This window comes from Rhinolophus sinicus, chromosome 3 (assembly GCF_057876585.1).
Source record: "Rhinolophus sinicus isolate RSI-liver-muscle chromosome 3, RSI-T2T, whole genome shotgun sequence".
In the NCBI taxonomy this organism is placed as follows: domain Eukaryota; kingdom Metazoa; phylum Chordata; class Mammalia; order Chiroptera; family Rhinolophidae; genus Rhinolophus; species Rhinolophus sinicus.
Genome location: NC_142503.1, coordinates 145,434,615 through 145,722,972, shown reverse-complemented (window position 1 = coordinate 145,722,972; position 288,358 = coordinate 145,434,615). Strand labels below are relative to the sequence as shown.

Below are 288,358 nucleotides of genomic sequence, written 5' to 3'. Positions count from 1 at the left end.
GATTCTTCAACTTAAGCTGTATATGCACAAGGGCTTAGATCCTGAAACAGGCCAAACTCCTCCCCCTCCTACCCCACCCCAAATACAAAACAAAACAAGACAAAAAACAAAAACAAAAACAAAAAAAAACAACCAAAAACCCTTTTTGACCTAATTCCTGCCCAAAACTCAAATTTGAGTCTTGGCTCTAATGTTGCTCCAGAGTAAGGGAGGAAAAAGTATGCACACTGGAGTGGATGGGTGGTTCAGTTGTTTAGAATGTGAGCTCTGGGCAACAGCGTTGCCGGTTTGATTCCCACATGGGCCAGCAAGCTGCGCCCTCTGCAACTAGAATGAAGACAACGAGCTGCCACTGAGCTCCCGGGTGGCCAGATGGCTCAGTTGGATGGAGCGCATGTTGTCAACCACAAGGTTGCCGGTTTGACTCCCACAAGTGATGGTGGGCTGCACCCCCTGCAACTAAGATTGAACAACGGCAACTGGACTTGGATCTGAGCTGCACCCTCCATAACTAAGATCGAAATGACAACAACTTGACTTGAGCTTATGGGTCCTGGGGGAAACACACTGTTCCCCCATAAAGTCCTGGAAAATATACACTGTTCCTCAATAAAGTGCTGTTCCCCTTCCCCAATAAAATCTTTTAAAAAAATGCACACTGACAAGACCTAGATGAAAAAATCTTGTGAGAAACTATTATCCCAATTCCTACAAGCTGGAGAAGAGATTCAACATGTTAACTAGAGATATGGAAGACATTAAATAAAAACATCAAACTTCTAGAAATAAAAACAATGTCTGAAATGAAAAATATAGTAGCTGAGATTCACAGCAGATTAGAGATTGCAGAAGAAAAGATCAGTGAATGCGAACACATAGCAATAGAAACTATCTAAAATGAAACAATTAAACAGTGGAACAAAATGAGCAGAGCATCAGCCTGTCGGACAACTTTAATTGGGGTCTCTGGAGGAGAAAAGAGATAAAAAATAAAATTGAAGAAGTAATGACCAGATATTTTCCAATTTTGATAAAAACTATAAACGATAGATCCAAGAGGTTCAATGAAACTTAAGCATAGGAAACGGAAGAAAGTATATCAAAGTCACATCATGATGAAAGTGATAGAGAAAAATATCTTAAGCGTAGTAAGAGAAAATAGACACATTATAATACTGATGAATAAAGATAAGAACCAGAGCAGATTTCTTCCCAGAAACAAAGCAAATCAAAGGACAGGGGAACAGCATTTTTAAACTGAAAAAAAAATTGTCAACCTAAAATTCTTAACCAGTGAAAATAGCTTTTAAAAATATCCTTCTCAAACTCTTCCAAAAAAATAAGAGTAAGAACACTTCCAAACTCATTTTATGAGGCCAACATTACCCTGATACCAAAATCAGAAAAGGAAACCACAGAAGATTACAGGCCAATATCTCTGATAAACACAGATGAAATAATCCTTCTCCTCCAGTCCCCCAATATTAGCAAGCCACATTCAACAATTAAAGGATTATATGCCATGATCAAGCAGGATTTATTCCAGGGATGTAAGGACAGTGTTCTACATTTGCAATTCAATCAATGTGATATACCACATTAACAAAATGTAGGATAAAAATCATATGATCATCTCAACAAATGCAAAAAGAACATTTGACAAAATTCATCAATTTATGATAAAAACTCTCAGTCAACTGGGTACAGAGGGAATGTACTTTAACATAATAAAGGCCACTTGTGGCCAGGCCACAGCTAACATATTCAGTGGTGAAGAGCTGAAAATATTTCCTTTAAGATAAGGAACAAGACAAGGATGCCCACTCTCACCACTTTTATTCAATATAACAGTACTGGAAGTCATAGCCAGAGCAATTAGAAAAAAAGAAAAGTCTTCCAAATGAGAAAGGAAAAAGTAAAACTCTCTATTTGCAGATGATATGATATTATATGTAGAAAGCGCTAATGATTGCATTATTTAAAAAAAACAAAAAAACAAACCTGTCAGAATAAATGAATTCAGTAGAGTTGCAGAATACAAAATCTGTACAAAAATCAGTTTTTCTATACACTAGCATCAGACTATCAGAAAGAAATTAAGAAAACAATCCCATTTTATAGTTATATCAAAAAGAATAAAATACCTAGTATAAATTTAAACAAGGAGATGACAGACCTGTAAACTGAAAAGTATAAGACATTGATGAAAGAAATTGATGACACAAATGAAAAGATATTCTAGGTTTATGGTTTGAAATAACATTGTTAAGAGGTCCATACTACCCAAAACAATCCAGAAATTCAATGCAATCCCTGCCAAAATTCCAATGGCAAGTTCTGGTTCAAGATGGCAGCGTGAGAAGATCCTGAACTCACCTTCTCTCACAGAGACACCAAATTTGTTGCTACATGAAAAACATTTTCCTCTGAAAATGAACTCCTATACATTGGGCAAACGAGAAAAACTCCTTTCAAAGTGAGTAGGATCGGCTAAGACACAATCTTGCCATAAACCCATAGTGTAGCAACCCACAATTGGGAGAACCTCAAAACCAAGAGTTTCTCCCTGAGGCATAATAGGTTTCAACCACATATCAGGCACCTCAACTTTTAATACCTGCATATGAGAGACAAGCCCCCAAAACATCTACCTTTGAAAACCAATTGGGCTCACATCCATGAGACCCACAAGGTTATAGCAAACTGACTAATGACTCTTAAAGGGCTCCCACACTCAGACCCACCTACCCTAGGGTCCAATGCAGAGACAGCTGATTGAGTGGCACCAGACAGTAAGTAAAAAGCTTATTTGCTTAAAACATCTGCCTGGGGGTAGGCATTTAATTTAACACATCTAAGGTCCTGAAGGGGTACTCTCCAGGGACAGAGGCTGGTTTGTGCCATCTTTGCACTCTCCTCTCCCTCACTCCAGCTCACTGGTATCCCCCCAAAAGGAGCCTGTGCCCTCATATGGGACCCCAATTTTTACAGCTGTGCCCAGGGGATATCCTTTGATTGCCTTGTTCTGGTGGTCAGCAGCGCTTGCATTCCTCGGTTGTACGGGACTCATAACAAACAGACAGTTCTTAGCTGGCTACTACCCTCGAGGCACTGCATAGACAACAGATTGAAGCATATTCCCAGTCTTTCTGTGAAAGGCCTATTGCATATCATGGAGCTTTGGCTGAGGAACACATCTAGTTGCCTACTTAGGTACACTCCAGTGATGGCGGCGAGTGGATGCCATCTTAGTGATCTCCCTCTGCCTCACTCCTGGTCTCTGGTATCTCTTGTAAAGGAACTTATATACTTGTCTGGTACCCCACTTTTGCAAATGCCACCCAGATTACCTGGTTCTGATGGCCTATGGGACATACACTTAGGGTCCCACAGGACTGTATATACTTACATGCTTTAAAAGATGCTGCCTAAGGGGCAGCTTTCCAATCAGCCTGAATCTAGGTTCTGACTGAGATCCTCTCCTTCGAGACACTGACAGGTCTTGGCACAGCCTCAACTACTGGGAATGACTAAAAATACAATAGGCTGCTTGGACAATCACAAAGTTTTGAAAGACAACCAAGAGCTAGGGCAGGGTTGAAGGATACATTTCATCTCCCACATGAGGCCACTCCTTCCAGACTAGGAAACATGGCTTTTTAAATCTAATGAATATAAAGCAACAGAAAAATACCTTAATGAAACAGAGACAAGTGGTTAACCTGATAAAGACTTCAAAATGACAGTCATAAACATGCTCACTGAACTGGATAGAAGAATGGATGAACACTGAGAACTTCAACAAAGAGATGGAAAATATGAGAAAGTATGAAATAGAAATGAAAGAGCTGAAAAATACAATAACTGCACTGAAAAATACACTAGAGTGGTTCAGCTTTAGACTAGATAAAACAGAAGAAAGGATCAATGAACTCATGGACAGGACAGTGGAACTCACCCAATCAGAGCAACAAAAAGAATAATTAATGGGACAACATCAAGCAGATCAACATTCACATTAGAGACCCAGAAAACGAGAGAGAAAGGGGCAGAAAAGTTATTTGATGAAATCATGGCTGAAAAATTCCCTAACCTGGGGAAGGAACCAGATATCCAGATCCAAGAAACCCACATAGTTCCAAATTAGATGAACCAAAGAGATCCACAACAAGACACATTATAATTAACATGTCAAAAGTTAAAGACGAGAGGATCTTAAAAGCACCAAAAGGAAATAGCTTCTTATGTACAAGGGGACTCCTATAAGTCAAGACTATCAATAGATTTTTCAGCAGAAACTCTGCAGGCCAAAAGGGAATGGCAAGATATATTCAAAGTTCTGAAGGAAATAACTTCAAACCTAGTATACTCTTGGCAATTATGTATCAGAATCTAATATTGTAAAAGTGGTGGATTAGTAACTCGTAAAACTTGAATAAAAGTTAAAAGACTAAAGCAGTTAAAATACAACTACAATAATTAGTTAAGGGCCACAAGATAAAGTGTAAAATGTGAGTATCAAAAACAAAACATGGGGGGTGGAAGAGTAAAAATGTAGAGCTTTATAATTCATTTAAAGTTAAGTTGTTATCAATGTAAAATAGACTATTACTGTGTTTCCCCGAAAATAAGACTAGGTCTTATATTAAGTTTTGCTTATTAAGATGCATTAGGGCTTATGTTCAGGGGATGTCCTCCTGAAAAATCATCCTAGGGCTTATTTTCTGGTTAGGTCTTATTTTCAGGGAAACACAGTATATAGGTTGCATGTAAGCCTTGTGGTAACAAAGCAAAAACCTATAGTAAATACACAAAAGGAGAAAGAAATCTAAGCATACCACTACAAAAATCATTAAATCACAAAGGAAGAGAGCAACAGAAGAACAACAAAACGTCCAGAAAACAATGAACGAAATGACAATAAGTATATACCTGTCAATATTTTAAATGTAAATGGACTAAATTCTCCAATCAGAAGACAATGTAAATGGACTAAATTCTCCAATCAGAAGACACAGAGTGGCTGAATGGATAAAAAAGCAAGACCCATCTATATGCTGCCTAAAAGAGACTTACTTCAGATGTAAGGACACACAGAGTCGGAGAATGAAAAGATGGAAAAAGATATTCTGTGCAAATTAAAACCAAAAGAAAGCAGGGGTAGCTATACTTATGTCAGACAAAATAGACTTTAAAACAAAACCTTTAATAAGAAACAAAGAAAGGCATTACATAATGAGAAAGGTCAATTAACATGAGGGTATAACAGTTGTAAGTATTTATGCACCGAACATAAGAGTACCTAAGTATATAAAGCAAATAGTAACATACCTAAAGGGAGAACTAAACCAATACAATAAGTGTATGACCTTAAATACACATTTACATCAATGGATAGATGATCCAGATATTCAATAAGGAAAAATAGACCTTAAATGACATGTTACATTTGATGTATTTAACAGAACATTCCATCTAAAACAACAAAACACATTCTTCTCAAGTACCCAAGGAACATTCTCCAGGATAGATCATTATATTAGGCTGAAAACAAGTCTTAATAAACTTAAGAAGACTGAAGTTATATCAAGCATTTTTTTTTTCAGACCACAATGGTATGAAACTAAAAAAAAATTACAAGAAGAAAGCTGGAAAATTTATAAATGTGTGGAAATTAAACAACATGATACTGAATAACCAATGGGTCAACAAATCAAAACTACCTTGAGGTAAATGAAAATGAAAATGCAACATTCCAAAGGCCATGGGATGAAGCAGAAGCAATTCTAACAGGAAGGTTTGTAGTCATAAATGCATAAGTCAAGAAACAAGAACGATTTCAAATTTCATCTAACTTTACATGTTAAGGAACTAGGAAAAAAACAACAACAAATGAAGGCAAAGTTAGTAAAAGGAAGGAAATAAAGATTAGAGCAGAAGTAAATTAAATGGAGACTAAAAAGCCAATAAAACTAAGAGCTAGTTCTTTGAAAAGATAAAATTGACAAGCTTTCAACTAGACTCACCAAGAAAACACGAGAGTGGACTCAAATAAATAAAATCAGAAATGGAAGATCTTAAAACTGATATCACAGAAATACAAAGGATCATAAACTACTATGAACAATTGTACACCAAAAAATTGCACTATTTGGAATAAATGGGAAAATCTCTAGAAACATACAACCTACCAAGACTGAATCATGATGAAATAGAAAATCTGAACAGATCGATTGCTGTAAGGGCATTGAGTCAGTAATGAAAAATATCTCAGAAACAAAAGTCTTGGACCAGGTGGGTTCACGAGTGGATTCAACCACCCATTCAAATAATTGATACCAATCCTCAAACTCTTCCAAAGAACTGAAGGGGAGGGAACTCTTCCAAGCTCAGTTTATGAGGCCAGCATTACCCTGATACCAAAACCAGACAAGGACACCACAAGAAAATTACAGGCCAGTATCTCTGATGAACGCAGATGTAAAACTCCCCCCCCCCCCCAATATTAGCAAACCACAATCAACAATACAATGAAAGGATTATATACCATGATCAAGTGGGATTTATTCCAGGGGTGCAAGGATAGTTCAACATCTGCAAATCAATCAATGTGATATATCACATTAACAAAATGTAGGATAAAAATCATGATCCTCTCAATAAATGCAGAAAGAGCATTTGATAAAATGCAAAATCCATTCATGATAAAAACCTCAACAAATTCACATATAAAGGAAATGTACCTCAACACAAAGGCCATGTTTGACAGCCCACAGGTAACATTATACTCAATGGTGAAAAACCAAACGAATTTCTTCTAAGATCAGGAATGAGACAAGTACCCACTAACACCACTTTTTTCAACATAGTACCCAGAAGTGCTAGCCAGAACAATTAAACATCAAAAAGAAATAAAAGGCATCCAAATTGGAAAGGAAAAAGTAAAACTGTCTGTATTTGTGGGTGATATGTTACTATATATAGAAAACTCTAAAGACTCCATTAAAAAAAAAGAAAACTATCAGAACTAATAAATGAATTCAGTAGAATTAAGTTACAAAATCAATGTATAAAAATCTGTTGCATTTCTATACACTAATTACAAACTAGCAGAAAGAAATTAAGAAAACAATCTCATTTACAATTTCATCAAAAGGAATGAAATACCTTGTAATGAATTTAACCAAGTAGATTAAAGATTTGTACACTGAAAACTGTAAGGAATTTATGAAAAAAATTGAAGAAGCCACAAATAAATGGAAAGATATCCCATGCTCATGGAGTGGAAGAAGCAGTATTCTTAAAATGTGCATACTACCCAAAGCAATCTACAGATTTAGTGCAATCCCTATCAAAATTCCAATTGTATTTTTCACAGGAATAGAACAAATAATCCTGAAATTTGTATGGAATCATAAAAGACCTTGAATAGCCAAAGCAATCTTGAGAAGAACAAAGAATCACACTCCCTGATTTCAAACTTACAAAGCTATAATAATTAAAACAGTATGGTATTTGCCTAAAAACAGACACATAGATCAGTGGAAGAGAATAAAGAGCCCAAAAATAAACACACACACACACATGGTCAATTAATTTATGACAAAGGATCCAAGAATATACAATGGGGCAAAAATAGTCTCTTCAGTAAATGGTGTTGGGAATACTGTACAGTCACATGGGAAAGAATGAAACTTGGCTATTATCTTACACCATACACTAAAGTTAACTTAAAACAGATTGAAGACTTGAATGTAAGACCTGACACCATAAAACTCCCAGAAGAAAGCATAGGGGATAATCTTCTTGAGATAGGTTTTGGCCATGATTTTTTGAATTTGACACCAAAAGCAAAAACAAACAAGTGGGACTGCATCAAACTTAAAAGCTTCTCCATAGCAAAGGAAACCGTCAATGAAATGAAAAAGTAGCTTATTAAATGAGAGAAAAGATTTCCAAATCATATATCTGACAAGAGGCCAATATCCAAGATACATAAAGAATTCACTAGTAAAAAAAAAAAAAATCTGCAAATTGAGGTGACGTCATAAAAATGGCAGCGTGAGGTGAGCCTCTGGAAATCTCCCCTGGAATTTACAACAAATTGAACAACTATAACTCCTCAAAGGACATCCTGCACAGGCAATACGAAGAGGCTCACTACTGAATTCACCTAAAGGTGGGCAAATTGCGTGAGCAGGGGCGGAGAGAAGGGAGAAGTGTGGAGCTGGGGCCACGCGAGGGCAGGACGCAGACCTAGCTCGGTGCTCCGAGCTCGCTGCATCCCGGAACTACCGCAGCTGTGGGACAGGGAAGAACTTGGACTGCTAGGGACCTGCTTATGGCCCACAGGGCTAAGGAGACAGCATATAACATGGCTGAACCCGACACTCACGGCAGACATCTTGGAGCAAAACTGAGGGAAGAAGTCTGAAAACGGTGGTTTAAGCCCTCACTGCTGAGCAGAGAATGGAAGCCTTAGGCACTGAGACTAGCCACCCTCTCCCTACCTTCCCAGAGCTCACCCTGCCCCCACCAGCCCAGTGCTAGAAGCAGAACAGTAGCAGGGTCAGATCAAAGAACAGGATATTTGCAGTTCTGAGAACTGTGATCCACAGACATGGACTCGCAGCCCAAGTAGTTCTGGCAAAGGAGACGGAACTGTGGAAGCAGCACTCGCTGTGGTGGTGGTCGCTGCCGTTGCTTTGGCCATCTCTCACAACCCACCCCATCTCTGTCCCCACCTATCTGGGCAAATCCCTGCAGGAGTAAGCAGAGCTGCTGAAACACACGGGATTTGAATTTGGGACAGGAAGAGCTTTGGAACCTCAGAAGCTCTCCAAATGCCCCCATGGAGGTGGTGCCGTATGACCAAGGCCAACTGTTCTCAGAGAAGGAGCCTGCCTTCCAAGGAATCCCCCATTGTGAGAATCTGGAGTAGTGCAGAGAAAACATAACATTACAGTGTGAGAGAGAATAAAAGGCTGCAGTTGAAGAGAAAATAAAACATTCTACCAACACCTACTTGTAAACAAAAGAAAGAACTCTTTCTATCAGCCTGTTGCAGAACCCACTCCTGTAGATGTCCAGGAAGAGAAATAATAAATCATTAATGGCCATGAATAACCAAGGCAACAAGATAGCTCAGAAAGAAAATGAAAAGTCTCCAGAAAATGAACTTAAAGATATGGAAATATGTGACTTAAATAACAGAGAATTCGAGATTGCAGTTCTGAAAAAACTCAATGAGATGCAAGAAACACAGACAGGCAATTTAATGAGCTCAGAAACACAAAGAACAAAATGAACATTTCACCTAAGAGATTGAAAATTTTTTTTTTTAATAAGCCATTACATTTATTGTTATTGAATTTCAATAAGGTTGGCAAGACAAATCAATGAAGCAGGAATAGTCATTTTAATAAATGATGCTGTGACAACTGGATAGCCACATGCAAAACATGTGACTAGAAAATGAAATAAAAGGTATCCTACCTTACAACATACAAAATTGTGTATATATGTATATATATATATATATATATATGCCACATACAAAAAGTTAATTCTTCCACCTAAGTGTAAAAGCTAAAACAGTAAAACTCTTAGAAGGAAATATAGAAATAAATCAGATTTGGCAATGATTTCTTAGATATGACACCAAAAAAACAAGAAATTAAAAAAAATAGATAAATTGAACTTCATCTAAATTATAAGCTTTTTTTTTTTTTTTTGCTTCAAAGGACACTGTCAAGAAGGTGAAAAGACGACACATAAAATAGGGGAAAATATTTATAAATCACAACCAGATAGGGGACTTGTATCCAGAATACACATAAAGAACTCTTGGAACTCAACAAAATAAAACTTAGTCAAATAATTTAAAAATGGGCAAAAGATGTGAATAGACATTTCTTCAAAGAAGATATACAAATGGCCAATAATCGCATGAAAAGATGTTCAATATCATTAGTCATTAGGGAAATGCAAATTGAAACACAAGATACCTTTTCACACCCTCTAGGATGGTTATAATCGAAAACAGAGTCAATAATAAGTGTTTGTGAGGATGTGGAGAAATCGGAATCTCCTACACCGCTGGTGGGAATGTAAAATGATGCAGCTACTTTGAAATCAATTTGGTAGTTCCTAAAAGCCAGGTGGAACCAAAGTGTAGCTCTATCTGAATTCAAAGCATCAGTTGTTTAATCACTAAATTCCCTTGCTAGAAAGCCCCTACTGGGTACATTAGTCAGGATTAGGTTGCATTACGTGTTTAATCTTAAAGGCTTCCCTTATTACACAAAGCTTGGAACTTTAAGAGGGTTTAATTAAAAGTAGATAGAAGCCCAAGAAATCCAGTAGTAGTGAGCTCAGGTCGGTGAGGACACGGAGTCCTTGGCACCCAAGCTTCTTTGTGATTGCTACCTGTGCACAGCTGCCCATCCCGAAGTTACCTCGTGGAGATCCAGCCATCACAATTGTATCCTGCCAGCAAGAAGGAGAAAGGAAGAACAGTGCCTGAAAGTTGCGCAGACTGCGTCCTCTTTCATCCCATTGGCCAGAATGTAATAACATGGCAACATCTACGTGGTTGTGAGGGCTGCCATGTTTGAAATCTGCAGGGCAGGCTAGAAATTCCAACAGGAGTTGATGTTGCAGTCTTGAGTCCAAATGCAGTCTGGAGGCCAAGAGATTGAAATTTTAAAGAGAACCAAATAGAATTTCTGGAGATTAAGAACTCAATAAAAGAAATGAAGAATGAAATAACCAGCTTAGGTAGTAGAGTTGACCAGATAGAGGAAAGAATCAGTGATATCGAAGACAGAAATCTGGAAATGACACGGATGGAAGAAGAAAGAGACTTGAGACTTAAAAGAAATAAAAGAACGCTACAAGAACTTTCTGACTACATCAGAAAGAGCAATATAAGAATAATGGGCATACCAGAAGGAGAAGAAAGAGAGAAGGAAACAGAGTATATTCAAACAAATAGTCGATGAGACTTCCCAAACTTGTGGAAATAATGGGATCCTCGAATCCAAGAAGCAAATAGAACACCTAATTACCTCAACCCCAACAGGCCTTCTCCAAGGCACATTGTATTGAAACTGTCAAAAATCAATGACAAAGCATCCTTAAGGAAGCCAGGGAAAAGAAGACAGTAACCTACAAAGGAAAGCCCAATAGAATATCATCAGATTTTTCAGCAGAAACTCTACAAGCCAGGAGGGGGTGGAACCAAATATTCAAACTGCTGAAAGAGAGAAATTATGAGCCAAGAATAATATATCCAGCAAAGATATCCTTTAGATATGAAGGAGGAATAAAGACCTTTCCAGACATACAGCAGCTGAGGGAATTTTCTAACACAGGATCTGCACTACAAGAAATACTAAAGGAGTCTATTTGACCACCATCACAGGGACAATTTGTGGCAACCAAAACATAAAAGGGGGGAGAGTAAAGGCCTGAACTGGAATATGGGAATGGAGAAAATAAGCATGCTGAAGAAAATGGAATACTCTAAACATCAAACTTTCTTTTACATAAACTTAATGGTAACCACTCAAAAAAAATCCACATCTGAAATATATACTGTAATAAAGAAGAAACTCATAGAATACCACCACACAGAAATAATACACAACAACCAAAAGGCAAAGAAACAATGGAGATACAGTCTTACCAGAAAACTAAAGATAGAATGATAGGAAATCCTCACATATCAATAATAACCCTAAATGTAAATGGACTGAACTCACCTTTAATAAAAAGGCACAGAGTAACAGATTGGATCAAAAAACTAAACCCAACCATATGCTGTCTCCAATAGACACATCTTAGCTACAAGAACAAACATAGACTCAAAATGAAAGGGTGAAAATTGACACTCCAAGCAAATGGTACCCAGAGAAAATCAGATGTACCATACTGATATCAGATGAAACAGACTTCAGGGTAAAAATGGTAACAAGAGACAAAGGTGGACATTTCATAATGGTAAAGGGGACTATATAACAAGAAGACATAACAATCATCAATATTTATGCCCCCAATCAGGGAGCACCGAAATATACCAAGCAACTACTCACAGAACTAAAGGGAGAAATTGACCAAAACACAATTATACTAGGGGACCTAAATACATCATTGACAGCTGTGAATAGATCATCCAAACAGAAAATAAAGAAATAGCAGCCCTAATGACACATTAGGTGAAATGGACATAATTGATATTTATAGAGCACTTAATCCTAAAACATCAGACTCTACATGTATTTTTTTTTTGGTGTACATGGAACATTCTCAACGATAGACCACATGTTGAAATACAAAACTAGCCTCAGCAAATTTAAGAAGATTGAAATCATACCAAGCATATTCTCAGATCACAAGGCTTTGAAACTGGATGTCAATTGCAAAAGGAAAGCAGGAAAAACCCCAAATACGTGGAGATTAAACAAAACACTTTTAAAGAACGACCAGGTCAAAGAAGAAATAAGAGGAGAGATCAGAAGATACATAGAAACAAATGAGAATGAAAATACATCCTACCAAAATTTTTGGGATGCAGCGAAAGCAGTTTTAAGAGAGAAATTTATATCATTACAGGGCTATCTCAAGAAACAAGAAAAATCCCAAATAAAGAATCTTAAAGAACTAGAAAAAGAAGAACAAATGAAACCAAAGGTCAGCAGAAGAAAGGAAATAATAAAAATCAGGGGAGAACTAAATGAAATAGAGAACAAAAAGACAATAGAAAAAAAATAATGTGACAGAGCTGGTTCTTTGAAAAGATTCACAAAATTGACAAACCTTGGCTAGACTCACTAAGATTAAAAAAAGACAATAATAAGAAAATCAGAAATGAAAAAGGGCAAGTTATCACGGATGCCACAGAAATACAAAGGATCATCCAAGAATACTACGAAGGACTATATGCCACCAAATTCAATAACCTAGAAGAAATGGACAAGTTCTTAGAAACACATAGGCTTCCTAGGCTGAACCATGAAGAACTGGAAAATCTAAACAGACTGATCACCAGTAATGAAATTGAATCAGTCATCCAAAAACTTTCCAAAAGCAAAAGTCCGGGACCAGATGGCTTCACTAGTGAATTCTACCAAACCTTCTAAGAGGATCTAATACCAATCCTGCTCAAACTCTTCCAAAAAATTGAAGAAGAGACAGTACTCCCTAACTCATTTTAGGAGGCCAACATTACCCTGATACCAAAACCTGGTAAGGACAGCACAAATAAAGAAAACTACAGACCAATATCTCTGATGAATACAGATGCAAAAATCCTAAATAAAATTCTAGCAAATTGAATACCACAATGCATTAAAAAGGTTATTCATCACGACCAAATGGGGTTTATCCCAGGGGCACAAGGATGGTTCAACATCCGCAAATCCATCAATGTGCTACATCACATAAACAAAATAAAGGACAAAAATCATGATGATATCAATTGATGCAGAAAAAGCATTTGACAAGATACAACATCCATTTATGATTAAAACACTTAATAAAATAGGTATAGAAGGAAAATGCCTTAACGTAATAAAGGCCATATATGACAAGCCCTCTGCTAATCTCGTAATTAATGGTGAAAAACTGAAGCCCTTTGCTCTACGTTCAGGCACATGACAGGGCTGTCCCCTATCACCTCTGCTTTTCAACATAGTGTTGGAAGTCCTTGCCAGAGCAATCAGGCAAGAGAAAAAAATAAAAGGCATCCAAATTGGGAATGAAGAAGTTAAATTATCACTGTTTGCAGATGACATGATGCTGTATATAGAAAACCCTAAAGACTCCACAAAAAGCTATTAGAAACAATCAATGAATACAGTAAAGTTGCTGGCTACAAAATCAACGTACAAAAGTCCATTGCTTTCCTATATACTAACAATGAAATCTCAGAAAAAGAAATACAAAAAACAATTCCTTTTGCAATTGCAGCAAAAAGAATAAAATACCTAGGAATAAACTTAACCAAGGATGTGAAAGACCGATATGCTGAAAACTATAAGACATTTTTGAAAGAAATTGAAGAAGACACAAAGAAATGGAATGACATTCTGTGCTCATGGATTGGAAGAATCAACATAGTTAAAATGGCCATACTACCCAAAGCAATATACAGATTTAATGCAATCCCCATCAAAATCCCAATGGCATTTTTTAAAGAAATAGAACGAAAAATCATCAGATTTGTTTGGAACCACAAAAGACCCCGAATAGCCAAAGCAATCTTAAGAATAAAGAACAATAATGGAGGTATCACACTTCCTGACTTTGGCTTGTACTACAGGGCTACAATAATCAAAACAGCATGGTATTGGTAGAAAAAAAGACGCATAGACCAATGGAATAGAATTGAGAACCCAGAAATAAAACCACATAAATATGGACAGACAATTTTTGACAAAGAAGCTAAAAACATACAATGGAGAAAAGACAGCCTCTTCAATAAATGGTGCTGGCAGAATTGGATAACCACGTGCAAAAGAATGAAACTGGACTGCTATTTGTCACCATGTACCAAAATTAATTCAAAATGGATCAAAGACTTAAGTATAAGACCTGACACAATAAACTGCATAGAAGAAAACATAGGTACTAAACTTATGGACCTTGGGTTCAAAGAGCATTTTATGAATTTGACTCAAAAGGCAATGTAAGTAAAAGCTAAAATAAATGAATGGGACTATATGAAACTTGAAAGCTTCTGCACAGCAAAATAAACCATCGACAAAATAAAGAGGCAACCAACTGAATGGGAAAAGATTTTTGCAAACAGTGCCGCCGATAAGGGGCTAATATCCAGAATATACAAGGAACTCACACAACTCAACAACAAAAAAACAACCCAATTGAAAAATGGGCACAGGGCTTGGAGAGACATTTCTCCAAAGAGGACATACAAATGGCAAATAGACATGAAAAAATGCTCAACATCACTAATCATCACAGAAATGCAAATAAAAACCACAATGAGATATCACCTCACCCCAGTCAGAATGGCTATCATCAACAAGACAAATAGTAACAAGTGTTGGGAGAGGCTGTGAAGAAAAAGGAACCCTCCTACACTGTTGGTGGGAATGTAGACTGGTGCAGACGTTATGGAAGGCAGTGTGGAGGTTCCTCAAAGAATTATGAATAGAATTACCATATGACCCAGCAATCCCTCTGCTGGGTATCTACCAAAAAAATCTGAAAACATTTATACATAAAGACGTGTACTCCAATGTTCATTGCAGCTTTGTTTACGGTGGCCAAGACATGGCAACAACCAAAATGTCCTTTGACAGATGAATGGATAAAGAAGTTGTGGTATATATACACAATGGAATACTATTCGGCGGTAAGAAAAGATGATATAGGAACATTTGTGACAACATGGATGGATCTTGAGAGTGTAATGCTGAGCGAAATAAGTCAGACAGAAAAAAGCAGAGAACCATGTGATTTCACTGATATGTGGTATATAAACCTAAAACAACAAAAGAACAAGACAAACAAATGAGAAACAAAAACTCATAGACACAGACAATAGTTTAGTGGTTACCAGAGGATAAGGGGGGTGGGGGGTGGGAGATGAGGGTAAGGGGTATCAAATATATGGTGATGGAAGGAGAACTGACTCTGGGTGGTGAACACACAATGAGATTTATAGATGATGTAATACAGAATTGTACACCTGAAATCTATGTAATTTTACTAACAATTGTCACCCCAATAAATTTAAAAAAAAAATCAGAAATGGAGAAGGGCAAGTTATCACGGATGCCACAGAAATACAAAGGATCATCTAAGAATAGTATGAAGGACTATATGCCACCAAATTCAATAACCTAGAAGAAATGGACAAGTTCTTAGAAACATATAGCCTTCCTAGGCTGAATTATGAAGAATTGGAAAATCTAAATAGACCGATCACTAGTAAGGATACTGAATCAGTCATCCAAAATCGTCCCAAAAGCAAAAGTCTGGGACCAGATGGCTTCACTAGTGAATTCTACCAAACCTTCAAAGAGGATCTAATACCTGTCCTGCTCAAACTCTTCCAAAAATTGAAGAGACAGTACTCCCTGATTCATTTTATGAGGTCAACATTACCCTGATACCAAAACCTGGTAAGGATAATAAAAAGAAAACTACAAACCAATATCTCTGATGAATACAGATGCAAAAATCCTAAACAAAATTCTAGCAAGTCAAATGCAACAATACAGTAAAAAGATTATTCATCATGACCAAGTTGGGTTTATCCCAGGGGCACAAGGATGGTTTCAACATCCGCAAATCCATCAATGTGATACATCACAAACAAAATAAAGGACAAAAATCATGATATCAATTGATGCAGAAAAAACATTTGACAAGATACAACATCCATTTATGATTAAAACACTTAATAAAATAGGTATAGAAGGATAACTTAACATAATAAAGGTCATATATGACAAACCCTCAACTAATCTCATAATTAACAGTGAAAAACTGAAGCCCTTTGCTCTACGTTCAGGCACATGACAGGGCTGTCCCCCGTCACCTCTGCTTTTCAAACAGTGTTGGATGTCCTCGCCAGAGCAATCAGGCAGGAGAAAGAAATAAAAGGCATCCAAATTGGGAATGAAGAAGTTAAATTGTTACTCTGCAGATGACACGATGCTATATATAGAAAACCCTAATGACTCCACCAAAGCTATTGGAAACAATCCACAAATACAGTAAAGTTGCCGGCTACAGAATCAATGTACAGAAGTCCATTGCATTCCTATATACAAACAATGAAAGCTCAGAAAAAGAAATTAAAAAAAAATTTCTTTTGCAATTGCAACAAAAAGAATAAAATACCTAGGAATAAACTTAACTAAGGATGTGAAAGACCTATATGCTGAAAACTACAAGACATTTTTAAAAGAAATTGAAGAAGACACAAAGAAATGGAAAGACATTCCATGCTCATGGATTGGAAGAATCAACATAGTCAAAATGGCCATATTACCCAAAGCAATATATAGATGTAATGCGATCCCCATCAAAATCCCAATGGCATTTTTTAAAGAAATAGAACGAAAAATCATCAGATTTGTTTGGAACCACAAAAGACCCCAAATAGCCAAAGCAATCCTAAGAAAAAAAGAACAATGCTGGAGGTATCACACTCCCTGACTTTAGCTGTATTACGGGGCAACAATAATCAAAACAGCATGGTATTGGCAGAAAAGCAGACACTTTGGCCAATGAAATAGATTTGAGAACCCAGAAATAAAACCACATAAATATGGATAGACAATTTTTGACAAAGAAGCAAAAAACATACAATGGAGAAAAGACAGCCTCTTCAATAAATGGTGCTGGCAGAATTGGAAAGCCACATGCAAAACAATGAAACTGGACTTCTATCTGTCACCGTGTACCAAAGTTAATTCAAAATGGATCAAAGACTTAAGCATAAGACCTGAAACAATAAACTGCATAGAAGAAAACGTAGGTACTAAAGTTATGGACCTTGGGTTCAAAGAGCATTTTATGAATTTGACTTCAAAGGCAAGGGAAGTAAAAGCTAAAATAAATGAATGGGACTATATGAAACTTGAAAGCTTCTGCACAGCAAAATAAACCATCGACAAAATAAAGAGGCAACCAACTGAATGGGAAAAGATTTTTGCAAACAGTGCCTCTGATAAGGGGCTAATATCCAAAATATACAAGGAACTCATACAATTCAACAACACAAAAACAAAAAACCCAATTGAAAAATGGGCAGAGGACCTGAAGAGACATTTCTCCAAAGAGGACATACAAATGGCAAATAGACATATGAAAAAATGTTCAACATCACTAATCATCACAGAAATGCAAATAAAAACCACAATGAGATATCACCTCACCCCAGTCAGAATGGCTATCATCAACAAGACAAATAGTATCAAGTGTTGGAGAGGCTGTGGAGAAAAAGGAACCCTCATACACTGTTGGTGGGAATGCAGATTGGTGCAGCCGCTATGGAAGACAGTATGGAGGTTCCTCAAAAAATTATGAATAGAATTACCATATGACCCAGCAGTCCCTCTTCTGGGTATCTACCCAAAATATCTGAAAACATTTATCCATAAAGACAAGTGTGCTGCAATGTTCATTGCAGTTTTATTTACGGTGGCCAATAAATGGAAACAACCAAAATGTCCTTCGATTGATGAATGGATAAAGAAGTTGTGGTATATATACACAATGGAATATTATTCGGCATTAAGAAAAGATGATATAGGAACATTTGTGACAACATGGATGGATCTTGAGATGATAATGCTAAGCGAAATAAGTCAGAAAAAGTAGAGAACCACATGGCTTCACTGATATGTGGTATATGAACCAAAAACAACAAAAGAACAGGACAAGCAAATGAGAAACAAAAACTTATAGAGACAGACAATAGTTTAGTGGTTACCAGAGGGTAAGGAGGTACAGGGTGGTAGATGAGGGTAAAGGGGTTCAAATATATGGTGATGGAAGAATAACTGACTCTGGGTGGTGAACATATAATGTGATTTATAGATGATGTAATACAGAATTGTATACCTGAAATTTATGTAACTTTACTAATAATTGTCACCACAATAAACTTAAAAAAAAATAAGCCATTTAAAAATGAGCAGAAAATCTGAACCTTCTTTTCCAAAGAAGACATACATATAGCCTGCAGGTACACAAAAGGATGCTCTACATCATTAATGTAGAGAAATGCCAATCAAAACCACAATGAGATATCACCTCTTATCTGTTAGAATGGCTATTATCAAAAAGACAGAAATAGGGCTGGCCCGTTGGCTCAAGTGGTTAGAGCTCCATGCTCCTAACTCTGAAGGCTGCTGGTTTGATTCCCACATGGGCCATTGGGCTCTCAACCACAAGGTTGCCAGTTCAATTCCTCGAGTCCCGCAAGGAATGGTCGGCAGCGCCCCTTGCAACTAAAGGTTGAACATGGCACCTTGAGCTGAGCTGCCACTGAGCCCCGAGATGACTCTGTTGGTTGGAGCATGTCCTCTCAACCACAAGGTTGCCGGTTCTACTCCCGCAAGGTATGGTGGACTTCACCCCCTTCAACTAGCAACGGCAACTGGACCTGGATCTGAGCTGCGCCCTCCACAACTAAGACTGAAAGGACAACAACTTGAAGATGAACTAAGATTGAAAGGACAACAACTTGACTTGGAAAAAAAAAAGTCCTGGAAGTACACACTGTTCCCCAATAAAGTCCTGCTCTCCTTCCCCAATAAAATCTTTAAAAAAAAAAAGTCAGAAATAAGTGTTGGTGAAGATATGGAGAAAAGGGAACGTCTGTGCACTGTTGGTGTGAATATAAATTGATGTAGCTGCTATGGAAAACAGTATGGAGGTTTCTCAAACAATTAAGAATAGAACTACCACATGATACAGCAATTCTATTTCTGGGTATTTGAAGAAAACAAGAACACTAACTAAAAAAGATACATGCACCCCTATGTTCATTGCATCATTATTTACAATAGCCAAGATATGGAAACCACCTAAGCATTCATTGATTGATGAATGAATAATGAAATGGTGGTATAGATATACAATGGAATGGAATTTCTACTCAGCCATAGAAAAGAATGAAACCCTGCCATTTGCAACAACATGGATGGACCTTGAGGGCATTATGCCAACTGAGATAAGTCAGACATAAGACAAATATTGGATGATCTTATATTAGGAATTGAAAAAAACAAAAACCAAGCTTAAGTATACAGAGCACAGATTTGTGGTTACCAGAGGTGGGCTTGGGGTGTGGGGGTGGGAATGGGTGAATGGAGTCAAATGTAAAAACTTCCAATTATATAAATAAGTTTTGGCGACATAATGTATAGCACGAGGAGTATAGTTAACCATAGTGTACTGCATATTTGAAAGTTTCTAAGAGACTAGATTTTAAAAGTTCTCATCACAAGAAAACTATTATGAGGTGAGGGACGTTAACTAAACTTACTGTGAGAATCACTTCACAATGTATACATATAGCATATCATTATTTTGTACACGTAAAGCTAATTCAATGTTATGTCAAACAACTGATTGCCTTGCCAAAAAAAAGTGAAATAAAAACTTAAACATGCAAAAGGTGAAAACTCATCACCAACCTATCTGCACTATAAGAAATGTGAAAGGAATATAAAAGAAGCCAGTCCTTCAAGCCAAAGGAAAATGATACCAGGTGGAAGTCTGGATCTACATAAAGGAATAAAGAGCACCAGTAGGGGTAACTACATAGGTAAATTTATAATAAAGACTTTTCCCTCGTTATTGAAACTTCTTTAAAGGACAGTTGACTTCCTGAATCAAAAATAATAAAAATGTATTGCTGGGTATATAACACATGTACAGGTAAATGTATTACAACAGTAGCACAAAGGCCAGGAGAGGAGAATGAAGTGTATTATTGTAAGGTTTTTATATGAGTGAAGTGGTGTATCCCTTGAAGGTAGACTATGGTAAAGATATATACCTTAAACTTTAAAGTAAAACAATACAATAAGTTACAACTAATAAGACAAGAAAGGAAATAAGGTGAAATTATAAAAAATATTCAGTCCAAAAGACAGAGAAAGAGATAAAAGGGAACAAAAAATAAATGAGAATAGCAAGATTGCAGATTTAAACCAACCATGTCAATAATTAGATTCAATGTAAACGGTCTAAACCAAGGTCAACAAACGTTATTATTAAAGGGCTAGTAGTAAATATTTTCATTTTGCAGGCTATAAAGTCTCTCTGGCAGCTATATAACTCTGCTGTTGTGTAGCACAAAAGCATCCACAGACAATATATAAATGAATGGATGCGGCTGCATTCCAATAAAACACTATCTAAAAAACCCAGCAGCCCACTAGGCCATAGTTTACTAGTCCCTTGTTTAAGTACCTCAAAAGGCAGAAAGAATTGGACTGGGGAAAAAAGCAAGACCCAAATATATGCTGCGTACAAAAACACTTAAATATGACACCGATAGATTCAAAGTAAAAGAATGAAAAAAGAAGTTTCACACTTGAGTTAAAACTTGCTCAATGTTACTAAATAAAATCAAGATATGGTGGGGGGAAAAGAGAATGAAAAAAGATACACCATGCTCATATGAACCAAAAGAAAGCTGGAGTACTTATGTTAATATTAGCCAAAATGTATTCTACAGCAGAGGGAGAGGTGGGTTGGTGAGAGGGGAGGGAAGAAGGAAGGGAGAGAGGGAGAGGGAAGGAGGCAGAGAGAGACCCCCATCCTCTAAGAGTGCTTCTTACCAACCTACTATAGATCAGAGGATCCCACAACCTCCTCCTCAGATTCAATTAATTTGCTAGAGTGGCTCCCAGCACTTAGAGAAACAGGTTACTTACTAGATCATTGGCTAATTATAAAAGGATATAACTCAGGAACAGCCAGATGGAAGAGATGCATAGGGCAGGGTATAGGGGAACGGAACCAAGCTCGCCCCTCTCCTTGCCCCCCCATGCCATCACCAACCCGGAAGCTCTCCGAACGCTGTCCTTTTAGATTATTATGGAGGCTTCATTACATAGGCATGATTGTTTAAATCGTTGGCCATTAGCAATCAAGTCAACCTTCAGCCCCCTTTCCTTCCTGGAGGTCAAGGGATGGGACTGAAAGTTTCAGCCCTCCACTCACTCACTCGGTTCCCCTGGCAACATCCCCTCATTAGGTTACCCACCTCATTAACATAAGAAAAGACTCCTTTATGGCTCTCATCACAGGAACTTCTAAGGGTTTTAGGAGTTCTGTACCAGAAATGGACAAGACCAACCATACTTATAAATCACAGTATCATACCAGGGCTTGGCAAACTGGCCTGTAAGTCAAACTGGGCCTACCATCTGTTTTTCTACAGTCTGCTAAAAAAGTAGTCCGCAAGCTAAAAATGGTTTTACATTTTTGGATAGTTTGAAAAATCAGAAAAACATTTTGCGACTCATGGAAATTATAAAATTTAAATCTCAATGTCTATAAATAAAGTTTTATTGGAATGCAGCTATGCTCACTCATTTAAGTGTTGCCTGTGATTATTTTCAGTTACAAGAGCAGAGTTAAGTAGTAGAAACAGTGGCCCACAAAGCCTAAAATATTTATTATCAGGCCTTTTAGAGAAAAACATTTGCCAACAAGCTTGATTTAACGCATCCTTAAATTTCCCCTTTATTTCCGAATGACCACAAACACTACATAAACTGTATCTTAGGAGCGGACCACCCAGATAGCCCTACCCCACATGGCTGCGTCCCAATCTCCTTGGCCAGGTCCTTACCTTGGTAGAGTGACTTTCCTTTACTGGGAGCTCGTCCACTTTCATCTTCAAGTCCTGCGTCTGGTCCTCAGCTTTCTCTGGCCTTCTACTACGGGAGATGAGAGCCTCTTATATGCTATTAAGGAGGCCCTGGGCTTTGCCACGTAGTTTTCAGTTAACAACTCATTGCTCTCAGGTTTTTCCTATCTTTTTCCAGATGGTCAATCAAGTTTAGCAATGACCATCTGATTTCATTATGCTTTTAGTCCCTCTTCCTCCGTAGTTCTCAAACATCTCCGTAATTCACAAACACAACATTCAGCTGTTTGTGGTCAATGTGGTACCAGCGATGGGATCCTTGTTACAAACAGGGTGGTAAATGATCCAGCTCCCAAACTCATTCTCAGTGGCTTCTTTCTGGGATTACATCTGGTTAGGGTTGCCAAATTTAACAAATATAAATACGGTACTCGCAGTTAAAACTGAATTTCAAATAAATAATTTTTAGTATAAATATATGCCATAGATGGGATGTAGTTCTATTTTAAAACAATTTTGTTCTTTATCTGACATTAAAATTTAGCTGGGCATCCTGTGTTTTATCTGGCAATCCTACACCAGGGTGGGTTCCCCAGGAAGCAAACTCTGAGATAGAGTTTAGCCAGAAAGATGTCAATAAAGAGTGCTCTTAGTTCAATGCCTGTGGAAGGGAGGAGAAAGGAGCAGGAAAGGCAGAGGGAAAAATCAGCTGCAGTGTAGGCCCAGTGACACACTTGGCTGAACCATGGGGAGTGCTGACACTAGAATGGCCCTTTAGAGTAGTTACAAGTTGGGCTAAGCTGTCCAAGCCCTTATACTCAGGCATAGAGCAGTCATTGGATGAGGGGGCATGTCCTGGGTGTAGTGGGTCTCTGCAGCCAAGGCAGTTCCTGGAGGGCAGACAGCTGAAGGCTGTGTGCTGACAGCACTCCCAGCACCAGGGGCAAAATGTCTTTCCTGATGTGGAATCCAAATAGTAGTGAGTGTCCCCTACATTTGTAGAGAGCATTAAAACATTGAGGGGAGAGAACAGGTGATATTTGAGGACATTTCCATTTGAACTTCTAGGATTAAGTGAAATCGTGTACAAATTGAAATTGCCTAGAAGAGACATGGCATATAGATGGTAAGCACCGAGCACTAGCTGCTTTGATGCCTCTAGAACTTTGAGCCTGGAAGGGTCGTCCACTGGCAGTGGTAGTTTTCAGAATAACAACTGGTACTGGACTTCCGCACGTGTGTCTACTTCCCAGCACATAATCATTGGTATGCCTGTGTTGACAACTTCTTTGCTGGGGCGTGTTCTCTGCCTGACTAGGCTGGGTTTATTCCTCTAGATTCAGCTTTTAAAAAAGGAATGCCTTTAAAAATATGTATGCAAAGTTAATTATTATCATTTTCCAACTACAAGTACTAGCTCCTTCCTTTGGAAATGGCAGAGGGAGGCGGAAAACATGATCATAAAGTCAGGAAACAGTGTCTCCTCTTGATGCTCGTTCTTAAGTTGTGATGTTGGGTGAATTACTCATCTTCTCTGACCTCTTTCCTAGACTTTAAAATGAGAGGATTGGATTGGGTGGTCTATAAAGGTCCCATCTTGTGTTGATCTTTTGTAATCCTGTGGTGATGAATGTGGCCTCTTGGCAAATGAATTTGGGACACTGACAATGCCAGATTACTAGACACAAGAACTTAGCAATTTTATAATTAGTTTTTTTTGTTGTTTTTTTGTTTTGTTTTAGATTTTAGAAGTAGTTTAACCACCACTTCTTAAGGTTTTGAGGCTGATCATAGCACATTGCTTGGAGGGAAAAGCAGTGTGACAGATTCATCTCATTCTTATTTTAAATCTTACAGTGAATGGCTATAAGATTGGATATCTTAGCATCACATGCACAGTCTGGTACAAGTAAAGGGGCAAGACTACTATTTTATCTGTGGACTTTTCTTTTTGTTTTGTATTTTAATGACAAACATCATCAGCAGTGCATGCCTGGACCACCCACTAGACACTTTTAGTTAAGGTTATAAAGAAGCGCTATAGGTTAAGGCAGCAGGTTCTTGAACTGTTTTTTATTATTTATTTTTTCCTTCATTATTTGGGGACAATTTTATTGTAAATTTGTTGTATAACTAAGGGACCATCTTTTTTTGTGGTGTCAAGTGTTACTAGCTAATCAGAGCAGCAGCTAGAAATGATGCTGGATCCAGAAGAACAAGAGGGTCAGTCTGGTTCCCTGTAGGGATGAACTAAAAAGTAACAACTGTAATTTATTCAGGATCACGTATTTTTCAGAGCATTTCTCCCTTCACATAGAAACACCGAAGGAGGTTAAGTAATCCTATTACCCACATTTTACAAAAGAAACAGATTCTGAGGCATTAAGAGACTTGCCCAAATTCACACAAATCCAGTTTTTTAAATTTGTACTTTTTCATTTTTAGCCCCAAATGTTCTTTCCAGTTGCCTTGCCTATGCCAATAAATTAGCGAATCTTCATTGCATTTATGTCTATGTATATCTAGTTCTAGTTATTAGTTTTACATTTTTCATGATCTTCTATAGAGAAAACATAGTCCATGTCATGATTTCTCAGTATTCAGAAGGAGATAGCAAATTGCAAGAGTTTCAACAGGAGCAACCAATATAATTCTACCACAATATTGTTTGTGGTGGTTGTTTTTTTCTTTTAAATGTTACATGTAAATTAACAAGAGGTAAAAATATAACAATACACTTGTTTCAATATGTGATTGTATTCAGTGATGATTATTTTATTGACTAAAGTTAAATAAATTACAACCAAAAAAGAAACATTCATCATTATTTGTTGTTCAGAATTGTTCAGAATCTGTGGTTACAGACTAGAAATTGTGGCCTTTAACAACGTGACACACAAGGTCAGCAGCTGGATGAAAATGAAAAAGCCCTATCACAAACTTACTCTTTAGATGGTTTAACATCAAATAGTCATTTTAGCCAAAACCTGCTCTCTGCAGCTGGAAAATGACACGTGGCTTTTCAAAAATTGTAGTCTCACGACTTTTCACCTTGCAGCCTTGAAGGTAATAAAACTGCGATGGTGCCTGAGATCAGAACTCCTCATTTTAAAACTTTCGCCCCAGAACTCTTTCTCTGTCATAACACCTGTGTTTGGTGATACGCTGAGACCATGACCACCTGCAGTTTCAATAGGACATGTTATCAGTCGAAAGAAAATGCTTTGAAATAGGGTCCAACCTGCCCTTGAGGATGGGAGGTGTGGTTTTATTTACTTTCTAGTGGGAAGCTCTCTAAAAGAATTAGAGACTTATCTGGTTTGATTCTGACATCAGAAGTGCAGATATTTGGAAAAGTGCTTTAAAGCAACTTTGGTATAAGTGATAGTGGAAACTGATAAAATGATATCTTGACTCTGAAACACAATGAGCCCAAACCTTTTCTATTTTTTTCTTTAATCAACTACTGCTTGCAGGAAAGAATGAGTAAAATCTTAATTCTTTTCACTCTGTAAAGACAAACTTTCAACCATATTATGAAGTGACCCACTAAACCTTGATAAAACTCAGTTGTCCTTATATATTACACTGCCATAGGAAAAAAAAAAAAATCCCAGTATAAGCTCCTCCAGTAGAGAGCATATGATTCCTTACCCACAATTAAGGAATCAAGATAATTCAGATATCAAGCAAGATGGGTTTCTAAAACTTTTTTCCTAAAAGGAATATGTGTTAATGTGCTGATTTAATAACTAACCTCTTTTGGTCGCTACCATACATACAATTAGTATTGTCTATATTACTATTGCTCATATGGTTATTACTATGAAATTATATTCATATCCAGGTCCCCGGTATCCAGCAACAGCAACACATTTATTTCAATACTTTAAAAGGAGACTAGCATTCATTAGATACATTGATCTTGAACATGAAACTCTACTTTTTTACAAAACATGAATTTGAAAAGAGTATTTTTAAAAAGCTGTGATGACATGAAACAACCAGTCTAATTAAAAACTTGGGGATGGGGAGGTAAAGTTTCAAATACCCTTATTCTGAGAACACAACAAAAGATTCCCTAATAGCTGCCTAGGTATTTTTCAGGGGTGGGGAGATTTAAATATTTGAATCTGTACATTCCCCTAAGTTTTAAAATAATTGTCTATTAATAAAGTATAAAACCAGGACTCAGGTTCAGTGAGAATGGATTTGGCGCCAGTCAGAAAGTTTCAGAAGCTCTCCCCAGCATACACATGTATCCAGTGAAGGCAAATTGCTGAAAAGTCATTGCATAAGACTTCCCTTAGGTCTCCTTCCTGGCTGCAGGGCCCTAGTAACTTTCTAGATTCCTCTCTACTGTCAGTGGCCCTGCCTGGACTTCAGTGCCAAGTGAAGGATGTTTGAAGTACTGAGTTGGCAGAAAAATACACATAACAAAGACATTTCAGAGCAAGTTAAACTGGATTTTCTCCTGGCATTCAAGGGGACCAGATCACATCCTTTGAAACTATACTAGGGAAAGGACAGTTCACTAACTGCTTTTAGGAAGGTCCCTTAATTTTATGCTGTTCTCACCCTTCCCCTTTACCAAAAATTAAATGACCACTTCTTGATCTGGAACAAAACAAAACATAACAAATAGGTTCTGGTGAGTAAGCCCTTCCAAGAGTCAGGCTCCCTTTATATGCTAGATCGGGGGTCATCAAACTTCTGCTGTAAAGGGCCAGAGGGTAAATGTTTCAGCCTTTACGGGCCACTACTCAGCTTTCTTGCAATGATTCAACTCTGCCATGATAGCGCAAAAGTAGTCACAGACTATATAACACACACCCAAATGCGTGTAACTGTGTTACAATAAAACTTTATTTACAAAAAACAGTTGATGGGCTGGCTGTGGCCCTCGGGCCAGCGTTTGCCCATCCCTGGTCTAGATAATAACCACATGGTGCCTCTCTTCTGAAAACTGCACAGTACTTCCCGCGGTTCTAGCTAGATTAAGGCCCACGCACACAGTATTTACTATGGAGAGTGGATCCATAGCTGTGGTAGAAAAAGCCAGTGAGACCGGAAGCCAGTTTATGACCCACAGCTGCAAATCAGCATTGTCAGAAATTGATAGGAACCCGGAAGGGCCTGTTTGTGTTTCATTAGGACACCTGGGTGTGTAGCTGTTCCTGGCTTCTGCTAATCTTGGAGCGGCAATCAGAAGCTGAGGGTGATAGTCATTCCGGTGCTGTGGTTGCAGGTGCAGAGGCCGAGAAGGGTAATAAATTATAGGTAACATGGTACCTCAGCAGCCTTACAGGGTCAGTGCAGCTTCCCAAGGCACCAAATATAAGTCAGCATTTAGGAGTTCATTGCTCAAGCAATCCGGCTGATCAGCTCAGAGGTCAATTTGCTCCTCACATGGCTAAACACCAAAACCCAAGACCAAATATAGAAAAGTGGTGAGAGCAGCAATAGCCAAGAGTCACAGAATTCCCTACAGGTAGAGAAAATCTCACCCATCAGCTTAGCCAGCCCTTTCATGTTACCAGTGGGGAAAACAAGGCCTGAAGAGGGAGAGGTAACTTGCCCAGCTAATTTTTGGAGGAATCAGCAAATCTCAGCCATTTTGACTTCCAGTCTGTTATTTTCCTTTAAAGAATCTGAATTTAAAGAGCATCACACTCATGTCATGAGAGTATGATAGCCAAGTACCTGGCTACCCTTAAAGATAGTTTTCTGTTGGGATAGAAATGGTGCCAGAGAACTGAAATTTCCTGAGGGGAACAGAATGCATCCCGTCACTGGTTGAATGTAGCTGAAAAAAACCGCATAGGATAAAGCATTAAATGGCCATCTTCCCACGAATATAAATGCTGGTCTCTCATATTGTATGATAACATGGCAAGAACAGACGGGGAAGTTCTTAAATCAAAGTTTGCATTGATCTGTTTCCTTCCTAACAAATCAAAGGCAAATGTTACCCTCATGTCTTTGGTGTCCGTGACATAGAGGATTCCTCGGGCAATGAAGGCGTTGCCGGCCTTGGATTTGGGGTACGTGGTATTGATGTGTTGCACCACAGAGAATGTCCTCTCATCCAACTGGGCGACAAGAATGCTCGCGCCATCCACACTGGAAGCATAGATAATCCAAAGGCCCTTTTCATCTACAGCTAAATTGAAGTAAGTCTTGGAATTGGCAAAGAGGTATTTTCGATCAAAATACAAGGCATTTTCAAGCTTCAGAGTTTGGGACGTTTCTTTGCCAAATTCAAATCTGAAATGTGTAAAAAAAAAAAAAAGTAGATTTGAGTCACGACTTTTGTGGACAAGGGTGGTTTTTTAAGTGTCCTTTATTAAACTGGGGTGGGGCCTGTGATTCTGCATTTCTAGTAAGTTCCCAGGTCACAGCCGTACTACTGGTCCATCCCAGTGCTATGAGCAGCAGGAGTGTAAAGGACCTTGCCGTGTCCACCTATTAGCCATGTGACCCCAGGGAAATTCCTTAACCTCAAGAATCCTCAGGTGTTTGCTGACCTCCTGAAATGCCCTCTCAAAGATTCCCAGAGTTGCAGAGGCTGCAAAAGATGATCTAGTCCAGTCCTTTCATTTTGCACACGAAAAAGAAGTGACTGGCTTAGGAAGACTCAATTAAGTAGCAGAGCCAGAGTTTGAACTTAGGTTTTCTAACTCCGAGCTTGGGGGTTCTTCCTCCACTCCATGCTGGAATTTTAAGTCAAAAATTTTACAGCAATCTAAATGAAGAAGAAAGTCACCAGCTGGAAGAGATGTAGCAAAGTCATGGCTGTGAAGTCAGCTTATTTGTCTGGTAAGTGACCAGATCAATGAGGCCACGGCATGGAGTCCCACACCCTCAGCTCCTGGAGGCTGCCTTATTTGACCAACTCCAAATTTAGACCATATCAAAAAGTGAATTATGATTCAAAAGGTACCCGATTCCAGGAATGAAAATTCAGGGACATGGGCTAAAAGAAAAGGAAAACACTAGAGGGTGCCATTGAGCAGCAGAAGAAACGTGAAGCGTGTGGATCTGGGGATATGCCTTGAAGCATAACAAACTTGAAGCCAACTGAGAAGCCCTGACGTAAGTTTGAAGAGAAAGTAGAGAAGAGGGAGGGCTTGAGAAGGCCCTCCTGCCCAGGCCAGTTCATGGGGCTCGCCTTCCCCTGAACGCGTGGAATGCAGGACTGCCGTTTGCTCCCTGCCTGGTACTGGCACCCAGCAGCGCAGCGGCAGTCCCTGATGAGGCTCGTCTCCCCACACACAAAGGATCTGATTCGATGTGTCTCTCCCTCTGCTCCCAGCTTGTGGCCTGGCACAGAGAGGGCCTCAGTACAAGTCTCTGAACCAGTGCATCACGCAAGGTTAGCTTCACTAGAAGACTCATTCTTAAAGGGGCTAATCCTCTTTCCGGGGCTCATTCACCCCAGAACTCCCCAACCACCTCACCCCCATGTAAAAGCCCTATATAAATGGCAACAGGGAGCCACAGGGTTAAATGAGGAGAAATGGAGAGGAAGGAGTATGTCTGGGAAATGATGACTTTGGAACAGGAGGTGGGTCCGCTGTCCTTTTCTGTTAGCACAAGACTCTTGCCCAAATGAGGTTGCTGGGGACGTGTTGGGATGCTGGGGCAGGCTGGTAGATGATGCGCTGAGAGGCAAAGCAGAGGGCATTTCCAGCCACAGCTGACACATGTCTCATGTGGCTGGTTTAACTGCACGTTATACCAGAAAGCCCGTCCCCACCCTAACCGGAGCGCTCCAGTGCCAACGAGGGTGTTGAGGCTGAAGAAGGCAGGAGGGAGAAGGATCCTAGGCCTCCTTCAAGGAGCTTGTCTCTTGTCTTGAATGCCTAGGACCATGGCTTTCGTCATACTGGGACTGTTGTTTCAAACAGGGCTACAGCTAGAAGGCTGCAGAGGCTCTGGCCCACCTCTTTATTGCTACTGAGGCTGTGGAGACCACGGGAGGTGGTGTCTCTCGTCCAAGCCCATGGAGGGAGTAGGCGGAAGAGTCGAAACTGAGTTCACTGCTTTGATTTGCCCAAGATGACCTGCTTCTGCCTCTAAAGCCCAGAACTTGATTTCTTCTTGAGCCATAATGACAAAACTTCAGCAATTCATGTGGGGAGCCAGGAAGACTCGGCTACTGCCCTGGGCACAGGCTACCCAGGTGACCAGCTCAGCTCCCTTCCCCTTGGGAAAGCAGAGGTGGCCTGGCGAGGGAGCCCTCAGGATGGCAGATCAATCTGAAGGCAGAGGCCTCTGACAATGATCTCAGTTGTGATGTGAAATTCTTCACACTCAAAGATTTTCAGAACAAAACTGATTTCGGGATCTCACACCTTCCTGCCAGAGGTAGCTCTGGTTCTTTTCTCAAAGGATGAGAAAGCTGCACTCTTTCCCACTCTGGTCTACTTCTGTCTGGCTCTGACCTGACTCCAGACCAGCAATAAATGCAGACCCCAGGCAGGGGCTGGGACACAGGACTCACTTCTCATGTCCTGTGGTTCATTCGGTCAGCAAACCCTGATTGACCTCTGACTGTGTGCTAGGCTAGAAACACACGTAGCTGATGGGTAACCACAGCGCCACACTGCAGGTGATGTCTGGGACACATGAGAAGGTGCTGCGGGGCCCCAAGGGACTCACCTCACTATGGTGTTGGAGCCTCCTTTGTGGTAGTAGAGAGAGCTGTTGTAAACGGCATGCCCACAGCCGTGGAAATAATACGGGAGGTGGATGAGCGAGTAACTGCCATTCAGCAGGGAGGGCTGGTCCTTGAATTCCTTCACCCTGATGCCTGCAGGAGGGAAGCCAGGGAAAGGCTGTTACCATCGCTCTGGTCTGGCAGTCACAGCTTGGGAGTGAGTGGAGAAAGGTGAAAAGGGGGGAAGTTGGAGTGAGATGTCCTGCAAGCGACCTTGTCCAATTTGAAGAGTCTCAGATTTCCAAACTCAAAAGTCCACTTCTCTCCTATGAATTCTGAAGGGCCTTTCAAATGCAGTAGGCACAGAGTCAGCTTTGCCCCTCCCAGGAAAACCGTGACACCCCCTCCCAACCCCACTCCAGATTGTTTATAAAATGTTGTGTCAGACTGACATAGGCCTATACTACGAATAGCAAATACCTGGCAGTTGTTCAGTCCCTCCTGCCTTCCACAGCAGCCACTGCTAATTCACATTACTATTTCTCTTTCCTGTTGAGCCCCAGAATGCTGCTCAGCTGGTAATCTGGGCGGTCACTACCAGCGGATGAGTTAGCCTTAAAGAAATGAAGCCGCATATCTCAGTATTGCTCTGACCAGTGAGTGTGGCCAGACCCTTTCTGGAATGAGATCACTGCTACCACGACCAGCAATTCCTGACCACATGCCTTTGGGGCAGTATGACCAGAATCATGCTCCGATGCAATGTCTCTGCAAGATGGCCCTTCACCTTTTCCCCTGGGCTTTCTGTCCACCAAATACCTGAGAAGATGGCCAAAAGTACTCTCCTGGGGGTGCCAACCTCAGAGATAGATGAACAGTGCAAGAGATTTTGTCTCTGACATTTTTTCCCCATTATGGTTTTGGGGTTTATGAGACCATCAGTCATAATGCTATGTTGTTGCCTTCTGGATACTTTGCCTAAAACTGGATAAGCTACATTAGGGGTGCCCAGTCATGAGCCATCAGTGTGCGCAAAGGAGAAAAGTATTCTGCCCACTCATTTGTGCTTTCTAAAATAGAGAGCAGTTGTTACACCAATGAGCAGGGATTTCAGCCACACAGGAAGAGAATCAGCCTGAAGGTAGGCAACAGATGAAAGACACCATGACAACAGATACAGACCACCTGCCAAGTGAAAGTACCTGAGAAATGTTCAGTCACCCAGATCCGTTCATCGCTCTTGTTAGCAGACTCTCTTATCCAAGTCCCAAATGTCTCCGTAACCTTTAATACTTGCGTTGGATTTCCAATGGAAGTGATCGTGGATTCTACCAAAAGAGGAGAAAGTTACTCGCCCGCCAATTATGATTTTAAGGTATTTAATTTCTGATTTTCAAAATAGGGTGCTTTGTTTCTGTACCTGCTCGTGGGGAATGGTGTTCACTGACTTTCTCATCAGCTTTTCCAACCAAGGTGTCGTCATTGGGGATAGCACATGTCTCACCTGAAACAATAATCAGAGCGCATGCAGTTGGCACAGTGAGATTTGTGTAACTCTATCATTGGCGCTTTCCCCACCTCAATACACACTCTAGGCCCAAGCGTCCCTTACAGTAGGCCCACCAAGTTTTCTGGTTGCTTGCTTTTAAACAAGTCACACACTAACAAATTTTCCCCCTGCTTGGTGACTACAGTTGCTAAGATGGTACGATGCCAAGAGGATTTCAGTAAAAGGGGGAAAAGTGGCCTGAGCCAGCCCATTCAAGCCCTCAGCCATCAGAGGGAAAGAGGTTTCCTGACACTTTCCTGGTCTCTCTCTGGGCAGGTGGTATTATTATTACTATCATGACTGCATTGTTCTGGAAGGATTTTCACTTTCAGGGAAGCCGACGTAGAGGTGTGAGGAGCAGCCTTATGAGTGGGGGCCCACTTTACCCCTCCTTCCAGGACTGCTGGGGGAGGAATCACAGAGGAAGAGACTTGAGGCAGCCCGGCCCAGAAACATCTGAGCCCTTCACCACCATTTCCCCTGAGTTTCATCTGGAGTTTCTACTTAGGAACTTGGGCTTTGCACAAGAAAGGGACAGGGAGACCCTCCTGTTCTTAGTCTGAAGAAAAGGCTCTCCTTAATTCCTGTTGTGCCAACCTGCTTCTAAAGCTGTGGGGGCAGGAAAGGGGTTAAAGAAATGGAATTTGGCTAGAGAGAGGGTCAAGGTCAGATGCAGGAAGCTTGGCCGCCAGGGTCTCATTTTTAGGGGGCAGAGTGGAAGATAATGGCCTGTCATTTAAAGCAGTCTTCACAACTCTGGAGCCCAACTCCTGCCCACCAGCCTCTCAGTCCACAGGCAGGCAGAGGAGAGCGCTTCTGCAGGCATCCACTGTCACTGGCTGACAGAGCCCTGCAAAGTCGAATTCCACAAAGCTCAGTCAGATCTGCCCTCTTCTCGGGCTAAGGTTGCCCCTCAGTTCATTCTCCGAGGGAAGCTGAACAAAGGGCTGACGCTAATGGAGGGGGTGGTGCTGAACACCAGCATATGAGCAGCTAACTGCTGAGCAGAATTGTAATCAGGCCCCATTTAGTGTGTGTGTGTGTGTGTGTGTGTGTGCGCTTTGAAAGCACATACTCGCCCACTCTGACAGCTGAGTGCATGCCCCCTAAATGCCTTCCAGAAAGAATAGAGCACCGAACAGAACTAAAGACGGTTTAGGAAAGTGGCTGTGAAATCCACAGCAAGTGTGAGGGACACTCGATCAGGGCCCTCTCTGCCACAGAAGCGACAGCATCAAGTTGGGCATCCTCATGGCCCAAGTAGGTGAGTAGGTCCCAGGTCACCGCTTTTGAGGAGAAGCTTTAGCATCCCATTAATATGGCTCTTGATTTCTAATCCTGTGGCCACCTCTGTTACAAACTGGCCAAAGAACAAGTCCTCTTGGTCTACCAGAGATCAGGTGTTCCTTACCTTTGATTGGCTTAGTCTCAAAGTGTGAACTCCCATCTCCGAAAGGAAAACGCTCTAAGAGCAGAGGCTTCACAGACACACCTGGGTTTAAATCCTGGCTCTGTCACTTCCTAATTGAGTGTCCTTCGGCAAGCTATTTAGCAACTGGAGGTTTCAATTTTGTTCTATAAATTGGTGACAATAACAATGCATATATCCTAGGATCACTGTGAGAATTAAATGAACTAAGCCCTTAGCACCAGGCCTGGCACGTTGTTAGCACTCAAAGTGGCAGTGGCAGTGCTGTGGGCATTTACCCAAACTGAACTTGCCCATCTCCTCAAGCATCAGTCGAGCCCTTCACGCTCCAAAGTGCACAGCGTAGCCTTCGAGATGATTTCAGGGGAGAAGGACGGTGGGTCTGGCAGGGAAGAGGAATAGCCTGGTGATAAGCGAAGGGAGAGGGATGAGGGAACAGGGTGGGAGGCCGAATTCTAAACTTGCCACCGGTCCTCATTCCCAGGACAGACTGCTTAGGCTTTCCATAAACATGTCGCGAGAGAGAACTCTCACTTTGGACAACATCTCCTCCCGCTGTTTAAAAAATCTGGTCACAAAACCTGGGAGAAGCCCAAGAGTTGGGACATAAGCAGAAAAGACAGTTGCCCTGGGGCACGTTTGGTGACCTGAGCACTGGCCGTTGAACACGTTTGGCTGCCGAGAGCCTTTAGATCTTCTGCTTCCAGGGGGCCCTGGGGGACCTGGAGGGCCGGGGGGCCCAGGTAGGCCAGGCGGGCCTGATGGGCCTGGGTCACCTTTGGCACCTGGAGAGAGAGAAAGGGGGTAGGGGAGAGAGGTTGATTAAAGAGTCATAATCAGAGATGGGTTTCACACCAGGGAACAGGAGAATGAGCAATTGCAGGGAGGCTCGCTAGAGCCTCCCAGGAGTCACTGCTCTAGCCTTGTCCGCGCAGAGCTGAGGAAGCACCCATAGCAAGTGCTGAGTTCCAACTACATGACAGGAACTGTGTGCCACGAATTTTACAAATCTCCTCCCTGTCGTTCTTCCCAGCAACTCTGTGAAGTAGTAGTAGTAACCCCTCAGTGACTTGAGTCTGAGGGAAATTCAGTGCGTTGCCCAAGGCCACAAACTGAATAGGACTGGAACCCAACCTCACGTGGGGCTCACTCCAAAGCGCATCCTCATTTCACTGGCTGACATCCGTGGATCTCAACCCTGGCTGCTCATTAGAATTGCCCAAGGAGCTTTAATACAATTCTAATGCCTGGACCCCATCCCAGACCAATTAGATCAGAATTGTGGGGATGTTGCTCATCTGTATTTTTTATTTTATTTAATTTTGCAAGCACAGCTGACGTACAATATTATATTAGTTTCAGGTGTACAGCATAGCAGTTAAACATTTATACAACTTACAAAGTGATCCCCCCAATAAGGTTAGTACCCATCACACACCATACGTCATTATTAAAATATTGTTGATTATATTCCCTATGCTGCACTTTATATCCCTGTGATTGTTTTTATTCCTCTGTATTTTTTAAAGTCTCCAGCTGTGCAGCCAGGTATCAGGAGCTCCTGCCCAGCTCTGTGACCTTGAGCAGGCAGCTTAATCCTGCTGAGCCTGCTTCTTCCTATCCAAATTGAGTCTCATACTCCCTGCTCTCCCCTTTGAGAATGACTGAGGTCACTGGGTGAATGCTCTGACAGCCGGCACCCCTACACATCTGCAGGCAGCCATTCCTCTAACTTCAGGAAGCTAATGTGCAGGCACCCTCTGCAGGGGCCATTCATTCTGGAGTTTTAATAAGGACTCCACTGGGCTGGGTTGTTCGGCCTTTTGGTTCTACCCTCCTGTTTGGGGCTGACACTGGTGATCTAAGGTCTCTTTCGCTGCCTCTTCCCAGTCAGACCAAATAAGGCTTTTCAGTCTCTTTAGAGGGGGCAAGCAGGGATCACAGAGGCTGGAGGTGGGTCTGTGCCCACTCTTGAAGGGGCAGAGATCTGTAGGCAGGGCAGAAATGATCCAACCCTCCTACGCCTTATCTGCTCTCTGACCTCTCAGCTCTGGCCTGGTCTCCTGAATTGGGGTACACTCAGGGAGGTTGTTTTTCTCAAAGGTTTGTCATTACCCCTCACTTGTTCAGTATCGGAGAATGCAGTATTCTGGATGTAGAGACTTCCCATATAACTGAAGTGTAACACAATATTATATTTTCAAAGTATATTCACATACATTACCCTGTAAAAACACTTCTTAAATTTTATGTATTTTGCATAGCAACCTCCGCTGTTTATGAAACAAATCATGCGAGACACAATTTGATCTTCCCTCGATGCTTTGGTCTTAGCACAGTGTCTGGCAAACAGCAGGTGATCAGTATATTTTCAATGGATGGATGGGCAAGTGATTCAGGGTCATCATTCTGAATATCTATGATCTTAGCTTCTTAAGGACAGATGGCATGCCTGTCATTTTCATATTCCTAGTCTCGGCTCTTAGCAAAGCCCATAATTCATTCTCTGAAACTCAATCAACATTTATTGAATACATTAATAGGATAGTGATGTTTTTATGATATAAATGGTCTCCAAAGCACTGTGCTTTTAAAATTCTCCTGCCTCATCCTCCTCCATGACCATCAGCTATCACCTATTCTTCCCACCATGTGATTGTCTTTCTGTGGCTCACTGCACCTCCGCCTTCACCCCCACAGACACCAACTGTCTGCTTTTAACCAGGGCTGGAAACCAGAAAAAGACTGGCAGTGCTGTCTGCCCGGTATTCTATGCCAAAGGCTGAGCCTAAGGGCCTGGGGATGGTCCGGCTTTGATGTGAAGACAATGCCTGGGTTTCCTATCAGTTGTTTTCCGAGTATTTTAATGGCTTGCTTACTTGTATTGTTCTGGATTGTGCTGGATTGAACAGATAGTAATATTTGGAAAAATGAAGCTTCCTTTATCCTAATTCAATCCAACCAAAATGTTTAGCTCTGAATTACTTAACCTACTTTTGCGTAGAGCCCACATCTGGTCTTGCCAACGTTGGGTAACATGCACAGTTTCCTTCTTTTCTGAAAACGCAGAACTCTGAAACATGCTACGAAATGGGTGGCCACGTACTCGTAAGGCAAAAGAAGAGAGAAAACCCAGCGCAGCCCTTGCATTAAAGCCCAGGGAGGGCTCGGGGCCCGTCCCCCAGGAGGACGGCCCTCGCGCCGCCTCTTACCGGTGGGCAGTACATCGTTGGACACGTCCCCTTTGTCTCCCTTGTCACCCTTCTGCCCTGCCGGCCCCTCGCTTCCGGTCACGCCCAGGTCACCAGTGTCTCCCTTTTCCCCGGGAATTCCTGTAGCTCCAGGTAGCCCTGGGAAAAACAATGGTTTATTAGTTGTTGTGCAAGAAATGCCGGCACACTTCTTTGTGATATCGTACCGTGTACGTTCAAGGTGAAGCAGTTTCAGAAACAAAATACTTGACCCAGACAACCATTTTAGGACAGCAGTGCAACCATGGTTAAGGAATAGGATTTCCAAGTGGCTCTAATGGAACATTTTTAGACATTTGATTGGGACAACGGGATGAAGAGAGGACTGAACCACAAGAGGGGACAGACACAGAAAGAGAAGAAGGTAAGTCCTGGTCAGAAGTCTGATCTATCCACACAGGTTGGATGGAGCACTCAGAGGGGTTGGCTTGATACTAAACGGTGGGTGCTGTGATGTGCGTTCTTTGGTTTATTCCTCACAACATATTGGAGTGGAGTCTGGAGCTGGAGTGGAGTCTGGAGTGGAGTGAGCAGCAAAGATCTTCTGATTCCATCACCAATGCCCTTTTCTGTGACATTCCAATGCAAAATGCTTTTAATCAAAATAGCAAAGCATGTTGCTTTAGGGCAGGCATTAAAAGGGATGGTTATAGTGTGAACAAATTGCAGTGGGTGAAATTTGTGCCTCTGCTCCTGGGGAGCCATTACTACAGGAATTGCAGTCCTGCCGTACACGGCTAGCAATTGCCAAGATCTACGCCATGACCTGTCTCAGCATCGCACTCTGGGCAGCACAGGGTCCCAGTCCCTGGGAGGAGGGGCACGAGCTAGGTTCACAGGGTTGTCACAGATTACTGTTGGTGGGCAGTTTCCAGCCAGAAGCACAGGGAGGGGGGCCCAAACACAGCCTGGCAATTTCACGGTTCTGAAGAAACAAAAACCAGAATTTAGGGACATAGAGGTGGCTGGAATTTGTGAGACAGAATATGAGAGAGGAGATGGTTGTGTAGAAACTGCTAGAGAACTTCAGAACTTGAGTTCCTGGCTGAGTAATGATCTGTACAGGGTATAAGACAGGGAAAGGAATGAACAGAAAGCACTTTACTGCACAATTCTCAGAGCCAGCACAAGGAAAGTTCTCATTCCCATCACTCAAGGCCGAGAGATCTCAAAAAATGGTGGGATATTGGGTAGAGTCCTTGGAAAAGTCTTGCTTTAGTAGTGGCGCTAAATTAGCCCGAGAGTCACGGCTGCTGTGGATCCATCATAGCAATGCTTACAAACGATCTTTGAAAGGATTAAACTGATCTGCAAGTAATTTAACCGCATGCCAGAATAAAGTCCAAAATTTGAATCACTCAATGTGATGCTGCAAATTAACAATTTAAGAGGAAATCATATGGTCATCTCAATGGATACAGAAAAAGCATTTCATAAAATTCAACACCCATTCTTAATAAAAATTCTCATCAAACTAGGAACAGAGGAAACAGCCTCAATCTGAAAAAGGGCATCTCTGACAAGGGCATAGTCTACAGCTAACATCATCCTTAATAACGAAAGACTGAATACTTTCTAAGATCAGGAACAAGGCAAGTTATCTACTCTCATCACTTTTATTTCGCACTACTGGGGATCCTAGCCAGTGCTAAAAAGCAAGGAAAAAGAAATAAAAGACACGTTGGAAATGATGAATTAAAATTGTCTTTATTTGTAGGTGATGTGATTATTTATGTAGAAAATTTCAAGACATCTGTTTAAAAGCTACTAGAACTCATGAGGACCCAGGGGCGCTGGAGCCCTGAGACAGAAAGAGATTGCCTAACATTGTGCAAAGGTACTGCCACATATGGTCAACTAACATGATCTCCTATTGCAGGGAGACATCTGTTCCTTCTGATGACAGCCTCCTGGAGATACTGCTCAATGGAGATATGGCTCAAAGTGGCAGAGATTTCAGGCAACAGGAAAGAGCCAGAGGCATGTTTTAGTGCAGGCAAAACTTTAATTCCTCTCAAAGTCTATAACCCAGAGGGTCTAGGATCCACTGCCTTTTCTAATTACCCTTCCAGTCCCCATGTCCCTTCTTATAGGCTGTGGCTAAGTAAGTGCCCATTCACCCCTCTCCTATTACCCATCAACTTGGACAATCCCCACCCTTTGTCATCCTTCTGGCATTGCAGTTGTCCTCCCTCCAGATTTAAAATCAAATCTGGACTGCCCCGACCCTCACTGCCTGCTAGCACCGTAGGATTCAATATAACTTCCCAAGGGACTCATAGAATTCTGGATTGGAAGGCACCTAGAGGTCAGTTATATCAACCTCCCATCCAACCCTCAAAGCCTCTCCATCCTCCAACTGGTTCTTCTCACACCCTTTCAGCAATGGGGAGGTTACGGCATCACATCATATCATAGCACATCACAGATCGTACTCAAATATTCTGCATTGCCATTGAAGGTAATTATTCCCCAAAACACAAATCTGGAGCTCTTAGCACCTTTTCCTTTATGCCAAAGGAGAGGTAAATATTCAAAATGGTTTCTGTTTTTCCATGTTCAAGGGACCCTGTAGAGACCACCCCAAGGAAAACAGCAGTGTACAAAAGAATCTTTAAATGTTGATCACTATTAGAAAATGTAGTGAACAAAGAAACATTTGCTAGATTTCAGCCAACCTGAAAACACATCTCAGTAAAAACCATAAAATTCAGTGGCAGCTGGGAGTCTTGGGTGCCCTGCCCCTGCCGGTGGAGGTCTCGGGCAGGTGTCACACACTGAGAGGAGCTAGGGACAAAACAGAAGAGGATGCGAGGAAGAGCGGAAGCCCCTCCATTTTCAGCATTTGCTCTGCCACGGATTCAGTAACACGGGGGCGAATCGTGCCTCTTGGGTGGGTAATGGCTTGTGATACACGTCTCACAACCGCACTGGCAACGCATGGGTCTGGGTCATCCCTGCCCAGGGTCATCAGGACATCTTGCAGGGAAAGTGGTTTGTTCACTTAAGAGGGTGGTTTGCTCACTGAAGAGGAACCTTTAATCAGGGATCTCTGCATGAGAAGGCGTTCTTTTGTCAGTATTTTAAATAGGCAATTTGGCACATTATCTGCAGGACAGAAAAGACGAGACCGTTGCCATAGAGTCCAGTCAGCACAATGCATCAAGTCTAACTGACACCGTCTAAAGGTTTCACATGCCCAGATTTAGCAAAGCTCAGGGAAATGGTATCTTCTAGTTACTTCAGGGTTTTCTTTTTCAGGCATTTATTCTAGTCACAAAAAGCCTTTCTGCATCAGCATCCTATTTCCCCTTCTTTTATTCTTTCCTCTTATCCCTTTGATTTTCTTTCTCAAAAAGACCATGTGTGAAACAGGAAAATGTTCCTACTGTAATGCAGCTATTGTAAGGCAGTGCCCACAGGGGTGGGTGTTTACAGCTACGATATTAAAGAACTTTCCTTAAAGGTGTATTTTGAAGCTTATCTGGGTGTGTGTCATCGTTTTTAAGGTTTAAGAAAGGGTGGGGGATGTTTTGTCTACATATAATCTGTTAACCTCTTGTGACCATCGCCTCTGACAAAGTTTCCCCTTGTCTTTGTTGATGAAACTTCCTCGGCCATGCGCTGGAGATGCACTGGTCTCAGATGACACCACTACCTAATCACATTCCCCATCAGAAGACCCGTGTGTGGCACTTCCCACCCTGCCCTGACTCAGCTGTACACAGTCACACTATCACTCTGTGTGGTCTGGATGCGGGTATTGTTTGTCCCATGACGCCTGTCAGCACATTCTGCCGGAGAAGAAGGGCCAGATTCTGCTTGCCTAACTCGTGTGCGAGAAGTGGCTCTCTGCTCTTTTTCTTCCCCGATGGCACCCACTCAAAACAAACCATTTTACCATCTTCAAAGTTGGGGGTTATATGATGTTGTGGGGGTCAATTCCAGCCTCCTCCCTGCAGGGGGTGAGGGAGGACAGCTTATTTTTGGCAGGACCATCTATCACAGACTGAGGCAGGGGACAAGGGGACTAGAGAGGGTGTAGCATAAAACCCAGCCCCAAGACTGGGATGAATAAGGAGGAGGGTGTTTATTTTTGATTTTATGGGGCTTTCGTTTTTAGAGAAGACACTGTAGCATTAACTCTTAAGTGAGAAAGTGAGACAGATGGAGAGAAAGAAAATGTTTGGTTTTGAGGCAACAGAATGCCAAACTTCACTGAAGATGCTAGTTGCAAAATGACAACTTAACTCTCTTTTAGGTTCAATTATTCTCCTCAAATCTAAGTCAGAATATTCAAATGAATACAGGTATTTCTACTTAGTTTTACTTTTGGTCTAAAACCAAGTTTCTCCTTCCCCGTTTTTGGAAACAACAACAATAAATAACATTAATATAGCACTTACTATTTGTGAGGCTTTACCCTAAATGCTTTACGAGGTGTGATCAAACAATATGGTGAACGTTTAAATAAAAAAATATATATATATTGCAGTAAAAGACACAGTGCATTAATCCCCCTCAAAATACTCGCCCTTACTTCAAACACAAGGTCACGCTGCCAGGGCCTTGGCAGGTGTCCTGCGCTCTACCTGGGCCAGTCCCTCCCTCACTTTCATCCTTCAGGACGGACCTCAGACATGTCCTCCTGATCCTCTCTCTCTCTGTCCTGTAGCTCATAACACCCTGTTCTTTCCTTCAAACATGTATCTCACGTCATGATTACAGACGTATTAAATTGTTGACTGTTAATATCTGCCTTCCTACCAAGGATGGAAAGTTACAGAATAGGGGTTGCATCTGTTTTGTTTCCCCACTAGTGCTTTGAACCTTCACAATAAATATTTGCTGATGAACATTCCCACCCTCTTCTGCTCAGTCTCATCTTCAGCCTCCTTTGCCGGTTCACCTGCTTCTACTCGGTCACTAGATGCTGTTGCTTCTCAGGGCTGGACCCAGGCTCTCTTCTCCTCTCCTCTCCTGTTAGTTCCCTCTCTAAGTGCACACACCCATGCCCACATGCCCATGGCCTCTGATACTCCCTGATACTCCCTCCTCTAGCCCCAGGGTCTCCTCTGACTTCAGACCTGCACCCCCAAGTCCCCCTGATTCCCTCTCCCTGGATATCTCAATCTCAGCACATCCCATGCTGAGCTCCTTGCCCCAGGGATGACCAATGCTTTCAACAACCTCCTTCCATACAGCCGGGCTCTTCAAATAGCCTTTGTCCTTATATGTCTACAAGGGTAGTTAGTCTCCCCTTCCTGTGGCCTGGGGCAAGGACGCCCTCCCGGGCCCTTGGTGACTTAAGTTCTAACTTCCACCTTAGTGGAAGCTTCTTGTTCTACGTTGCTGACTCCAGGAGGCCTATCCCTGGGCAACTGCTGCAGGGGAGTGTGTCTTTGCTGCAGTTCCTATGGGATCTCCAGGAAAACAAGGACATGGTCAACGTCCATGGATAAGCAAAACTGGAGATAAGACTTCTCCCTCATCTGCTGCTGTCTCCTGCTCCAAGCCTTCTCCCTTCCCTCCTGCAGCCGCCCTCAGCACAGCTGCCAGGGCAATCCCTGTGACACAGCAAGTCTCTGCTGTGCTGCCAACCTTCCCCATCTCGCTCTGAGTACAAACCACAGTTCTTCAAATGCCTGGGCTCAACCTGATTTGTTCTTCTTACCTCTCTGGTCTTAACTCGACCACATTCACCTCTCATCCTCTCTGTCCAGCCACCGTGGCCTCCTCCCACGCTCTGCTGGAACCTCGCATCCAGAACCCCCAGAACTCCCTCTCTCACCTCTTCCAGGTCCCTTCTCAGGGGGACTTTCCTGGCTTCCAACTCTACAGTCACCCTCCCCCACCCCACCCACACTTCCCACCCCCTCTTCTTGCTCTAGCTTTTCTCTTTGGCACTTAGCACCATGTAACAGATGATATATTCTACTTATTTATCTTGTTTATTGTCCATCTGCCCAGACTAGAATGTAAGCTTCACGAAGGCAGAGATTTTTGTCAGCTTTCTCATTTCTGGATCTCCAGCATCTAGGAGAGTACCTGCCACGTAAACACATGTTACCTAAGTGAATGAGCTTTTCCTTGTCTCCTCTCACCGGGCTATGGGCTGCATGCTAAGCACATCTCTGCAAGGCCAGGGGTCGGTTTCAACCCCTTGTGAAAACCACCCCTTTCCCATCTGCCCCACCCCCAGTGCTAGCATGGTGGGTCCCTCCCCCTCATAGCTGTCCCTCATAATATTCATAATACCCATAGCTGAATTCTCAGGACTGGATCACATTTCTGGGGGCTTCCCAGAATAAACCAAATGTCGGCACACTGATGGTCATCATTATTCGACGCTGATATCCATTCATAATTATAATTATTATGGGACGTGGAACAATCCATTACTTCTCTGTAATTCTGGCTATAATTGCCGGTCTTCTGAGGACAGAGCTGACGTGGACCGTGCTGCCCATTTTCACAGAGACTGCCCCCTGGGAACATGAGTATGTAGATTTTGCCAAGTGGCAGAGCCCCTGAACAATTCTCTCCTTCTTCACTGGCTCTCAGTTCAATTGCTTATGGGAATAGGAGCAGAGATGCTGGAAGGAGTTACTGTGCCTCCTAGACGAGGGCCTGTTCAAGTGAGTTGGGGTAGCAGAGCCAAGCGGTTGAAAATAAACAAGAGGGTGTGATGGAGCCTCCATCCTCCACAGTGGCCGAGAGCCAGGCCTTCCTAGAAACGTCCTAAGTAGACTTTACCCCCTGCACTTGAGCTTCCACCGTGCCACGTGCCAGCTTTTTTCAGTGAATCTGCTCAGGCCTTCTCCACAACTCCCCAGGATTGGTGCTCAGAGCCCTTCAGAACTCGCCCCTGCCTGTCCCTCAGCCTCCTGCCAGGCCCTGCTTGAGCCCCTGCTTCTTACTACCCTCTGGGCACACCTGACACCTTGGTGCTTCTGGGCCCTTTGCCAGGGTGAGGGCAGTGCTACTACTCACAGCAGGGCAGAGGAAGTCCCTTGGAGATGCCAGCTACATCTTTGTAATCGTTCTGTGAACCCTGGACAGGAGTCTACACCTGGGACCCTACAACCTGAGTGCTATTCTTCTCGAATCATTTCAACTATTCCTCTAGCAAGGAAAACCCAGGAGCTGACAAAGTCAACTGATTTTTAATCAAACACAAAGATTTTCTGGGCAGGAGGAGGCAGTGAAAAGGCAAGGCAGGAACTGACCCTCCAAAGAACGAGGGGCATTGCACACACAGCCATCACACAACCCATGGAGTACCCCTCCCCATGGCCACTGCTCCCGCTCCTTCCATCTGTCAGCTTGCATCAGAGCAAGCAGAAGAGTGGACGTCAGTTCCCAGGGACAATACTTCTTCTGTTGGAGATAAACTGTCATGAGAGTTGGACCAAAAAGTATGTCTTTGGCCCTACAGAACACAGCAGCTTCCAGGCAAGAGTTAAACCAGTCTTGCATGCAGAGATGCAACCCCTTATCCCCACTGCACACACTTTGGCCCCTTCCAAATGCGGTAACAGAGACAAGCAACAAGAAAGTAATTAAAGAGTTGACAAAATACCCATTTTTCCTCTTTTCCCATTTGCTCCTTTTTCGCCTTTTGGGCCCTGGGGACCAGGCGGTCCATCTGATCCATTGTGTCCTGGTAACCCATCAATTCCTGGGGGTCCTGCATCAAAACATGGGGAACAGGAACATTAAGAAACGAAAGTCTCTTCATTGAAGTTAAGGTCATTTCCTTTAGCCAGTGAAACTGGGCAGATCCTTTTCCAGATCCTGTCCTGCTTCTTCCCTTCCTTCTCTACCTTCATTGCCCCTGCCTGGAGCGGAAGGGGGGGGGTGTGAGGCGGGGGTGAGGCGGGGGGAATGGTGATGGCAGATTCTCAAGTGAGAGGGGACAGGAGAGCTCGTGACTGGGGTAGAGAGAGGAGGGGAAACAGTCATAGTCAGGTTATCTCTAGATTCTCCCCACTTCCCCACCTGGTCCTTCCTGAGTGATCCTGGGGAGCCAGACACCCAGATAATCCCTCCCACCCCACGAAGTAGAAAAATCCATGGGCTCTTACCTGGTGGGCCAGGTGGTCCTACAATAGAAAAATAAATTTAGGTGATAAACCGTGGGTGAAAGAAACCAAAGCCAGCTCCATACCCAAAAAACAAAGAGCACCTTCCCCTCTTAAAAAGTACTAATCACCTACTGGCACCAAGGAACCACCCCATGCACTTTACTTAGAACTCAATATATTTGCCCAAAAAATTCTTAAAAGAAACTCAACACAGACCAACTTGCCAGTCAAAACCACTTCTGTTTAAGTTTCAACAGATCAAAAATAATTTCTGAGCTGGCTTCATTGTAAATTCAGAAATCAGTCATCTTTCAAGCAATCAACCTAATTAAATGAGGTTGGGTGACAATGCAGGTGAGCTAGTGCAGCCGTGGCACAGGTAAATGTCAGCAAATGGTAGTGCTGCCATTACAGGGCTGAGGTCTGGCTGTCATGAGAGGAGTCCCAAGTGTTTTTATCCAGCCAGCGTGTCTCCTCTAGGATGCCAAGAGCAGAAGCTGGCTCTCTGGGTCTCTATTTTGTTGCATGAAATAGCCTAAGAAAAACTGAGGACCCAGATCAGGTAACAAATACCTTCCTTAGTGTGTAATTACCCAGAAAATCTAAGAGGTTCAGATGAATCATTTACACAGAATCTAACAAAAAGATTTTGCTTCCACAAATAGGAATCTTGTGATCATTTATTCTATCCAAGAACACAAACTAATGAGGTTGTAACATGAGCAGATGAGGTCCTTGTGTTTCTCCAGACCACATATAATCATGACCAATATTGCAATGGAAAGGTCTTGCCCTAAGTCCAAGCTTATGACCTTTCAAAAAAACCATCATTTACTAAGCACTTACTATGTGCACCAAAATATGCCAAGAAGCAGAACTCTTGGTCACTGTGTCTGTTGTGTTTACTATATACATAGGGAAGATAGACACTTTGAAATCACAATGAAATGTGAGAGAGCTACAGAGAAGCACCCCCCCAAAGGGGTAGTGAGGCAGTCGGTGAGGGCTTCCAGAAGGAGGACTTGAGCTGGGGCACTAAAGAAACAATGGGCCTGAGATGGCTGCAGGGGTGAGGGCTGGACATCCCACCCAGGGGACCAGCAGGAGTAAAGGTACAGAGGTGGGAACTTGCGTGACTCAGGGCAAGAAAGGACGAAGACTGACCAAGCTGGCACGTAGAGATGAGGCTGAGTAAGTACTTGGTGGGGCGGCAGCGCCTGAAGACCAAGCAGAGAGGTATTTGTGAGGCAATAGGTTTTTAAGCGAGGGGCTGACTGTGAAATTAGTGTGCATTCGAGACCCTCTCTGTAGGTAGATGTTGAAGAGAACTAGGGAATTAGGTGAGAGAAAGAGAGAGACGGAAATGAGGGGGTGGGGAGAAAATACCCAGAGGGTCTTTGTAGTTAAAATTAGGGACAAGATTATGGATAAAGGTGGTTGGTTGGTGACTGTAGAGTTATAGAGAAAGCTAGAAATTCAAGAGGCATTTCAGCAGAAGAATGAGCAGGGCAATACGTCTGATTGGATAAGAGACAAAGAAGGCCTCTCAGACGGCTGGAAACCTAGGATATTGATGGAGAGAGGCTATTTTACAGTCACGAGGACTCTTGGAAGAATACGTGTTTGAAGGTATGCTTTCCATACATACAGCCCTACTTAGGGCAAACGTGATTTGCTGAAAATGGCATGCTCACTAGGGTCCGGGTAGCCTGTGGCCACATGACTTTACCACCAGATGGCGCACACGTCCACACTGGTAAAGGATGTGGATAGTTGACAGACATCCAAAGAAATCAATCATCATTCCTGATGACAGATGGAGCCAAATTCAGAAGTGCAGGTTGGTAGGAAAAAAGGTGAACCAGCAAGAATCAACTGTATACAATAGGTTTCAAAAGTTCCCAGGACAGTCCAATAACCATTTCTATGTGGTAGGACTATTAGAGAAAAGTCTTGGATGGAGCTATATATTTAGGACACATTAGCCATGGCCAAGGGTGTCACTATGGTGAAGTACTTAGATTAGGGTCCCCTGACAAAGATCCACTGACACCCTATGGCTACAGCTGTTAGTCATTTGAGTCTATAGAATCACCTGGAATGCTCGTTCAAATGCAGCTACCTGGGCCCCTTTTGGAGATTCTAGTTCAGTTTGGATTTAGAGGCCCAGGAACCTGTATTTTCACCGAGCACAACAGGTGATTGGGATGCAGATGGTCCTGGGACCCCTCCCCACTCACATCTGATGTGAACATTTTCTGAGAAAAGAATCAATCACCATCAGCAAATCCTTAAAGGGGTCTCTGATCCAAGAAAGGTTGAGAGCTATTAGTTTTGAAGCAAAATTAAAATGTTTGGACCAACCAAATTTTGGGATGGAGAGAGAAGGGGACACACCCCATCTGGGGGCAGGCAGGGGATGGAAGAGGCACCAGGAAAGAGAGAGAGCGGTCCAAAGTCGTACGAGGGAATCAATCAGGTCCCAGGCCCTGAAGCTAATGGAGAAGTTCAGAAGAGAAAGACAGTTCCGAAGAGTTCAGAAACAGAGTGCTATAGCCATGACCAGCCTCTGTCCCACTGTCCTCTCAGGAGGCCACCTGAGCTGCCTAAAGGCTCCTTATACCTGGAAGAAGCCCCAGACATATGACATTATAATAATGTTAAATGTCACATTATTTATATGGGCCAGCTGGGCATTTAGAAAACTCCTGACCCTTCTCCCCTTCTGAATGACAGACCCTCTGGGAATACCTATAGACGGAGACATTCTGTTAATACTGGATGAAGGGCTGGTTTCCTGGAGCCACCAGTGTGCTTGACAGGGCCCCACACTCAGAAGTGGGCCCTGTGCTTGGGTTTAACGCTCTGTGGTTGCCGGCTAGAAATTTTCAATAATTTTATCTTTGAATGTGTTTTGTAAATGAAGTCCCATGTGATGATGACACATGTTTCAGGGACTTGGAGCCTTGGTTCATATGTGCTCCTGCTTCCGCCTGCCTCCCTGCCTCCCCTGGACAGGTGTTCTGGCTGCTCCCCTGCCCCGTGATGTGGAGCGTTTCCTGACTCCCCACCCCATCAGTGACTGCTGCCAGCTTCCACTCTGCTGGGGGCCTGGGTATGAGTGCAGGGAAGGCTAGGGTTGGGTGTGTGACCAGCAAGCCTGAGTCACAGAGTGGGGCCCCCTGTGCCTGTGAGGGTCTGTACTCACTAGGTGAGTATCCCATGCCTCAGGGAGTCTGGCATTAAATAGCAAATAAAAAGCCCATCATAGCAGGTTGAGAGTGAGACCATGAAAGAAAGGAGGAAAGGAGAAAACCCTTTTTCCTGCTTTTTAAGGGCCCCTCTCTTTTCGTTTTGCACTGGGCCCTGAAAATGATGTCGCTGGCTCTGACTATCCCCACCCCACACTCCTAGCCAGCGTCGGTCAGAATTGGCTAGATGCTTGATAATCGTTGAGCCATTTAGATTCTTCTCCTTGAGATCTAAAATTGACCCACAATGCTCCTAGTTATGTAAATTAGAGATCTTTGGATGGCCATGCACAGTAAAAAAAAAGAAAAAAGAAAAATGTCAGTCTGCCTGAGAGAAGAGAATGAAGTAGAGAGAAGCAGACATGAGTCTGGGTATCACAAGAAAGTCAGATAGACTGTGAGAGGAGCTGTGTGGATTCTCGGTGGCTTTCCCGTTCCTGATTCCACCCCACTGGTGCCCAAGTGCTTTCCTGCTGTCCTCTGGAATGGTGTCAGAACAAGTGTTGCATGACCCAAGGCACCTGCTTAACATAGCAATGACCACAGAGGAAGTAGCTACACATTTACCAAAGCCTTGCTGATAGGAAAAAAAGGCAAAAAACCTCAAATAGAAACATTTCAGAAAGTGAAGTCTGGTTCTATTTGCTTTAGAAAGAGCTAGTGAAAGACCCAACTTCATAAACCTGATACAGTCAGGCCTGAAGCACATCTGAGGTCTGAGGTCTGGAGTCCTCAGTCTCTCCCACTCTTACCCCAGCAAAGACTGCCTGGGGCTCAGGGTCGTACTGGCCATAGTTTCAGGGCCAGACAGGAGCCCTGGCCAGAGGAGGTGTGGTCTCCCCATCACCCTGGGAGTCAGGCATGTGTGGCGCTCCTGGAGGGATGGCCTGAGAGGGCCCAAGCTCTCACACTTGGTTGGAATCTGCCAACACCAAGACCACCAGCTAGTTTGCTTGGGGAGGCCAGTTGAGTGAACACCGTCACATGCACTGCTGAGGAGGACCTGTCCACTTGCTTACCAAAGGTTGCACTGGCTACAGCTTGGACGCCTCCATTCCCATCCTATGAATGCTGATACACCTGACTTGAAAAGGTATCTTCCCTCACATGCCCCCATTAAACTGCAGCTCTGGTCCAATTCCATTTATTTGGTGCATTTCAACTTTGAACTATGGCTATGGTAACCTTAAAAAATTAGAGTAGGGATGGCAAACAGGTTTCATTTCAAGTGCCAATTCTAATCAATTAGTACCGCTTTTTGGAGCACCAGAAAAGAATGACATAAGGCCATAGTCAGCAGCAACTGTGATGCATTATTGATGTCTGCCTGGTTAAATGATAAGGAGTGGTGATGTGTGCCATCACTGGATTGGAGTCACTTGGCTGCGAGGAGAATGGGCACTATAGACTTAAAGCACGTCAGTCCCGACAATCAGTTCAGCAATGTTATGGTTTAGAGATTTTCCAACAAGTCCATATGTGGAAACCACTAGAAGTGAAGAATAATTCAAGAACCTGCCTTCGTCAAGATACCTGCTCTTCCAGAAGGTATTCTGGGGTTCTAAGAAAATATGGGCTCAGGGTAAGATACCTCCAGAAAAGCATATGTTATTTGATAAACTCTGCACCAGTAAAAGCCCCTAACTACTCTAGCTAGTGAGTTACCCTCATCTTCACCTGAGATGTCACGTGCTACACAAAACTACACAGCATCTATCCTTGTCTCCATAGCAACCACAGCTAAGTCCCAGAAAAGGAACAAGAATGGGGTCTCATGGTCACAGCTGGACGAGTCAGAAGCACCCACTTTTTCAAAGACGAATCTCATGTAAAAAGCTAGACCTTGTTCTCAGACCCCAAGCCCAGGGTCTGCCCTGGCAACCCTTCCTGTGGGCGTCTTCTTGGGCCTCTGGACCAAGGAAGGCTCTCTCCCCTCCCCCAACAGTTGCTGATTCAGTCCTGGGTCCTGTCATTTCCTCACCCCCAATCCAGACAGCTTGGCCTAAACCAAGCCACCACCTCACTTTGTAATTTGTGCTTTTCACCCCGAAGTTTTAATAGAAGAGCTTTCTGTGTAAAAGGAGGCCCAATTTCAAGCCGGCATGAAAGGAGAAGGCAGGAGCTAGCTTTTGAAAAGCATTTTGAGGTGCCAAAGAATAACCTCCTCAACCCATTTCCAGTGCAGATTGGATCCCCTACCCCCTGTCAATCACCCCTAAGTGGTCTCCATAGCTCCATCCTCCATCCACTGAACAGGCTCTCCTTCTTCACTAGATACATAGAAGGCTCTCCTTCTATCACTATAAACATCAAAAAGGAAGAGGCTTTTCCTGTGCTTCTCAACAGGGCTTTTGTGCCTGTAATTCTATCCACCTGAGCGTTTCTCTAGCATTTATTACTGTCACACGCAAGAACTCTGAAAAGGGACTTAAGAAAGGTGCTTAAGCTAGAAGAGTTTCAGAATAAAGAACCAAGTTGTTCTCAAGATATTTAATTTTCTGTAAGGGCTGAAATGTGACTCAAGTAATTCAATTAGCATTTCCCCAGAAGCCACAGGATTACAGCTTTTCTCTCTGAGGCCAAACTAAGTGAAGGAGAATCAGCCTCGAACTCGGGGTTCCTCAGGGAAGTGTTTCTTACCAGCCCACCACCCCCATTCAATCACTTATATAACCCCCAGATTTAGTCACTTGACACACTCCCATTGAGCACCGGTAACCTGAGGCACTGGGGAGAGTACCGCAGAAAAGGGTAAGGTTTCTTATACTTGATACACACCATGCAGGGTTTTTCAGCCTCCACCTGTAGCCCTGGGTGCAAGTGGAATGTGAATGGGACCTCCCCAGAGCCTGGAGCCACAGACTAAGGTGGCCCAACAATGCTGCAGATGGCTACAAAGTCTTTGGTTGCCCTTTAAAGTCAACGAGAGCTGTGCATTTACTCCATAATAGACTTTTAAAGCAAAAAAAAATTTCTCCCTGTTTCCTCAGAATGCTATACCCCCTTTGGAGAGGCAGGAAATGCAGTGTCTGAAATCAGACTGTATCAGCCCATCCTGGGATAGAAGGGCACACACACGAATTGGGTGATTGCTCCAAGGTCTATGGTTTACCTTGTCCCCAGGTTCTGGAGGCAGGAGGCAGGCACCCTTCCCCTCAGGCAGGATGCAGGACGCGGACTCGGTGAGACTCAGGTGCAGACAATTGCATTGAAACCGCTCCCCTCCTCTCCTGCCCCGTATACCAGGCATTCCTTGTTCCAAGGCTGATGTGTCTTGAGCTTGATTCCCTCCCTCCTGGCTATTTGTTCTTGATTCATTGACTAGAAGGGGGTAGGATGGGACCAACCATCCGTCCCACCTAGCACATAGCAGGCACCCAGCGCAGTCCTAATGAAACAGTGTCTTCTTGACTACTTAGCGGTTTGTTTCTAGAGCTTTCCATCCATGCTATATGTATCCTATATATATGATGGAAGCAAATACGTACTTCTGGTAAAAGAACACTATTCTCTGGTAAAAAGAACTCTATTTTCCCTTTTAAAAACGAATGGGAATAGGGAAAACATCTGTGGCGTCAGTTCAAGGTACTACATGTTTCCCATTACCCAACACCTATTTATTTTCCATGCTGTATTTCTATGGCAATACCAAAAATATTATTATTATCAGCATTTTTATATTTATATTACAATGGATTTTCAGCCCATTAAAAACATCTGGTAAAAGTAAAGCAACATGTATTTTTATAACCTAAAGTGTTGGGAGGTGCTCGTTCTGCCCCGGCATTGGGGCTGGCACACATGTTCTCCCGTGAGCGGCCCGGCCAGCCTACCTGTCAGGCAGATCCCCTTGCTGCTATTGCACAGGTCCAGCATCACTCTGACCTGCAGGGAGAGAAGGTGGTTAATAGCAGCACAGCAGGCAGTGGGCCCCGAACTTGCCCTTTATTCAGACAAGAAGAAAGCAATTCTAAAAATTCATGAAGTAACTTTGGGAGAACATGCAGAAGTCTGAGGAAAAGTTCACCTAAAACAGAAGAGAAACCCTTAAGAGATCCAAAGATATTTGATATCAGAAGTTCATCTGTCAACAACGTCAATGGAATGTCCTTGATTTCTACCCAATTGGGAAAAGACAGAGGATGGCGAAGGAATTGCCAAATTTGACTTTCAAGGCTGTAATGAGCTGGCCCCCTAGCATCTGACAAGGTCAATTTGTGAGCCTGAGTAAAGAGGGTGGTAGGCTTACTGGCGAGGAGCAAGCATTCCATTCACCAGCTGGGTGAGCAGGGATGAGGTAACCTTTTGACACTTTGGTTTTCTCTGAAAATGTAAATAACATAAACACCTGTCTTGGGCTCTGTCCCTGGCCGCCAAGGGTAGTAATCCTCATGCCATGTGGACACTGCCTAGTCACCGCTGGAAGGCCGTGTGCGGTGGGGGCCACTGCAGCCTGGTCTTCGTCTGATATCTGGTTCTCCCACACCCACTATGCAGCCCCTTCCCACTTCCATTCTCCATGCTGCTCCTAACGAGCTTCACAAAAACCAAATCTGATCGGGTCAGCCCTGATTCAAACACTTTCGTGATTCCTTGCTGCTCCAAAGATAGAGCAAAAGTGCTCCCTCTCTGGACTCATCTCACACCACTCCTCCTTCCCTTTCTATCCTCCATTATACTCTGCTTCAGTTTGCTCGTCGTAAAATGGAGAGAGTAGTAGTGCCTACTTCTTAGGATTGTTGCAAAGACTAAGTGGAATTACTCTATGGGAAGTCCTTAGAACAGTGCCTAGCATGTAGGAAGCACACACAAAAGTGCTCTCCATTTTGTGGAGGCAGCAGAGTGTTGGGTAGAAGCATGGATTCTAAAATCAAACTGTCTGTGTTCAAATCATGACTTTGACTCTCACAAGAAGCATGACCTTGAGCAAGTTACTTAACCTCTCTGTGCTTTAGTGTCCCTGTCTGTAAATAAAGCGTAAGCACCTACCTTATAGCATGGTCATGCGGATTAAATGAGCAAACACATGCAACACACTCAGAACAGGGCCCAGCACATGATACGCGCACTCTATTGATGCTATTGTTTTGATGGTTCCTTGAATTTGCCTGGAAGGACTTGGTTAATTTATCAATTTACCATCCAAGAATTTTAAATTTCTAGATACAGCAATTTTTAGACCCAAATAATGTGGCATTTCAGAACTATGGGAAGAAAATGCATTAGTTAAAAAATAGAGTTGACACAATAGGATAGACATCTGGGGAGAAAAGAAAAAGCTGAATCTTGATTTCATTCCTTATTCTAAATAAGTTAATTAAATGATAGTCTTCAAAATTGAAAAGTGAAAAAAAAAAACTAGTGAAAGTACTAGAGGAAAATATTTATAATGGAATTAGAGTAAGAAAGACTTTCTAAGAAGGAAACAACCCTCATACCATATATATGTAGGTGGAATGCAATGCATTTGACTATCTAGTAATTAAAGATTTCTGCAAGAGGTAACACTCAAGCAATAACAAAGAAGAAACACAAACCTGGAGGCTAATTGCAAAGGGCTCATGTATAAAGAGCTGTTCCAAAGCAATAAGTAAAGGAACCAAAAGAAAACTGGGCAATGGACCCAAACAGGAAATACAGAGAAAAAAAAAGAGTGCCTTATCTTCACTTTGAGTTAAAGAAATAAATCCAAATGATAAAATGCTATTTTTACCTCTTAGGTTTGATAAATAAGTAAATAAAAAAGACTAGCAGAGCACATACCACAGGGGTGATAGGCAGCGCTCTGACATCCTGTTGACAGAAGTACACTGTCTCCTTGGAGGGCATTTTGGCAATCTCTCCTGAAATTTAAATGGATCTACCTTTTGATTCATCAATGACGCTTTGGGATTTATTCTACAGATGCACTCATATATGTGTGAGAATATCTGAGCATAAAGATGGGTGCAGCAGAAGTGTGGGCAAGAGCAGAAACTGGAAACAACCTAAATATTTATCCACGAGGTCTGCTTAAATAAAGTGTAGCATAGTCATATAAGGAAATACTGTGAAAAAAAAATTTTTTTTAAACCATACTGTGAAAAAAAATTGTTTTAAACCATAAGGCTGATATTTTAAACCATATGGTTTAAAAAATTTTTTTAAGCCATAAGGCTCCAAGATAAATGAAAAAAACAAAACAAAACAGCAAAGTGCAGAGTAGCATGTATAACATACTTCCATTTATGTAAAAAAGTGGTGCACACACAAATGCGTCTATATGCTTCTTTCTTGCCACTATCAAGATTCTTTGTCTTTGGCTTCCTAGACTATTTCTGGAGAGAAATCTAAGAAAACCTCAAGTGAGGAGGGGTGGAAGGCCAGGTGGGATGGATCAGTACTGAGCATGATATGCCCTTTTGTTTTATTCGTTTCACTGATTACTCTTTCAATTAAACTCTTTTTTAAAAGAACATGTTTTGATTTGAGGGGAATAATTGTTTTGTCTTCTACTTAGGTTTATTCTCTTTGCCAGGAGGTCCAGAGGAAATCTCGTACTATATTTACTTTTTGTTAAGTCTGTCAACAAGTATTGACTGACTGCTTCAGCAATTTATTGTGAACTGTATCGTATTATATCACAAATATATGAAATGTACATGAACAATTTAAAGATGAATATTAAAACAAACATGTATATACCACCCCCGCCTTAAGAGCTGGAAACTTCCCAATGCCTGGGAACATTGCAGGTGTCCCTTCCCTCCCTGCTCCAACAACTCTCTGGGTTGAAGCATATTGGGACATATTATCCTCCCTTTTATACAGATAAAAACAGGGGCTTAGAGAGGTGGCATCATTTACTCAAGGTCATACTGCTGGCTCATAGACGAGCTGGGCTCAACTCCAGGTTTTCTGATTCCAGGTCTACTACACTTTTTATTATGGCTCTGATGATTATCTGAACAGAACCAGACAGAAAAAAATGTTCTATTCACTGTTTTTAGTCATTTTCATAAATGAATGTAATCAGCTGCACTACTGACAAAATTTATTGTGTAAAAAATGTGTAATTGCCCATTGAGAGAACCATTAAAGACTTTACAATGCTTCATTTGTTGCCTGGGGGATCACAGAAAGACGACTTTGAAACAACAGAAGCATCAATAGGGAAAATTAGCATTTCTCTTTTATACTCATCACTGGTCTGGGGTAGGCCCAGATTCTGTAAAGAAAAAAAAAAGGACAAGCTTTCGTTTCCTCATCTTTTGGCTTCATTTATATCCCAAATGTGAACTTAGATATTTACCAGTAAATTGTGTTACTCTTCACTCAGGAATATTCTTTTAACAAACTTGGGATGTATAAGATTGCATCAAGGTGAAACACAGGATATGAAGAGGTATGGCCACAAGAAAATCAGAAACATTTTTTTTTCTGATAATAATGATTAAGAATTTGGATGAAAATAAGAAAACCCCAAACTGAAAGTCACAAAATCTAGACTGTCAAATTAAGGAGTCCCCTCTGGTATAGAGGGCTTCCTAAATCTTGATTTCGGATTTGAGAATGGTAACGCCGGAAGAGGCCTTAGAGCTCATCGTCCTGGGAGTATCTGGCAAGTCCATTCAGGAGGTGGCCTTGACTGGAGGCCACCTCCCCCCACTCTACTCCGTTGCTCTGCTCCAGTCACATTGGCCATTATCATACAACGGTCTTTACCATGTCTAGTGCGCATGTATGGTGCCCTCATCTTCACTGAGGCTGTCACCTTGTGAGGAGGTCTTTCTCTGACTTCTCAACTGAAAGTCGTCCCAGAAGCTACTCCTGATCACCTCATCTGGCTTTTTGTCTCTGTGACACTTATCGTTATCCAATATTGTCATGCCTATGTATACATTTATTTATTACCTGTCCCTGCTCCCCAAAGAATGAAGCATTTTGTTGAGCAGGAAAACTTGCTCTCTCTTTTGTCTGTATCACTGCAGAGAAATGCGCCTTGTTTTGTTGCAGGAGGAACTGGGAATTCTTGGTAAACACGGGAAGGAATTCCAGGACATACCGAAATATTAATTCATGTCAACAAAGCCAAGTAAGCCAAGCAAGCAGAGGGTTTATTTAAAAAAAGAAAGAGAATAAACTCCCAAAATGCAGCAGTGGGCAGGCCCAGGAAAAAGGGCAAATGCTCCAAAGAACAAAGAAATTTAGGATTACATTTCAATGAGGGCGTGAAATATTCAGGGCATTCCCAGGGTGGGACTCTGCTGACCACTCATTCCCGTGGGGAGGTAAGATTCCCTTGTAGGAACTGTCATGGTAACACAGAGGATAGAGATTTTTCCCTGCCCGCAATGCTAATAATGTTATAATCCATTAAAATTAGCTGCACCTTTTTCTTAACAATGATCTCATCTCCTCTTTTCTTTATTTCCCTCACTTCCTCCCCCCGCCCCATCCCTCTTGTTTCTGCCTACAGTGACAGTTTCAGGTCTAGAACTTTTCCACTGGGGAGATAGGGTTCAAGTCAGAAAGCACATCAATGGGTTCCCAGGGAGCTCTTCTTTTGAGAGAAGATGACAATGAATTGCTAACCTGGATTTATGATGTGAAAATGTGATAGTGTCGGGAAGAGGGTGGGTGAGGCACAGAGAGCCCTGGTGGGAAATCTCCCAACCCAGCCACACTAGCTTGGAGGACACATTTTATGGGACCAACAGCTGTCACCCTGAGTGGCCTTAGTTACTTATTTGTAAAATGTAGACAGATGATTTCAAACTCTGCTCCCACCAAGGGGGTGGTGGGGAGGGAGTGGGGAGGAATACCTAGAAACCTAGAGTCAGGGATGAGAAAGCTGAGGTCCAGAGAAAGCAAGTGGAGTAGCTGGCCCTGGCTCACCCACAGCTCCCGGAGCTGAGTACTACTTTCTCCCACATACACTTTTCCATACTGCCTAGACTTTGCAAAAGGAATCGTCTGAATTCAACTTGAAATGCAAATTTTTGCTTTGAATACGAACAGAATATTAGATTTTTACTAGTTGAAAATGCATCCGTTTCAAGAAATCTTTTCTGTGCAGAAGTGAAAGGTTTTCTTTGCAGAAGTGTTTCTTCCTCATCAGAATGAATAGCGCTGAATGTGGTGAGCTGCCACTGCTCTTCTGAACACAAAACCTTGCGGTGGTGGTTGGCTGGCTGCCTTCTTGAACTCCCTTCCTTTCACCTTTTACTCTCAGGACTGATTCACGAAAAAGAAAGGGAGAAAACTTGCCTGATGTCACCAGCTGCTCTGGTTTGCACGTTGCTAAAACAATGTGTCCTGCCATGATTTCTCTGAAGTCCCTAAGTGCAGGTTCCCGTCTGCTAGCTGGAACACTTTACATTCTGAGTCACCTTTCAGATCTGACCTATTTTGTAACTTAAAGTCCTTTTTTTTTTTAGACAATTGAATACTCTTTATGAATCTCCTTAATTATGAAAATTGCTGTTATTATGTGCATGCAAATGATCCTTTAGAAACAGCTCCAGCGAGCCTGCCATTGACTGAGGTTCCCTGGCCTGCAGAGATGGGGCTATCAATGTGGTGGCCCGGCTGTTTGTACTTGAGGGTTAGACTGCAGGTGTTACAGGAGTCCCTCATGAAGGTCTGAAGCTGAGGTCAGCTCATCTCTGGGAAAGGCAGGCATTCGCACTGAAGCCAAGACATGGTGACAACAATCTGCAAACCTCAACAGGAGAATGGGGTTTGCCTTGTATGGGGGTGAAATTCTGGGGCTTGACCTCCTTCTTGCAGCCCCACAGGGGTCAGCCAAAGGTCAAGGCATTTGTGAGCTCAAGGGAGCAAGCCCTGGTCATCCCACATCGGCGGCCTGGGGGCCCTATGCTAGTGTTGGTTCATCCTGCTTGGGATCCTGAGAACCCAGCTGAATCCTGCCCGGCCTTCCCCAAAGACCCTGAATCCCACAGATTGCCCCTTCCTGAGCCCACCAGTATCACTGTGTGGCTGATGGTTGGCACGCTTTTTTGTGCGTTATTCTGGCTTCTAACCAGACAGGCTCTTATTGCTAGGGACAGTTTCATCTTTTTTTCTGTGTGTCCCATTCACTCATCCATCCCCTTTCCTACCACTGGGATGAGTACCACCACTGGTACTCAATAAATACTTCATTATCGATTACTAGTTCAACTGGGCGGGAAATGTGCTCCTTAATCAGTGATATTCCTTTCTGACTGGCAGTAACATTGTTTATGGGAACTGAATATCTAGCATGTTTACCTGTTTCTCTTTGTGCCTGTTTGCTTAGGATAACTTCACTTTAGCAAACATTCCACTAATCCCTAGAAAACAGGCGCTTGCAGAGGCTAGTGTTCTCCAATTAGGGCCCCCGAGACATGGCTGTCCTTCTCCTGCCCCATATCAACATCACTACTGTTGGGGAAACTGACCTTAAAATGGTTCCCTCCCACGTGGAACTGAGCAAAAATGGTGGCCCCAGCGGAGAGAAAAGTCCCCAGGCTAAGCCCCAGCCCACTTCCGCATAAACCCCCTCCAAGCCACACATGAGCCAATCACTCACCAGACGACACCTACCCCTTCCCCGACTCAAGGAAGTCCCCAACCCATAGAAACCTGCTCAAAACCTTGGTAGGGGCTCAGTCTTTTGGGAAGGATCCCACTGAGCCTGCCGGCGTAATAAAGCTGTGTTCTCCCTGATCTCTGCGTGCCGCTTGAGTTTCTTGGTCCTTGCCGTTTTTCTGCAACACTACAAAACCAGAAACCATGCATGTGCCCCTGGCCTGTCGGGTAATAACACAAACCTTTCGTGCCTGCATGGGCTGTGCACCCACGGCCGGTTAGGGCTGGGTCAGCCGGGCAGAGACTGGAGTGCTGACATGTAAAGGAGGCTCAAACATCACTGAAAATGCAATGCCATGGGGAAAACATGGTATTCACCAATTCCTCCTTTGCTCAGTGCATTAGGATGGGAGTGGAGGCCAGCCTACTCTCCAAAGAGTGGGGGAGGGGACTGGGAGGGATTCAATTTATCCCTATGGTGTTTACTTTGCTGAATTGTTGCTGAGAAGCTGAACAGTGTTGTCAGAGCTGAAGCCTGAGTGCAGCTTCCCATGGCTGTCCTTCTCAGCCTGCCTCAGTCATTGCCTGGATGGATTCTCTAATAAAATGCTGAACAAATAACTAATGAGTGTTGGTTTGGAGTCCACCCACAAGCCTCGGTCAGCCCACTTGCACACAAAGGCTGGGAAGTCACAGAAGCTGAGGCAGGTCGTCTGGGCTCAAGACTCCTCAACAATCCCAGTTGCAAGGGGTTGTTCCAGCAAACGTTCTCACCCAATGTCTCCAGGAAAATTACTTGCAGCTAGGCCTTGGGGAATAGCCCAGTATGACATTTATTAACACTGGGCATGTCCGAAAATGCGCGACCAAAGTCCCTGAAGGAATAGGTCCTTCCCCAGGTGTGTCTCAGGCTTTCTTCAGGCTCTGACCCTGGGTCAAACAGCGGGTGGCAGATGACTGCTGTTTCTAGTTGACTGCACAGGGCCCTGAACAAGCTCCCCAGCCCCTTGACAGAGTAGGACCCATGGCAACACTTGCCCCAGGGAGCAACTGTGAGGAGTAAATGAAGTTCTTATAAAAACAACTCTGGTGTTATAAACACATATTGTTTTATGATTTGAATGTAAATCAGCTGACTCTGCTTTTTGAAAAATCAACGCATACTATTTTAATAAAAGTATTTAACTAAAGTCTACTTACTGTCTCAGTTTAGCAACTAAATTCAAATGTAATATAGAGGATTTATAGAAATAACCGATACAAATTGATAAGCACCATAACCCACTAAATATAAGCCACCATTGGTCATTACAACCCCCTTCCTAAACCTTTCTCTTCTTCCACTGGGAGTCCCTTATGTGCCAAGAAGCCCTAGGTTCTCAGCCTTGTCCTGCCTGCAGTTCAAGTGGCTGCCTCTCTGGAATGGCCAGTCCTTTTGCATTTCCTCCTCTGGCCTGCGACTCACTGGCAGCAAGAATTCCTACTGGCACCAACTGGCTAACCCAGCTCAGGAACCAAAAACACTGGGCTACCTCAGAAAAGGCTCAGGACGCGGTCTCCCACCATCTCCTGTGCTGGGTCTTCCTTCCTCCAGGTTGGAAATAGACACAAATATGGAAACAACATGGTGTTGTATCTACATATACTGTGTCTCATCTTGAGATAGTTCTCCTCCAGTCATCAAAAAGAAAAAATTGCCACTAAATATCAAGTTACTGATTTCAAATTCCTGTCTGTATTTTTAAGTTGTTTTGTTGTGAATTGCCTATTTGCGAGTCTAGCAATTTTACAACTTATTCTTGCCATTTTTTTCATAAAGGGGAAAGGCTCTTTTTCTCCATATATTGTAAACACATACAAATGTAATGGAATAGCTTTTAAACGAAATTATGTGTAACTATGAGAAAATAGAAGTGACTATTGGGATCTTGAGATTCTTGAGGTAGGGAAGAACATTCTAAGCATGGAAGCAAGAGAAGAGCCCATAGAAGAAAACCTTTATAGATCTGATGACATGAAAATAAAAATTTTCATGTATAAACATGAAACGACCTATAAACAAAATTAAAACGCAGTAAGGACGAAAGGGGTGGCGTAAAGAACATGGGCTTTGGAGTCAGACATGCTCCGTCTGATCTGAGTTCCAATTCCTTCACTCACTGGCTTTGTGATCTTGAACAGGATGATTTACCTCTTTAAGGCTTGGTGACCTGTCTGTAAAATGGGAATGATAATAATGGTGATCACTTACTTCATGGGGTTGTTATCAATATAAGGACATTTTTGACATACTTAAAGCTCTTAACATAGCGTTCGGCAAGTTGTAAGTTCTCAATAAATGTTATAATCTTTGTTGAGGGGAAAATATGTGTGTAATACACAAAAAACTAATAACTTTCCTATAAAAGGGTCACTATAAATTAGTAAGAAAAATATTTTTAAAAATAAGCTAAAACATGAATGAGCAAATCTCACACAATGAAAACAATTTCAAATTACCAATAAACATGAAAAAATACCTTCACCATAATCAAATGCCTGCAGCCCCCTCCCTGGTGTTAGAGATCCAGCCTGTCCCAGAGTCAGTTGGGCCTTGCTCTTTTAAACGTCAAACTACCAAGCCTCTAGTCCCTTCTCCCACCCAGTCTGGTTTAATTCCATTCCTGTGATTCTCCAATTTAGGGTGTATTAGAATCACCTAGGGAGCAATTTACATGCAGACTCCCAGGCTCGACCTCCATCAATTCTCACTCAGGAGATCCAATGTGGAGTCCAGACATCAGCATTTTAAACAGATGCTCCTAGGTCTTTTTGATGCAGATGGCCCCCACCCAAACATTGAGAAGTTCTATTTGTACCCATCAAAACAAAGGCCTGTTCCAGCATCTTCCAGGTCTCTCTCTCTCTCTCTCTCTCTCTCTCTCTCTCTCTCTCTCTCTCTCTCTCTCGCCCCCACCCCCCAGAAAACTTCCTGCAAGCTCAGATCTCGAGAACAGAACCCTGCCTAAAGAGGTGGGGATCTTTTTCTTTCCCTGATGATTCTTTACAAGTTTTAAAAAACAAAGCAAAGCAAAAGGATCACAGGGTAACTTCTCCATAAGTTACATGCTACATTAACTTATTAATTTGCAAAATAAAGTAATTTAAAAATTACAGTTTTTATACCTTTCTGTATTTTCCAATTTACTATAATGGGCACACTCACAATCAGAAAAAGGTTACAAGACTCTAGTCACTCTCTCACATCATGTATCATTCTAGTTGTAGCTTAGGTGTCGCTTTCCTGGAAACTCTTTCCTCCTGTCCCAGGTTGGAGATGTTCCTATATGGTCCCACAGCATCCTGCTCTATTCCCATCAGGGCACTTATGTCATTGCCTGATTACTGGTTTGTTCCCTACTAACTGTAAGCATTTGAGGGCAAGGGAAGTACATATCTTGTTTATTTTTGTAATACCAACATATAGTCTACACCTTCTACATAGTAAGCTGTCAATGAGTAGATTCTTTGTCCCTCCTTAGGAAAGAGAAATGACCACTTTCCCTTCCTGAGCATCCTGGAATCAAACTGGATTTATCTTCTGTTCTTTTTGTGCTTCCTTTGATTTCTTACATAAGTGCTAATGAAACAGTAGGACTTTCTTGGTATGAAGTTGGAATATATCATTTCTAGGATGGTCAGCCATGTGGAACTTACCCAAGGCAGTGTGTTTCCTTCCTTTGGTAATTAAAGGGTACCTGATTACGCAGTAGAACATAAAAGGTAAAATTCACAATGTCTAGCATCCAACAGAAAATTACCAGGCCTGCAAAGAAGCAGGAAAACACGACACATAATGAAGGGGGGGGGGGAAATCAATCAATTGAAACGCATCCAGAAATGACCCAAATGAAGGAATTAGTAGACAAAGACAATGAAACAGTTATTTTAACTGTGTTCCTAATGTTCAAGAAGCTAGAATCAAGATTGAATATGTTAAACAGAAACATTAAAAATATAAAAAACACAATTTAAATTTCTAGATATGAAAATTACAATGAGATGAAAAGTACACTGAATTGGACGAAGAACAGATTAGACATTGCAGAAGAAAGATTAGTGCACTTTAAGGCATAGCAATAGAAACTAGCCAAAATGAATCACATGGAGAAAAAAAGACGAAAAAAACCCCAGATTATTAGTGAGCTGATACATGTGTAATTGAAGTCTCTGGCTGACAGGGAGGGCAGAACAATATTTGAAAACATAATGGCAGAAAACGTTAAAACATTCAAAAATTTAATGAAAACCATAAACCTGTATCTCCTATAAGCTCAACAAAACCCAAGCACAAGAAGCATGAAGAAAATGACACTAAGGCATATCATAATAAAACTGCTTAAAACATGCCAATAAAGGGAACGTCTCACTCACATTTCTGAAAAGAAAATATTTTCATTTCTATACTCAAAATAATTTTCAAGAACAAAAGCAATGACTTGTCAGACATTTTTACGTCTACGATGCTCTAGCTAAAATGGACCACCTGCTGTTCAAGTGCCTTCTTCCTCCTCCTGAAGTTCTGCACAATCCTTCCAGGCTTGGCTTAGACGCCGCCTCCTTCTTGAAAGCTTTCCTGATCGCCCACTGGATTTTAGTCCTACTTCTCTTAGGGTCCTATTATTCGTAAGTGTTTGAGGATTTGTCTTTTCCCTCCCACTAGCCAATACATTCCTTGGGGGCTCCTTTGTTGTTGTTCCTCACCACCCACAGAGTGTACCCATGCTGCCCAGAACAGGCGCTCAATCGTTTGTTATACTGACTTACATAGTGCTCCGTTGGTAAAAGCTTTCTTTTAAACTCCTTTCCAAGATATTTCTGACTGATTTAGAAGTACCTATTTATTCATCGGCAAACACCTGATAAGCTGGGCCCTGTGCTTAGAAAGGTAAGATAAAAATCTCTGGCACAAAAGGCTCACAATACAGTTAATTGATTTCATTTGGTTGTTTAGAAAAGAGCTTCCTTTTTAAAAAAAATTCCTTATTGGGTTCAATAAGGAATAGAGAAACTTTTGGTTAGAGCCTCCCTGTGTCCAGGTAATGACTATTCTCTCGCTCAGCATCTCCACTTCTTCCTGGTACATGTCGAGCCGGGTTCCCCTCCCAGACGCTGCTAGGCAGCTGCCTCTTCCACATCTTCACTGGGACATCTGGTAGAAATCTCAATGCTAACATGTGCCAAATGGAACTCCTGATATTCCCCTCAGACCCGTTCCAGCTGCAGTTCTACCATCTCAGTTAATGGCAATTCTATCTTTGCATTGCTTGGGTACTAATCTTGAAGTCATTTAACTCCTTCCCCTACCACACTTCACATTAAAGCTAGGAGCAAATTCCATCAGCTTGACCATCAGGCATATCTAGACACTGTCTACTGCTTATCATGTCTACTGCTGCACCCCTGGTCTAAGCTACGCTCTTTCACCTGGATTATTGCAAGAGTTATATTAATGGCCTCTCTGCTTCCACTGCTCACCCTGCCCATACACAGAGTCAAGTCTCATCGTAGTGACTCTTGGAAAAGGTACTTCAGATCATGCTACTCCTCCGCCTAAAATCCTGTAAAGACTCCCCATAAAGACCAACATCCTCACAATAGCTTGCAAAGTCCTACATGAACTGGCTCCCTTATTCCTCCTCCCCCAGTTATCTTTCTGACTTCCTTTCCTTCTACTCCCTTCCACTCTGCCCTAGTCCCCATCCTGCTCCTTGAGCTCTCCAGACACTGTCCCACCTCTGGGCCTTTGCACCTGCTGTTCCTAATGCCTGAACGGCCCTTCCCCAGATAGGCACATGGCTCACTTTTTCTTACTTCAAGTTTTTTCTCAAACCTCACCTTTTCAGTGAGGCCTTTCCCACCCACATGACATAATTGCATCTTCCCCTTCGCCATCCCTAAACCTCACCCCTTTATTGTTCTCCATAACATTTATCACCTTCTAATATTGTAAATAATTTACTTTGGTTTTTTTCTGTCCCTCCCCATCAGAAGATAAAGTCCAAGAGGATGGAGAGTGAGTGTTTTGTTCATACTGTTTCTCGTGTACCCACAATAGTGCCTGGGATAGGGTAGGTGTTCAGTGACTACGTGTTGAATGGATAAATGAATCTCTGACAGGTGGAGCAAGCCTCTACGTCAGTTTTACCAATACCTGACACCATCTCCTATTTGGAGGGTAGCATGAATTTTGAGGAAGGAATTTAAAATGTGTTCTAGGACCCACCTTCAAAATTCTTAGCATGGCAAGAAACTAGATTCAAAACTGGGCTTAGTTTGTATTTACACTTGTTGAGTTGTGGATGAATTCATCTGTGAAGATGTATTCATCAAATCCCTCATGAGAGGCCCAGGGAGCTATATTTAAAGGGCCACGGTGACTAAAGGTGAGAGATTAGAGACCAAAACTGTATAGAAACAAGGTTTTAGTTGTGCTACGCAGACAAATAAGTGCAGAGGGAGTTAGCAGAAAAGAGATGAGTGTTTTGAAGTGAGATGAGAATCACTTATCTCCCCCAGGCCTCTAATGGAGTTTTCTGAAGCAGGAGTGCTGCTGAAATAATCTTTCACTAACTGTTAATAACAATATTTTGTGCTCACATTGTTACTTTCAACAAACATCTTCAGATAATTTCTGATTTTTATCTAAGCATTCTTATCCTCACCTTATAGTCAGAAAAGTGTACATAACGATAGTTAAGTAACTTGTTTGATGTTGAGGGAATGGACAAAGAAATAAACCATTATCCCCAAACTTTGCCCTGTGGCATTCTTTGTATTTAGCAAAAACATTTGTGAAGATGTTTTGTCAACCTACTTCCTGCTCAGCCCCCTCTTCCCTCAGCACAGGGAATGTCTACAAGCAGTTGCTCCAAAAAATATTTGGAGGCGGTCCTTAGGGTGACATGCTCACTCACAAAATAGTCGTTGATGCTGTTAGCACGAGAACACTGGTTGAATGTGACCATTGGTCTGACAAACTTGCTGTTCCTGTGGGATTCAAAATTATTTGGTCAATGAAAGAATGAATGCATGAGTTCACATTGGACATAAATAAAAATGTTTGCAAATTATGCTTAGTATAATTAACTTCCCTAAAGCCGATATCTGAATTTTTTTCTTTTTTCTTTTTGGACCCATCAACCAGAAAAAAAGGACTATCTGGGAAGCAACATTCTTTCTAGAAGTCTATCTGTTCCCCCAGTAACCCAAGGCCTATGTGTTTCCCCAGTAACCCAAGATTCCAAACTTTAATGTCATCCTCGTCTCTGACAAGTTCTGTTGATTCCATCTATATTGTTTTTATCACAAGCCTTCAAAATTTCCTGAAGCACAGAAAGGAAACATTTGAGAAATACTAAAGTATCAGTAACAACAAGCTAATACATACTGAGTTCTAGGAACCATGGTAAGGACTTTTCATGGATTATTGAATTGAATCCTTATGATAACGCCTAAGGTAGACACTGCTATCATTGCCTTCTTAAAAACGAGGGACCCAAGACACAGAGAGTTTGAGTAATTTGTCAAAGGTCACACAGCTAATATGGGAGCCAAGAGTGAGCACATAGTATGATTCCAGCACTCATTATAAAGGCCTTGGGGTCTGCCCTTTTAGAATTGTGAAGACCTCTCTCAGGAAAACGACAGTTCTTAGAAGCAGGATGTTTTCCTCTCCCTGAATACTCTTTCATCCCTCTGTTTTATTCCCCCTTTTTTTCTGTCTTTCCATCTCATATACAGTCTTAAAACAAACACAGCATCCTCACTTCTAAACTAACCCCCTTGTGTGTGTTTCCTCAATTCTGTCCACGATGCCACTATCCTCTCAGTGTTAGATGGGTCCAGACCAGATGGACCATTTCTCTTTCTTATATCCAGTTACTAGTTACCCAGTTCAATTCATCCTTCTCTCTTGATATTTCAAAGATATATACCTTCCTCTCCATTTCTGATGCCACCACTTTAGGCAGACATGAATCATTTTTTGTCTGGACTAACACAACAGCTTCCTAATTTTCTTCTTGCCTCTGGTCTCTCCCCTTCCAGTCTTGCCTGCATCACACCACCAGATCAGTCCTATAAAACCACTGTCCTCATGACTCCCCCTGGTAAAGGGTCTACAGTACCCTCAATTGCCCATCAGATTCATTTCTCAAAAGTGGAAATTCAAGGTCATTCTCACCTAGTCACCTTTAGTTCCACCAGCACCCCCCACCCAAACTCTCCAGGGCAGGAAGGTCTGTTTGGTTTCTTGCTCTTCCAGCCCTGTACAATTTTTATTCCAGTCCCTAGATCTTGGCTCAAGTTATCACCTGTGCTTGGAATGATTCACCCTGCCCAAATCTCACCAACCACACTGCCCATTTCAAGCTCTGTCTCCTCCATGAAACCTTCCTTCATCATTTTAGTGAGGATTGATTTTCTCTCTTCTTGACTACCCTGATGCTCATCACACAACACACTATAGTGGGTTTTCCTCTAAAGGTCTTCCTGTTCAGAGGGATTGAGTCCAAGTTTCTCAAGTGTTGCCTACAGGGAAAGGACATTTTTCACCTCTGAGTGAAAAGGATTCCAGACTCCAACACTCACCCACTAAGTTACTGAAACATGGGAATGATTTTGCAGTTGCCAGCTCATCATTTTAGGTTGGGCACAGTTATCCACAGCACATTCCCGGGTACTTTACAGTTTTTACATACATCCCAGGCTGAGTATCCAAAGTTCCCAGCACTTGGGTGAGCACAAGAAGCTTTTCCTTAGTGGTGGACGAAAGGGTTACTCTAGTTATGGCATTCAGAACAAACCAAAATTGCACTTTAAATGATCATTAGTTGCCCTTGTTGTTTTAACTCTACCTTTCAGTAAAGACAATTGTGTTGAACTTTAGTTAAACTAGAAGTCAATTATACCTGCTTAAAATATAGAGCTGTTAAAACCCAAAGAGCTACATAAAAGCAACTGATGGGCTGAAAAATGCTTCCTTTGTAAGTAGAATTACAACCTAAAAGCTTCAGCTTGTTTCACACAGTGACCTTTAGTCTGTAGATAAAGTACATGTAAATTAAGCTTGAATGTCAACTAGATTTAGCTGAGGATTTATTTTTTGAGGGGAGAAGAGAAAGGGAGTTTGAGGAATGTAAGAAAAAATATGTGTGTGTGTGTGTGTGTGTGTGTGTGTGTGTATTTTTTTCTTCAGATAAGTGTGTTTTATCAGATCTAAAGACTGTTCTGATAGTTCATACATAGGTAACCATATCCTGGAGAATACGAGACCCCAACAAATAAGTTGTTCTTCTTTCTTAGAAGTTATTTTGCTCTATCTTCCACTTACATTTTATCAAATTTCCAAATAAAAGCATCCAAAACTTTTTTCAGGACTGCCACCAAACAAGAATCAACAGAATTGAATGACAGCTGAGCCGGTCAGAAAGGGGGTGAAGATGACTCCCTGTTAGTGGGCGTCAACCCTTGTCCTCAGTGGCCATGCAGACAGGGTGGGGGCCCAGGAAATCCTGAACCTCTGAAGAAGCTCTGTTACCATATCAAGACTAACTCTCTTTTTGTTTTCAATGACAAGATAATTTAAGTTGGTGTGATGCCAATCTAGGCTTTAAGATGCCAAATATTATCCCGAAGCAGCAGCCAAAGCACATATGAACAGACAGCTTGGCGTTCTGAAAAAAACTGGAGATAAAGAGTAAACCCAGAAACAAAATGCTGAGAGCATGGGGCACACAGGGCTAACGATAAAGTAATAGTGATTAATCTTAGTAACAGCAACAGTGAGCGCTTATTGGGAACCTGACTATACCTGGCACTGTGTTTCAGCAACAGCGTTTCCCTTAAATCTCCTACCCTATGAAGTGTATACTACTATCTTAATCTTACAGATGAGGAAATGGAGGCTTGGAGAAGTTAAAAGAGGCCCACCAGCTACTGAGCTGTGAGCCCAGGATGTGAATCTGTCTGACTCCCAGGCCCACAAAGCTCACCACCACACACCTCAGGGAAGCACCAGGGAGAGAATTTGGCTGGGAACCTAACAGTGAAGAAGGAATCACCGGTTCCTCAAGTAAAGGGCTGGCACACAAAGGCGAAAGGCGGCGGAAGCACCATGTGGCGATAACCCTGGGCCAGTTGCAGAGAGATGCTGGGATAAGGGCATTCAGGAGATGAACTACCTCTTGGCCCTGCAAGACCCGGAAGTCGCTGAGACAGGGTGGTCTGCTCCTGGATCTCTCAGGCAGTCGTCTAGTGGGAAGTACCACTAAGTAATGGGCTGGTCTGGGGGTTTCTGCTGCCTCCCCAGAGTCGAGTAGCACTTTTCGAGAGCGGGAATGTGGCTTTGAGTTTCAAGGGGAAAATCCATTTTACCGCTGGCATAGTGGCAGTGGATATTGAAGGTGAGGCAGGGATATAGCAGATAAAGAGTGAATAATTCACCAGGCCCCAGGAGATCCGTCCTGCACAGGCTGTCAAAGCTCAGTAGGCTTGTTCCTGCTGCCCTCACCTCTGCTGCTTTGGCTAGAAAGAGACTAGGGGCTTGTTAATAGCTCCAGGATCTGGGAGCAGCTCCAAATGGTTTAATGCCATTGCTGTGGTCAGTACAACTACCCTATTCTCAGGGGTCCAGATGCTCAGTCTTGACCCACTTATTTCTTGCATATGGCCTTGGAGAATTATGACAACTATATATCTACACTGAATGTTCTATTTGCATGTGTGCAAAATATGTGTTGATGAAACAAGTGTCTGAAGCATGTAGCCAAGGGGCCATCTCTCTCCTGTCTTCCTCAACATCCCATCGTGACCTGAGGCACGAGTTAGGATTGTGGGTATGTTCACAGCACCAACACAGACACAGTCTTCGCAGAGGAGTGGCTTCAAGTTCTCTCCCACCCTTCACTCACATGGAAATAGCTTCTGACATGGAAACCAAGCACAGTGTCAGGCGTGACCTCCCAAGTGCCCAAGTGCACTTGCTGCTATGAGGAAGGCCAGGGAAACACACCTCCCAGGCTCTGCGTGTAGGTTTATGACTTTGGCTGCCCCTTTTGTTTTTTTTGGTCTTGCTGTATCAGGCCACTGATCTCTTCATGAGGGCCCACTCCATACAGGACCTACGGGGTATAAGTATCTCCCCTTCAACTGAAGAGAACAGATGGGGTTTGAAACAAGGCCTAGATGTGGGGTTAATGGATGGTTAAAAGCTGACTTAACATTGACTGCTCTTGACTTGGGAAGCTGGCCTGGAAGGAGCAAGGCTTGAGGGCAGGCTCACCACATGGCCTCCCTGTACAGTGCAATCACACTCTCAGGATGGCTCTGTCCTGGATTGTTTCCTTCTGGGAGGTCTTAAAACCCAAGGTTCACCAATGGTAGAACAATCCTAATTTAGTAGATTGGGCTCTCCAAAGGGATGACCCCTAATGCCCCTCCACTCTAATGGGCTGCAGTCTAGATGAGGGGTTGGAAAACTTCTATAAAGGACCAGACAGAAAATAGTTTAGGCTTTGTGGGCCATGTGGTCTCTATTGCAATTACTCAGTTCTGCAGTTGTTGTGTGAAAGTAGCCACAGGCAATGTGTAACACATGGGCATGACTTATGCCAATAAAACTCTATTTATGGTTACTGAAATTTGAATTTCATATAATGTTGATGTGTTATGAAATATTATTCTCCTTTTGATTTTTTTTTTCCTAACCATTTTTAAATGTAAAAATCATTCTGACTTTGAGGGCTGTACAAAAACAAGCAGCAAGCTGGATTTGGCCTGTAGGCCATAGTACGTTGGCCCTTGGTCTTAATCCTCAGCTATTACACCATCTGGAAGTGACCCAGTCCAAGGGGTAGGAAAGGGAGGTAAAACCTGGCACAGCCAATTTAAGGCCTTCAAGGACACATGGCATCCATGCAAACTGGAGCTGTGACTATAGATAATTTGATTTTTTCCCCTTTAAACAAAATAATGTTAGATCCATGTAAGTGTACTTCACAGCAGTCATGAAAAGCTGTTTGTGACAACAATGTCTTCCTGCTTAACACAGCTGGAATCTCCTCCTTGGGAGCTACCCTCAGAATTACAGCACATGTTTTCGAAAAACCACAGTGACGGGAAATCTCCATCCACTGAAGGTGGAGTTGATTTTTAGAAACAGCCAAAAAACAAAACAAAACCCAAACCAAACCAAATGCCAAAACGCCATCTCCAATCAACCAACAACAAGAACGATGGTAGCATTTCTACTATCCTTTCAGCATCAGGCTGGGAAATCTGGGCGGGGTTGGTGGGGGGTAGTGCATGGAGTTGTGGTTGAACAAAATAAAGCCATTTTTGTTCAAAACCACTCATGATCATAAGATGAGACCGCTGCAAACTAAGCTTGGAAGTCCTAACATGGCCCCTAACAATGTGACTGTTGTTTGAAAAACTTTTCTGTAGAATTCTTGTCAATATTTAAAAGCCATGGGATTTCACATAAAAAAAAGTCAAATTTTTAAATTCTCTTGAAAAAAATCAAAAGATCAGGTACAATCGCTCTTACACAGCAACAATCAGTGAAAGCCTCCCTTTTAGACAGAGCTCACGAACCTCAGGCTGGCAGTCCCTTCCATGCCTTACCATCTCCAGCCCAATGGCAGCTGCCATGTAATCTTGTTCTTACGGCCTTTTCACTCACAATAGAGTAACACAATCACATGGTTCAAAAGTCAAAATAATACACAAAGCTATATAGTGAGAGGCTCAATCCTACCTTGTCCCCAACCTCCCTAAACACTTTGGTTAATTTCTTTTATTTTTCCTCTTCTTCCTTACGCAGGTAATGCAATATATATTTTTTCTCTGCCTTGTTGTCTTCACTTAAAACACATATATCCTGGGGATTGTTCCAATAGTAGTACATAGAGAATTTCCTCATTCTTGTTTTACAGCTACCTAGTATCCCAGTGGGTGTATAGGTCAGTTTGTTTAATGGACATGGGCTGTTAAAATCAACCAACAAATACTGTCCAATGAATATGTGCATAAGTCATTTCATAGGTGATAAAGTCTGTTGTGTGGGATAAATTCCCACAAGTGAGATTGCTGGGTCAGAGGAAAATATATTTGTAATCTTTTTAACTATTGACAAATTGCCTTGCACATGGGTTGTATCATTTTGCACTCCTCACAGCAATGCAAGAAACAGCATGTCTGTTTCCCTTCAGCTTCCTCAATGGAATGTGTTGTCAAACTTTTGTAGATCTGTCATTCTACAAAAGGTAAAAATTATTCAGGGCAGTTGTAATTTGCGTTTTTAAATCAAGAAATCTTTTCTCACATATTTAAGAGGCATTTGCATTTCTTTTCCTGAGAACCATCTGTTCCATTTTCCTACTGGATTCCTATTTCTGTTGCTGATTTTCCTATTATTCTTGTATTTTTTCTTGTCAACTTTTAGGAGTGCTATGTACGTATATTCAGAAGATTAGCCCATTTCTATGATGAGTTAGAAATCTTTTTTTTCTAGTTTGTCATTTATCTTTTGGCTTTGTTTATGGTGTGTGTTTGTTTCTTTTTTGTTGCTGTTTGCCATACAGAAATATTCTTGTTGTTTATGCTTTTTAATTGTAGTTAAGCTTATTTATTTATTGCCTGCTTCTAGCTTTTGAGTTACAGTTTGAAAGACAGGCCTCCATTCCAAGATTAAAAATTAAGTTACTCATATTTTCTTCTACTGTGTTTCCCCAAAAATAAGACCTAGCCGGACCATCAGCTCTAATGCATCTTTTGGAGCAAAAATTAATATAACACCAGTCTCATATTACATTATATTATATAAGACACAGTCTTACATTATAGTAAAATCGGACTGGATTTTATATTAATTTTTGCTCCAAAAGCGCATCAGAGCTGATGGTCCGGCTAGGTCTTATTTTCAGGGAAACACGGTAGTAATTTTAGAGTTTCCTTTTTTAAACATGTGAATCTTTGATCCATTCAGAGCTTGTTAAGGACTCACACTGTGAGAAGTAAAATGTTTTTTCTACTGGGAGCTCAATCCTAGATTTGGGGCAGGATGATAAAGCTCCCAGAACATCAGTAAGGCTATACCTGGAAAATGGGATGAGAGAGAGTAGCTGATGGGAGACGTGAGAGAGGGCAGGGGTGGGGGTGGAGACTAAACAGAAGCACATCTCCTGCAGGAAGGAGTTCCTGGCTGGGTTCCCATTACTGGTCTAGCTCGGTGGTTCCCAGGCCTCTTTTATTGCTTCTCTCCAAAGTACCTACTTACTTTTAAAAATTTAATATGTTTGGCTGTACCAAACTAACTGTATTTGAGTAATAATTAGTTATGTTGCCCTTTTTTGTTGTTGTTTTTGTTTGTTTATATTTTTATTTATTTTTATTAGTTTCAGGTACACAAGACAAAGTAATCCTTAGACGTTTATCATTTATATCCCTCACACTGTGAACCCCCCTCCCCCCAATATGTTGCCCTTTTAAAAGGCGAAAGATTTGTACCATCTGAAGAGAAACCAGAGTATGTTGCCCTTTTAACAAAGTCACTTATAGCTGCCAACCAGTCTGTAGTCAGAATGTGCTAGCCAGAATTATCATGCTGAGCTGATGTACTTTCAGCCAAAAGCACAGAACTTTGAAGTATCTGTCAGCTTGAGGAGGCTTATCACGGATAAATGAGCCATTTTAGAAGACTTTTTGAAATGCTGACATTAGTCTGCATACAGCTTATTTCTTTGTTCCTGAGTCTCTAAGGACATGGGATTTCAGTGAGGGGCCCTCTGAGCTTACTCTCATTCGAGACCTACTGGTGCTGTATAAAAGAGCAAGGGAAGGTGGAAACTTCAACCATAAGAAACGTGCACACCGATCGCATGCTGTATACTAAATAGTTCTCTGAGCAACTTTTCTACTAGAGTTGCCCTGGGAAAGCTCTTTTTCAAAAAATTGTTTCCTCATGTAAATAATTCTCTGTTCTGAGAAAAAACAGAGTAAAGATGAGAAAAATTTAAAAAGGTGAATGGCGAGAATGTTGCTGAAAAAAAAAAAGTATTTTTTGGTAATCAAATTGGTTTCTCTGCCTGAAGCAGAAACCTCAAGTGGGACCCAGTGATGGTGAGGGTCAGATGCTTATGGCAACTCACTCTCATCAGAAAGGAATGCCAATACCCTTCCTGCTGGTGAGTGGGCACCCACCCTCAGGCTGCACCCCTAACAATTAATTCAGACTCTCTGGGAGTGGGATCTATGCATCAGCCATGTTTAAAGCTCCCCATTAATTTCAGTGTGCAACCACTGCTCTAGAACCACGCTACTCAAAGTGTGGTCTCCAGTACTTCACTTCGGTAGCCTTGGTATCCATTGGAACTTATTAGACATGCAGAATCTCAGGTCCCAGCTTAGACCTTCTGAATCAGAATCAGCATTTTAACAAGACACCTAAGATATATGTGTGCACATTAAAGTCAGAGAAGCAGAATAACGTGTCTCAAAGTGCAGCATCTGGACCACCTGCATCAAACTCACCAAGGGGATGGGAGGGTGGGGAAATGGGGGTTAGGGGACTTTTGAAGAAAGCCAGATCGAGAGATTACAATTTTATAAGTCTGAGGGTGGGACCCTGGAATCTTCATTTTTAATGTGCTTCTAGGTAATCCCTAAGCCTACAGTTAGAGACATACTCCCAAAAGGAAAGCCAGCAATATTATGCTTGCTTTCTCTGGCCTGCATGGAAATTCTGTCAGTGACTCTAAAAGGTCAAAGCACACCTAATGCAAAGGGGGGATGAGTTGGTGATAATCTACAAATGCTTCTCAACCTGACAAACGTGATATTTCTGCTCTCTGACCTGGAATAGAGCAGGTAATGGTAGTTAAATCGAGCTTTCAGATGACATAGAAATGAGTTTCTTTGTTCTCTTGGGTTAGTGACTGAACAGGCTGCAATTTGGATACATAAGCCTGTACCTTAAAAGCAGGATTAAACATATAAAATGTTGATGCCCAAATGTATCCTTCTTGGAGGGTTTCACACCCCCCCTCAAAATGCATAGCAGAGAGACAAGAGAAAGAGCAAATTCCCCTAATGATATGTCTTCATTTTACAGAGGTCTTTTTGAAATTTTTGCTTGTACCAGGTTTTTAAATGTTTAAGAGTGAAAAAATGAAGCGAGGAGTGGAAAACTTGATCTCTCTCAAAAGATGTGTTTGCAGTGTGTAGTACTTCTATGTAGTTTTAAAAGTATTTCAGCTCATATAAGATATTTAAAAGCTTCTATGATAACAGAAGCTTTAAGTGGATTTATCTTTAAATACGTGGGATTCCGAAGTATTCTTCACACTTGATTTGGGGTGATAGAACTGAAATCTTTGTAATTATAAAGTGAAATAAGACCATTGTGGTTGTAATGGATAATAAAATGGAATGGGGAACTGCAATGTGATCTAAATGTAATTGTTAGATGATTATTGAGTTAAAATCAGGAAAAGCAAAGAAACTTAAAACTGGGGGGAAAAAGATTTTTGAGATTTTGCTTTAAAGACTTTCTTTAGAGCAGTGTTTCTTAAACCTTTTTGGGAGAGTGCAATGGAGTCCCATTGAAAACCTAATGAAAAGCTACTCACTCTCTCGGGGAACCACACACACTGGCATTTTCTGGAGTTCCACAGACTCCCTTGAGCCCACGTTAGAACCTCAGCGTTGACGTTGAATTTTAAGAAAATTGCCCTATAACCATCTCTCCCATTTGGAACTACTTTAGGCCCAGGAGCAACTTTCTCAGCATCAAGGTCCCAGGTGGTTGGTAAAATTAGAGCTGATTGTTTTCACTTAAACCGAGACAATTAGGTCAGCAATCTCCTGGGGATGGGCTGAGGCCGGGTGAAAAGCCAGACCATTAGATTATGCCGGGGAAGAATCCCTTTACTGAACAAGCCTGAACTCTTTCAGAAATGCTGCCTTCGTGCTCTCAGGAGACCCAGAGAGTTGCACTGGGGCTGCTGTGGCTCCCGGCCTTCACACCAGAATGTGAAATTTTGTCCAAAATTAGGAAGGAAAGTAGGCTCTTTAAAACACTGCCCACACCCCTCATTTTCCTACAGACTCAACGACGTCAGAAGTGAAAGACTTACCCCTTTACCCCTCCCTCATTTAACTGATGAGAACACTGATCCCAGAGGCTAAGGTGCTTGCCAAGGACACATCCCCAGGGTCTTCTCTCCGCAGCACCTTGCCATCTGGCCGGGGGAGGAGAGGGCGTCGGGGCTCTTTCCCCACACTGCCCGCCGCCCACCCTGGCAGAGGCGCCACGGGGAGTGGAGCCCCGCCTACCGGCACCATGGAGTAGGTCATCATCATCAGCATGTCGTGGCTCTCAGCGCGGATGTGCGGCGCGGTGTCCCCGCTGTGGCTGCGCTTGTTGCGCGCGGCGCTCGCGGGGTCCAGGGGTGGCGCGGGCGCCTGTTGCGGCGCGCGACTCAGCTCCGCCAAGAAGGCACGCAGAGCGCTGTCCTCGCGCTGCTCCCTGCCCCGCTGCGCCTCCAGCGCCTGCAGCGCCGCGCTCAGCCCGCGCCACTGGCACAGAGCAAACACTGTGCCCGCGGCATTGAGCGCCGAGAGCAGCGCCACCGCGGCCAGAGCGCTGCGCAGCCCCCAGCTGGCGCCGCCGCAGCCCCTCTCCGCGCTGCGGGCCATCCTCTGCGCGCCTTGGGCCGGCGGGCTGTGCTGGGCCGCCTCCCGCCGGGCCAGCCTTTATACACTGCTGGCAAGCCGTGGGCTGGTGGCAGTGCTATGAGTCACGCCGCCCTTTGGCCCGGCTGGCGGGAAGAATTGGGGACAGTAGCAGTGGCGCCCAAGCCGCCCGGCGGGACAGGTGGGCGGAGAGGGGGAGAGGAGCGAGTGGAGACAGACCTCGGAGGAGGGGCGGGCAGGGCTCATGCTCCCGGTGCCCGGACAAACCAGCAAACCTGGCTCTCCCTCCTTTTCCTGTGGCCCTGCCAGTGGGCATTGCGGTGGCCCAGACGCGCGGATGAGGGTCAGACTGAGGGGAACAGCAGGAATTCTTATGGCGGGAGAAGTCCCTGGATTCCTCCCCGTTTCCCCCACACTCCCCTCTCTGGAGAAAAGTATCAGCATGCCCAGATGCCAAGGCAGGTGCAGACTATCCATGGAAGATCTGCTGCGCCGGCTCCCAGGCTGCCCATCCCTCTTCCCCAGGTCACAGGACCCCACTCGCCACTGAAGAGCCTACTCGATCTTTCCCAGGAGGATGGATAGAGACAGCAAGACAGTTGGCATTGGAGGGTTAAGAAGGCCACTGGTCAAAACTAGGAAAGCCCAACCATGTCTGGCAAGCACGAGTCATCTGTGAAGGGAGATTTCCAGGATTTGACAGGCCAAGAACTCTTCCATGAGACCCATATCTGGGAGGAGGGAGGGTGATAAGAAAAAAAAAATTGAGAGTGGGAATCAGGAGACCCGGTTCTAGCCCCATTCTGCCACTACCCAGCTGGGAGTCTTTGAACATGTTCCAAGACAACTCTGGGCTGATTCTGGGTGAAGGGTTGGGACCGTAGCCAGGCACCTTCTGGCCCTTACTTAGCCTGCCTTGCTTGAGGGAACAGATGCCTCATGCCACCGAGTTATCCCTTCACAACACCCTCCCTTTCCTGTAAGCTCAGATGCCTGCTGTGCTTCAAGGGCCACTGTCCCCCAAATGCAGAGTTACTTCTCAGCCTCTTTACTCCCTGTCTTTCTCAGCTTTCCCCTGGGAATGGCTCTTGCCTCCCTAAGGCCCCAATTATGGGGACATGATAGCTAGGAGGGGAGGAAGCTGATACAGACAACTTTGTCCAGTCCTCCCAACTCTAACATACTGTGACTTATTTGAAAAATTGCCATGTACCCTTATCCTTTTTCCATCCAGGCATATAATGACAATTGTCAGGACCAATGGGGAAAAGACACAGAGAAACCGAGTTGGGGTTCAGCCCCAGTAAGATCTTCATTTCATTCGCAAAAACTTGCTGAGCAGCTAGTGTGTGTTGAGCACAATTATGGGCGTTGGAGGTACAGAAATGAACAAGACAAGCTGCTTGCAGCATAAGCAGTTGCAATACCATGGAGCCTCCTGAGCGTCTCTTTATTATAACACACATGACAGTTACTGTTGCTTGACCATCTGTCACCAATGCCCACCATCAACAACGGAGTATACAGCTCCTGAGGTTAGGGGATCACATTTTGTTTGACCTTGTCTCCCCAAACGCCTGGCACAGTTCCTGGCTTGAAATGACCATTTAATAATTACCTGTTGAATGAACAAATGAATGAATGAAAGGCTGTTAGGCTGACGGTTTTTCTATGTGAAACGGTGTGTGTAGTGGTAGTAGGGCTTAAGTAGGAAACTCTGCTAATGCCTCAGACCTGGCACCACCTTCCTTGGAAGGCTGTCTCTCTAATAGTTGGGAGAGTGAGTGTAGCCGGACACACATAGCCCCAGCCCTCTCCGGTTCAGAGCCGATAGAAGGAATTGAGTTCCAGTTCCCCTTGGAACCAGGCAGGCTCTATCTGACAACCTCAGGCCAAGATGCTACCCCTTTTTGGATGTAGGACTCCAAAGGCTTGTCATGGATAATAATGCTGGGTGGGTGGAGTGCCTGGGATATTGCACTGGGACCAAGAGAGGGACAGAAAGAAAGAAAACCACCCAACCCTTATCTACCCAACCCTTCTCCTACTTCCTTCTCCAAGTATTTGTATGTAGGAATATGCTATTTTGCAAGGAAGGAAACGGTGGGGTATGTTGCTGTGACTACAACACAGATTATCTTCACTCATCCTTCACTCCAAAATATCTGTATCCTTTCCAGCTGGCTTTTCTCTGTTCTCCTTCCGCTTTTTCCTCTGTCCTCTCTCTACATCCTCTCTCCACCACACATCGATTTTTCTCCTTCTTTGGCCCATCTCAGAGTTGCCCTTGTTTAAGGTGTAGCTCAGAGCCTTCTTCCTCATCAAGACTTGGCTTCATGCCAGCCTCAATCTCTCTCTCTCTCTCCATGAACTGTGCAAGCCCCAGGGACTCAGAGGTTATGAGCATAGGCTTTAGAATCAGAAAGAACTTAGCTTGAAACCACTTTTTACCTTTGTGACTTTGGGCATGTTACTCAACTTCTCTAATTTTATCTATCTCATAGGGTTGTGAAGATTTAATGAGAAAATACATGTAAAGCACTTGGCATACAGTAAATGCTCAATGAACCTTAATGCTGTTGGCTATGAGCTGTCTGAACTTGCTGACACCCATACGGTGACTTGTACTGTTCACCAACATTTTAGTTCTTCCAAATCTTAGTGTGTGGTGTTTTTTTTTTGTTTGTTTGTTTTGTTTTGTTTTTGTTTTGTTTTTAAGATTTTATTGGGGAAGGGGAACAGGACTTTACTGGGAAGTGTGTACTTCCAGGACTTTTTCCAAGTCAAGTTGTCCTTTCAGTCTTAGTTGTGGAGGGAGCCTTTCAGCTCCAGGTCCAGTTGGCGTTGTTAGTTGGCGTTGTTAGTTGCAGGGGGCGGAGCCCACCATCACTTGCGGGAGTTGAACTGGCAACCTTGCGGTTGAGAGCCCACTGGGCCATGTGGGAATAGAACCAGCCGCCTTCTGCATTAGGAGCTTGGAGCTCCAACCGCTTGAGCCACCGGGCTGGCCCCAGATCTTAGTTCTTTAGTTGGGTTATGGTATGCGACCTCTCTTCACTGTGTCTCTCACAGCAGGGGCTTGTGCCAAGTGGGAACATTTGATTAATAGATTGATTAACTAATCATACTTTGTTGATGTTTTTTAAGGAAAAAAACTTTTGAATGAGTGGTAAACTTGGCCTGTTGTCTGAATACAGAATCAATCTTTCTTTCTTTCTTTCTTTCTTTCTTTCTTTCTTTCTTTCTTTCTTTCTTTCTTTCTTTCTTTCTTTCTTTCTTTCCTCTCTCTCTCTCTCTCTCTCTCTCTCTCTCTCTCTCTCTCTCTTTCTCTCTCTCTCTCTCTCTCTGAAGATTTTTATTAAAAAGTATAGGTAACATGCAACATTATATTAGTTTCAGGTGTACACCATAGTTGTTCAACATTTATATATACCTAAAGAAGTGATCACCGTAATTCCAGCAACCATCTGACATCATACTATGCTACCACAATATTATTGACTATATTCCTCTTGCTCATGCTGTACATTACATCCCCATGACTTACTTGTTTTATACCTGGAAATTTGAACCTCTTATTCCCCTTCACCTCCCCCCCCCCCTTTAAATGTTTCAATTATAGTTAACATTCAATATTATTTTGTTTTAATTTCAGGTGTATTTTGTTCTTTAGATTCCACATATAAGCAAAATCACATTGCATCTGTCTTTCTCAGTCTGACATACTCTATTCAGCACAATACCCTCCAGGTCCATCTATGTCGCCATAGATGGTGAGAACCCATTCCCTTCCATAGCCAAGCAATAGTCCATTGTATATATGTACCACTTCCTCTTTATCCATTCATCCATCCATAGACACACAGGATGCCTCCACATCTTGGCTATTGTAAACAATGCTGCAATGAACATAGGGAGGCACATGTCCCCTTGAAGTGGTGTTTTGGGTTTCTTTGGATAAATACCCTGAAGTGGGATTACTGGGTCCTTCTTTGTCTCTTCTTATAACCTTTGTTTTAAAGTCTGTTTTGTCTGGTATAAGTATTGCTACTCCAGATTTTTCTTTTTCTTTTCTTTTTTTTCCCATTTCCATTTTCATGAAATAACTTTTTCCATCCCTTTACTTTCAGTCTGTGTGCATCTTTCAATTTGAAGTGAGTCTCTTGTAGGCAGTATATGTAAGGGTCTTGTTTTCTTATCCATGCACCCACCCTATATTTTTGATCAGATCATGTAATCCATTTACATTGAAAGTAATTGTTGATAGATATGTGTGTAGTTATTGCCATTTTATTATTCATATATTTGATATATATGTTTGTCTTAAAGAAGTTCCTCTAAAATTCCTTGTAATACTGGTTTGGTGGTGATGAACTCCTTTAGCTTTTTCTTGTCTGGTAATCTCTTTATCTCTCCTTTGATTATAAATGATAACCTTGCTGGGTAGAGTTATTTTGTTTGTAGGTACTTACTTTTCATCGTTTTGAATATTTTGTGCCAATCCCTTCTGTCCTGCAAAGTTTCTGTTGAAAAATCAGCTGACAATATTATGGTAGCTCCCTTATAAGTTACTAGTTGCCTTTCTCTTGCTGCTTTTAGGATTCTGTCTTTATCTTTAATCTTTGTCATTTTAATTATAATGTGTCTTGGTGTGGACCTGTTTGGGTTCATCTTGTTTGAGACTGTCTGCACTTCCTAGAATTGTATGTCTATTTTCTTTGCCAGCTTAGAAAAGTTTTCAGTCATTATTCCTTCAAATAGGTTCTCAATCCCTTGCTTTCTCTCTTCTCCTTCTGGTACCTTTGTGATGCAAATGTTGTTATGCTTGATGTTGTCACAGAGGTCTCTTACACTGTCCTCATTTTATAAAATTCCTTTTTCCTTTTGCTGTTCTGATTGGGTGTTTTATGCTACCTTGTCTTTCAAATCGCTGATTCATCCTCTGCTTCATCTAGTCTGCTGGTGATTCCTTCTAGTGTATTCTTTATTTCAGTTATTGTGTTCTTCATTTCTGACTGGTTGCTTCTTATGGTTTCTATGTCTTTTTTTTTTTTCAGATTTGGCTGTTAAGTGTAGGGGGAGGGCTCAATGCAGGAAAGATGGAGCCCACCTGCTGGATGTTCTGGCAGAAGACCCCACACAGGGAAAATGGCAACTATCTTCCAGCTCTCACCTGAAGCGACACATCTCAGTGTGCTCCCTACCCCCATGCCTCTGATGCCCCCTGAGTCACTGTCCCTCTGCTGGAGTCCAAGGTGAGTGCGGGCCCTTTAAGAGGACCGCTGGGTTTTCGGCAGCCTTCCATCCCATTGAGATGGGCAGAATCCCCACTGTTAGTCACAGCCTGATGTTGTGGTGGCTCCTCTTCCTGGTCCCAGTATTCTGGGCTGGGGAGGCTGGTGTGGAGCTGGGATCCCTTGCTCCTCTGTGGGGAACCTCTGTGGTGAAGATATCCCTCCCAATTTTCACCTGCCACATGGAGGTTTGGGGCCAGCCCATTTCGTATCTCCTTTCCTCCTACCAGTCTCAGCATGGCTTCTTCTTTATAGCCTTAGTTATAAAACTCTTTAGCTAGACTTCACATGGTTCTCCAGGTTGATTATTCTATAATTTAGTTGTATAATAATTTTGATGTGTTCATGGGATGAGGCAAGCATTTATCTACTCTACCATCTTGGATCATTACATAACATTTACTTTTATTTCATTGAAATGAATACAGAGGCTTTGAAGTTGGTTAGTGGGGCCCTTCAATCTCTTGCTTCCTAAGCCTCCTGCTACTTCTTGAGAGTCATATATGTCTATGTAGGCTGCCCTAACTAGTATTTCTTAGGACGGGCTGATACTTTCTACTTATTAGTAAAAAAAAAAAAAAAAAAAGAAAAGTTAGCTATTAATCTGGTCTGTTTTGTTGACATAAGCGGTTCAAGATATACTGAGGACATGGGGAGGTATCTGAATTTCCTTCCTGGAGACCAAAGAAACCAAGAACATTGTATGCTATCTTTACAATGAGAAATCGTTTTTCCATTAAAAGGCAGATGCTCCATTTCCAAAGGTTAAATAGAATGGTCCTTAAAAAATGATTTCAGCTGGTTAACTTTAGGGCCCTGGAGAATGAAATCCAATTCAAGAATATACTCCAACTTTAATTCCACAGCATTTCCTCCTGATTGTGAAGTGAATACTTTTCATTTACTTTGAGACCTGGCACTTGGATATTTTGGTCCTCTGTGATGAGGTTGGCAGCTATGCTGTGACTTCTGATGGAGGTTTGCTGCCTACCCACCCCCACCCTTTCTCCTTGCCAGTGGTGAGGGAGAAAGTCTAATAGTTGCCACCATGTACTTCTCCCACCCAACCACTTCTTGTTATAACTCCCCATTTCTACATTTTAACCCCACAAAACTTCAAGCCACCCAACCAAGTCAGCAATTCTCTTTTTTCTTTGTTCACTCATTCATTCATTCATCTATCCATTACAGTTGTCGTTAAATATTATTTTACATTCGTTTCAAATGTATAGCACCATGGTTCTAGACATTTATATAATTTATAAAGTTATCCCCCCATAAATCTAGTACCCACTTGGCACCATACATAATTATTACAATATTATTGACTATGTTCCCTATGCTGTAATTTACATCCCCATGACTATTTTGTAACTGTGTACTCCCTTCACTTTTTCTCCCAGCCCCCCAACCCTTCTCCCATTTGGCAAACCATCAATTGTTCTCTGTATCTATGAGTCTATTTTCATTTTGTTTGTTCATTTATTTTGTTCTTTAGATTCCACATATAAGTGAAATTATATGGAATTTGTCTTCACTGTCTGACTTATTTCACTTAGCATAATACCCTCTAGCTCCATACATGTTGTCACAAATGGTAAGCTTTCATTCTTTTTTGTGGCCGAGCAAAATGCAATTGTATATATGTACCACTTCTTCTTTATCCAGTTGTCTATTGATGGGCAGTTAAGTTGCTTCCATATGTTGGCTATCATAAATAACACTGCAATTAACATAGGGGAGACCTCTGCAGCTGAGATATCCACTCCCAATTCTCAACTGCCATACGTGGATGTGGGGCTAGCCCGTTTCACGTCTTTGCCCCATCCTACCAGTCTTGACATGGCTTCTTTTTTATATCCTTAATTATAGAACTTCTGTTCAGCTAGTCTTCAGATAGTTCTCAACCTTAATTGTTCTATAATTTAGTTGTAATTTTGACATGGTCACGGGAGGAGGTGAGCACAGCATTTACCTACTCTGTCATCTTGACTGGAACCCCTGGAGTATTTGTTCTTTGCTGGTTCTTTCTGGGATTAACAGCTCTTCTGGAACCTGATCAGGTGTCTTTCAGGGCACTGTTCACACCCCTGAGTGCACTGCTTCCTCACTGCCTCGGGAAGCTATGGATAAGTTCCTCTCAGACCCCAGCACTGCTGCTTTTCAGTCATGAGCTTTTAGAGTTCATTGGAGCATTTCTTTTTCTAGACTGGACCCAGAAACCTGCCAGTCAAACTGGGTCTTAGAAACCTGATCGGGTATAAGTCAAACTGGGTCCTGACTCAAAAATCGAACTGGACCTGGGCTCAGACTGGGTCCAACTCAGAAACCTAAATTTCAGCCTTTAAACCCACCTTTCCAAATGAAATAAAAAAGCATTGAGTTTTAGAAAAATGCCACTTTGTCTTTCACTGTACATTAAAAGGTAGTTGAAAAACAGAACTATGACTAACATTTAGATGATTTGACAAATCTTAATACGAGCTGGGTTTTTTGTGTAATATCCACCAGGTATTTGCATTTTCTGAGAAGTCAGCTTTTGGTGCTTCAAGGTGAGAGTGCCAAGTGGTTATCTCTAGGGCTGAGAATAAAAGTAGATGATATTGCTTTCCTTATACGATTTTGGTCCAAGTTGGGTAGGTTGACAACAGATTTATACCTATTGTAGTTCATAGAACTTAAAGTCTTTGTTAGACGTGGAGCTGTCCAAGGTTGTACACAGTACTATTTCAATTTCCCCTATTTCTTCTGTGTATTCTTTGTTTTCTTTGTTCACAACAAACATACCCCCCCCCCCCACCTCACCTCATCCTGCCCTTCTAGTGCATTGTAGCCAATTGTCACAGGTTGGGTTCTCTGGAACAGATGCTGAGAAGGAATTTTGGGTGCGAGATATTTATTAGAGATCAGTACCTGTAAAGAAAAGGGAGGAAGTAGGATTAGGCAGAGGCAGAAGTCCAACTCAGTACTATCCTGCAAGCCTCGGTCCAAGCACTGGGGAGTTCTGGATTGAGTACTGCCCATCAGAGTGTCCTGTGTCAGCTGGAATGGCTGAGCCTTCATCCTAGTCTCACTCAATCACAGGGCAGATGTGGGCTGCCTCTGTAAAGGTGTGTTCTAGGGCCAGGTGGCTCTTGAAACTGAGGTACATCTCGCCCTTACTCCCTGCAGCAAGGCAGCAAGTCCTTCCTTACCAATTGTGTATGAGAAATGTCTGGCAATTAAGTCTGTGAACTTTTGCACAATGCACAGGGGGCATGGGGTCTATCTCCATGTCTGCAACACCAAACACCTGGTTAATGTCAGAGACAGGTCTGCAATGACAACATTAGGAGACTTTAAATCGTAACTGTGTCAGACTGTGATGCGAAGCCTTCTTTTTCACCTGGGTTATGTAGCCTTTCAGTAAATAAAAAAGTGATTTTTAGAAACTGAATGAAAATATGAAGAAAAGTTCTATGAGTGTCTTTAAAATGGCTAAATTCCTGAAAATTAATACTGCAAAGCCCCACTTAAGAAGCTTGAACCACTGTTTTCAAAAGGACAAAACAAAGCCTAACATGTATAGAGCACTTCAGTTTTCAAGGTACTTTCTCATGTCATTTGAGCTCCATAATAAGCCTGTGAGGTGAGCAGGGCAAGTCTTACAATCATTTCACAGATGAGAAAGCAAGGCTCAAGAAGGTTAAGTGACTTGCCCAAGGTCATACTGTTGAAACCTCCCAGCATTCATCCATGCCCTCTTCATCAAAATTTTTGGACCAGTTAGGAATGCTCAAAATGATGCATAGGAAGTGGAAAAATAGGGCCAGGAAAGGATTCAAACTGACGAAGTGGAAAATGGCTTAGAAAGGCACTTGGCTCCAAGGCTTAAAAGCAAAGGTGGGGCAAGCACTGAGTGCTAGAATGTGTAAGCTTCACAAGAGAGAGGAATCCAGTCCACACTCTAGCATTTTATGGAGGATCCAGAGAATGCAATGATATCAGAACATGATTTCCTGGAGTCCAGGTAGGGGAACTGTCTTTTCTGCATCTCAGAGATGAATGGGGAACCGGAAAGAAAGGTGAACTACAGGACTGAGAGCCCAAGACCTTTCCTCCTGGGGTCAGAAGCCAGAGTGACAAGCAAGATAAGATATGCCTCACTTCTCCAGAGGCTAAGTGGGAGGGACCAAAAGGGTTTTCTGTCAATATCAAGCCTGGAAAGGATGAAACTCCATCTGCAGAACCAGTGGACTGAAGCCAGGCACTGGAAGACTGCCCCCAGCCAGGGGGAGTGCAGGGCAGACTACAGACCTTGAACTGAGAAGACTTCCTTTTTTAAAGAGATGCACACAGCTGTGATATTGGGCTTCCTTCCTTCCTTCCTTCCTTCCTTCCTTCCTTCCTTCCTTCCTTCCTTCCTTCCTTCCTTCCTTCCATCCCATCTCAAAAATCAATTAGAAATAAATTATTCTTATGTGTCATTTTACTTTATTTCTTTTTTAAAAATTTATTGTATTGTGGTAAGAACACAATGTGAAATCTACCTTCTTTACAAATTTTTAAGTATATGATACAACATTGTTGACTATAGAGACAATGTCATAAAGCAGATCTCTAGAACATATTCATCTTGCTTAACTAAAACGTTATGTCCTTTGATTAATATTGTAACTCCCCATTTCCCCCTTCCCCCAGTCACTGGAAACCACCATTCCATTCTTCGATTCTATGAATTTGACTATTTTAGATACCTCATATAAGTGAAATCATGCACTATTTATCTTTTATGACTTTACCCACATTGTCTCATATTGCAGAATTTCTTTTTTAAGACTGAATAATATTTCACTGGATGTATACCACATCGTCTTTATCCAATCATCTGTCAATGAACATTTAGGTTGTTCCCACATCTTGGCTATTGTGAATAGTGCTGCAATAAACATGGGTGTGCAAGACTTCTCTTTGAGATCCTGATTTCAATGTTTTTGCATAAATACCCAAAAGTGGGATTGCTGGATTATGTGATAGCTCTCTTCTCAATTTTTTGAGGAACTTTTGTACTGTTTTCCCTAGAAGCTGCACCATCTTACAGTCTTACCAACAGTGTACAAAAAATGTCTGGCAGTTAAGTTTGAGAACTTTCCACCATGCACTTACATGGTGGAAAGTTCACAAACCTGTACACAGGTTCGAAGTTCCCAATTTCTCCACATCCTCACCGACACTTGTTGAATTTGTGGGGTCTTTTTTGTTTTTTGATTTTTGATAATAGCCATCCTGACAAGTGTGAGGTAGTATCTCATTGTGGTTTACATTTGCATTTCCCTGATAATTACTGATATTGAACATTTTGTCAGATACTTGTTGGCCATTTGTCTATCTTCTTTGGAGAAATGTCTATTCAAGTCCTTAGATCATTTTTAAATTGTTATTAGTTTTTTTGTTAGTGAGTTGTAAGAGTTCCTTATTTATTTTGGAGATTAACCCCTTATCATATATATGACTTGCAAATATTTTCTCCCAATCCATCTGTTGCCTTTTCACTCTGTGGATTGTTTCTTTTACTGTGCAAAAGCATTCTAATTAATGTTGTCCCACTTGTCTGTTTTTGCTTCTCTTGCCTATGCTTTTGGTGTCAGATCCATGAAATCATTACCAAAATCAATGTGATGAAGATTTTCCACTATGTTTTCTTCTAGATGTTTTGCAGTTTCATATTTTATGTTTAAGTCTTTAATCCATTTTGAGTTGATTTTTGTGTATGGTGAAAGACAAGGGTCCAATTTCTTTTGCATATTTAAATCCAGTTTTCTCAACACTGTTGAAGAGACTATCTATTCCCCATTGTGTATTATCTACACCGTTGTCAAAGATCAGTTGATTGTACATACATAGATTTATTTCTGGATTCTTTATTCTGTTCTATTGGTCTATATGTTTGTCTTTATGCCAGCATTACACTGTTTTGATTACTGTAGCTTTACAATATATGTTGAAATCAGGAAGTGTAATGCCTCCATCTTCATTCTTTTCAAGATTGATTTGACTATTCATTGATTTGGTCTTTTATTAGTCCATATGAATTTTAGAACTGCTTTTTCTATTTCTGTAAAAAACTGCTTTTGGGATTGTTATTAGGGATTGAATTAGTAAAATGGATATTTTAACAATAATAAATCTTCCAACCCATGACCACAAATTGTCTTTCTATTGGTTTGTGTTTTCTTTGATTTCTTTAATCAATATTTTGCATATAATTCTTTCACTTCCTTAGTTAAATTTATTCCTAAGTATTTTATTTTTTTGGTGCTATTGTAAATGAGTTTATTTTCCTAATTTCCTTTTCATTTAGTTTGTTTTTACTGTATAGAAACATAACTGATTTTTGTATGTTGAATTTGTATCTTACAATTTTACTTAATTCATTTATTAGTTCTAACAGTTTTTATGGAGTCTTACTTCTTTCTTTCCAATTTGGATGACTTGTATTTATTTTTCTTACCTATTTGCTCTAGCTAGGACTTCTAGTATTATGTTGAATAGAAATGGCAAAAGTAGGCATCCTTACCTTGTTCCTCATCTTAAAGGAAAAGCTTCCAGTTCTTCACTACTGAGTATGATGCTAGCTATGGGCTTCTCATATATGGTTTTTATTATATTGAGGTACTTTTCTTCTATTCTTAGTTTGTTGAGAGTTGTTTTTGTTTTTGTTTTATTGTTTTTTTCTTTTTTATCATGAATGGGTGTTGAATTTGTTAACCTTTTTTACATTTATTGAGATGATCATGGGATTATTATCCTTTATTCTGCTAATGTGATATATCACATTTATTGATTTGCATATGTTGACTCTTTCTTGCATCCCAGGGGTAAATATCGCTTGGTGATATTGTATGATCCTTTTAATGTGCTGTTAGATTCAATTTGCTAGTATTTTGTTGAGGATTTTTGTATGTATATTTAGCAGGGATATTGGCTGGCAGTGTTCTTTTTGTGTGGTGTTGTTGTCTACATTTGGCATCAGGGTAATACTGGCCTCAAAAAAATGAGTATGGAAGTGTTTCCTCCTTTTCAATCTTTTGGAAGACTTTGAAGGGGATTGGCATTAATTCTACTTTAAATGTTTTATAGAATTCACCAGTGAAGCCATCCTGTCCTGGGCTTTTCTTTGTTGGGAGGTTTTTGATTACTGGGGGTAGGAATGCTGGCCAACGGGTGTCCTGAATTTTCCTGCTAGCTTCAGTGAGTCTGGCTTCATTTTTGCCTGAGGTGCATGAGCCTTTTGATTAGTGTCTGGATTTCTCATAGAGGGAATTTGTCCATGAATTTTTGCTGAATCACTGTATTTGTTGGGGGAAGGAGGGTTCAGGTCTTCCTACTCGGCCATCTTGCTGATGTCACTCTGAGATGACTTCTTGAATGGGACTCATGCTGCTTTTTTAAAGCTGTACATGTAAGCACCTGATCTCTAAAACTGCCTTTTCTTCTGTGATCATAAGAAAGCACCAGTATCTGGGCACCAGCATGTATCCTGGCAAAGGGACCTGGCTGGATGAGAGGGAAGTTGAATGGTACAGATGCACTGAGTTCTTTCTCTACTCCTGAAACTGGAAGATATGAGAACACTGGAGAATGAGAGTCTTCCTCCTAGGACCTTGATAGGGGGATGAACACCCATCACTTATGGGTCTGTTTCCTCTTAAGTCACCCCAGTAGCTGGCACTGAGCAGAGAGAGCAGACAAAAGAAATACTACCATAATACCTAAGGAGCTCAGCAATACCCCTAGAAGGGGCTCACAACAAACCAAACCACTAGAGAACAATGATCACTTTAAAAATAATTAGAACATTGGGATATAATGTTTCCAGCAGAGCATAGAAAGACTGTCTGGAACCGAAGGACAAGATCTGAAGACAAATTAAGTAGATGGAAAAGGGAGAGGTAATACTTAAGTAATAGGAAGTAAATTTCCCAAGCTAAATAAAAGGCTTGAGACTGCTAATTGAAAGGTTTCAGCAAGTTCTGGGCAGGACAAATGAGTCATAGCTTGATAAATCCCTGACGTCTAAGGATAAAAAGAAAATCTTATAATCTTTCAGAAAGAAAGTACAGGTTATTCACAGAGAATGAAGGAGCACAGGGCATCAACTTTCTCTTTGACAACGCTTGAAGCAGATATGATTGAAGTGAATCATGTGAATATTACTGAGAAAAAAATACTGTGTACCAAGAATCCTGTGGTAGGAACTCACTCCCCTATCAGAGTGAAAGAAATCTATTTGAGGATATGCAAGCATTCAAAGAATATGTCACTCACATTTTCCAATAGAGAAAAAGATATTTAAAAGATCTAGCCAAACAATAAATGAATCAGCTTAAAAGCTTCAGGATGAGGGGGGATGAAAAGGAAAAAAAAATAATGATGAGCAAGCGTCTGTACAATATGTAGTTACATTTGGATGAACAATATTAGACCATTTAGGGATGTGTTGTAACAAAGTGCTCAAAATAGAAGAGACATATTTCAAGAAAAATGTTAATAATAGCCCGGAACCAAAAGCACTAAGGGAAAAAGAGGAATTACAAGTTTTCCATATGTCTCATGTTGATTTAAGAAAATGGGAAGCGAAAACATTCTAAAGGTTTCACCCTGCAGAGTAGGAAGAAAGTTAATAGAGAATTTGGGGTGGTGGGGGAACTATTTAGACTCTCATCTTTATATGATGGAACAAAAGTATGGATCTGACTATGAGTGACAAAAAGGAGGAGGCAGCTGGTAGAATGGAAGAGTCGAGCTCTCAAATTAATGAGGAAAATAAAATAACTGAATAGCAACTTGAGCTAACTAATTAATACAAAGGAAATGGGTGGGGGAGGGATGAAATAAGTAATAAACATTAAATAAAATAGAAGAAACAGGAGTGGCCGGTTAGCTCAGTTGGTTAGAGCCTGGTGCTGGTAGTACCAAGGTTTCCAGTTCAATCCCCGCATGGGCCACTGTGAGCTGTGCCCTCCTTAAAAAAAAAAAAAAGAAAAAGAAAAAGAAACAAGTCACTGATGACTTGTTTGCTAAATACAATGCATACATTTCAGTCTAAAGGTCAATCTTATTTGACCTCTTTACAACCTTTGGCTTTCTTCATCACTTCTTCCTTCTTAACACTCCTTCCTCTCTTGGCCTCCATGACATTACTTTCTTCTAGTTTTCCTGCTGTTTCTATAAGCATTCCTTCTCAGCTTCCTGAAACTGCTCTTCAACCTCTATTCACCTTGATTGCCAGCGTTCCCCTGGATTTTACCCTACATCCTCTTTCTATAGACTCTCCCTTCGTGATTTCACCCACTTCCACAGCTTTTGACCACCACTTACCATGGATGACTCCCAAACTCTTGTCTGCAGCCTGCACCTCTCTTCTGAGCTCTAGGCTCAGAGGGCCAACTACTAATGGTGTAGCTCCACTTGGAGGCCCAGAGGGACCTCAAACTCAATGTCCAAACTAGCCCCAAATCTGCTCCTGTATTCCTGAAAAGCAAAAGAAAACAAAGACCCTTATTAAATTGATGGAAGAAAATATCATATCATTTTATTTTCATTGCTTTTGTAGTGATATCAAAATCTTTTCATATTTTACTGATCAATTTTGTGTGTGTGTGTGTGTGTGTGTGTGTGTGTGCACGTGCAAGTCCTTTCCCTATCACAATAAGGGATGTTCCTTGTACCCCTTCCTTCCTCCCTGCCCTGTGACTTGATTTGGGTTTCCATCATGCCTCAAGCAGATTATTGCAACACTTCCCCGAGCCCTCCTCTTGCTCCCAGTCTGCTAGTTTATGCACCTAAATTAGATTCTTCAGTCTGAGTGATATGTTTATTACACAAATCTGATCATGTCACTCCCTTGCTTAAAATATTTCAATGGCTACATATTGCCGTCAGAGTGAAAACTGAGCTTGCTGGCATGGCCCACACAGTGCCCTCCACGGTTTGACCCTTGACTACTCTCTCTAGCCTGTTTCTCACCATTCCACACTTGTATCTTATATTCCTTATTCCAGCTTTGGGAAGGTGTCTGCTCCTTCCTTACTCCATGCCATTGGTGTTCATGCCTCTGCTTCCTCCCCCACTTTTCCCTTCTCTGTCTGGCTAACTTCAATTCATTCTTCAAAATCTACCTCTGGTGCTCCCTCTGGGGAGCTTTCCTGACCCCTGACCCCACTTCCTTGGGAGGGTTAGCTGCCCCAACTATGTGCTTTCACTGCAATTGTTTACCCACCCTGATGGACATCCCATCATTTTCTAATTGCCTTTTTAACCTGACTGTCTCCCTGCCAGGCTGTGAGCCCCTTAAGGACAGGCCTACATCTTGTTCATCATTGTATTCCCAGAACTTAATGCCTGCCTGGCATATAGTAGACATTCAACACATTTTTGAATGACCGAATATGTGATAAAATGAAATAACATTGCCATACTTCCTTTCTGAGACCTGCTTTCCTGAACACAGGATTCACTCACTCCTGTGTGTTGAAGCTGGAGCCTCCTGATACAGTGCTTCAGGTGTCATAGGGGAGACTAAGGGCTGTGATGGACAGCGCCTGGCACCCTGGAGAGGGGCACTGGGATGCAAAGGAAAACTGTATTAAAATTGTAATATTCAATATATACTGATAACAAAAGATGAATACAAGTCACGTTTCACTTCTGCAATTACAAGAGGTGTTCAAAGTGGTTACCATCGGCATCCAGACACTTCTGATTACGGCGAACTACTGCTTGAACAATATTGACCAAAGTGTCCCCTTGTATACATTTCTGGGCACCCCCGATGTATACACACACACACACAGAGATTTATTATAAGAAATTGGCTCACAAGATTATGGAGGCTGACCAGATGTGCAGAGTGAGTTGGTAAACTGGAGACCCAGGAGATCTAATAGATCTGATTTAGACTGGATCTACATGCAGACGCAGAAGAACCTGGATCTGATTTAGATCCAGTCTACATGCAGGCAGACTGGAGATCCAGGCAAAGTCAATGTTTTAGTGTAAGTCTTAAAGCAGGAAAAAGCAAATGTCCTAGTTTGAAGGCTGTCAGGCAGGAGGAATTCTCTCTGACTTGAGAGTCAGCCTTTTTGTTTTATTTAGGCCTTAAATTGATTGGATGAGGCCTGCCCACCTGAGGGAGGACAAACTGCTTTCTCAGCCTACTGATTAAATCTCAATTTATCAAAAAACAGAAACACCTAGAATAATGTTTGACCAAATATCTTGGCACCTCATGTCCCAGTCAAGTTGAAACATAAAATTCCATCACAGAGGGCAATAGGATGACAATAGATGACCCCTAAATCCAGATGTTAGAAGACACATATAACACACACACACACACACACACACACACACCCTGCCCTCTAATTTAGGCTTCCCAGAGAGGATGGTTACACCCCTTAAGGCATTTTTGGGAATTTATGGAGATATTTGTCACAATGATGGGAGAGGAGGGTACCACTGGCATTTTGTGGATGGGGGCAGAGATGTCGGATATTCCACAGTGGTCAGGACAGTCCACACCACAAGGGACTGTCCTGCATGACTTTCAAATGTCTCACTAAATGTTGATGCCTGTGAAAATCCTGTTCATAATTATCAGGGTTTAGCATCCAACATTATTTTACATATAAACACAGAGGAATTTTTGCAGTTTTAACATGCATTGAATTTTTTAGGAATGCACAATTGAATAAAGGAGGTACACAGTGAGTGAAGGAGGAACTTTACTGAGGGTTGTTCACTATTCTGGAAAATCACACTGTGAATGGCAATGCCGATTCCAGTATTTGAGCAGGCCTTCAAACACACGTGAATCTGTGCAATTCTACCTATTGCGTTCAGGGTAATTCTGCACGTAGGCACAGACATCTAAGTACTCATTAGGGCTTCCAGTGCACTTGTGCACACATTTTCTCCAGGTACTGAAATACTGATTTTACTATAAAATAGCTTTATTTTGTCCCTTGATTATAACACAGTGAGTGCATTATTCTCATTTTTTTGAAATGATGGATTTTGGAGGGGAAATTTTGTGCGTAGGCAGCTTATATTATCTACGGTTTTTTATTTGAGTGTAATGAAGGGAGAGTTACAAATTATCTGTTATAAAAATGGGTGTTGAGTCTAATGTGGCTGAGAGCCACTATTCTAAGTGAGCCAGTGCCTATGCAGAAAAGCTCATCTGTCTGTCTGTCCCAAGCCTGGCCCCAAGGGCCCATGTACAGTAAGGCAACTGGTTCCCTAATAACCTTATCTTCCACTTTGGGGAAACATCGGAAATTAGCAAGTCTCTAGGCAACTAGCTCATGTGTCTTACTTGTTAGAGTCACTGACCTATTTCTTTGTGCAAAAGAGGAACAGAAGGATCAAGATGTTTCATACCTAGTTCCTCCTAAGAGCTTATAGGCTCTGCCTCCTCCGTGAAGTACACCTGACCAGCTTCAGCTCGAGGAAACTCTCTGCTCCTCTGATCTGCCTACACTAACTCTACCTTAACTTCTTTTCATGAGTTCATTTCTTATCTCCTCAAATGGACTGTAAATTCCTTGAGGGGAGAGGTTGATATGTCCTGTGTCCTACGGTGCTCATTAAGAATCTGAACAAATGGGGGCCGGCCCGGTGGCTCAAGCGGTTAGAACTCCGTGCTCCTAACTCCGAAGGCTGCCGGTTCGATTCCCACATGGGCCAGTGGGCTCTCAACCACAAGGTTGCCAGTTCAATTCCTCGAATCCCGCAAGGGATGGTGGGCTCTGCCCCCTGCAACTAAGATTGAACACGGCACCTTGAGCTGAGCTGCCGCTGAACTCCCGGATGGCTCAGTTGGTTGGAGTGCGTCCTCTCAACCACAAGGTTGCCGGTTTGACTCCCACAAGGGATGGTGGGCTGTGCCCCCTGCAACTAGCAACGGCAACTGGACCTGGAGCTGAGCTGCGCCCCACAACTAAGACTGAAAGGACAACAACTTGAAGCTGAACAGCACCCTCCACAACTAAGATTGAAGGGACAACAACTTGACTTGGAAAAAAGTCCTGGAAGTACACACTGTTCCCCAATAAAGTCCTGTTCCCCTTCCCCAATAAAATCTTTAAAATAAAAAATAAAAATGTGAACAAGTGAATGAATGCTGTGGGGGGAATATTGGATAGCTCTACTGATTTAATCTCAATATCTGTGGCAGTCAAATGGAGGCAACTGTTTTGTGCTTTCTACCCAGCCAGCTCGCCAGCTGAACCCCTAGTGCTACCTTGAGCTTTAATCAGGAATTTAATTAGCCTGGCACTTGATTTTGGAGGAAATGGAGTACAGTGATGAGCACACGCTGTAGAGATCTGGGCTGTCACCAGCCTGACATATGGCATCATGTATCATCCACCATCTTCCTTCTAGGGCTGGACTAAGTCCTAGGTTACTTTATTTCTAAATGTTAGGAGTGTTTATTCTTTCAAGATGCTAGATGATTAAAGACCATTCATTGACTGCCTAAAATCAATAACTGTATGGCAATGGACAAGCCAGTTCATATTTCTAGCTTTAAAAGTCTATGAGTCAATGACATGCAATAAATGATTTAAAGGAATTACACAGTGATGTATTGGCAGAGGTAGACACACCATGAAGCTAAAGATGCTTAAGCTTTAGAGGCCCTCATTGCACTGGTCCTTCCCAAGGCCCGTGCCTCATTTTGTCAGATGGTTTTTATTACCCTAAACCCAGCTCTCCTATTAAGGTTTCTTCAAGGTTAAAATTCTATATTTCTGGGCAATGAACTCTAGGGAGGGCATTTTCTGTTGTACAACTCTATTGTTTTACAGCTTGCTATTTTTGAATTTCAAGGACAATACTGTGTTGTTTATATGCATATTGTTTCTTTCGTTAGGTACTTAGCATTATTTTGGACAATTCTGAAAAGACTGAGTAAATATCTAGGTCCCTGGAAATTACTAGAGTAATATTTAAACTTGAGTTTCATTGTATATTTCATCGTAGTTGAGAATTCTACCAGTACGAATTCTTTCACTGTTAGGTCCATGTCATGTTCCCCTTAGTTTTACTCTAGTTTCATTTCTCATTGTACAAGAGTTCTGGACATTGACTTAAATATTGCATATGCACTTTTCCTCCTTTCTTTTTCTAGAAGAGTTTTGCCTCTGGTCTCTTGGAAACAATGGCTGGGAGGTGCTAGATAAACTATGCATTGAGCTGACAGTGTTCAGGGAAACAGGTCTTTAACCTGTTTTGGACGCCTACCCTAATCAAACTGGGGAAATATGGGGCAGGGGTAGGACTCGGGAATTCTCTTAATCACTGTTGGATAAGTATGAGGCCTAGGGCCATGGTTTAGCATCACACTGCTAGTCCAAGAGCACAGAGCAGAGAAAGCAGATGGTGGAGGAGGTGAATATCTTTAGGCTGAAAGTCCTTACAATGGAACCTTTCTTCCCCGCCTTCTCAGTCCTCACAACCTCTTCACCCCACCAGCAACAAGCACCCACAGAGCATCTGTCCTCAGCTTGCTTTTCAAAACCACTATATATGGGCCTTGTCCTGGAGCAACCTAGTTTGGGCACCCACCCCAATCAAACTCACAAAGTTTATCTGGGCTCAGAAATTCTCTTAATTACTTTGTTTTTCTTGTTACTGGCATTTAGCTCCCTTTTCTGGGGAGGGGAGGAAAAACTGTTTTCTTTCTGTTCAGTCTTCCTCATCATTTTCACCAAAAATGAGGTGACAGATCATTCTGACTTCAACTTGTATCAAACGCAAGCCCCAGCATTTTATTATTGTTTTGCCTCTGATCTGTGTTTTCCCAGTATATGATCACTTCTTCCTCAGAATTATGACCTACTAGGATCCCTATGGCTGAGTAAACACTCCAGGTCAGTGGACAGCTTACGAGGTCTGCCAATTAAGTTCGCGAACTTATCCTAGAAAAACTGCTACATACCTCATTACTGAATATCACTACGGTTACCTTTGAAATACTCCCCTTGGGAAGCTATGCACCAATGCCAGCGCCTAGTCCACCCTTCAAAGCAATTTTGGAACTTTTTTTCTGGAATGGCCATCAGGGCTGTCGTCGTATTACCCTTGATGTCCTGAATATCATCAAAATGTCTTCCTTTCAATATTTCCTTTATATTCGGGTAAAGAAAGAAGTCATTGGGGGCCAGATCAGGTGAATAGGGAGGGTGTTCCAATACAGTTATTTGTTTACTGGCTAAAAACTCCCTCACAGACAGTGCTGTGTGAGCTGGTGCATTGTCATGATGCAAGAGCCATGAATTGTTGGTGAAAAGTTCAGGTCGTCTAACTTTTTCACGCAGCCTTTTCAGCACTTCCAAATAGTAAACTCGGTTAACTGTTTGTCCAGTTGGTACAAATTCATAATGAATAATCCCTCTGATATCAAAAAAAGTTTAGCAACATCATTGCAACAAGTTCTCGAACTTAATTATCACACCTCATACATGGGTTTCCAGCTAACATTTACTCTGCCTGTCTGAAATTTGCATTTTCCGTTTGTGCTTTTTTGAATTTAAAATTAATTTCCATATGTTTGTTAGTTAGATTTAAATTGGTGTTCAGTTTTCAAACCAGCTTTAAATTTGCCAATATTTTTGGCTAATAATTATCTTTTAATTTATATTATTTTATTGCTGTTCTGTTCTCAACCATACATGAGCTGGATTAGAAGAACTGGGTTCTAACCCAGCTCTGCTCATTGTGTGACTTTGTTACCCAGCATGCATCACTTAATTTCTTCAGACGGGAATTAATAAACAAAATAATCCCTCACTTTATGTTCTAGTGTCCTATGAATTGGCTTTGTTTTATTTGCTCTTATTTCTTCGTTAACATTTTTAAAACAATTCCCAAACTTATTTGGGAACACATTGTTATCATTTGAGCTTAATAGTAATTAGGAATAGCTAGAATAATTCCCAAGAAGTTATGACCTTATGAATAATGTATTAATCTTTGGAAATGACGAAAGATGTCTACATTTAAATAAGGAGAGTGCCCACTCTGTTGTGGGCTGCAGGGCGGCCCTCTGACTGAGAGCAACATGTGGGAATAGCCCCGTTCCATAGGCTGCCTGATTCTGAAACGGCACTAAGCCTGTCATCATACTGCCGAGTCTTCCAGGGGGCTGAGAGATCCTGTGAAGAGTGTCACAAGGGACACTTTTATGTAGGTTAAAAAGAGAAAGGAAGGAAGGAAGGAAGGAAGGAAGGAAGGAAGGAAGGAAGGAAGGAAGGAAGGAAGGACAGAAGCCCCCACCCCATGTCTCCTAGTTTTATCCTTGAAGCAGAAATAACTCCACACAGACCCTCCTCCCTTCCACCCTGGCCACCAGTCTCCTGCTGTCTGGTTACAGACGGTGTCAGAAACCCTGCAGGGAAATTTCGCCTGTGGGTTTCAGAGATTTGGAGTGTTTTCTTGAGGAGGGGGAGATTCACACACAAAATAACACCTGGTATCCCTATGGTTATTGGGAGGTAGGGAGGAGACGAAGCGTGGGACATGTTGGAAGGGAAAACTCCATCTTTCTCTCCCTTCCTCTTCTCAGCAGGGCTTCTGAGTGGTGGAGCTAAGACAGAGATAACTTAGGGAGCAGAGGAGGTTGGGGCAGGGAACATGGACATGGAGATCGGTGCTGAGCTTTACAGTTTGCAAGCATTTTCATGTTATCACATGGGTGTAGGTCAGAGGCTCCAGAGCCATTTTATAATCATAGAGATAGGATTTCAGAGTGGTTAAACACATTTCCTAAGAGCATACCGTTTTTATAGAAAGGGTAGAACCACACTCACACCCAAACATTTGTCATTGAAAGGTCTCCATGCCACAAAACATCTCCCTCTCTTGGTTCATCTTTGATGCCTCAAGCTCTACTTCCTAAAATTAATTTCTTTGGGAACTTAACAGGTATTTCTTCTATAGGACATTTGCATTTTAATTATTTAGGAAACGTATCATGCGGGAGAGTGAGTTAGTCAGCTGGCTCTTTTCCTCCTGAGAGCAGCTTCCTACAGAAGGAGCTCCTTAGCAGGCAGGAAAGGAGAGGGCTGGAGAAGGCCAGGCATGGTAGGCAATTGTAGGCCACCCAAGGGCCTGGACTCTTGGGGTGGTGATGGCACAGTGCTAGGGGTGTAGGGAAGGGTCCAAAAAAAGCAGCCCGCCAGGCCACTGGAGGAGAAAACAGGAGGAGGGCAGAAGGTCAATTTCCTCCTTTTTTACGGGGCCAGCTAAGGCCTATTCAGGGCCCTTGTGGTTCCAACAGTCATTTGGTATAGAAGAAAACACTGAATTCCTTGGAGTCATTTTTGAGGCTTGAAAGTTTGGAACATCTGTGTTAGTAGCAGTTTAGGAACAGTTCAGCCAGAAGAGGGATGTATGTGCTCCCTGCACACCTCTAGTTTTAGGAACTACGTTGTTTCCTAATGGGTTCACTGGAACTGAAAGGGGCTTCATAACAGGAGAGAAACTCAGAGGTCCTGATGTCAGTGACTAAGGCCCAAAGGGAGAGGGACTTGCCCAAGGCGACCAGTGTTATCTTCCCCCAGAGTTACTGCAATCAAATGCACCTTGTGAAGCCTTAATGCGGGAACTTGGGGAGAGCAAGGTGGAAAACGTTTTGTCAAGCATTAGATTATGACAAGTTCTCCTCAGGAAGTTCTCTATTCTTCCAGAAGTTTAAAAATGTGATGACTAAAGGAGGCCTGGGATATATTTTTAAGCAATTTGGTGCTATTACTGACATTTGATTATTTCCAGTTTGCTTTTACTGTTTGGGTGGGTAACAGCAGCAACAGCAACAAACTCTTACATAAGGCTTATCTCTAAGTGCCAAAGCAGTTCCTTTCTCTAAATAGGATATACAAAAGCAGAGAAGCATTTGCATAAAGTAGCTCTCTAATGATTTTTCCTTTGTGCTTCCAAATTATGTAAAGGCTGCACAGTTGAGAGAAAGCCTCTGCTTCTTGTCCGCTCCTTTGGTGGGAGATAGGGAAAGAACACTGTTGCTGGCGATTAGAACACCTTCCTCTGAAGAGATCAGGACCCTCAAACCTCCATGACGAGTTCCCCCACCCAGTGAGGTGCGAAGGCTCTCCCCTCAGTCTAGTTCAAGTCCAGGAAGCAGCCCTTTTGCCTGCGCAACCCAGATGCAGCCCGTGGCAGGAAGGCCACTCCAGACAAGGAGGTGTGCTCTCTCTCATACAAGGGATGAGCATTCTCCGACTGAGCTCCTGCTCTCAGGAATTTCATTTATTAGGTTTCCTTCCTAAACAACACTTCTCTCAATTTAGTTCACAGGATGTTGATGGGTTTTTCTTCCTTTGCTCCCAGGGATCTCTTCTGGGCTACTTCCCTCTCCATGAGGGCCTTGGCCTCCCCTTTCCCAGGGCAGGGTCCAGCCTGCCTGCACCCTCTTTCATGGGTCGCTGGGGCCAGAGGACGGGCCCCTAGTGTGGTCCATCTGCTCTGTTTACATCTGCTCAATTCAGTAGATGTTCACTGGGGATTGACTCTGAACTAGGCGTGGAGCACATGGCAATGGAAATATCTGCTATCTGACCTTGTGGAGCTTGTAGACAAGTGAGACAGCTTTGGGGGTGGGAAGGGACAGAGCTGAGAGGAAACTCAGGAATAAGGTTGAAGAAAAAGGGGAGATGATTCAGATATTGTGTCTCCCCAAACTGAGGTAATTCTCAGCCTTGGTGGTGCCATATAGAGAGCTTCAGGAATTATTACCAGTGTCGCCAAATGAAGCATCTGGGAAGGTTCCTCTGTCCTTCCCACTCACCTGGCACCTGACCATGTGTTGATTTGTGCTTGACTGTTGCTTACCTGTGTCTCTGAGTTCTTGCCTCAGCCAGATGTCAATCGCCTCTTCAGGCTGGTGCCATTGAATCCCATATGCTTTCCCCAGCACTTACTCAGCCCAGGGCAGGGATGGAAGCAGGTGAGCTCCAGGTGCTTGGCAAATACACTCATGTTGGAGGTAGTCAGGCAGCTGCGGGTGGGGGTAGGGCTCACGGTCAGTGGAGGCCTCAAGGGCTTGACTGGCTTCTATAAACCCAAATGAAGTTTAGACTGTAATAAAGAACAAAAAGTATTTATCAGAGCAAACAGAATTGCAACCCAGTAAGTGCAGATTTAGGTGGCACCCAAATTGCACTCCACTCTGGAGAGAGCAAAGAAAGCTGGAGTTTATAAAGGCAAGAGCCACAAGCTAGAAATAAGATGGGGGTGGGGTGGGGGTGGTTTGGGGTGGGGGAGCACGTTTCCGGATGTACTTCTATGGCAAGCTGGAAGTTCAAATGTCCAACCTCATCTGGGTACAAAGGTGCAAAAATGACTTCCCTAATGATCTCCTGACTCCATTTAGGGCCCCATGATATTAGTGGCTCCATTTTAGTTCACACTTCCCTTGGTCTCTCTCTCCCTAGGGTGTCACTCTTGACAATTGGTTTGCTCCATGTACAGTGTTATACAGAATTTCAAAGTTATTTGTGTCCACCAACTGCTTATTCTTCCTAGGGGGATATATAGATGCAAAGTGGTGTAAATCTGAAACATGTAAGGCATGATTTTCATGAGACTGCTGCAGCCAACGACGCAGCGAGTCTTCGGTAATCATGTGGATCCAATTGCGTAAATGGCCATCACTTATGGGTGACAATCACAGGTTAGGAGGATTGTATGAGAACTGTCTATACGAATGTCTCCCAGGTGTAGTGACATGCTACAATGCATGGAAGTGTTTGTAAGAATTGACAGAATCTGCATATGTCTTCAGAAAACTTTGTTATGAAGAAATTTAAATTACTCTTTCATGTCTGCTTTCAGATGCTTTTAGTGGTACACCTAAGAATAGGAATGTTGATTACAGTGTTTACAAGGAAATGGATGACTATTCTATTAACAACTATTAAAATCTGCTAGACTGAGGCTAAGCCTAATATATCTAGTTATAATAAAATAAGAGGAACACATTCCGTCTTCAGCCTGATTCGGGGAGTGGGTGTAGGGGTGAGTCTTAGGCTGAGCTTGGAAAGGAACAGTGACAGTTTTGCCAATGAGAAGGGAGGGTCACAAGACAAGAAGGGGTGGACTGGTGATGACCCAGGGAAAAGCCCAGCAAAGTGCTTGATCCCTCACAGTTGGGCAGTGAATGCAGAGGGACCAGGGTTCATCCATCGCCTTCAGTGCTGCAGGCTACACCTCAGGGTGTTTCCTGTGGAAATTCCAGCAGAAAACCAGTGTGGTCAGCTTAGGGGAATATGTGGTTTGTGTTGGAACACGGGACATACCACATTACTGGGGAGATGCATATTGGATGACCAGCAAAATGAAACTCTACTTTCCAAATGTTGGCAATGACAGGAGATTCAGTTCCGATGACTAGTTGCTTATTGAATGAATGTCCGTGCAAATAATAACGAACGCATGCTAACTATGACAGCCACAGAAAGGACACAAGGAGCAGAGTAGCCTTGATTCCATGAAACAGCTCACTGGAATCTGTGAGCTCCAGAACCTAGAATGGGAGGACGCTGATATTCCTGCCTGGTGACCAGCTAAGACTGAGAACTCTGGGAGGCACAAGGCGAAGAGGTCTGGGCATCAGTGGGCGTCCCCGGCCCCGCACCCCCACGCTCCCCAGGAGATCCTTACTCACCTGGGGTCACGTGCAGGGCATGGGTGATGTGATTCCTGGATGGGACACCGGTCCTTGACTGCAGGTGGGATGCACACAGCTGGAATGTGGCTGAGATCCTTGGCACTGGTCAACCCATCAAACTAGGTAAGTCTTTGGAGTCGAGCAAGAACCAGAAACTTCCATGCTTTGGCAGGGGCTGGGAAGACAGAATAGGTCTTTGGAGTTGAACACATGTGGCTTTGTACCTCAACTTTGCCATTAACTGAATGACTTTGGGTAGGTGGTTTCATTTCTTAGAGCCTCAGTTTCTTTATTATCATTGTAAAGTAGAGGTGGTATGATAACTTTCCTGTTAGGCTGTCGAGGGCAGTAAATTATATAATGTATGTAGTGTGCTTAGCGCTGTGCCGGACATGTGGCACTTAGTATTGTGCAGAGCAAAGCAGAACTTTGGCTACTACAGCCTCGTGGAGGTGGCTAAGAAGGGGACCCAGGAAGGGTCCTTTGTCTTAAAGGTAGGTCTGGATCCTAGACTTCTGGAAACCCCTGAAACTTCCTCTTAGAGGTATGGGGGGGTGTTGGGAGGGAGGTATGGGACACAGTCTAGTTCCCTGGTTGTGTCAAAGTGCAAAACCTCCATCCCCACGTTTTCTGCCCAGATTCTCTCAAAGGCAGCACCAAACTGTGGGATGGCACTGGGCCAAGTGTCAGGAGAATTGAGATTGGCTCTGCCACTCCCTGGCTGGGTGACCTTGGACAAGTCCTGTAACATGCAGATGCCAGAGTTTCTTCATTTGCAAAATTGACACAAGGTTATTTGCTCTGTTTACTTGTCACAGGGTCAAGTCCACCCTCATTAGCTTGGCATTCAAGCTCTTTCCATCATATTCCCTGGCCTCATCTCCCATAACTCCTCTTCAAGTCCACACAGCCTTGCCAAGCCAAACCTTCCTTAGGGTTTCCTTCACACCCAGGCAGAACCTTCTTGCCAAGTCTTAGTGTGTTGAAATCCTATATATCTTTGCATCCCCTGCAGCATCTAGAACAGGGTCTTGCGTAAAACAGGTGATTATTTCATCAGTTAGGTTTAGGTTTGGTTACATAGGATACAAAAACTAAAATAGAAAGATAGCCCAAGGCTGATATGCTATTCCAGGCACCAGAGGCCCATGCTCCTTTCGTCTTGTTGCTCCATCATTCTTAACACATCACCTCATGGTCCGCGATGGCTGCCAAGTTTCTGACATCTTGCATCATCCAGCCAGCAGAAAATGAAAGAGAAAGGGGCAAAAGGTGTATCCTTTTCCTTCAGGAAGTCTCCCTGCATGCTACATATGACACTTCTGCTCATTATCTTATTGGCTAGAACTTGACTATGGTCATTTTGGCTGCAAGGGAGGCTAAAGATTATAGTTTTGAACTGTGCATATTGCCATTTCTAATATAGTTGATAAGGAAGGGGGGAGAATGGATATTGACATACTTATAGAGTTGCCTCTGCCACAGTTATTAAAAGAATAAAAATTATGGAAGCTTACTACCAAGTTGAAAGCCCCATACAATGTGTGAGATTATTATTACAAAGCACTTACCTATTTTGAAATGATATGGGTGTCCTGATCTTTAGGATGTAAACAACCTGATAATTTTTCACCTCTGGTGAGGATGTGGTGTGACGTTTTTCATAGACTAATAACTGAGAGCTGTAAGTGAAGATAAATTATTGGTCCTTCCCCCACGTTTTACCAATGAGGAAACCAAACTCCAGATTTGCTAAGTGATTTGCCCGTGGTCAGGTAGCTGATTGATGAAGGAGCCAGGACTAGAACTTGCCTTTCTGGATTCCATCAAGGATTTTCCCTGCTCCTTGTTGATGAGTGGCCCATTCATGTTCTGGAGGCCTTGAATTCTGTGGGTCTCCCAATCCTGACTAGGACTCTGCTGGCCCAGCACCTACAAAGGCAGATGCTTTCTGGCTAGCACTCAGTTCAGAAAGCCTTCAGTCTGGAGAGAGGGAAACTCCAAGAACAGAAGAGCATACTATTTAAATAATAAGGCTTTTTTTTGCTAAAAGCAAATAATCACCTCTTTTCCTTTATACCTAGAATGCAGAGGACCCTAAATTAGGCACCAAAGGGAGATACAGAGAAGCATAAGAAATGGTTGTTGCCCTTAAGGATTTGGATGTACAGATTTATTCTCCTTTTCATTCATTCATTCAAAAATTATTCCTTAAAAAAAAAAAAAATTATTCCTTAAGCATCTACTACAGGCAGATACTGGGCTCAGTATTGGGGATCAGTATTGGGGATAAAAAGTGTGCAAATGTGGTTCCTGCTCTGAAATTGCTTATAGTCTAATGGGGGCCAGAGACCAGTAAACCAGCAACTGAAAGATGGAATTAAAAGTGCAGTGACGGGGAGGGAACAAGGTCCTTTGTGTATGTCTCTTAGACTGGGGTGTGGGGCAGGGTTCAATGCTTAGTGAGTGAGCTAATTTATCGCTTCTCGGCCTTTTGGCTAAGATCAAGTGAGTGAGCTAATTGGAGACCTGAAGACTGAGTATGTGTAGGCCAAGTGAGTGCTGTGTGAGGGGTATGGTGGGTGGGAAAGAAGAATGTTCCAGATAGAATGTCCAAGACAGTGTGTGTTTGTGAGGAGTTGAGAGGGCTTTTTCATGACCAGAGTGAGGCAGGCCTTGGCAATGGTGGTGAAAGAGGGGGGGGGGTCAGAGGATGTTGAGAAACATGACTGGAAAGGTAGGCAGGGACCCGTAAATGAAGGACTTCAAAGAGCCTGTAGGAGAATTCATATTTTATCTTGGAGCTAGTGGGATAAAGGACTTGTGGCAGATTTATATTTTAGAAAGAGTCCTCTGGACTCAGGGTGGAGAATAGAGTGGAAGGGCAGGTCTAAATGTGGAGAGACGACTTCAGAGACTGTTGCCGTGATGGTGGCCTGAACCTGAAAATGGCCTTAAAAGGTGGAGAGAAGTTGATGGATTTGAGATCTTTGAGAGGTACAACAAGTAGGCTTTGGTGACTAATTGGAAGTCAGAAATGAGAAAGATGGAGGAAACACACACTCATGAAGAAAAAAAAAAAAATAACAAAGACAAGTGCTAAGAAACAAAGCCATAAGAATAAGAGCTATCCAGAAAGAAAATGGCAGACGACCTTGTATTTTGATGAAGGGATAATTGCTGTGGGATAGAAAGATTTTGGAGGGCTTCCTGGAAGAGTTGGGATTGGAGCTGGGCCTTGGATAGGATTTTGGTGAGTAGAGAGGACATTCCAGGCTGAACAATGAAACCAGTGAGAGTACTGAGGCAAAACAGTGTGTGACTTGTTTAGCAGATGGTTTGGCCATGGTTTTCTTGGGAGAGCCACAAAGCGCTGGTTCTCTAGTGGGTGCAACTAAAACTCCTGCTGAAGGGAGGGACTGGGGAGATCAACCTCATCGCTCTCCTAAAGTGGTACAGAGTTCTTTGTGTATCCCAAGGCCACTCGTGTTGGAAACTCAAGGGGTCTGTGGACCACTAGACAGCCCAGCATGACCAAAACTCCATAGATCCCAGCTTCCACTAAAGGAAAGACAAAAAGTTCTTCTTCCCTAAAAGGAATACTTTTATGCTTGTGGGTCTTCTGCAGGGACAGGGTCCCCCTGTTGAAACCTGTTGTCCCAGGTTGTTGCTTCACTATTTCTAGGCCCTTGCAGTGCCCTGCCTGGCAGCCTGCATTGCGAGGGAGAGCTGTGAACCCATCAGGAAGACTGCTTGAACCCAAGGCTGTGGAAGACACAGCAGCATAAGTGGGTGTGTGGAGCAGCCCCTTTGGCCCTGGGGGATGAGGCTCTTGCCAGGTACCAGGACTGCCTGAGCACCCTGTCCCATCCCTCTGGGTACTGGCCTTCTCTGGCTCAAAACTCATTAGTGTCTCCTGCGTTGGCCCAGCTTCCAGACTCTGAGATTGGCTCTGATCTAAGGACTACTGCAATCTTCCCAGAGACCCCTTTTTAGGGACACTGGCCCTGACAGTGACCTGTAAGGAAAGTAATTAAAACCTCAAATTGACCAGCAGCACCACCTGAAGACCCACAGTGCGCCGGTGCTGTGCTGGGCTCTTCACTACCTCATCTAGCTCTCACAACCATTTTGCAAAGCACAGGTTATTATTTCTAATTTGTGGAAGAAGGAACTGAGGGAGACAAAATAACTCTCCAAGGCCACCCAGCCTACCTGTCCACCGTCCTACACATTCTGTACGTGAGCCAAGGCAATCCAGGAGTTGGTGATTGGGGCAGGCATTGTGCTATGCACTTCACAGATGTTCCATTTTATCCTCACAATGGTCTTATCAGGACAAGTCCTACTATAGCCTTTTTATAAATGAGAAAACTGAGACTCAGTGAGGTTAAGCACTTATACCAAGGTCGCATAGCCAGGAAGTGATAGAGGCAGGATCCAAACCTAAGTGTGTCTGAAACCAAAGCCTCCTCTCTCCACTTCTCCAGGCATCTAAGCCAGATAAAGACTGAGCTGCCTTTCCTGAATCAAGGTTCCAGTGCCCAAGTAGGAAAGCACAATAATTCAGGAAAATAGTTACTGTGAGGTTATGTCCTCCAGTCCCAACCCACTCTTGTGTGATCTTTTTGAGGTTTTCACAGAGGGGAAAACAGGTCCAGAGATGAGCAAGGGCTTCCCATTGCGCCATGTTACCACTCTATTTTCTGTCTCTTCTGCCCACTCCATGCCACATGGACATGGCTCCTGGGGTTCAGGTGGGGCCTACATCCTGCTCCCACCACCCCCAGCCTCTTGTTCCAAGGCCAAGACTACTGAGCTTTGATTCAGATTTAGTGAGTCATTAAGGGAAAAACAGAGAAGGCCTATTCCCTTACTCAATAAAAGGAACCCACTTATCTTTGACTTCTTTTTGTTCCGGAATGACAAAGGTATGCAATGTCTCAGAATTATCACACTCAAAGAGACTACTTTGTATTTTTCTTGAAAATGAAAAGACAATGTGTGAATAAATGAGCTGAAAATGTCTCCTATAGGGAGGGAAGGATGACCTCAGGGCACATCAATGCAGAGTGGAGGCTGAATGAATGTGCAAGAATGGGTGGGAACAGTAGTAATTCCATGGCGAAAGGAGAGCCAAGTGGAAGCAGATGTGGGGCCAAGCAACAAAGCCCTGTGAGGCCTGTCAATGGCAAAACCTGAAGCGAGCAACAGTTTCCAAACCTACCTGACTTAAAGCCAAGCACATTCACAGGCAGCAGCTGGAAGCAGAGAGGAAAGACATTTTCAAAAGAGCCATTGCATGCAGAGTGTGGGGCTAGAGAACTTTCTGTATCTAATACCAGACAGCCTCTCCATGGCTAGGGGCAAATGAGGGAATGCAAGACGGACAGAGTGTCTTGTAGCCACCTCTCAACTCTGTGTTTCCCTCAGGAGGAATGAGCCAAGAGGATCTAATCTACCATAGCCTGACTTTCAAACATGGGGAAACAGGCTGCCTGCCCAGGAGCTGCAGCTCACAGTTTGGCTCTGGCACTGCCCAGGGCCTCTGGTTCCTGGTGGTAGGAAAAGAGGACAAAAATGGAGGACAGTAGAGTTGGTGCTTTCTGCAGCTTAGTGCTGGATGGTCTGGGTTCAAACTCTCCACCTCTCTCAGACTGTTTCCACTGAGGAAACAGAAGCTACCACTACCTCAGAGGATGGTGGTTGGGAGGATGAAATGATACATGAAATGAGAACTGCTCTGTTCACTGTCAGATGCTATACAAGTGGCAGGTACTGTGTTACAGACAGGAAAAGTAAAGTATTGACAGACTTGATGTCCAACTAGGAATATGAGGCAATGGGGGCATTCCCTTGCATTCCTTAGCCTCTGAAAAACATGATGAAATTGGAAATGCATTTATTGGGAGTGAAAAGTTTTCTGCAGTGCTTCCTTTCCTTTGCAATGAACTCCAGGCTTCCCGTGGTGCCTGCATTGCTCTGTAGGGAGCTACTGGGGAAAGCTGACCTCCATTCTGGTTGCTATGAAACTCCATTTGTGGTTCTGGTCTGTGAGCATCTCCGTTTCAGTCACTTGCACCGTCACAACGGGTGCAAAGACTCTTGGCAGGAAAGTGGTTTCTTGTTTCATAGCATTAGGTTTTGATAATGTTTATTATTTTTGAACAGAAAAAAATCCACACAGGAGCTAATAATGGGTGATATTTTAGAGCTAGAAGGGAATTAGAAGACCATCTAGCTCAACCCTGAGATTTTCTAGACGAAGAACCGAGGCCCAGGCAGCAGCACTGTTTTTGCCTGGCTCTCACGCTACAGCCAGTGAGTTAGGCTTAATCCCCAGGTATCTGACCCCTAGTCACGTGCACCTTCCCTTACCCCAGGGTCAAAAACGTGCATGTCTGCAGGGTCCAACCAAGAGGTGAAGAGGAAGGAGGGCATTGGTGAGTAAGATGGTAGGAAGTAGTAGCACGTTCAGCTCAGTTTTCTTTAAGTTTGTCTTGTTTGAAGTTTGCAGAGCTACTTGAATCTGTAAATTTATGTCTTTTACCAAATTTGGGGGAACATTCAGCCATTGTTTTTTCAAATATTTTTTTTCTATACCAATCTTTCTCCTTTCCCTTAAGAACTATAACGATATCAATGTTAGACCATTTGATATTGTTTCACAGATTCCTGAGGCTCTAGTCTTTACTTTTCAAATATTTTTCTCGTATTCTTCAGATTGGATAAATTCATTGATCTGTCACCCAGTCTATTAACTCTTCCCTCTGTCATTTGCATTCTGCTAGTGAGCCCATCCAGTGATTTTGAAATTTCAGTATTTTTCAGTTCTAATTTCCATTTGGCATTTAAAAATAATTTCTATTATTTCTCTACTGGGAACTTCTACCTTTCCATTCGAGTGTTTACCTGTACCTCATGAAGGATGGTTATAATAGCTGCTTTAAAATCTTTTTTTCTAGTAATTCCAACATTGTCTTGTCTTTTCCCCTTGAAATTGGTCAGATCTTCTTGATTCTTATCATTTGGATAATTTTACGGGATCTTAAGAGACTTTTTAAATTTTTTTTTATTAGGAGACTCTGGGTCCCGTGAAAATCAGAGCATGTTGATTTTTTGTTTTGTTTTGTTTTGGCACACAAGCAAACAACTTAAGTTCAGACTGCAAGATCTGCCCCACTTTCTGTAGACAGTGGTTTCACTGTCAGGTCAGGTTTCAAAAGCTTCCGTGTGCTGTTTGGGTGTGTTCTGCACATGCGTAGCTTGGAGGTAAGCTCAGGATTTATGTTGGTTCATACGTGGACTCCCTTTTGCCCACTCTTTCTTCTGCAAGATTAAGCTTCCAGGATTCCATTTTCCTGGTCTCCTGGCTAGAAAAATGGGGGTCTCTCTCAGAATTATAGCCAATGCTGATGTCGCAAAGTTTCATGCCACTGGGCTGGACCTCAGGGCAAAGTGACAAGAGAAAAGAGGGGAAAAAAAGAGGATTCCCTTCACATACTCTTCACTTAGCAGGGGCCCTTTTCTAGGTTTTTCCTCTATTGAAACAGGTCTCTTTCAGGGATTTTAGGTGCCTGAGGTGCTGCCATGGTGGTGACAGTGCAATCTTAGGGCTGCATCTGGCCTTGAGGCTGAGAGAGAAAAAAAATGAGAAAACCAAGGATTCCCCCACCCTGCTCTTTGCAGGGGCCCCCTTTCCAATCATCTGGCCAGAAAGAGAGGCTGTTTCTTGTAGTTGTTGTGTCCATGACTGCTGGGCAGTTTCATGATTCAGCTCACACTCAGGTTAAAACCAGGAGAAAATTCCTAGGAAATTCGTTGCCACCAAATAGGTCATTCACCAAGTTTTGATATCTTTTTCTGACCCACCTGCTTTTATTTAGTTTTCAGAGACCTTAATCAGGTGCATTTTTTTTTTTTTTTTTGCATTTTGTTCAGAATATATAGCTGTATTCAGTGGGAAAGAGGTGCAGTGTGCCTCCTCCATTTGGTTGGAGCTGGAAGTCTGGAAACAGACTTGGAATCCATATCTTTTGGTTAGTGCTGCCCTAGGTCTTACTGGCAGAGGCCCACTGATAGAACCTCTATTTGGGAATCCTACTTCCCCTGGTCAGATGGTGCCAGGTCCCATGAGTCTATGGATTCAAGTTTTCTGCCTTATTTGGGTAAATACCTGATATAGATGTTCACTCAACAAAGCTGTAGTGGATGCCCCTATGTGCTATACCCTGGCGTACAAACATGGCTACAACATGGTCCCTGCCCTAAAGGAGCTCATAGTCCGGTGAAATAACAGGAATTTTGACTAGAAATTTAGGATCTAAGCTTGAAATCTTTCTCAAGGCCTCTCGTGTACCCCAGAACCATAACACATTGTTAGAGAGAATTTCCCACCTGATTCTTGGGCTTTGCCTTTCTAGAAAACATCTCTCCAGTGAGGGGAACCAATGGCAAAGCACTTCTACAAAACAGTATATAAAGTGCTACTTTTTGTTTTGCGCACACTACAAAATGCCAAGATTTCTCCGTATAACAATCTTCGCACCTACTAAACAGTTTTAGAGAACACAGTCTGGTTTGGGGCTCTAGAATTCAAAAGGGAAATGAAGTCATTGGAGAGTGTCCAGAGTAGCACTTAACAGTGGGAAAAGAATGGCAGTTATATTTTTAAAAAATAAGAGGGGGAGAAGCTGAGTCCATCTGCCAAGGAGATAATCTTTTCTAAGGAAGATCAGTGATCTCCCCCAAGCCCACCTCTGCAGCCTTTTCTCTTTGAAAGCACTTACCTTCTCTTTCTACGTTGAAGTAATGCTGGAGTGTTGAATCTGGGAAAGGAGATAAAAAGTGGGAGGAAGAATTGGGGTCAGCCATTTGGCTAGCACAGTGGATGTCGTGTCAGCAAGGGTGCCCTGTGGGTCTTACCATCCTCATGCCAATCCAGCGAGTGTTTGTGATAAGCTTCAGGATTTCCAGATGGTAGACAAGGAGACTGAAACTCAAGGGTGCTGTGGTTTTTTCAAAGGTGTAACAAGCACAACATAGATGAGAACCCAGGTCTCCTGAGTATGGGTTCTGTTTTCTCCACTCACTGCACCATCCTGTCAGACTTTGAGGCCCAACTATGTCCCCTTCTCACACTACTAGAGCCACAGCTGTCTTCTCTGTGACAAGTGGGTCATTTTGAGGAAGGGTTTGGGAAAAAGAGACCCTACCACCGACAGTAGGGCATGAGGACTCACGCTAGAGGAAGAAGTCCACTGGGAAGCCAGAACCCGGGTTCTCCAGACCTGTGTCTCCTGGGAGAACAAGTCAAGCAAGTGCTTAACTGCACCGCCCTTAATAAAATAAAATAGAATAAAACAAAACAAAATAAAATAAAATAAAATAAAATAAAATAAAATAAAATAAATAAAATAAAATAAATTTCCTTTATTTCACGGGTCTCCATGTACCAGACAGGAGGCGACTGCTCAGTTTCACAACTGCTGAAGAGTGGAGGCAAGAGCAATGTCAAAAGAGTGGGAATGAGAAGGAGATGAGCATTAGGGCTAATCACAGACATTTCTTAGGGTGCCCGTTGGTTCCAGATGTGACTAATATTTAATCTCACGTGCTCAAGTAGTTATGGGCTTCTTCTGTAAAAGTGTCAGAGTAAGCCCACACACAATTTTATTTCTCTGCAAAGAGAAAGGAAGGTTGCCTGAGACCACTTGTCCCCACCAAACAAGCAAGGTCCTAACCAAAACCTTTGAAGGCTTGTGGCATCAATAGATTCCCTAGAGAAGCACCCCATCCTTTTGTTTATTCTGTATATTATATTTTGAATGCCATCTTCTTCTCTTCTTTCCCCCTGCCACTGCCCTGACTGGATTTAGGGCCCTGGAGAATGTAGAAGAAAAAGAGATGGAAGGTTTTCTTTTTAAAGTGATGTGTCCTTCCTGTGCATATTATATAACTTCTAATTATGTCCATTTTCAAAGTTATAGTCCCTCTGAACCCTTTAAAATGATTCAAACGTTGAAATGATTCACCAGTTCAAATGAAACTGGTGTGACCTTCCAAAAATATTTTTTAAAAGAGGGGGAAAAAAGAAAAAAACAAATATTGGCTTTTTTGAGGGAAAAATAAACTGGCGGCTCTTATTTTTTTCAGTCTGAAAAAAATACTTATTTCATTCTGAAAGAACTGAGAATGCACCACATAATGGGAGAATTTGTTTTTGAGTCCTTGGTAGCAAGAAACAACATGAAAGAAAGTTCTAGAAAACAGCTAAATTTCAGGGAAGAAACTTGCTAAGTTTCATTGGGCAAAAGTGAAGTCTTTGCCTATGACTGAAACACATTGCTGATGCCTCCCCAAGGTGTAAATTTCATCTCTGTCTGAATTCTGTTCTCTCCATCCATCTTTTATTGGGCAGGAGACGTCACAGAGCTGTAGCCAGAGCCCCTCACCTGAGCATTCTGCCTGAGGAGGAAAGAGTTAGGGGTTTAATCTCTACCACAGGAATCTTTAGGAGGAGGGCAGCACTTTTTTGCTTGACTTTATATTTTAGCACCTCTCACTGATGACTTTAGCTGACCAGAATGCTCCTTGCTTCCCAGCTTGTCCTGGGGCTCCACATCTCACCTCCGCCTCTGTCTTCCACATTTACTCCCTCCTTTACCCACTGTAGTAGTTTTCTTTTGCTGTGTAACAAAGTACCACACAAATTTAATGGCTTCAACCAACATAAATGTATTATCTCACGTGGATCTGGACTCCAGGTATGGGTAAGCAGGGTCCTCTGCTCAGGGTCTCACCAGACTGAAATTAATATGTTGACTAGGGCTGTGTCGTGCAGGACGGCCTGCGGGGTCTCTGGTCCCGCTCCCCTCATAACACAGGATATGGTGAGGCCAAAAAGGAACACCCACGGAGCCATAGGTAGGGGAGTCATACCACTATATTCTCTCTGGCGGCACTATACTCTCACTGGAGGCTGGATCCACACAGTCCGCAAACCGCCATCCATGTTTGCCAGCCCAGCGCCATCTTCTTGCTAGCCCCCATTCTTTCTCCTTCTCCTTCTGCTAGCATACCCACAGCAGTTATATTAGTGGCCAATAGCTCACTGGTTACAGCTGACGGCCAACTAGCCACAGCTGTGGCCATGCAATCACAGTTGGCCATTTACTACCTGAGCCAACACCTTTCTATGTGAGGCCGAGAGCCTGGAAACTACTTTCTGGGGCTCTGCCCCCACAGGCTGCAATCTCACCTGAAGCTTGCGGTCTTTCCGAGCTCACTGCCTGTTGACAGAATTCAGTTCCAGCGCCTAAGAGCTCCCTGCCATTCCCTGTCATGTGGCTGGTTCTCTCCACTACACGGCAGATTGTTTCTTCAAGGCGAAGAAGAGCATCTCTGCTGCTTAGAATCACTCTGACCTCTGGGAAGGCCTGGAACCCTTTAAAGGGCTCATCTGATTAATTCAGGCCTTCCCAGAATCATCTCCCCCCCTTTCTAATTAACTCAAAGTCAACAGATTAGCGACCTTGATCACATCTAAAAAATCCTTTGCCTTATACGGTAACAAGCATGGGAGTGAAATTATATTCACAAGTCCTGCTCACTTTCAAGGGGAGGGTAATGTACAAGTGTGAGCACCAGGGGCTTGGCATGTTGGAGGCCATCTTTGAATTCTGCCTACCACATTTACCCCATCATCTCCTAGGTCAATGAGGCTCAGTCTTCCATTTAACATTTTGGCAAAATAGGTCCCTGATAACTCGGTCATTCCTAAGCCCATCTCTCAATGTGGCCTTCTGGCTTTCCTCTCTGGTTCCCCACCCCAGCTCCTCCTTCATCACCTCCTCACTAGTGTACCTGGTGAACTAATGCAAGTGTCCTCTCCTTTGTAACACTCTTCCCTTATTTCTTCCTCACCCCCTTTTCCCCCCACAGAATTAGGAGCTCTCTATGCTCCCTAACACCCCGCACAAGCCTCTGTGCCAGCAATCATGATATACTGTGACCTTGGCACAGCTGTCTCTCCTCTCGGCTCATACGCCTCTTCAGTGCAAGTATCTGTCATGTCCATTTCTGTAGTCTCAGAGCCAAGGCACTGTGAAGGGCACATACTCGGTGCTCAGTAAAGGTTGGCTCAATGAATGGAAGAGCCAGCATCAGGCCAGCAGAGAATATCTGGGGGCACAGAGGAACTTGTCAGAGCATGGGAGTGTGATGATGGCAGTGGAGAGCAGTGAGCTGCATCTTGTGCTTCTGTGTCAGGTTCATATTGTCTGAAGGTGGTTTTGAGACAATCCTAACCGCATGACTATTTTCTCCTGCTAGCTGAGTTTCTTAGTCATGTGACATAGACCATCCCCTTACAATTCTATTCTCAGCAATCTTCCAAAATCACATTTTTCTGTAATGCTTAAAGAGTTGATACACATGGGTAGTGTCCTACACTAATAGGAAGCAGAGCAGCCACTTGGCAGGTATTAAACTATCCATTTCGAAATGTAATCCTAAAGCTCAACTTGTAGAGTTTCTACTCATGCATCTTTTAAAAACTAAATTTGCAAACTTGAAAGTTATGTTACGAATTCTCTCTTGAAAGACACAGAAGCATTGCCACATCACTGGGAATTACAGAGCTTATGGGGATTCCCTTTGAAGACTTCTAAGAGAGATAACTTCAACCATCTCCAATCTACTTTTTTTTCTTGATAACAAAAAAGTTTAACTGTGGGAGTATTATTTGGAAAATGTAATGAAAATAAGCATTTCTGATCATCTCACCACCCATTGAAAACTACTGTTAATGTGACTTGGGTTGGAGAAAAATCGGAACAGTTTTATTCCTGGAAAGGACTGCTGTCTCCTTTCAATACTTTGCAGCAAACATTAGCTTAGTGACACCAGGTGAAGGAGAAGAACAAGTCACGTAAAAGTGATTTTTTGGCCAGATTTACTTCCTGGCTGGCAAACCTAACGGGAGACAAACAGGGAGAAAGCGATGGTTTTCGCAACACCCCCAGGACAACAGACGCACTGTGCAAATCCAGCACCAGGGAGACAGCCAAGGGGGAACTTCAACTCAACATTTATTGGGCCCTTAATATGTCTCCCAACCCAGAAAAATAATAAAAATGTTAATTTTTGTAATTGCTAAGTAAATACAAGGTCACTATTTATTTTAAACTAAGTTGCTCTTTCAGCACACTTAAGGTTTCTAATGACCTCTTCTTCCCCCATCTTATATTCTTCTCCCTGGCCTTATATTTCTGAACTTTTCTGCTGTAATTGGTGATCTCAGAAGGTCTGAAAGCACAACTGTCATTACCGCCATCACTCCCCCAGCCAACCTTTTTCATTTGAACACACCCTACATCCTGCACCCTGCCCTTTCCTTCACACTTGCTGCTTTGCACAATCCATTCACTCCCTGAAACCCTAGACCCTAGCTTCCACTCTCAGCCTGGGATCTTCTGGCTCCCAGAGGACATTTCCTCTAACTGACCTACCAGCACATGCAATTGCAACTCAAAGTTGAATTCATCATCCTGTCTCCCTCGCACTGCCTCCTGCCATCTAACCACTTGTGGTCTCTTAGAAGGGCCCTTCAGTCATTGGTCATTATTTGTATACACACAACCTGCTGATTTTCACCTTCTTGTCTTTGCTCAGACTCTTTCCACTACCAGGGAGGGAGAGGCCTCAAAACCCACCCTGACTCTTCCTTTCATCTACATCTCCTACTTGACACCGCCAAGCACTCATGTGTTCAGGGTGGGCTATGTGTGTTTTCACATGTCTATGTTGTTTATGTACTTACAGTAGTAATGACAATAAGAAAAATGATTACCACTTTCTTAAGGGCTACTATGTGCTGGGACATATATATTTTCAAAAAGGGCATTAGCAGAAAGAGAAGGAAAGTAGCTCAGAATACTAAGAGGCTATAATTGAAAGGATATCAAGAAACAGCCCTCCCAACCCCTCAAATTCCTCCCTTGCCCAGCCTGTCTTGCTTAAGTTATGCTAATAGGAGTACATGTCACTGGGGAGGGGAAGTTCTCACCCTTACTTACTTCAACCCTCCCCCCTCAACCCGCCCCCACTGTTCAGTGCAAAGATATCTGGGAGCAGCAACATTCTAAGCTGTTAACAGTAAAAACCTTCCAGAGGATTCTGTCCCACAGTGACAGTTGGCTGAAGACAGTGAAAGAGAGAAGTGCTTCATGAATGGGTTGAGAGTGAGAAGGGGGGAAAAGGGAATGACCAGCCTTAGGAGGGGGCAGTCTCTCCCAGCCCAAGCTCCATCCAGCCTACTGGCAGAACGTGCTATGCAATGGTCAGAGCCTCGCTCCTTCCTCAGCCATCCCTGCCTGCTTTTGAGAAGGTTTACTGGCCTCAGCCCTGCAGGGGACCCAGAGATGAATCAGACATGGATCCTGCCCTCGAGGAGCTTACTATCTAGTGGTGGAAAGTGCCAAGTAGCATAGCAAAGACAACTCCAAGGGCTGTGGGGCTTCAGAAGAGAAAAAGATCAAGGAAGGCCTGCTAGAGGAGGTCGCATTTGAGCTGGACTTAAGAGGATGACAGGGAACTTTCCACAGGCAGGTTGGAAGTGGTGCTTGTTATGGTTATGGACACCATTGGAACAAGACTATTGATCAGCTGAGGAGGGGGGTGGGGGGTGGGTAGCTGGAGAAAGGTGAGAAAGAGGCCAAGGAGACTGTGGGCATGTAGTAAGAGGGCACTAGGATGGTACTTTGCCTGCTGTGACATTTTCCCAATGTTGCTCAGATGAAAATAGACCATTATTTATAGGGAGTAATGGCTAAAAGTTGCGAATTCAGGGTTGGAATGACAAGTGCTCTCTGAGGGAGGTTAGACGGACTCTCAGCCCTATTATAAGTCTGTGATTTGGAGGGGGAGCCAGTGACACATCTTTGGGCCTAGGCAAGGTCTCTCAGTCAGTGAATGCCCTCAGCTGAGCAATGATGCTTCACAGTGGAATGGGAGATGGGACCCCAGAGTGAATAAGCTCAGGACTGCCCATTTGAATCTGCAAGTGTGTCAGGTTGATGTCTGCTAGTGGAAACAGTATGGGCACATGTTTTGAATAGTCTGTAGGCAGATAGAAGTAAGAAGAAGACTGCAGCTGACATTGTCTAGGCAGGAGATGGTAATAAGTTGCTTGATGAGAACAACAAAAAAAAAGTCAAGAAGCAGGGGCGGGGTGGCAACTGGATGATAATATAAAGACAAAAGGGGGAAACTTAATTGAGTCCAGTTCTTTCCCCCTTTGTTGATGTTTTAGAATCGTAGCTCTACCATCTTGTGGAGATTACAGAAGGGATCTTGTGGAAATTTTTCTTTGGCAGAGAAATCATTACCCAAATCTTACTCTTTTTAAAATGTTTGTACAACTTTCAAGAACAATTTTTGTTTACCCTTTGGTGTCATTGCACCCTTTGGATTTTTGTTTTTAAGCCCAAACATAACTAGTATTTCCCTAGGATTCTAGTCATTCTTGATGGGCTGAATATAGTCAGCCAGTAGCCTTAATGTGGGAAAGATAAGGAATGCAATGATACTTAAGGGAAAAGAAGCTGGTAGATAAATCAGAGCCAGTCAAGCAAAGGATGAAGAGCAGAAGACTCAGGCCTGAGATGGCCAGATAAGAAAAGGAAGGAAGGCATGGTGGGTCACCCAGAGTGGGGTCAGCATGTAGGCCTATGGCCCATGAGCCTCAGAACCCTCAGGAGCAGGGACGGGGCATTCCTTCTCTTTTATACACCTAGCTGGTGGGAAAAGCCTTGGACTTGGGGGTGTAGCCCCTGCATCCAGAATGAGGTGAAATCTGCGTCTGGTCAGCTTGGGACCAGATAGGCTAAATCAACCTAATTTGGAAAGGAAGCTTTTGTGCCCTCTCAGTGTCTGCCCTTGTGGGGTAAGAACTACCACAGAATAGTGCAAATGACCTTAGGGTCTCAGAGAGGGAGAGGCACATGACAAGGGGCACCATGGCCAAGTCCAGTATGAGAAATTGCCTTTGGAGATTTTCCCACATTGGTCTTCTTTCAGCCCCCAAACTCAGCCTGTCCAGGCTCAGCCTCCTATAGTTTGCCTCAAAAGTCCAGTTTCCTATGCCAGTTTCCAAGTCCAAGAAAAAAATGCCCCTTTAACCCCTAGTGTGGCAGGCACTTCCCTTTGGGTCCGATTTCTCTTCTGACAGTTTCCCCACATCCTGGTCTGATTGCATTATGTTCCCTGGGGCCATAGTTTCCTTTCTTAGCTTTCTGTTCACCTCTCTTCACCTCTTTCTCCTTCCTGCTGCTTCTCCGATCACAATTTGCTGGGCTTCAATCATACTGGCGTCCAATTCAGTTTTTCCCTTACTGTTGTTTTGATTTCTGGGGGTGGTGATTTTCTTAAGGGGAATGTTCTTGTTATTTTCCTAAAGAAACTATAGTTGCACTCACAGGGATCCCCAATCATTTGGTAGTGAAAAAGGCACAGAAAGGTGGATATAGTTTGGGAGAAAAGCAGCAGGAGTTGGTTGTCAGTGTGGAGCCAGTGGAGGAGCTGGTGGTCGTACTGCTCAGACTCCGTAAGACTTCGGCACAGGAGGTCCTGAGCTCCAGGCTTGACAGGGACGGTGGGAGCAGACCCTTTAGGATCTTATTCCTGAAACACTCTCCCCGGACTGTTGGCCGAGGAGCAAGAGGTCAGTGTCACCCAACTGTTACAGGGGCTCAAACCCCTTTCTATTGCACCCGACTGTCTGCCCTGTAGGTGATTTCCTATGAAAACAGTCGAAAAGCATCAAAGTAATTTCTAGAGAGTCTTAGCTCTCAATGACAAGCCAACAGGCTGTGTGTGTACGTTCTTCTTGTTTGTGGTTTGGGGTACAAGCGTAGAGCACTCACTCACTTATGGAGGAAAATGTTGGAAGACTCTAAAGAAGCCCAGACAAGGCAGAGGGCAGCTGAGATCCTGGAGTTGCCCTTTAAGGACTCCTTTGGGGTCTCTAACCCCTCAAAACCCTCTTTATGAATTTCTGTGAAGAAAAAAGGGTCTAAAGAATTTTACTCAAACTGGGCTCAGGACTCGTGATGGCTCAGGACTCCCAGACAGCCTGATTGCCAAACTTGGGGGAGCATATTTATAGTGGCGTGGTCCGTCCTGCCTCATCAGCTGCTGCTTCACCCTCCCTGCTGCTCAGGTTGGCGCTGCATTCTCCCTCCTTCACACACAGGCAGCGGCATAGATGAAAGCCCTCCACTCTCCTCTGGCCGAGCTCAAATGTCACCACCTCTGTAGAACGTTCCATGAGTGTCCTGTTGGAAGTCAACGTTACCTCCTCTAGGTACAGTGGCCATTTGGTTGGATGCTTCTCTAAAGAGCTGGGGAGCATGTTAATGAAAATCTTGTCTCTCTCAGCTGAGCCATAAACTACTAGTGAAAGGAAGATCGCTGAGCCCAAGATCATAAAAAGCCCAGAAGTTGGCACTTGTTTTTTCAGCCATTAAATTCCTATAAAGGGGCTAAGCATTGCACTCCCTTTGTGTGGGGAAATGCCTGAAACGGCTCCTCATGGCCTTGCAAAGGCACGGTCAGGTCTGCAGATGTAAGATTGGAGCAACAGTGGCCAGACAATCCTGACCACGTGGCCTGTCTTTCTCCAGCTGACCTGATCAAAAGGCCATTTGGGAACAGCTCTGCCCTAACAGCGCTAAGAGCTATGGAGGCAGAAGTAGGGGAGGAAAGACAAATATCAAAATTCTTGGATGATCCTGGGTAGTAACTGGCCAAACGGGGGATGAGAATGGGTGACAGAGCCTTTCGCCTTTGGGGTCAGCATCCTGCCCGGCTGCATGGCACGAAGGCCAGAACATCTGTCAGCTGGGCAGCAGCTCCTCTGAATGAATCGCCTTTGTCTCATTGGGGGCAGAGACGACTATGTGTTTATTTGTTCAACAGAAATCCATGTAAACCAAGAATCCCAGGTGATGGCAAGAAGCCCAATCACCAATAAACTTTAGAAGATACCTTCCACAATGGGAAGGAGTAGGAGGTTGGGAAGGGGGGTCAGGAGGAAGGGTCCTTGACTCTGTGGGGCCTTCTGAGGCAGAGGATTGAGGAAGCCAGAAAATTCCCCTTCCTGGCCTTAAGAAAGCTAGACAGAGCTGGCAGATGGGGGGTCTGGCCCCAGCCACCTCCCTTCCCATCTTCCCTTTAGCCATATGACAGCTCACATTTGCAGTCAGCTCAAGCCTTATCTTCTAATTTGAAGGAAAACAGTGATCTGCTATCCCAGGGGTGATTCTTTGCCCCAGACCCAGTTTCTTTTCTCTCACTTCCCCCAGCCCTTCTGGCTCTTTCTCAGCTATAGTGAAAGTAGGACAGTGGTTATTAGCAGCTGACTAATTTTTGAGTCAACAAATGCTAAGAGTGCCTGAGAAAGCAAGGATTCAGGGTTTCAGAAGCAAATAACACACAAGATTGATAGACATCAAGGGGAATGTTCTGGACCACTATTCCATAAAGGAATCCCTTGAATTTTGGCAGAGAAATGGCAGAGCTGGAAGAGTCCTTAGAAACCATCTATTCCATTTCCCCCCTCCCTAGGCAACTGCATCCTTTCTGCAGATGAGAAAGTAAAGTGGGTGGCAGTTAGGGATGAGACACTTAGTGCCAGGAGCTGAGCTAGGCCCAGAAGCCAAGTCTTCTGGATTCCCACATGAATGCTCTTTTCTACAAAGATAGAATGTGTTTCTGGATTTCTTTGTGTTAATTTCAATGATACACATGAACTTTTAAAACACGGGCACATGCCATATCTGCAGCTAAGTACCTTATAACATACATTGTGAAATTGTTACATCATTACTTGTAATCACCCAAGGGCATAAATGGCGGTGAGATGTCAATATAACTTGTCAAACTTGTCACTACAACAGATAAAATTTTAGTTTCTTACCTTTTGTTTTTCAAAGCATGGGCTCCATAAAACTTTAAATTATTCCACAGACCCTAAAAAAGATAAAAATACGGAGCCATTTAAATAGCACTTGGGCATTGAGTCTCGGTTTATAGTCAGTGGACAGATAACCTTATACTACGAGCTAGGGCATAACCCCAACCAGTCAGGAAGGACCGCCGGCCTCTACACTGCCCTAAACGGTAGCTGCATGCCGGCTGGTGGGTCCTCGCTGGCTCCTAGTCTGATTCTCCTCTCTGGCTCTTGTTTTGTACTCCAGGGTTGGTTTTGTGACTGGGGACAAGGAGCTGTTTGGAAGTTCCTTTTGCTGCCTCTAACTCATTCTTCAAGGCCCAGCTCAAATGTCTTCTCTGTGAAGCTTTCTGGGTCCTCCATTTCATTCCTCACAGAGGCACAAACCCTTACCATTAGAATACGAATGCTTCCATGGGGCCCTGCCCAGAATGTCCCTCATGGCCACAGTATTAAGATAACTGCTAGGTCTTGCCAGTCCTCAAGGTGTTTTTGTCTGTAATTCCTGATCTTTCAGCCTCAAAGGCAACTACTGTGAGAATGTTTGTGCCAGTTGGTAGAATTGGGACTACCGTGAGATCTGGTTCCCTAGACACAAGATGCCATTCCCGGGGGTGGGGGGTGGACATTCAACAAGGAAGTGACAGAGGGAGCAGGCAGTTGGAAGTAAGTGTTCACAGGAAAGCCTTGTTGAAATAGTGGAGGCTGAGGTAGATTATGAAAACCTGGGCCCTGGAACTGACCTGGGTTGTTTCCAGAGAAGCCCCTCTAGGAGGGGACTAAGAGGCTGCAGCAGCAGCAGCAGCTCCGAGTCATATAATCAGGAAGACATGAAACATTTAAGGCCACAGCTGTTGTTCCAAAGGAGAAACTGGCAGTCTCCTCCACATACCGCCTGTAGGCCTCGCACGCGGGGCTGACGCTGCAGCTGCTTGGCTTGAGCCTTCCCTGCTGGGAAAGAGGCGGTTGCTGTAATCCTGGGCGAGGGGCAAGTTGAGATGGGAGAGGGCTGGCTGGGGGTTTAGAGACTTGGGCCTCTCTCTTTTCCTGGCTCTGCTGGTAGTTGGTTGTGTGGCTTTGAGACAAGCTGCTCCTTTTGAAAGGACCTCACATAGAATACTCCAGATTAGATGACAAGACAAATTCTAAAGTTCCTTTGAGACTTAAAGGTCTGGGATCTTTGGGCTGCATGAGCTCGTTCCCCACCACAGACCCATTCACTGGTGTCTCTGGAGGGAGGTGAACAGAGGAGTCATCACTTGGTCATTTTGGAAATAGATGAGTCAAAAAGACTTGGCTTCCCTCTCATCTGTAAGATAGGCTTCACAGGGAACAATCCATAATTTGGTGATACATGGGCGTGAGGCTGTAAGTCCTAAGCAGGGAGCCCAAACCAAAAATGTCTTTTTTTGGGTGCTCAACAACACTTTATTTAAAATAGTTTTCAAAACCTGCGTTTTGGAGGTATATAAACCTTAGTTTCAGGACAATGGTTCCCAACAATTTACTTTACAAACAGGAATATGAAAAACAAATGGTGGTGAGAGCGGAGGGGGACATGGAACAGCATTTTTGTGTTTTTCTTTTGCTGAGTAAAGACATGGAGGCAAAAGCCCAAACTTTGATTTACTATCATTGTTTCATATTCAGCAAAGAACATTTTAATACCAAAAATGTAAAGAGGATATAATCTCAGCCTAAAGGACAGACAATCCTTTACATTGAATCTAACTCTATGAAAAATGTGGCTTGTCCAAATTTAAGTGAGGAATGTGCCGAGAAAGGACACTGGTCCGTGGATTGGCCCTGGGGATCACTAGCTTAGAGATGAGAGTGCCATTTGATGAAGTTCAATGGATCCACACTACCGTCCGTTTGTTCTTTTTAGTGAGTAGCCCACACTGCAAAGAATTGACTGTGAAGGTCTCCATCCCTGCCACGCACACCCTGTGCACCATCTTAACTTGGGACAGGGATATTCACAGAAGTAGATCACACTTCCATCCATCCTTTTCCATTGCCCTCCAATCTCAGATGAAGAATGTACTTGTCCTCTGCTCTTCAGATTCTTTCTCTGAAGGTTTCTTCTGCCATACCCATGCCCAGAGGGTTGCTGCTAAAACTCCAGAATCTGCCCCCTCCCTCAGTCCCAGACTGACATAGCCCTCCCCACCCCTGTAACTTTTATCCCCTGCTGCTCTGGAAATGTGTGGTTTTCATCCCCACGCCTCTCTTACCCCCCTGCCATCTGGCTTCTAGCTTCACTTCTCTGGAAATAACTGAAAAACCAAGAAGCAACTTCCTGAAATCTAGAGGGCATTTCCTCGGTTGTCCCCAAACTCAACCTGTCTGTAATTTTTAAAATGCTCCCGCGCTCCTTGAAACTTCCTTCCACCTGCCTTTGTGGGTCTGGCTACGTTTTACTGTGTCCCTTCTCTCTTTTCTAACTCTTCCCTCTACTCCCCAGACTCCTCTGGGGCCAGAGCTTTGTAACTGACTGCTACAGCCGGCTTTCCCAAGGCCAGCCAAAACCACACAAGACAGCCCTGATTGGGCTGACACTTCATTTCATCTTCCCAGGAAATGCGAAAAGGTTGTGAGACTGCTTCAGTCATTCCAGTGGGCTGGAGGAAGCATTAGTCTTTCTGAGTTGGGCTTGGTCTTTCCATTTTTATTCCATGGTCTTTCACCTAACTCTAGCTTTCTATATCCAACATTTCAGGAAGGCCTTCCTGAGAGCCTTCTAGGAGTGAAGTACTCTGCTGTGTGCTTTTGAGGACTGGGAGGTTAATACAACGTGGTCTCTGCCTTCACAGGGCTCCCCAGCTCATGGAGGGACATTGGTGTTCCAGTTACCTGGAGGAGAGGCAATATGGCAGGAGCTCCCTGAGAGAGGGGCAGTAGGTTAGAGGAAGTGTAAAGGAAGACCCCTGGTGGGAACAGAGGGAAAAGTGACCAGAGTAAAGCTGGTCTGGACTCCTGTGTAACGCTTTGGCTAATGTTTCACTCATCCTTCTGAGTCACCCTGGCATTATCAACAAAGAATAATGCATGATCCTTCTTGGAGTAAAAAGCATTTAGCAGTGCTTCACAAAAAATTCTATTGTAAATATTGTGTCCTGCCTCAAAATTATTTTTTTTAAAAGAATGTTGTTAATTCACTCCAAGCCCACTCAGCCGCTGAAGAATTTAGAGTATTCAGCTAGAGAGCTTTGTAATGAACAAGTAGCTCAATTATTCTAGTTTCATTATACAACGTAGCAGACATTCTTTGGCATGAAGGAATTAAAGCACATTTTCTCTGGCAAAAGGCAACAATATTTGATTTGAAGACATATCGTACATAAGTGGTTCTTGACTAAATGTAGTTCCATTTAAAAATAAGGGCTTTTCACATGATTTAACCTCTTGTAGTCTGGTCTCAGCTGGCTCATTCAATGGGTGGGGGTGGAAGAAGAGGGAAGAGGTTAGCTCAGATTTGCTAATTTCATGTTTTAAATAATTTGTGCAAATTCCAAAGTTGACACTGTTTTGCGCCAGGCATTGAACCCCCTAAGGCTTGTTCCCACAACCCAGCAGATCATCTGGGCCTCTTCCCCTATTTTATCCAGTGCTCTCCCCCAAGACGGACGTTTCTATCCAAGACCATCATGGCCTGTGGAGCACTCAGTCCCAGCTCTCCCAGCATGCCCCTCAACCCTGTGCAGAGAGCCAGAGCCCCTGGTCTTTGGGGACTAAGCCTATGACCACAAAAGGGCCCCATCAGAGAAAATGGCTGCTCTTGAGAAGAGAGCTGCTCTCCACCTATGCAGCAGGACCCCAACCCCTCTCCCACTGTAAATGTACAGGCAGGCCCTCACTAGCCCATGATCCTTTGTGCAATTTAGAAAAAGGTGTCTCATCTGGACGGACACAAAGCTTGGCCAGGAAGCAGGGGTTTGATTCCTGCACATGTGGCCCCAAGCAAAGGGGGCTTTCCCCTCAACTTTTAAGATCATTCTTCCTGAACAGTTCCCTTCCCAACTCAAAGGCTGAAGAATGGGCCAATGCCAAGGAAGAGGCTACATCTGTAAAAGATACGATTTGCCAGTTTATAAAAATGCTCAAAGCTTTCTATCCATGTTTGGGTCTACAAGGACCATTGCCAGTCTGAGCCACTCCCACTGCTGCATGGAGTGGACAGTTGAGGGAAAGAATCTCCAAGATTCTAGCATCGTGTCACAGATTCATTACTTCATAGGCCAGTGATGATGGCAAAATTGCTACCAGTAGGGAGTTAGGGTTGAGAGGGAGGTGTTATAAACTATCGCTACTAAAATATGGTCTTTCCAGACCCAATAATCTGGTCGGGGATGCTTTTCTCCTGAGTATCGCAGAGATTACGAGTTGAGTGACTAAATCTGTAATTTGGCTGTTAGACTGGTCCAAAGAAGAGGTTCCCCGCGCCCCCCCCCCCCCACACACACACACGTTTTCCAGTTTCTTTTACTACCACATTTCTTTGGGGTTTTTTTTTACCGTGCAGTTTTTTTTATTTATAGCCTGTCGGAGAGCTATTTGTCCACATATGAGAAGTAAACAAAATGAACAAAGAATAATAAGCACAATAGCAATAGCCACAGGAAACCCTCCACCCAGAATCTTTATCCACTTTAATAGGGTTTAAATTGGAAAGTCCTTCTGAAGCCACAGAAAGTGTCTCCTCTCCAGGGACGAGCCAAAGCTTGGCACTGGACATCTGATCAACTTCTTGTTGTAATTGTATAATGTCCACAATGAGATTAGGCATATGTCCCAGGAGAAGGGCTCGCACCTTAGACCAAGGGGTATGAGTTTGATTATAAGAAAGTGGGGTTACACAGTAAGTGGATACATTCCTATCACATTTTAAGGTAATCATAGTGTGAAGATTTTTTACTTGATCACCAAGAAATACAACAGTGGTTTCTAAATCTGTTCATCTAACATTAATTTCTTGATCTATTTTGATTTGTTGATTCCAAGGTTTACTAGCAGTTTCATGCCATTTTTGTACAAATTCTGTAGTTTGAACAGTTTGATGTAGAGCAACACCAGAAACAGCAGCGACAGTGGTTATAACAATTATACCCATAATAGCAGTAATCAGCAATCCTACAAATCTTTCAGTTCTATGTAAAATCTTATGAAGCAATTGAAGAACATAGTGAACAGTGGGAGAGCCCTCCCACACTCGAGGGGCTTGGGCAGGAATCCATAGACCCTGTCTTTTCCTCAAGATCATTATCTGATCTTGGGAGGAATTATAAATTGAAGAATCTATGCAAGTGAACAAGTGACACTGATGGCAATCAACTATTTTTAAGGTTGAATCAATTGTGAACTTTCCCATCAGAAAAACAAAAGGAGTTTTAAGACATACTTGTAAGTTAAACATCTGTGTTTTTTCAAACTTAAAGGTATATTGACTACCCATATCTTTAGTATAATTTCCATTCCAAATCTGATTTTGACCTAAACCTAAAGCTACTTTCAATCGCACCCACTGATGTACTAATAGCAATCAAGTCTCAACTGTAACAGGACACACACAAACCATGTAAGGGACACTCCTGGAGTACCTGGTGCAGGTGACCGTGGAGACTATGCCAGGACCCCATAGGTCACCTGGCAAGACTGAGAGACATAGCAAATCTACCTCTTACACACAAGCAAACACAGGGAAGCAGCCAAAATGAGGAAACAAAGAAATATGTCCCAAATAAAAGAACAGGAGAAAGCTCTAGAAAAAGAATTAAACAAAATGGAGGCAAGCAAACTACCAGAGACAGAATTCAAAACAACGTTTATAAGGGTGCTCAAGGAACTCAGAACTTTAACAGAGAAATTGCAAGCATAAAAAAAGGACATGGAAACTATAAAATGGAACCAATCAGAAGTAAAGAATACAGATTATTGTTCAACTCTGCGTGGCCGGGCGCTGTCTTACTCGGCTCTGGCAGTGTCCGTTTGTCTGGCTTCCTCTCAGCCCCTCACTCCCGGAGGCTGAAGGCAGTGGCTGCGGCGGGCGGGGCCTGGCGTTTTGAGGCCGAGCGGTGCCAGGGTGAGGGGCACAGAGGAGGAGGAGCAGTAGCCAGAGGAGGAGCCGTGTGCCCTGGCACCAAGCAGCCATGGCGATGGTGTACGCCGATCTCTTCAAGTACATCACCATTGGCGACCCAGGTGTTGGTAAAGCCTGCTTACTGCTACAGTTTACAGACAAGAGGTTCCAGCCAGTGCATGACCTTACTATTGGTGTCGAGTTTGGTGCTCGAATGATAACTATTGATGGAAAACAAGTAAAACTTCAGATATGGGATACGGCAGGGCAAGAATCCTTTCGTTCCATCACAAGGTCATATTACAGAGGTGCAGCAGGAGCTTTACTTGTGTATGATATTACAAGGAGAGATACACTCAACCACTTGACAACCTGGTTAGAAGATGTCTGCCAGCATTCCAATTCCAACATGGTCATTATGCTTCTTGGAAATAAGAGTGATTTAGAATCTTTATTCGAGGATAACACATTGCTGAACCTCTTATATCCCCTCGTGGCGCTGTAGACCCGCCTGCGAGAATCAGGGCTCTGCCATCCTGCCATGCAAAGATGGCCGGAGCACAGGGAACCTCCACTATCCCTTCTTTTAAGCATAGACTGCGTTGCTCCCGACAGACACAGTACACTCATGTCTACTTCCAACAGTTCCTCGCCCAAAGAGCACCACCACATTTCTTGAAAGAAGAGTCTACACTTACTGTCTCCACAGCTTCTCTGCCCACCATCTGACTGAATCTGACTGATGGGAGAGCACAGTGTGTTCCTAACTGCTGAAGCTGCTGGACTTCTTTTTCTTTTTCCAATCTAGTCAGTATGAAGTGTTCTAAGCTGATGCCTTTTTTCCCTCTGTTTTTACACTTGTCCTCTTTGGACTCCTGTTAAGTGATCTTCACCTGGTTTTCCTTCTACTCTCATGGCTTCTTTTCTGCTTCTTCATTAGTTCCTAAGCTGCAGATGCCTCTCAGGGTTTTGTTCAGAGCTTACTTCCCTGATTTTCTCTCTCCTGTGTATGATGTATTCCCAGAGTTTCCAGTGTAACAGTGATTCAGCTGACTTCCAGATTTGTATCTTCTGATCCAGATCTATTTCCAGATCTCCATGTCCACATTTCCAACTGCTGGCCAGAATGTTGCCTGTCCTGCCAGCCCCTCAACATGTTCAAAGCCATCATCTTTCCCCCTCTATTTTCTTCCCCTTCTGGCTTCTCTAGAGAAACACTCTGTAGTGCAAAAGGCAAAGACTTTGGACACACCACCTAGGTTAGAATCTTGGTTCTATACTTTTTGTGTAGGCTTTGAAGCAAGGTCCTTTTTGTCTCATGTTTCATGAAGGCTACCAGTGCTCGTTCTGCAATAAGCATTTGTTAATTGTTGGTCCTCTTGCCCATTTCTTATTAGCACGAAAATTTTCTCTCTAAAGTGGGACTGCCTCTTTTCCAGGTGGCTCATGGGAAATTGTGCAGAAAGCTCAATTAAATAGGAACTCTAAGGAGTCAGGGAATTGTGGGCTCAATACCGGCTGGGACTGGCCAGGGAAGACATTCAAAAGATAGTTTTGTCTAGTTGTTTAATGTACTTTCCCTTCCCTGTACCTTCCCAAATCCATGTCAGTTCTACTGAAGCATCTCTCACATTGGTCCCCTCTTTCCCGCCTTGAGGGGCAGTAATATGGCTCCATGAAAACAGTCTCTCTGCCTCCAGGCTCTGCCCACCCAATCCACCCTGCCCACCACCACTGCCAGAAGCAGTGTTATGATCATAAGAAGGCCTTGCTTAAAAACTTTCAGTGCTCCCATACCTGGTTCCATACCCTTGCTTTCAAGATTTTTTATAATCTGCCTCAAACCTAGTTTTCTGCCAAACTTAGGTTGACTCAATCACAAGACATGCTGGGACCAAAGTGACACAAACTCTGAGGGTGAGGTGCAGGGAAGGAGCCAGTGTTTACCCAAGAGCATCTAACCTAGAACATGGGGGCAATGCTTTTGGGCCCTGGTGCTGCTCAGAGTGAAGTGGGGGCTTTGCCAGCCCCTGGATGCTGGGCCCTAGCCCTCAGGGCAAAGAGCACAGCAAGTCCTAGACAGAGAATCAAAGTCTGTGTCCCAGCTATGTATTAGGTTGGTGCACAAGTAATTGCAGTTTGGGACCGTGAATTTTAAATCATTATAACTAGGCTCAAATTAGGCTCAAATTGATTTATTAATCAAAATAGGAACTATTACAATCAGCACATTTTTGCCAACGCGAAATAAGTTTGTCTATTCCTGTATAGTAAAAATCCGTGCTTCGGGATTCGACAAACTCTTGCAAAGCATTTTCTGCATCCTGCTGGTTATGGAAGTGTTTTCTCTGCAAAAAGTTGTTGAGATGCTTGAAGAAGTGGTAGTCAGTTGGCGAGAGGTCAGGTGAATATGGCAGATGAGGCAAAATTTCGTAGCCCAATTCGTTCAAATTTTGAAGCGTTTGTTGTGCAATGTGCAGTTGGGCAGGTGTTGTCGTGGAGAAGAATTGGGCCCTTTCTACTGACCAATGCCGGCTGCAGGCGTTGCAGTTTTTGGTGCATCTCATCGATTGCTGAGCATACTTCTCAGATGTAATGGTGTCACCAGGATTCAGAAAGCTATAGTGGATCAGACTGGCAGCACACCACCAAACAGCGACCATAACCATTTTTTTTTGGTGCAAGTTTGGATCTGGGAAGTGCTTTGGAGCTTCTTCTCGGTCCAATCGCTGAGCTGGTCATTGACGGTTGTCATATAAAATCTACTTTTCGTTGCATGTCACAATCTGATTGAGAAATGGTTCATTGTTTTTGTGTAAAATAAGAGAAGATGACACTTCAAAATGACGAAATTTTTTTATTTTTGGTCAGCTCATGAGGCACCCACTTATTGAGCTTTTTCACCTTTCCAATTTGCTTCAAATACCAAATGACCACAGAAAGGTCAACATTGAGTTATTCGGCAACTTCTCGTGTAGTTGTAAGAGGATCAGCTTCGATGATTGCTGTCAGTTGGTCATTGTCAACTTCCGATGCTTGGCCACTAGGCTTCTCATCTTCAAGGCTCTCGTCTCCTTTGCAGAACTTCTTGAACCACCACTAACTGCACTGTACGTTCCTTAGCAGTTCCTGGGCCAAATACGTTGGTGATGCTGCAAGTTGTCTCCACTGCTTTACGACACATTTTGAACTCAAATAAAATCTGCTTGAATTTGCTTTTTGTCTAACATTTCCATAGTCTAAAATAAATATGAAATAAACAGCAAGTAATAAGTCATTAGCAAAAAAAAATATAAAGCGAGACATATGTATTAACATGATGTATAACATAACCACATTTATTTAAGAATCAAACGACAAATTTCAACAAATGCAAAAACTGCAATTATATTTGCACCAACCTAATAGTTTTAGAAGTCCAGGCAGCACTAGAGGACCAGTTGGAAATCCAGAGATTCTCAGGAAATGGAGACAAACTTCCACTCCCAGTGTGCAGAGCCATGTGACAGGGGAGAGGGAAGGGGAAGAAGCAATGTAGTGCTCCTGGGCTTGAGGTAGCAAGTTAATTCTGGACTCTGAAGGTGGAACCTCATTGATCTTTCTATTTCCTGGCTTTAGGTGAGAACCTTGCAAATAGATCTTGCTTAATTAGTTTAACTCACCTCATTAGCCTTATCTCCTTCCATAGAAAGTGCTGGCTGGGTCCTATGAAAGTTCTCTACATCAATTGGCCCATTGGAATTCTCACAGCCAAGACAGAAGACAGATGGGGATGAGTGGGTGGGTTGTGTTTGGTCATAAATCTCCATCTTAGGTATTGAGCAGAATGTTTAGCCAATGCATAGAAAGCCTTTTTCTTTTTTCAACTCTCCTGGAGATTTAGGAAATAAGGGACCCATATTATTTTCATTTGGACAAAAGCCTTTCTTTTTCCACTTTAAAGAGCTGAAACTCCCTCTAGTTCAGAAACGTTAAATGAACAATCCACCATGTGCTGAGAGTTTAGATGCTCACCACTGTCTGGGGCTCCTGACTACTCCTAGCAGCTTCTATCCATCCCATGGATACATTCTGGATTTATTCTTTTTATTATTAATAGCTAACATTAACTGAGTGCTTACTATGTGCCAGGCATTGTGCAAAGGGAAACACATTGCCTCTTTCCCAGGTGATTCCTGGAAACTGAGTAGGAATGTGAAATAGAAACTCTGAGGAATTAGGGGGGTATGAGCTCATGCAGGCTGGGACCAGACAGGGAAAACGGCCTTTAAAACATGGTTTTGCAACTCAACCTCAGTTACACACCTGCTGTCTGTCACCCACTCACTCAGTAGTGGGCCTGAAGTTCAGTGGAGGAGGAGTGGGGTGCTGTTCATGCTTGAGCCTCATCAGCCTCTACTGGGTCTGGTAGCATAAGTGTTGCATAGGATATTGGGGTACCAAAAAGAGCCTCTGCCCTAGCTCCTCTAGCTCCCTGAGGGTTAACACTAAAATTCAGAGGCAAGATTACATTCCTTGATTTGATGCAAAAAGGCTTAAAATGCAAATAGCTCTAGAGAAATAACAGAAGGGGTTGGATACCATTTCCTAGAAGAGAGGAATGACTCAGGAAAGTGTTCTGGCAAGGGCTATGGAGAGGACATCCAGGGATCCTGGCTTGTCTGAAGGAGAGTGGGGAGGAAAGGGGGCAGGCACAGTGGGCAGCTGAGAGCGCTGCAGGTGAGCCTGTGATCAAAGCATTCCAGAAGATCCCAAAGCACCCACTCAGCTAGAGATAGGAAGGTGGTTTGCAGCCTCCTATGGCAAGGAGCCAAGAATAATTACAAGCAGAGACAAATTCAGACTGTTGATGAGAGTACTTGGAATGTGAAGCCTGGGGCAGAAGTCAGGCACAAGTGCACCCTAGAAGAGCTGCTCTATTCCCGGAACTGTCTCAGGAATTGCATAAGCAGTGGCCAGGTCACCTACTCATCCAGGGACCTTGTTTTCCAAAACTCATGATTTGAGAAAGAATTTGTTTAAAATGGTTTTAGAAATGTGTATAAAGTCTAACAAAGCCTTTGAAATGTAAAGATTTGTGTGTTTAGTAAAGCACAAAGTTAACTACCTTCGGGAGGGGTAGAGACACAGAATGAGCTGGTCCCCATACTCATGTGTGGAGATTAAAAATAGGAAGGGATATCTTGGCTGCAGAGGTCCCCCTTGAGGCGTGAGGAGTCCCAGCCACACATAAGGCTCCCCAACCCAGGGTTCTAGTGCCCGGGAGAGAAGTCCACACAAGGTTTGGCTGTGAAAACCACTGCAGACTGTGGTTGAGTGAGAGATGGAGGGCTTCTGGAGTCCCAGGCGTTCCTGTTAAAGGGCCCACACATGGACTGACTTGCTGACAGACTCACTCACTCTGAACGGCAGTGCTGGGGCAGCAGCTCAAAAGGCACCCGGGACATACAGGGAGGAAATGAATTGTCTGGTTTCAGGGTGAGGGCTGGAGGGGTCAGCTTTCTTTCAGACAGAAGTGCTTTCTTTTCAGACAGAAGTAACAGTGGCAGCCGGCCACTGTTACTTTGTTGAGCCCTCCCCACCACCCAGCATGCACATATCTGCATTTCCATCAACCTCACTAATAACTTTCGTTCTGCCACCCTGGTGATTCTCTGAGATCCCATCCAAGCTGCTTTCAGTGGCTTTTCCATAAAAATGTCCTGTCTTGGCTCATGCTGCAAATTTTCCTAAAATCTCTCAAAGATTCACCAACCCCAAACCAGCAGCATTTGGCCTTAGTGTGTCCTGTACCACTTGCTAAGCAGACCCAAGCCTGGCACTAGTGGCAGATGGCCTGAGTTCATGACTTAGCCTTTCCCAGGCACCTCCAAGCCTAATGGAGGTGGAAGAAATCTGAGGATCACCTTGTGGCTCATGCCAGGTGGCCCCAAACAGGGCACAAGCAGAGGCTAAACTTGGCCTTTGGCAGGGCCCTTCCCAGGTAGCCCTGGTGCTGGTACACCTGGTGGCTGACTTCAGATGATGCCAGAGCACCACCAGGCCAACTCCACAGATGACACACCCAAAGGGCTGACTGGGCAGGCACCGGAACCCTGCTAAAGCAAATCCTGATGTGTAGGGTAAGGCTCTGCACCACAACTCCTCCACTGTAGTCACAGCCAATTCCTCACAACCAATCAGCCTGAGGGTCAATTCCTCCTACTGACAGGCAAACAGCAATCAAGGCTCATCTAAAAAAGGAGGGCACAAACAACCCACACAAGGGACACACCCGGCTCAGGTGACCAGGGCGATTGTGCTACTGGGCCCCACAGGACACCTACTACATAAGGCCACTCTACTAAGACCAGGAGACATAACAGCTCTACATAATACATAGAAAAAACAAAACAAAACACAGGAAGGCAGCCAAAATGGGGAGACAAAGAAACATGTCCTAAATGAAAGTACAGAACAAATCTCCAGGTGTAAAGAACTAAAAAAAATGGAGATAAACAATCTACTAGATGCAGAGTTCAAAACACTGGTTATAAGGATGCTCAGTGATGTCAGGGAGAACTTTAGAAAAGATATAGGAAACATAAGGATGAGATAGAAAACATAAATCAGAAATGAAGAAAACAATAACTGAAATGAAGAATATATTAGAAGAAATCAACAGCAGATTAGATGAAGCAGAAGATTGAATCAGCAATTTGGAAGATAAGGTAGCAGAAAACACCCAATCAGAACAGCAAAAAGAAAAAAGAATCCAAAAAAATGAGGATAATTTAAGGGGCCTCTGAGCATCAAGCCTACCAACATTCTCATCATAGGGGTAACTCTTAAAGTAGAAGAGAGAGAGAGAGAGAGAGAGAGCAAGATATTGAAAACCTATTTGAAGAAATGACGATGGAAAACTTTCCTAACCTGGTGAAGGAAATAGACATACAAGCCCAGGAAGTGCAGAGAGTCCCAAACAAGATGAACCCAAGAAGCCCCACACCAAGACATGTTATAATTAATATCACAAAGATTAAAAACAAAGAACCTTGAAAGCAGCAAGAGAAAGGCAGTTGGTTACCTACAAGGGAGCTCCCATAAGTCTGTCAGCTGATTCCTCAACAGCAACTTTTCAGGCCAAAAGGCATTGATGTGAAATATTCAAAGTGATGAAAAGCAAAGGCCTACAACAATTTACTCTACCCAGCAAAGCTATCATTTAAAATTGAAGGACAGATAAAGAACTTTCCAGACAAGAAAAAACTAAAGGAGTTCATCAACACCAAACCAGAATTACAAGAAATGTTGAAGGGACTTCTTTAAGAAGAAGAGAAGATAAAAAATATGAATAATAAAGTGATAAACTACATATTTGCCAACAACTACTTTCAATGCAAATGGATTAAATTAAATGTTCCAATCAAAAGACATAGGGTGGCTGAATGGGTAAGAAAACAAGTCCCTTACATATGCTGCCTATGGGAGACTCACTTCAGACCGAGACACAGACTGAAAGTAAAGTGATGGAAAAAAAGATATTTCATGAAAATGGAAATGAAAAAAACAAGCTGGGGTAGCAATAGTTATACCAGATGAAAATGCCTTTTAAAAAAAGCCTTTAAAACAAAGGCTATAACAAGAGACAAAGAAGAACCCAGCAATCTCAATTTTGGGTATTTATCTGAAGAAATACAAAACACTAGTTCAAGGGGACATGTGCATCCATATATTCATCGCAGTATTATTTCCAGTAGCCAAGACATGGAGGCAACCTGGGTGTCCACCAATGGATGAATAGATAAAGAAGTGGTGGTACATACATACAATGTAATATTACTCAGCCATAAAAAAGAATGAAATCTTGCTATCTGCAACAACATGGATGGACCTAGAGGGTATTATGCTAAGTGAAATAAGACAGTGAAAGACAAATACCATATGATTTCACTTATATGTGGAATCTAAACAACAAAATAAATGAACAAACAAAACAGAAACAGACTCATAGATACGAGAACAAACTGATGGCTTGCCAAATGGGAGAGGGGTTAGGAGGTTGGGAAAAAAAAGGTGAAGGGATTAAGAAGTACAAATCAGCAGTTACAAAATTGCCATAGTGGGTTGGGGGAAGGGGGTCGGCCAGATGGCTCAGTTGGTTAGAACACGAGCTCTGAACAACAGGGTTGCTGGTTCGATTCCCACATGGGCCAGTGAGCTGCACCCTCCACAACTAGATTGAAGACAGCGAGCTGCGGCTGAGCTTCCAGAGGGACGGCTGGATGGCTCAGTTGTTTAGATCGCAAACTCTTAACAAGTTTGCTGGTTCAATTCCCGCATGGGATGGTGGGCTGCATCCCCTGCAACTAAAGATTGAAAATGGCAACTGGACTTGGAACTAAGCTGTGCCCTCCACAACTAGATTGAGGAACAACGACTTGGAGCTGATGGGCCCTGGAGAAACAGTGTTCCCCAATATTCCCCAATTAAAAAAAAAAGTCACGGGGATGTAAAGTGTACAGCATAAGGAACATAGTTAATAATAATGTAATAACTATGAATGGTGTTAGATGGGTGCTAGATTTATCAGGGTGATCACTTTGTAAGGTATATAGATGTCTAATTTCTATGTTGTACACCTGAAACTAATATATCAACAGGATTTGAAAAATTAACAAAAATAACAATTAAAAAAGTTAAATATTAAAAAAAGTTAACTACCTTTAGTGACAAGAATAAAACACTATGGAAAGTGGGACTGTTACAAGATAATTCAGCATATCTGATTGTCAGAGACTTGTACCCCCAACCTCCACTTTCATGAAGAATGTAACTAGCCAAAAACCCTAGTTGTACAGTAATAAACCTCTCCCTGTTTAATTCACTTTCCATGTCTCTTGACAGTACAAAGTCTGTTTTGAAGTGACCAGGAAACTGAGCCAGCTTAAAGTAGGGGTTACTTCCTGTGCCGCTTTCTTGAGGCCATTGTGAGCCTTCTCAGGTTCTCAGGCGGCTGCAGCACAGACATTGGTTCTGCAGCTCTGCAGAAGGTGCCTGTTCCCACACAGGTTCCCCAGGCGCCCCCCTCCTCACCTAGGCCAAAACACCTTTGTCCCAAATCCACTCTGGCCAGGTCCACACCCTACTTTCAAATGGCCTCCCTCCGCCAGTACTTTCGCAAAGAATGTACTTTTCATTATTTTGATTGGGGTTGGCCTAGAGGACTGGAAAGGACAGATAGGCCAAGAAGGAAAGACTGATAAGGTTTCTAGTTCATTCCCAAAGTTCTGGTTTTTGTTGGGAGTGGGTGTTATTTGGATGAAGTGTGTGGGGGAGGAACATGGGGTGACAAGCCCTCTTGTCAATGCTGCCCTCTGTTGATGCCGCCCTACGGATGTCAGTGTCGGGTAGGATGAATCGAAGAGCTTTTTCTGCTGCATTCATCCTCAATGAGACTGGAGCAGCACCTCCTCTCCCCTCTCGAGGCCTCTTAGAGGTGCATTCTGAGGCCACAGCTTACCTCTCTCCAGATGTCACAGGTGTGAGGTGTCAACTTCTTGCTTGTATACATAAGTCAGTGTACCTCCAGGGCACAGATCCTGTCTTTTATTTCCTTTTGGGGGATTTTCATCAAATGTCTACTAGTTGCCTGCTCCATGCTTACAAATCAACAAATGCCCTGCAGAACGAAAACAGTTGGGAAACCATGAATGGGGAGGAGGTAACAGTGTCTGGATCATATACAGCAGGAGAACCTTTGCACTTCTTAAAGAAGATTCCCTTTAAGCTATCGAAGGCCTGGTGCCCTTACACAGTGGGCTTTGGATGTGCCTGGAGGTCAGGGCACACTTGGCTTCGAAATGCGATGTGCTGAGTGAAATAAGAAGGACTTGGTACCCTGATGGTTGGAGATTGTGGTTCAGACAGGATTAAACCATCGAGAGGGGAAAGAAATCCCAACAAAACAAGTGCATGAAGACAGAGCACTTTAGTTTAGTGCTTCTTGGCCTTTATCTTAGCCAACCTTATTTAAAGATGTGTGTCTGAGCGGCGGTGTATGGAGCACGGGGGAAACAGGGCTTACCTGCAGATGAGAGGTGGCTGGGTGGGGACGTACAGGTAAAGAGCGGAGGGAGATAGGGAGAGATGGATTCAGAGATGACTCAGAAAAGAGAGAAAAATGGAGAGTAGTTTGATTTATGAGAATTTTGCTCAGTTTAATTGTACTTGGCTAAAATAACATTGTTGGTTTATAATTATGTTGCAGTTAATTACCCTCAATCTGTTTTCTTGAGGAATTGAAGATTCCGGAGTTAGTAGGTTCCTGTGTGGGTATTAATGTATGCACCTTTGTGGGACCACATCACTTTGTTAGTTCAAGAGGATGCTTGGTTTCTGTTTGCTTTCATCTTTCCCCCACCACCTCATATTCTTGTTGCCTATCCCTCTCCCCAGTCTTTTCTCACTCAGTAAACTACTTAACAGATGGGTATAACTAATACCTGAAAGTTGTCAAAGGCAGTGACTAGAGGTAAATTACCAGCTGTGAAGAGGGTCAACAAGGGCCAGACAATTTGAGAAGAACAGCACTGTTCTTTGCCCAAGAAAAGCAGGGAAATTGGACTATGTGGTGGTACTCATTAGGCCGTGTTCTTTTGTTATGTTATCACGCAAATTGCAGTCTGAGAGCTCCCTGCCTTGCATGTCTGGTAACTAACAAGATGAGTTGGACACATGTGCTTGCTCTGGAGCCCCGTGGTGGTCAGTGGATTCTTTGTTGTGGTCTTCAACATGTCAGAACAAGGCTCTGAGGCCTTCCTGGAAGGCCCTAGCTCCCCCCAACGACAAGCTGGCTGCTAGAGTGTTGGTATGACCAGAGCACTGGGAAATGAGGTGTGGGTGGAAGCCATATTTTCTGTGGCAGGGGTGGATAGGGAGAGGGTAGGGAGGGAAGGGGTGTTTTAACAAGAGAGAAGGGGCAGAGAGTGGTTACAGGTGAATTTCCCTATGTAGCTGGATCAGGCCCAGTGTTGGTGACAAGTGCAAGGGCAAGCCTTTCCTGAGCACCCAAGTGATACATGGTGGGTGGCCTTGCTCTTTAGGTAATTATTGGACAACTGGTAGCTGTACATGTGGACAGATGGATCCCCCACAAAGCTGGGGTACAATCTGAATGGGGAGCAAGGTGTTTAGAGGAATTTTTGCTGAGAAGGGCTATGATGAGGTAGCAAAAGGGGAGGATGAAATGTAGTGTCTTAAGGCCTCTGTCACTGCAAGGAGGGGGTGAGACCAGGAGGAGGGTGCACGATCGGGGAAGCCAACTATACCCATGTATCTTGAGGTCTGTTCACCATTGAGCCAGGTCTCCTTGTCTCAGGTCTGAGCATGCCAGAAATCTCTGTGGACTTTGACAAACATTTTTTGAGTCCAGAGAGGCAATCAGCGCAAAGGACAAGCTTGGCTGCAGCACCTCTGGCCAGATGGGCAGCTGCTCCCTAGGAGAGCAGACCCTCTGCCCTTTGACCTCAGGCCTCCCTAAGTAGCCTTGGCTGTCACCTTGAGGCAGTTGTACTTTGCTGCCCTCTGCTGCTCAAACCCTACTCTTAATAGTAGCCTCTCAGGGCTGGAAGGCAGGAGGCAACTTTTCCAGGGCAGGCCCTCCTCTGCTGCCCCCTGGTGCTCTGGCTTCTAAGAGTAAGTTTCTGCCCAGCACATGGGTGGCATCAGGCAAGGGTAGATTTCTGGGAAAAAGCAACTTTGTTCAGGGCTGGTCAAACTTGTACTAGCTCCTCCACGCTGCATGCAGAGGTCCTTCTGGAAAGGACCCCAAACTCCTGAAGTGGAAACGGTTCTTACCTAGCAGGTCATGCTTTTCTATGGACTATTTGACCTCTTCCAGGAGCAGTTTCCTGGAGAAATAGAAACAGAGTTTCGGGCTACTACAACTCACAAGAGAGAAGTGGATGCTTTCTACCTCCTAGTTAAAGAATGGGTGATGTGAGCCTTTCTAGAAATGGTGCCTAGATGTCTGTATTTTAACCAGGAGAGGCAAGTCCTGGGGGAATTACTGGCAGTTGGGCAATAGAATAGATGGCATCAGGATCTTTGGGTGCTCAGCTGGGAGTGGCATCAGGGGACACTGGTTTCCCCAACTAAAAAAGGCACCTGCAGGGGCAGCCACTTCTGCAGAGGATGTTTTGGGGCTTGATGTTTCTCAGTACACCATCTCGGTACACCATCTCCTGACCTCGGTACACCATCTCCAGGAGCCCGCCGTTCTAGGATCCCAGCTCTGTCCTCATTGCTGAAGTTGGGAGATGGAGCCTGCATGGGCTGGCAGCTTTCCAGCAGTTGGTTGCGGTCAGGGTGGCTCTGTGGTTCAAGCACCAGTAGACCAGTGCTCTGCTACACTGCAGGACCCCAAATGAACTAGACTGCATTTCTTGGGGCGAACAGTTACATCCATGCAAAAAATTTCCTTTCAAAGCTTCAAGTTGATAGAGCCCTCATGGATCCAAACCTATTTCTTTCTGTGATACGGCACTGACCACTGAGTGGGCCGCTTGCATTTCCCCACCTCTACCCAGGCAGGTGAAAGCCGGAGCCTGCCAAGGAATGGGATCCAGAATGGTGCCTGAGTCACCTCCTGATAGGCAACAGGTAGCCAAAAGGCAGGGGTGGGGCCTCATGTCCCAGAGGTAGAAGCTAAGAATCCAAAGCAAATGGCCACAAGGCCGGGAGAGGAGAGCCAAAGAAGTAGAGAAATCAAGATGGAGGAAAAAGAAGTAGTGCAGGTTTTTATTTTTAGATTGAGGTTCAAAATACAGATATCTGCAGAGCACGCTCTTTGGAGGGAACCAGGGCCAAGTAATAGTTCAACCTCCTCAGGCCCATCCTTACTGCTCTTTTTCTCCTTTGACTTATAATTTAACAGAAGCATTTGTTCTAAGTGCAAAAGTCCTGTACACAAAGTACTTGGAATTGGGGAAGGAAAAGTATAGGTGTTTTCTGCCTCAAAGAACATACACTCAAGGTCATGGCCTCTCTCCCCCGCAGCCTCCTCTCCCTCTCCCTCATTCCTGCAACAAGCATTTCTTCCTAGGTACTGACTACGCACTTGGAATTTATTTTTTCCTCTTACCTTTTTCTACCCCTAATTCCTTTATCTCAGATCCCTTCCATTTCTCTCCCAAAAAACTAAGCAACAGAGAAATTTAGGGGGATAGAAGGAAGAAAAAGACTTTAAGGGAAAAGGGATGCTTAGTTGGCACACCTGAGTTCATTCTGTAAAACTCAAATGCTATGCATCCATTTCACTCGTAGCTTGGGTTGGGGAAAGTTGTTTCATTTCCTCTTGGAATAAATTTTTGCTGAGCATTAGACCCATCCCATTTGCCCAGGCCATATATATATGCTATATATATCTAAATAAATTCAAACTGGTTGCAGGTCTTTCATCATCTACTTTGTAAATGAGTGGTGGAATGCTGCTAATCTGACAGTGACCAGAGCTAAACAGTGAATGAATACCTGACTCTTAATCCTCCCACCTGACACTTCCACCCTGGCTTTCAGCCCTCACTCCACCTTCTCCATCACGTACAGGGTGTTCATCATAAAGACCACCAATCAAGGCAAAGGCATGACGTGTTCTACAATGGCCAGCACTTTGGAGAAAGAACTCTGAGATCCTAGGTCTCTTATCTTGATTTTTAACTCCAAGAGTTTGATCTCTTATTTGCTTGTTTCTCACCTAAAATGGGACCAAGGATAGATGCAGGAGGGAGTTGTGTTATCCAGTTACATAATGAAGTGTTGTGTCTCAATTTATTTGGCTCCCAAACATCGCCCATCCTACTTGTTAAGAAAGCCACCATTTCTTTGAATCCTAAAGAAATTGAAGAGTCTTTCATTTGAAAATAGATTCCTAAATGCAAATGTCCCTGCAAGGGCTAATCCTAAAGTGACAGGTAATTTGAGGAGAGAAAGTCTCAGTGTGGACAGTGGGGAGAGAAAGAATCCCAAAGCCAAATCGCACCTACTTAACCAATTATATTTACTCCTCTCTCCAGGTCAGTACTGTACCTGAGTACAGGGAGAAGATGAAAGGCAGACTTGTATGCAAACCTCCTCCCTCTAGCACATACGTACACACCTGGACCTGAAGCAGTGATAATTGTTCTCACCTGAAAACATCTGCCTGAAGGCTAAGGTCACTTCAGATTTCCAACTTACATTTTCCTAAGTGTAGCACTTTTCTCCTAATTTTCTTTTAGAAAAGACTGAAGTAGCTCCACATGTCTTCATTCTCCAAACTGGACTCAGTTTGCCTGGGACAGGTGTATGTCTGTACGTAAATCTATATTCCCAATATATGTCTAGGACCCCCACGAGGAGACAAAGTTTCAGAGACCAAGTTTCAGAGACCCTTGCATCGGTGTAACTCCCTCACAGGGAGTCCGAGGCATTACTCTCTGTCCATGGGAACGGATGCACAGATCTTTTCTCTTCCTCATGGTCAGTTTTCTATTTGTGATTAGTAATTGGCTTCCCTCGGTACGTTGCGATCTATTACAAAAGCCAAACATTCAGAGGGCGAGCTGAAATGACAAAATTGGGTTATAATTTATGTTGGCCCCTGACATATATATTTTTTTTAAAATGATTTGGTCTCTAAGCAACTGATCTCTTAGCAACAAGAAGCACCTTTATAAAAGATGGCACACAAAGAGTGATTGCCAGAAAAGCCACCCGGTTCTTAAACAGCCGCGCATCATTAGCAAAACTCACCATCTTCAAGAGTCCAAAAACTAGAAGTGACCAGCAGACCCAGGTAACCTTGATATTTGCACATTTTCCTGAAAAAAGAAAGAAAGAAAAAAAAACAACTCATGCAACTATTGAAGAGAACAAAATTCTTTGAAATGTGTTCATTTTTGAGGTCTTATTAGTTGGTCTTGGCTAACTTTTAACAGAATGTATTCTATTAAATAACTGCTTCTTGATTTTTTAAAAAACAACTTGGACATGAATTTTGTGATCAGAAAACAATTCACTGAAAAGATTTCATTGACATGAGAGGATGGAAGGGGGGAAACAGTCTATCCTTTTCAGAGTTTCTTTCTGCGGGTTTTCATTGAAAAGGAGAAATTCCACACTGTGGCAAAATAGGAGTGTGCTGAATGTCATACGAGTGGTATGCGCTACTAGGGGAGTAGCGTATTTTTTTTCAATGTATTTTTAAATGGTTAAAATATTTAAAGAGCAGCAAAATTATTTTACTTCCAAACTTCAGCTTTTTAATCCAGTGTCAGTTCTAGTGGCAAATGATGGTCTTTTCTTGCAAATATGCAAAGACTGGTTTTTCTTTTCTCTCTTTCATAGCACAAAACCAAGCATTTTTCTATTTGTTTTCATTGCCGTAAGAAAAGATTCATTCTAAAACTGAAAATAGGAGAAATTCCAGCCATCTGTACTTTGTTTGCTTTTTTCAGGTAGCTGGGAGTTGAAGACTTAGTGTCTTTCTAGAAAATTGGAGTTAGAGGTGAGGAACAATTATTTTTCCTCTGTATCCCTTTATTTAGGACTGTGTAATTATAAACCCACTTGGGGTACTGAAAGTGCATAAAAAGGAGATATTTTGTGAGAGAGAAATAAAAATCTCTCTAACAACGCTTGGGAACATTACATAGAGATAGCACAGATCTAAGCAAACAGACTTTCAGAGAATTGCAGTTTCAATAAAGACAAGTTGGGATGGTGAATATATATATAAATACATATATATATATATACATATATGTATATATATGAATTGCATGTGCCACTTACCTTTAAATTGAGCTGTATGTTGACATCTTCTCGGAACCAGAAGATGGAGTATTTTATCTAAATACTGAAATTGGCGGTGTTTCAGAGTGTTCAAAATCAGGAAAATCCCAGAAAATTTGGGACTTAACAGTTATTTTGCTAAGAAAAGACTCCTTATCAATGCAATATGATTACAACTTGATTTAAAAACAAAAAGCTGCTTATGATTTGTATTTCTGTTACTGCTACCACTTGAGGCAGAAAGAATTCCTTCTTGTGATTGCTTTGCTCAGAAGTTAGCAACTTGGGTATTTTAAGTTGAACGGCAGAAACTGTTTTTTAAAGAAATGTACCATGAAAGCACAGAGACACACACATATACAGCTTTGTCGTTGAGAACTAAAGATTTTATGTACTTGTATTGCAGTATGGTCATTATTTTAGAAGCATGTTTGTGACTTTAAGTTAAGGAACTTGGATGAATAATTATAAGATATAACTTGTGTTGGCTGTGTTTGAATGTTTCCAGTTTTAAGTGTACCATAATCTACCAAACATGAAGGAGAATAAAAATAAGCAAAGATATGGTAATATTTGTATCATAAGTGGCAGCTAAGTTTTTGCAGTGGTTCTTTAAGATTTTTCAAATGCAGTCATTATGTCCTTTGAGGCTCATGTCTTGTAAGTTTTATCTATGCATAAAGAAATAAAGGGAACCAATGGCACTGTAGAGCTTGTCATTTTGGCTGTCTTAATAAACCATCTGACCAAGATGCAAAACAATTGCAATCTTTGAGATATACAATGAAGTACTCTAAATAGACTGGCCACTAGAGACTAAGCTGACTCATTCTGCTGTGTTAGGATTAGTTACTTCTGAGACACACACACACTTACACAAATAGTCTCAATATAAATCATAAACCAGGAAGTCAAAATGAGCCTCTTCATTAGTGAGGGTCTCTTAAGAAAAAAGATAGCTTTAATTTCATAAAAGTTTCCAACCATAATCGTTATTTGGTGTCTAAAAATCCTAGATGAGACTTGATGGCTTTTTTCCTTCAAACCTTAGGCTGGGGTGGGGTTGGTGGGGGCGAGAGTGCATGGGGTGGGGTGGGAGGATAACAGCTGGCAGACCTACGTCCAAACAGTTCTGCTGTGTGGGAGATGCATGCTGCAAATGGGTCTGTTTACTTTGGACAGTTGAATAACTGAATTGAAATGATCAGGCAGGAACTTGATCGATTACTACTTTTAACAGAAAAATGTTAACGCTCATCCTTTGGATAATTTGGTCTTTCTCTGGTGAGAGGGAAGCAAGAACAAAGGGGAGTGCCACTAAGGGCTAGGGACTTTACAATGTGCAGTGTGTTTAATCCTCACAACCGCTGTGCAGGGGCATCAGCATCTCCATTTTGCACTTGTGTAAACCAGGCTCAGCAGTCTGCCAAGATGTTATCTAAACAGTGAATGGCAAAGGGGGGTTTAAACCCAGGGCCAATCTGACTCCCCAGTCTATGTGCTTTCCTTGGGCCACAATGGCACAAGCAACTATTTTAAACTGACATTCAAATAGTCCCTCTGGTCTTAGTAAAGCAAAAGCTCTGATTCAGGCATCTGCCCACAGAAGAATCTCCTTAACCCCTGTCTCTGTTGGCTGGGGTGACTCAGATGCCTCATTCAATGGCTACCACAGGCTGTGAACTGGAGGCAGGCACTTGGTGGGGCTGTGGCAGCAGTGGCCACAGGGCATGTCACCATTCCTTGCCATGATGCTCATCCCAAATGAAGTTGGGTAGGACTCTTTGAGGTACTCTTTGTATGAGACTAGAACCTGAGACAGGGCTCCCAGGGAGCATCCTTGGACCACAAGAGTTAGGGACTGCATGGGTAGAGAGGAAGCCAAACCAAGAAGCAGAGTGGGTCCAGTGGTATGCCACCAAGTTAAGGTGGCAAGAAAAGAACCTAGGTGGCTGAAGCAGGGTGGGGGTGAAATGATGCTACAAAAAGTGGAGCTTTCTCCCAAGGAAGTCCTTACAGAGTTGCAAGACTGCAATGCGCAGTCCCCTCTGGTTCTGATGCCTCTGCCTTGTGTTTTGCCCCCTCTTTAAATAGCGCTGACAAAGGGATCAATCTTAGAGGGCTCATTTAGAAAAAATCCCTGAAATATAGTATCTGGGTAGAACATTTGTAGAGGAGTGAGGGCCAGGGCAGCCACAACTAGTCCTGGAACAAAGCGTTCTACACATCTCCATTTCTTTTGATCTGTCTGTCAATCAGCTCAGAGACTTGCAGTGTCTCGCCCAAAGCCAGATAATTCATGGAGGTGAGATTTGAACTCAGATTTTTTGGCTGAGAACCCTGTGGCTCTTTCTTGGAACTGGAAAATATGATGATATACATATAGGCACATACCAATTCTAAGGTGTGATATGGATCCAAAAAAGTTGGGGGCTGGAGGTGACCTGCCTTGAACTTGGCATGGCCATCAAATGAACATCAGGGGCAGTTCTTTGCCTGCTACACTTTGGTCCATCCTTGGTCCACACTCCAACAAATGTAAGAGGCAACCTCCCATTTCTTTTTTCAATTCCTCTTTGCTGGGGTATATTATGGGTAATCTCTCCTACACTAAGTCAGAGGGCTGGCGGGCAGCTTAGAAAGCTTGAAAATAATGTATAGTAATAGGTTCTATTTTTGTACAAAAAATAATTATCTTTGTACAAAAGTATCCAAGTAATCCATATGACTCTACTTCCCTAGTGTTCTTGTCTCCAATCGGACATGCCCACCCTCTCTGATTTCCTGGCTGGTGTGTGGTGCTATGACGTATATGGTTGGCACATGACGCCACATAATTACCAAGGGCAGCACAGGCCAAATACCCCTCTGTATAGTGCATAGAAAGTCTCCTCTCATCTGGCATCCCGAGTAGAAGAAGAGAGCCACTCAAGTCATTTCATTTCTTTCAAAGCATATCATTCTTCATCTGGGAGCTGGCTTAATTTAGACTTCTCATTTTGGAGGTGAGGGAAGTGAGCTGAAATGACTGCCCAAGGTCTATGCAACTAGTCATAGCGAGGGATAGCACTCAGTTCTCTTGACTCCCAGTCCAGTGCTCTTTCCTCTGTATCAGAAAAATTGTTAATCCTAAGAAGAGGGTGAGAGTACAAACTATTACCCCCATTTTACAGATAGAAAAATTGAGGGCTTAGTTCACTTTAGGGACAACTGCCACTCCAAAAGTACGAAAATTATTAAATCTATGAAAGTGATTTAACGGTTCCTCAGTATTAACGATTTACATGATCCCTGCTGGATACAAATATGCAGAGTTCCGTGTGATAGTGAACACACTGGGGTGTCCAAAGGCTATGCAGCTCGCTGATCATATGATTTCTCCCTTGCATGGAATTAAGGAAGAGAGGGAAGTGTTCCCTACCGTTATGAAGCCTAGTGTCCAAACAGATTATACATTTATGGAATCTCTTAAAAAGATAAACCATGTACATCTCCATGGTAGAACTGTCACAGATAAGCCCCAAAAAATGGATAACAAAGGGCACTGTAAGCAGTAATCCTTGTGGGTTTTCCTCCTGTTGGACCAATATTATTTTTTCCTACATGATTACAACTCCCACATTTGAATTTGGTACTTCCCCAGAAGTGGCTCTAGCAAAAATACTCTGATATGCAGTAACAATTATGGGAACTGTACAATTCTGATGACAATTCTCAAAAGTTAATGTGAAACTGTTCAGTTGGATTGAGTTCTCTGTGCCAAGTTCTGTGCTAGGACCTTTACATAGGTTTTCTTATTTAATGTCCATAACCTATGGTGTCAATATTCTGAGCACTGTTTTCCTGATGAGGAAGCTGAAACTCTTCTGCGTTTAAGGAACTTACCGGAAGGCGCAAGACCATAGCGTGGCGTCTATTTGACTTACCTTTACTGTACTTAATTAATGTGCCTGGCCCTGGGCCAGATGCTGGTGATATAAATTTAAATAAGACATGGTCCTTGTCTTGAAGAAGCTCACAGCTTAATGATGTTCTTTCCCAGTTAATGTGGGAACTTTTGCTCCTCAGAGCTAGTTTAATAGCAAATAAGATATTTACTAAGTAAATTCTAAAAGGTTTGCTCTAGAGCACACGTCTTGAAGGTAGGCTAAGGATTAGAGGAAAAATATCCTAGGATAGGAAAATATAGGATTAAAGTTTACAATAAGGGGGAAAATTGAAGATTGACAGAAAGTTGGCATTCATGGCATATAGAATAAATGGTCAAAAAGCATGGAGGAGACCGTGCTTAGGACACATAAAACGGCCAGCAAACCTTGTTTTTTCTGTTGGCTGTAGGGATAATATGAACAGTGAACTTGATGATATAGGACACTGGTAGAAAACCTTAAAGATCAGACAAAAGAGTATGGATTTAGTAAATAGAAAATGGGGAGCAATACGAGATCTGCTGATGCAGTATCCTGGTTTTCGAATATTGTGAATACCTGTGACAAAAAGTGACAGAGGAACAGATTTTTGTCTGTGTGTCATTGTCTCTGACAGAGAAGGATACTACAGACCAGAAGATCAGTCTTCTGAAATCCCGAACTAATCAAGAGTGAACTGGTGTGACCCTGGCCTGGACAATAGCTGCAGAAGACAGAGCCTAACCCAAGACAAATGCAGAACAATGGACTAGGCTTGGTGATTAGATGGCAGAAGGGAAGGGAGAAAGAAAACAAAAAGGATGGTGGTATCTTTAGAAGCAAGGGAATTTAGGAATTAGTTATCTCTTTAAGTAGAACTATGGTGAGCTTGTTTTTCAACAAGGTTTAGATATAATAAATGTGCTCATCCGTGGAAATGTTAACTATGTCCCTCAAAATACAAATCAAGACATATTGGGTCTAAGAAGGGATCTGTGCTCTTCTGAGAGTAGAGGAAATTTGGGGGGGAGGGTGAGGGATGTCTGGAAAACATCATTTAGTTGCTAAACTATTAGAATTTCCAAGCCATTTTCATGGTTTTAGGACTATCCTGGAAACCCCAGGAAGCAGGCACACTTCTGGATCTTTCTCCTATAAAATGCCTACAAAATATGGGGGAGGTGCTCAGTAAATACCAACTCCTCTGGAACAGTGGATTTTTCAGCTGTGTTACTTGGAGTCTTGGAGTTTTTGAAAAATTTCCAGAAGCTATTGTTGAAGGTGTTGGGGGTGTGGAAGACGATAGGAGGAGACAGAAGATGGTAGGAGGGGCTCCAGCTACCGCACTCTCACCAGAACACTGGGCTCCCATGGAAATTTTTGTTTAAAAAGGTGGGGGGAGCAGAGATAAAACTACTGGGACTAGTAATGAATTTAGCAAGGTTTCAGGATAGAAGGTTAATTCAGGATACAAAAATTCACTTGTATTCTTATACACTAGTAGCAGTCAATTGGAAAATAAAATTTTAAAAACAATTCCAATAGTGTAGAACAAAAAATACATAAAATACTTAGGAATAAATCCAACAAAAGATGTCTAAGACCTGTACACTAAAAGGTACAAAACATGGCTGAAAGAAATTAAAGACAATCTAATAAATGGCAAGATATATTTGTGATATAAAACCCAGTATTTTTAAGGTAGCAATTCTGCCGAAATTGTCCTTTAGAGTCAATGAACTTCCAAATAAAATTCCGGTGGGCATTTTTTGTGTGTGTGTGTGTGTGTAGAATTTAACAGGCTGATTTCGGAAATTTATATTGAAATGCAAAAGACCTAGAATAACCAAAATATGTCAGTTAGGGACCTTTGAGAAGCAGGCAGCACAACTAGATGTACAAGAGATTTATTGGAGGGGAAGAGTGGGGAGCATAAAAGGGAATGAGCAGGAGTAGGTAAGGAAGCTGTCAGACCCTAGTGTAGTTCTGACACCAGTGAAAGGAGAGAGGGAAGAATTGTGTGGAAAGAGCTTCGGACCCTAGTGTAGTTATGAGAGGTTTTTTCTGGCCAGGAAAGGAGAGTTCCCAAGGAAAGGCTACCTGTTGGAAGAGTACTGCATTAGATAGAATGGACTACCACTAGTATCCCTACCATGCTTACTCATTGGTTAGGAGCTACCTAGAGAAGTATGGCCTTTCAGTGAACTTGGTGGTGAATCCATAAAGGGGCTCTCAATTAGGCTCCCAACAGCAGGTTCTTTTGAAGGTGATCTCAGCAGCACACCTCCATGGCCACCATACAAAGTAATTTTTAAAAAGAACAAAGTTGAAGAACTTATCTTCCAACTTACCAACTTTACCTTTATATTTCAAGACTTACTATAAAGCTACAGTAATCAAAACAGTTGGGTATTGGCAAGAAATAAACATATAGATCAATGGAAAAGAATAGAGTCCAGAAAGAGTTCCACACACATATTGCCAATTTTTAACAAAGGCAATTCAATGAGGAAAGGAAAGTCTTTTCAACAAATGGTGCTGGATCAACTGGATATCTATAAGGGATGTCAGGGGAGGGAGGCTGGACTCCATCAACCCTTACCTCACACCACACACAAAAATTAACTCAAAATGGATCAGAGACCTAAATGTAAAATTTAAAGCTGTTAAACTTCTAGAAGAAAAAAGAAAAATCTTTGTGATTTGGACTGGCAAAATTTCCCTTGAATACAAACCATGGACTATAAAAGAAAAACTTGGTAACTGGACTCTATCAAAACTAAAAACTTTGATCTTCAATAGACACTAAGAAAATAAAGCAGACCACAAACTAGGAGAAAATATTTGAAATACATATAGCAGACAAAGAACTTGAATCCAGAATACAAACGCAAAACAAAACAAAACAAAGAAAACCCTCTTAAAATACAATAAGACAAACCAATTTTTTGAAACGAAAAGACTTGACCAGACACTTCACAAAAGAAGATATACGAATAGCCATTGAGCTCACTAAAAAATTTAGTAATTAGGAAATTGCAAATTAAAGACCATAATCAGATACCTCCAGAATAGCTAAAATTGAAAGCCTGACACATACCAAGTATTGGTGAGGATGTGGAGCAACTGAAACTCTCATATACAATGGGTGGGAATGCCGTGGTACTTTGGAAGATAATTTGGCAGTTTCTTAAAAAGTCAAAAACTAATGTGAATGTTTAAATTTTTAAAAATGTATTACCGTAAAAGACACATTGCCATTAATCCCCCTCAAAATACTCCCCTTGCTTCGAACACACTTATCCTATCATTCTTGCCACTTTCTGAAGCAGTTCTGGAAGTCCTCTTTCGTGAGTGTCTTTAGTTGTACTGTTGTGGCTGCCTTGGTGTCCTGAATCAATTCAAAATGTTTACCTTTCATGGTCATTTTGACTTTGGGGAAGAGCCAGAAGTCGCACGGTGCCAGATCCGGTGGATAAGGTGGATGAGGATACACCGTAATGTTTTTATTGGACAGAAATTGCCGTACCTACCATATGACACAGCCATTCTGCTCTTGTATGCTAGTGTTCATATTAGCCTTATTTGAAATAACCAACAAACTGGGAACAACCTAAATGTCCAGTAACAAGTGAATGGATAAACAATGGTTTATCTATACAATAGAATACTACTCAGAAATATTAATGAACAAACTATTAATATGAACAACAACATAAATGTATCTCAGAATCAATATGCTGAGTGAAAGAAGCCAGACAAAAGTGTACAGGCCATATGATTACACTGACTAAAATTCTAGAAAATGCAAACTAATCAATAGTGACAGGAAGCACATCAGTAGTTGTGACTGGGGATGGGGTAGAGGAAGGGATGGATTACAAAAGGGTGATGGAAATGTCATCTTGATTTTGGTGATGCTTTCACAAGTGTATATATACAGTGTATATATATATATATATGTTTATATATGTTGACATATATATAGATATATGTTAAAACTCAAAATTGTACACCTTAAATATTTGAGGTTTATTGTATGTCAATTATGCCTCAATAAAGTGGTTTTAAAGGGATGGGGGAGATGGGGTCTGAAAGCAATGCAACCTGGCCTATACAATAAAAAGATTGGAATAGTGTTCTAGAAGAAACTTAGGGAGAAGTGAGTCTGGTACTTTGCATTCCTTTCTGTCTGTTTAGTGTCTGCATTTCCCCTAGGCTGGGGAAGAGAGTGGAAGAAGGAGCAATGCCTAGTGCCAACCAGCTGTCCCGTTGAAACTCTCTTGAGCACTCCTGCCTGCTGGGCTGGGGTCTACATAAGGAAGGCCCTTTTCTGTGATGTGAGCAGGCAGGCCAGCTGCATGGGTGATTGGCCAATGCATCACACAGGGCTGAGCAGTCAGAGGCAAGGCCTACTTGGTGTTTAATGCTCTGCAGTCACCATATTGAAGTTCTTAATAATTGTACCTTTGAATTTGTGTTTTGTAAGCAAAGTCTGATGGGACATTATATGTGCCCCTTGGCTCATATAATGTCCCTTGGACCCTTGGCTCCCGAACTTGGACCCTTGGCTCCCGAAGTGTCAGGGTCGCCTCTCCTGTGCTTCCCGGATACGTTCTGGACTGTGAGCACCTCCTCTGTCCTTGCCCAGCAAGCACTGTAGCCCTCCCCCAGGCAGTGACCTGGGCAAGGACGTGGGGAGTGGGAGGGCTGGGCACACAGCCAGGGGACTGAGTCACAGGGTGCTCCCCACCTGCGGGGGCACCCTGTGATGGTCTGCATTTGCTGTGTGAGAATCCTTGTACCTTAAGGAGTGCAATATTAAGTGCCAAACAAAACACACCATGACAAGGGGAGAGGAAAAGGCCTTTTCCCCGCTTTTTGAACACGGGACTCCCCATTTTTATTTTGCCCTGGGCTGAGCAAATGTCTGTTGCCGGTGCCGCCGCAGGGCAGCCTGCTTGAGATGCTCACACTCATTCCCCAGCCGCTTGCCTGGGGCGGATCAGCTGTGGATTGCCACAGATAGGGGAGCTGGGTTGATTTTGCTCCCGAAAGCTTCCAACTACCCTAGGGGAAAGATAAGGCTCTATCCACCCTGCCCAGCATTGCCAGACCCTAAAGCATTTGTAAGAAACGTCTGGAATGCAGAGCTGATGTGCTCTCCAGAGCAGTAAGTATATCAGGATAGAAGCAAGGAAAGTCCTGCACTCATAAGATGCTTCTGGATGCAGTCCTCCTCCTCCTTTGATTTCCTCTCCAGTGTGGAATAGGGGTGAAAGTCCCAATTTGGTGTTTTGAAAAAAATCACCATGACAACAGCCAAGTCTGTACAGAGAGTTGTAAAGCACATCAAGCTCACTTTCAATACCTTGCCTTTCCTTCCAGAATGAATGCTTCTAGTCAGACAATGATCCAGGTGCAACAAAAGAGCAAAAGGGAAGAGTGGACCATGGTTTGCCCAGGCCCATCAGAAACTAGTGGTACCTCTTTGATTTGTCAGTTCTTCGCCTCCAGCTTTCTCCACACCGTCCGAGTCAGCTTTAAAAGCTTATGCTAAAAGGGCAAGAGCAGATATGAGCTCTTTTCAGGAAATGTGCTCTATAAATCTGTTAAACTCGTGGATTTAGAAGTAAAAATAAACTTGGAAACTTCCATTAAATATGTCAGGGTGTGATAGAAATTTGGGACTAATCCTTGACTCCATGGGTTGGAGAATGAACTAGCAAAAGCTTGTCCAACTCTATCATCGTGAGGAAGAAAGTGTTTTTCCTTCTGCCTAACAAGTGGGCCTCCCACCCTGGCCTTTTCCAAGGCAGGAAGAATCAGTATAATCTTCAAGGGCACTGGCTGGGAAATGAGGAGGCCTGGGTTCCAAACTCTTGTCACTAATTAGTATGAGACCTTGGGTACGTAGTTATCCTCTTCGGCTATGCCAGTGTTTTCCCTGCCCTATAGGCATATATGCAAGTGCCTTTCAATGAGAGGAAAGTGTTATGCACATAATGTAATGTGTGAGTGAGAGCATTATCACATGTTTTCTCTTTGCTCTTCTCCCGATATGGCAGAGATGGGTTGGATCTTGCAGTCATTTTGTGAAGTGAAATCTAAGTCTTTCCTGAGCTGGGTCTGGGCTGTGCCTCTGTGCAGACTTAGGGAGATAACAGAGGCTTATTACACCTTTGCACAAAGTAAACCAGCTATTTTCCTCAGTGTTGGGGGCAACTAGATTTATCAAGACCGGTCATATTTGTTAGCCTGCAGCCGGACGCTTGGGTTATCAGGCACCAGGGTTCTGAAGCTCAAAGAGCTACAAAGGTCAGGCCGATAGTGGTCAAGGAGAATGGAGAGTGTTTGCCCCATCAAAAGGGACAACAAATTGTTGCCACAAGGGGATGTGAGTCCAGCCTGGCCAGATCTTCCGAGTTTTTCTCAAGACCTGAAATCTGGACTTTTAAAAAGTTAAGATATCCAAAAGTTTAAATAACGGCAACAAAAGCAAATTTAAAGCACAGTGTAATCCAGAATGAGACGGGTTAGCAGGTTGGGTGGGTTAATGACAGAAACTCCAGTTAGGACAGGGGAAATGGAGCAGTGACACAGTCCTGTGCCCTGCAGTTCCTTCAGAGAGCTCTTTATTTAGGCAACTTGTGTCCTGCCTCAGGGTCTCCTCTTCTGTCTCTCCTCTTCCCTCAGGCCTGAGAAGTTTCATCTCTTTGTGGGAGAAGGAGGTAAGAAGCCTTGCCCCTGTAGCCCATTCTGTTTCCCAAAGCCATCATTGTGACCAGTCCTTGCCTACCCCTGTAAGGCCTGGATTTTGAAACTTAAAACCCAGGAAAATAATTCCCCCCCCCCCCCCACTCCCTGCTTTCTGCTTCCCTGAGGCAATGAAAAATGCTCAGGAGACTTAATGAGGAGAGGGGAGAAGGGGTAAACAGGTAACACTAGCTAACTGGCCCCCAGCCCAGGGGTTATACTGGAGGAAGGCACATCACACGCTCAGTCTCAGAGACCCAAATGGGGACGGTGTACTTGTAAAGGAAGAGGAATTAGCTATAGCTGGTGGAGTCTGGGCACATGGCAGGAGAGGAGACTGGAAAGGCAAGTGAAACAGGACTTACTATGGAAAAAAATTTTGATTGACTCAGATGTCTGATTACTTGTGTGTTATTTTTGTAAAGTTGGTGACCCAATTCTACATCTGTCTGTGTAATTTATCATCTATGCACTTTAAAGTGACCTAAAGGGCCTCAGAAACCACGATCTGGAAACCATGCCCATCCTAATTTGAGTTGTCTTAACCTCTAAAAAGCATCCAAAGCTGATACTGGTTGAACTCATTTGAGGGTATTAAGTAAAGCCAGACTTTACTGAGAGTTGTGTCACAGTTGTCACCAAGCCTTCTTGCAATCTGAGGACTACTACTGCTTCCTATCTGCCCTCTCTCTACTCCAGTCCCCTTCATTTCTCCAGGCTCCCCGAAACTCTTCTTGTTCCCCAGCAATCCTCCCAACTCCATCTCTTCACTGAACTTGGGCTGACCCCTGAAGACCCTGTTCTCCTGTCTGCCCTCTCAAGTAGAGGATGTGTTTTCAATCATAAATCCCCCAATTTCAGTGTTGGTATCTCCTGGGGTACTGCCCTTGGACCATTACTCCCTTTTTCTTTCTAAAATATGAAATCTCCTTAAGGATCTCACCATCCACCCACTCACTCTGTCTCCCATAGTCACTGAAGGCTGTTGCCTCTTTGTCTGTGCCTTCCTCTCCACTCCCTCATCCTGAGCAGCTAAAGGTCCATGTGGCTGATCTAAGCGACTCCTTGGCTGCAGAGTTCCACAGTGATCGCACCTTAGGTGACGTTCTCCCTCCACCTCAGCACACTCCCATGGGCACAGCTTGGACCTGGTCATCATCAGGAATACACCTTCTCTGAAATCTTGCGCTCTCACCACCACCTTCCAGCTCATTTGCTCAAGTCCCCTCACTGCAATAGTTCTCCAGGCTCAATGAGATCTCCAAGCCAGTAGTCTCCACTTTATGTCCCTGGACCTCTCCTGGCTTTACGTCCTTCTGTATCTAGCTTAGAGGCCATTGTTGTTCCCACAGTGTCCTAATAATACTAAATCCAGTGTGCCCCTCTTGATTGTCCATGCCTGGCAAAGGCCCTCAGACTTATTCATGTCTGTGCCTGAGTAGATCATTATTATGGGAGAAGATGACATGACAGGACATTTTGATGTGGCTCTAACTTCATGTGCTCCAACCCTTGATTGGGCTCAACACTTCCCAGCAATTTTACCATGCTTTCCTAGAAGCTCTCTCCACTTTCACAATCATAATTTCAGTTCTGCTCAGAGCTTTGTGCTGCCAACCACTTTCTCCCCAGAGAAGAAGCTGGGCAGAAAAAACTGATCGATTGCATTTGTACCTGCCCACTCCTCCCATGTATATTCCAGCGGTGCACATGTCCCTCCTCCAACCACAGCCAGTCCCTCTACATGTGCCCTGGATCTCATCCCCACCTATCTAAGCCGGGGGTCCTTCCGTGAAGACCTTCTCCTTCCCAAATTTTCAACCTCTTCCTCACAGCTGGATTCTTCCCTTCAGCACTCAAATATATGTTAGAATCTTCCATTACAAAGTCAAGGAAACAAAATTTCCCTTAACTCTACACATCCCTCAAGTTCTCACCTATTATATCTACTCTCCATTCACAGAGTTATGAATAGGCAGTGCCTCCACTCTGTCATCTTGTCTCCTTTTCATTCTGGCTTCCTACTTCACTGTACAGAAACTGCTCTTATTTTATCCAATATAAGTTATTTGCCTTCCTCTGACTTTACCTCTCAGCAGCATTTGATATAGTTAACCACATCTTCCTTCTTAAAACACTCTCCTCTTGACTGTGGTGATAAAGGTACTGTTTTGGTCTTCTTTATCCCTTCTGAATCTTCTTTCTTGGGATCTCCTCCTCCTGAATTCTAAATTCATGAGTTCTTTGGGAGCTCCTCTCACTCTGCACTCTTTCTTGGCAATTTCAGCTTCTTCCAAAGTCTAAATACCATCTCTAGTTTGGTTTAATCTTTCCTGAATTCTTGCCTTTTCTATCACAGAACTGGAATTAAGTACTTATTTGGGTGATTATCTGTGTATTGTTTCCCTATTGGAACTGTGAGCTCCATGAGGGTGGGCAATGTCATCTTTATTCACCACTCCCATAATCCATTGGGTTAGTCTCCAAAAAAAGTGACCAAGCTTCAATATCAGCTCTTAGTCGATGGGCCCACCTTCTGCCACCAGAGAATGAAAACATCTGCCTTCATGGGATCGGCTAGTAGTTTGAACTTATCACTGCAGTCTTTTTTCCAGCTCTAAGCTACAACTATTTTTTCTTTATTGCAGAACAGGAAGTCCAGATATTTTCTTTTGCCAAAAATGGGGGAATCCAGTATTAATAAAAATCAGCATTGAGGGGGTAAGGGAGCCTTCAAGTTTTTAAGCAGAAGAGTGAAAGGTGAGGTCTGTATCTTGGGAAGCTGTCTGTCAGCAGTAAGGAGGGGGAATTGGTGGAAGATGAGAATTAGAGGCGGGGGCATTTGGGTGATTCTGTTCCAGGAGAAAGATGAGGAAAGCCTTAGCTCACAGGTGGCGTTGAGAATAGAGAAGGAAGCGGGAGAGGTGAGACTTCCAGAGATAAATAATCATTGGCTATGAGGGTGCCATGTGGGCAGTGAGAGATTGCCCAGAATCAGAGGACGCTAGTATTTGACTCATCATCCTCTTCACATACATGCTGCTGGTCTCTCTCCCTGGAAGGACCTGCCCCCACCCTTATCTCCTTGGAATCCTATTCCTTCATTATTATGATCTCTACGATGCTCTCCTTGACCACCTCAAGGAGAATGTCTCTTTTTCCTCCTCTTTCCCCCCATAGCACTTTGTTCAAATGATCATTATTATGGCCAATCATGTATAACACAGGTGTTCATATAGCTGACTATGTCAAGGTATTATGCCATCTGCGATGAAATAGCTACTTCAAACTAGAACAGCTGAAAAAAACAACCATAAATTAAAAGAAGCACATTTACTGCATTTCCTTGACTTTAATTAACCAAAAACATATTCTCATCTTTTTTAAAAAAAAACCACGAAGTTCTGGTGGGGCATGTTAATAATGTTTATTACTCATTTCTCTGATAAGATTTATATAAAAGTCTTGGGTGATCCTGGCCTGCTTCTTTCTTTGGCCTCGGAGTAAATCTCTTAACTCCAGAGTAGCCTGCGACACGACCTCTGAGCTTCTAAATGACTCTTAAATCCTGAAAACCAGTGGTAATCTCACTCTAGGTCAGCAGGCTGTAGTTAACCCTTTTGCAAGCTATCTGCGTGTGCATGCTTTAGTAATGTAGTTTTTTAAAAGGGGCCAGGCATTTACTGGACACATAACACGGTCTAACTCATATATGTCCTGGGTCGACTTACACAGACTTCTTCATATTTAAGGCTTTTCCTAAAAAAATTCCAACATTCACTAGGGCTTCAGCAGCACCCTTTAGACAAATGCCTTCTGTGAAAACATTCAAAAATACATCTGAATTCACGTCCTATGCCATCACCAAGAGCACTCTGCCATCTAGTTCCTGCAGAACCCTAATAATTCCATAAGGCCAGAAAGAGTGCCTCATTGGGGGACAGTTCCTGATTCCCATCACCCTCTTCTGATCAGACACAGTCCCTTTGCTGTTCCACCTTCATTATTTGCATATCCCTTTCCTGTGGAGTTTATCACTTAAAGCCTTGCTATTTTTACTTGTATTTATGTCTTTCTTTCTAGTTATATCATAAGCTCCTTAAAGGCAGAGACAATATTCTCTTCGTGTCCTTTTTACCTGCCCCCCCATCCCCACCCCATTCATCCTGGAATCCTAAACCCATGCCTTGCACTTAGTTGGAGTTTAGGGTTCTAGAAAAGTTAATGAATGAAACATAAATATAATTTGGGTCACTTTTCCCACGAAATGCATCATCTGTCTTTACCCACATTGAAAGCCCTCAGCCTCTTCTCTGCCCACTCCCACTGGCTCCCTATAGTTTCTCCACATCTGCCTCTAAAATGCTTTCCAATCTGCTGCAAGCCTAGCACCTGCACCATCATTCTCTCTTTTGACTCATTCTTAAAGTTGGTTAATCAGGCTAGTGCCATGGTTTAGCACTCTGCCATTAGGAGAACTGTCCTACCACTGCTGGTTTCTCCAGTCCTGTTAACACTGCCCCCACTGCCCAAACCATGGCAACTCTATAAGAAAGAAAGCCTTATGATGTCTCCGTCAGCAAAGGAGCTTGTTGTCTTGTAATTTCCAAAACTCTGTGCAGTATCCAGTTTACCCCTAAAATCTCCCTTGACACTGAGGAACACAATGTGGTCTCTCTGAGTTTTTTCCTTATGTCATCTTTTTTTTTTTTTTTTTTTTTTTCACATAGTCGAAATGTTGCAGCTATCTCCAATTATTCCTAAACTTGTGTTTTCCAGAAACTGATGTTTGTGTAAATATTTTTTCAAGCAATTTTTCTTTTTTTTTGCTTTGGTGATTACTTGACAGATGTTTTTGGTGATAGTAATCCTAAGTCCTAAACGTACCTCGCATGATTCTGTGGGTGTTTTACTACCCACTATCTCCTCTACTGATCACATCATCCTCTGAATGGGGAGTGGGCAGGGATCATTAGCCCCATTTTACAGATGCATAATCTGTGGCTGGGATTTTGTGATTTTCCTGAACTGCCATGGCCTGTAAATGGTGATGGTGGATGAAGGTGAAAGTACTTAACCCACAGCTTTCTAAGATTTTCCCATTTTCTCGTGCTTTTTGACTATTTCTGTGAGCAGCTTTCAGTGCAGCCATCTTTGGTTGCCTGGACTTTTACTCATCCGCGTAAGCTTCCTCCCCTAGTTTTTTTGGATTTAAACTCTTTGCATTGAATAAATCAGATTTACAATTTAAAGAGAAAACCACTCTTACAGTCCTGTTATTTTTTGTAAATCTTTGTAACAATTTTAGCAGGCCTTACCTTCCATTGGCAGGCAGACAACAGATAGATATGTACTGAGCACTGACTTGTTAGCCTTTCTGCTAGATACAGGGAGACTGACCAGGCTGGGAGATGATGGGGATGGGGTGGAGTGGGGGGAAGGAGGGTGTGTCAGGGGAGAAAGGGTGCCTGGAATCCAGTCCAAGATCCACTGTAGGTGTGCCTTTTTCAAAGCACCTCTCAGAGGTGCAGGCTTTTTCAAATCACACGATTGACCTGCAGAAGCTAAAGGGGTCTGGCCAGGAGGGGGTTGGGGGAGAGAAGCAGGATAGTTTACAATCTAACCCAAGAGTCAAGCTAGATGCTTAAAAGCAGCTGGGTTACACTGGGATAAAGACATGCTAGAAATGCTACCCAGGATGTACACCAAGAGCTCACTGTGTTCAGGAGCAATAAAGGAAAACAAAGGCAGGAGAGGCAGCTGTGTGCTGCGGGGATCTGGAAAGCTTTGTGGAGATGAGACAGTGGTTTGGAAAGCATGAGATCCCAGCTGCAAGCAGGGAAACAGTCCCATCCCCAGGCAGGGCCTGAGAGTCCTATCTAGTGCCTGCTCAAGGAGCATCCAGTCCTTTGGAAGTAGGTAGACTATAAAATGTTATAAAATGTAGCCAGCACAAAGGCGAGGAGAGAGAAGAAAGCAAGGAGCAGTAGAGAGGATAGGCGTGTCCTTCTGAGCCACAGTAACTGAGTGACATGGGTAAACTGCTGCTAGTTTCTGGTCTTTGACACTAGCAGTGCCTACTTCCTAGACTGGGTATAAGGATTAAATGAGAATATTGTCCATAAAGTGCTTAGAACTGTGCCTGGCACACAGTAAGTGCTCAATAAATGTTAGCTATTATCATGATCACACAGGCATATAAATATATGAGTGTCTACAGTTACTGATAGGTACACATCTACACACACAAAAGGCCTATTGTGTTCTACAAATAGTAGCAGCAGCCATAGACTGAGAGTTGTTATAGTTTAAAAGATACCACGAAAGGTCAGGGAAAGAGGTCTTGACCTTCATGTGTTGTTGCTGTTTTTATATGGTTTACCACTTTGGGATAACATTTAGAAGAATATATGGCAATGACAGTGGTGCTGTTTGGGACTGACCTTGGTTCCCTGGGCTCAGGCACTGGAGCACAGTGTCCAAAAAGCCAAGGCCTGTTTGGATTCCTCACGTCATAGGAAGGAAGCAAAGCTCCTATTGGCTACCCACCCACACGGCAATAGTCTTTTGAGCTGCACCCTTCCAGAGGTCTTGTGTCCAGACCCTGGGGGGCATAGGAAATCAGTTTCATTGCTAAGGGAAATTTCCAGAGTGGCTCTCCTCACCCTTCCGGAATCACCACCTGCTCTGCCCTGCCCTGGATTGTAGGGCATACAGAGACCTGCTACTATGTCTAGCCCCAAAGTGGAGTAAGTTGGGGTCATCACTCCAAGTTCTATGCTTGGTGAAATCGGGTCTCTTGGGCAAGTTACTTAATCTCTCCAAGCCACATCTGTAAAATGGATATAAGAATGAAACCTTCATGGGACTGACTGTGAGGTTTAGCTGTACTACGTTACAGCTTGGCATTCAATAAAAAGTAGCCATTATAGCTATGAATAGCTGCGGCCACTGTAGTCATGATACTACAGGTAGAGAAGGGGGTGCCGCTGAAAGCACACTTGAAACTCACATATAATTAAGGTGACCATAAATGTATTGTCAAAACTGGGGCACTTTTGAGAGTCAAGGGAGTGCTATTAATAATGGGACCAGGACATCAGTCCTAATTGGGACCTTCTGGGGTAAACCAGTCCGTGATTCTCTACCCACTGCTCGTCTCCAAGGCCAAACTGTCTGACTACACCTCTTTCTTCAAAACACAGTTCTTAGTGAAATATTTTTTTCCTGCTTGACATCTTTGTCTTTTGATGGGCATTTATTTTACCACTAAGGTTAACCATCACTTGTTGGGAAATAAATATGTGTCAGACAGTGTACCTGGTGCTTTAAGGAAATGAGCTTTGAAATTCTCAGCCACAGTGGGAGGTAGGTGCGAACTCCATGACACAGCTATGGAACCTGAGGCTCAGGGAGGTTAAGTAACTTGCCCAGCCAAGGTTACAGGCCTATGAAATGGTATATTGGGAACATGCCACATAGACTAAAGCCTATGACCTTTCCTGGATCAGAATGTTTAGAGGTGAGCCCAGAATAATTTGTGTGGAGCCCTCGCTGCCACCCCTTACCTGCTAGACTGATGGGGTGGGTGCCAAGGTGCACATCTTCCTCCCATGTATACACTGATTCCCAAACATTCAGGTCAGAGAACTGGGCTGCAGAACCATCGACTGCTGTTCTCTGATTATCACAGAAATGGGAACGTCATAAGTGGAGGTTATGAAAACTGCTCCTGGTTTCTTTGTAAGTGGAATCTTGTGTAGTTTTCCTAAGATTGAAAGATTGTGCAGCTAAGCTGGCGACACATTTTATCCTTATCTTTTCCATTACAGATATTGCCAGGGTGGGGTGTGGAGAGCAGTATCTCTAGACCCAATGCTCTTTTATAAACAAGCTATACAGGAATACTTCTTTCAAGAATGTTCACTCCTGATTCTGCCATGGTGATACAGATACACTGCCTTACCCATAAGTATCTGTTGGTGGAGAACATTAACTCTGAATGTCTGTGTCCATGTGAGAAAATCTAGGGCTCCCATAAACCTGGGGTATGATACCCAGAATTCATCTGAACTATTTGGACAACTTTATCATTCCTGGGGCCATAATTTTCAGGAGGATGGTTTGCATGGTGTAAGAAAATGACTGCTTCCTGCAGCACTGGCCGCTGTATAAAAAGAGCTCTTTGGCAAACACATTACTCATCCTTCATTACGGAGCCTGTCACCTCCAGGGTGCTAGTTCAGAAGTAATCCCATTACCTACATCATGTCCTAGCAAGTGGAAGGTTTCCTCTGCACTCACTCACTGGCTGATTTCTTAGGTCCCCATGGATGGTTGCCATTCAGGGGGCTAAGGGTTCCCAAATTTCCAATACTGGCATTGATGCCAGTCCTCAGGAGGGGGAACACCAGAAAGCTTTCCTTACCACCTACTTGCAAGCATAACAAACTGAAAATGAAACCTAATTTCAAATGTTCTGTTGAGGAAAGATTTCTTTGAGTTACTTTAACTGGGTTTTTATGAACACAAGTGTCCTTCTTTGTGTCCCATGTCATGAGTGACTTTAATGAGAAATGGTGGCAGTCAATTCAGATGAGTCCACCTGCATATGGGGCAAGTCCCCACTTCATTGCCCTGACAGGTCAAGAAATCATTCAGGAATTTGCAGCCCAGCTGTTCCAGATAGCCTCGGCACAAGTAATGTTTGCTCCAAATTACTGGACTAATGCCTGCATAAATTGGAAAGAGGGAGTTTTTCCAGTTTTGGTAAGAGCATTGTCTTCTTAACCATCAAAGTCTTTGTACGTACTGTTCTCTCACTCTGGAATAAGCTATTCCTTTGCATTTCCTTTTCCTGGAAGACACCTACTATTTTTAATACTCAGTTTATGGGGGCACCTAACCTCCCCTGGAAGAGGTTTTCTGTCACGTACTCCCATAGGACCCTGCATGCTCCCTTTGATAAACCTCATCTCATTTGTATGAACTACTTACTAGTTCAAGGCCTGCCTGCCTTCACTACTGGGTCACGAGCTCTAGGGACAGGGCCTGTCCGCCATGTTTCTCCCATGCCCATCACCTGTCATGGTATCTAGTGCAGACAGCCCTCAGCGAAAGAGAAGAGTACTTTGTTGTGTGGGGGAATGTGCCTGGTCCACTGGCTGTGGCAGTTCAGGGCTTTGCAGGGCCCCTGGTATGCTTCACTGAGGCTGGAGATGCATTCTCTCTCTCTCTCTTTCAAGGATTTTACTTTCAATTTCAAAGACTGTTCACTTCTGCTTTGCTCCTAAACTCCAAGAGAGTTAGTACGAGCCTCAGGTAAAATTGTGCCTGCCATTTTTATCATGTCACATTACAGTTTATATAGATATTTCATCTAAGTTAGCTCACGGCAAGGAAGGTTCTACTATCTCCATTTTGCTAACAAGGAAACTAAAGGCTAGAGTAGTGTAGTAACTTGCCCCAAGTCACAAAGTATGGGGCAGAGCTGTAAAGTGAATTATTCCCCACGATGAGACAACTACACTAACAATATCATAAAAGCTATAATAAGGTTGATTATGTCTTACTTCCAAGTTCCAATTGGTCACAGATCATTCAGAGCCCCATTCAAACTTTTTCTAATACTTATTATTAAGGAGTCACCCATTGCCTCTTTGCAAGTTAAGCAGCCTTGTAGAAATTGTTATTTTTTAAAATTATTTTCTTTCAGTTACAGTTGACATTCAGTATTGTTTTATATAGGTTTCAGGTGTACAGCATGGTGGTTAGATATTTACAAAATTTATGCAGTGACCCCTCCACCTCCATTAGTCTAGACCTGGCGCTGTACATAGCTGTTGCAGCATTCAGCAAACTCATTTTACACCTTGAGTAGTGTAGACAAGACTGTTGAAGAACAAGTTGATGAACGTACATTTTTCCAATTCACAATTAATGACAAAGATCTCCCATTCAGTAGGTTGCCTCTTTATTTTGTTGATGGTTTCATTTTCTGTGCAGAAGCTTTTTAGCTTGATATAGTCCCATTCATTTATTTTAGCTTTTACTTCCCTTGCCTTTGGGGTCAAATTCATAAAATGCTCTTTGAACCCAAGGTCCATAAGTTTAGTACCTATGTTTTCTTCTATGCATTTTATTGTTTCAGGTCTTATGTTTAGGTCTTTGATCCATTTGAGTTAATTTTGGTACACGGTGACAGATATCAGTCCAGTTTCATTCTTTTGCACGTGGCTTTCCAATTCTCCCAGCACCGTTTATTGAAGAGGCTATCTTTTCTCCATTGTATGTTTTTGGCTTCTTTGTTGAAAATTATCTGTCCATATTTATGTGGGTTTTTTTCTAGGTTCTCAATTCTATTCCATTGGTCTGTGTGTCTGTTGTTCTGCCAATACCATGCTGTTTTAATTATTGTTGTCCTGTGGTACAAGCGGAAGTCAGGGAGTGTGATACCTCCAGCACTGTTCTTCTTTCTTAGGATTTCTTTGGATTATTATGCTGAGCGAAATAAGTCAGACAGAAAAAGTTGCGAATCATATGATTTCACTGATATGTGGTATATAAACTGAAAACAACAAAAGAACAAGACAAACAAATGAAGAAACAAAAACTTATAGACACAGACAATAGTTTAGTAGTTACCAGAGGGTAAGGGGGGGTGGGGGGTGGTAGGTGAGGGTAAAGGGGATCAAATATATGGTGATGGAAGGAAAACTGACTCTGGGTGGTGAACACACAATGTGATTTATAGATGATGTAATACAGAATTGTACACCTGAAATCTATGTAACTTTACTAACAATTGTAACCCCAATAAACTTTAATTTAAAAAAATTAATGACAAAGATACAATAATCAGAAAAACGTGCTAATTTACACATCCCAGTGCTTCAACTGTAAAAGTGATGCATCCAGTCGAGAGCAGCCGCTGGAGGACAAAGGAGATACCCACTGGAGCTGGGTGATGACTGCGGCCTGGCTCGTGGCTGGCGGAACAATGAGCGCCCGCAGGGGTTGGTGTTGGAAGCTTCCAAGGAGCTGGAATGTGCTGAGGATCCAGCCTCTGTTGGGAGGCTGCTCGTGCTGGCCTCTTCACTCTGGACCAGTGCCTGAACCCCTTCATGCAGCCTGGGGTGCTGGCACCTGAGGAGGCTTGGTACTGTCCGCAGTGCAGACAACACCGCGAGGCCTCCAAGCAGCTATTGCTGTGGCGCCTGCCAAACGCGTTCACTGGGCAGCTCAAGCACTTCTCCTTATAGTTGCATTTGGTGTGACAAGGTCAGTGACTTGGTAGAGTGCCCTGTTTGGAACCTGGACCTGAGCAAGTTCTGCATCAGTCAGAAAGAGGAGCAACTGCCCAGCTACGATCTGCATGCTGTCACCAGCCACTATGGAGGCGTGATCCGTGGCCACTATACCTCCTGTGCATGCCTGCACAATGACCACAGCAGGCAGAGCAGCCATGTGGGCTGGCGCTTAGTTGATGACAGCACGGTGACAAGAGTAGAAGAGAGCCAGGTGGTGACGTGTTATATCTCATGCCTATATACTCTTCTATCGCCAGTGGAAGTCTCCTGTGGAGAAGGCGACCCCCCCATCCCCATTCACCACCCCTCAGGTTACCCTGTGCATCACCCAGACCTAGAACCTGCCGCTGAGGCTGCTGCCATCCATGACAGGGCCTATTCAGGCTGGCCATGGCCTAGGGTGGGCATCACCCTCTCTGAGGCCTGTGCCTCTGGGTTCCTGGGGGCCCCAAGACTGGGTGGGCCCCCCTGCCATAGGACTCCACCATACCAGATGAGGGCTGCCTCCAGTACTTTGTTCTGGGCACCATGGCAGCTTTGATGGCCCTGGTGCTCAACGTGTTATACCCTCTGGTATCCCCGAGTTGCTGGAGATGAGCAAGTTGCTGCTGTGAGCTGGCTCACCTGCCTGCCCTCCAGGCTTGCCTGTCTCTGTGGTGGGGACCAACTCTGGGCTTGGGCCTCAGTGTGTGCATCTGGAGGGAGAAGGTGGGGATGGTGGCTCCTGCAGGGGCAGAGCATCTGAGGATGGGTATCCATCCAGCTGTCTGTCCATTCGTCTTGCTGCTCTGACCCTTGGCCTGTGGCTTAGCCCTGCCCAAACAGCTTCCAGTATTTAAACTATGAATAAAGCAAGATTGCTCAGGCCTTCCTCCTCCCCAAAATAAATGCCCAAGGGCCATGTGATAGGCTAAGCAGAAACCACAGTTTTTTCACCACCTGTTCTCATGTACAGGAAGTGACAAATCTGCAAAATCATTAGGGTCCCTGAGCCAGCCATGACCATGGCAAGAGACAGCAGCACCACACTCAGGCACGTTTCCACACTGTAAGGGACTGTCACAGAAGCATTACGTGCAGGAAAATATGTTATAAAATATTTTACAAATTTATGCAAACAATTAAATGCTGATTACGTTTTCTGAGTCAGCAAATCGAAAACCCAGAGACAAAGAGGCTCCTGCAATTATGTAGACATGTACTTGTGACAAAGCTTCCAGATTCAAATCCTCTGAGCAGAGCAATTTCTCAAAGACAGATGCTCTTTTTTTGTAATTTATTGGAGAGACAGTGGTTCATAAAATTATATAGATTGCAAGTGTACACTTCCATAATACATCATCTATATATTGCATTGTATGTTCACCACCCAAAGTCAAATCTCCTCCTGTCACCATATACCAGAGGTGCCAAAAAAAAATGTGTACACATGACTTGTATTCATCTTTTGTTTTCAGTATACATTGAGTATTACAAGTTTAATACACTGTTTTCCTTAAAATGTGCACACATGGTTTTGGCACCCTCTGTATTTGACTCCCTTTACCTTCTTCTACCTCTCCCCCAACTTAATCTCTGGTAACCACTAAACTGTTGTATATGTCTATGAGTTTTTGCTTGTCTTGTTAATGGATTGGAAGAGTCAACAGTTAAAATGGCTACAGTACCTAAAATGATATACATATTTAATGCAACCCCCATCAAAATCTCAATGGCATTTTTTAAAGAAATAGAACAAAAAAATCATCAGATTTGAATTGAATCACAAAAGACCCCTAATAGCCAAAGCAATTCTGAGTAAAAAAAGAACAAATCTAGAGGTATCACACTCCCTCACTACAAAGCAACAATAATCAAATCAGCATGGTAATGGCAGAAAGCCAGATATGCAGACTAATGGAACAGAATTGAAAACCCAGAAATAATCCCACATTTATATGGCTAAATAATTTTCAACAAAGGAGCCAAAAGCATACAATGGAGAAAAGAAAGCCTCTTCAAAAATGGTGCTAGGAAAATAGAAAAGCCACATGCAAAAGAATGAAACTAGACTGCTATCTATCACCATATACCAAATTTAACTCACAATGGATCAAAGACCTAAATACAAGACCTGAAACAAGGAATTGCATAGAAAACAACATAGATACTAAATTATGGACTTGATCTGAGAGAGGATTTTATGAATTTGACCTCAAAGGCAAGGGAAGTAAAAGCAAAAATAAATGATTGGGATTATATCAAACTAAAAAGCTTCTGCACAGCAAAACTGTCAACAAAACAAAGTGGCAACTGACCAAATGGGAGAAGATATTTGCAAACAACACCTCCAATAAGGGGCTAATACAACTCAAGAACAACAAAAAATCCAAAATGGGAAGAGGACCTAAATAGACACTTCTCCCAAGAGGACATACAATTGACCAACAGGTATATGAAAAGATGCTCAACTTCACTAGCTGTTAGAGAAATTCAAATCAAAACCACAATGAGACAACACCTCACACGTATTAGAACGACTGTTATCAGCAAGACAATTGTTGGAGAGGCTGTGGAGAAAAAGGAACCCTTATACACTGCTGGTGCAGCCACTACGGAAAACAGTATGGAGGTTCCTCAAAAAATTAAGACTAGAGCTATCATACTAATCCCTCTTCTGGGTATCTACCTGAAAAATCTGAAAACATGTATCCGTAATGATATATGTACCCCTATGTTCACTGCAGCATTATTCACAGTGGTCAAGACGTGGAAACAACCAAAGTGTCCTTTGATAGATGATTGGATAAAGAAGATGTGGTACATATATACAATGGAATACTACTCTGCCAAAAGATAAGATGAAATACTGCCATTTGCAACAACATGGACGCATCATGAGAGTATCAGCTAAGCAAAATAAAAAGTCGAGAACTACATGATTTCACTAATATGTGGGATATATAACTGAAAGCAACCAATGAACAAGACAAGAAAATTCTCAGATACTCTTCTCTCATAATCTTTCTGAGAGAAATTTATACAGGCCTAAACAGAGTCACACTCCCCACCATGCAGGAGGGAAACAGCAGAGCAGCGTCCCCTCAGCCCACCGCCAGCTGAGGCAGTGGGTGGGAGTGGGGACTGTGGGGGCTGCAGCAGTGGGCATGGGTAAGGCGTCGGTGAGAAGAGGAGCTTGCCCACCAGCCACTGACAGCAGACCTGTGCAACCCCACTTGCCACCTGCCCCTGCCCCAAATTTTGATTATTTTATTGGAATTCTCATGCCTGTCTCAAATCTCCCATGTTCCCTATTCTACCCATTTTCTCAGAAACCATTTTTATGTGCTTGCCTTTCTGCTTGCTTCTCTTTCCTCCAGTTGGATCACTGACCTCCACATCTAACCTATATTTGCTATTCTGAGTCTCCAAGTATATCTCTTTTCATTATTCCCTGCCGCCTTCTATGTTTGCTGTATCCAACTCTGGAGCCCTCCTTAAGTAAGGTCTAGAGTAACTCTGATATCAGCAATACTGCTTTACTGTCACAGGGTCTTTTCTCAAAATCGTATGACTGATAAGCAACTACTCCATGAGAAATTTTCACAACCAAACAGGTGACTCTCTTAACCTAACCACTCATTTCATTACCACCAAAACACTCATTTCATTATCACCAGAGCCCCTTCTTTGGAATTGCTTCAGAAATATGTGGCACTTTGTTTTAATATCTTTAGTAAATTTCTGGTTCAAGATGGTGGATAAAGCACATGTGACAATTTTTCTTTGTCATCTCCAAATCCTGGAATTGATAGAAAAGGTATTTTTTAAATCTACAACTGCACCAAGGCACATCATAATTGAAATGCCAAAGGTTAAAGACAAAGAGAGAATCTTAAAAGCAGCAGAGAAAAGCAGTTACCTACAAGACTGTCAGCTGATTTCTCAACAGAAACTTTACTCGCCAGAAGGGATTGGCAGGAAATATTCAAAGTGATGAAAAGCAAGGACCGACATCCAAGATTACCCAGAAAAGTTATCTTTTAGATTCACAGGACAGATAAAGATCTTCCCAGACAAGGAAAAAGCTAAAAAAATTTATCACCAACAAACCAGTATTACAAGGAATCTTAGAGGGACTTCTTTAAGATGGGGGGAAAAAAGGTAAAAAATACAAATAATAAAATGGCAATAACTACATACCTATCAACAATTACTTTCAATGTGAATGGATTAAATGCTCCAATCAAAAGATAGGGGCACTGAATGTATAAGAAAACAGGACTCTTACATATGCTGTCTATAAGAGACTCACTTCAGAGCAAAAGACACACACAGACTGAAAGTAAAGAGATGGAAAAATATATTTCATGAAAATGGAAACAAAAAAGCTGGGGTAGCAATATTTATACTAGACAAAATAGACTTTAAAACAAAGACTATAATAGGAGACAAAGAAGGACCTGGTAATCCCACTTCTTGGTATTTATCCAAAGAAACTCAAAGTGCTACTTCAAGGGGACATGCTCATCCATATGTTCATTACAGTATTATTTCCAACAGTTAAGACATGAAGGCAATCTGGGTGTCCCTGAATGGATGAGTGGATAAAGAAGAGGTGGTACATATAGAGAGTGCCAAAAAAATGTATATACATTTTAAGAAAGGAAAACTGTATTAAAATTGTAATACTCAATATATACCAATAATAAAAGATGAATACAAGTCATGTTTGTTTTCTGCAATTACAAGAGGTGCTCAAAGTGGTTACCAAGGGTGTCCAGACACTTGTGATTATGGCAAACTACTGCTTAAGCAACGTTGACCAAAGTGTCCACTTGTATACATTCTTTGGCACCCCTGGTATATACAATGGAATATTACTCAGCTATAAAAAATAATGAAATCTTGCTATCTGCGACAACATGGATGGACCTACAGGGTATTGGGCTGAGTGTACTAAGTCAGACAGCAAAAGACAAATGTCATATGATTTCACTTATCAGTGGAATCGAAAGAACAAAATAAACAAAACAGAAACAAACTCATAGATACAGAGAACATTTTGATGGTTGCCAGATGGGAGGGGGTTGGAGGGTGGGTGAAAGAGGGGAAAGGATTAAGAAGTACAAATTTGTTATTATACAGTAGTCATGGGATGTAGGGTATAACATAAGGAATATTGTCAGTAATATTGTAATAACTATGTATGGTGTTAGATGGGTACTAGATCTATCGGGGTGATAGATGGGAGGGGGGTTGGGGCAGGGTAAAAATGGTGAAGGGATTAAGAAATACAAATTGTTAGTTACAAAATAGTCATAGGATGCAAAATAAAGTATAGGGAATATGAGTATAATTAATAATATGATAATAACTATGTATAGTACCAGATGGGTACTAGTCAGGAGGATCACTTTGTAATGTATATAAATGTCTAACCACCATGCTGTACACTTGAAACTAATAAACAAAATAATATTGAATGTGAACTCTAATAGAAAAATTTAAAAAGAGGGGGAAAGATAAAGAAGAATAAGAGGTTTAAGTTTCCAGGTATAAAACAAGTAAGTCTTGGGGATGTAACATACAGCACAAGGAATAGTCAATAATATTGTGATAGCGTGGTATAGTGTCAGTGGACTTACCATGGTGATCTTCTTTAGCATAGGGAATATAATCAATAATATAGTAATAACTGTGTATAGCACCAGGTGGGTACTTATTGAATAACTGTGATGTATACCCGAAACTACTATAATATTATACGTTAGCTATACTATAATAAAAATCTTAAACCCCCCCAAAATAAAACAACCATCCACAACTGAACTATAAAACAAGAAGGGGAGTCCTCCTTGGGCCAGAAATTCTGGAAGTATAAAAACTTGATGGGATCAACCTGATAAAGGAAACAAATCAAAATACACATAGGCGAGAAGAGTATTCTACAAAGGTAGGACAAAACCCAATAGGGCTCCACACCGGGAGATAATGGATTATTAGAGCAGAAGAAAACCAGGGACCACCAGCAGATTGGAGAACTGCCTTCAGGAGTTCCTGTACCTCTTCTTTCCCCTTACCAAGCAGCAGCTAAGGTGGGTCTCTGCCCGAAGAAGCTACTGGTATAGAGGGTTGGAGCTGGACAGGCAGGGCACCCCCAAGCCTAACTGCTAAGATACCCTGACTAGAGGTATGCTCCACCCTTCCTCACTCTTCCCCGGGACAGGTTGGAGCACAAGCTGCAGAAGAACATCCTGCCTTTTCTTTTCCTCCTCCAAAAGGTGGGCAAACAGAAGCCACCGTATGAATAACAGGAAATTTCAGGAATTTCATTCACAAAAATGAGCACATAATTAAGACTGATCAAACATTTGGTGAATGCCAACATTGTGGAAGGGAGTCACAAACTGAAAACAAACAGAAGAGTTTATACCTGAGGAAAGAGACTTACTGATCAATCAAAACAGGACTGTAGAATGTGTTGAATATATGTAGACACCAGCAGGTATGGCATCGCTAAGAAAATTAATGGACAATGGACATTCATATTTTGGTTTTTGACATAAAAATCTGAATTAAAGAACTGAAAAGCCAAATAGATAACATTTGAGGATCTGGGAGATCCAGTCAAGGAATTATTTCAGAATGCAGCACAAAAAGATAAAAGAGGTGGGAAATATGAAAGAACAGGTAAGAAACATGAAGAATGTATCCATAAGGCCCACTATTTGTCTAATTGGTGTTTTAGGAAGTGAAAATGTTCAGAATGGAGGGGAGGCAATATTCAAAGAAATATTAGCCAAGAATATCCCAGAACTGCAGAGGACCGCCTTAATTCTCAGTAGTATACAAGAGTCACACACAGATATCTCAGTGGGGACAATTCTTTCATTCACTGAAGATAGACTTGATTTGGGAAGCAGCAAAAGGTCATTTGAAGCCAAGTTTTATGGAATCAAATTCAGTTCCTGTTGAGAATGACATGTAAGTGAAATTCGATGTAAATTTTAAATACGTTTGTCAAGGCTTATAATTTAGTTCTTCTATAATTTAGTTAGTAGAGGACTGCCTCTACTATTAGCACCTACGTGACAGTTTAGCTAGTAGAATTGTCTATTTTCTCAAAACTTCCTCTAGTTTCCTTTTATAGGAGCACACATATGCTGCTTTCCTAGCATAGGAGCACGTGAACAAAGTAAAAGCCAGTGGATCAACTAAGAGAACAATGCCTCTCCCATATGCTCCCTCAGCATCCCCACTCCTAGTTACAGTTCCCCCAGTAGATAGAAATGCTTCCCAACATGAATCCAGTTTCTTCAGTATCATTATCCTCAACCGTCACACTCATTCTTACCTCCTTACGTAATTCTACCTCTTTACTCATTCCTCCCTCCGAGCATTTACAAAGTCCCTTCCCTACTCACCATGAAAATCCCTGCCACATTTCAAGGCCCAGAACAAGTCCCATCTTTCACACAAAGCCTTCTTTGGCCACATCTCAGTGCTAATATTTCTTTGTACTTGTCAACAGTACCATGCTTATTAGTATTTTTCTCCTTCTAGACTGCAAGCTCCCATGTGGCTGAGAGAGTGCCAAACATTTCTTTTGTGCCCTCCAAAAAACTGTTCCAGGCACCTGTTAAAATGAAAATATCCCCAGGGGGAAGAACAAGTTGAGACATTATCCCTGGAGATGAATTATTTTGGTGAAATGATGTCCTCTGACTGGGGAGGAAAAAGTGGGTAGACAGAAAACGTGGGGAAACTACACAGAAAAGGAAGTGGGGGTGAGGAGGGGCACTGGAGGCAAAAGTCAGCTATTTCACAGTTCTTTTCAGGCCACCTCAGCTTGTCCCACATGACAGAAGAGTCATAGAATAACTGACCTCCAGGCTACCTTATTCCCTGGTGCCCTTCCGAGTACCCAAGAGAAGTGTGGTGACCTGCTCGAAAACACACATTTTACAGTGGCCCCTGAAGATATTGCTCCATTCCAGATTCTGCTTCTTCCAGCTTTCCCAGGACTGTCCCTTATTACCTATACTCTTGTTGGAGACCGAAGACTTATGACAATTTGTATTGACCTCTTTTATATGTTATTGTTATAGAATAGAGTTCATGCGCCTAGTGCAAGCAGAGCCTAATACTAGACACCGAGAATTGTAGTGGAGAAATATTGGCTGTTTTATTGATGAATGGTGCCTTCCAGGAGAACAGGAAACTCATGTTCAAAGGCCTGAACTCCCCGATAGTGTGTGGTTTACAAATTATGTAGGGAAAATCACAAGACACTGTGGGTTAGGGGTTCGAGGTCGAATTGGGAGCTGAGTTCCCAGAGGTGAGGTAAGGGTAACGAATCAGTTCTTCAGGTCTTGAGGACAGCTCGGAGGTCTTTTCTGGTGTCCCTCCATCTGGTCTCCTGGGAAAGTAGTAGGGCTCAGGAACTGAAACACAGTTTAGGTGAAGATGTTATCTTTAGCCTGCCAGTAGTATATCTTGTGACTGTTAGGTCAGGTCTGGGCTAGTGTCTCCTGCTCTCTCGGGGCTTGCTGATTATCCAGGGGAAAGGCTAGGTCTCTGAAGGGCATGAGGGGTGGGATATGATCTCTAGAGCTAGAATTTAAAAGTAAATCTAATCAAAGTCATAAAGACTCTCAGCTTCACTAGATGCTCATAGTTGTCACATAAAGAAACACAATTATTTCCCCCATTTTTCTGATGAAGAAACTAAGGCAGAGCTGTAGCAATGAATGCAACACAGTGATGGGGGTCCATCTCAACCCAGCAAAGCAAATGGCATGGGAAGGGATGCAAAAGCAGCCTAGAGTTTCCCAGTGAATTTTTTTCTCATTCTCTCTCAACCTGCAATGCCTTTCCCTCAACTCGATAGCTTATAAAATAACGTTTCTCCTTCAAGGCCTGCTTCGGAAGCCATACCCAACCTTCCCAGGAAAATCCCTTTCTCCTCTCTTCCCATGGTTTTTTACACCTCTGGTTGAACACTTGTAATTTGACTTATATTAATATTAATAATAATTTGGGAGGCTCTGTCTTGTCAAAATTAACTCCTCAAGGACCAGGACCTCATTTTGTTCATTGCTATAGTCCTAGAGCCTGCAACGGTTGTTAGGGCATTGTAAGCATTACATTTTTGGAGGGAACACAGTAGTCCGCATGTGTATGTGCTTTCAAATGAGACGGGGCCTCCATAGCAGAAGCCTAGGGTTCTTGTGAGCCTTAATACCCACTGAGGGCTAAAGTGTAGCCATGGACAGTGTCAGTGTGAGGGGTGCCACAGATGGGATTTCAGGATGTCAGTCACGCCTCTCACCCTCCCCTTAAATCTTTCTCATTGGTTCCATTGGTGGCATAATCTACCACCTTATCATTATACCCTTCACCCATATTTGGGGTCCAGGTAAAACGTAAAATACCCAAAGGAAATTTCATTCACTTACAACCTAGACATCATATTCTACTGGTCATGAAGATGGCTTTGATCTGGAAAGAGGCTCTTGGACATTGAGAACCTGAGGTAGAAGATGAAGAGAAGAACGAACCCAAGAGTTGTTTATTTGAAGTCTGCGGATGGGCCTCGGGGATCCAGAACCAAGAATTGTATTCAAAGCATTGCACGTGGATTCTGGAGAGTGTTTCTCCAGAGCGCTGTTCCACAGCTTTTATTAGATTCACAGAATGGGTCCAAGGCTCTAAAGAGAATGAGAAGAGCTAGAGAAGATGGACACAGCTGGTCGTTTGCACCCCAGCTTCCCTGATATCCAGTTTAGCTCTGGGCCCTGGGCCTACAGGCATCACTGGCTGGCCTAAGGCAATGGTGCAGAAGGAGAGAATGGAAGAAGATGAAGAAGGGCAAAGGTACTGGGGGGGTTGAGAGGGAAAGTGAAGATAAAGGGTAAGAATGTTTGGCATCAGATACAGAGCTAGAAGAGGTCATGTGACCCAATCCTCTTGTTTTATAGATAAGTAAAGGCGGTCCAGAGGGGTTAAGTAACCCCAGCTCTTCGAGTCAGCCAGCGGCTCCCTTGCCAGAGACTGGCCCTGTTCTAGGCCATCTCTGTGGCCTCACAGTTTGTTCATTAAACAACAGATAAGCTCAGAAGAAGAGGCCAGTGATGCTGCTGTTTATCTGACTGTTTGGGTGGTGGCTGGGGGCTGCTACATTGTTGAAACTTGGCATTTGGAATCATAGATAGAATAAGGAAACATTCCTCTGGGAATATGTGAATGCGTCATTCTTTGGTGACCCCGGGCCTAAAAAGTTCATTTATTCACTTCACAAGCATTTACCGAGCACGTAACTAGGTTCAAGGTACTCATGGAAGCCCCCGTGGGGGCCACAGAGATAAGCAAGATTTGAGTCTTTGCCTTGGAGGAACTTACGCTGTGGCAATGACGAAAGACGTCTCTCTACAGAGGCAGCTGGGTGTTTCACACAGGAGGCAGGTTTGTTACTGCCCTTAGAGGAGGTAAGTACAAGAGCCAAAACAAGGCCACTTGGGACCTTGGTGTGATAAATCTTAGATACAAAGGCTCAAGAATGACTCTGGATCTTGCCATGAGAAACAGGTTTAGTGACCACTCTGTAGGTGGCATCAAGGTTGTCCTAAGCAGCCCCACTTGGGGACCTGCCACTGTTGCTCCCAGAGTCCCAGAGTCCCACAACTCCACATGCCATGAAGAATTTAAAGCCTGAGGAAAGACAACAAACCACTGGTGCACAGCTCCCAAGCTTTCCCTTTAACCCGCATCTCAGTGTCCTGAGGTAGAATTCACTTCTTCAGCCAGGGCTCAAGGAGGCTTGGGCAGTGAACAGGTCACAAGACGAGTTAGCCACAGAGCTGAGACTTGAACTCAGGCCCCTGACCCTGAATCCTGCTCGTGTGATACTGCCACTTCTACCTTCTCCCCTTCAGGTTAAAAGCCAAAATTGGACTGAAAAATCCTTCTACCTTATTCCCTATGAGGCCAGACAACATGTTAAGTCTTATAAAATTGAATTGAAAATGAAGTGGTGGGAAAATACCTTAGAGAAATGACTGCTGCTGTAGGGACAATACCCAGCGTGGTCTTTTCTGCCTCCTCCATGAGACAGGCTCAGCCTGTCTGTGAAACAAAGTATGGATTGGGTGCCAGGTAGTCCCTATACAATAGGCTCTGAGAGCCCCATGGTGGACCTCTGATCCCACAATCCCATGCACCCCATCCCTTGTCTCATGGCCCGAAAGGCTTTGAATGATCAAGATCTAGAAGCCTTTTCAGCTGGTCACTTTAAAACAAACTCTTCTGGGAGAGGTTACCAGCTACAGCCCATTGAGAAGACAGTGGATCAGGTATTTGAGGGATGACAGGGCATGCTCAGAGGGGAAAGATGAGAGGTGAGGTAAAAGGGAAGCCAGGCTTGCTGCTGGTGGATGGTCAGCAAGCCATTGCGAAGAAAGTATTTCCATAAACGTGCATTGAAGTCATGGGACTTCAAAGATGAGTATAAAAGCCCCAGCCCTGCCTGATGCCCAAGAGTTTGGGTCTTCAGGCTCATGGGAAATGTGCGTTTTGGCAGCTTGTACGAATACCAGAGAGGGAAACGTGCCTTTTATGCACGGTTAACAGTTTTCCCTACATCCTAGTGGCTGAGGTCTCCTAGTGGTGCCCTAAAGGGAAGTCCAGGCCAACCACACAATGTTTATGCCTCCAGGTTTCCCTTGTTGGCTCCTATTGAGTCTCTCCTGCTTCAGAACAAGAGATTTCCAGTGACTCACTTGGAAGCTTGCTGGGAAGAACTACTAGAACCTCCAGTGTCATGACCCCAGTGCCAGGGCACGGAAATCAGATTGCAGAATGTACACTTGGGTAAACCTTTCCCACTTTTTTTTTTTAATTTGAGAATATTTGGGATCAGTGTGTTTCTCCAGAGCCCATCAGCTTCAAGTCGTTGTCCTTCAATCAAGTTGGGGAGGGCGCAGCTCAGCTCTGAGTCCAGTTGCCGTTTTTAATCTTAGTTGCAGGGGGCACAGCCCACCATCCCATGCGGGAATTGAACAGGCAACCTTATTGTTGAGAGCTCGTGCTCTAACCAACTGAGCCATCCGGCTGCCCCACTGGCAGCTCAGCAGCAGCTCATTGTCTTCAATCTAGTTGTGGAGGGTGCAGCTCACTGGTCTATGTGGGAATCAAACTGGCAACCCTGTTGTTCAGAGCTTGTGCTCTAACCACCTGAGCCATCTGGCCACTTACCTTTCCCTCTTTTAAGTGACCATTAACAAGTTACCTTACTTCCCTGGATCTCATATGGTTGGCTCATTTTTCATGGGATAGAAATATACTGTAAGATCTCAGAGTATCTTTCCAGCTCTGATAGACCATGTTTCTTCGGTGGAGAAGTTCACGGGCAGTTCTGCCTTTCACCCTAGAGTCCCAGCATACAGTACCTTCCTCAGAACTTGCTCAGATAGGGTCCTTAATAAATATTTAATGAAACTCTCCACAATTCTGAGTTATAGAGTAATGTGGCAATCAAAAGCAAGAGTGTCCCATGTCAAAGGGAAAGGAGGGAGGGGTATTTGTATGTAAGAGAATGCTCAGGGAAGGAAGATACAGACCTCTCGCAGGAGACCCGTGGGGCAGAACAAGCTGAGCTGGGGAGACATGAGAAGAACTCCTGGGTAGGATGTCTGTGGGTCAGCGAGGAGTCAGAGTGTGGTGGAGAGAGCCAAGAAATAAAGCTGTGTGAGGATGAGTTTGGAAACCTTGTTGTCAACAGAAAGCAAAGGACAGTTTTTAGCAGAGAATTGATATGATAAAAACTGAGCTGAAAAACTATCTGACAGCAGCATGGAGAATGAACTGAAAGACGGAAGGCCTGAGAGGAAGGGGTTCAGGTAAGTTACAATAGGGAGTGAAATCTGGACAAAGGTGGAAACAGTGCAAACTCTGGCACTGTTTGTAGCGACCATGTACAAAAGTCTGGATGCTGTTCTAGGAGTCTGACACTGGCGTGAAGGAGACAGACACATATCTGTGGCTTTGGGGAATTCAACTTTTAGGAGAGGAAACAGAAGGAGGGAGATGACTTTTAAGAATCAGTGTCCCATTTATTCTGCAAGGCATTTGAGGAAACTTACAAAAATATATCCAACTCAGAAGGATAAATATGAATGATTTTATCTATTGTCCTGACAACATCTCTTTAAATCGTGTGTATGGCTGAGCTTATAGAGTCACTAAGAGTTAGCTTATGGCCTGGCACCAAAGCATGAATAAGCAAAGGCAGTTGCAGAAAGGACACAAACAACTAGGTCCAAGTGTGCAGCTCCTTGGATCATGGCAATTGATTCAGATACTAAGTAAACGGTGCAAATGGGCTGGAGTCTAGACTGGGCTCATGGAGTGAAGTCTGGTGTGGCGTCATGTCTGATATTTTGAGAGGAGGGCTATGCTCTATCTTATAATGTGCTATAAGTCTGTCCACCTTCTCATTTGTGTCACCTCTGTAGCCCTTGAAGGCATCAGATCTTGGGACTTCCCAGAGTGGATTGAGGGTTCACCAGGAATTCCCCCAATGAATTTTTAACAACGGAACCTTTTGGATTAGAAAATTTGAGGTAATTTCTGGCAGGGGTCCAGAAGGCAGATATGAATTTGCCTCCATCTGACCACTGAGAATATGCTTTGCTCATAAACAGAGCAGAGGATAGGGTTAAGGTCCATTATACAAATTAAGATATGGACCAGGAGCTAAAGAAGTTCAGGGAAGTGAGTACCTTGAGTTAGGGGCAAGACATTTTTAGGGAATATCTTTAGAACTTTGGGAAAAGACATGTCTAGTCTGGGATGAAGCGTGGGAAGTAAAGGGTAGGGGTAAGTGAAAAACAAGATATTAAAGTTAAATGATTAGGAAAATGATGTATAAGAAGGTTGGAGTGGGAGGAAGAGGCCAGGAGGAAGTTGATGGATTTGTTTTTAGACATAAGTGTGGAGTGACAGTGAGACATCTAAATGGTGATGTTCACTAGGCATTTGGGGTTTCAGAAACAGAATTAAAGAGAGGGGGCAGGGCCAAGAAGGGAACTGTGGGGGTGGGGGGAACCCAAGAGCGGTGAGAGCTGAAATCAGGAAAAGTAATGAGTCCTCTAAAGGAGTACGAAGCATAGGGATAGAGCACTTAGTCTGGGGACTGTAGGAGGACTAGGAACAGGGACAGAGGAATAAGAAGGAACAATGGGAAAAAGGAAAAGCCTATCACAAAAACCATAGACAAAAAGGCAGAAGACAGAGGAGTGGCCAAATGGGTCCAATGCCACAGGGTGAGATCAAGAAGAACAAAGATGATGGTGAAAAAAGGACTGGGCAGTCTCCGAGAGACTGGTATCATGAACGTAGTCAAGCAAAAGCCAGGAGTTAAGAGGAAATGGTAGAAAGGAAGTGGAAACAGTAGACAAAGGTTATTTGTTTGGTTACCCCTTGTTTAAAACCCTTCAGTGGTTTCTAATCTCTGTTAGAACAAATTCTAACATCTTTAATGTGCCTACAAGGCTTTGCACAGGTGTCCTCAGTCACTGTTTCCATCCCCAGTGCATCCCACACTTACCCTTACTCTCTGAGCCTTAGGTCACCAGCTTTCTTCCTGTTCTTTGTTGACCCTTCTTTCTGCTTAACATCATGCTCACTCTCCCTCCATTCTCCCCCTTCCCAGTCCCCAGTCCCACTCAGCAGACCCTCCCAGGCACAGGACATGCTCCAGCCACAAGTCTTCCTGTCCCCAACTGGAAGTTCTCCCTCACTCAGGAAACGATTCAATAAGGGTCTGTACACTCCCCTTCAAGATCTTGTCTGTCAGCCCCTGAGGGCTAAAGTCACATCTGTCTTGCTTCTAGCAGCAACCCGAGATGCAACCCTCTGTGGGGACCCAAATCAGAGCAGGGAGAACCAAGGTGGCTGGGTCTTGTTTCTCTAGGAGTGGAGGCATAAAGAGGGATGGACCAGGTGTGCTGGAGAGAATGAGAGGGAGGGCAGAGACTTGTGGCTGGGTTGCCTCCCTGCTGGACAGGTTGCTCCCATGCTGCAAGAGAGGATTTGGTAGGGTCTGCCAGGCCCAGTGTGGGATGCCCCAGCAAGTGGAGAGTGAAGACCACACTGCAAATAAATACCCAGAGATCCAGGCATTTGAAATGGCATTTGAAGGTGCATGGCACTTGAGGGCCATGTGTTTGAGGTGAGGGTAGAGTATTCCTGGCACTAAGACATATAAGCAACCTCTATGAAGTTTTAGGACCTTCCTATATTCCTGTACCACCATTCAAAGGCCTCTGTTTAACCTGTCTGTATGGCCCATCAGAATGTTCTACTGAACAGGAAAACCAATGAGCAAGGAGGAGAGAATCTTTATTCTGAGGTCTTAAAAGCTTACTCCTTTAAAGAGAATCATTCTGAATAGCCTAGGAATGAACATAAGTGATTGAAAAGTCCCTGAATACAGGGACTGAATGAATTTCCAAATAGGCAGCAAAATGGCATGATTAAGAGCATGGGCTCTGGAGACACACTATACACATAACTCCCATCCCAGCTCTACAACAAACCCAAGCTGGGTGCCCTAGGGCAAGCTACTTCCCCACACCTCAGTTTCCTCATCTGTAAAATGGGGATCATCATACCTAGCTCATATGACTGTTGTGAGAATGAATGGCTTAATATTTGTAAAGTGTGAAACAACATCTAACATATAGCAAATGCTTTGTTAGCATTAAAACAACTCTTATCATGGGGGGTCTTTATTTTTTAATATTTTTTTATTTTTCAATTACAGTTGACATGCAATATTATATTAGTTTCAGGTGTACAACATAGTGATTAGATACATATAACTTATGAAGTGATCCCCCTGAAAAATCTAGTACTCATCTGACACGATATATAGTTATTACCATATTATTGACTGTACAAGCTCTATGCTATACTTTAGATCCCCATGACTACTTTGTAACAACCAATTTGTACTTAATCTCTTCCCCTTTTTCCTCACCCCCTCCCAACATCTGGCAAGCATCAAAATGTTTTCTGTATTTATGAGTTTGTTTCTGTTTTGTTTGTTTATTTTGTTCTTTAGATTCCACATATAAGTGAAATCACATTGCGTCTGTCTTACTTTGACACTCCACTCAGCACAACACCCTCCAGGTCCATCCATGCCACCACAGATGGCAAGAACCCATTCCCTTCCCTGGCCAAGCAATATTCCATTGCGTACTTGTACCACATCCTCTTTATTCATTCATCCATCAATGGACACCCAGGCTGCCTCCACATCTTGACCATTGTAAACAATGCTTCAATGAACATATGGATGCACACGTCCCTTTGAAGTAGCATTTTGGGTTTCTTCAGATAAATACCCAGAAGTAGGATTACTGGGTTCTTCTTTGTCTCTTGTTATAGCCTTTGTTTTAAAGTCTATTTTGTCTGATATAAGTATTGCTGCCCCAACTCTTTGTTTGTTTGTTTCCAGTTTCATGAAATATCTTTTTCCATTTCTTTACTTTCAGTGTGTGTGTGCCTTCCAATTTGACGTGAGTCTCTTGGAGGCAGCATATGTAAGGGCTTTATTTTCTTAGCCATTCAGCCCTCCTATGTCTTTTGATTAAAACATTTAATCCATTTACATTGAAAGTAGTTGTTGATAAATATGTAGCTATTGCCATTTTATTATTCATATTTCTGATCTTTTGTGTGTGTGTGCCTTAATAAAGTCCCTCTAATATTCCTTGTAATGCTGGTTTGGTGGTGGTGAATTCCTTTAGCTTTTTCTTGTCTGAGAAGCTCTTTATCTGCCCTTCCATTTTAAATGACAGCCTTGCTGGGTAGAGTAATCTTGGTTGTAGGTCCTTGTTTTTCATCACTTTGAAAAAAACGTATCAAGAGTATTTGAACAGTTCTTGCCTTCTTTTGTTTGTATAACTCAATGGTAATGAGGGAGCATCTTTTCCATACATTGGTGCATTGTCATACTCCTTTATGAATTTGCATCAGCTTCCAATATTTCAATGTTGTGAAATATGTGAGAGTTTATGTAATGTGAAGTTTTCTTCCTCTGGGACATCTTGCTCCTTTTTGTCACTATCACTTTCTCCACTCATGCTTCTAACATTAGTTTCGGGATTCATCAATATAAATAGAAACCTTGAGGGTCCTGGCTATTAGAAAGTCATAAAGAGCTTAGAATGATATAAAATTCTAGTCTGGATATTAAAAATCTAAAAACTCAACCTGTTCAAAGCAGCACCTACTTATTAACAAAGGAACGAGATAATAACAGAAACACTGTTGAATTCCAGTCTCTCTCTGTATCTATCCATATATATCTATATATCTATGTACCTCTATCTATCTATCTATCTATCTATCTATCTATCTATCTATCTATCTATCTATCTATCATCTATTTCTGCCCAAGATCTGTGCAGGAATTTTCAGCGCCTTGCTCTTAACTGTTAATGATTAATTAAATGGTAGAAAAATAGAATGAATCAAGCAACTGCATGAATTCAGCTATATTGTGAAATTTCTGTAGTTGCCAGAAATGCATCTGATTGAATGGTTAACATCTCATATAGATCAGAGGAGAAATATATTTACATACTCTTTAAGAATGTGATGAGAGCTTCTTTCCCCTGAAAATTACAGATGAGCAGATGAAACACTTTTTGCAGCATTTCAGGGCCTTCACAGAGCCCCTGAAATCCAATTAGAAGCCCTGGCTAAGAATCTAGAACTTGTGCTCGCTTCGGCAGCACATATAATAAAAAAGAATCTAGAACTTTATTACTGATAAAACCCAGGCAAAATCTGTTTCAGAGCCATTACAAATCCTGGAAACTTCTGACATTTTCCAAGGGAAGGTAACCCTTGGAGCAGTCAGCTGGCACCGGCAACCACATAGAATGGTTTCTCTTTCCTCACTGTACAGGTCTATTCAAGCCAGGTCTCTTCAACAAACCAGCATCTCTGAAACTCTCTTCTGAGAGAATAGGTATTAGAAAACCTTACTGAAAAGACAGACTCAACATTATGTTATTGAAAAACATAACAGAACCAGTGAATCAAACTGAAAATTGGCTTATACAGAGGTTGGCTGCTGTGAGGAGTGAGGTTGCTAAGTGGCACCTGAGCTTATAGCTGGTGGCATTCTATTCTGTCTGTCCTCTCTTCTATTCCTCCTTCCCTATTCCTTCGCTTTCTCCCCTCCCTTTATTCTTCCTCTCCTACTGCCTCTGACATTGGCCCTGATGGGCACTGCTTAATACAGCCCATGATGCAGAGTTTTTAAGCCTCACTGAGTGAGCCCCATTGAATTCAATAGAGAATCTAATGGGAGAATTTGAGAATGCCTCACCGATGCCCAAGAAACATGTTCTTGCTGGAGAAACTTATTCTTTGGGGGAAGTAATTTTGAGCAAGGAAGGGGGTTGGAGATTTAAAATAAAAAACAACACAAAACTGATTTGGCTTCAAAGGGAAAAGATTACCTAAAACAAATTCTGCTGATGAAGTCACAGAATGACTCCACTTCTGAAATGAGCTTCATTTTCTTGTATTTTGGTAAGAAATCTGGCTTTTGATTGGGAATTCAGTCACTCTACCCACTCAAGGGCAAGGTGATAAGGTTCTATCAGACCAAGCGTCTAAGTGAACCTGAGGCTCTACCAAGGTCAGAAATGCTGCACTTCAAGCCAAAAGATCTCTCTTGGGCTTACTTGTTTTGACTTGTAACCATAAATTTGTCTTGTCTAAGTGTCCGATCACATTATAAAACAAAGTGGCGACCTCTAGAGCACAGCATTTCTGAAGCAACAGGAGTCCTACATGTATGTTTGGAGGATTCTTTAAACCTTCTGCCCTTTGATTTCCACAGAACTTTAAATTGCTTCCCTTGTGATCAGGGAACACAAGATGGTTTTGGAAATGCTGAACCCGATGCATTATAACATCACCAGCATGGTACCCGAAGCTGTGCCTCTTGCTACCATGCCAATCCTACTGCTTACTGGCTTTCTTCTCTTCATTTGGAATTATGAGGATACATCCTCAATCCCTGGTAAGTCAGTCATTCAGGTTTGTATCAAGGAGCTTGTTACTTGGGAGTTTGGGTCCATGATGGTAAAGAAAATTTGAAAAAGGACACTAAGCAAATGTGGGGAGTTGGCTGAAGCCCATGGCAACATTAGCAAATGAAGACGCAGGTGAAAATTTTTCTACCAATTATCTGCACATTTTAAATGAGAGCGCTAAAAAAAAAATCTTAGATAATCCCTTCCACTCTGTGCTTTGTTTTGGCAAAGTAAACGTGGCACAAACCCTTTAAGGTAAGTTTGAGATAGAGTGGAGCGAGGTAAAATTCCAGGTGTTTTTGTTTGTTTTTTGGATTCAAACTCATTCTAATTTGCTCTGAAGGTGGAAATGTCTCCGGAATGCCTTCTCTACTCCTTTCCTTCCTCTTCCCACTTTGCGTCATTCATGTCTTCTCACTATCTTTAACTTGCTTTAACTTGTTCCTTTTCTTTACCCCACTCTTTTTTTTTTTTTTTTTTAATTCTTGGGAAGGGGAGAGGTAATGGTGGTGCCACAATAAGGGCTGAATAAAACCTGGTCAGTGGAGGAAGGATTAGTACCACTACAATTCCCTCGGAGCATCACACCCTGATAGAATCTTTAACAAGGTCTGTGGGTCAATCGAAAGTAGAGAATAATATAATTATCCAGATAATTCCAGTAGAAACCCCTACCACTCCACCACTACCAGATGAATTCAGAGTTATCAGAAATATCAGACGAGTTCTTTAGTTTTCAGTGAAAATTCCTCATGACAGATATCTGTCCCCCAACCCCATAAGATACAGGATACGGCTATATATTTCAGTAGCATAGTCATTACACTTTCAAGTGTAATGAGGTGGGCCTCATCACAGCATGATTTAGAGTGGGACTATGGGGCTAGTGCAAAGTGCCCCGTGTCTGGATTCTATAAGAATTTCCAGAAGACTGCCTGTCTCTCTGATTGAGCTTGGTATTTTAGGTTACTTCAATGCCCAATTTAACAGAATGTTTAGTTAATTTTGTTCCCTACTACTTGATGGGATCTGAGGGAAGACTCTTCCGTAGTCTTTAATTTGAACCCTTTTCCCTTTCCTTTGCCAGTGGGATCCCAGGTCAAAGTCCGTGAATGGTGGAGGTGAGATGGCTATATTTTAAACAAGTCCCCCCAGATGTTTATGCTGCAGGGTGTGGTAGAACTCCCTTGTACCCTTGAGTGAGGAGGTGAGTGTAGGGGGCAAGTATGAGAATTGGCATCTCTGAAGCTCTGAATAAGGAACCTTTCCTCCACACTCATTTTCCCTTGTGATCCTCAAAGCACTCTGGTGAGATGGGTGGGTGCCTATTTTACAGATAAAGAAACTGAGACTTAAAGATGGTCGATGTTACACAGCTAGTAAGTAAAGAAACTGGGACTCAAATCTAAGCTTCTTCAACCTATATTTACTGAGAGGCCCTGCTATGTCAGGTTCTGGGGGTTAGGGGGATGAGCAGGGTGCAAAGATAATACACAGGCAGGTGACTTAGTGTCAGGGAGAAGTATGAGAGTCGGGGGGAGGAAAGAGTCTTTCCTACTTGGGGCTTTGTAAATTTCAGGTCTGGGAAATTGCCCCAAGTTCACTGATCTCTGTCTAGGACTCACAGTTACCTGGCACTTGGGAACTCTCTCTCCCTTCCCCAAGGACACACAGACATTCTCAACCTGTGTAGGTCTCTCCTCCAGAGCCTCTTTTTACTTTGGGCACCACATCCCCAGAAAGGGACACAGGGAAAACGACATGGCAACATTCTCTCTTTCCCATTAAGAAACGATTTCACAGAAAAGTGCCCAAATAAATATGTCGTCACGCCCAGGACAAGAAATAGGATGTTAGCAGAGTCGCCAAAATGTCTCTTGTGCTTTTTCAATTACGCTCTCTCTCGTCCCCAGAGGTAAACAGGCTTCTGTTTTGTGACAATCATTTTCTGCTTGTTTTTACAGTTTTGCCACCTCATTTCATATCCCAAAACAATAGTTCAATTCTGCCTGGTTTTAAATGTTTTAGCAATAGAATCCTACATTATTTAGTCTTCTATTTTGCTGCTTTTGCTCAATATTATGCTTGTACGATTCATCCACATGCAGCTGTAGTTCATATGGTATGCAGTTACATGAACATCTCATGGTTTAATTACTGATTCTACTGTTGATGGGCATTTAGGATGTCTTCGGTTCGGGGCTATTGTGAACAGTGCTGCTATGCACATTTGTGTGTGCAGGTTTCTCTAGGGGGTATTGTGAAAAGCAACGGCTTCTTGACTAGACAGTAGGTGGAAGGTCTCAATTGTTGGCTTCACAGAGGCTATCTCTACACAAAAATGCAGTACAATATTTACTGCATTTTTGCAATCACTGCATGCCTAGATAAGCATTCCCAAATCTGAGAAGCAGAGAACAGCTTAACATGTAGATGCAACCAGAATATTTCCCTAATAGCATACCAAAGTTTCTCTCCCCTCCTAGAGCATTCTTCTTCCCGGGTGGAGGGTATACGATATACAGAGGGTGCCAAAAAAATGTATACAGATTTTAAGAAAGGAACAAACTGTATTAAAATTGTAATACTCAATATATACCGATAACAAAAGACGAATACAAGACATGTGTATACATTTCTTTGGCACCCCTGATACATGGAAATAAAAGGATCACATTGTCATTTATTTGATTTTGTACTTTTTATTCACATTCTCTTCTCTCCTGCCCAAGACTCTGATGGGCACCTAGTTATACTTCTCATACCATCTCTAATCCTTAACCTAGAGCTGATGTCTATTCCTACAGCATCTCAGTAAGTGTTTGTTGGATGAATTCAGCTGACATAATGATTGATCACTAAGGATGTAAAGCTCTGATTCTCTTCTGGTTAGAACTCAGATTTTCAACCTAAGTAAAGTTCATCACAATTCCCGTTTCAGCAGATACGGCTCTGCACTGTCATATTTTATATTTGAATGGTGATTCCCAAATATTAAGATTTTTTACATGGCACCAAATTTTTAGGTAAAAAAAAATGAGAAGTGCAGCCTTTCATTTGCACCTTTTGTTTCTCATGAGCTTAGCATATTAAATAAGTAAATGTTGAATAAATCTAGTCCCAAATAGCCAGATGTTTAACCTCATGCGGAATAAATGTATGTGATACAATGATATTTTTCCATTTTTATCCAAATGTAAATACAATCTAAAATACTCTTTAAAAAATGACATTTAAAACTTCATCCTTTATGTTACACACATCTCTAATTTTAAAAATTCATTCAGAAAACATTTATTGAGCATCCACAATGTTTCAACGAATAAATATCCAGCAAAGTATTTTGCTGTTATGCATATTTCAATTGATAGCAGGTTGGTATATCTCATGACATTTTAAGGAAATACATATTCAACAAAATATGTGTGTTCAAATCTTTTTAAGAACTTAATGAAATTATTTTATATAAAGTCAATCATCTACTTATAGTGTTATTAGGACAATCATAAGATTAAGAACCCTTTGAAAATGTTTTGCTTCTAAAGATATTAACACAGACCTTTATGTTAAAGAAAAAAAAAGTGACAGGTTGTCCACATTAATACTGCTATTGCAAAGTTAAGGACTAAACCTTAACTTGTTTGTCAATGTAGGTGTCTGACCACTGCACTATGCACCTGAATCTAAAGCTGAATAATATTGAATATATATATATATATTCATTCACGGGATGTGGAGTACAGCATAGAGAATAGAGTCAATGGAATTGTAACAATTATATATGATATCAGAGGGGTAGTAGATTGGGGAAAGGGGGTTATCACATTGTGGAATGTAAATGTCTATTACATTGTTTTGTACACCCGAAACTAATAAAAGAAAAGAAAAAAAATCTAATTTAGATGATTCAAGCACAAGCTTAGATTATCTAGATTATTACACAACTCTTGCCCATGGAATGAGAATACTATCTTGTATAGTTGTGCATGTTTTGGATTCATAATTATTTCATTGACAGAATGGAATTAAAGGAGAAAGATTTAGAAAAGCTACTACTTTATAAATAAATAATACTTTTAAAACTATTCAAAAAAGTTTTTATCTAACTTTTCACCATCATTAGTAAAATCAAGCTACCAAATTTGGTCTCTGATAGAAGCAACTGCAAATTCCCCAGCTGTTCACTGGATTCATGTCTTCACAAGTCTGCCATCCTCTACATAAGCAAGGACGAAATAGGCCACTTCTCTTGAGTAAAACCTCATCACTGGACTCAAACTCTGGTCTAAAAACACTGATCAGAGTCATTGCCTAATTCCTCAAGTCTTAGATTTATTTTGCCTAATGAGATTTAGCTTAAGATTCTTAAACTCAATCCTTTCCAAAGGAGGGGGGAGACAGAAGAAATGGATGTTGTTTCGACATTATCTTTGTAAATTAAATTTTCTTAATTAAAAAGATTACACCAAAACCACCTAATTCTAACCCATCCATTCTGTTAACTGGGGCATTTAAGCTAAAAGTTTTCAGACAAAACCAGGCAGCCAAACGGATCTGTCAGTTTGTCACTTGTTTCCATGCCTGTAACTAACTGGACTGATTGACTTGTATTTGAAACTCATTGACACCATTTAACATGGCAAGAAAATAGTAGACACATACTCTGGTTCATTCAGACTGAATGACTGAGACCAAATGGAACTAGTGTGATGGACAATTAAATACTTTTTATTCGTGGAGGGGTAAAGAGCTTCACATTATGCTTATTAGTTTATTTTTTAAATTTTTTCTTTTCTGTTTTTTTTTTAGTGGTTCACAGGTATATACCAGAATATGTAAAAGAACACTTAGGTATAAAAGAACAAGAACAGCAGTAACATAAAGCAGTTGCTTTTTTTGATGTTACTAAAATGCTGACTGTGATCTGATAAACTTCCTAGGTCCTGGTTATTGCATGGGAATTGGGCCCCTCATTTCCCACTTCAGGTTCCTGTGGATGGGCATTGGCAGTGCCTGCAACTACTACAACAAGATGTATGGAGAATTCATGAGAGTCTGGATATGTGGAGAGGAAACACTCATCATCAGCAAGTGAGTCTGTTAATAATCAGAGACCTATTTTTAAAGTCAGGGCTGGGTTTTTTCGTATTAAGAAGCAAACAAACTTATTTTGATATTTGACATCTTTGGTTCTAAAGCTGTGTTTTTACCACTCCAATGAAGGTGAGCAATTCCCTGGTAAAAATCTAACACTGTAGAAAAGTGAGATTATGGGCTTTGCCATTATTTCAGAGGTACATAGATAAAGAACTCTGGAAAGTTGGGAAATTATTCCAAATCTCTCTGAGAAGTGGATATAGAAATTTAGAATCCAGAAAATTTGGTTTTGACAAAATATACTTTAAAGAGAGGCATTATCTTTTTGGTTTCTTAAGATTTTGGTCTTATCTCCACAAGTAAGCATTAAACAAACAAAAAAACAAACAAACACACCCAAAGCAAAGAAATATAACTGTACCAATTTGCTAATGTTTTTCTAATGCCAGGCTCCTGGGCACGTCTAGAAGGGCAGACAGTAGAAAAAGAAGCCATTGGCGTGTGGCTGCCCTATTTATGACTGCATGTCAGCGTCTTAGCTGAGTGATCTTAAATAAAGCAGGAATAATATTGACTATTAAAAGAAATGATGCCCCCCTCAATTTCTGTATTTTCTGGATAACTTTAGCAGATTGAATTCACTTCAGAGTTAACCAAATATGCATCGACTGTGAAGAACCAGCTTTGCAAAATACTAGGTTTCTTATTTATTAATCATAGAAAATGGAGAATTTCAGAGAGCATATTTCACTAGACTTTCAGCTATCTTTACTAAATTTTTAGCAAAGCTATATACCAACACAGTCTCATTAATGAGTTTTTATATTTATAATCCCTAATGGGGCTTTACCCACAAACTAAGATTGGCCGGGGTATTTTACTGATTTATTAGCATTATTTATTCAGACACATAGACTATCACCCAGAAGTAAGTGAAGCATTTCTGGAAACTACATTGATTTTTTTTCAGGCCAAGATTACATATATCATTGCATAAAATACCACGACATCCCAAAAGCCTGATTCTTTGAAGTAAATACCTGAAAGAAGGAAGTGGGGCAGAAAAATGTGTTATCCTTCCAAACATTTTGAACTATCAAGTAATGTTATTTCGGACGAATCTGAGACCTCAATTTTTTTTTGTTTCTTCAGTTTGGTGTTGTAGCACTTTTAAGAATAGTTTAGGCAGACTATGTTTATATTAATATAACTAAGCTTAAGTAGCTTCAGGTTGAAATGTCATTTTATTAGGTACATTGTGAAACCACTCCAATGCAGTGGTTCTCCAAATGTGGTCCCTCAACCAGCAGCATCAGCATCACCTTGGAACTTGTTAGAAATGCACATTCTTGGGTCCCACTCTGACCTACTAAATAAGAAAGCCTGGGGGTGGGCCCAGCAATGTGTTTTCACAAGCTCTCCGGGTGATTCTGAGGACACTCAAGTTTGAGAACACTGTCATGGCTAGACCATAAGTACTCTCGGATTTCACTTCTCTTGGAATATTGAGCTCTGGTCACCCAAATTTAAGTGAATTTGATATGTTCTCATTTTAAAAATCAATACTCACTTTTGCAACTGACTGCTGTCTCAAAAATGTCCCGGACATTTGGACATTTGGGCTGGGGGGATTGGGACATTCGCTCCTGTTCTTTCATCCCCCAGCACAACAAGTTACCTTCCAGCCCTCAAGTCAGCACCTGCCTTCCCTTGTCACCTATTTCCCCCAGCAGACAGGTGAAGTGACCCACAGGATATTTATCAAAAAGGATATTCACCTGCAGCTCAGGACCTGAAACACATTAAAGTAACTCAGGGAGCTTTTAAAACCGCCAGTGCCCAGGCCACACCCCAACTTTTAGAATCTCTGGGGGTGGGACCCAGGCATCAGCAGTGTTTAGAGCTCCCGAGGTGATTCCAGTGTACTGTGCAGCTTGAGAGAAGAGAGAAGGTAAGAAGCTTCCAGGGCAGCGGGGCCTTTTCCTGGGAATAGAGGAAATAGCTAAGCACAGCTGGAGTGGTTTTTGTATTATTGTGTTACCCTTAAGTCTAGCTCAGGGGGTGGTAGTGTAAGACTAGAAGTGGAATGAAGAATGATGCATGTGAGGATGGACCAAGGACCAGAACAGAAATCGCTCTTATATTCTAGATGCTAGATCACCAGATAAATTCCCAGGAAGCCCAAAGCCAGTCCCTGAAGCAGGATCTTCATTACAGTGAGGGGGGTGGCATCCGACCACTCTGCTGTCTTAATTAAGAAAGTGATCTTAGCTCATTTATCAGTTTATATTTTGTCTAGATTACCTTTCTTTTCAATGGTACATTTCTGAGGTGGAGCAAACTGCTAATGAAATTTTAACCCTAACACAATAGCATTACAGCCACACATATTCTATTGTACAGATTACATATTCTATCCTTATATGAATGTTGTCAGTTGCTCTACTTGCTATCTCTATATGTTATACTATAACTCCTTTGTCTTCCTAGGTTATGTTTAATATCATCGATTTTAGGTTGGAAAAAAAGAAAGTGACCTTAGCGACCTGACCAAGTCAGGCGCTGATTCATGCTGGAGACGTGTACACAACCCATCCCGTCCTTCCCCCAACTTCTCCCAGTTCTTTCCTTGTCTTGTCCTCACAGGCTTTTCACTGGTTAGAATCTTTGTGTTCTTTTTAATTGCCTCTGAGCTGCTCGAGTTTGTTGTTAAGGGCTGAGCCCCCCGCGAAATAGGATATGTTTGTCCCTATCTCCTTTCCTTGCCTGCTCTTCAGGTCCATTTCAGAACTACCTGTGCCTCTTGAAAAGACCCCATTGGACCTCAGAAATCTCTTCATTTTTATCTGAATAGTTTGCTGGATCTTTTTTCTTTTGAAAAGTTTGAGATCTGTAGTCATTACAACTGTGTAGAGATTATGGCCCAACTTTTCTAACCAGTTTAGTCCAGAAGTGGTGGGGGAAGTCAGACATGAGTGCATATGGAACATGGCCTGAGCAGTTGGGGGTTTTGGGAGAAGGTTCATGTGATCATGGGTAGATAAAGTATGCACAATTCTCTGGTCAGGTATGTGCTAAATTAAGGAGGGTCTACAGAAGTTGTGCACGACACTATATGAGATATATATATATATATATATATATATATATATATATATATTCATGAATACAAAAAAAAAGGAATGTGGATAGCATCCATAAAGCAGAATTAGCAGTTCATATGCCAGTTAGGGTCATATCTGTTAGCAATTAATATACTAATTAGGGTTATTGTTGCATGTGTTTTAATATGTATAATTTTATAGGGAATTTATTCATTCTTTAAACATATATTTATTGATAATTTACTATATACGTAGCACTGAATGATCCTAACTTACCATAGTCATTATTGGCTCTCCACTCACTCACTCATTAAATAAGTATTTATTGAGAACTTACTATATATACTGGGTATCATGAACAAATCAGCCAAAAATTCCTACTGTCCCAGAAATATATTGTTAATATACTGACAATAAACCAGTAAAATGTATAGTATATCATCAGTAGGGTGACCAACAGTCTCAGTTTGCCTGGGGCTATGGGGAGTCCCAGGATTTGGGACTTTCAATACTATAACTGGGACAGATGCCAGCAAACCAGGATGGTTTCTCACAAAATTATCAGGTGCATATGTGGTATATAGAAAATTAAAGTAGAGAAGGGAATGGAGTTGTAAATAGGTGGTCAAGGAAGGCCTCATTGAGAAGATAACATTTCAATAAAGACGTAAAGGAAGTGAGGGAGAAAGCCATACAGAAATCTAGAGGAAAAACATTCCAGACCGAAGGAACAGCGAATGCAAAGGCACAGAGGTGGGGGCCTGTCTGAAATGTTCGAGGAGCGATTGTTCATAGATACCAGTGTGTCTATTGCAAGAGTAATAGAGATGAGAGGGACTCATGTGGGGCCTTACAGGCTTTTACCCTGTGTGAGATGGGAAACCATTGAAGAGTTTGAGCAGAAGAGTGACATACCTGACTCATTCATGTGTCACCAAAATAATTCTGGCTTCTCTGTTGAGAATAGATGGCAACAGCTGGGTACAGAGAAAGTGTTTAGGCAAAAGATAATGATGGCTGGTTCAACTGAGAGCAGTAGAGATGATAAGATGATGAGGTGAAATTTTGGGCGTATTTTGAAAGCAAAGCCAATATTTGCTAACAGATTGTATATTGGGTGTGAGAGTCAAGGTGATGCCACAGTTTTTGCCTTGAACACGTGGAAGAATGAGGATATTGCATAACCTGAGATAGGTGGGACAAGTTTGGTATGGGAAGAAATCAGAATTTCATTTCAGACATTTTGACTTGACATGTCTAGTAGACATTTGAGTGGGATATTAAGAAGCAAGGTCTGAGCCTTCAGACTGTCAACAAAACTTCACTGCCACCAATCCAGTGCCAATAGGAGTCCCCAATATGGGGTGCCGTGAAGGGAGAAATTTTATTCAGATAAACAGTTTGCAAACCAGGGAAATGTAACCTCCAGTAGAAACCAAAACTGTGCTCATTGAAGACAAAGAGGAGGGCCACTTATATAAAGAAAGTGCTCCCTGGTCCCTGATTGGTCCATTTTTATGCAAATGAGGAGCCAAATTTGCATCACTTTATTGGTCCAAATAACACTATCCTGATTTGTTGGAATTGCATATCCTGATTGGTCAATATGGAGCCGCTTTGACTGGCTGATAAAGATGCAAATGAGGATATAGCTATGAAGCTCTGACTGGACAGGGCAGGTCTCAGCCCATTGGTCAAAATATGATTCCAGGAACTCCTTTATAAGTTTCAGCTCAGACAGCAGGAGCACAGGAGGCTTGGCAGCTCAGTCTGCAGCTTTTCCCTGATATGCAGTATGCATGTAAAGCAATGGCTGCTAGACTCTGATTATGAATTTGGGCCTGTTAACCACAGGAGTCCTTCTTGGCAGGTATATTTCTTCTCGAGGTCCACAAGACCCTCTACCATAGTTAGAAACTAGCAAAGGAGGCTGAGACGGAGAGCCAGATAAAGAAAGGAAAAACAAGTGGTCTGAAAGTCGGGTGACAAATACATATCAGGGAAGAAGCAATTGTTAACTATGGAAAGATACTGCCATATGAATACAGAGATTTGAGCATTGCATTTAGTAATCAGGAGGTCATGGATGACCTTGACAAGAGTGTGTTTGGGACAATGGAGTGATGTGGGGAGGACAATAGAGTGAGTTGTAGGGGCAAAAGTCTGACTGAAGTAGAGAAGGAGGGGGAAATAATTGGAGGCAGGAGGTGTAAATAAGTCTTCCAAGCAGTTTGCCATAAAGTAGGCAGAGAAATGGAACAGAGCTGGAGAGGGATGTGTGGTCCAAGGAGTTTTGTTAAGACAGTAGAAAGCATAGCATGTGTATTGTGATGGGAACAATCAGTTACAGAAACAAATCGTTGATGGAAGAGAATGAAAGGGTGTGCTAGGTGAGATGTGAAGGGGTCCAGGTGACAAGTAAAGTTGGCCTTGAATAGGAAGGGACGTGAAAGTTGATCCACAGTAACAGGTGGGAAGGTTGAATATATGGGCAAAGATCCTGGTGGTTGGCATTTGCAGAAATTCTAGTTGCTTCTGTTTTCTCCTTAAGATAAAAAATAAAGTCTTTAGCTGAGACTGAGGGGGAAGAAAATGAAACACTTGAGGAAAGGATGCAGGATATAATAGTCATCTAGGAGAGTGAGAAAGTGAATGGACTAGGGAAATGTAGTAGAATTGCCAGCTGCAGTATGGGTCCACTTGAATTTAACTGAGACCTCTCATCTGGTGTGTGTATGTGTGTGTGTGTGTGTGTGTGTGTGTGTGTGTGTGTGTGTGTATGCATGTGCATGTGTGGGTTTTTGCCCCAGCACGATTCAGCTGCCAGGTGCAAGCACAGAGTAAGCTAGGAATTGGATTTAGCCAGGGTTGAGATTTTACCAGGCAACTATGACAAAGTAAGGTGAGGGTCAAGGGAGTTGAGGATACTTGGAAGGGAGTGATTTTAATGATTTGCAATGAAATATTTTTTCCAACTCCTTATTAAGACAACGTTCAAATGAACAGGAAAGTTAAAAGAGCAGTCCTCCCATTTTTTCCCCCAGGACATTGACCTTTTGAAGAGACCAAGTCAGTTGTCTTGTAGGATGCCCCATACTCTGAATTTCTCACATTGTTTCAGTATAGTGTCATTTAGCATATTTCTCTATTCCCTGTGTTTCTTATAAACTGCAACTTAGGTCTAAAGGCTTAATTAGGTTCAGATTAAACATTTTATAATAATACGTCAAATGGTTTCACATCAGGAAACAAGAAAGGTTGTGCCATTATTAATGATACTAAATTTGATCACTTGGTTAGGGTGGTATGGCCAGTTCCCTCAGTTAAAAAGATTTTTTTTTCTCCTGCTGTGACCCAATTATTTAAACTGGGTAAATGAGGATATTAGAGGCGTACAGGACAGTGAAAAGGTAATAAGATTGATGGAGCATAAACCTCAGGCACAGAACAGGTCTAGACAAGGCAAGTATTTTTCAATGTGTGGAACCAAATACTCCATTTATTGTCTCCTCCCTATTTCTAGTACTATCACCCTTGAATCTGGCCACAGCTATGTGAATTCTTTAAACTCAGAACAGGAGGGTGGCCTCCTCCTTACCACTTAACTTAGTTCCTGGCTCCTCTCCATTTTGAATAGACAACAGGTTTTTTGAATAGACAACTATCTTTGGAGATGTCTTTTCACTTTAGTTGTGTTTAAAGAAGAACAATTACCCACTCCAGTTACCAGACAACTTACACTACGCACTCTCCCTTCTGGGCTTGGGTACCTGTTCAGTCTCTCCTCAGTGATGAGAAATCCTCACTCTTCCAACATGTCAATATGACATCTCTTTCAACTGGTGTTACAGTGAGCACACACAAGACAGAAGCAAGGTCTGTACTGTGCCAGGAATGCTCTGGGCCCGGGGCACCTAGTTATTCACTAACGTTCTCTTCTCCACGTTCCCAATTTAGTCCGGTACGATAAAGCCAGCCTACTTTTGAGAAAAACAAACAAACGACAAAAAAAAAAACCTTGTTTAAATTGCTTGTCTGCCGGCTGGTCACACTTAGTTTGCTCTATAGATCGCTGTCTTTTGCCAAGGCTGAACCGCTGACTCAAAATAACTGAGATGCTGCTGCCCCCTACAGACACATTGATTTTAAGTTAGCTCTTGATTAACTAACATTTAGTTGGGTTTAAGTTTGGGGCTTCTTGTTCTCTTTTTGAAATTGATTACTAATTACTCAAAATAAATGGACAGGCCAACATGGTTAATGCAGTATACAAAGCTCTAGGGGTCAGAGCAGAAAAACAGTGTTCTGCTTGTGTTCTAAGCACTAAAAATTTTTAGGTACAAATTTGTGAATAAAGATTATACAAATTAGTTTCTGCTTTAATTATGGAATGAGGTAGGGGAAGGTTAGAAAAGCTAGAGTCCTGAATCTATTAACAAGAATTTCAGTCTTCTCTATAGCATGGTTTGTCTATACAGGACAAAATTTTAGCTGTTTGTCAGTCAAATTAATTCCCTGGAATATAAATAGAAGCATCTGGATTTTTGTTTTTGTTGGTAGGAAGAGGAAAACTTGTCCAAAATTCAGGATCATTTGATGAATATTATCTGGCATTAAATCAAGAGGATATTTTACTTAATAGACAATGTTTTGATTTGAACATAAGATTTTCTTTCATGAAATAAATATCAAGTAAATAATTTATTCATATAATAATAATAATTCTGTTTTCATTCATTTCTTGGCACTGCCATTATGTCAGGGGCTTTCTTTTAAAGTTTAATTAGGACTATGGAATCCATCACAAATGTGAGGATTTGGCTAAAACTTAGCCCACAGCCTTCCCTCAGCCAGAGCAAAGCTCTTTTGGCCCAGCAACTTCTAAAAGAATGTGTTTTCATAGACATTAATGGAACAACCTCATTAAGGCAAAGTCATCCGTTTAGGAGCCAAGTGTCAATTTTGAAAGGGAGGAGCAAGTGTTAAGACGTCCGCCCCAGCCCAGCATAAGAACCAGGCTGCACAAGAACTAGTTACACATACTATATAGTAGCCATTCCCCATCTTTGAGGGTTATGTGTTCAGACAACCCCCATAGTAAGAGAGTTTGCAGTTGAGAAATAAAATTTCAATGAAGTGGGGAGGAAGGACCAAAGTTGCAGTCAATACATGAAAACGTATAAACATTAAGTTCTCTATAAATAAATAAATAAATAATGACAATGTCTAAAATAAAGATGACACCGATGATATTTTATGCCTCTTGAATTGGCACGATTAGGCACCGTGCAATTATTAATACTTTCCATCTTCTATCCCTTGCACACCAGAAAAATGTCCAGGTTTTCCCATTTTTGTAGTATCGAAGAAATGTTTATCAATCCATGCTGCTTTCTTGCAATAGTGTGTATATTTTCTTCCTGTTCCTCTGCTCAAATGTGCAGTCCCTTTTCAATTTTATGATCTGTGCCTCTGAACCCTACTCTGGTCTTGGAGACATGGGATAATTCATAATCCTCAGGTGGAAAAAGCTCTGGGGGTCTATTTTGACTTACCTAGCAAACCTGTGCAGTTTAGTTCTCAAGCCCCAAAGTCAAGGGTTATATCGCTGTAGCTCTGCCTGTGGCAGGCCCCACCCCCGGCCCAGCACACATGTGGTCAACTTTTATACACAGCTTGGCTCCCGCCTTGTTCACATGGCTGAAGCACAGACTAATGGCAGTCTGCCTTGCCTCAGCTTTCTTCATGTCTCCCATAGTTGCACTGCAGAAAACCACTACTCCTTCTCTGCTAACCACTCTGCCTCTTTTTTAAATTCCCCAACCCGGCTCCCTTTTGCTCATTATCTCCAAGAAAAATGGCTATTAATTTGAATATACTCTAATGGAAACTTTTTGCAGTTGCAGAAAAATATATGGAGAAAAGCAAATATGCCTATATTTTATGCTTACATTTTATTGGGGGAAATTTGCATTTGGCTCGGTTGTCCGCATATAAATACTGTGACCGAGGCCATACAATCTGGAAAGCCTATTGTCATGCCCCTCAGGGGAGGCTGGGGAAATAGACTTGGAACATGCTTTGTTAGCATCGGGAGGCGGAGAGGTATAACTGAGGTCTGGTGTGTGCCTGAGCACCGGCTCTGTGGGCCTCTGTGTTCTCGGTTTCTGCTCAGCAGCACAGGGCTGGCTGAGGGCCCCATACCTCAGAGGGGGTGTGCTGCAGTTTTATAGCTAAAATGACTGGGCCTTGGAGGGAGGTAGCTGAAATGTGACCTCTCTTTCCTCACTCACTCATCCATAGCCATGCACCCCTGTGGGTGAGGATGTGGGGGTCTGGCTACCTGCACCTCCTTTTGCCCCGTTTTGTCTGCCTTGTGTCCTCACTGCACTGACGTTCTTCCAGATCCTGTAGATAATCTCATCTGATGTCTCCAAGTGGTATTTGTGTCTGATCTATGCCTACAATACAATATTGGCATTTATAAAAACAAGGGACATACAAACACCTTGTGTTCTGCTTATTATCCTCTCTATCCTCTGAGAAATATCCCGTCTGTCTTCGAGCACCCTCTATCTCACCAGACAGAGGCTTAATCATGCAGCTTATTCACTCGTGGCATCTTTGACTTCCAGTTTCCTGGCCCATGCTTTCATGGCCACTGCCGTCAACCACTTAGCCCTCGTCCAGGCAGCCTGCTTCCCTCTGGGCCCTGCGTGAACCTATTTTCCAACCTCTGCCCCTTTCCCCAGGAAATTTGGTCATGACATTTCTTAATTTTTTCCTTGATAGATGAAAAAAGAACTTATTCTATCTACTCCACAATTCTCAACTTCATAAATTCCCAACAGACTTCTTTTCTCCCCTCTTTTGCTGAGCAATGAACTAGGAGTCCTCTCTTCCCCAAATCCTCACACACATAGCATTCATCCCAGCTCGTTCCCCTCCTCTCTCTCCTGTGCTGCTTGTACCTCTCGTCCAATAAACCACCCCACCATTTATCCTAAAGAGAATCATTATCCTTTATCCTTTTGATTATTAAATTACCTATTTATTTATCTTTCCAATGCCATAGATTAACACCTAAGCAGTCATAATAAAACATCTTTTCAACAAAGTGAATATCTCCCTACAGAAGAATTCCATACTGTTGTCCTAAGAAGATAATATTCTCCTCACATGTGCAGCCCCCTGTGACTTCTTCAGCTAGAATTCTATAACATGTTAAAACTCTCAGTGCCTCATCATGCCCCAGTTAGACGAGGATGTATGGGCAGGATTCAGCAACCAGAGGAGGAAATGAGTGGGAGGGGAGAGACAGAAGGAACTGCCTTCTCCTTCCCAGCTCCTCTGAAGGCTCTTCCCAGGCCTTAAAAGCTGGGCACGGCAGTGGTGATGGAGGCAGAACTGTGGAGAAGAAGCTGAAAAGTTCAAGGAAGTCTGGGTTATTGGCAAGGTCCCAGTGTTGTGATATAAAGGGCTACTAGTGGCTCCCCATATCTTATATCCTGGGAGAATCCTGTGACCCTGGAGACCCTGATGAGTCCTGATGGAATGCAGAGCCCCAGAAGTAGCTGTCACCAGCACGGAGCGCCTTCAGGATCAGCCCAGCCAGCCAAGCGCAGCACCAGGTGTGCCCAGGAGATGTCCTTCAAGCCCAGAATGATACCCCCCTGGAGGGCCAGGCCTAATTAGAGGGCAGATTGCTGGCAATTCTGGCAACTCCAGATTCTGAGGCTCACTCCTGCAGGGGGTGGCACTGTCTGGAGTGGGGCTGGACAGTACCTAGGAACCTGGAGGCCCTCGGGACGCTGGTGGTGTGGAGGGTTCAGCTTCTTAACAGCTTAGCAACTGACCCCAGTATTTTGGTGACTTGGGTAGTATTTTGATGAATTGGAGTTAGACAAGAAAGGGAAATAAGAAATGAGGGGTGTGTGTGTGTGTGTGTGTGTGTGTTCTATCTTTCATAATGCTCAAACAGGGAGTGAGTAAATAGAAATGTTTCAATTGGAGAGGGATGCTCTTATGCTAACAGAAGTGTTTATTCAACATGAACACTAGAAATCATGTGCTGCATGTAGATGAACATGCGTTTGCTAAGAGAGCCACCTGGTAGTCAAAATCATCACCATGAATTCTCCCAGTTTTTAAAAATTAACACAAGTTTTGCTTTCTCTGTAGGTCCTCAAGTATGTTCCACGTAATGAAGCACAATCACTACATCTCCCGATTTGGTAGCAAACTGGGGTTGCAATTTGTTGGCATGCACGAGAATGGCATCATATTTAACAACAACCCAGCCCTCTGGAAAGTCGTTCGACCTTTCTTTATAAAAGGTAATCAGGTGCCTGGCTCCATTCTGCTCTTGCCTATGAATGTGTCTTTTTTTAAATCATTCTTAAATCCTCCTGTTTTGAAATAATAATGATATGAGCTAACATTCATTATACATTTACTATACAGTAGGCACTATTCTAAACACTGGATATTTTAATCTCACAGCAACTCCAAGTGGTAAATACTCTAATTACCTACATTTTACAAATCAGAAAACTGAGGTATAATGAGGTTGATAACTTGTCCAATGTTCCAACCTTAGTAAATGGTGGCCCAGGAGACATGTCCAGAGTTCACATTTTTAACCACCACAAATTCTGGTCCTCCTGTTAATGCACAAAGCAATTTCATGGACCTGAAGAAGAGATGGAATTGTATTGAGGATCATTTCAATTAAGAATTGAGTGTGTCAGCCATGTGTTTGACTTAAACACAGTCAAGCAATGCATTTGCTGAATCATTGACTAACTTCCCAGATGTTTTAACAGAAAGCAATTTGTGAATAAAATTAGAGAATTTTAGAACTGGAAAGGAATGTATTATTTCACCTCATCCACCTTCTGAGTTTTAGAGTTGAGGAAATATAGTCCTAGAGAGTCTGTAATTTTTGCCCAGGCAACACAGCAAATAATGGATGAGCAGAGACCAGATCCGAAGCCTCCGTATATAGTAGTGATTTCCCCTTTTATGATACCCTACTGGAAATGAAGCTATTGGGGGATACACGTGACCAGTCTTTGACATTAACATCAAGAAACATAATTAGCTTTGGAAACATTGTCAGTGGTGGAATCTGGAGCTAGTTTGATTTTAGGTCTGACCATGCACCATCAATATTCATCCCTCCAGCCAGCCTCTGTAGTGAACCTAGATGCTTCCTATGTGGCTGCTGAGACAGGGAAAAGCTATGCTTGTCTCCACTGGGTGTTGATACGCTTCTGTAGAGTTGCCTATCACCAAGACTCAGCACAACTCTATTATAGACTGTTGTATTAGTTTCCTATTGCTGCTATAACAGATTGCCACAAACTTAGTGGCTTAACGCAACATATTGATTATCTTAAAGTTTTGTACATCAAATCTGACGTGGTTCTCACTAGGTAAAATCAAGGCATTGATAAGGCTTTGTTTCTTTCTGGAGGCTCAAGAGGAGACTGTTTCTTTGCCTATTTCAGCCTCAGAGGACACCCATATTCCTCGGCCTATAGCCATTTCCTCCATCTTCAAAGCTTGCAACAGAGGGTTGAGTCCTTCTTACAGCACATCTCTCTGACCATGCTTCTGTGATCACATTTCTTTCTGACTCTGACCTCAGCTAGGAAAAATTCTTTGCTTTTAAGGACTTATGTGATTAGATTGGGCCCTCCCAGATAATCCATAATATTCTCCCCATATCAAGGTCCTTAATTTTAATCATATGTGCCAAGTCCCCTTTTCCATGTAAGATAATATATTAATAGGTTCCAAGGATTAGGGCCTGGACAACTTTAGAGGGCTATCATTTTGTCACTACTCAAGTTGGGGCAGATAAATCCTCTTTTGTGTGACAAAATTGCAGAATAGATTAATGGAAAAATTAGGTATTGTGGGTTTGAGCCCCAGCTCTGCCACTTTACTAGCTATATAACCTTGGACAAGTCACTCAGCCTCTCTAAGCTTCAGTTTCCTTATTCATAAAAGGTAATAAACAAATAATAAAATACTTAGAAATAAATTTAACCAAGGAAGTAAAAGACCTGTACTCAGAAAATTATAAGACACTGAAGTCAGAAATTAAAGAAGATACAAACACAGTAGTACCTGGGTTTTCGAATGTCTCTGTTGATGAACATTTCAGTTTATGAACACTATAATTTTTATGGATCTATGGTATCATTAGATAGTAAAATTCATGCTAAATTTGCAGTTTTAGGGGTTGATTTTAAAGGTCTGGAATGGATTGATCCATTTTGCATTACTTTCTATGGGGAAACCATGCCTCGGTTTTCAAACGTTTCAGAACTCGAACGGTCTTACGGAATAGATTACGTTAGAAACCTGAGGTACCACTGTAAATGGAAACATATACCATGTTCATGGATAGGAAGAATTAATATAGTTAAAATGCCCATACTACCTAAAGCAATATATAGATTCAACACAATTCCTATCAATATACCAAGGGCATTTTTCACAGAAATAGAATAATCCTAAAATTTATATGGAACCATAAAACATTCCAAATAGCTACAGCAACCTTGAGAAATAAGAACAAAGTGGGAGGTATCACGTTATCTGACATCAAGTCATACTACAAGGTTATAATAATCAAAATAGCATGGTTTTGGCATAAAAACATAGACACATAGATCACTGGCACAAAATAGAGAGCCCAGGAATAAATCAATGCCTATGTGGTCATTTAATCTATGACAGTGAAAGCAAGAATTTACATGGGGGTAAAGACCGTCTATTTAATAAATGGTGCTGGGAAAACTGGACAGACACATGCAAACAAATGAAACTGCACCACCTTCTTATGCCACATAGAAGAATAAATTAAAAATGGATTAAAGACTTAAATGTAAGACCCGAAACCATAAAACTCCTATAAGAAAATATAGGAAGTAAACTCAGACATTAACCTTAGTAATATTTTTAATGATATATCCCCTCAGGCAAGGGAAGCAGAAGAAAAAATAAACATGTGGGATTACATCAAACTAAAAAGTTTTTTCACGCATCAATAAAACAAAAAGATATCTTACTGAATTGGAGAAGATATTTGCCAATTATACATCTGATAAGGGGTTAATATCCAAAATTCATAAATAAAAAAAATCAAAAACACATACAATTCAACACCAAACAAACAACCCAATTAAAAAACAGGCAGAGGACATGAAGCGACATTTCTCTAAAGAGGACCAACCTACAGATGGCCAACAGGCTTATGAAAAAAAGCTCAACATCACTAATCATTAGAGAAATGCAAATAAAAACCACAATGAGATACCACCTCAGTCCTGTCAGAATGGCTGTCATCAATAAATCAATGAACAACAAATGTTTGTGAGGATGTAGAGAAAAGGGATCCCTCATGCACTGTTGGTGGGATTGCAGATTGATGCAGCCACTATGGAAAACAGTATGGAGGTAACTAAAAAATTGAAAATGGAGCTACCTTATGATTCAGCAATTCCACTCCTGAGTATCTATACAAAGAAATCCTAAACACTAATTTGAAAAAATATATGCACTCCTATGTTTATTGCAGTGCTATTCACAATAGCCAAAATATGGAAAAAACTGAAATGCCGATCAATAGACGATTGGATAAAGAAACTGGTACATTTATACAATGGAGTATTACCCGGCTATAAAAAAGAATGAAATTTTACCATTTGCAACAACATGAACGGACCTAGAGAATATTATGCTAAGTGAAATAAGTCAGACTAAGACAAATACCACATGATCTCACTTATATGTGGAATCTAAAGAACAGAATAAACAAGCAAACAAAACAGAAATAGACTCAGATATAGGGGAAAAAAAACTGATGGTTGCTAGATGTGAGGGGGGTCGGGATGGGGGAGAAGGTGAAGTGATTAGAAAGTGCAAATTAGTAGTCATAATATAGTCATGGGAATATGAAACACAATATGGGAAATATAATCAATAATGTTGTAAAGATTATGTAGGGTGCCAGGTGGGCACTGGACTTACCAGGGAGATAGATCACTTCATAGACTGTGCAGCTGTAATAAAAAAAAAAAATAATAAAAAAAAATAATAATAATAAATAAATAAATAAATAAATATGTATGTAAAATATATATTTATAGTAAAATAAGACCGGGTCTTATATTAATTTTTGCTCCAATAGACGCATTAAAACTGGTGGTCTGGCTAGGTCTTATTTTCAGGGAAACACGGTATGTATATGGGATGTGAAGTACAGCACACAGAAGATAGTCAATGGTATTGTAATAGCTATATACAATGTCAGAGGGCTAGTAGACTAGGGGGAGGGGTCATCACTTTGTGAGGAGTGTAAATAAATGTCTAACTATTATGTTGCTATGTATACCTGAGACTAATAAAAATTTTTTTGAAAGGTAATAAACACTACAGAACATGAATTCTAGGGTTATTGTGAAGAATAAATGAAATAATGCTGAAGATCCTATAGAAATATAAATTTTATTTTACTTTATCATTTGGCCAGATGTATTAGGAATATGTGAACTAGTATTTAGGAGCAATTAACTTTCATATACCAATATCCTCTATTCTGACATGCAAGAGTTAATAGAATCTCCAAACTCATCCATTTGTTTAATAAACTACTGTCTTCTCATCATTGAACTAGGTGCCTGGGATATAGTGAGAAACAAGATATAGTCCCTGCCCTCAAGGAATCTATAATGGGGGGACGGGGCAGAGTGGCAGATTAATACATCACCAGATACCATGTTAGGTGATGTGTTATGGTAGATGTGTGTCCAAGTGCTACAGAGCATAGACAAATGGGCCATCTAAAACACACTGAGATGTCAGGGGAGGCTTTTTAGAGAAGTCCTGTATGCTTATGATGAGTTTTGAAAGAAGGTAAATGCTACCTAAATTAAGAAAGTGTGACAATGACACATTCCACAGGTGGAAAGAACAGGATACTCCAAGGCAGTAAAGGATAGATCAGCATGACATGTCCAGGGACCTGTAATCAGAGCCTTATGCCTTGTATGGGTATGTGCCTGCACATATCCAAGCAAGATGCAAGGCCAAGTGGAAGGCAGGGCCAGTCACCAAAGACTCTTGTGCTAAGGCAAGGAACTGAGCTTATCTCAGAAGCTACAGGAAGTCATTCAAGATTTTAAGCAGAATGATATGTACATATTTGTGTTTTAGAAAAACTCCTCTGGTAGCAGAGTGAATAATTAATTGGAAGGAAGCATGACTGTGAGCGGTGAGAATGGTTAAGAGCTACTGCCGTGACACAGGGTTGATGGAGGGGAGGGCACCAATATAAGAGATTTTAAAAGAGTAGAATCTATAGTACTTGGAAATTAATCAAGTAATCTTTGTGACTTTTTAAAGATTAATCCTATATATGAAAGATCAGATCTTTCTAATGAAAACATTATAAAACTGGATCCAAGTTAAATGTCAAAAGTAGAGGGCTAATTGCTTATGAAAATTCATTGTTGTGTGTGACATTTTTAATAACCAGTGAGAGCCCCAAGCATTTCTTAATGAATCTCCTTTTAGAGTTAGGCTTCTTGTTGGTTTTACTGTTAGAATAGAAAGTTTGGGATAGGTTTTGGTATCTAAAGTAGTAGCATTAATGAAGATAGTGACTCATTGGGTGGGTCTATGGAGAAATAGTTACGTATTTTGCCGTGTATAATGCGCTCCTGTGTATAATGTTCACCCATGTTTTTGGCCCAAATTTTCAGGGAAAAAAATCTTTCGTTTTAATTTTTTAATTCAAATTTTTATTTGTTTACCTTTAGGTACTTGTTTTTTGTATTATAAAAGAATTTTAGCATTTATTTTTAACATATTATGGTATAATAATTTTATATAATAAATAATTATGAAACATAAGAACAGATACAAGGTATAAGAAATTTTATGTACCAGTAACACATTTATGAGATTTACACATTATAGGAGGCCAAGAACTCTTCATAGTTGCAAGTTCATCATAAGTTCAACAAAACTGATGGTCATATTCCAGCGTATTGTTTTGCATATGGATATCGTTATTGATTTCTAGAGTTACACTTTTAACTCATAAGCATAAATAAAAGAATTAAAAACATTTTTATAAATATGGAATTAGTATTACCCTTGTATAAGGCACATCCTTATTTTTCCCTCACAAATTTGGGCAAAAAAGTGTGCGTTATACACAGCAAAATACGGTAAGTTCACCTTAGGCAATGGCTTAAGGGGGGGAGGGGTTGAGGCAGGGAATGAAATGGGAGGGGCAAGAAATAGCTTGTGTTTCCTGAAACTGCCAAGGGAGTTGTCTATATTGATGGTTACTTGCTCAATTTTTTAAAACTAGATAAGATTCAGTACTTTTTTTTTAATTTATTTTTTAAATTTATTGGGGCGACAATTGTTAGTAAAATTACATAGATTTCAGGTGTACAACTCTGTATTATATCATCTATAAATCCCATTGTGTGTTCACCACCCAGAGTCAGTTCTCCTTCCATCACCATATATTTGATCCCCCTTACCCTCATCTCCCACCCCCCACCCCCTTACCCTCTAGATTCAGTACTTTTAAGCACATTGTAAAAATTAAAATCATATCTACATCATACCACTACCTATAAGCAATGATATTATTACATTTTGTTTATGTGTTTGGAATGTGGCATCAAGCTCTTGGACATAGAGGCTAATCATACATCAGCCTGGAAGAAATCCACCAGTGATATTCAACTTCCACACAAAGGGCTGAGTCATTAAGGAATCGTTTGTCTCACTTGTGGATGTGATAGTCACCCAGGGAATAACATCCTGGCTTTTCATATCTGCCAAACCCTTCCTACAGTCAGAACCTTTCTTTTTTCATATAAGTAGAAATCTTAAGAGTCTAGAACCACTCACCAGGCCTTCTTTCTTAATTTGCAAAGTATACCTTCAGGAGATTCTGCAGCTATTTTTCGTTTGTTTGTTTGTTTGTTTGTTTGTTTGTTTGTTTTTAAAGATAGAATTATGCCTACAAAATTCCTCAGGGTTTTTCATTGCATTTCAAGGACTCTGACTAACAGCAACAGCAAGTCTGAGTAATCAAAGACATACAAAAGAGAGATTCCTTTTAAAGAATGCTGAAAGAAACTTAGAACAAACGAAAGGGACTCTAAGAGTTAAACTCCCATGATAGGTCCTCTACCATCAGGATCCACTAGCTGCTCAGATGGTCAGGAGCAGAGCAAAGGGTGAGAGCAGAGCTAGTTCACCAGATCTGTTTCCATCCATTCATTCATTCATTCACCCATCCATTCATTCATTCCTCTATTTGACAAATGTCTTGAGGGCCACCATGTACTGCGGACTTGAAGTACAATGCTAATAGGAGGTTGCCACAGCCCTTAAAGAATCCCCAGTCCACTGCAGAAAACTGCTAAACAAAGAATTGCTTAGCTGTTATGATACTGGCTGAGTAAAATAAATCTCAAAAGTAGTTTGAAGAGAAACCAAAATTAAGAGAAGGGCACTTTTGGTAATTTTATTGGACTAGCATTTTAAACATATAAACAACAATTTAAAAGGAAGCACCTTAGATCAAATAGTTAAGTACCAATTTGACCAGTTCTGTAGTAATATCCTGCCACCTTTTGAAACATAAAATAAATATCACCCTGTCTAAATCCACACCTTCTTTAGAGGGAAATATAAACAATAAATATGAAAAAAACACTGATTTGTGGTTTATGGCCCGAGTACTAAATGTTTCATTTGCAGTCTGATTTGCCATAGCATGAAGGAAAGTTTACTTTATAGTAGTTTATTCAAAATAAGATTCATTCATTCATTTTAAACAATAAAGGTGATACATTCTTGGAGAAAATTAGGGGAATACAGAAAAATATAAAAAATATATGAAAATTTCCACCTAGTTACTGAATAAGAAATTGTGGACAATTAAGCTCCAAACACCAAAATCCAAAATCACTTGAGAGAGAGAGAAAGAGAGAGAGAGAGACAGAGAGAGAGAGAGAGAGAGAGAGAGAGAGAGAGAGAGAGAGAGAGAGAGAGAGAGATCGAGACCTGGAATTTGCGGAGGCTCACTCTCTGATGTGTTCCCTTCAGCTTTGACTGGCCCTGGCCTCGTGCACATGGTGACAATTTGTGCTGAATCCATCATAAGGCATCTGGACAGGCTGGAGGAGGTCAAAAATGAGTCGGGCTTTGTCGACGTGTTGACCCTGATGCGGCGCGTCATGCTGGATGCCTCTAACATGCTCTTCCTGAGGATCCCTTTGGACGGTACTGAAATTTTCATACTCCTGACTTGACATTCCGCCCTTTACTGAACAAGGGGAGGATAGCGGACTCAAGTAATGGCATGCTGTTTTCTACATAGTTCCTGTTTAATCATCTCTAAGATTTCCTAAGATTTTTTTTTCCTAGTGTGTCTGCCTTGTTCGCTTACGAGATATAAATTTCTGTTAAGTAGGGACCATCTTCGATTTCTTTTATATGTCTCCTCGTTGCTCTAGGAAATAGGATTCTACCCAAAGTCAAAACTTAACAAATGTGATCAGTTCATTTGGTCATTAATATATCCTACACCAAACTAATGTATTTAACCATTTCTAACCTCTCTTCTTTGCATGATATGTACATACATATATGTACATATACACACACATACATACATATGTATAAATACGAGTATACATCACACCCTGCCCTCAAAGCTTGCAAGTATGAAAGCTTTGACTTTCTACTATGGTAATGGCACTGCTTGCTGCTGCTGGAAACTGATGATAGCTACCATTAACAGAGTACCTACCATGTACCAAGTAGTATGAAAAGTTTCTTTACATAGAGTTTGTCATTTAGCATTTTTAACAACCTTGGCAAGACGGCTCACTCAAGAAGCTACTTTCCTCTGACTGCCATTCAGGTGGGAGTCCCCATTCACTGAGGATTTTTAGTCACACCCTCTTGTCTGATCCCCTTCAGGCAGGGACTGCAATCTCAGCTTGCCTGTTTTATACACATATCTCCTCAGGTTAGGCAAGAACATATTTTATAGGTCCCTGCTCTTTAGTTTCCTGCTAGCCTTGATTATTAGGAAGGATCCTGTAAAGGGAATTGTAAATGTCTCTGTTAACTTATGGATACAGACGGTGGTGCTAAGAACTTGCATATGCCATGCAGAGTTCATTTTATTTCCCTTTTCTTCTCCCAGTCCTTGCTAAACTCTACTTGTCTAAGGGACCCAGTGCAATGAAGAGAAAAGGACATTGCCCTGAGGTCAGATAGAACTGGGCTCCAGCCCTTGGGCCAGCCTGCCTGCCTGCCACGCTGGCTGTGTGGCGTTGGGCAAGTTTCTCAGCTTCTATGAACTGTAGTTTCTTCATCTGCCAAATGATGATACTATCACTCCCGTAGCAAAGTTATAAGGATTAAATGAATTCTCTTTGATAAAGCATCTTGTGTGGTGGCTGGTATTTAGCAGTTGAAAATTAATGTCTATTCCCTTCCCTTGTGTATAATTTGGAAAAAGCAGGAGTTTTCTTTCCCCTAGTATTCAATTGAATTAAAGAACATTTATTAAGAGCAGACTATCAATGAGGCACAAGACAAAACACTGACGATACTAAGATGACTACATTCTGGACCGAATATATATAAGCATGAAAGCTAGGTGATGAGTGCTATGAAAAAAATACCAAAAAAAGCACTATGAGGTAAGAATACACTTACAAGCTATTAATTAGGTACATAATTCAAGTAGATCATCCACTTAGTGGCTCTGCTTACCCAATACCAAAAGAAGTTAAAATGTAGCTGTTGGCTGCCTAACAGGACAGTAGCACGGCTTTTTGCTCTCCCAGGTGCCAGAATTGAGGCCATCTCAGCCATAATTACTAGTGCCCCTCTTATTCCCCAATGTCCAGAAAATAGAAAGGAGGTGGAGGCTCAAAGAGGGACGTGTGAGATTCTAGGCTGTGTCTCCATCACAAACTTGAAAACTGACAAATCTCTGGTCAACTCGCTGATTTAAATATCCAGCGGAATAAATTAGTGTTGATTTGTGTAGCAGCATTAACATGGCTAAAACGCCTACTGAAGGTAGAACCTTGCCTAGCTTAGAACCCCAGACTGGTAGGAGAACCTACAAGGAATCTTTTCTGCTCACAGTACTCTTCTTGGGCTCACGTTTTTACTCAATTGCTCTGCTCTTTTTTTGTTTCTTTCTTCCAGAAAATGCCATCGTAGTTAAAATCCAGGGTTATTTTGATGCTTGGCAAGCTCTCCTTTTCAAACCAGACATCTTCTTTAAGATTTCTTGGCTATACAAAAAATATGAAAAGTCTGTGTAAGTAACACAAGTTTGGAAAATTTATCTGAGAGATTGGATTGTTTTTTCATTGTGTCTTTGCTATTGTTGGCCTCTTCAACAAGTTTTCTGCTTTCCCAAGACCACAAAGGAGATTAAGTTGCTAAGGAAACACTTTCTACATCAATTTGTCTGAATGTGGCTAGACCAAAGAGTAAGGGAAGCTTTTAGCCAGGGCAGCTTCTTAGCCAGGGGGCCAAGTGGGTGGTCTGAGAGCTCCACATCCAGAACTAAAACATTGCAGTGTGTTTTGAGTTGAACAGAAGGGTTGGCTGAAACTATCATTATTATCTGTCAAAATTATCTGTCACAGGATAATTTTATAGTTGTGTTGCTTCTGAATGAATTTCATGTGTAGGAATTGACAGTCATCTCAAAAGAATTTTTTTTCATAATATGTATAATGAACTTCAATCAAATATGTGATTTTTTAAAATTACATATCTTGTGTCTTTGGTGGATTCTGAAACTGTCATTAAATTGCTTTGCTTTGGTCTTAGACTTGTCTAGCTGAAAACTGGACAAATGCCCAATGACCTTAGTTAGTCAAGGGGTTTTCTGAGGGTAAGTAGCCAGCCACTAAACACTGCCACCTCCAAACATTAGTGAAAAGCCCATGTGAGCTAGAGACAGACAGACATGGTTTGTATCCTATCTCTACCACTTAGTAATAATGGCCTTGGGAAGTTATTTTAAGTAAAATAGAACTTGCCTTCCAGAGTGAGGATATAGGTTAATGAGATCCTATATGATGTACAACTTAGTGATTCAATATTTGTATATATTGCAAAATGATTACTGCAATAAGTCTAGTTAACATCTGTCACCATACATAGTTATAATTTATTTTTTCTTGAGAACTTTTAGGATCTACTCTCTTGGCAACTTTCAAATATACAATACAGTATTATTTGTAGTCACCATGTTGTACATTATATCCCCATAACTTATTTATTTTATAACTGGAAGTTTGTACCTTTTGACCCCCTTCACCCATTTCGCCCACCCCATCCCCCATCTCCCACCCCCACCTCTGGCAACCACCAATCTGTTTTCTATATATATGAACTTAGGCTTTCTTTATATATGAGCTTAGGTTTTATTTCTTTGTTTCTTTGTTTCTTTCCTTCTTTCATGAGATTCCACATGTAAGTGAGATCATTCGGTATTTGTCTTTATTTATCATGCCAATACTTAAAAAATATATTTATAGAAAAGATTCTAGAATATCTAACCCCATCCCTATTTATTCAATTTTATGTTTTTGCTTTTTAACTCCCAATATTACAGCAGTATTGTTTTCTACTTTTTATTTTAGCAAGTGTAAGACTTTGCAGCCAAAAAATACCTTAAAATGGTGTTTGCATTATATTTAATGTAATACAGAATATTGTTCCCTGATATTGGGGAACAATACACTTGCCCATGAACACATATACTTAAGCATAAAGGCAAGAATAATAGAATTTCGATCTCAAGGTTGCCCTATTTTTCTTCTAGTCTGATCCCTTCACTTTAAAACAGACATAAGGCTCAGAGACTTAAAGCAGGTTATGTAGAAAGAGAACATCCTGGAGTAGAATCTCACCTTCTGTCCAAGGTACTCTTCCTTCCGCTGTCAAAATGCACAGACTTATTTATTCATCCATCCATTCATTCATTCAACAAATATTTACTTAGTGTTTACTATGTGACAGGAACTGCAAGGTATGAGAATAAATATCAAGAATAATACTCAATCACTTGAGTTTATTCTATAGAACAGAAATCTCAAACTCAATATAGTCTTGAGGGCCAGGCAAATGAAAGTGGGCTGGGTGGCTATAAGATAACAGGAAACGGAGGCGCCCATGGCAAACTGAAAAGTGCATGCCCCCACTACAGACATTCACTGATTCTGGTTTTGGCTTTTTAACTTCAACACTGTACTGGCCAAATCAAAAATCATAAAACATGATTGGATTTAGCTTTTGGTACCAGTTTTTAACCCTTAACTAGAGGTCATAGCTTTGATTTTCTACCAGTACCTAGAAATCTTAGCTAACTCTGTCTGGTTCCTTAACATGAAGTATAACATAGATGTAATTTAAGGCTATTTCTGAATAATTAAGTATAAATTCAGGTATTCATGAGCACTAATGGCATCAAAGCAGATCATTTTATTTAAACAAATGGCAAATGAATCCATTTTTCTAGATGTCTTAACTGAGTACAGATAGGTTATATTTTCACTTTTTTTTCCAGCAAGGATTTGAAAGATGCCATAGACGTTCTGACAGAAGAAAAAAGACACAGGGTTTCCACAGCAGACAAACTGGAAGACTGTATGGATTTTGCCACTGAGTTGATTTTTGCTGAGGTACTGACCTGGACTAACCATAATTTCCACACAACATATGTTTATGCCTGTTTGTGTATAGATGTATAAAGATTTCCTTTAGGAATTGTTGCATGTTTCTGCTTTTAAGTATTTGCTTCAGTACTTCTATACCGCTCAACCCAAATAGCTCACTCCTTAGACATTCTGGTAAGACTGACCTTTAAGACTGAAGTGACTCTGTGTCTGCACAATACAAAATATGAAAATGGGAGAGTCCAAAGACACTATATATACGTACATAATTGGTTATCATTCAGTTTTCAGCTGAAGATTATGAAAACTGTTCACAGTTAATGACAGAGACGTGTGATTTCTATGATTTCATTTTAGTGAGGTTGTTGATTCTTGAGTGTGTCCTCCCCTCTTTTTGTGACATTTTGATTTACTTTTCCAATTTTTCTCTCCTCTTTCAATTATTCAGAAACGTGGTGACCTGACAAGAGAGAATGTGAACCAGTGCATCTTGGAAATGCTGATCGCAGCACCAGACACCATGTCTGTCTCTGTGTTGTTCCTGCTATATCTCATTGCAGAGCACCCTAAGGTTGAAGAGGCAATAATGAAGGAAATCCAGACTGTTGTTGGTAAGAATCTATCAAATAAACAAGAGAGCTTAGAAAACAATTCCTTCTGAGTATCAGCTTCTTACATTCTAAGAATCTGATGTCAAACAAGATAGAGACATCAGATTCTTAGAATGCAGAGAGCAATAAAGCAAGTCATTTTGTCACACTTTCATTATGCCAGGTATGTTAAAAATATGGTTCCTTCTGTGTTTTATTTAATTATGAAAATAATACATGCTCATTGAAACAATTCAATAATAGAGAGATGTATAAAGTAGAAAGTGACACCCCCCATTTCCTTCCACTCTGCTCTCCAGCCTCATTCCCATTCTGCAGGGAGAATCACTGTTAGCAGTTTGCTGTGTATTCTTCAAGGTCTTTTTTTTATGTGCACATAAACACACACACACACACACACACACACACACACACACACACACACACATAGTTGTATTTGTCTGTGTTAAAAAATCATGGGATCGTACACAATATTTTGCCGACCTTCTCAGTGACAAAGGCTTTTGTCAGTTCACCCAGGGAAATGGCTATCATTTATAGCAGTGTTTCTGGGTTTCAAGCAGTCCATTCACAAATGAACTTCCAGTTGGTGGCAGAAGGAGGAGGAGAGGGTGATGGCCAAAGCAGGAGAGTGATAAGCTTCCCTCATGCCCGGATCCAGGATGCTGGCCTCTTCTTCCCCTGACCCTCTCCGTCTCCTCTGCAGCGCAGGCCCCAGGTTCCCGCTCAGCATTTCCTAACACTTCCTCTTCCTTTCTTTGCTCTGCCCCAGCATCATTCTGCCCATGGATCCTGACATTACCACCCTTCCATAGAAACACTGGCATATTCATAAGAAGTCAGAATTGCTTTCTTAGAGAAAACAGAATTCCTTATTTGGAATGTTGTCCACATGGGTAATCTTTTTAGGGACACACTTCTGACATATTTGATGAAGTGTCAGTAATGGGGTAGACTTTTCTCTCTTGACCTTACACAATCCCTGTGAAAGGAGTTATGTGGTGGTAGAAAGGCACCATCTTTTTAAAACCATTTGAGTGCTGCTTGAAATAGTGGACAATAAGGGGAAATGTCATAGAAGAGTTAAATACATGAAAGGGACCTACAGATGTGTAGCTGTAGGTGGGAAATTGCCTGGCAAGGTAGATAACAAGGAGCTTGGAATAACATCCAGGCTCCAAATTCCAGAATGTTCCCTTGAGTGCTGGCATCAGGTTACAGGTACTGTGCCAGCTGTAGGGGCACATAGCTGTACTCATGGGGCTCACGGGCTGGTAGGAGAACTCAACAAGCAAACTCAGGGGAATGAAGAGAGGGCCATAGAATGATGGAGTTCAGGGAACAAGGTGGGGATTACTCTTGAGACCATAAGCCTTTAATACAATTTCTTTAGAGGTGAAAAGTGTTTGTGCCCCATGATGTCCCCCTGACACATCAACAGGCCTCTGCAAAGATATAAAAGCCACAGAACCGTCTACTCATGTGTCCACCCTCCCTCTAGCTACACATGGTGATGACTTCCCAGGGAACACTTTTGGTTACCTTCTCCGTCATCTTCCCTTCTACCTTCTCACCCCAGATAAATACACCCTATTAGGTTCTTGAGTGTACAAAGGGCAGTATGTGAGGGGCAGGGCTGTTAGAGTTTTTGACCAAGTGAGACCTTTCCTGAATGCATAGTTGTACATTCCTGAGTACAGGGCTGCCTCGGGATCCTGGGCTGTTTTGATTCTGCAAAAGTGGTATCCCACTTGAGGGTGCTTTGCCAATGCTGGGAGTAATTCAAGCCCCTCTAACCAATATCAGGCCAATCTGAGACAGTGGGGGTGTCCTTCAACCCCCAGCACACTGAAGGCTGATCTGAGGCACCCATATCGTGTGGTAGGGAGAGAGGGGTTTCTTGCCACTCTACTGCAACGGGTTGTTCTTAATGAGATGGGGGGAGGGGCCATTAGTGATGAGTCCTGGGCAGATGACTGCACAGGTAACCAGAGGAGGAAATGCATTGAAATTCACTCTCACTTTGACAAGAAAAAGAGAGAATGTCCCCTAGAATTTAGAGTAGGGGACAAAACTCCAAGACCTCAGAGGCCAGGCACATAAATGTTGGAAGCAGATTGGGTGGGTCTACATGAGACTGCAGAGGAACTGCCCCTCTGAAAGGCTCATCAGCCACTCAACTCCAGCCCATTGTTGTCAGGTAGGGATGTGAACCCACTGTTACCGTGTTTTCTGTTTTTTTCTGAAAATCCAGGCTTTTCTATAAAATTCACTAGCTTTTAAGATAATTGGCTTCAAATATAATTGTTTATAAAATACTTTGTGGCACAAACATAACATATTTGGCCCAGGTTGCTGGTTTGCATTAGAATTATAGATATAAATTTTTTTCCAACCAAGAGCAAATCGTTCTGTGGAAACTACAGGAGTTTTAATGCCCATCACATGTTGAAACTGACATTACCTCCTTGTCCTTTTTTATCTGCTCCCACAGGTGAAAGAGACATAAGGATTGATGACATTCAAAAATTAAAAGTGGTGGAAAATGCTATTTACGAGAGCATGCGGTACCAGCCTGTTGTGGACTTGGTCATGCGCAAAGCCTTACAGGACGATGTCATCGATGGCTACCCAGTGAAAAAGGGGACCAACATTATCCTGAATATTGGAAGAATGCATAGGCTCGAGTTTTTCCCTAAGCCCAATGAATTTACTCTTGAAAACTTTGCGAAGAACGTAAGAGCCCTTCCTTAAAACCGAATGTACCACTCTTGAAAAATGTCAGCTGTTAAATCCTCTCTGGCTCTGTGCTTGCATCATGTACATTTCATTCTATTTACTTGTTCCTCTCCACAACCTCACCAGGAACACTTGTTTCCCCCAGCTGGGAACATGGCTACCATGTTCGTCCTCAAGCCGAGGATGCTGGGTCTTCAGCTCTAGGGATTATCTACATGGTGGCGAGATAATAGGTCAAAATGTAAAAAAGTCAGGCCCTTCATTTGACTAAAATGAGGTGAATTTTGATTAAGTCATCCAACCTACTTTTCCATTTAAAGTTATAACTTTGTCAATCAGGTAGCTTCAGCAATTACACTATCTAAGCAAAGGAAAGTCCACTTCTGCTTCAGGTGGAAATCAAATGAAATCAAAAGATTTGGGTTTTGCAGTCTGCCCTCGGTTCACCCAATGATCCGACAAGCACTAATTACCATTCTAAATAGGACTTAGCTATTAGCAGAGCTTTGGCTTTTTCTTTTTCTATCATTGAAGTATACTGTAGATTCTGCTTCCATTATGTCAAATTTGAGGCAATGATGCTTATAACCTATTCTCCAGATAATACCCTCAGTGCCTTCTTTTTCATTTGCATATGGTATTGAAAAATGATTTTAATTAATCCAGTTCTCTAATTCACTGTTTCTATATGAGCGACCCTTGTCATGTTGACAATTGGTCAGCAAAACTTATTGAGAATCTACTACGCAACAGGCATTATGTAAGCTGAGATGTGGACTAGACAAACAGATGTGGCCCCCATGAATTTTTTGCATAACTGAAAATATTTAGATGCTTGGCACTAATAGGTCAGGAATCTACATTTTTGCCTAAATTTGTCCCTTGTCATCAGATTATGTGGCATGGCACAAAAATGGTCTTTGCCTTGATGATTTTCAGAACACTGGTAAAGCTGTGGCCAGCCCAGAGAGCTAGTTGTGTAACACTGGCTGTAATAAAAATGATCTGTGATGCTTTATCCCAGCACATTTAAGTGAAAAGAGGAACTGGTTATGGTCCAAGGTTGGGTTTATATCAGAGGGAATGAATCAAACTGGATGGAGAAAGGGGCTTAACTGAGTTACAGTCCTTCATCTCAGTGACGGAGCAGTATGGCTGAGGCCCCAAAACAGAGCGTTCTGACTGACCAGTGTTTTCAGAGGGGATCCAACAGAGATTGCATGATGCTAGCCTTCAGTACTCTGGCTAATTGTCTGATCGTTTTCACAGGTTCCTTACAGGTACTTTCAGCCCTTTGGTTTTGGGCCCCGTAGCTGTGTGGGGAAGTACATCGCCATGGTCATGATGAAAGTCATCTTGGTGACACTTCTGAAACGATTCCATGTGCAGACACTGCAAAGTCAAGAAGCGTGTATTGAAAAAATGCAGAAAATAAATGACTTGGCCGTGCACCCGGATGAGAACACCAACTTACTGAATATGATTTTTATCCCAAGAAATTCAGACACAGGCCTCGAGCCCTAAGAAGATGGCTCAGCGCCTACTCGGAAGCACTTCTCATCAGTAGCTCACAAGGAAACCATCCATTTTTGCCAGGTAGTGTCATCCTCACAGTGAACGTTAGGTGGTCTGTGGCATTTTACAGGTATACCTCCTATGGGTTGTCAGCAAACCAGGAGATATCAGTCATCTGATTTTGTCCAAACTGGAGAACCACAGGAAGAGAAAATATAGAAGCCAAGAGTTTGCAGGGAAAATAGTCAGTGAAGAAACTGTAGCCCAAAGGCCCAATTCCACAAAAAAGTTAGAAAAGATAGGCCACCAGCAAATCTTCCATCTGGTTTCCCACAGGATCGCCACTCTCCTGCCTCAAGAGCAGTTTAACATCTGGGGCAGAAGCACTCAAGTCTATTAGAAAGACCAGGCTGATGTCTGAGTGCCTAGACCAAACATACCTACTAGTGTGCGTAAAGGTGTTTAATTTAGTTTTCAGTGGGATTGGGACTGCAACATTCACAGTCTTTGGAGAAATACAAATTCAGCATTTGACTTTTCCTATGAATTATATTCAATTAACTCTTGTTTGTCCACATGTGACTTGTCTGTGGCAAAAGTTTAAATCAGAGATGATCCTGTCTCAGTCTCAATTCATGCCTCAGCCGCTTACTTCACTACAATAGATGTAGATTCAGGTAATACAACATAACTTAGTAATAACTCTAGTAAACTATAATTAGGAACAGAAATATGCTGTAGGAAAATAAATTCACACAATGCATTTCAAATTAAAATGTTTTTTCATGTCTGCATTGTTGCTTAGCTCCATCAGTGTCGATTCATAAGAGATAACTTTAAATAATGACATCATCTATTCATTCTTACAGCAGCTCCAATGATTTGGGGGGAATTCCTAAATCTGTAACTAACCCTACAGCCCAGTGGAGTCAAACTTCTAAGGAGTGCTTTTCCCCTTCCATTATCCTTCTCCCTCGGCATTTTCCCCCTCTCTTTCTATGACCCCAAAGCCAAGGGCAACAGATCAGTAGAGAGTATGATCAATGTAGAAACCCTGCAGTCATTTTTTATCCTACCTCTGATTGAACAGTTATCATAGAGTTTTGACAATTGTCTAGTTTATATGTAGCAATGGATAAAATGTACACTTTGGAATTAGCTTGGTAGAGGGAACGAAATATATGAGTTAATTTTTCAAATATCACTTGTGTTATTGCCAGAATGATTATATATACTGAATGTCACTTAAAAGCTGATTAAAGTCATTTACAAAAATTTAAATGTTTGTCATTGAGTCAGCCACGAACCTCAACATTTGAATTTTATTTTCATCCACTATTTGGCAATAGGGCAACAACAGAGTATAAAGTGAGAGTGTAAGCTCCTGGAGAGCAGGAGCTCTTTCTTTTATAATACATCCCATGTTTATTCTCAAGAACAGTACTAAATAGACACTCTTGCTCATAGACACTCCCAACTGACCCTAGAAACTAAGTATAGAAGAGGCAGGGATTCTAAGAATTCATAGAAGGGCATTAGTAAACAAGGAAATATTTGAACTTGGAATTATTTGAATCATCTGTATGGCCTAAACATGCATGCAGATACAACTGTGCGCCTAATTATGTCCATAATCAGCTCTACACAATCATCCAAATAATTCAGGATTTATTTACTTGAAAGTAAGTCCAAGATTTTAGACTTAATGTATCCAGGCTAATTCACTCTATGATTATTAATACACTCTATTTTGCTCTGGCTAGAGCTGCATAGAAGAGGAAAACAAACTGGATCGGTGTACTTCACTCATCCAATTCCCTTGGAACTTTCCTGTGTTTTATATGTATATAGGTAGCCAAGGCCTACGTCTATACACTCAAAGTTAAATGGAAGGTTGATATAGCTGTAGATAGACAATGCAGATACAAAAATATGCTGTGTCCTCTCAGCAACCTTGGTACGGATTACACCATAGGAGCTCTACAGTCACTTCCAATGCTTTTGTTCTGTTATTATTTTGCTTCGTAAACATAACACCATTTCCCCCTTTGCATCTAAGCCCTAATAACAAAATAAGTGTATAAGACAATCTCACTTTCAGGTCAAATATGTAAGTTGGTCATTGAACACGTGATCTGGGCATCCATTGTGTGTTTGTTGGCAACCCCAAACACTAACATGTCTGCATATAGCCCTAACTTACTGCTGCAGGGGCATGGGTAAGTTTGTGGAACACGTTTCACTCACAAATAATTGTTTTATGCCCTATTTGAACTTGTGAGCAAACCAATGGATTTGCTGAAGCAAATAATCTGTTGAGGTTCATACTCAAGCCTATTGGATCACTAAGAGCTCAGTTATACTTCCCTTCCCAGCTGAAATCAACACTTTCTCTGGACACCTGGACACGAACACTTTCTCTCTGGCACGCTCACCACCTTCTCAAAATGCAGCTTGCTGCCTTTACTATTCATATACCTATAGAAACAACTGAAAACAGGCAAAAAGAAATGAACTCTCACTTTGCAGAAATCCCTGCCATGACAATGCAGGAGTGGCTGATATCTCTTTGTGTGTAGTCCTTAGGGCAAGTGTGAAAGGAAGGAATTGTTATAAATCATTAAGGTGCCACAAGTGATAAGTCTCCATCACCCAGTGCTTATCATGGGCTAGGTTGTCTCATTTAAATTTCACAGCAATCATGCAAAGTAGAGATTATTCTCTATTTTGCAGGTGATAAAACTGATTCTCAAAGAGTAATTGCCCCACTCACTTAACTAGAAATTTGATTCCCCTAACTTATCTCAAAGTCTATGACCTTTCTTGTATGCTATAAAAGTGGGATTTGGTCCTTTGTAAACTCAAATATAGTATAATGATAAATGCCTGTAAATTTTAGTTGACATAAGTATTAAAATTGGGGGTAGGGTTGGTAGAAAATCAGGTATTGAGAACACTGGTGAATTTTGGTCCTATCAGCCCTGACTGGCCACTCCACCATGGGAATAAATCCAAAAGCAATGACTTAGGACTTTGGCCTGTCTCTTCAGTCACCAGCCAAGAGTGGGTCAAACCAGTTATATTGATTTGGCTATATTACAGAGTTAAAGTTAATTTATCAATATGTTTCCTCTAGCCATCCATGTTTTATTTATCTCAGTGTCTGACATACAACATGAACTCAATAAATTTTTGGTGGATGAATGAGGGAAGAATCTTTGAGCCAATAAGAGAAGCAACTTCTATTTGATTCACAAGAATAATTGGTGTTACATGTATACATTCTAAAATGTGGTCTTTGCAGTCTACTAAATACCAGTGAACCAGTCTTAAGACAGTGAATGAACTAGTTATGTATTTAAAACAAGAAAAACAAAAATAGAGCCAAACGAAGGTGGAGGAACTGGATACCTCTGTTGGGGTTACTGGGGAGGGAATTCCTGCTCATTAGGGAATTATACTAGATGAACCTTGGGACTTCTGCAACTTGAGATTCCACAACTCTATAGGTTGGAACGCACTCTACAACCAAATGGTGAGGATTTGAATATGTGCTTCTTTGAAACCAAAAGGCTGGTCTTGTGGAACACACAGCCTCAAAAAGATCATCTTTTAACCTCTCTTAGCTTAGTAATCAGTCATGTTCATAAAGATCACAAATATATGGTATTTTGTGATTATTACATTTGATGCCCACAGTTACCAGGAGAGGCAACACTATACATATTTGCTAGTCTAACTCGTTTCCAAATAAATCATAAAAGCACATTTGATCTTATTTCAATGCAATTATTGCTGGTTCTCCTTCTTAGGTCTCATTCTAGTCTCTTTCAGTAGCCTGCATTCTCACTTCTCTTAGGTCTTTTGTGGGTCCCTCCTCATAAATCCTCTTGGTAGCCCCTTCCTTACACAGTGCCCCTCAGCTTTTCTCAGGTCCAGTGCTGAGGACTCTGCTTAGGGAAGCCCTGCCTGGTTTCCTGACCCCAGGCCCGCTGTCCTGTCCCAGCAAATCTTGTGTGTGTGTTTGGTTTTGGTCCTATTTCTTCCTCCTCTGCAGATCTACCTTCCACATTTCCCTCCTTGTTCCTAAGCCTCTGTTATCTCCTTCCTCTTTCTCTTACAATCACCAGTCACCTTCCCGAATTGCTCTAGGCAGAGGTCGCTGGTTCAGCAGTTTCATGTGCCCTTTTATTGAGCTGGTGAAGCTGAGGCGCCCATCCCTCTTTAACCACCACAGGCTCTAGCCTAGAGGATGTGCAGTGCCTCCTCCCTGAATCAGTTCCTTGGGACCGCCTTAACAAACTACCACAAACTGGGAGGCTTAAAACATCAGAAAGATATTCTCTCATGGTTCTGAAGGCCAGAGTCTGAAATTAGGACACTGGCAGGGCTGCTCTCCCTTGGGGCCTCTAGAGGAGAATCCTTTCTTGCCTCTATAGCTTCTTCTTGGCCTCCTTGGCTTGTGGCCACGTCACTCTAATCTCTGCTTCTGTGGCCATGTTGTCTTCTCCTGTCTCAAATCTCCCTCTGACTTTCTCTCATAAGAACATTTAGTATTTGATTGGGGTCCACCCAGGTAATCCAAGATGATCTCATCCAAGATCCTTAACTTAATTACATCTGCAATGACCCTTTTCCCAAATAAGGTCACATTCACAGGTTCCAGGGATTTGGATGTGGGCATATTTTATTGCGGGGGGGGGGGGGGGGAGCATCATTCAACCCACTACACCTCTCATGATATGACTGACAGTTCTCACTTTCTAGAGAAGTGTTTTTTAAACTTGGATGTATATTGGAGTCACCTGGGCTTTTGTAACACCACAAATTCTGACTCAGTAGGTCTGGGTAGGGCCTGAGATTCTGCATTTCCAACCAGCTCCCAGCTCTCACTGATGCTGTGGTATGAGGTCCAAGGTGAGCAGAGTTTGCAGCAGCAGCAGCAGCAGCAGCTCCTGGAAGCTCATTAAAATGAAGACACTCAGGCCCCATCCAGACCTGCTGAGTCCGAATCTACACTGCAACAAGATCCCGAAGCACTTTGGTTGTGTGTTAAAGTTTGAGTACCATTGATCAGACCAGGTTTTCATCCTATTACTATATACCCAAGATCCCTCCCACGGCACTCTGCACCTGCCTTGTGGAGTCGTAGCCCTGTTAGAGCAGGTCTTCAGCAGTCCCCTTCATGGGAGTAATTCCCCGGGGCTCCTGAGGGGAAGCCCCTGGAAATTAACCCATTGTGGGGACAGAGCCAGGAGTGCAGTTTCCAGGCTCTCGGCCTCACGTGGAAAGGTGCTGGCTCAGGTAGTAAATGGCCATCAACTGTGATTGGATGGCCATTAGCTGTGGCCAGTTGGCCGTCAGCTGTAACCAGTGAGCCATTGGCCACTAATATAACTGCCGTGGCTACGCTAGCAGAGAATGGGGACTAGCAAGAAGATGGTGGCTGAGCTGGCAAGTGCGGATTGCAATTAGGATGGCGGGTTGTGGACAGTGTGGATCCAGCCTCCAGTGAGACTATAGTGCCACCAGTGAGAATATAGTAGTATGACTCCCCCATCTATGGCTCCATGGGTGTTCTTTTTTAGCCTCACCATATCCTGCGTTCTTATGTGGGGAGCGGGAGCAGAGAACTCTCATGACTCCCTGCATGACACCCATCCTCCTTTGTACTCAGTTCTATTGCACAAACAGCCCCACCCTAGGCTCCTAGTCAGAAGGCCACATTCCCAAGACTAGGAAGACCATACTTATGATTCCAACAAGCCACAGCAGCTGTGATGCACGCAGAAGCTATCAAACGGGATCTTGTCCTGCTCAAAGAAACCACTACAAAACTTTCCCAGAATCCTGGTCCTTCTTCCTGATAAGGGACCAATTAATTGTGCTTTCCACACTCTTCTGATGCTCACATCAAACCCTGTCCTTGCAAGGAGTCAAACTATGAAATGTGTCCCTTCATGCAGCCCAGTGAATGTGAGGAAGGACGTTCCTACAACAAACGTCTTCTACTAGGCATCTGCCATCATCACTCAGGTGGTTCCTTTGCTCAGGGAGTTTTCCCTGAAAGAGACTTTCCTGCCAGCCTGCTCCCTCCACGGGATGTAGGTACACAGTCAGTGAAGGCTGAATTTAGTCAACCTAGCATTAAATCCTCACTCTGCTAGTTAGTGGCTGTGTGTCCTGGGGCAGGTTGCTTAACTTCCCAGAGCCTAGTTTTACCCGTTTGTAAAAATGGATATAACTTACGCCCCACAGGATTTTTCAATAAATGGACCTTGAGTATTAGAATCGTGCTTGTAAGGGTCAGCACAGGGGCTCAGAGAGGATCCATGTCCTTTCTCCACTTGGTCCTCTTCTCTTTTCACAGCCCTTAGGAAAATGAATGTGCCAATTGCATCTTTCATTTTTCTTCCTCTTCCTCCCTCTTCCTGGCTCAGTGATCTTTTAAACAGTTCATTTTGAAGAAAAGATTGGTTCTGATTTTGTCTTAAGAGGTCTATCTGTCCTTATCTCCACATCAAAATAAAACTAGGAAAACTAAAAAAAAACAAAAATCTCTGAAACCAATTTTATAATTCTCCAGAATTAAATTAAGTTTTTCCCTAATACTTAAATAACCTTCATCATGCAACAAAATTTATTTCTTCTTGCCCTATTATTCATTTATTTCTTCAACAAACATTTATTGAGCACATGCTATATTTCAAGTCCTGTTCTAAGTGCCCATTCCCTTGCAGCTTATATTTTAAAAGAAAAAATAAATAAGTTAACAAACAATGAGCAAGATCATTTCAGGTTGTAGTAAGGGCTGTGAAGGAAACAAACAGGCTGATGAGATATGATGGGGGAAGGGCTCTATTTTAGTGTTAGGTGGTCAGGTGAGAACTCTCTGAGATACTGAAGTTAAGATTAGATTAAAGACTAACCAGTCAAGTTTTGGAGAAGAAAGTTCTAGATAGAACAGCAAGTGGAAAGGCAAAAGGCATTCGGGTAGGATTAAGGTAAGAGTATTTGAGGGCTTGCAGACAGAGTAGCTGCAGTGTTGTGATCAGAGGGGAGCATGAAACAAAGTTAATGAGGTAAGCACATGCTATGGACAAGATTGTATGCCCCCCAAATTCATATGTTGAAGTCCTAACCCCTGGTGTGACTGTATTTAGAGATAGGACCTTTACAGAAGTACTTAAAGTTAAATGAGGTCATAAGTAAGGTTGTGACCCTCACACAATAGGACTACTGTTCTTATAAGAAGAGACACCTGACAGGTCACATGAGGACACAGTGAAAAGGCAGCTGTCTGCAAGCCACGAAGAGTCCTCCCCAAGAACTGAATTAACCAGACCTTGATCTAGGACTTCCAGCTTCCAGAACTGTGAGAAAAATACTTTCTGTTACTTAAGCCACCCTGTCTGTAATATTTTGTTATAGCAGATTGAGCTGACTAAGCAGGCCATGCTGGACCACAAGGGTCACCATAAGAAACTGCATTTTAAGCAAAGGCATGCTGCGTCTGGCTCATTTTAGCTCACAAAAGTCAACTGTTGAGTTTTCAGGAATTTTGTAAATTAGTAAACATTAAGTTGGTAGCTTGAGATTGGCCTTAGTGAGAATATTTACACCATGGAAATTGGTAGATGCTACAAATCAAGGCTCTTCTTCCTCCACTCAGACCCCTCTCCTCCAAGAAAGCGTGTCATTAAACATGTACTAGCACACAAATGAAGTCTGTGCAATGTAAGTGCAACTGGAAGTCACTGGAGGATTTAAGCAGGACAAAGACATGACCTAATTTAGGCTTTGATATAGTCACTGTGGTTACTGTGTGGAGAATGGCTTCTGGGGGGGGGGGGAGAATGGAAGTGGGGAAACCCAATAAGACAGACTTGAACCCCTATCTTCTGATCCCAAGTCCAGTCCTCATTTTACTGTCACAGCTAAGGCCTGCCTTTTGTATTCTCTTCCTGAGGCTGTAGAAACTCTGCTCTCTTAACCTTTTGCTCCCTGAGCTCAATTTCCTAAATCTTTGAACAGCAATCAGCTCTCCTTTTCACTCAAAATTAGTATCAAGCTTCATAGTCAAGACCCCCAAACGAATCAGTCTCAAAGACCCTCGGAGCTGAAGGGCCTATAAGACCCTATGGCTCATCCATGCCACCTCCCCCATTCTGCTCAATGTGGAAACTGAGTGTTGGAGAATTTTAATGGCTTGTCCATAAATATACAAATAGATGGGTAGAGGAAGCACGTAGATGGACACTGGCTCTTTGTCCAGTATTGTTTCTACCACATGGAAAGGCTGAGCAATAGTGAACACAGAAGACCCATCTTGCTATTCGTACTTCAGTTGAGACCAGTAACAAATGATAATTTGTTTTAATTATAATTATCATTATAATGATAATAGTAATTATCAAGGTAATGCTCAGCCTTTATGAGCATGTTCCCAATAAAAACCACTTGGGGTAGAAGCATTTAACAGCAGATCCAGAAACAGTCCTTATGGAACAACCAGATCTTTACTCAACCTCAGGAAGATGTACGCTCAATGCAGATACGTTCTCAAAGCTTCTAGTTATTTATGACACGAATGCAAATAATTTAAAAGTGACCATAAAAGCAATCAAACGAGACTCCTCCTTTTAACCACAAGAAGACAAAAAAAAAAAAAAAAAAAAAAGAAGAAGTTAATTAATCACCCTTTTCAAAAGATCTTACAATTATAAATAATGGAAATAAAAGTGACATAAGTTCATTAGGGTGAAACAATTGCATTTTTTCTTGTTAGGAATTAATCATATCTCAGAGTTTCAGAAAAAATTCTTTATAGGATTTTTACTGTTTTCATAGATTTATGGACTGTTATTGTTGGAGCAAACGCAATCCACCATCTATAAACCCTGAAGGTTTAGAGTTTAAGAACTCTGCCTAAAAGCCACACAGCTCATGGGCAGCAAGATGAGGAAGAGACTCAGTGTCCTGATTCTTAGTCCAGTGCATGCTTACTAAACTCTCAAGAAGGCTCAGGCTACACTCTGCCCAGCATGGAGGGTTGTTCGTTGCCTCTGCAGTGGTACTACCACCCAGGGATGGGGTCTAAATTTCCGTTGAACTCTGCAAGCTGCCTCACAGGGAGTTAAGCTGAGTAGGACGTGTGATACAGTGTAGCACTAGGGGTTATCACTTCTGAGAGAAAGATACTGGAACACCAGACAACTGTGCCGAGGACACACAGGGGATACGTACAAACTTCATCTTTAACAAAAGCGAGTCCTGTCAGGGCAATAAAAGTGCTAGTGGTTCAAGGTGTGCCGTGAACACAGAAAGTTGGGGAATCAGGGGCTCATATGGAACCTCTTAGGCCAGCAGCATTTGTCATTCACAGCCCAACCCATTTCTTATCATTTCCTTTCAAAATTGGCCTCCAAACACAATTCTCAAAAAGGCGTTCCCAAGATGTTCTGAGCAGGGCCAGCATCATTAGAATGACAGAGTGAGCCCCCCACGTTGAATATAGAGGTTCTGTATGTCAACTGAAAGATAGTCACATCTCCTTCAGGGGCCTAGTACTGTCTGCTTCTTACTATTTTCAGAATGTTTCCTAACAAGAGGATAATTTTGAAGCCAGATTAATAATGTACCTAACTTTTATTTCTGGATTGAATAAAATGTCAGTTTGGCAGCTGAAATCAAAACAGAAACAGATTAAATTCCATTGTTGAGATTTAAGGCTGAACATAACCAGACAACAGGAATGATAGGTGCCCAGTGGGCCGCTGTCCAGCCCTGCCCTGTCCCACGACAACCAGATCCTTCTTGTTGCCATTTCCAGACATGTTTGTCTCAATGCTGTGATACGGACTTGGAGTTTTACATCACTATAGTAGAGTCTTCATTAAAATGTAGTAATGTGCTATTGTTCCTCTACTTTTTACTATGTGCTATTGTGAAAATGTTTAAGTAGGAAAAACAATACTTCTGTTGATGCTGAGAAACTCAATACCATCCCTCAGATGCTACGGCCACCGGCCTACACAAACATAGCTTTAATGTGACTTTTGGTAAACGTGGTGCTAACAAAGTGCTATGAATTTTCCTCTTTTGTTCCTTCTGGAAACCGTCCACTTGTTAAAAATTACTCCTCTAGTTGTAAAGATTGATTCTATCTCCAGAGAATCCAGAAGTAAGAGTCTGCAAACTGTTTGGGGTTCATGATGAGATAAACACAGACATGGAGAGTTGGCGCTTACAAATTTTAAGGCAATGTGACTTGACCATGTGATTCAAAAACGATCAAAGAACTTGAATCACTAAAGAGAATAGAGACTGGTTTGGGTATTTGTCATTTCATTTTCTAGTATTTTAGCTTTATTGTGTTTTCTTACATGTAAGTCCATGGTGGATTGAAAATTCAGAAAAATAATTTATCCTTCACCACAGAAGTCCTGCCTTAGACTCTATCTGGATCTGAATAAATGTGTATAGTCTGTGTGCTCCAAATTAAACAACAAAAATTCTTTGGAAATTCTCAGTTCCCCAGATAACATCAGGGTGGTGTCAATAGCAATAGTTATATCCAGCTGGTTCTAACTCCCACTCCTGCTGGCACAGGAACTCCAGGCCCCACGACATTTCTCTCAGGGATTTCTGGCCTCCTCCGGTCTCCACAACTGGACCACAACAACTTCATGTGCCTCTCCACAGTTTCTTGGCTCCAGCTTTCTCTAGAACCTCAGCCATTTGCTCAAATGGAAAGCACCAGTAGGTGCGATCCCCTTATTTCCTGGCACCTCTAGCTGTGTCTGCTTCCCCTGGATGAAGGGCCTGGTACTAGCTCATTCTGCCACAGCGGGAGCCTCAGCAGCTCTGTACCCAGACCCCATCCAACCCAATCCATGGGGCTCTGACCCCTCTCACCACTTCTGGATCCATTGAAGCACCCTGGTATGAGGTCTGGCTTCCTCAGCAGCTGCTGGAGGGGAATGAGTAACCCAACCCAGGAGTGTAGAGGTGGGACAAGAGACAGGAGGGAGCTGGCAGGTAAGTTCCTCTACTTACCTCCCCTCAAGTTCTAACACTTGGTAGTTTTACACATTGGGAAAAAAAAAAGTCGCACACATCTTGTTTTTATTCTTCACTCTATATAGTGGGTATTAAACTTACAGATGAGGAAACTGAGGTTCAGGGAAGATGAGATTCATCCAAACCTGACCCCAAATATGCCTCACATAGGTGTAGGCCGGTCAGTGCAGGACAAGCCAGACCCACCTTAGATTGGGTTCTGCACTAGGAGGCCTAAGCAAGGGACAGGTAGGCCTATATAATAAATCCATGCACGAAATTGCTCCAGAAGGAGAGGAGATGCTCTCATCAGGAAGAAGGGGGAAGTGGACCTGTCCTCACGGAGACTGCCTTCTTCTGGGACTAATTACCAGTGTCTGGAACTCTCAGGCCTCACACATTTCTGATGGAGAAATCTGTGGGCCTGGTGTGTATGACGTGACGCTGGGTCTCAGCCCAGCCACGTGTTGGCTATATGACTGTGGACTTTGGAGCTCTCTGGGCCTCGATTCCCTCCTACAAATGTGGGTGTTAGAAACACCTTCCTTTACAGAGGTGTTGTATGACGCACAGAATGCTTGGTAAATCATCACGTCAAGTCAAGATTTGTTATTACATCAGACTCCATCTTTAGTTCCCCCCAAATCCCATATAAGTTGTTGCTTTCTGCTTCTTCTTACTTTTTACTTCCTGAGTTTGGTCTTGCCTGTGGGTGAGAGGCAAGCTGTCCTAAATGCCAAGTAGCACAAGCCAGTTTACCTTCTGAACCATAAGATTCCCATTCTCCGCTAGTGTGAGCCTGGAGACCTCAAACAAAGGCCTGACTCTGAGTCAGAAGGAATGGGCGGCACCTGGCCACAGAGGGACACAGGTCAGCAGACCAGAGACAGGAAATGGGGGTTGAGGAGGAGGCTTGGGGTGAGAATGTGGGGTTCAAGGAGGAGACTTAAATGGGGAAAATGTTTCAAGGACTTAACAGTAGATGTTTAGGACTGAAGGGCCATTAGAGTCACACAGTCTAATGCCTCATTTTGCAAATTAAGGAATAGGACCAAAGAGGATAACTGTCATTCTGGTAGATGGCCCTGCTGAAACCAGACACTGGGTCTCCTGACTCTTTTTCCAATGCTTTCAAAATGGCCCTTTAACGCCTCCATACTGCCTTCACCCTCCTCAAATTACCACACAAAATAGATTTGCCAAAACAGCAACTGATTTAAAACAGTATAACCTAAGACATTCCTGTTTGTCAAAGCACATGTCCCAATTTGGGGGTCGGGTAATACCATCCCCCTAAATCAGCAGAAGGGCCAAGCAGTGGGCCCACACCTCACTGCATTGAAGATGCTCTTGCAACAAGCTGGGAGAAAGCCCTGCTATCCTCACATCTGCCAGCAGAGGGCAGACATGGAAAAGGGTTGTCCCCTTTGCAGTCTGGCAGCTCCCAGCAGAAAGGAGGGCAGCCTGGTTTCTAGCAGGGCCTCTCACCAAATTGGGCTTCCAGCCAGAGACCAGCAGTAAAAAGCCAGTATGATCGGTTTTACTGTCTAATAAAACAAAAATGCTCATAAATGCTCATTTGCTGTATCATTTCAGACTCCTCAGTGCTTAGGCTGGCTGGCTGCAGATGTGGTACTTGAATTTAAATCATCACCAGACCATAGAAGAGCTGTGACATTGGGGAAGTTATTCCCAACACTTGGTTTGCACATTTGAAAATGAAGAGAAATATAGTGCCCACCTGTTAGGTTTGCTGAGTGGCACAGATTAAAATTTCCCTGCCTCATAGTATTGCTCAATGTATATTAGGTAGCAGTTAATAGTAATTTGACTTTATTAACTCATTCCTTAAATATTTATTGAGCACCTACTATGCATAAGGCCCTAATTCACAGGTTTAGGAGATAGAATAATGAATACAACACTTCTTCAAAAATATCACAATTACTATCTTTGTTTTATATATTTTATCTTTTAGCTACTATCTTAATGCCAGTAACTCTATAAGTCTCTTTGATTTCTATTATTTTTCTTGCTATGAGGAAGCTTAGCACCAAATCTGAAGGCCAACCTTGATTGCTGTTTTGTCTCTCATGGCCAACAGATTCACATTCTTCTGTTTGGTTGGTTCTCATATTCTATTTATATTTGTATTTTACTAAGTCACTGTATAAATCTTTGCCCTGGTCTGCTCCATCCAGGGGTATGGGATTGCTTGGTCAGAGACTGGAACACTTTGGGAAAAGAAGGTCACAACCAAAAAGAAATACCAAACAAACATATTTACAGGTAAGGAAGTGACTAACGGGGCGTGAGGGGAAGAGGGATGAAGCAGAAACAGCAACAGTCAAAACTCCTCTAAGAAAAGCAGGATTGGGGACTATGTGGGAAGAAAGAGAAAAACAGATAAAAATAAAATGCTACCCAGGGCCACCTTCAATGTGGGCAGAGAAGAAAAAGAAGTGAAGACAGGGGAAGTGTGTATTAAAAAGCATAGGTTAGAAGAGAGGTTGCCTGGTATCCATTTCAGCTGCTGAGAGGGAGGGAAGACAACTAACAATAGGTTTCCCAACTGACTCTGGGTGATGAACACACAATGGGATTTATAGATGATGTAATACAGAATTGTACACCTGAAATCTATGTAATTTTACTAACAATTGTCACCCCAATAAATTTAATAATAATAAAAAAATTAGATAAAAATATATATAAAAAAAAGAGAGAGACAAAGAAGAGCAGGGAGCAGAAATCATGATCCCACCCCCACCCTAGTGCCCAAAGGGAGAAGTTCCTGGATCAGCTGGTCACACAGCTGAGTCTCCAGGTTCCCCTGTGACTGTCAAAAGGCTTCAGGTCACTGATGTTCACAGCATCTCCCTGCCCTCCTACTCCTCTATCACCACCTCTCATGAACCAAGAAATGTATACACAGCCAGTCACCACATATGTTAAAAATACAGCAGGGCTGCCATTGGCCTTACTCAGCACATGTTAAAGAAACCTACAGATGGGCCAGCACATGTTACCTGAAAGAAAAAAAAGAACAAAAGAAAAATTGCTGACTGTGGCAAAAGACAAGCAGGCTGATCCATCTGTTAAGGAAAAGTCTTGGCCAACAACGCACAACTGTCGTAAGAACGTCCAAACCTGTAGAGAATTTTAATGAGTTTATTTGAACCAAATTGATGACAATTGCCAGGAAGCAAAATCTCAATTAATTCAGAAAATGCTCAGAGAATGGCAGTTTTGCAGCTTATTTTACACATTAGAATCAAAGGAGAAGACGTCAGGAAGGTGACGTGAAATCCGTTGGTGGTAGATTAGGGAGGTGGCAGAAAGCAAAGTGGGGAAATCTCTGGGATTGGATAAAAGGTAAAATGGAGAGATGCGTACTTCTTTTCATTGGTGGGTACAGGAATAGACAGTAATTAACATTTATAACACATAGTGATGGTATTTGGGGAACAATAAAAATGAGGGGTTCTGTAGTCTACTGCTCAGGTGATGTGGGTGTCCCCCCAGGGCTCTGGAAAAGGAGGTTACTCTGACATTTCAAAGGTATGTTATCTTAGATGCAGAAAGACGACAGGCTCACTTAAGGTAAAGAAAGTCTGACCTCTGTCAAGGAAGCTAGAGGCCTATGATGTGACTACCTGCCATGACTTGCTTTTAGTTAGGAATTTTTATGTTCAGGCCATCCTATGTGGTTACTTTGGGTCTCTGAGCTTGTAAAGGCCACCATGCAGACTGCCTCTGAGTTTGTCAGATTTGTTATGTGGCCCTTTTTCATCTACACAACATTTCTATTAGGTACTATGCAGACCCCCCAAAAAATGTGTACCTCTCTTGGCCAAAAGGTATGTGCTGGAACCATAAATTGGAAACTGCCAAAATGTCTATGAATTATAGAATCAATAAATAAATTTTATTTTCATATAGCAATGAGAATGAACAAACTACAACTACATACAAGAATATGGATGAATCTCACAAGCAGATGTTGAATGAAATAAGCCAGACATAAAAGAATGCAGACTATATGGTTGCCTTTATATAAAGTTCAAAGATAGGAAAACTATGGTGTTAGAAGCCAGAGTAGAGGTCACACTTGGGGGCAGTATCTGGAAGAGTACAACTTGGTTTCTGGGGTGCCAGTCATGTTCTATTTCTTGATCTGCTGCTTGTGTGCATGTATGTTCACTTTGTGAAAATTCATAGAGCTGTGCATTTTTCTATACGTATATTAGATTTCAATAGAAAGCAAAAACAAACAATAACAACACAAGCAGGTCCTGGGGTCTTGACACAGTGGGTCCCAGGGAGAACAGTAGGCCATGTGGCACCCCACCCTGGTGCCAAACATTGACATGGGACGTCCAAGATGGTGGTGATACAGGAGGACATGGAACTCACCCCTCCCATGAGCAAATTCAAATATACATGTATATAAAGAGCAGTTACTCCTGGGAGACAATTGGGGATTGAATAAACAGCTTCTTAACAACAAGCAAGAGAAAGAGATGGAAGAGGAAAGGCTGGAAAGCCGTGGGAGCCTTTTGAGAGCCACAGGAGCTCTCTGGACCAGAGACGACAGTGAGTGACATTATTTGCATTCCCTCCACTTTGACAGAGATCTATTTGGTAGTTTAGCTGCCTGTAAGATTGCCATGATGCATTCCCAGCTGCATTGCCTAGAGTCATTTTCCTCTGGAAAAAAAAAAGGGGGGAGCAAGTAGGAACAGGGCATCTCTGTTATGCCTGGACTTCTTGCCTGGAGCTGCCAGTGCCCCAGATGCCATTAGCACATGCTGAGCTCCAGACGGCTTCCCAAAACTATCCAGCACATAGAGCCTATATGGAAGACGCTTCTTCACAAGACCATTTTTTATATAACAGACCAGAGAGTGATTGTATAGAGAAAGCTGGGGAGCTGGGGGATGAGGACAGGTTTAAATTTGTGGCCCCAGATTTTTCTGAGGAAGATCCACTCTTTGCTCTCTTGAAAACTTCCTGTAGGAGGCCAGAGCCCACATTTGGCCCTGAGTTCTGCTTCTACTGTGTTTCCTTGAAGATAAGACCTAGCCGGACAATCAGCTCTAATGCATCTTTTGGGGCAAAAATTAACATAAGACCCAGTCTTATTTTGCTATAATATAATATAATGGAATGGAATGGAATGGAATGGAATGGAATGGAATGGAATATATAATATAATACTGGATCTTATATTAATTTTCGCTCCAAAAGACACATTAGAGCTGATTGCCCAGCTAGGTCTTATTTTGGGGGAAACGCGATAGTTCAGGGCTGGTGAGGACAGACTGGTGGGACTTTGGAAGAAACTCTGGCCAACCTGAAAGCCATTACCTGTGAGCAGGGAGGGATTGTGGCAAAGCCAGGGCTGTGTGCACTCTCTTAGGCCGCTTAGTGGCTCAGGGACCTAAAAAAAAAAAAAAAAAAAATCCACCTTGGTCGATAGACAGTCCAAGATGGCAGAACAGGTAAATGCTATGCCTGCCTGCCACCTCTCAGGACCACATTAAAATTACAACGAAATTATAGATCAACCTCAAGAATCATTTGAAGACTAGCTGAACCGAACCCATGTAACTAAGGATATAAACAAGAGTCCACATGAAGACTGGTAGGAGGGGCAGAGATGTGAAATGGCTGACCCCAACCCTACAGGTAGTGTTTGAGCATTGGGAGGGACACCTCAGTGGTGGCAGTGCAGTTCCTCCTGAAGAGTGAGGGGGCCCAGCTCCATACCGGGATCCCCAGCCTAGAGGTCCTGTGCCAGGAAAAGGAGTCCTTACAATATCTGGCAGTGAAAATCAGCTAGGATTCCATCTGTCCATCCTGGTGAGACAGAAGGTAGCTGGAAACACAGACATCCTCTTAATGGGCCCATGCATAGTCTCACTTGCTTGCAAGCACTCACTCTGGGATCTGGCAGAAGGGCAATAACTCAAGAGGTGCCAGAGACATACAGGGAAAGACTGAGTTGTGTGGTTTCAGGGTGAGGGCTAGAGGGACAGCCCCCAGTATCCCTGTGTGGGGCCTGCCTCATATGTCGCCTACAGAAGGGTACCATCTTTCTTGTGTTGAACCCTCTCCCAAAGGGTAAAATCGATGCATGCACACCACCTTGGTGGCTCCCTTGGACTCCGTCCCACCCAGCTAGTGCAGCATTATCCAGGGTACTCGAGGCTCCTTCGCGGTTGGCCTTACCCCATGATTTGTTGGAGGTTTGTACAGCTGCAGACAACCCACAGGAGCTTAGGAAACTTTCAGTGGCAGGTGGTCAGCCCTACCTCATGCTGCAGTCTTTCTTGGGCAGCTCTGAAATTGGCCTGCATGGGAGCCCCTCCCAAGAAGCACCAGAAACAACACACCTAGAGGTCAGCCTCAGACCACACCAGAGCACTACCTGATTAGCCCCACAAGCTGCACACCCAAAGGATGATCTCAACAGGCACACAAGCCCACTTGAGCAAATCCTCCTCTGAGGGTTCAGCCCCCAGACAACAGCTCATAAGCTGTGGGCATAGCCTATCTTCACAGCCAGTCAGCCTGAGAGTCAATCCCACCCACTGACCTGCCAAGAGCAATCAAGGCTCAACTACAACAGGAGAATACACAAATATACAAAAGGGAACACACGCACACGTGATCAAGGAGATTGTGCCACTGGACCACACAGGACACCTACTACATAAGGTAAGTTCATGTGGCTAAGACTGAGAGACATAGGAGGTTTGTCTAGTACATAGAAACAAACATTGAGAGTCAACCAGAATGAGGAAACAAAGAAACATGTCCCAAATAAAAGAACAGGAGAAATCTACCAGAAGAAACGAACCTACCAGAGACAGAGTCAAAACACTGATTATAACAATGCTTACAGAACTTAGTGAGAACTTCAACAGAGAGATAGTAAGCATAAAAAAGGACATAGAAACCATGAAAAAGAACCAATCAGAAATAAAGAATACAATAACTGAAATGAAGAATACACTAGAAGGAATCAACAGCAGATTAGATGAAGCAGAGGATCAAATCAGCAACTTAGAAGACAACGTAGCAGAATACACTCAATATGGACTACAAAAAGAAAAAAGAAAAATAAATGAAGATACTTTAAAGGACTTTTTGGACAACATCAAGTGTACCAACATTCACATCATAGGAGTATCAGAAGGAGAAGAGAGGGAGCAAGGGATTGAGAACCAATTTGAAGAAATAATGACTGAAAAGTTCCCTAACCTGGTGAAAGAAATAGATATACAAGCCCAGGAAGCTCAGAGAGACCCAAACAAGATGACGAACACAAACTGGCCCACACCAAACACATTATAATTAAAATGAAAAGGTTAAAGAAAGAAAGAATCTTAAAAGCATCAACAGAAAAGCAGTTAGTTACCTATGAGGGACCTCCCATAAGACTGTCAGCTGATTGCTCAATAGAAACTTAGCAGACCAGAAGGGATTGGCACAAAATATTCAAAGTGATGAACAGCAAGGATCTACAGTCATGACTGCTCTAGCCAACAAGACTATCATTTAAAATTGAAGGAGATATAAAGAGCTTCCCAGACAAGAAAAACCTAAGGGAATTCATTACCACCAAGCCAGTGTTACAAGAAATGTTAAAGGGACTTCTTTAAGAAGATAAAGGGGGGAAACAAACAAACAAAAGATCAACTATATGAAAATAAAATAGCAATAGCTATGCACCTATCAATAATCACTTTACATGTAAATGGATTAAATTCTCCAGTCAAAAGATATGGGGTGGCTGACTGGATAAAAAACAAGACCCATGCATATGCTGTCTACAAGAGACCCACCTCAGATCGAAAGAAACACACAGACTGAAAGTAAAGGGATGGAAAAAGATATTTCATACAAATGGAAATGGAAAAAAAGCTGGGTAGCAATAGTTATATCAGACAAAATACACTTTAAAATGAAGACTATAACAAAAACAAAAAAGGGCATTACATAATGATAAAGGTATCAATCCTACAAGAGGATATAACCCTAGAAAACATCTGTGCACCCAACATAGGAGCACCTAAATATATAAAACAAATACTGACTGCATAAAGGCAGAGATCAACAGTAACACAATCATAGTAAGGGACATCCCCATGACCCCAATGGACAGGTCTTCCATATAGAAAATCAACACGGAAACAGCAGCCTTAAATGACACACTGCACTAGATGGGATTAATTGAGATTTTTTTAGAGCATTTCACCCCAAAGCAACAGAATATACATTCTTTTCAAGAGCACATGGAACAGTTTCCAAGATAGACCACATGTTAGGCCACAAAACAAGTCTCAATAAATTTAAGAAGATTGAAATCATATCAAGCAACTTCTCTGACCACAATGGTATGAAACTAGAAATGAATTACAAAAAAAACACTGAAAAACACACAAACACATGGAGATTAAATAACATGTTACTAAACAATGAATTGGTTAACAAGGAGATCAAGGAAGAAATCAAAAGATACTTTGCGACGAATAAGAATGAAAACTAATATAAAATAATAATATATTTTTTAATTATAGGATGCAGTGAGGAAATGCTGTGGCTCTTGGGGTTTTTTTTTTGATCAATTGAGTACTATTTCTTACTATTATTTTCCCTTGACATAAAAGAGACATTGTAACATGCACTGGGAGAAATATAACCCAGTATCAAAATGAGACAAGTTTTTGGTAATTTTTCAAAGCAGAAAGCAAACACTTTACAATTCTTAACCACATTAACAAAGGATTGCTCCTTTGGGGGGAAAAATACTTTTTTTTAAGAGAAAAAGTAACTAGGAATGGGAATAATAATGGAATTAATTATTGAACATTTGCCCTTTGCCGGGCATAGTTCCTGGGGACTAGCATTTTCACTCTTCACGACAACCTCATGACATGGGAAATGTTCTCTCTCCTGTCTGGTTGGAAAGTGGAGTAGAGCTGGCATTTAAACCCAGCAAAGACAATCAACCCCACTGTATACAAAACACCCTGTTGGGGGCCTGATCCCAGCTCCTAGGGTGTGAGGACATTTATGCAGCACGGTGGAGCTGAGGTGCTGGCAGGACCCCCAGGTGGCGCTGTCCAGTCAGAAGCAGAAAATGTAGGACTGATGCTAAGGAGAGGGCAGATATTTTATCCACTCAGTAGATATGTTATGAGGGCCTATTATGTATCCAGCACTATTCTAGGCTGAATAAAACAGGCAAAACTCCCTGCCGTCATTGAGCTGAAATTCCAGTGGCGGTTTGGGGGTTGGCAGGGCAGTTAGATACTAAGGTAATAAGTAAAATGTATAGTAGGTCAGATAGAGAAAAGTTCTATAGAGGAAATCAACGAAGAGAAAAAAGATTTGGAGAGCCAGCGTGTGGTGGTGGGTGGAAATTTACTTAGGGTGCACAGGGAAGGCCTCAGTCGGGGAATTTGTGTAAAACCTGGAGTTAGGTAAGGCAGTAGGCCATGCAGCTATCTGGGGAAAGAATATTTTGGATGGAGTGAAGAGCAGTACAAACGCCCTGTGGTGAGAGGGTTCTGAGCCGACCAATTACATGACCTGATTTATATTTTAAAAGAACCACTCTGGCCACTTCATAAGCAATGAAATGTAATGGGGCGGGGAGAAGAAGAGGGTTAACTAAGGAGCCAATTGCAATAATTCAGACAAGACGTCATGGTAGGTTGGAACAGAGTGGTAACTGGATATAATGAGAAGTGGTATTCTGGACGCATTTGGAGGGTAAATCCAATGGGTTTGGAGTCTTCAGACACCTTTGAGACTATCTTTTAAGGACTGTTTCATTGTGGGCCCCGATCCCAAAACCCTTTCTTGGAAAGCCCTCCCTGGGTGTCTCCAGGATTATAGAATCCATCATCTGTGGAAAGAAGACTTTGCCAAGTCTCAGGGCACTGTGCCAGCTTTCCCGATGTCCCCATGGATTCTGGGCCCCTCCCTACGATGTGGAGAACAACAGGTAATAAGCACTGCCAACCCCTCTACTTCCCTGCAAGATTTCTGTCAGGATCAAAGCAAATGCCACCAGGAGCAATGCTCCAGTTCCTATTGCTGCATTGAAAACAACCCCAAAACTTAGTGACATAAGACAATTTGCGCTCTTGGATTCTGTGGGTCAGTAACTAAGACAGGGCACCATGGGGATGGCTTTTCTCTGCCATTATGTCTGGGGCATCAGCTGGGAAAACTCAGTGGCTTGGGGAGCTGGAATCACCTGGAGGTGTCCTCACTCAAACTCTGGCTTTTGGTGCTTGTTCTTGGCTGGAATCTCAACTGGCCGTTGACCAGAAAACATCTGCACACAGCCTCTGCCTGTAGTGTGTCTGTGGCACATGGTTTGGGTATCCACATCATAGTGGGGGCTATTAACAGCGTGTATGTACATGAACAAGACCTAGACCTGCAGCAGCCACCTCGTAAGGCAGGGAGATGCCCCAAAAACAAGATCAGCACACTGAAGATGGCAAAGCAGAGAGATGGAAAGAACAAGAACAACTCAATTAATCTGGAGCACGCTACCTCCAACCTCCTGTTCAGTGGAACAAAATAAGTTGTTCTGGGTGGTTTAAATGAGTGTGAACTGAGGGTTTCTGTCATTGGTGCTAACGGTGGCATAACTGATTCAGGTCTCTTAATCTCTCACTTCTCTGGTGGGCTGCACACTCCTGGAAGGGAGCAAGGGCTACAGTCACTACAGGTACAACTGAAACCCCGCTGCCAGCAAACAGCTGCTGCCTCATGGGGCCCTGCATGAGCCTCTGAGACAAAGTGTTGGCACCTTCATCTGTAAAGGCAAGGAATCCATTCTTTGCAATTATCAAGCACTTAGCCCGGGAGTGGGTGGGGGTAGGAGAGTAGTTCTGATGCGGGGTAACTTGACGGTGCCAAACACTAACCAAAAAGTGCCATAAAGGGGAGAAAACCTTTCAGAGGTGGCTCAATCACTGACTCTGAGGGAGCTCCTTGCCTTAAACCTGTGTGTGATGAAAGCAGACACTGTCAGTGCCCCAGACACGTCCCTTAGACATTCCAGTGCATTCCAGCCAATCTTAAACTGCCAGTCTGTATGCCTGTGCTGGGGACTTTTTTCCAGAACTGTGGAAAGTCCCTCAGTTCACACTCAAGGAAGTTCTAGAAGTGCTGGGAATAATATCCCCTGGGAGTAGCCCTCAACCTATGCTCCTGGAATTTGGTATCCAGTTCTCTCACCCTTGATGGAATCATTCTGAGGTGTGTATCTGACAGAGCTTTCCCAAAGATCGAGCTCTGGTTATCAGCTGTGATGGCTGGTATAAGAATGTACCCTTTGTTGACTGCTTTCCTTCCCTGTGTCACTTTCCTACTAGTGTCCCTCCCAAATCAATTACCTGTGCTCAAATCTTTGCTTCTGGCGGAGCTCAAACTAAGGCAGTGATCCTAGGGGGGTGGTTCAGGAATGTGGGAAAGGAGGTGAACAGCGAAGTCCTTGAGGGATACAGTGATAATCTAGCTACTAATGGGAAGTGCTGGAGGCATGAAACCGAGGCTTCTGAAAATTGCCAAGTGGGAGATGAGTCTCCTAAGTTTTCAAGGTCCACTGGTTGATCACGAGTGCCCAGCTGGTGAGGACACCATTCATGTGGTTCTCATTGTATTCCAATCCTGGCAGCACCCTTGGGTGGCATTTCACATTGAAGATCCTCTCATCCACTTGGCCCCCATCTCCCTGCCGCCGAGGGAACCTCTAGGCAGTGATCAGCGTCGGGAATGGATCCTCCTTTGTTCTTATTCATTCGATGTGTTTATTTTCAAAGATTGCATTTGTGGAAAGCATTTAAACAGCTCCACTTAGAAGAAAACAAAAGTCACCAGATGGAAAAATAGAATAAAGCATGCACACACAAAAAATTCCCCAAGCAATGTAGGCAGGGCAGCGGGAGTTATGGTTGCCCTGCTGTTGTGGAAGAAAATGCAGCTGTGTCGAAAAAGCGATCTGCTTTTGACAGCCTAGAATTTTCAAGAGAGAACTGAACACAGGTCAACAGCATTCTCTACTGCAGTTCACTTCTTGAGACAGGTTGACAGACCTTCCTTCTTTCCTCTAGTGAGGACAGAAGAACGGTTACTAGGATTACCATATATATTGAATTATTAAGAACATACAATTTTTTCTTGGGATGATGCTTTCCAGCTGGCTCATATCTTATTTGGACAGGCCTTGTTCTCAAGAGCCCAAGAAACACCCTGCAAATCCAGAAGGATATGAACGCAAGAGAAGTGGTGGCTGCTCCCAAGGCTGAGACCAACACACCTCATGCCCCTTCAAGAAATCAATTGAACCAAACAGCCTTGCCCCTGTCTCCTGCCCCACCATCAAACAACACTATTTGCCTATACTTGGCATTGAAAAACTTCAGCAATATTCCAATGGAGGCAGAAAGGCCCACTTTCATTCACAAGTAGGCCCGTCATTGCTTATTCCTTGTGTTTCATTCTCCCAATGGCCAACAAGAGAGAAGAAAGACGGCAGAGTCTTATATTAATGTTTTTTCCAAAAGACTCATTAAAGCCGATTGTCTGGCTAGGTCTTATTTTCGGGGAAACATGGTAAATAGAAGCTCCTACCTTAGATAGTTAACTTGAGTATTAAAAGAATATAAAACACTAGTGCCTAACGCATCATAAGCTCTCTATAAATGGCAGCTCATATTACTACTGTGGGAATATGGCCATGGTTTCTAATACTGTGAGCAAGTATGGGCTATTAACAGCTGTTTCCACAATTGCCATTTTCAGGGACTATTGTAACATGATTGTAACTGTGGGTCTTAGAGCAATGATGACTATTAGAGAACCCAACTGGGATTTTGCATTAAGAAACCAATGACATTAAGGAAAGAATGGAATGTTGGGCACTGGGTGGATGGTTAGGACAGCCAGAGAGTGTGGAAAGTTACCAGAAGGTCTGGCTGCCATCAAGAGGGCTTCTCAGGAAAACAGCTCATTCAGTCTGACACAGATCAGGAACCAGAAGAAAAGGCAGACTCTAGCAGACAGAATTCTGTGAGTCCTGGAGCTGAACCAGCACACGCAGGTTTCATTAACAACAAAGTCACAAGAAAGAGACTTTACAGAGGCCAGTCTCTCTGAGGAGAAAAGAGGTTGAAAACCACTGGCAAAGACCACAGCCATCTCTGTTTCATACAAGTGTGCTCAGCAGGCCAGGCCTCCCTCAGCCCAGCCATGATGGCAGGTGCAGCGACCTTGGGGATAGGTCTCAAGCCCTCCTCCATCACAGCTTGTGTTTCTAAAACATTACTATGAATCTTATTCAATAATGCCAAGCACTTTCCTTTCCATCCTTTTCAGACATATAGGTTGGCCAAGCATGGCTGGGAAACGCCAATAGTGCCTTTGTGAGAAAACTCCAGAAATAGGGTGGATTCTTTGAGGAAAAGAGATAAAATAGAGATTTTGGTTGGGCAGTAAATTATGTGTGAAGAGGGACATAGCGGAATACCCTGGTGTGATACTGTGATTTATAATAAGAAATAAATACAGAGGGTACCAAAAAAATGTATACATATTTTAAGAGGAAAAAACTGTATTAAAATTGCAATACTCGGGCCGGCCCGGTGGCTCAGGCGGTTAGAGCTCCATGCTCCTAACTCCTAAGGCTGCCGGTTCGATTCCCACATGGGCCAGTGGGTTCTCAACCACAAGGTTGGCAGTTCAATTCCTCAAGTCCCGCAAGGGATGGTGGACAACGCCCCCTGCAACTAAGATTGAACACAGCACCTTGAGCTGAGCTGCCACTTAGCTCCCGGATGGCTCAGTTGGTTGGAGCACGTCCTCTCAACCACAAGGTTGCCAGTTCGACTCCCGCAAGGGATGGTGGGCTGTGCCCCCTGCAACTAGCAACGGCAACTGGACCTGGAGCTGAGCTGCGCCCTCCACAACTAAGACTGAAAGGACAACAACTTAACTTGGAAAAAAGAAGTCCTGGAAGTACACACTGTTCCCCAATAAAGTCCTGTTCCCCTTCCCCAATAAAATCTTTAAAAAAAAAAAAAAAAAATTGCAATACTCAATATATACCGATAACAAAAGATGAATACAAGTCACATGTGACTTCTGCAATTACAAGAGGTGCTCAAAGTGGTTACCATCAGTGTAATTTTAATACAGTTTTTTTCCTTTCTTAAAATGTGTGTACATTTTTTTGGCACCCTCTGTATTTGGTCTTTGACCCTATTTCTGGCACTCCTAAAACCCTTGGAATTTCCTAAGTGATAAACGCAATAAAGGTGTCTTGATATTTATAACAAACTCTTTTCCACTACACCTGAATTTGTTAATGGGGTGACTTTGAGAAAGCACCTAAGGTTGGGGGCTGGTTGCCAGGAGAACCAGCCATGTGATTGGAGGGCTGAAACTGTCAGTCCCACCCTGACCTCTGGAGAGGGGAGAGGGGCTGAAGATTGAGTTCAATCACCAATGACCAGTGATTTAATCAACCATGCCTGTGTAAACAGCAGGATATTGAGGAAATGATGGTGTGTGACATTTGAGGCTAGGTCGTAAGAGAAATAGTAGATTCTGCTTTGCTTTCTCTTGGATCATTCACTGTGGGGGAAGTCAACTCCCATGTCACAAGGGCATTCAAACAGCCTTGGGAAAAAGTCCACGTGGCAAAGAACTGAGACCTCCCCCCACCAATAGCCAGGATCAACTTAGCAGCCATGTGAATGAACTCTTAGAAACAGATTCTCTAGCTCATCAAACCTTCAGATGAATGAAGCCCTAGTTGACATCTTGACTGCAATCTCAGTGGACACCTCAAGTCAGAACCATCAAGTAAGATGCTCCTAAATTTCTGACCCACATAAACTGTGAGATAATAAATGTTTGTTGTTACTTTAAGACACTAAATTTATTACACAGCAATAGATAACTAATACTTAGACATATTCAATTAACTGATAAAGGACCTAAGAAGTCAACCTGCCATGACCACATGTGACACTGGGATGACCCATACTCTCTAACTTGCCAAACTCCTATCTTCAGAGGCACAGCTTCCCTCCTCCTCTTGCCACCTCCTCCTGGACTTGCATGAAACACTCAGCACCCTTCCTGTGGATTAGACACTGATGCTAGCTGTAATCAAAGAAGCAAGTGACTTTCGTTCCACTTGCGGGGTGATCTCTGCTAGCTCTTTCTCCTCCCAACTTGCCCAGGTGCAGGAGTTCTCACTTCCATACCACCTTACCCCCTACGTATTTGCAGTCCAACCATCTATTATATAGTGGGCCTACCAGTATTCTGCACCATGAAAAATGGGGTGCCCGTGTGAATTAGCTGGGAGCTGAGACCAGAAGTCCCCCAGCCAACTGCTTCTGGTGGGTTGTCCTCACTGGCCTCACTCAGCAGACAAATATACTTACTCATTAAAACTGGTTCCCTCGGGACTCCTGGAACAGAGAAATTAAGCTGGAAAAGTACAATTCCTCAGGTGTCTTCCGGGTGTTCTGTTGCAGCTGTCCTCCCCAAAGCCATGGAAGGTGTGTCCGATCTGGGGGCTTGGGAAATGTGCTCACATAATACTTGAAAACTCTTCTTCTTACACTGAGATCTTGGAAAACAAGAACGAGGAATGTGTGCTGTTGCTCTTTTTCTTATTTTATAATGGGCTCTGTCCCTTCAAAGAAGAAGCTAACTTTTCTAATTGCCATTTGGGCAGGGAAGGAAGGTTCGTAGGATAGAAGTGGGAAAAAATGAGGAGCACAGAATAAGGTGGGGGAGATCTATTAAAAGTTTGAACTCAAATTATATGAAAGGGTTCTCCAGAGAAACAGAACCAGTAGGATGAGATTTATTATCAGGAATTGGCTCACACAATTATGGAGGCTGAAAAGTCCCATGATCTTTCATCTGCAAGCTGGAGATCCAGGTAATTCCAGTCCAAGTCCAAAGGCCTAAGAACCAGGGGCACAGATGGTCCAGACCAATGGCTGGAGAAAACCTATGTCTTAGCTCCATCAGACAGGCAGAGAGAAAATTCAACCGTCCTCCATGTATTTGTCCTATTCAGGCCCTCAGTAGTTGGATGATGCTCACCTACATGGGAAGGGTAATCTGCTTTACCTAGTCCACCAGTTCAAATGTTAATCTGTTCTGCAAACACCCACACAGACACACTCAGAAATAATGTTTATCCGTACATCTGGGTATCCTGTGACACCACCAAGTAAACACATAAAATTAACTGTCACGTAAATAAAAGCTTATTTATGGAGCACATTCCACTCCCTGCCTCATACTCAATGCTTTGGGGACAAGAACCTCTGTACAGATATCATTCTGTTTTCTTCCTTTTTCAGTGCTCCTCTGCCCAGAATGGTCTTTTCTCATCTTCATATCTGACTAAGTCCTACTCATACTTTTAGACTCAGTCTAAGCAACTCTCAAGTGTGTTAGGAGCCACTCTGAATGCTTCCATTAGTACCCCATGTTCTTACAAACTGTACATTTCTCCCATGACACTCAGTCTTATATCATTGAATCTGTATGTATCTATCCCATTACTCTGAGCACTTCTTAGGGCAGGAGCTTTGCCAAAATCACTTCTGTATTCACAGCCCCTACCTACATTCTAGAACAGTGCCTAGAAAATAGTAGATAATAAATGTGTGCTGGGTGAATAAATGATTGAATGAATGAACGAAATGTAGTATACACTGCACAGTGGAACCCTATCATATCCACTCTAAGACCAACCTCCATTTTATTTTCTTAAGCTATAAACATTATCCTCAAGTGATATTGGGGACTGGTCCCTACCCCTGTGATTTCCTACTTTTAAAACTGTTCTTTAAACCATGACACTCAGGCACAAGAATTCCATTTCACTTCATTTTTCTAACTCAAATAAATCTAGATTTGATGACTCTTGAGAGGGGTGAGAAATTCAATCTCAATCACATCTGGGGGTGTCAAAGTACAATTTTCAAAATGCTAAAAATGTGATTTTCAAATAAATATATAAGGAGCATATGTCAAAAGATTTACATAACTCATTAATGAAGAAAGGCAGGATGAAAAAGCTGGTTCAAAGGATTACACAAGAAAATGATATATATAGAGAGAGAGTCAATGAGAAAAGGATACAGGGGAATAAGATTGCTAAATTATATACAAAAATTAGTTAATGCCCTACACAGCAATAAAACTGTCACTCTTGGGATTACCTTTTCTACCAAACAGAAACATATGCATTTCAACAGGCAAACTTCATTCATCTCCTTTCAGCTTTCTACAAGCTAACATATGGACCTTAATGACCTTGAAGTATATGCTCAACAAAGTTACCTTGCTATAGAGAAAGAAAGTGAACTCTATTCTGGAAATAATTCTGCCAATAAAGAGGTTAAAATGAGAAAGTGTTAAAGTGAAGCTTGGGATATATACATTTAAAACAAATGTGAAAATGAGACTAAATTAGATTTAGGCACAATGTGTATGTACAAGGGAGCATTCCCGGGCAACGAGACCCAGTGAATAAAGGACAATAAAGATTGGAACACTGTTGTCAGTGCCAATGTGTAGGCAAAAAAAGAAACAAAAGATCTGATGATTTCATATAGTAATCTGATGAAAAGACTAACAAATTATATTGGGCAAAAACCCCAAATATGCCTTGATCAAGTATTAAGTAAGGAGTTTATTGAGGAGAACTGCCTACATAAGAGAAAACTCTTAAGTGTGAAATAAAATAAAATAAAAGAAGCTTTCTACTCCGTCCCCTACACTGTTCCCTCAAACCTAAAAGGCAGGGCCTACAGCACAAACTCACAAGCTCACGTGGACCAGGAGCCAGCAGGATCTCAGAGACTGCTGCCTCTTGGAGAAGCTTTGCCTACATGCACGTTCCACACAGAAGTGGGAAACACAAGAGCTCTGAAAACCAAGTGACAAAATTTGACCTGAACTGATGATAACTGACTGAATTGAATGATTTAAACAGCACTTTCTCACAGTTCTGGAGGCTGAGGAGTCTCAGATCAAGGTACCAGCAGATTCAGTTGGTGGTGAGGACCCTTTTCCTGGCTTGTAGATGGCGGACTTGTTACTGTGTCCTCACATGGTGGAAAGAGGAAGCTTTAATGCCTCTTCTTCTTAAGGGCACTAATCCCGTTACGGGGACCCCACCCTCTCATGACTTCATTCATGGAAAGCTATTACCTCCAAAATGCTCCAACTACAAATACCACATGGGCTTCAACATATGAATTTTGGGGGACACACACATGCTCTCCATAACAGCATTTGACCCTAAAGTTTTTAAATTAGAGGTTGTGTTCCTGCACCATACCCAGAGATTACCAATGCTAACGTTTTGGTATATAATCTGATTTTTGTAATTTCCCTGTTGTTGGATATTTTAGAAGATGTTTTCAATTTTCCTTATTTAAAAAAAAATTCTTCAATGATTATTTCCATATGATAAATTCCTAAAAGCAGATCCAGAGTAAAGGGGCATGCATGTTTTAAGATGATTGAAACATGTCAAATTACTTTCCAGCACTGTCAGCCAGTATTTAAGAAAGTCTATCTCAGCACAACTCACACTGTCTTACTGCTGCAGCATTGTTTTTTATTTATAGAAAACCAGTACACATGAATGGTAACGTATTCAAGTAGTAGAGAAATGTACACATCTTTGCTGCCAATTTTCAATCCCTCTCCCCAGAGGGAGGTTAGCCATATTCCACATATTTTTCTCAAATCTCTGTTAGCCTTTGCCGCTGCCTCCACTAACACTCTCCATTCCTGTGCCTTTGGAGGCCAGGTAAGGAGAGTGACTCTCATATTCCAAACTTGGTCTCCCTCTGGCTGTTTAATTCCTGGACTTCACTAATCTTTGCTGTCCTAAGGTAGTTTAAAATTCTCTTTCTACCACCTATTTTCTTATTTTAAGAGGATTTGACACCCTGGGTATCAATCCTGGCTGGAAAACTAGGGAAAAGGAAGATTAAAATGTGCAAACACCATTAGAGCTCTGACTACTGATTTGATCTGCTAGGTCTTACCCAAACCAACGGGCTAGGGCCACATTTGATGACACCTGCTGAAAGGCAAGTCTCCTCTGGCTTTCACAAAGGCTTTGACCTTGAAAGTCTTTACTCCAGAAAAGATAGTGTATCTCCACTCTAGACTAGATCTTTTAGCACTGGGGTACAAGGCAGAGAGAGGCCCAATGTTGGTATCCCATGAGTGCCACATGATTGGAGTAAGAGCTGTGGGTGGGGTAGGGGTATTCTGAATAGACCAGGACAAGAGTTGTCCACCATAACAGTCATTGGTTCTGCCTGCCAGAGTCCTCACCCTCTGGCAAATCCACACTCCTGAACCCTTAGCAGGTTATCATGGAGAGAAAAGGAAAACAAACAACCTTGATGGACTCATTATAATCCTGCTAGGAGGGTCGTATCTATTCATTTTGGATGATACATTCCTCAATACCCACTCTGGAATCACTGAGATGAATCTGACCCAAACACTGTCCAGAAGAAGACAAACCCTGTGATAGAATTCCTTTTAAGGCTCTTCACTTCCCTACCCTTGCACAATGCCAACCTCCACCATAGCTCTATTCCTTCCCTCTCCACATCGAAACCCCTGAAACTGTGCCCCTTGTAGACTTTTCTGTTTCAAATCCCACTCGTTGGCCCTTATTTCTAACAGAGCTCTAGGACTATGAACTCCCATTGCTTGCGACTCCCTTTCCCATTAACCAAAGATGTTAGTAAGACTGTTGGCTTCATTACACTATTCAGACTTGACACACTATTCAGACACTTGAAACAAAGACATCAAAATCATACTGCCATCTCCTGATTTTCCATAGACTTCATGTATCTGACAATATGTTTACAAGTACATGTACTATGTTTTTCAGGGATATAGCTTTCATACAATTGAGATTTGACTGTGAAAATAAGATTCCATTGCTAACATACTGATTTTTTTAAATGCTTTCATTTTTACCCTCAATTTGTAGCCAAATTTGCATTTGACAACAATTTCTTATGTATCTTAACATAATTATTCTTAGGCCACATGCATACAAGTGCAGACTAATTTGCATCATCAAATGATACTGTGTTTTAATGGATACCCAAATAGCTATCTTTAGATTAAACTATAAATGTTTCTATTTTATAAAAAATTTTGTAAAAAGAAATGACATAAGATTCAGCATGTAGCCACATCTCTGTGAAATACTATCTAAATTTTTTTCCTTAAAAGTTATTTTGTATACTGGTGATATAATTCCAGTCAAAGTTGTTCCATAATATGAGAAACATCTATACTGGACAACTACATTATTTTAGGTTGAAGGTTTCCTTTGGACAAACAACTTGCAGATTGCCACTAGAGGTGTTTCTTGAGCTGTCATGCTCCTAACCCCTCTTAATTAAGAACAAGAAATGAAAACATTGGGAAAAGTGTTGGCACTGGAATGTGGACTTAGGTGCAGGGCCTAGAAATATGGATGGAGGCTCTTCTGAAATGAACTGAAATTCTCTGACCAGAGAACCAGGAAGGAGGAAGTAAAGATACTGTTGATGCTGCCTCCAGGAACAGAGAGCGAGCTCAGTCCACTTGGACATTCCAACCCAGACCCTGGCCATTCCCACAGGACCTCCTTCAGCTCCCATTCTGCAACTGCTTCTGCCAGGAGGGATACAGAGTCTCTGTTCACACTGCTGCTCCCCATTGATGCTCAGCTAAAGACTTGTCCCACACTATGGGAAGCCAGCAGAGACATCTGCCTCTTCCTGAAAGTCGTGGGGTCCACCACCCTTGCCCCCAACTGAATAGAGACTTTCCCCAACCTGGCCGGAGCTGGCCTCCTGAGCTGTTCCATGGTGCTGTTTAAATGAAGCAAACAGACAAGTGGCTTTAGGGCCAAGGAACACATTGGGCTCCCAGGAGGCCCGGGCAGCTCCTGATGGAATCAGCGTGGACTATAACACAGAGCCATTAGTTTTAATTCCTTACCTGTTACTGACTGTGAGTCCTTAGGCAAGTCACTTAACCTTTCTGAGGCCTCCATTTCTCCACCTGCAAAATGCAGATAATACCATATGGTGATGTGGTGGGCATACTGAATGCATGCACAAAAGAAAGTATTATGAAAACACCCAGTACAATTATCAGTCTGGCAATATGTTGATGCTAGCTTTGAACAGTTTGTATTATTTTCTAAAAATAAAAAAAGGCTGCTAAGAAAATTTTATGCGAATTCATCTTTCCACTTACATAATTTTCATAAAAACTCTGCAAGTGTTAGCATGTAAACAATGCCAGATACTCATTTTCTTTATAAATATCTATAATTGAAATCAGCTTTATAAAACAGAATAAACCCAAGTAAATTATATGCACGTGATTAATTACAAAATTTTTGTCTCATTATCAAAAGCTTATGTAAATCTGAATTAGGAATTTAAAGAGCATCCTTGAACTTTTTGATCCATCTCTTCAAGCCTAATTGTGAAAATCTGAAGAGCCATAAAACTACTGCCACTCCCTGAACTAAATCCAACTCAAGAGAAAGAGTGGAGAATGAGCCAAAACTCAAGCCTTGGGGCTGCCCATGCTTAAAAAAGGGGGAAAGAGTGCTCAAAGTTATTGGAAACCAAAGAAATAAAAATTAAAACTACTAGAATGGCTACAAGTAAAAATAGTAAAAACACCAAATGTTGATGAGGATGAGAAGCAACTGGAACTCTCATACATTGCTGGTGGGAGTGTAAGTGATACAACTTTAGAAAGATTAGATTCTTATACAGTTGAACTTGAACGTACTGCATTTCTGCACCTAGGTTTTACCCAAGAGAAATGAAAATGAATATCCACAAAAAGACTTGTCCAAGAATATACATAGCAGCTTTGTTCATAATGGTAAAAAACAGAATACAACCCAAATTTCCATCCCAAGGAAAATGGATAAATAAATGAACTATGGTATATTTATGAGATGAATACTACTCAGAAATAAATAGGAACAAACTAATGATACATGATGGATGAATTTCATAGACATTATGCTGAGTGAAAGAAGCCAGCCCCAAAAGAGTAGACATTGGATAAATTTATTTACATGAATTTCTACACAAGACAAAATTATAGTAAAAAAATCAGAAAAGCGGTTGGTTCTGGGTGGATTGACTAAGAATGGACATGAGAGGATTTTCTGGGGTGATGGAAATGTTCTACGCTTTAATGGAAGCACATGCATGCATGAGTGTGTGTGTGTGTGGTGTTAATTTGTCAAACTATATACAATTATACACTTATGATTTATGCATTTTACTCTGTAGAAATTTCACCTTAAAAAAATAACTGAAAAGTGCTGAACTCTACTTAGTAGGCTTGTTTTTCTCAGTGGCATGAGTTAGCAATTCTGAAACTACTTTCTATGTATCCTAGGATAGAGCAAATGAGTAAATATATCAAGGAGAAAGGGAGCCAGATTTCTTACTGTTAGAGAAAAGAGTTACAAATATATAAAGTGGGGAACACTAGAATGTCCTCTGAGGTTATGGACTGCAATAGGAAATACCAGTATGAACTCATGCTTCTTAGTATGTAGATAGATAACTAAATGTATTTCCTAGCTCTGTCCACTGAGAGCTCCTAGAAGCAATAACACCCCTACAGCAATGAGCACACCTAGCACTTAGATCTTCGTTTCTAAATACCATTCTCCACTAAAATGAACCAGGGCTCCCTGGAGAAAAGTCTCGTATACCAGGACTGGGGCATGAAAAGCACAAGATGAACCCAGAACATCTTGTTACACCAGAAACTAAGGAGATCCTCAATTGGTAGTTGGGAAAATATCAAAGATACCCAGGATCAGCTTGAAGGAATTTCCACTGGCCAAATCAGGGACAATTTGAACTTCAATGATAATAATGCACTGTATTCCACTGAATAAAATAAGAATCCATAAGATCACACTGTCACACATACACACATGCATATACATACATACATATGTACACACATATAAGTAGGGGAAAAGATAAAGCTCTTCCTTATGGAAAAATGCCAACTAATAAATATAGAAGGCATGATGGGATTAGAAATTCATCAGTGGAAACTAAAACTAGTTTGATGAGGGTGAAAGTTTGATAAGGAACAGAATATTTACCTAGTCTCAAAGTACTTCCCTACAAATTATTTATAATTAACAAAGGCAAAAGTGGTAAATTTATGGTGGAGAAATTTGGCAGACACCACTTGTTCCAGTTACTGTGGCCACATAACAAATCACCCCTAAATTCAGCATCATTAAACAGCCATTTATTATGCTCATGGATCATGGAGGTTAGGCATTTGGACAAGGAACATCAAGGATGTCTTGTATCTCCTCCATGATACTGGGGACCTCAGCTGGAAAATGTGAAAGCTAATGGCTGCAATCTTCATACTCACAGTTGATGCTATCTGTCGATGGGAGCCTCTTATCCTCGCCATGTGGCTGGTTGGGCTTTCTTATAGGACTGGGGCTGCCTGGATTTACCACTGTAAAGTTACTACTTTACAATTAATATGTAGCTTCTAGGGAGATAGTTTGAGACCATAAACATACTCTAAATCTTAATCATGCTTTTGTCTACTAATTTTACCACCTACTGATGAGTTTTGCCTACAACAATTACTGTGGTATTGTTGCAAACTCTATTTTTAAATGCTAATTTACTTCACAGACATCTTCATTTCTTCAAGTAGTCTAAACACAGTAACTCTTGGGAACATAGAATCCGTTTGTTTGGCTCACAAGCCTTCATTTTAGAAAAGCTCCTTGGTTTTCTAGTTTGACAATCTTTGCTAATCTGATAGGTTAAAAAAATATATTTCATTATGTCTTTAATTGCATTTCTATTATTATACACTGAAGTTGAACATCTTGTCACGTTTGAATTATTTGTATTTACTTTTCCGATAATTGTTCTTATCATTTGTCCATTTCATATGTACTTGCAGGAGTTTTTTTATATACTAAGAAATAATTATGGAATAAAGAAATATGTTATGAAAGATAGCCCTTTATCACTTATACAATTTGCAAACATTTCTTCCAGATTTGTATTTGCCCTTTTTCTCTGAATTTTGTTTGAGTATCCCTTTTTTAAGGTCTTTATTAAAATATAGCTAACATACATCTAGTATGTTTATATTAGTTTCAGGTGCACACAATAGTTATTCAACATTTATATACCTAAAGAAGTGATCACCATGCTTAGTCCAGCAACCATCTGACACTGTAAGATGCTATCACAATATTATTTACTGTATTTCCTATGCTGTATATTACATCCCATGACTTATTTGTTTTATACCTGGAAATTTGGACCTCTTATTCCCCTTCACCTTCCCCCCCCTTTTTAAATTTTTCAATTACAATTGACATTAAATATGATTTTATATTAAATTAAGTTGTATAGCATAGTGGTTAGACATTTATATAATTTAAGAAATGATCCCCTGACTAGTCTAGTACCCACCTGGCACTGTGCATAATTATTATATTATTGACTATATTTCATACGCTATACCCTACATCCCCATGATTACTGTGTAACAACCATTTTGAACTTCTTAATCTCTTTCCCTTTTACACTCACACTCATCCCCCCTCCTATCTGGTAACCATCAAAGTGTTCTCTGTATTTATGAGTTTGTTTCTGTTTCATTTGTGTGTTGATTTTGTTCTTTAGATTCCACTTACAAGTGAAATCACATTGCATCTGTCTTTCACTGTCTGAGTTACTACACTAAGTACAATACTCTCTAGGTCCATCCATGTTGCTGCAAATAGCAAGATTTAATTCTTTTTTATGGCTGAGTAATTTTCCATTGTATATATGTACCACCTACTCTTTATCCATTCATCTGTTCAGGGACATCCAATTTGCCTCCATATCCTGGCTATCATAAACAATGCTGCAATGACCATATGGATGCACATGTCTCCTTGAAGTAATATTTTGAGTTTCTTTGAATAAATACCCAGAAGTGAGATTGCTAGGTCCTTCTTTGTCTCTTGTTAATAGCCGTTGTCTTAAAGTCATTTTGTCTGGTGTAAGTATTGCTTCACCAGCTTTTTTTTTTTTTTTCATTTCCATTTTCATGAAACATTTTTTTCCATCCCTTTACTTTCAGTCTCTGTGTGAGACTGAAGTGAGTCTCTTGTAGGCAGCATATGTAAGGTCTTGTTTTCTTATCTATTCAGCCACTCTATGTTTTTGTTTTAAATTGGGACACTTAATCCATTTACATTTAAAGTAATTGTTGATAAATATGTAGTTATTGACATTTTATTTATTTATTTATTTATTTATTTATTTATTTATTTATTTATCTTAAAGAAATCACTGTAACATTCCTTGTAATATTGGTTTGGTGGTGATAAAATCCTTTAGCTTTCTCTTGTCTGGGAAGCTCTTTGTCCTTCAAATCTGATAGCTTCACTGGGTAGAATAATCTTGGTTGTAGGTCCTTGCTTTTCATCACTTTGAATATTTTGTGCCAATTCCTCTGGCCTACAAAGTTTCTATTGAGAAATCAGCTGACAGTCTTATGGGAGCTCCCTAACTGCTTTTCTGTTCTGCTTTTAAGATTCTTTCTTTGTCTTTAACCTTTGGCATTTTAATTATGATGTGTCTTGATGTGGGCTCTTTGATTTCATTTTGTTTGGAACTCTGTGCTTCTTGCACTCAAATATCCATTTCCTTTGATAGGTTAGGAAAGTCTTCATCATTATTTCTTCCAATAGGTTCTCAATCTCTTGCTTTCTCTCTTCTCCTTCTGATACCCCTATGATGCAAATGTTGGTACACTTGATGTCTCACAGGCTCCTTAAACATTTTTTTGGATTTTTTTTTCCCTTCTATTCTGATTGGGTGTTTTCTGCTTTATGTTCTAAATTGCTGATTCAGTCCTCTGCTTCATCTAATCAACTCTTCATTCCTTCTAGAGTATTCTTCATTTCAGTTATTGTATTCTTTATTGGTTCTTTTTCATGTTTTTTTATCTCCATTTTTATGTTTCCTTTCTCTTTCTTGAAGTTTTCATTGAGATCATTGAGCATTTTTATAACCAGCGTTTTGAACTCTGCATCTGTTAGATTGCTTGTCTCTCTTGGTTAGTTCCTTTTCTGGAGCTTTGTTCTGTTCTTTCATTTGAGACATGTTTTTTTCTCTCCCCGTTTTGGCTGTCTGTGCTTGTTTCTATGTATTAGGTAGGGCTGCTATGTCTCTCAGTCATAGTAGAGTGGACTTCTGTAGTAGGTGTCCTGTGGGGCCCAGTGACGCAGTCTCCCTGGTCACCAGAGCCAGGTGCTCCAGTTGTGTCCCTTGTGTAGGTTGTGTGTGCCTTCCTATTGTAGTTGAGCCTTGGTTGCTCTTCGCACCTCAATGGGAAGGATTGATCCTCCAGCTGATTTGTTGTAAGGACAGGCCATGGAGGATTTGTGATGCAGGAGCTGACTCTCTGGAGCAAGATTCTCTTTAGCAGGGCTCTGGTACCTACCCAGTCTGCCTTTTGGGTGTGTCATCCTTGGAGGAGGCTGGGTGATGCTCTGGCTTGGTCCAAATCTGGCCACCAAGTGTGTCAGCCCCAGGGCTTCCTGGGAGGGGGCCTGCTGCAGGCCAAGTTTAGCTGCAGCCTGTGCCCTACCTGGGACCACCTGGCATGAACCACAAAGCAATCCAAGATGACCACAACCGCACTGGGCTTGGAGGTTCCTTGAGAGGCCAAGCTGTGAACCAAGGCCAACTGTCACTAGTGCCTGGCTTAGGGCTGCTCAGCCAGAGAAACAGGACATGATGAAGCCAGATGCTGCTTGTTTGGGTTTTGTGAACTTTAAGAGAGTTTAGGAAAGTCTGCACCATGAGCCAAGGCAGGCAGCTTATATGGAAAAGCCACTGGAAGCACCTTGGGTGTACCTGCAAGTTGGGTGAGGCAGGGTCTCAGGATCACCTGGAAAGTGTGAACAGAAGGTGTCAGTCAGGTTGATGGAGACTCAGATATGGTGGCCAGTTATGTCTGTATGCTGGAATGGGGGAGGGCTCAACAAGGAGATAATGGCTTCTGCCAGCTCCTCATCCAGGAGAAAGCTGCCCCTCCAGCCTTCACCATGAAGCCAGACACTTCAGTTCCTCCTCATGTATCCCTGGCACCTTTTGAGCTGTTGCCCCCGCACTGGAGCTCAGAGTGAATGAGTCGTCCGCACTGGAGCTCAGAGTGAACAAGTAAGTCCATGTGCAGGCCCTTTAAGAGGAACATCTGGGACTGCAGCCACATTCATCTCACTCAGCCACAATCTCTCCTGGTTTTCACAACCAGAAGTTATGGGGACTTCTCTTTCTGGCATTGAAAACCTGAGATGGGGAGCCTGATGTGGGGCTGGTCCCTGGCTGGGACCCCTCGCTCCTCCAGGGGTACCTCCGCAGCCGAGATACCCCTCCTGATTTTTAATGGTCACACACGGGTGTGGGACCAGCCTGTTCCATGTTTCTGTCCCTCTTACTAGTCTCAAGATGCCTTCTTCTGTTTGTCCTTAGCTGTAGGGCTTCAGTGCAGCAACACTTCAGGTGATTCTCTATGATTTGTAGTTGTTCTGTAGCTTAGTTGTAATTTTGATGTGGTTGTGAAAGTAGGTAAGCACAGCGTTTACCTATTCTGCCATCTTGACCAGAAATCAAGTGAGTATCCTTTTTTTATGCACAATTTTTTTCATTGTTTCTATCTAGTAGAATTTACTGCATGCACGTGTGTGTGTGTGTCTGTGTGTGTGTGTGTGTGTGTGTGTGTGTGTGGTTTCTTAGAAGAGCCTTTCTCATTCTATTATTATTAGTTAAATCTTTCATATTTTTACATATTACTCTCATGATTTCATTTTTTATGTTTGTATATTTGATCCATCTGGATTTTAAATTGGTGTAAGAAGTGAGTTAGAGATCCAACTGTTTTTTGTGTAATGATCTAGTGTCTCAACATTATTAAATGAATAATTTACCTATTCCGTATTAATGCACATTTTGTTATATACTAAATTCTCATATGTATTTGGTTTGACTTTCTAGTTGTATTATTGATCTAGTCATGTGTATTTACCATGTTGTTTTAATTGTTGTAGATTTATAACGTTTTATATCTGGTTTGACCAATATCTCTTCATTATTCTTTTTCCACAATTTTTCTCTCCAAGAATATGCTTGTTTTTCATGTGACCTTAGATTCAATTTATATGCTTAAAAATGAGATTTTTATCAGGAAAGTGATATATTTCATGATTAACTTAGAGAGACTTAACATCTCTATAATACTGTCTTCCCAAGTAGGGAAGCTCAACATCACAAACCTTTCTATTGTTTAAGCTTTGTCTGTATTCCCCCTTTTTTGGTGTGGCTTAAAATAGCATTTTAAATGTGTTTTTCATATAAATCTGTTTGTATGATTAAATTTATTTTGGAGGTTATTGTATCTGTTCTGTCATTATTGCAAATGGATTCTTTTCTCCTGTCATATCTTCTAACTGATTGCTGCTTACCTATAGTTAAATGTTTTTAAGTAAATAGTTCATAAGTTCTCTAAGCTTATATCATTTAATGGAAGGAAGAGGATTTTATTTCTTCCTATATCAATCACCAACCAACAATGGTAGGAAATGAATCTAGGGCTGCATACCAAAAGCAACTTCAGGCAGTTCTTTTTTCTTTTTCTTGATAGAATGAAATAGAACATTCAGCACACTGGCTTTTGGAATATATATATATTTGGAATATGTATATATATAGATATATATATAGATATAGATATAGATATATAGATAGATAGATAGATACATGAAAATTTTCAATAAGAAATTCCTTTCAAAAAAACTGCTTCAGTTTTCCTCAGCTATATCAGTCCCAGTTAATACAAGTTAAGACATAATGAGAAAGACTGAAGGCTAAAACACAAAAAAGATTTTGCAGTGCTTGTCAAAGGTCATAACCAAATATACATTTAGGGTGTGGGCTTTGCAGTCACCACACTGCCCTTAAAAGAAAAAAAAATTTTTTTTAACGTGACTATGGATAATTCCCATAATTTTTCATAGTCTAATTCAGAGGTTGCAAATTCATATGCCAGAGGGGCCAGGCAGGTGTCACAAATGAGTGAAGCAACAGCTGTGGATAATAAAATAGGGAAAGGTGGTGACTGGGGCAAACCGCTTACCTCGTGCCCCAGTAAAGAGGCAGCTAGCTGCCCCTCAGCACCAATCAGTTGCTTCCATGTGGCAATTAAGATCCATGTTACTGTAGCTTCCAATTCTTTAAGAAAGACCAAAAATCCAGATTTAACATATCAAAGTTCCCAGTTTTTAAGTGCTGGCTCAAATTTTTAAAAACAAAAAACACTGTGCAGGCCAGATGTCAGCCAGGTCCTCAGGTTGACCAGTGAGAGCTCCTCCCTGCTCTAACTCTTACTCCTGCACCTCCACACTGAGTCACAGACCAAGCAGCGAAAAGTATCCCGTGCGCTGTGGTTGTACTCAGCACAGGCTACGTAGGACGCCGCCTGAACCATCTCTGGACTCAACATTGAGCATTACCACCTCAGTTTGACGGGATGCTTAAATAGCCTGCTTTGCCCCAGAGACAGAAGTGAAAAATTGGCTTCTGAATTTTAACATTATTTAATTACGACGATGACCAGCTTCAGGAACTGCCCGATTTCATAACGGCCTCCTCTCAATGAAGCCCCAGTGTGGCACATTATTTTGGAAAGACTGCATGTGGGCACAGTGCTGGCTTCTAACGTGGGGCACCCAAGGTCCACCTTCTGGACTCCAGAGGAGGGTGGAATGTGTCCTCCACGCTCAGTACACATAGATTGTTCTACAATTGTCACCTTTGTTGAAAGAATCCTCCAAAGCGAGCATGCTTTTTTAAAATGAACTAAACGTCTTCTCTTCCAGAGCAGCATCTTTTAAAAAGATATCTCCTGATGTAGACCACTGGTGCAGTGATTTGCAATTTTCAGAGTGTCTCCTGTCTTCTCCTTATCCAACCTTAAAACAACACTTTGTGGAAGGGGTTATGATAGTCCTCATTTTACAGGTGAGAAAGCTGAGATCAGAAAGATTCCACAGTTTGCCCGAGCTCCACAAAATAAGTGCTTCCGTTCAGGCAGCTTAAAAAGCCTCCTCGGGCCGGCCGGGTGGCTCAGGCGGTTAGAGCTCCATGCTCCTAACTCGAAGGCTGCCGGTTCAATTCCCACATGGGCCAGTGGGCTCTCAACCACAAGGTTGCCAGTTCAATTCCTCAACTCCAGCAAGGGATGGTGGGCTGTGCCCCCTGCAACTAGCAACGGCAATTGGACCTGGAGCTGAACAGCACCCTCCACAACTAAGATTGAAAGGACAACAAATTGACTTAAAAATAAATAAATAAATAAGAATTAGGAAAAAATAAAGCCTCCTCTGTCTATGCACAAATGGTTGATCAAGTAGCCCACACGGGGAAGTTTTGCCTTGGTTTGTGTGAAAATCTATGTAGGAGGAAAAAGACAAACTGTGCAGTTTTTTCAAAGCTCAAGAAAAGGCAGACACAAACTGCACAAAATCACAGGACATAAGATGAGACAGACGGAACTCTGAGTTACGCTTATGAGGTTCCCAAGGATAAGTCAGGCAGGGTAAGTGACTGGTTGGAGAAAAACGGTCATTAGATTTGCTTGAATATTTATTCTGAATAGTTTTTCCACTATAAATATCTTTGCTAAAATTCCCACTGTTTTATATAGTGAAGTTTTGCGTTGCTTTTTACAAAGAGGAATCTGTCTTTGTGGAGCTGGAATAGCCTGAGGCTAACTTTATCAAAAAGCACGCGCTCTGCAGGGAGGCAAGTGAGTCTCTGTCGCCACCTAGTGGACATTTCTAACAGGAAAACTGCAGAGAAGGCTCGCATAGGTGTTTGGAGCCTCCAACCTCTTCTCACCAATGACATACATGTGACAGCTACTGAGAGGCCAGAACAGTTTTGGCAGGTCAACCCACAATTAAGTGACATTTCTGATTAGAAGCACATAGCATTTAAAAGATCTTGAAAAAGTTCTTATAGTACTTGAAGTGAAGCATCACAAACTGAACAGGAGCTCTCACCTGCTCTGTGTCATGCTCCTCTTCTGCTCACCAACGTTATTTTCTCGTAACCACATTGCTACTTTGTTGACTTAAACTGCGTGTCCAGTATATGGCCCATGCGAGGTGACCATACTCTACATCCAATCCTGACTTACTTGATTCTTCCAGCCTTCAAACCTTGCCTTTGTCTGTGACACGTTGTCCCCACTCTCCAGCTACTACAGCCTGTTACCCAAGCCTATCCTTTCTGCTTTCAACATATTTTAAAAACTAACTCTTGCCTCCTACTGCCACATCCCAATCCTGGCCTTTGTCTCTGAATTTCGGATTAATTAATTTATTCAACATATTCTGACTGGGCACCAACTGCTCCTATGTGCATCTACAGCACTGGATGCAGGATAGAGAGATGAGGGTCGTACCACCTGTAGACCCAGTAGGTGTGTATGCAGAAGGTTTCAGGGGAAACTGGGCAGCTCAGGTCAAGAGGGGTGAGTCGCTTCCTTCCTGGGCTTCCCGATATGAACTCTTTCCAATTTGACCCACCATGCTTCATCTTCAGCCTGACTCAGAATCCTCTACAGTCCCCTCTTTCATCTGTTTAGCTCATCTGTAGAGTCTATATTACTCTGTGCTCAGAGATGCAGATGGGGTGAGATCCAGTCCAAGCCTTACAAAGCTCATCAGGAGGAAGACAGACCAGCAGGCCCATAAGTATGGAGAGAGCTGCCTGAGGCAGGAATCATGGGTGCTCTGGGGGCCCAGAAAGGGCATGAACAATTCTGTTGGGTAGTGGGGAGCATGGCCAAGGAATGTTTCCAAGAGAAAATGACATTGACACTGGACCCTGAAAGATGAGTAGAAGTGTGTCAGCTGGAGGTGGGGGAAGATGAGAGAGAGCATCCAGGCAAAGGCAGCCGCAGGTGGAAAGGCACAGAAGAATACAAGAGTATAGGAGTCAAGGACAGTGGTCCTTCCACATGGAGGGAGAGGAGGCACATGGCTAATGTGACAATGACTCAGATTCCGACCACATCACTGGATGCGAAGGCCATATGTTCACCCCACCATGTGGATTTACCATCCCTGAAGTTTCCTGAGGCAATAAGAACTAATAATGCTTCAAATGAATGAAATCCCAGGCAGCCACTTCTGACTCTCATTTCACATGCTGCTGCACTGATATGGCTGGGGTGGTATGGGGCCCAGCAGTCACTGTGAGCCAGGCTCTGGGAGCAAAGCTCATATTCACAAGTCACAGTGTGGACTGAACTGAGGCGTTGATTGCCCTAGCTGCAGGAGTGTTGACAGCTGATGGCTCAGATGAGTTTTCCTCTAGGACTTGCTCTCATTTGAAGAGAGCTGCCTCATCCAAAGTCATGACCCTTCCCCATAAATAACTCACATCCAATGATGAATGCAGGGAACAAAGCCAGGGCCTCTTACAAGTCTAAGGGGCCATTCCAGCTCCAGGGCCTCCAATGTGATTGCCTGAGACAGTTGTCACATCTGCGTTGCAGTTCAACTTCCTCTTCCCATTCCTGCTTCTTTCAGGCCACTACAGATGTTGATCCCAAGAACACTGCCCAATAAAGCTCCTTGCACACAAATCTCTATCTGGAAGTGCTTTTCAGAGAACCCGATCAGCAACAGGAAGCCTGGGTCCCATTCAAATAAGACCTGATGATATTAGCATAGTTTAAGAAAGACAGTGTCAATCAGAAGGAAGTTGGTGAGCTGCAGAAGCCGCACGGAAGACGTCACTGATGCTCAGTGCTCACCCAAGCCCGGTGCTGGAAGGAAGAGCCACGGCAGGGCCTCACAAGCTCCGCTCCACCTGGAAGGACTCTTCCCTCCTGGGGACATGGGCACGTGGGGCTATTGGAATCCGGTGCCATTAAATGAAACCCACCTTCTGTAACTCCTCTCTCCCCTTGCTCATGCTCACCAGAGACATTTTGATTCTCGTTTGCCTTTCTGGGTACCTCATCTGCAAAGACAGAGTACCTGAATGGGCCGTCCATCTGGCAGTTACAATTTCTAATTTTTCAATCAGCACATTGACATTCAGGCTTGGAGTCGGTCTCTTGCAAACTGAGTGGACTGATCGGTGCTGAGACAGTGAGGAAGACAGATGTCCAAGCCCATAAGACAGCGTCCAAAACTCGGATGATGGCCAATTCACCATGGCGATGCTCTTCTGGGGGCCTCTTGGTGAACAGGCCACTCCTTCTTTTGCTACTTCAGCCTTGACTTTTCAACATATATAGATTTAACTGAGGGAACTGAGAAGCAGCTCTGCTTCTCCCAGTGTAGCCCCGTCTCAGTCCAAACTCTCTAGGAAACAGACCACTTTTCTCCCAGAGGTCAGGGGAGGTGACTGTTTGGGAATTTGGAAGAGCTTGTTCACAAACAAAGAAAACTAAAGGAATTGGGAGCCCCTCTGCTACCCCCACACACTCCCACCCCCACCAAGTGAACCATGACCCAGCTCCTACTGTGAGGCCATATTGTCAACAAACACTTAAAAGCAAGAATTTTCATACATAATCCCTTTGGAATAAAGGAGATGATTTTGCAAGTAACTGCATTCTGACATCACTTTAAAACTTCAACAGTGAAGTGACTGATGTTATAAGTAAACAACCAATCAAACGCATGTCTGCCCAGCCTGCTTGGTGCCATTAAGGAACAGCCACTCGACATCCAGTCCCTGAGAACAGGAGGCCAGGCTGTTACCTTCCAGATCCCATCTTTGAAAAATGGAATTTTAGGAACTTGTTTTCATCTCCATACCATGTTTATATCCTCCCCAACCCCCCTCCTCAAGCCCTACATTATATTCCTGCTCCCTCTTTGAAGTGTGGTCCCCAGAGGTCTACCAGAGAAGAACATGTGTGGCATCTGGTCACCTGGTCCATTGAGGTGGCTTCTCAATGGAGACGTGTCAGGACAGGTCAGGTCTCTATGTCAGCTGGACCTGGTGGCATTACTTTAGAGGTGCCAGCAAGGCCTGTCTCAGAGAGGCGGTGCTCCATCTATGTCCCCAAACCCCTCTCTTGCTCCTTAGGGAAAGGAGGCTCAGGGAAGTGATGTATGTGAACAAAATCCAGATCTGATTCCTAGGCCACTGCCCCTTCCATGAGGATATTCACCACTGCTTTCACTCGCGCACTGGTCACTCACATATTTAGTCAGCCGCTTAGAGAGCAAATGTTTGCTAAGCTCCTACTGTGAGTAAGCACAGAGCTGGTTTCACTAAAAGGAGCTGGGAAAAGTGTTGGTGCTGGGTGGCATGGGCCAGAGGTGGTCCATGCAGGAAGACATGATGGCAAGCCCCAGAGAAGCACCCAGTGTCCAAGGGAGGCTTCAGCTCCAAGATGACAGAAAAGGACTAGGAAAGGCTGGATGAAGGGACCAGGGACAAATGTGCCCACCTCACAACTTGCCCAAGGGCTGGCATTCACTCATAATCCCTAAGAGCAGAGGACTGGCAGTGCCCACCAGGACCAGCTACACAATCTGTGGGATCCAGGGCAAAATTAAAACGTGACGCACTTTGCTCAAAAAATATTATGAACTTCAAGACAGTGACAGCAGAGCATTAAACCAAGCACGAGACCCTTCTAAATACAGGACCCAGGTGCCCGCACAGGCCATGTGCCCTGCTGCTACTCAACTTTACCACTTCATTCACAAAGCCAGGGAAGGCCAGACCCTCCTCGCCCTGCCCCTGCCACCTTTCCCAGACCCCTTCTGAGCAGATGAAGAAGCCAAGGCCCAGAGAGACGAAATGACTTGTCCACAGTCTCATAGCTGACCAGAGGCAGCAAATCTTAGAAAACAGCTATGCCCTATTTTTGTCAATCAGAATTGCCATATAGATTTATTGATTTGCTGTCTGCTTGTTTACTTCCTACATAAAGCTGACTATGCATAAGATAAAATGAAAAAATATACCTCCTTTAAACATAAAACAAGGCCAAAACACCTGAAGGCAGAGCCCATTATTTCCCTCAGACTTTCCAGCCTCCGTGCTGGGTCTTCTTTTTAGGGAAGCAGCCCAAGTTCACCCGGGAAGCCCCTCTGGTGTCCAGCTGCTCACACACGGCTCACAGTACTCCAGTGTGTGAATGGCATATTTCTAGGGTCTTCTGACCATCCTTGAGGAGGGCAAGAGGATGAAGAATCACAGATTAGGTCATGACACTGCTGGAAGGACCCTGGAGAGGAGCAGAGTAACCCTCCCATTTTATAGATGAGAAACCTGAGGCCCAGAGAAAGGATGCGTAGAGTTGGGAAAAGAACCCAGTTCTCCTGAGAGCTCCCCAAATGCCAGAAACTGTATGTGAGCATATTTCTGGCAGGACTTCCTTCTCTGTACCATGGGGAGGTGGGCGGAGAAGAATGGAAGGATGGTGTGATGGAAGGAGCCTCTGAGACAGACAGACCCAGCCAGTTCTGCTGCTTCCTAGTTGTGCAAACTTTGCTGGGTCATGGAAACCTCTGGGCCTCTGTTTCACCATCTAAACAATGAGAATAGTAATGCCTACATCAAGGGTCAGATTCAATGAGATGAGTGACCTAAAATGCTCAGGACAGTCCTGCCCTTATAGCAGGTGCCCAACAGACGTGTCCTGCCCATCTTCCCTCCCTTTCTTCCTCTGCATCAGGAGCTCCAGCAGGGACGACACTCAGGTTTGGACCCCTCTCAGGTGCGGTGTTAAAGCAGCTAAGCATCTAGTTTACCTCCCAATGCACATGGAACTGAAGAGATTTATGAGAAAAGAGTTTTACCATGTATGCCACTGGGGTTCCAACTCATAGGGCAAACTAGGGATCACTGAGAAGAGAAGGGGGAAAGCAGGGGAACCCTCATTTTGGAGCAGCAGAGGCTTGAAGTCACATCATACACCCCCAGAATGCCTAGAAATCCTTGAGGGAAGAAGGAAGCTTGAAAAAGTTGCTAAGACCCCGTGGGCTAGGCAGAGGTGGGGGCTAATAAGGTAGTAAAATCCAGGAGTTTCCATTCATTCTTGGGGATTCCTGGGTCTCTACGGCTGCTGAGGCCTGCAGTTGCCGCCCACACACACGCTGCCAGAAGCAAGCCTGTAAAGGCCCCTAAGAGTGAGGGCCTCAAAGGAGAGGCTGTTGACCATCACTCTTTCCAAAGCTCCTCCCTCCTGGCTTCTGACACCTGGCAGCCTCCCCCTGAATGCGGTCCCCCACCCCTGCTCTCTCATCTCCTCATGATGCCTTTCCATAACAAGGCGTGCCTGTTGGCAGCTCCCAGGCACAGGGCGCCCCTGCAGAGTCAGCCAGGATCCCTCACAGATCAGCTCCCAGCTGGCAGCTTCCCAAGCTCTTTCCCCAGAACTGCCCCCTCCGGCCCCTCACCCAGTCATTCCCAGCCCTGCCTCAGCCTCCCACTTTGTGAACACACGGAGGGTATCTCTTCTATAATGATGACAAAGAGCATTGTAATTCAAGGGAATTTATATCCACACAGATCCCTAACGGTAGACTTTTACGACCTTGGTAACCCCTTAGGAGACCAGGGAAGTCCCTTCTTCAGTAATAGCTGGAATCTCAGAAGTCTGAATTTGGCATAGATCAATCAGAGTGGCGGAGAAGTTCTGAGCAGGACGTGATGTCAGACATACTTGCCTTCGCATGCCTGTGCTGGCACTTACCTGCTCGGTCCCCTAGGCAGGTGACTATACCCCTCTAAGTTTCAGTTTCCTCCTCTATAAAATGGCTAGACTAGCAATCCCTTCTGCGGAGGAGGAATAAATGACAGGATGTGAGTACGGAATTTAGCACCGTGCCTGGTACACAAGCAGCCCTCGGGAGGCATGCGAAGTGGCTGCTGCTGCTCTGGAAGCCCCCCAGCGTTCTCCTGTGCGGTCCCTCATTGCAACTGACCTGCAGGATTTCAGGGCTCCTTCACTTGACTCTCTCCATTCTTGGTTTTCTTCCTCAGCTTGATGTTATCACATGACTTTGGAAATCCTCAGTGTCTCCCCACTGCCCACCGGGAACAGCCATGCGTCTTAGCTCGCTATGCAAGCCCTGTGTGTGCAGGGCGCCCCACTCTCCTTCCCGATCATGTCCCTGCACCCTCCTCCACGTGCATGTCATCCCCTCTGGTCCTCACTCCTGCTGGCTCGGAGCTTAGAAGCCCCTTTGTGCCGACACATCCTCACTTCTTTCAGTGCCTCTCCTTGGGGAGGTTCTTCCCTCCCCATCCACGGAACCTCGTACACCTTTGTGGTCCTCCAGTGCGAGCCGGGATCTCTCTCCCATAGCAAGCCTCTCAGTGGGACTGGGACACAGACTTGCATCCCCAGACTGTGCGCCCCTTGGAGTGAGGAATGTTGACCTGGTCACCTCTGTACATTTCCCTGATACAGTGTTGGGTGAGTATTGTTGGATCAGTGATATGGAATAAGTAGGAAATTGTCTAATCATTCCCTGCACATGCAAGTCTCTGCCCCCTACATTTCAGTCCAGCATTTTAGAAAAACAGAAAAAGAGGGAGGCCCAGAGGCACACATTCTTGTGCTTAGACCAGCATGTTGGGAGTAATCAGAAACAGGCGGTGCCCCGCCCCACCCCCTGCACCCCCCACCCCAATCAGCACATGCACACTGCAGAGCCTTCACTGGAGTCTGCGTACTTCACTATCTTTGCAGTTTTTCTGATGGCTGTGGGGTCACAGGGAGTGGTCACACTGCGCGGCTCTCAGCACTTCCCTGGGAAAATCCGTCCTTGCAGACCCACCACCTGCAGACCTGCCCTTTGCTTCCTCATTTCCCCAGGCACTCAGAGCTCTCACAGAGCTTCCCACAGCGTCTGTGCTAAGCAACCCCTCCTTCCTACAAGCTCCTGCCTCAGAACCTGTGTGTCCAAACCTTTGCTCCCTCTGCAGCACCAAGAACCCTGATTGCACACACACCCATTGGAGTCCCAGCAGAGGGTGAGGGGATGTGTGAAACCATGTACAGTAAGGATGCCCCCTGAGTTCTGGAGAGTGGGCTTCTGGGGAGAGAGAAGGGAATTGGTGGGGCATTGACTTAGCCATGTGAGAGGCAGAAATTCTAAAGCCAATGTGGCAAATAGGAAGGGGGCCATGGTTGGCCGTCATATTATTTGTGTGTATTTCATAATTTAAAATTTTTCAAAAAGAACAAAACACTTGGGTATATAAGTATAACATACTTCAGGTACATAAGTCAGCAGTAGGTCTCCCCTCAGTCCTCTGCTCATTCTTAAGGGTGGGGATCAGCCCCCCAGGGGACCTCCCTCTCCCGCTCTTCCCTGGCCCACCCTGGGCCCCCTCCCCTGCTCCTTCTTCCTTCCAACCTTCAACGTGTGTGCGCTCCTTGCCTCCTACACCTAAACATCTTTCATTCCAAGACCACACCTGGGCCAACCAGCCACCAACTTCTCAATTCTACAGTCTTGGCTTCTTCATACTGCCCTCAGGCTGCTTACCGCTGCCAAAGCACAGAGCCCATCGTCAAAATAACTAACAAAGGGAACATCTACAGAAGCCACAAACATTCCTTCATATGTCATAGGAAGAATCACCCCTGAGGCTCTCTGGAATAAAACATGGGCCAACTGTGTCGTCATAGGAATTTCACTTGGCTTTTCTGGTTTCTGAATTCTGCCTTGCCAGCCTTTTTAATTCCTGGGCTGATGCACCTGAACCTCAGCCCCACCTGGCAGGTGGATAGGAGAAACGAGGAGGAGCCATGGTGGGCACCAGCTCCAAAAAAGGCGATGGGGCTCACTTCTCATGGGGACCCTCACTGCCTGTCTCATCCTAAAGGAACACCCTCCTGAGAGCAGTTCCCAAACCAAGGGTGGGCTTTAGCTTTCTTCTCTGGGCCCTGCTCTTTTGGATCCCTCTCTTTCTTCTGATTCTCCCTCTTTCTTCTTCCTCTCCTCCTTTTTATGAATCAAGATGATAATCATCCCTTTTGCTGGCACTAGAAGGAACTTTGGCCATATAGTAGTGGAAAGGGCTTCTTTCTCATTTAATAATAATTTTTTTGAACGTTTCAATGAAGAATAATTGACATTGAGGAAAGTGTATAAATCACGTGTGCAGTTCAATGGGTTTTTACAAAGCGAACACACTGTGAAACGAGCTAACGGTGGAGAAACAACATGAGCAGCACTGGGAGCCCACCCGTGACCTCTCCCAGGCACTATCCCCCACCCAGGCGTGGGCCTCTCCTGACTGCTAACAGCACACAGAGCAGTCATGCCTGCTCTCGTGCTTTCCTGAAGAGGAGTCACACAGAATAAACTCTTCTGTGTCTGGCTTCTTTTTGCTCAACATTATGCTTATGAGTTTCACCCCTAGTAGTACTTGTGATTCTTTATTCTCATTGTGGTACAGTATTCCACTGTGAAACTAGGGTACGTTTGTCCACCCTGCTGCTAATGGGCATTTGGGTAGTTTCAGTTTGGACTATTACGAATAGTGCTGTTATGCAAGAAGGGATTTTTTATTATTGTGGTAAAAAACATAACATAAATTTACTCTCTTAACATTTTTTAAACATACAGCATTGGCAACTGTATGCATAATGTACCACAGATCCCTAGAACTTTTTGTCTCCCGTGACTGAAACACTGTACTCATTGAACAACTACTCCCCATTTTTCCCTCCACCAACCCCTGACAACTACCATTCTACTTTCTGTTTCTAAGAGTTTGACAGTTTTAGATACCTTATACAAGTGGAGTCAGGCTGTATTTGCTCTTCTGTGACTGGCTTATTTTACTTAATGTAATGTCCTCCAAGGTCATCCACATTGTAGCATATGATAGGATTTCCTTCTTAAGGCTGAATATATATATCTCATATCTCACATTTTCTTTATCCATTCATCTGTTGGTGGACATTCAGGTTGCTTCCACATCTTGGCTATTATGAATAGTGCTGCAATGAACGTGACCGTGCAACTATCTCTTTGCGATTCTGTTTTCAATTCTTTGGGATATACACACAGAAGTGGGATTGCTGGATCATATGATAGTTTTATTTTTAGTTTTTTGAGTAATCTTTGTACTGTTTTCCATAGCAGCTGCACCATTTTGTAATCCCAACAGTGCATATGTGTTCAAATGTCTCTACGTCCTCGCCAACACTTGTTTTCTGGTTTTTTGATAGTGGCATCCTAACAGATGTGAGGTGATTTCTCATTGTGGTTTTGACTTGTGTTTCCCTGATGATCTGTGATGCTGAACATCTTTTCATGTACTTGTTGGCCATTTGCATATCTTCTTTGAAGAAATGTCTATTCAAGTCTTTTGCCCATTTGGGGGACAGATTTTGCTGCTGTCTGAGGAGATCCTTACGAGTATGTCTTTGTATATGTTTTGGCTATTAACCTCTTATCAGATACATGGTTTGCAAATATTTTCTCCCATTCCTTAGGTTGCTTTTTTACTCTGTTGATTGTGTCCTTTGCTTCACATAAGTTTTAAAGTTTGATGTAATTCCATTTGTCTATTTTTGCTTTAGTTACTTGTGTTTTTGGTGTTATATCCAAGAAATCATTGACCATTCCAATGTCATGAAAATTTCCCCCTATGTTTTCTTCTAGCGGTTTTATAATTTTAGGTCTTACACTTAGGTCTTCAATCTACTTTGAGTTAATTATTGTATAGGGTTTAAAATGAGAGTCCATCTTTATTCATCTGCATGTGAATATCCAGTGTCCCCAAAGCATTTGTTGAAGAAACTGTCCTTTCCACATTAGGTAGTAGTCTCGCATCCTTGTCAAAGATCATTTGACCATATCTGTGAAGGTTTATTTCTGGGTTCTCTATTCTGTTCCATTGATATACACACACACACACACACACACACACACACACACACACACACACACATCTTTCTGCCAGTACCATACTGTTTTGATTACTGTAGCTTTGTAATGTTTTAAAATAAGTAAGTGTGAGGTCTTCACCTTTGTTCTTCTTTCTCAAGATTGATTGTTTTGTCTATTCAGGGTCCTTTGAGACTCCATATGAAATTCAGGATTTCTTTTCCTGCTTCTGCAAAAAAAAACTCATTGTAATTTTGATAGAAATTTTATTGAATCTGTAGATAACTTTGGATAAGTATGGACATCTTAATACTATCGAGCCTTTCAAACCATGAACACAGGATGTCTTTCCATTTATTTGTCTGCTTTTAATTAATTTCTTGTCTTCTTTAACTTCTTTCAGCTTTGTTTTGTAGTTTTCAGTATACAAGCCTTTAGCTGCCTTGGTTTAAGTTTATTCCTAAGTTTGTTTGTTTTTTATATAAATGGAATTGTTTTCTTAATTTTCTTTTTAAATTGTTCATTGTTAATGTATAAAAATTCAACTGATTTTTGAGTCTTGATTTTATATCCTGTAACTTTGCCAAATTCATTTATTAGTCCTAACAGTTCTTTTGTGGTGAATCTTCAGGGTTTGTTATATATAAGTTCATGTCATTTGTGAACAGAGGTCACTTGACTTCTGCCTTTCCAATTTGAATGTATTTTATTTCTCTTCCTTGCCTAATTGCTCTAGCTAGGACTAGGGAGGGCTTTTTAATACTCTGCCTGTATCCCTACAAGGCTGTCTCCCACCCTTCCCCAAACTCCCAGTATGCTAAACTTACTCTTTTGGGTTAATGGACTTGCCCAAGGTCACTGCTAATATTTGGTTAAGGCAGATATTAGACTGAGACCTATCTGATCACAGAACTCACAGGCTCTTCCCACTTTCTCTCTTGAGCTAAGAGATCTATCATTATTAAAATGATGTTATTAAGTTGAACAGGTAACACCCATTGATATCCCAACATAGTTTATTTTAGAAAAGGGGCTTCAAGATTGGGTCAGTATTGATGTGACTGGAAAAGCACAGCAAGAGCTAGAATTGGGGCTGGGGGGAAGGGGCCTCTTGGGAACAAAAAATAGGGAGTGGGGGCCCTAGGTAAGGGGTGGAATAAATGGGAGTAGAGGTGTTGAAGGGCTGTGTAAACTCTAATTGCAGCAGCTACCTATTTTCCATGACTTTTGTTATATTCTAGTACCATCTGCACTATTATTGATTGTTTTTCTAAAAATAAATACATTTTTAAAGGAAACTTTATATCTCTACTCTAAATCCCTACCAGAATCATGTGCCATAAATAGAATATAACAGCAGAAAAACAAATACAATGAAAACAATAGTATGTTGCTAAACATGTTGTCTGCCAAAGGATGCCAGCCTTGGGCCTATTTTCTCGGCTAAAGAGAGAGATTAGCATGAGTTAGGGAGGTGTGCAAAGTATTACCACCACACTAAATTTCTTCTTGATACAATTAGAAAGATTAGATAACCATTAAAAAGGAAATATCTTTCTCATCCTATGATTCAAAGTTATTTTATATTCGGTTCATGTACCACCTAAAATTACTTCTCACACCTCGAGTAAGACATGTCCTTTAAGTAAAGAACATCACGTGTTGTTTTGTTTTGTTTTTGTAAAAATAGCCCAAAGCTCAACCTCTTGAGAAATGTGGGTTGTGGCAGAGAAGAAAATCTGGAGCATTAGGGGGAGGTAGCAGTATGGAGGTCCATTAGGGGAGCCAGGGAGAGGAGCCCTAGGAATGCAAACATTTCCCATCACTGTGATTAGCTTTCCTAAGAGGATCTGTGGGGAAAGCAAGAGCCATTCAAAGTTTAAAGACACGGAAGGGAACCAGCAGGTTCTGCTAAGAATTCTTGACTTCAGTTCTCTTCTCACTCTTCCCTCTTCTTTCTTTTTCTTCTCCCTTCTCTCTCTCTCTCTCTCTCTCTCTCTCTCTCTCTCTCTCTCTCTCTCTCTCTCTCTCTCTCTCTCTTCATTCTCCCTACTTCTGGTTATAGACTTCCTACTAATGTTCATAAAATAGTTAAATAGGAAGCACTTGAGCAACTACAATCAAAGAAAGAAGGTCCTTAATGGTTAATCTTGGGAAAAACAGAACCACGAAGCCAGAAAGAAACAGACTGAAATCTTGACTTCCTAAAATGAAAAGGCTTCTTTCTGTATAGCCAAAAAAAAAAAAGCATTATTAAATAACATTTGAAACAAAAAAAACACCAAAAACCTGGAGAATATTAATATAAACAAACAGTTCAACAGAAAAATAGACAAAAGAAATGGACAAGAAATTTTTAGAGGAAAAAATGCAAATAGCTAACACACACATTGAAAGATGATCAGCCTCTGTAGTTATCAGAGAAATTCAAATGAAAACAAGATGCTATGTTAGACCTATCATACTGGGAACATATAAAGACCTGATAATATTAAAGAAAAGAGCTCTTTCATACATTGTACTTTGTTTTAACACCTTTGGAAGACAATCTCATAAAGTCTACCAACATTTCAAGTATCTATACCTTTGGCTCAGTGATGCACTTTTAGGAATCTATCCTATTTAAGGATATTTGTACAAAGATATTTGTGGCAACATTATTGATAATAGTACACAGTCAGAGACAACCTTAATGTCTACCAATAGAGAAACGGTTATATACAATACAGAATATTCATGGGATACTATGCATTCTATCAACATACTGAGATAAAATTGTATGTACTATGGATATTATTGAGTGAAAACAGCATGTTGCAGAACATTATGCATAAATTCATATATGTGTGTGTGTGTGTGTGTGTGTGTATATATATATATATATATACAAATGAGATCAAAGCATTTAAATAATGGTGAACTACATGGTTTTTATGTAATAATCAGTGCTTAAATGGCTAATAGTTTTCAACTTATTTACCTCTGCATACTCATATTCACACTATTTCAGCAGTTCCAATGCCTGTTGAAATATTATTTGAACATGCGTTTTGAAATTACCTTCAAATGGTCTGTTATGTTAGATTTGATGACTTGGATAGTATCAAATCTTCTCTTTTCATGATGTGTTTCAATACGGAAAATAGCCAAGAGCTCCAAAATGACAAGATGGTCAAAAACACAATTTGTTATGTTTTTATCCCCCAAAATTGCCAAGTGACAAGCGATATGCTAAGCTACATCCAGCTCAAAAGGCAAATTTCTCTAAGAACAGTAACCACATAGCCCAATACAAATGAAGCTCACCATGCCCTGGAGAGTGATGGCCAGAGAAGACTCTGGACACTCATGAGAGAAGATTCTTATAATATGCTTGGCCTATGGGCACTCTGCATCCCACACATCTGTCAGTGCTGGCCCTATTCTCCAATCTATTCTAGCTCACCTCATGCACATAGGAAAAGATGGAGAGACGCACACCAAAACGCCATTAGGTGTTATACTTGAGTACTGAGAGTGGAAGGAGTGGGGCTTGATAGGGACTTCATTTCATGTATAAACTTTTATATCATTTGAATTTTTCAATGAATACATACCAACTCAATTAAAAACATTTTTATGGATTGAACAACAACAACCAAAAAGGATAACTCAACAAGATTATGATAACCATGCTTTTGCCTAATGGGAGATCTGTTTTCTGCTTAGACTCAATATGAAATTACCAAAGAGACAAAGTACAGTGCCCACCACAACCACATTGGCAGCAGAACATGGAGTGTTTAAAGAGGTGTGGGAGCAAAACTTTATCACAAATAAAGAAAAAGAAGCTATTGGAGTAATAAAGAGCAAGTAGCAAGCAGTTAGCAAAAAGCATATTGAAAGATGCAATCTGTTTTAAATTCCAATGTTGGAGGATGCATTTAAAAGAACTTTGAGTAAGTAACAGCAAATAATTTTCTAACTGCTTTTAAAAGTAGTTTTCACCATTATTTTCTATATTTACTCCTTGCTGCTTTAACATGGTATTTATCATAATTTAAAATTGTTTTAATTATTTGTCCATTTACTTTTTGTCTCTTTTTCCCTTAGAATATAAGTCCACAGGAGTAAGGATCATTATCTGTCAATCACAATCTCTGGCAGATTATAGGTGCTCACTTAATTTCTTGGATGAATGGATGGATGAATGAAAATAATAATAAAGATCCTCATGTAAGGAAATAACAATCTCAAAACAATATATTGTGGGACCAAAAATAGAATAGAAAACTTAGATATCGAAAAGCACACAGGACATAAGAAGAGAAATTTGGCAGATTGTGGAAAGAATATTTGGCTAAGGATTTTCACCAGATCCTTAGTAGAGAGAAATTGCAAATTAATACCTTAGCTTTACTGCATCAATAAATACTTAAAACTTATAAATCATTATATATATGCTCAAGTTAATTTTAATATAAAATGTGTAGATTTTTCAGTTCATAATGGGAGTTTGATGTTTAGAAAGAGCATGGGTTTGGAGCCAATGTGGATATAAATTCCAGCCCCAGCACTATGGGGGAGTGTGTGTGGTCCTGATTCAAACAAACTGTGTGGGAATATTTATGAGACAATTGGAGACATGTGAACACTAACAGAAAGTAGATGATTTTAGGAGTTGTTCATTTGGATGGATAGTGCCAACAGTATTGTGGTTACATTTTAAAAGGTACTTGTCTATGGAGACATGCATTGTGGATGAAATAGTATGACGTCTGGGATTTGCTTTATAACAATTGGGGTAAGGGCTGCCTAGGAGAATGAGTAAAACAAGATTGACTGTGAATAGATGATTGTTGAAGTTGGCTACACAGGACTTCACCATTCTATTCTCTTTACTTTTGTATAAATTTGAATATTGTTCATAATCAAGAGTCTAAAAGCAAACGAATATGTACGTGTAGAGGAGAATAACACACTAGTTCAATGATTCTGGGTAAATTTCAAAACATTTTGTACTTCAGTTTCCTTATCTGTAAAATTGGGATATTAATAATAACTGTTATGGATTGCTATGAGGTTTAAAGAATATAATACATATATAAATGAGAACAGTGACTGACACATAGTAAGGGCTCATAAATATAAGCAGTTGTTAACATTAATACTATTAGGGAGAGAGAGAGAAAGTACCGTGTTTCCCCAAAAATAAGACTTAGCCGGACAATCAGCTCTAATGCGTCTTTTGGAACAAAATTAATATAAGACCCAGTATTATATTATATTAAATTTATTATATTATATTATATTATATTATATTATATTATATTATATTATATTATATTATATTATATTATATTATATTATATTATATTATATTATATTATATTATAAAGACGGGGTCTTATATTATAGTAAAATAAGACCAGGTCTTATATTAACTTTTGCTCCAAAAGATGTATTAGAGCTGATAGTCTGGCTAGGTCTTATTTTTGGGAAAACACGGTATAAAGTCTGGACATATATGTACCAGAATGTTAATTTAAGTGGAGGGATTATGAGTGATTTTGATGTTCTTTCTTTTGTTTAACTATATTTTCTGATATTTTAAAAAAGTGAAAATGGGTAGATATCCAAGAGGGCAGAGTAGATAAACACTGTGTGCCATGAACACATTAAAATTACAACTAAATTGTAGAACAATCAACCTGGAGAACCAATCTAAGTCTAGCCGAACAGAAGTCCTATGATTAAAGTATTTTTAAAAAGCCACATTGAGACTGGTAGGAGGGGTGGAGATGCGAAATGGGCCCCAAACCTCTGTGTGGCAGTTGAAAATCAGGAGGGATATCTCGACAATGGAGGTTCCCCCTGGAGGAGTGAGAGACCCCAGCCCCACACCAGCCTCCCCAGCCCAAAGTACTGGTGCAGAGAAGAACAGCTCCCACAATATCTGGCAGTAAAAAATAGTGGGGATTCCGACCATCTGGATAGGATGGAAGGCTATGGGAAATATGGATGTCCTCTTAAACAGCCTGCACAGAGACTCAAGCTGTACACAGACTTACCTTGGGCTCTGGCAGAGGGATGGTGACTCAGGAGGTATCAGAGACACCTCCCAGCAAGAGGGGAAGACTGAGGTGTGTGGGTTTGTTGGGGGAGGACTGGAGAACATCAGCATTTTCCCTGTGTGAGGTCCTGCTCCAGTGCAATTGGCAGGCTGATGAGATCTTTCCTGAGTTGAGCCTGCCCCCACCATGGCCAAATCTGAATCAATTGGCCTGGGCAGCTCTGCTGCTCCACCCTGCTGACTCACTGGGACCCTGCCCCACCCAACTCCCTCAACACCAGAGGTGCTTTCTCTGCGAGCAGCCAGCCCCACTTGCGTTACAATCTTTCTTGGAAAACTATCAGAGTCCGGCTGGCCCCGGGTGGGCCTCAATGTATTCTGAGATTTTTGCTGAGTAGCTCCAGGCTCAGAACTGGCACCAAAGCAGAATTTACACTAACTTGGTAACCACAACTCTTCCCACTCTAGTAACTCCCTGAGACCTTGCCTCACCCAACTTGCACACCACACAAGACTCTATCAGCAGTTGAACCTTAAGTGAGCTGGCAGGTGGCAGCAGGTCTTGGGGTGTCCTGGCATTTTGCAGAGATACCCCAACCTGGTACTGGTGGCAGCCATCCTTGGTTCATAGTGTGACCTCTCCCAAGTACCTCCAGGTTTGGCACAAGCAATGACCAACCAAGAATCACTTTGTAGCTCCTACTGGTATCCTCTGAACAGTCACAGAAAATGGGTGACCTGGGCCTGCACTGGAACCCCTCCCAAGAGGCCCCAGAATCAACATACTAGGAAGCTGGCTTCAGACCACAACAGAACATCACACAATTACTCCCACAAGCAGCACACACAAAGGATGGTCTCAACAGGCACCAGAGCCTGCTAAGATGAATCCCACTCAGTGGGGTAAGCCCCACATATAGCAGCCTGTAAGTTGTGAATGTGGCCAAACTCCACAGCCAATCAGCCTGAAGGTCAACCCTATCCACTGATGTGCCAATAACAATCAAGGTTCAACTAAAAAAGGAGGGCACATACAACCCACACAAGGGACACTCCTGGAGCACCCAGAGCAGGTGACCAGGGAGATTGTGCCACTGGGCCCCACAGGACACGTACTACATATGGCCACCCAGCCAAGACAATTACTTTTTACACCCAGCCAAGACAGTTACTTTACCCAATACACAGCAATATACCTAATACACAGAAACAAATACAGAGAGGCAGCTAAAATGAGAAAACAAAGAAACGTGTCCCAAATGAAAGAATAGGAGAAAAATCCAGTAAAAGAGCAAAATGAAATGGAGGTAAGCAACCTACCAGAGTTCAAAACAATGGTTATAAGAATGCTCAACAAACTTAGTGAGAACTCAACAGAGATATGAAGCATAAAAAAAAGACATAGAAACCATAAAAAAGAATGAGTCAGAACACAGTAACTGAAATGAAGAATGCACTAGAATGAATCACCAGCAGACTAAATGAAGCAGAGGATCAAATCAGTGACTTGGAAAACAAGGTAGCAGAAAACACCCAATTGGAACAGCAAAAAGAAAAAAGAATCCAAAAAATGAGGAGAGTTTAAGAGACCTTTGGAACAATATCAAGCATAGCAACATTCGCATCACAGGGGTACCAGAAGGAGAAGAGAGAAAACAAGAGATTGAGAACCTATTTGAAGAAATAATGACTGAAAACTTTCCTAATCTGGCAAAGGAAATAGACGTACAAGTCCAGGAAGCACAGAGAGTCCAAACAGGATGAACCCAAACACCTAGACATATTATAATTAAGATGGCAAAGGTTAAAGACAAAGGGAGAATCCTAAAAGCAGCAAGACAAAAGCAACCACTAACTTATAAGGGAGCTCCCGTAAGACTGTCAGCTGATTTCTCAACAGAAACTTTGCAGGCCAGAAGGGATTGGCAGAAAATATTCAAAGTGATGAAAAGCAAGAACCTACGACCAAGAGTACTCTACCCAGCAAAGCTATCATTTAGAATTGAAAGACAAAGAGTTTCCCAGACAAGAAAAAGCTAAAGAAGTTTATCACCACCAAACCAGTATTACAAGGAATGTTAGAGGGACTTCTTCAAGATGAAAAAAAAAATCAAAATTACGAATAATAAAAATGGCAATAGCTACATATCTATCAACAATTACTTTCAATGTAAATGGATTAAATTTTCCAATCAAGAGACATAGGAGGTCTGAATGGATAAGGAAACAAAACCCTTACATATTCTGCCTACAAGAGACTCACTTCAGATTGAAAGACACACAGACAGAAAGTAAAGGGATGGAAAAAAAGTGTTTCATAAAAATGGAAACAAACAAAAAGTTTGGGTAGCAATACTTATACCAGACAAAATAGACTTTAAAACAAAAGCTATAAAAAGAGACAATGAAGGACCCAGTAATCCCACTCCAGGGTATTTATCTGAAGAAATCCTAAATGCTATTTGAGGAGCTGTGTGCATTCATTGCAACATTGTTTACAATTGCCAAGATATGGAGGCAGCCTGGGTGGTCATTAATGAATGAATGGATAAAGAGTAGGTGGTACATATATACAATGGAATATTGCTCAGCCATGGAAGGGAATGGGTTGTTGCCATCTGTAGCAGCATGGATGCACCTGGAGGGTGTTGTGCTTAGTGGAGTGTACCAGACAGAGAAAGACATATGCAATGTGATTTCACTTATATTTGGAATCTAAGAAAAAAATTAACAAATAAAACAGAAACAAACATAGATACAGAGAAAATTTTGATGGTTGCCAGATTGGAGGGGGTCGAGGGGGGTAGGTGAAAAAAGGGGAAGGGATTAAGAAGTACACACTGGTTGTTACAAAGTAGTTATGGGGATGTAGGGTATACCATCAGGAATATTGGCAATAATATTGTAAAACTATGTATGATGTCAGATGGGTGCTAGATTTATTGGGGTAATAGATAGGAGGGGATTGGGGACAGAGTGAAAAAGATGAAGTGATTAAGAAGTGCAATGGTAGTTACAAAATAGTCATGGGGATGTAAAGTAAAACATAGGGAATATAGTCAATGATATGGTAATAACTGTATAGTACTAGGGTAGTCAGGGGGATCACTTCATAAATTATATAAATGTCTAACCACTATGCTATACACCTGAAATTAATATAAAATAAGATTGAATGTCAACTGTATTGAAAAATTTAAAAAGGGGAAAAAGTGAAGGAGAATAAGAGGTCCAAATTTCCAGGTATAAAACAAATAAGTCATGGGGATGTAACATATAGCATGGGGAATATAGTCAATAATATCGTGATAGCGTAGTAAGGTGTCAGATGGTTGCTGAATTTATCATGGTGATCACTTCTGTAGGTATATAAATGTTGAATAACTATAACATACCCCTGAAACTAATATAATATTGTATGTTACCTACATTTTTAATAAAAATCTTAAAAAATAAAAAAGAGAAATAAACCTTCAAAAAAAGTGAAAATGGATTACTTGTATAATAAAAATTAAGCCAAAATGCTGCCTCAAATCCTTTTATGTATAAAATTAAATTATCTAATGAAAGTTTAATGTACATAAAATTGAATTAATCATTAATTGAAAGCTAGCAAGGATCAAGGGAAGAACAAGTCACAGGAAGAGAACTGGTACCAGGCCCAGGGGAGTGGACAAAGCAGGAAGTGTCAGTGAATCCTTTGGAGTGGAAAGATGCCTCCGAAAGCTCTCCAAAGACAGTCTGACTCACCTAGCAGTCCTTTCTGCTTACTCGTTCTTTCACTTCATTAAAAAGACTGTCCTTGCCTGGCCATTTTACTCTTACTATATTTTCTCCTTTGAAGGAAGCAGACTCTATAACAATCTCAATTATCACTCTCCCAGGGACAGCTCCCAAATCTATACCTCCAGGCCCCACTGTCTCCCGGCTGCCTGCTGAGCAATTTCAACTTGGCATGCTCATTTTCTCCTTAAATCTCAATATATCTATAATGGCATGAATCCTCTCCCACTCCACAATAATATTCCTGCCTTTCTAGTGCTACTAGACCTCCCCTCTCCAGAGCAAAAATCTCCCTCTCTTTCTGCCCTTAGAATTGATTCTATTTGACAACATCTGCATAATAGCCTATTCTGTGTTGGGCACTGAATTTAGAAAAATGAAACTATGTGAACTATGCTCTTAGGAGTCAGTGCTTATGCCAGTGTTCCTGCTTGAAGTGCCCTTTGATCATTTTCCCCTCAATTGACTCCTATCCACCCTTCAATACCCAGCCAAATGTTACTTCTTTGATGACATCTTTTCCAACCTCTTCCGAGGCCTCAGCTTGGCCTTGTATTGTGATTACTTGCTATAGAACAGGATAATAATTGTCCCCCAATATTTAGCATCCACTTCTCCCTCATAGCTATAGACTCCCTAACATTGAGCCTAAGAAGTGACCTCTCAGAAGAAAGATTACATTTCTCAGCCTCCTTTACAGTTAGTTGTGGCCACATTATCAAATTCCAGGCAATGGGATGTAAAAAAAAAGTGAGATAGACAACTTCCAGGAAGAAATTTGAAGGGAGGGGCTATGGTCTTCTTTACCACTCCTTCCACCCATCTGATTGGAGCAGAGATGTACTGTGGGTGACCTTGGTTCAGGCAGATGAGGGAAACACCCAATGGAACACAGCCACCAGGTAGGTAACCTAGGATACCTACCTCCATCCTGTCATGTAAAAGAGAAATGAACCATTTTATTTAAGCCACTGTTATACTGTGTCTCTGTAACAGTCAGCTAAACCTGTTCTTAAATAATATACTTGTCTACCTCTGATTTCCGCCCCCCCCAACCAAGGTTGTACAATTCTTGAAGGTAGTACATACATATAATTGGAGTCTCTGAATGAGAGGAGGAAAAGTATGAGGCAGAAGGAATATTTGAAGATGTATGAACTCCAAGCAGAGCAAATACAAAGAAAACCACGCCTACACACATTATAATAAAACTGCTAAAAACCAAGACAAAGAGAAAATCTTGAAAGCAATTAGAAAAAAGAAATTATTTGCCCAGGTCCTTGAAAAATATTTGTCAAATGAATGAATGGTAGCTTGGGTGAATGTTTGATAGAATCAAATCTCCTTGTTGCCCAGCCTGTTGTGGTAGAATCAACACAATGCGTATCAGGAGACCTGAGTTTTAATTCCAGCTCTGTAGGTTTTCAAAGGATTTTGATCCTTTGATATCCTACAGAATATGTTCTCTAAACCACAGTGGAATTAAGCTAGAATCAATAACAAAATGAAAACAAGAAAATCCCAGACTGTTTGGAAATTAAGCAATACACTTCAAAAACGAGGCCAGACAGATGCTCTCGGGGGTCCCTTCAAAGTCTGATGGCCTCTGAATCTGAACGCCTTGTTTGCCAAGTTTCCACTTCACGCTGAGCTATGCAGGCCCTATGGCAATTTTTCCTCCTGTCTTCGGAGGCTAATGGGATTGTCAGCCTTTTCCTCATTCTTTTTAAGAGAGAGAAATTCCCTGGGCAGAGCAGGACGAGCTCCCACTTGCTCTCCTTCCTCCCTCTGCCTTGTGGGGTTCTGCAGGCGACATTCATGCACCTTAGTTACCATTTTTCCTAACTTGGGGACTATGTCACATCACCAGGGAAGCACCCACAGATCTTCCAGACTCCCATAAGGCTCTACCCACCTAATGACAGCAGCTACTCCATTTCTGAGGCTGCTCACAGGAGGAGCAGCAGCAGCGACCTGGAAAAGTCATGACTGGACTATGTGCAGACTCTTCAGACAGAACCCAGGGAGACCGAGACACTAACAGCTTGGGGGCATCATTGTGCCCTGAACTCTCAGAACTGGGCCACTTGTGGTCACCTTGTATGGGCTCCAGAAGGTGGTTGAAAGCAAGTCATATAAAACTGGCATCGCTGATTAGAGGGGTAAGTAAGGCCTGGTATAGACCAACGCTCAAACTGACAAGAGCTCTCTCTTCAGTCGCCCTGTCCAGCCTTGCTACATGCTTATTTACACTGGGGTAAACATGACAGATACCATTTAATAGGCATCCAAACCTTATTTATTCACCATATACCTATAAAGCTCCTACTACAGCCACATATTCTGCTAGACACTAGTGTTACAAAGAAGTATCATATAGATTTGTAACTAAGAGAATTAAGCTCCAAAGTGTTGGGGAAAGTATTTTCTGGGGTATCTACTGGGACTATCCCATAGATGGGTCTGTAGTCCAGCGTCTTCCTGAAATTAGAGCCTGGGTTACAGCCAATCCTGGAGCTTAGAGGGGTTCAGGTCTTATAGGTCCACTGTAAAAACCAAGGAATGGCCTTTCCCAAATACTGCCCTCAGCACCAGGGCCCCTGCATCCTAAATTACAGAATGCAGACATTTCTGGAGACCGTCTCAAAGCAGACATATGGATATGGGGCACGTGCACTTAATTAAAGCCACTATTGCCCACAAACTCATGTTATTGGTGTTGTAACAGAGCCTCCTGGTCCCAGGGATTGTGCTGAGGCCTGGACAGGGCTCACATGTCATTCTCAGCAGCATTGTATTTGCATTTTCAAAAATAGGCAAAACGAGCAGAAGACATGTTCCTGTGTGAGAATGAGGATGACCGCTGGTGCTTAGAGTGATGGCTATAGGCGCTGGTATGGGGAGAGGGTACAGTGGCATCCAGATGGTTGGGGTAGGCAGCAAGGGACCACAGCCCTCCATGGAGGTCTGCTGGGCCAACTCTGGGCTTCCGTGCCGGCAGCTGTGATGTCTGAGACACCTCACCCAGCTGCCCTTCATTAACTCTCAGCCTGAACTGCTGCCCCTCCAGCCCCCGGTGGCTCTGTGCTCAGAAACTGGGGCCTACACAGATCATTGTTAGACTGACCTCCCCGGCTCTGGAGTGAGGCCACCCTCCAGGCCACAAAGCTGACCTGCAGCCCTGCTACCCAAATGAGGTAACTGGTACCCAGGTGAGAGCAAGTCCCATGGGCATCGCAGAATCAGAGTAGAAGAGGTCATTCGGCCAAACTCCCATGGCTGAGTGAGGAGGCAGGGGCAGAGGTCTCCCAGCTCCCCAGGCCTGGAATAAATCTTTCCTCCATGCCTTCCCTGTCCTGCACCTGGCAGGTTCCTCCAGTTGTGAGCAAACACACACATGCACATATATACAGGCAGGTCCACACATGTGTGCATGCACACACACATGCAGGTACATACAACAGAGGCCGAGCTGAGCCCTGATCCCTTGCTTGTGGTTCTAGGTGTTGCTCACATGACGGTTCTCACTTCCTATTTGGCTTCCCTGAGACCTGGGATAGAGAGCACGTGGCATTGGGATCCAGAGAGGGGCTACAAGCACCCCCTCCTGCAGGGTGGTTCAGAGGATCCCCCACAGACCAGCAGCCAGTCCCTCCAGGCAGGGGCAGAAGGCCAGCTCCTTCCCAGTGTCCTCTAGTCTCTGTGGGATCCTTCAACACTATGCCTCACCTTGACAAGCGTGGGCCAAACCTGGCTTCTTGGTGCCAACACCCACTCCTCGCATAAAGGGTGACAACATTCTAAAACAGAAAACAAAGAATGTGTGCTCCCCGGTGTGAGAAGAAATTCTTTTCGGACAGCTAACGGGGAAGGAGATTGGCATTTACTACAGACTTGCCATGTATTTTCACGTATGATCTCAGTAACCAGTGAGACGGGTAATAGTTTCCAATTTTACAGAAAGGGAGACTGAGGCCCACAGATACTAGTTATATAACTTGCCCAAAGTCACAGCACTGCTGAGATGTGGGACTGGAATTCAAACTCAGGTCTCATTAACGGGCAGAAAATGAAGGCTTGAAGGCCAGGGTGGTGCTTTGGGAAAGAAACAGTTTTGTGGAAAGGGCAGAGCCAAGTAGAATAGCAAGACATGAGGCATTTGAGTTTATTTTTAAAAGCTTGAATTTCTAAAAGGAAGGAATGTGTATATATGGAATATATGTCATTTCTGGTAAGTTTTCAAAAAAATAATAGATCCTTCCTTCTCTGAGTGAATCCATCTCCAGAGTGAGTGCAAAGGCTTGAGTCCGTGGTAAAATTGCCATGTAACCTTGGACGAGCCACTTAATCCTTTGGAAAAAGGCAGATTGGAGACAGCCCAGAAACAAGTTGGCAGAAGGAGGAAACTGGAGGCTGCTGATGTGAGTGACAAATGCTGGGAACAGGGATGAGGGAGCTCAGAGGGAAACAAGCAGACATCTGGAAGAGGGAGGGGTAAGAGCTGATGGCGGTGGGCAAGCAGAGCAACTGGGAGTCCTGGGGGGAGGGGAGGGCACTCAGCACTAACCTCCACGTTGCTAAGACCTCATCTGATTCCACCAGTGCCCCTAACAGGGCCTGGGGCCTAGGATGTGTTCACTGATGTGTTAGGAAAGAGAGCAGAGAAGAAATGGAATCTTGTGTTCAAATACAGAACACAAGGATTCTCAGAGGCTCCTGAAAGGCTAGCGTCTGGGGGCCCAGAACAGTGCTGGCACAGAGTAAATGCTCAATATCTACTTATCAGATGAATTAATAAATCAAGATATCTAGTTTCTAATCCAGCTCTGCTCCTTCATGAATTTAAACAAATCAATTTAGCTTCTCAAGATCTCATTTTCCTCATCTGTGAATTGAAGAGCTTGGACTGGACAACCTCCAGCTCAGGTGCATGGCCCAAGGCTGAGGGCCGCAGCAGCCAGAGCACACTCTCTCATGGAGGAGAGTGGGATCAATGCCAATAGACCATGGAGTTTGTGGATGCCAGCCCAGGGGTCCACTGAGAATGCTCTTTGAGGAAGAGGCAGTGAGTAACCTCTGGGCTGGAACACAGGAGACAGTGCAGAAAATGTATCCTCTCTCTCTCTCTCTCTCTCTCTCTCTCTCTCTCTCTCTCTCTCTCACACACACACACACACACACACACACACACACACACACCACTCCCTCTCATCTGCCAGGTCACCCTTACCCGACCAGCAAAGGTTTTGGCCTGACATGTCAGTCAGGAATGTCTAATCCCCGGCCCCCAACAACTCCTCAAAGATTTGGAGTGTGTGGCCCTGTGTTGCATCAAATATGAGATCCGTTTCCCATCTTTTTCTCCTGCATCCCATCCTTCATCCGTGCCCACCACTCAGGTGGCCTCCCACAGTGCCAGAGGGGCATGGGCTTGGGCTCCAGCCTCAAACTTCCTCCCTGTCACTAATGAGCTGGTTGGTGTGGGGTGGTCATGCAACCATTCTGACTCCAGTTCCTCATCTGTGAAATTAGGTAATAGTGCCTACCTGCGGGCCTATGGTAAAATAAATGAGCGTGAACATAAAGAACTCTGCACACCGCGACAGGGGTATTGCAATAGGAGAGACAGATCTAGCGCAACTCCCAAAACAACAAGGACAAGTAGGGATTTGTAGCCAAGGCCCAGAGTGAGGGGTCAGAGGATAGAAAATTACTAAGAGGAGACATCAAAGGTTAGGGAATTCTTGTTAAACTAACTTAACAGGATTCCTGCTGAAGGCAGGCCAGGGTGATCAGATACCAAAGGTGAGGGATGAGGAATTTGATCACATATCAAGGGTGATCAGATATCAGATGTGGGGTTTCTCTCTAAGCTGACTTAGCAGGATTCTTACCCAAACTGGGCTTTGGCAAGAACTGATACAGAAGCAAAAGCCTAATCAAAGCCTAATCGGAAAGAGGGCTAAGAGGAGCCCAACTAAAGTTTGGTCAAGGAGAGTAATCTTGGTCACCTGACATGATGGTCCAGCTAACAGTTATCAAGCTAGACATTGGACCTCAGTGTTCTGAGTCCCCAAAATAACCCTAGAAGGCAGGGACCAGAATCATCATCCCCATTTCACTGAGAAGAAAACAAAGGCACCAACAGGTTGAGTATCTTGCCCAAAGTCAGACTGCTAGTCAATGACAGAGCTGGGACTTGAACCCAGAAAGTCTGGTCCCAAAGCCTATAACTTTAACCACCAGATGACACAGTTTCTCATCTTGTTCATTCTTTGATGGATTTCATGTTTAATTACTTTCTCCATCACCAATATGGGGGTACAGAGACCCAAAGAGATAGGGCTCTCATACCATCCTGCTTTACAATGGACCATCCCTTTACATCCTTAATAATTACTTTGGGACATACAAAGATAAGCCATTGTAATGGATGATCCATTATGTGATTTGACCAACAAAAACATTGGTACACAAAAGAAGAAACTGGAGCAGATTTCTGCATTAGTATCTATTTTCGTTGTGTTCTGCTTTTGTTTAATAATAAGGGGGAGGAGACTGAGCTGGAGCACTCATCTGCATTAAGAATTACTAGGGCCTGGAAAACAAAATGAGTTTTAATTTCTTCCAATTGTATTTCAACTTTGCCAGTGGACATCTGTGCTATGGGCTTGGAAACCATAATACACGGCTAACACTTTCCAATAATTTTCTTTTGATAATTCCTCTGACAGTGTGAAGAAAGGGGCCTAAACATGAATTAAAACATCACATGAAAATACTTTCCAAATTATACGTGGCAAACTGATACTTCTCTTTTTCTACCAAGATAATAGGAGGGAAAAAACAACTTAGAGTGAAGATGCAGTGGACTAGGCACCAGGGAAATCGGGCTCTTATCCTGGCTCTGCTACCTGCTCTCTAGCTGTGTAACCAGGGGCGGTTGGCTTCACCTCTCTGGGTTTCTGTTTCCAAACTGGAAAATGAGATGCTTAGACTACCTGATGCCACAGTCCCCCCAGTTCCTGAGTCTCTGACACAATATGGCACAGGTTGACCTTTACAGTGTCAGCATTTTGGCTTTGGACCTAGTCTGAGTTAACCTGGTTCTCTGGCTAACAGGGGGAAAGCTGCATTAATTATACACATTTATGAGCACAAAAAAGGCCACATGTATGTCAGGGGTCCCACATACCTAAGTGACCTAAGTGAGGGCAACTGGCTGACCAAGTAGACAAAGGAAGCAGTGAGGACAGTGGCGAACAGTGTCTCTGAAGGTGGCAGCTATGGAAACACAGCCTCAATGTGACCAGAGTTTGATTTTTCACAAGAAAATAGAAGTTTAAATTTTCACATGAGATTTCCCAATTTTTAAAACACTACTGGGGCCAAAGAAAACACACTCAGTGGCCCCAGCTAGCAAATCCTGCGTCACATGCCTGGGGTCTCCATGCCCTTCTCTTTGTTCCCAGAGCACCCTGTACTTCCTCTGGCAAGCAGAGCATTCATTCTGGTTATTTATCTGTCCCCTCCTTAGGCCCAGAATATTCTGAGAGTCATGGGTTTATGTCAGTCTTGAGTAGCACATTGGCAATAGTCAATGGAATAAAGGAATCTTATTA

The 288,358-nt window shown here is 42.4% G+C and overlaps 2 protein-coding genes and 2 long non-coding RNA genes across 7 annotated transcripts; 1 reads left to right on the top strand and 3 right to left on the bottom strand.

The window, feature by feature from the left end:
- Positions 1 to 25,126: 25,126 nt before the first annotated feature.
- GLDN (gliomedin) lies at positions 25,127 to 91,652 on the bottom strand. 3 transcript variants are annotated; one of them, XM_088797208.1, is made up of 11 exons: positions 91,546 to 91,652; positions 84,991 to 85,098; positions 52,435 to 52,486; positions 45,351 to 45,368; positions 44,846 to 44,953; positions 37,225 to 37,362; positions 34,660 to 34,797; positions 32,455 to 32,538; positions 32,237 to 32,362; positions 31,037 to 31,187; positions 28,028 to 28,639 (listed from the first exon to the last, which is right to left on the bottom strand). In XM_088797208.1, the coding sequence occupies exons 1-11, from the start codon at positions 91,546 to 91,548 to the stop codon at positions 28,162 to 28,164; spliced, it is 1,404 nt and encodes a 467-aa protein (XP_088653334.1). In that variant the 5' UTR covers positions 91,549 to 91,652; the 3' UTR covers positions 28,028 to 28,161. The 3 variants fall into 3 exon arrangements, with proteins under 3 accessions (XP_019586208.3, XP_088653334.1, XP_074183845.2); XM_019730649.3 differs by lacking the exons at positions 84,991 to 85,098; positions 91,546 to 91,652 and adding an exon at positions 76,532 to 76,946 and having other exon boundaries at positions 25,127 to 28,639; XM_074327744.2 differs by lacking the exons at positions 84,991 to 85,098; positions 91,546 to 91,652 and adding an exon at positions 76,333 to 76,447.
- Positions 91,653 to 92,559: 907 nt separating this feature from the next.
- On the bottom strand, positions 92,560 to 111,746 carry LOC141570359 (uncharacterized). Its single transcript, XR_012494359.2, has 4 exons — positions 111,706 to 111,746; positions 102,914 to 103,091; positions 101,080 to 101,325; positions 92,560 to 92,789 (listed from the first exon to the last, which is right to left on the bottom strand). It is a non-coding gene; the product is annotated as an uncharacterized LOC141570359 (long non-coding RNA).
- A 14,719-nt stretch (positions 111,747 to 126,465) lies between these two features.
- Positions 126,466 to 250,968, bottom strand: LOC141570588 (uncharacterized). 2 transcript variants are annotated; one of them, XR_012494754.2, is made up of 6 exons: positions 250,903 to 250,966; positions 235,165 to 235,237; positions 205,143 to 205,174; positions 142,780 to 142,847; positions 137,510 to 137,668; positions 126,466 to 131,246 (listed from the first exon to the last, which is right to left on the bottom strand). It is a non-coding gene; the product is annotated as an uncharacterized LOC141570588 (long non-coding RNA). The 2 variants fall into 2 exon arrangements; XR_012494753.2 differs by lacking the exon at positions 235,165 to 235,237 and having other exon boundaries at positions 250,903 to 250,968.
- On the top strand, positions 142,665 to 220,008 carry CYP19A1 (cytochrome P450 family 19 subfamily A member 1). Its single transcript, XM_019730620.3, has 10 exons — positions 142,665 to 142,822; positions 184,701 to 184,883; positions 189,837 to 189,987; positions 201,279 to 201,433; positions 209,253 to 209,429; positions 211,380 to 211,494; positions 213,760 to 213,874; positions 214,317 to 214,479; positions 216,974 to 217,215; positions 218,488 to 220,008. The coding sequence occupies exons 2-10, from the start codon at positions 184,739 to 184,741 to the stop codon at positions 218,740 to 218,742; spliced, it is 1,518 nt and encodes a 505-aa protein (XP_019586179.1). The 5' UTR covers positions 142,665 to 142,822; positions 184,701 to 184,738; the 3' UTR covers positions 218,743 to 220,008.
- Positions 250,969 to 288,358: the final 37,390 nt, after the last annotated feature.

Coding starts and splice junctions, on each gene's coding strand:
- CYP19A1 (XM_019730620.3), top strand. CDS start 184,739: ATGGTTTTGGAAATGCTGAACCCGATGCATTATAACATCACCAGCATG. Junction 184,884..189,836: donor GGATACATCCTCAATCCCTG/GTAAGTCAGTCA, acceptor TAAACTTCCTAG/GTCCTGGTTATTGCATGGGA. Junction 209,430..211,379: donor CCTGAGGATCCCTTTGGACG/GTACTGAAATTT, acceptor TCTTTCTTCCAG/AAAATGCCATCGTAGTTAAA.
- GLDN (XM_019730649.3), bottom strand. CDS start 76,894: ATGGCCCGCAGCGCGGAGAGGGGCTGCGGCGGCGCCAGCTGGGGGCTG. Junction 52,487..76,531: donor TGACCTACTCCATGGTGCCG/GTAGGCGGGGCT, acceptor CTCTCCCTGCAG/GTCAGAGTGATGCTGGACCT. Junction 34,798..37,224: donor CAACGATGTACTGCCCACCG/GTAAGAGGCGGC, acceptor CTCTCTCTCCAG/GTGCCAAAGGTGACCCAGGC.